The 288,358-nt window shown below is 40.8% G+C and overlaps 2 protein-coding genes, 1 long non-coding RNA gene and 1 pseudogene across 5 annotated transcripts; 2 read left to right on the plus strand and 2 right to left on the minus strand.

Moving 5' to 3' along the window:
- Positions 1-26,104: 26,104 nt before the first annotated feature.
- TENT2 (terminal nucleotidyltransferase 2) lies at positions 26,105-83,697 on the plus strand. 3 transcript variants are annotated; one of them, XM_037032318.1, is made up of 16 exons: positions 26,105-26,428; positions 27,372-27,434; positions 34,324-34,497; positions 34,695-34,784; positions 37,263-37,503; positions 46,902-47,016; positions 47,107-47,198; positions 49,149-49,227; positions 51,224-51,293; positions 58,597-58,673; positions 59,060-59,188; positions 63,177-63,220; positions 71,123-71,259; positions 79,630-79,721; positions 80,743-80,822; positions 82,275-83,697. In XM_037032318.1, the coding sequence occupies exons 3-16, from the start codon at positions 34,361-34,363 to the stop codon at positions 82,347-82,349; spliced, it is 1,458 nt and encodes a 485-aa protein (XP_036888213.1). In that variant the 5' UTR covers positions 26,105-26,428; positions 27,372-27,434; positions 34,324-34,360; the 3' UTR covers positions 82,350-83,697. The 3 variants fall into 3 exon arrangements, with proteins under 3 accessions (XP_036888213.1, XP_036888212.1, XP_036888214.1); XM_037032317.1 differs by lacking the exon at positions 27,372-27,434; XM_037032319.1 differs by lacking the exon at positions 27,372-27,434 and having other exon boundaries at positions 49,161-49,227.
- LOC118977372 (uncharacterized) lies at positions 74,548-88,662 on the minus strand. The gene is made up of 3 exons (XR_005064512.1): positions 88,652-88,662; positions 81,810-81,813; positions 74,548-74,630 (listed from the first exon to the last, which is right to left on the minus strand). It is a non-coding gene; the product is annotated as an uncharacterized LOC118977372 (long non-coding RNA).
- CMYA5 (cardiomyopathy associated 5) lies at positions 85,969-178,005 on the plus strand. Its single transcript, XM_037032316.1, has 13 exons — positions 85,969-86,222; positions 122,121-132,606; positions 135,941-136,036; positions 136,810-137,043; positions 138,623-138,645; positions 142,889-143,007; positions 147,719-147,868; positions 154,228-154,374; positions 155,244-155,391; positions 169,714-169,847; positions 171,017-171,116; positions 173,126-173,299; positions 177,565-178,005. The coding sequence occupies exons 1-13, from the start codon at positions 86,068-86,070 to the stop codon at positions 177,809-177,811; spliced, it is 12,213 nt and encodes a 4,070-aa protein (XP_036888211.1). The 5' UTR covers positions 85,969-86,067; the 3' UTR covers positions 177,812-178,005.
- LOC118977417 (inositol polyphosphate multikinase-like) lies at positions 163,905-165,153 on the minus strand (annotated as a pseudogene).
- Positions 178,006-288,358: the final 110,353 nt, after the last annotated feature.

Genomic DNA, 288,358 nt, shown 5'->3' on the forward strand with positions numbered 1-288,358 from the left:
GCTTTCAGGAACAATGCAATGTGTGCAGCACAAGTACAAGTGTGGCACGAATGCTCCAAAGATGGTTGAGAATCTGTTGAAAGTGATCCACGTTCTGGAAGGCCTGCAACAAGCAGAACACCTGAGAATGTTGAATGTGTACAGGCTGCAACCAATTAAGATTGGCGGCTGACTGTGTGAGAACTAGAAGCTGATCTGGAGATTCCTAAAACTACAGTGTCTGAGATTTTGACACGGGCTCTTGGCGTGAAATGTGTTGTGGCCAAATTCATTCTGCAGCTTCTGCTGGCAGAGCAGAAAGAACATCATGTGCAGTTGCTGATGATTTGATGCAAACCGCTACCAACAAACTAGATTTGGTGCCCTGCAACTTCTAGCTGACTAAACTCAACTAAAATCACCTCTGGAGGAAAGAGATTTCAGGCTGTCAATGAAATTCAGGAAAATACAACAGGGCAGGTGATGGCTATTGGGAGAATTGCGTGATGGTCCATGGTGTCTACTTTGAAGGGGACTGGAACATCATTGTCCTGTGTGCAATGTTTCTTGTAACTTATATCTCCTTCAATAAAAGTATTTTTCATAGCCCATGGATGGATACTTTCTGGACAATCTCTCTCTCTCTCTCTCTCTCTCTCTCTCTCTCTCTATATATATATATATATATATATATATATATATATATATATGGTCTGAGGATGCAAACATATAAGTGTCCCGGGGTTGCATGTGGATTACATTAAAAAGAGCTGGATTTTGGTCATCTTTAAAGGCATTCCACCAAAATGGGTGGTGATGGCCATATAAAGCTTCAAGCTGAGATACAGGAGTTGGAGTGGGAAGTGGTGGAGAAAGCAATAGTCAGCCTGAAATCATTTTCAGTGAACAAAAATGGGAGGTGGGAGGTCCTCAGTAGTGGGACTCAGAAAGTCTCCTGTACCAGCCAGAGAACACTGCTATTGCACTTTACTCCACCTCCTGTAGGGGTCAGACTGGAGAGCAGCCACGAAGAGTATCTAGACACTGTAGAAGGAGGTGGATCCACACCAAACCACCTCGCCTTTCCCATTTGGGGCTTGCAAGCTTGATTCAGGCCTGAGGATGGAGAGAGGGTTTGGGGGCACGACAGAAACTTTGGATTAAATGAAAGCATAACATTTCAATATCAGATGATACTGGGTTTTTAGATGCACAAACATGACCAGAAAAGCTAGGATCTCTGCCTGAGATTTCATCCAATGATGGAGAAGAATAAGTTGACGGAGGAGGTTTGAAAGAGCGGTGGAGAAAAAGAGTGAAGTTGCTTTCTTTGACCCTGACTGACTCAAGCTCATTCAGTGAACCAGTTACAGGCAGTTAGCCAAAAAAAAAGAAAGAAAGAAAAGAAAAGAAAAGAAACGCTGGGCATCCCAATTTGTAAAACTTCTCTATGACTATCATTATGATTTTCTTCCTAATAGTGGAGAGCTGAGAGTTCCCCTGAGATTTAAGCCCTAGGGGAGCTCACTCTTTCCCCCTCTTCCCTCCAGCGACTGGAGAAGGTCAGTGAACTCATTTCCCGAATCCACTGGATGATTCAACATTTCCCATCTCCAAAATATGACCTTAAAATTCTTTATGCAGAGTGTGAATGTTGTAGCATTGTGTGTATCACTGTAATAATATATGCATCAAAATGACACCAAGACTTAATGAGCCAACAAAGGCTGTGATTCATTCAGGGTGGCAGGAGTCTGTTGAGGAGGAGGGGGTGGGTCTCGGCGGGGAATCTAAATGCTTTTTTTCAGGGTGATGTACCTCCTCCTGAGCTGCAGATAATGAAAGTTGTAGGCTCAGGCCTTCAAACACTGCCCCTATTTCCAGGAAATGATTCTTTGTCCTTAAGTATTCATAACAGTCTTTTAACGTTTAGCAACTCACTGCTTTTTGCCAGTCAGCAAAATTCTCTGTTCAAATGTTGTCAGGTCATCAACCCACAATGTATAAACCGCCCACCCATTAACTCTGTTCTTCAACATGAATTTTCTTCTAATGCCTGTTTGTTTGCCTGGGCGATGGGGGAACAGGGAGCTGTTTTGATGATTTATAGCATTTGCTTGATGTCCAAGATTTGCTTTGCTTAAATATGGAGTCTAGTATTCACACAGCACTTGAAAAGTTCTGGAAATAAGTGAATACTTTTTTTTTAATCGAACTTGGTTTCTTCTTGTCTGCCTGAAAAGGGAGAATCAGAAAGCATCAAAACAGAAGGCACCTTCCATGCCACCCTTGATTTAGACCCTCAAACAGATCAGATATCCTGGACTAATAATCCAGTTTTGGTTTTCCAAAGAAGCCTCAGTGTTCTCTGGACCTAGTAAATGGGCAGATTTTAGGACCACCAGTGTGGTCCTGAATCTTCCCTGGGGTGTGCTACTTTCAGATTTTTGCACCTTAAATATCTGTGCTTTAAAGGCTTCTTTCTTCTGCTTCCATTCTTATTTTCCTGGTCTCAGGGAAATTTCCCTCTTATGGCTTCTCACGTGCTGATAAAACGCTAGTGTCTCTGGTTCTAGGTTCTTTCTTTCTTTCTCTTTTTTCCCCCTCTAAAATGGACACATGAGCCCTGGCTGGTGTAGCTCAGTGGATTGAGTGCGGGCCTTCGAACCAAACGATCGAGGTTCGATTCCCAGTCAGGGCACATGCCTGTGTTGCAGGCCAGTTCCCAGTGGGGGACACACGAGAGGCAACCATACATTGATATTTCTCTCCTCTCCTTCCCTTTCTCTCTAAAGATAAATAAATAAAATATTAAAAAAATAAAATGGAAACATGAGAAGCCGAGTCTTATCAGTCAGGATTGAGAACCTCATGAAGAGCTTGATGGGCAACTGTCCTCTGCAGGTCAGAAGCTGAAAGCCTGGCTGGAGAATGCAACTTCATCTCTTTGGGTCCCACATTGCATTGCAACATCACTGTGCCTGCCACGGTTCTAGCCCGGGAATTAAAAGACACCTTTCTTCCTAGAGAGGAAGAGTTTTATAATAGGTAATAATAGCTAACACTTCAGCTTAGACAGTCAATAACCTCGTTTGGCCCAATAGGCAACAATAAACCTGTTGATGGCTTAAGAGGTAGGCAGAGAGAAAAATGAAAAACCGGAAAGTAACAATGAAGTGATAGCAGGGGGGGAAAGGAGCAAACCAAGAGGAAGAGAAGACAGAGAAGGAAGAGGGGAATGGAGATGGGAGAGGAGTTTCTGTGGAAGACTGGCACATCAGGAGGATCGTGCATGCCCGAGATGACCCGTGACCTAATGCTAACTTCAAAGAAAGAGTAAAAATTGTACAAGCCATTTGTACTTTCTTGTAATGTGGCAATCACCAGAACATCTCGTTTTCCTTGGTGTACTTGATATTTTGGGCTTTGGTCATTTTATTTTTGAGAGAGGAGATGATTCATACTCTGGTTTTTTAAAGAGAATTACAGATTCTCTTCAAAATAGGATAAAGTAAATAAAGCATTTAGCCTAATGCCTGGCATAGTGCAAGTGCTCCATGAAATGTCAGATTTCCTTCTCTTGGAAATAAGAGTTTTCTCATGAAAGAAAATGAACATGAGAAACAAAACAAAATGAAAATACCCCAACAGGATGAAGTCTAGCAATAATTACATAACCCCCTCCACAATTTCTTTTCCCAAGGCTGTCAGCTTTTAACAATACAGCTGATATTAGCTGAGCTTTCCCTCTTCTGCTTCCTCTGTTAGAAGATGGGGCATTTAACTTGCTTTGTGGGGAGGGGAAGGTTGTTTTCACAGAACAATTTTGCACTCTGCTAGGGAGGGTGGACTTACTCCACTGGCTGAAGAACCAAGCGCATTGCTAAGCTGGGGAGGGGTGCGGCAGGCTTTTCCTTGCACAAGACCCATCCGGTGTAGGAGTGAAGAGTAGAAGAGTGAGGCCGTACGTTGGAAATCACTCATTTATTCCGCCAATATGCAGAGTGCCTCTTTTCTCGTAGGGGTCGGGGAGGCAAGACCTCTTCAAGATGACCGCACAGTAGGGGAGGCAGACCCACAAATGAGTATATAAATACATATTTTGATAAATGCTAGGAAGGAGAAAGATGGGCCCTCTGCATGAAAGGAAATGGTCCTCTGAGGAAGTGGTGTTTGAAGATAAAGAAGTCAGAGAGGAGCAAGGACTGAAGAAAAGAACTTATTGAGGAGAGAGGGGCTTGAGTGTGCTAAGGGAAGGATGAGGTGGGGGGAGGAGTTATAGAGAGAGGAAAAACCGGGGTTGGTTTATGAGGCAAGAGCCCTTGGGGAATGGGAGGAGATGGACTTCAGTGCTGGAGTAGAAGGATTAGCCTTGGACAGGAGGAAGGTCACCACTGACTCTGGGATACGGTGAAGGGAGAGGAGAGAAGCAGATATTGGTAAGTTTATAGATGAAGGATAGGATCGGGCCAAGCTCATTCTCTGTGCAGTAAGTGGTTTCTGAACATCAGGGAGGACTTGCGGAGTAGAGGGCGGGGGGAAAGGGGTAAATGGGTTGGACATGCTTCCTTGGAAAACCCGAGGGAGTCATGGCTGTGGGTCCAGCTCTGTTCCAGAGGCTCCTGTGGTTTCTCCAAGGATGCCCTACAGTGCTCCTTTCTCTCTTTATTTTCTTTCTCCCTTTAATTATCACATTTTCCAAGGGACTCAGCAAGGACAGACAGCATCCATGAGGACAAGCATAAGAGAATTCTTGCATGACAGCTGTGCCTCCCAAACGAAAGAAAGATAGTTTCATGCAGGTCTGATTTCATCCAACCCTTAGAGGAGGCCGAGTAATGAGACTGGCAAAAAGGAAAAGCGGACAATGCTGAGTGCGGGTGGCAGTGGGGCCAAAAAGAAACTCTCGTGCACTGTGAGGGGAGTGCAAATTGGTACAACTGCTATAAAGACTAAATTTGCAGTATCTTGTAAAGTTTAAACCGGCATAAGCTGAATAAACCCTAACAGTTACATATAGGCCTAGGAGATGGTTTTTCAAGCTGTGGATGGAGCCCCAAGAGTAGGTTCAGAAATCAATTTAGTGGTATTCAGCTAGCGATGTAAAAGACCATAGGTTTAAAACAGCTAACGTCAGGCTGTTCTTCATAGAAAGGATAGTACTGTTTCTCATGAAACTCTGGGTTTTATTTACACATATATAACTGGACACAATGACACATAGTCTGGTCACAGTAAGAAATTTCTCACTGTGGCATGGGGTCGAAATCTGTGAAAACAGCGCTCTAGAGAGACTCCTACATACACGCACGAGGAAACAGGAGAAGACTGTTTCCTACAGTATTGAGTATAATAGTGATTTATAACCTGGGAAATAATCTCCATCAATAGATAAATTGAAAGTGGTCTGTAATATTAGACTAGGTCTAAATTATATCAACATACACAAATCTCAGAAACAACATGGAGTGAAAATAGCGAGTTGAAGAATATATAATTATGATACCATCTGTGAAAATTTCATATTTCACAAAAATGCTAGGCATTGTTTTCACTATATTTAAATATATACAAAAGAATAACAAAACCCCTAAAGATATGCTCTACAATCTGATGGTAGTTGCTTCTGGATAGCAGGAAAAAAGTGTAAACAAAAATTTTATTTCTATTTTTTTTCATTAAAAATGTTCTTGAGAAAAATATAATAAAGTAATCATTGCCAATCTAGGACAATGAGCATACCACTCTTTGCTATATTTTTCTTTGTACTTACTGTGGTTTTAAAGACATGTTCATATATTTTTTTGTATTTTTCCATTTGAGAGATGGAGCTTAACTTCCCTCCTCTTGAGTACGGGCTAGACTTGGTGATTTTTTGGCGTCTTGCTTCTGGCAAACAGAATATGGCAGAGTGATAGAATGTCACCTCTGAGACTGGAAGACTCGCTAAGAAGAAGCCTTCCGCTTCTATCTTGGGATGTCTCTCTCTTTCCCTCTTTCTCTTCGTTCTCTTTCTTTTTCTCTTTCTGCCTCTCTCATTTCTCACCCTGGGGGACCAGCTGCCAAGTTATATAAACAGCATTATGGAGATGCCCACGTATTGAGGAACTGAAATCTTGGGCCAACAGCCATGTGACTGAACTCAGAAGTAGAATCTCGGCCTCTCCTGATGTCCGCAGCCCTAGCCAGCAATCTGACCAAAATTAAAAAGAGTCCCTGGCTTAGAACCACGCAGCTAAGCCACCCCCAGGCCTCTGACTCACAGAAATTTGAGATATAATAAATGTTTTCTGTTTAAAATTAAGTTCTTGGATAATTCGTTACTGGGCAGTAGATAACTAGTATAAATTCCTCTTTGTATTTAAACTTTTTCTCAAAAAAGGAAAAGGCACCTCTACATAAATGTACGCCAATAAACATTTAAAATAAAACAAAGTGAGAACTATTAGAAATTTCCAATGAATAGCAACATAACGCAAAACAGTCAAGAACTGAGGATATCAGGGAGCACAGAATGAAAATTAAGAGCATGAACTCTGGAGCCAGATGCCTGAGGCCCAAAGCCCTCACTAGCTATGTGATCTTGGGCAAGTTTCCTAATCTCTCTGTCCCTCAGTTTCCTCACCTGTAAAATGGGAATGAGAATAGTAGTTTCTGCCTCATGGTTTTGCTATGAAGATGAAATGAATCAATACACGTAAGGCAACTAGAAAAGTGAGCACTTTATACATGTAACTGTTATAGTGTTTATTATTGTTTGAAGGAAAGGGAACTTACAGATAATCTGATTCAATCCCTTCATTTTGCACGTGAGTAAAATAGTGGTTCTTGGTTCCTGGCTCAGAGCTATTTCTTCCCTCAAATGCCCTTTCCACAAGAATCTTCTTTTTCTTCCCTTTACATCAATTACAGCTACTGCCTGTTCCAATTCATAAGGATCTTTGCTGGGCTTCTTCACATAAAGTACTTCATATCACCTTTAAAATATTGTAGAAATTTTTTATCTGCATTTTGCAAAAACAAAACAAAACAAAAACCTCTGAGAGCTTACCACTTGCTCACAGACCAGTAGGTAGTGAAGCCAAAGTTCAAGCTCATTTCATAACAAATTAGTAGCGCTTTCTCCACCAGTTAAAGGTATTTTGTACTTGACTGGCTTTATTATAAAGGTCTGATAGACCTCTCTGCCAACTACCGTACAGAATTACAGAGAAAATGTCTTTGTGTTCTTTTCTGGAGGTCATTATGAGTCACTTTAATGTTTTTCTGGGGATGATCATGTCTGGGACCCTGAATCCATCTTTCCAAAGAACAAGACCTGTTTCCATAGAATGCATTGATTGGTCTATTTGATTTCCATGATATTCTTCTACTTGGTTCCCTATTCTACATTCAAAAGAGGAACATTTTGGCCAACCCCTAAAAATAGGCAGGCCATCTAATGAAATTCAGCAGATTATATAGAGGCCCAGGAAACATCCCTATTCTACCAAACTAAATTGAAACCTAATATTAATCCACCGTGATGCTTTAGTTTTATCACAAGATTTTCACAACAATTCTAGGAAGAATTCGGGAAACGTCTCTTCCCTTTACAGATTAAATAGGATCTCAGGGAGCTGAAATGACGTGCTCTGGGTAACACAGAGTAGGCGCAGCAGAGTTGAGCCTGGAACTCAGGCTTCCTGACTGCGCGTCCTCTGTAAAGCTTTACTATGACTTTCCCCAGTAATTCCACATCTGGAATGTGGGAGCACATCACAGAAATGCTCCCCAAGTATGTCAGAATGTATCCATAGACCCAAGGATATTCATTGTAGCAGTATTTATAATAATGATAAATTGCAGACTATATAAATACTCCGCCATAGAAGGTTATTTTAAAGAATTATACCATATTCATACTACCGAAGGGGAGCTAAGCAATCCTCTGAAACAATGAGGTACACCCACACATGCACAGGAAGAATACACAAAACATTTATTTAAAAAAAGGTTGCCAAACAACATATGATTCCAATTTTAATAAGGGAAAAAACCTTACATTAACACGTCTGTATACTAAAAGCTCTGAGAAGCACAGAACAAACTTAACGAAGACAGTCCTTGGGTAGAGATAGTTGAGAACAGGGGAGAAGAAAGCATGTGTTCTTCAACTTACACTGTTTACATTTTTATAATTGTTACATGTTGCTTTATACTTAAATGTTTTAGGCTGAATTATTAACAATTTTTTTAAAAAAGTTATTCAGTCTCTGAAATGTTTATTGCATTCTTTTGTGTGTGTTCAGCACTCTGCCGGGGGGTTACAGAACTCACAAGGAAGTTCTCTTGAAGAAGTTAGCAGCTGGTTGGAGAGAAAAGAAGAACTTGGAAAATCATACAGGACAGTGATACTTATCTGTGGGGGAAATGACCAAGCAGTGTTCCAGTCGGTTACCTTCAAGGAAGAGTCACACAGATTTCCTTCTCTGTTGGAGGTTTTGTACAAGGGAAGTTGCTTCAGATCCCAAATCTTCCTACTTTGAGACCTAGTGCAACCTTGAGCATTTCTACAAATCCTAAATTGCTCAGTATCACTTGGACTAATTATACTGAAGTAATCTGTCCTTTATTTATCTATCATTTACAGTTCTCAAAGAGAGAATTTGATTGGCTTCAGTATATTCAGACAACGTAATTCCACACAGTGGTGAAAATTAATTATGTATAGCTCACTAATTTGTGAATAATAGATACCATGCTGGAGCTATGGCAGCCATCTTGACATCATAAGGGGAAGTCTTTTTTTATTTATTTACCTATATATTTTTTATTTAATTCTTCTTCAAGTACGGTTTTCTGTCTTATATTCCCAGCCCTGCCCACCCCCCCCCAGTGCTCCCCACCTCACTCCCATTTCTACCCCCACCTTAGTTATTGTCCATGTGTCCTTTATACTTGTTCATGGGGAAGGGGAATCCTATAAGGGGAAGTCTTTAGATCAGGAAATTACTAAATCAATACTAGCAGCTGTCTGTCAAATTTCAGTTACTTTAAGTTATTGATAGTCAGGTTTTCTTGTTATTTTTATAGTAAACACTCCTAATATATAATAGTTAATTTAGAGAAATAGTTAATTTTGTAATCTTAGAAAATTATTAAGGTTGATAAATCAGAGGAGACTTCTCCATTTTTATCATTGAAAATTTTTACACTAAGAATATGTCATGTGTTATGTGGGTAATTTAAATTTTAAAAAGTATAGGTGCAAGAAAGCCAAGAAGTAAAATGATAAACAATGCATCACATGGGCCAGCTTCTCAATCTTTCTCAACCAAAGTTTCATAATATTTACTTAACTTGTCTTACACCAAATTCCCCCAACAATCCACCCTTTCTTTTCTTTTCTTTTTTTTTTTTGGATAAAAGTCAAACTCCTTTATGTGACCCATAATGCTCTGCTTTCTCTGGTTCTCTGCTCTATGTCACAAACCATTCTTTTTCTTGCTAACAAAGCTCCTGTTACCCTAGCCTTATTTTAGTTACACAACTGTTCCAGGTTCCCCGCTTCTGGGTCTTCAACATGCTGTTTCCATTTCCTGAAATGCTCTCTTTTTTCCCCTTTTCCTTTCTGGACATGACTCACATCTCTAGCTACCACTCCACTCTTTCCTCATCTTCCCTGTGCCCTCAGCACTTCTCCTTTCTCCCCCTGTTCTTCCCTTTCTTACACAAGTTTAGCAAACAATGTACCCAGGTTGTACTATGAAAGGAAAGCAATGTTTGCAGAAAATAAAGTCTTGTTTCTAAAATGTGTTTGTTTCATAGGTCCTTCACTCTAAAGATTCTGAAAAGTGTGAGTCAATTAATCAAAGGATTGGGATGTCTCACAGTCACCCTCCTAGGATTGTGCTGGGGATAGGAGTCTCCATGGGCGTGACCACAAAAGGCACTGACTGGATGATGAGGATCCTGGGGATAGGGCAGAGGGAAAGAAATGGAAAGACAGAAGCAAAAGGGAGCAAAAAAGAGATCCTAGCACCCATTGGATGCTGTCTCTGTACGTCGATAATCTCATGGGAAAAGTACAGAGAGGTTTGGCCCCATCCATTGGGTGCTGCTCCTGATGGATTATTTGGAGGACTATTTTCTTCTGGGGATAGGCTGCAGAGAACTGCTCTTCCAGGGATCTGGGAGCAAAGCAGGGTCACAGGGTCAGACTTTCTGATGGCCTGAAGAAATGAGGGGAAGAAGCAATTACCGGAACCCAGAGACTGAAACAGCCCTAAGGCTATCCGAGACCTGCAGTCATGGGCGCAGCAAGCCTGCAATGACACCACGGAGAAGCCTGGGGAATAAATAGCACAACCTGTCTTTTTCTCCCTCCCTCTGATCCTCTCCTGAGGCTCTGTCTTGGCCCAAGTCAAAGGGAAGCCCAAGGGGCAAGAGAGCCAGTAGACAGAGTCCCTATTAGTCAGCCTTTGGGGCAGAAAGCAGGATGGATGGGTAGAATGGATATGGGGGGGTAAAGGGCAAATATCCACCACAGTGCTGCTGGGTCTGTCTACCCTCCATGTAGGGAGGCAGTATGGGAAGTTGAACTATAGTCACAAGTTTGCTCAGGGAGGGTGGAATCACAGCAAGGAAAATGAGTTGGCTAATATTATGAAGTCTGACGTCCTAATATGTACATTTCTGAGCTAGGTTTCTTGCCTATATATTGGGAGTATGAGTGGTATGTCAAGAGAATTACCACTTCTTAGCATAATAACCTCCTCTCCATAATTCCTTCACTCTTCAGTCCTGGGGTGCATATCTTGGCATCTTCAGAAATCTTCATAATGCAAATTTCCCAATATAATTTTTTGGATAACACTTCTAGTTAGTAACCACTTTTTAATTAGACCGTTTCACTTTTTCTACAGTCCCAACACCAGCACTAAAAGTTGGCTTTCTTGTGGAGACCATTTACACAAAAAAATCATAATTAAAAAATAAATTCACACGTATCCTCATGTATATAAAGATAAGAAGAGAACAATAAAGTAAAAATTTTAGGTGTATTCCAAGCAGTCAGAGAGGCTCATTCCATAGCCTGGAATTCTGTAAAACTAGAATTTATGTACGAATAGTTCAAGTTTTTAACACAGAAGAATTGCAAATCACTTCAAGACCAAGGGGCTACTGAACAATTAATTATATTCATAATATTTCAATCCTAGAAGGCCTAATGAGGTCATATTAAATTTTTTGACTGGATTTTGGATGTTTGTAAAACCTTTGTATCTTTCATTAATTATAAATCTCCTATGCGGTATAATACTTAATTTTAAAAAGTGTTATTTTATAATTATGCATAACATATACATGTAGTATAAACAAAAATGGCAATAATAACAATAAGTGAACAACCAGGCAACCATTACACCGTTTAAGAGATGAGACCCCTACCCCTTCAGGCCCTACTGCCTACCTCACCCCTCTGCTTTCTTTCCTAAATAATAAGTTGTCTAGTTTCGTGTGTTTTGGAACTTTATATAAATGGAATCATGTAGTTATTTTCTCCTGCAACTTGCTTTTTAAATTTTTTTCCTTAGCATACAGGAAATATAAAGTCCATACATGTTGATATATGAAGCTTTAACTTACTTTCACTGCTGTATTGTATTACATTTATAAATAAACTATAATTGAATAATTCACTTGCCTGTCCACAGATTTTCGGGTTATCTGTTTTCTTGCTATGTGAAATAATATTGGTATTAACGTGATTGTATGTGTCTCTTGGGGAAGAATTTCCTTAGAACGTATACTTAAGAGTGGAATTGCTGGATTGCAGGATATATATGTATTCAATTTTATTTGAAGTTTAACTATTCTTAATACACACTAAGAACTTAATTTCACAGCAAAGAGGGAGGTGCTATTAAAATATTCCATGCAGGTAAGGAAACCGAGATGCAGAGATGTTAAATAACTTGGCCAATGATCTTATATGTCTGGAGAGATGTAGTTAATATAGAGATAAAATACATAGGCAAATAGACTTTTTGTAATAGAAGGATACCAAGTCTTTGAAGTTATTCTTCTTTTCTTATTTTATTTTAATGACATTTCTATTTTCTGAAAACTAGAAGCCTCACTGCAAAGCCTTATTCTTAGATTTCTGGCAGCTTGGACATTTACCCAGCTGACTGGAATTTCAGTGATTTTTTGTTCAAAGTACTTACTTGTAGGTGGCAGTGTTACTTTCAAACCCTACTTTGCATTTTTCCTGGGGAAGATTAGAAAAAGCCATCTGGTTAACATTCCCCTGAAAACTTCTTTTCTGGGTAGAACTTCCTAAGAAGAAAGTTTTAAAAGAAGAAAGTGTGGTATAAAGCTGGACAGAATACAAATAGAAAAATTTAGAAACTAAAGCATTGGCTTCTGTCACTTAAAAGAATTATCATTCTGTACAATAAGTTTGCTTTTTTCCCAGACCCTTTCTTCACTTTTCCTTTTGGACGGAAGATTCTTTTGAATGAAACCCTCGTTCTTGAAAACAGTTTGCCAGCCCATTTTGAGGTTTCATCTTGTTTACATGCTGCTTGCTTGGTTTTGAACTTTGGGCTCCTTCTCTAACAGCCATCTCCTGGATTCAGGTATTCATTGCTACCACCCTCCACCTCCCAAATAGTGACATTCAAGTTGTAACTATTGCCTAGAAAAGAATCTGGAAAATGATGGGTGCTCAGTAAATATTTGTTGATTGACCAAATGGCTGATTAAATACATGAATTTCATCGTGGGTGAAAACCTTCCCAGAAAGGAAAAAAAATCAAGGAGTGTAAATGTGAAACTAATTCTTACGGATGAACTTTGTAAAGAAGTGTTTGTGATACTGATTTTATTCTTTTACATTTCTGTAGAATTCGTTAACCTCTTCAAAACCTTGAAAAGCCTGCATAGATATACAATTTCAGAACTCAGCTTAGAAAAATCAAATACTATTTCAAAAGTGACTGTTGGGTCAATGAAAAAAATTAGTTTTTTTGTGTGGGGGAGGTTGACTAATTGACTCAATTGCAGTTATTCTTCTAGCTGTTTGGAAAGTACCAATGAGAAATATTTTTTTATTCATAGAACTTATCTTTTACTTTGAGTCTGTTAGAAGTCATAGAACTTATCTTTTACTTTGAATCTTTTAGACTATCATCTTACATTGTACATTTTCTAGTTTTCAAAGCAATAAAGTTAAAGGCCATGATCTTAGTCCAGCCCATATTGAATCATACCTGTTAAACAAACATTCAGGATGACAAAAAATTGAAATATTGGGTGGCACCTATTTTAATTCTTATTTTTGTCTTTATAAAATTAACCTTTTAAAAAGCAATTTTCAGATTCACAGACTTTAGTTATATTGTATCCTATAAATTTATTATTTTATTTCCTAATAGATTTCTGTAGTTTTCAAAATTTCTCCGATGAGCTTTCATTACTTTTATAATCATAGAAAGCAATACATTCTATTAGGCCCCACCTCACCAAATCCGTCATTTATCAGTCTGAGCAAATTCCTACTAAAATTTATATTTTATTATTGTAATTTTTGAAGGCATGAGAAACTTTGGCAGTTATTTCTCTTTTTTTAAAAGATTTTATTTATTTTTATTTATTTTATTTATCTTTAGAGGGGAAGGAAAGGACAGAGGGAGAGAAATATCAATGTGTGGTTGCCTCTTGTGAGTCCCCTGCTGGGAACTGGCCTGCAACCCAGGCATGTGCCCTGACTGGGAATCGAACCGCGATCACGTGGTTCACAGGCCTGCACTCAATCCACTGAGCTACACCAGCCAGGGCTTTGGCAGTTATTTCAACTTGAAATTTCTAAGGGCTCCATCCAGGTGAATAACTAGAGCACTATATTCACAGTGTATTTACACAGAATTTGCAACTGCCATTGTCGATTGTGCTGTCCATTCTCAGACCATACCTAAGTTGAAATTACATGTTCACTTACTTAAAGTGACTTAGTACATATTAACTTATTTCCTTTTGTATCTTTAATACACCATTGTTTCCTTTCATGTAAAATGGAGAGCAGGGATAATTGCCACACTTTGTTTTAGTTACACTTTTGTTTTTAGTTAAACAATCTCGCTGAGATTGTTCTACAATAAGCTCTTTAGAGACAGAGTTATCAAGTAGTGTGTTTGAGTTCCCAGGAACATGGTTTAACTTGGCAGCCAGTACATATTCTCAAACTGCATGCAGAAGAATGAGAGTGTACCCATGACATGGGAAGGATCACACTGCAGAGTGAGAAACTGACAAGTTTAAAGGGTTTTAATACTATAATAATCATTTAACTCTATCTTATACCTCTGGTGTCAGTCACTCCCTCCCAATTAGAAAATGTATATGTATCTCCACCTGGTGTAACTTAAAGAAGAGGAACTTCCTAGAATCTCTTTCAGACTTCTGTTGGTCTAACTATAGAACCCTCCTTGCAGCATAGACTTTGTTAATGACACCTTTTCCAGGCGTCTCACAACTTTAAACATCCCCAGGGTGATTTGGGATGTCTCTGCCCTATTTTGGAAGAGGCAGTGACCTTTGGATGAATTATGGAGTAAAAATAATTACATTAAAGGGGCTTTCTTTTCAAAGCTTGTTTTCAATTTCTCTGGAGGGAGCCAGTATAACTTGGTAGTTAAGCAATAAGAAACAACAGGCTTGGAAACAAGCAAGTCTGAGTGTGTATCCTAGATGTGCTTTTCACCTACTTGCTGACCTTGGACAAGCTCCTTTACAGCTCTGATTCTCGGTTTTGTCATTTGTAAAATAGGGATAATAATGGAACTCCTTTTTGTAAACTTGTTTGTGAGGAATAGATATATGCCATACATAAAGCACTTTTCATTCAGTTTAGTCAAGCAATATTTATTGAGCAATACCCATGTGCCAGGCACTGTGCTAAACTCCTGTCTAACTCAGGACTGTTCTTTTTCTTCTCTCAAATTTTCATCTAATTTTTACTTCTTTAGGTCTCAGCTTAAATGGCACTTTCTCAGGGAAAGCTGCTGTGTTAGTTCACGTCCTCAAATAAGTGAATTTAACACTAAGATAGTGTTAAATAAGCAAGAGATTTATTGGAAGAGAGTCCTGCGGAAGGTAAAGGGTGAGGAAATAAAAGTAACACGGAAAAGCCTCAAGCTCCAGCGGAAGTCTGAAGGAAAGATAGAAGGAAGGAGAATGGGGTAAAAAAAGACTGCAGCACTATGCTAAGAAGGTTTTGTCTAGGCCAATGAGAAGTTCAAAGTCAAATTTGCCCTGTAGAGGAGTCCTGTGCTTCGCAGGAATGGGCTGACACTAGTTTATCCTTGTGCTCAGTCACTGGCCATTTGCAGCTCAGAAGAAGCTTGGCTTCAGCTCCAGATGTGGTAGTAGATCCAGAAAGGAAGCAGCTGGGGTTTCAGTCAACTGTGCTCCCCATACAGGAGACCTGAGCGGCCCAGGTCTACAGCCATCACATCCTCTGTTATATGTCGCATCCCCAGGATATTTGCTCTTATAGAAACACATATTTACCTTTATCAGTTATCACCACTTTTTAAATTTTATTTTAGAGAGAGAGGAAGGGAGAGAGATAGATAGAGAGAGACAGAAAAGCATCGGTTTGTTGTTCCACTTCCTTAGGCATTCATTGGTTGATTCCTGTGTGTGTCCTGACTGGGTTGAGCCTGCAGCCTTGGGGGCAGCAAGATGCCGCTCTAACTGAGCTACCTGGCCAGCGCTCAGCGGTCGCCACGAAAATTAAATTTTTGCTTCTAAATTTGTAAAGGTGATTCTCTCTGAAATGTAAGCTACATGAAGGTGGGGACTTGGACAGGCTTGTTTGCCACTGCATCCCCAAGATACACGGGTGCACCAGATGATGGATACAGCTTATAATGGATACAAAGTTCAATCACTGCATTGTTTTTATATCCTCTCTCTGTTCCATTCCACACATGGCCACCTCCAAACACACCACTGCAGTCCCACACTGCAATATAAATGCCAGATTTCAGCTTGGTGTTTTCTCCAGAGCATCTTTATATCCTTTTATTCGTCTTAGGGAGAGGTTGCATTTATATTTTTAATATATATCAAAGCTTAAACAAGAGTGGTAAAACCTTGAAGATGGTTTTTGAATGTACTGATGTACACTTATGCCCAAAGAAAGGAGTGCTCCCACCGTCTCACCGCCTTGTTGTAAATTCTTTCCAGTTTCTTCAGTAGGTAGATTCTGAAAACCGTCTCTTCTGTGCCAAGAGGGCTGTGTGGACAGGTGATTATCAGCTTTTCTCTGAATGATCTGTCTTCCTGCCCCATTTTTGCTTCCAGAAAGCCAAAATTTCATCAGCGATAGCAGAAAGTGTTAGAGAGGAGTATTGAGATGTTAAGTTAATAAAGGAAGAATGAAGGAACCTAGAATTTGTAGATGATTTCACATCACAGAAGAACCGCAGAACCAATTACATGCCAAATATAAAAGTAATAACCAGTAGAACAACTTTATCAAAAGCCCCCAAGTCCCTTACTGCTGCCTTTCTTCCCTGACTCCACTCCAAAGCTGAGTTTGAGTGCAGGGAGGGCCTACTGCACGCCAGGGGAGGGGCCGGAGTGCTGGACTCAAGCTCTCTAGGTTCAAAGCTTGGTTTTGAAATTGTGGGCCACTGAGCAAGTTGCTTGACTTCACTGAGACACAGTTTTCTCATCTGTGCAGTGAGGATAACAAAAGTAGTAACCATAAAGTTATCCAGATTACAAGAAATCATTTACATAAAGTGCCTGGCACATAATAAGCTGTCAATAAGTCTCTCTACTAGCAATTCTTGGTAGGTATTCTGCCATACCCTGCTCTAGCTGTTTTCCAAGTGTGATCCACAGACATTTTCAGGAGTCATGAGGTCAAAATTATTTCCATAATAATGCTAAGAATTTATTTACCTTTTTCATGGTTTCACCGTCTGCTTTGATGGTTACAAAGCAAATCGCTGCAGACCATGAGATCCTACTTCGCATCCATTAAGATGTCTATAATCGAATAACAAGGGCTGACAAGTATGCAGAGAAATTGGAACACTCATACACCGCCATTGAAAATGTAAATAGTGCAGCCACTTTAGAAAAGAGTTGGCAGTTCCTCAAAAAATTAAGCATAGGTTACTATATGACCTAGATATTTCACTCCTAGGATTACAACCCAGATACTTGAAGACATATGCTAATACAGATACTTACTCATGAATGTCCATAGCAGCATTATTCTTAATAACAAAAAAGAGGAAACAGTCAAAATGTCTATCACCTGATGAATAAACAAAATATGATACACAATGGACCACTGGGCTTGATAATACTTTTTGTGGGGGCTGCCTTGTGCATTGTTAGGATGTTTAGCAGCATTCCTGGCTTCTACTCATTAGATACCAGAAGTGACCATGCTCACTGTCAAGTTATGATAACCCCAAAGTCTCCAGACATTGCTAAATCTACCCTCAAGGCAAAATTACCTTCAGTTGAAGATCACTAGCACGAATCAACAGTTCTGTATCCTTCATTGCCATTCTCTTGCAGTTAAAAAATAAAAGCAATTTTATTTAAGAATGTTTCTAATCAGTGAAATTATTAACTCAATTATATGTTAGCCCTTAAACTCACATCTTTGAAAATATTTTGTATGAAAAAAACAAGAGGTATTCATGAGGCCCTTCTGTTGCATACCAAAGAACTGTTTTGCCTCAAGAAAAAGTGCCTTTGGGATCATTTGAGTTGCAAGCTGAACTCGCTGTTTTTATCAGTTTTATTGAAATATCTACTAACAACAAACTGGTTATTTAGATTTGGGTAGTTGGCAAGTATTTTCCCAAACATAAATGAACTATCATTTCAGAGGAAAACAAATGATAGTATTTGTTGTCACTGATATAATTGAGCTTTCAAAAAATTAAGAATTTTGTAAAAGTTGCATCAACACAAATCTTCGCAGCTTCTAAATACGTACTTTCGATGATATTAAAAGTGATATTAACAAATGTGATTTTTAAGTATATTTTATTGATTACATTATTATAGTTGTCCCAGTTTTTCCTCCCTTTTATCCTCTCCGCCCTGCATGCCCCTCCCTCCAGCATTCTCTTCTTAGTTCACGTCCATGAGTCATACCTATCAGTTCTGTGGCTTCTCCATTTCCCATACTACTCTTAACCTCCCCGTCTGTTTTGTACCTACCGTTTGTGCTTCTTATTCCCTGTACCCTTCCCCCATTCTCTCTCTCTCTCCCTCCTCACTGATACCCCTCCATGTGATCTTCATTTCTGTGATTCTGTTCCCATTTTAGTTGTTTGCTTAGTTGGTTTTTGTTTTTGTTTTTAGGTTCAGTTATTGATGGTTGTGAGTTTGTTGTCATTTTACTGTTTGTAGTTTCGATCTTCTTTTTCCTAGATAAGTCCCTTTAACATTTCATATGATAAGGGCGTGATGATGATGAACTCCTTTAACCTGACCTTAGCTGGGAAGCACTTTATCTGTCCTTCCATTCTAAATGATAGCTTTGCTGGATAGAGCAATCTTGGATGTAGGTCCTTGTCTTTCATGACTTTGAATACTTCTTTCCAGCCCCTTCTTGCCTGCAAGGTTTTTTTTGAGAAACCAATCGATAGTCTTATGAGCACAACTTTGTAGGTAACTGTCTCCTTTCCTCTTGTTGCTTTTAAGATTCTTTCCTTATTTTGGCTGGTGTAGCTCAGTGGATTGAGTATGGGCCTTCAAACCAAAGGATCTTGGTTAGATTCCCAGTCAGGGCACATGCCTGGGTTGCAGGCCAGTTACTAGCAGGGGATGCATGAGAGGCAATCATACACTGATACTTCTCTCCCTCTCTCCTTCCCTTCCCCTCTAAAAATACATTAATAAAATATTTTTAAAATGTTTTAAAAGGAGGGAAAAAACTTGTTTAAAAAAAGATTCTTTCCTTATCTTTCATGTTGAGTAATGTAATTCTGATGTTCCTTGGTGTGTGTTTCCTCGGGTCCAGCTTCTTTGGGACTCCCTGAACCTCCTGGACTTCTGGGAAGTCTATTTCCTTTGCTAGATTGGGAAAGTTCTCCTTCATTATGTTTTCAAGTAAGTTTTCCATTTCTTGCTCTTCCTCTTCTCCTTCTGGCACCCCTATGATTCTCCTGTTGGAATGTTTAAAGTTGTCCTAGAGATTTCTAAGCCTCTCCTCATTTTTTGAATTCTTTTTTCTTCTTTATGTTCCAGTCAAATGTTTATTTCTTCCTTGTGCTCCAAATTGTTGATTTGAGTCCCAGTTTCCTTCTTTTCACTGTTGGTTCCCTGTATGTTTTCCTTTATTTCACTTTTCATAGTCTTCACTTTTCCTCTATCTTGTGACCATACCCAACCATTTCTGCAAGCATCTTGATTACCAGTGTTTTGAACTCTGATAGGTTGACTATCTCTTCATCACTTGGTTGTATTTTTTCTGGAGCTTTGATCTGTTTTTTCATTTGGGCCATATATATATATATATATATATATATATATATATATATATATTTTGTCTCAGCGCTCCTGTTATGTAGTAAGGGGCAGAGCCTTAGGTATTCTGTGTATAAGTCTTTGTGTGGACATATGCTTTAATTTCTTTTGGGTAAATACCTAGTAGTGGAATGCCTAGGTCACATGTAAATCTATGTTTAACTTTTAAAGAAACAGCCAAAGCATTTTCCAAAGAAATAGTATCATTACCTTCTCATTAGAGATGTATGAGAGTTAGTCACTCTATAGTCTCACCAGCACTTGGTATGGCTAGTCTTTCCAATTTTATCATTAATAGGTAGGTAGTGGTATTTCATTGTGGTTTTAATTTATATTTTTCTAATGACTTATCAGTTGAGTATCTTTTCATTGCTTATTTGCCATTCATATGGCTTCTTTGTATCTATTCATACTTTATATCCACTTGCTTATTGAGTTGCTTATTTTCTTATAGTTGAGTGATAAGAGTTTCTAAAAATAACATTCTGGAGACTAGTTCTGTATCAAAGATGTCATTTGCAAATATCTTCTCTAATTTTTGGCTAGTCTTTTTATTTTTTATTTTATTTTTATGTTTTTAAAAATGTATCCTATTGATTATGCTATTACAGTTGTATATAACCTCATTTTTTTCTCTTTACTCCCAGCCCAGTACCTCCATTCCCCCCATCAATCCCCTCCCCCCTTAGATAATGTCCATGGGTCATGCATACGTGTTCTTTGCCTGATCCATTTCCTATACTATTTTTAATATTCCTCCTGTCTATTTCATGCCTACCAATTTATGCTTTTTTAAAAATTTTATTTATTTATCTTTAGAGGGGAAGGGAAGGAGAGAGGAAGGAAACATCAATGTATGGTTGCTTCTTGTGCATCCCCTGCAGAGAACTGGCCCCTGCCGGAAACTGGCCTGCAGCCCAGGCATGTGCCCTGACTGGGAATCGAACCGCGATAGACTGGTTCGCAGGCCCACGGTCCAATTTATGCTTTTTAATCCCTGCACCATTTCATCCATTTTCTCTCTTTCCCCTCCCAGCTGATAACCCTCCAAATGATCTCCATATCTACGATTCTGTTCCTGTTCTGCTTGCTTGTGGTTTGTTTTTTAGATTCAAATGGGTATAGTGGTGAATTTATTGCCATTTTACTGTTCATAGTTTTGATCTTATTTTTCTTAAATAAGTCCCTTTAACATGTCATGTAATGATGGCTTGGTGATGATGAACTTCTTTAGCTTTATTTTGTCTGGAAAGCACTTTATTTGCCCTTCCATTCCAAATGCTAGCTTTGCTGGATAGAGTAACACAGGACCTTGCTTTTAATCACTTTGAATACTTCTTGCTAGTCCCTTCTAGCCTACAAAGTTTCTTTTGAGAAATCAGCTGATAGTCTTATGGGAACTCCCATGTAGGTCACTCTGTACTTTTAGGATTCTTTCTTTATCTTTAATCTTTAGAATTTTAATTATGATGTGTCTCGATGTGTTCCTTTTTGGATCCAACTTGTTTGTGATTCTCTGCTTCCAGGATTTGTATATCTATTTCCTTTGCCAAATTAGGGAGGTTTTCATTTGTTATTTTTTCAAATAAGTTTTCAATTTCTTTCTCTTCCTCTTCTCCTTCTGGCATCCCTATGACTGAGATGTTAGTACATTTAGATATGTCCCAGAGGCTCCTTATACTATTCTTATTTTTTCTTGAATTCCTTTTTCTTCTTGCTGTTTTGATTGAATGCTTTTTTTCCCCTTATGTTCCAATTTGTTGATTTGAATCTCGGCTTCATCCCCTCCACTGTTGGTTCCCTGTAGATTTTTCTTTATTTCACTTAATGTAACCTTCATTTCTGCCCAGGTCGTTTTTTCATGCTGTTGCTGTACTCAATGAGTTCTTTGAGCATCCTGCTAACCAGTGTTTTGGACTCTGCATCTGATAGGTTGGTTATCTTCATTTCATTTAGTTCTTTTTTTAAGATTTTGTTATGTTCTTTCATTTGGGGTATATTTCTTTGTCTCCTCAGTTTGGCAGTCTCCCTGTTTGTTTCTGCGTATTAGCTAGAGTTGCTTTGCCTCTTAGTAGTGTGGCCTATTATAGAAAAGTTACCTATAAATTGTGTGGCAGAGCCTTAGGTAATTGCCTGGGTGGGACAACTCACTTCACCACTTTGTGGCTCTGTGGGATGGGCTCAGAGTGCGGACAATGCCAGTACCTGGCTTCTGGAGGTTTTCCCAGCACTTGCTCTATTTCCAGTCACTTCACTTTCTTCCTATAAGTAACTGGTGCCCTCCCAGCTGTTACCCTAGTAGGGTGGGTCTGCATAAATTCTAAGTCTGTTCAGGTCCTTTAACAGGAGTCTCCAGAAAACCAGGCAGTTCCTACTGCCATCCCAACTCTCACTGTTTTCTACAGCCTGAAGTTATGGGGATTTATCTTCTTCGTGCTGGACCCCTGAGCTGTGTGGTCTGGCCTGGGTCTGGGAATCCCTCACTCTTAAGGTATTCCTCCTGATTCTTATCTACCACCTGTGAATGTGGGACCACCCATTCTCTCCCTCTCTGTGCCACATGGTGTCTCCACTTTTCCTACCTGTCTGTATGCATGTGGCTTCTTTAAATCATTGGTTGTTGGTCTTCCATACAGCTTGATTTTCTGACAGTTTTGGGTGTTGTTTTGAGGTGTAGTTGTAATTTTTTCTGTAGTTGTGCAAGGAGTTGAAGTGTGTTTACCTACATCTCTATCTTGACTGGAAGTCCTAGTCTTTTCATTTTTTAATAACGTCTTTTGAAAAGAAGTACTTAATTTCGACCAAGTTCAATTTATCACTTTTTTTCCTTTTAAGGATAGTTTTTTTAGGTATCACACCTAAGAAATCTTTGCCTAGCCTATGGCCACAAGTATTTTTCTTGTTTTTTTTTTTCAGGAGTTTGAAATTTTGTATTTATATCTAGGATCCATTTTGTATTTTCCCATGCAGTATGAAATTTTGTTTATCTTTGTCTAGGATACCCTAATGTTCCAGTATTATTAGTTGAAAAATCTTTCTTCCACTTAATTGCGTTTGTCCTTTGTTAAAGATCAGTTCATGATATACAGGACTTTTTTGTAACTCTCTATTCAGTTACATCTGTTTGTTTCTTTTCTTTACATCAATTCTACACTACCTGAATTAATGTAACTTTATAATAAATATTAAGATCAGGCAGTATAGTGTAAGTTCTCCAGCCTTGTTTTTCTTTTTAAAAATTGTTTTGGTTATTCTAGGACCTTTGCATTTCCATATAAATTTCATTTTTATTTTTAAAATTTTCATTATTTATTTTTAGAGAGAGGGGAAGGAAGGATAGAGAGGGAGAGAAACATTGATCAGTTGGCTGCTTTTTTGCATGTGCCTAACTGGGGATCTGTCTGCAATCCAGACATATGCCCTGATCAGGAATCCAACTGGTAACTTTTCAGTTTGCAAAATGATGCCCAACCCACTGAGCCATACTAGTCAGGGCCATTTCAATGCAAACTTGTAATCCCTTTGTAAACTACTAAAAAAAAATCTACTTAAATTTTGCTGGAATGGTATTGAATCTATTGATTGGTGTGGAGATTTGACATTTTACAACATTGAGTCTTCTGACCCATGACATGGCCTGTCAGTTTGTGTCTTAAATTTGTCAGCATATTTTAAGTTTTCTGTGTAGAACTTGTATATCTTTTATCAAACTTATTTTTAAGTATTTCATATTTTTGTTGCTATTTTCAAATTAAAATTCAGATTGTTTGTTTAGTATAACAGAAATGAAATCAACCATTGTATTGTACATTGACTTTTATATCCTGTTGTCTTGCTGATCTCATTTATTAGTTCCAGTAGCCTTTCCTAGATTATATAGGACTTTCATCATAGACCATGTCATCTGCAAATTAAGCCAGTTCTACTTCTGGCTTTCAAATTTGGATGACTTTTAGTTCTTTTTCTTGCCTTATTGTATAGGCTAGAACCCCTATTACAATGTTGCAGAAGTGGTTAGTGCAGATATCCTTACCTTGTTCCTGATCCTACAGCCAAACATTCATTTCTTTACCATTATGTATGTTTTTTTATTATAGATGCTTTTTAAATCAAGGAAGTTTTTCTGTATCACTAGAATATTAGACTTGGTCCAATGCTTTTGCCACATCTATGGAAACAATCATACAATTTTACTTTCTTAGTCCTGGTTAATATAGTGAATTATATTGTTTGACTTTCCAATGTTAATTCAAACTAGCATTCCTGAGATAAGCCCCTATTTGGTCATGATGTATTACTTTTTTTATATATTGTGAAATAAATATAGCTAGAATTTTGTTAAGGACTTTTGCATCTATATTTTTAAAAAAATCGGTGTGTAGTTTTCTTTTCTTGAAACATCTTGGGTTTGGATATCAGAGTAATGGTGGCCTTATAGAATGAACTGGAAAGTGTTTCTTCTTTTTCTATTTTCTGGAGGACTTTTATAGAACTGGAATTATCTTTTCTTTTAAAAATATACCATGTTAACACTATAAAAAAGAAAGCTAGAGTGTCTTCAGTACCACCAGATAAAATACACTTTAGAGCAAAGACTATTACTAGAAAAAGGTGGGTCATTTATAAAGTGGATCATTTCATAATGATAAAATACTTTCCATAAATCAATTTTGTCAAGGATAAATTCATCTAAATAACAGAACAATTCTAAAAGTTTGTGCAACTAACTTTTAGAGCTTCAATATAAATGAAGCAAAAACTGATAACGAGAACAAGGATAATCCATAATTACAGTCAGATATTTTAATACTTTTCTGTTAATAATTAATAGAATAAGTAGACAGAAAATTAGTATGCTCTAAATTTCCTAGGATTTCAAAGATTTGAACAATCGTATCTTCCAACTTGATGTGATTGACATCTGTAGAACAATTCACTCAGCAACTCCAGAATATGCATTCATTTTAAATGCACACTGAACATTTACCAAGACAGACCATATTCTGGGTTACATAACAAGTCTCAAGAAATTTAGAATGATTCAAATTATACAAAGTATATTATCTGATCATAATGGAATTAGAAATCAATAACAAAAAGATATCTGGAAAATACCTCAATATTTGGAGACTATATAACACAGAAGCAACCTACAGGGCAAAGAAAAATCTTAGGGAGATTAGAGTATATTTTGAAATGAAGGAAAACAGAAACACAATATATGGGATCTGGCACAAATAATGGCCCCCTTTTAATTATAAACTCATTTGTTACAAAATCATAAGAATGTAATTCTGTAACATAACAATATCACCTTCAAGCACACCATATGCTATTTTAGGTAAAATGTTCAAATTAGAATAAATTATTACACCTATATTATTACTACCAACCACACTCAAGCAGGAGTTACTTCGGCTGTATCCTGTATCAGAATGTATGGGACGCAGCTAAAGCAGTACTTTGAGGAACACATCCCACCAAATACTTATATTACAAAACAAGAAACATCTCTAGTCAATGACCTCAGTTTTCAAGTGAAGAACCTATAAAATTAGTATTATAGAATTGTACCCCTGAAACCTATATAATTTTATTAACCAATGTCACCCCCACAAATTCGATAAAAAGGAAAATACAGAATTTTAAAGCTTTAAACAAATTTAAAGGCAGAAGTAACGAAATAAACATAACACATAAATAAATGACATAGAAAACAAAAACAATACAGAAAATCTGTGAAAACAAAAGCTGGCTTTGAGATTTGAGATCGGTAAAGTTGATAAGCCTCTTCCCATATTGACCAGGAAAAAAGAAAGATGACACAAACTACCAATTTTAGGAATGAACCAAGGGGAGATTTTATAGATATGAAAGGACAATAAAGAATATTGTGAACAGAATTACACCAATAAATTCAGTAAGATCTTCACAACTATTAAACCTCATTCAAGAAGAAATATTAAATATTTGTTGAATTAGGGAATGTCAGCTATTATTACTGGCAAGGTGCTGAGTGTGGGCTTAAGCAATAAATAAGGGATTTCACACTCAAGTAGTTCACAGCTCAATGGTAGGGGCAGGGAATAACAATTAAAGCCTAATACAACCCTGGCTGATGTGTCTCAGTGGATTGAGTGCCGGCATGTGAACCAAAGGGTCGCTGGTTCAACTCCCAGTCAGGGAACATGCCTGGGTTGCAGGTCAGGTCCCTTGCAGGGGACACGGGAGAGGCAACCACACATTAGTGATTCTCTCCCTTTCTCTGTCCCTTCCCCTTTCTCTAAAAATAAAATAATTTAAAGTAAAAAAGCTTAATACAGACTGGTGTAGAAGAGTGACAGAAAAACTGGATTTGGAAAAAGTAGGAGGAGTCACCCGCCTGAGACACCAAGAACCAGTTCATTATTAGACCAAGAACCTCTAACACCATCTTTAAACAACCCCAGACTCCACCAAGCCTGCGCCTGCGCACCTGGAAAAGGCAGGAGGCAGGAGGCAGGAGGCAGGCGGCTGGAGGCAGGAGGCGGGAATGTTGCCGGAAGTGTAACTGCGCTCCCAACTATTCCCATCCGGGGTCACGTCGGTCTTCCGGGTATTTCTGACAGTGCTTTCTATGCCGCTCTTTGAGTTACTTTTTGGTCTTCCGCTTCTTGCCAACGCTTTCAACCTCCTACACCTTGCTGGCTCTGCCTCTTCTCGTGTCTCTCCTCCCCGGCCGCGGAGTCCGGAGTTTAGAAACTAATCCGGTTCCGGAACCGGGCCTAGCCATTACGCGGGCCACTACCTCTGGCTCAGGCGAAAGCTACGATCGAGCGCGCGGGTCTGTCGTCGCTCCGGCCTTGGAGCTCCTGGGAGGGCAGTGCCTGTAGGCCCTGCCCCAAGGACACCTGTGAGTCAGGGGGTTTCGGCGCGGGACGCACCCTGTAGGCCCAGGTGGAGGGCGGGGCGCGGGGAACTTTTTTGAAACTGTAATGTTTTGTTTCGCGTGGGAGGTTCCGGCAATATCGCTTCCCAGATTTATGGGCAGCTCCTAGGCTGCTCTACTCTTTGAAGACTCTTAGGGCCATATATTTTTTTCACTTTCTTTTCCTCCTGCCCCGTACTTGGTCTAGGACCGAAAGAGGAAGATTGTCATGGGTTCCTGCATGATGTTTCGAAGAACGGTTTAAATGGGCATGACTTTGCGTCTTGCCTCAATTCTTCACGGAAAGTGCACAGATTAGGACGGTCAGATTATTGCATACTCTGCCCCCATCCCCCACCCAGTCCAGCCTTTGTAGATGAGCTCTTCATCTTTTCTAGTCCATAATACGAGGGATTTTTGTGTCTCACAACTTCCGTATTATCCAAGTATCCTATTTTGTTTTAGATCTCTTAGCTTTTTGTTTAAAATAGCAGTTTATTTAGTTTGCATATACCAGTTGGGTGAACAAAAAAGAGACAGAGAAACTGTAAAACTCCAGCTAACTTGGCAACTCCTTAATATAGATGTTTAGTAAAAGAGATCCTAACTGAACACTAAGTTTGTATGTTTGTATTACAGGTAACATACTATTTTTTGTAAATGCTGACATATTCTATGGTCTATTATCACAAGGGATTAACGTACTGCTTAACAGCCAAAAAGGCTCATATTCTGTATTGATAGCCAGTAACATCGTTGGTGTGATATCCCCAATTAAGTCTGATGTGGAAATAATGTGTAACAGACTCCATGTGAAACAGGGCAGTTAAGAAACGTCTATTTCAAACCATGCGACTAGATTATTTTTTCAACACTTGGATGGAATCTAATTCTTAATAAAAAGGAGTGTCCTTTTCAAAACCTGCAGGTGGTTTTGACCGGGAGTGAGCAGGATTTACGAATTGGACTATTTGCACTTTGGAAAAAAGAAGTGAGTTTCTTTTGGATCAAAGGCATTTGGATAAAGTGAAGCGATAACTTGATTTAGCTATTACAATTTTGAGTTTTATATTAGGTAGATTCTGCTTTCCAGGTAATCCTGATGAAGGAATTATGTAACCTTGGGTGATCTCTAATTCCTTGGAGGAGAGGTCAAGTTTGGGACAAATTTCAGGTTGTAAACTCCAGTATTAAATACTATAGCACTAGGAATTTGTAAATAGTCTGTTACAGTTTGTCTCATGTATGATTATTTACAAATAAACCTGTATAGTTTTCCATTGGGTAAATCTTAATCAGAACCAATGGTTAAGATTGCTTAAAGCCAGAACCAATGCAGTGTTTTTAAAACAGTTCAAAAATTATCTAGATTAGTCTACTTTATAGTTAACTACAGATTGAGATACATAACTTTCAAGCTATGAAAAATAGGATGCCACCAATATCTGGATTTTATTTGTTTAGTATAAAATTTCTTGTACTTGCTACCACAGTTAATGTGAAGTAGTGTTTTATACGTATATAAAATACTTAGTAAAGCCTTTCATTCGGAATATGAAGAAGACATTTTGAAATGCTGTGGAAGTCCCCTTAATTCTGATGTCATAATAGTTTTCCCAAAACTGGATTCTGTTTTAAAAAAAATGATCCCTTATTATGATACACTGTTATTTTGGTGACATTTTTGTCATAAAAATCAGAGTTGAAATGTATTAGGAAAAAAAGCTAGGAAGAGGAATTGAAATTCATGGGCTTTTGGTTTACTTCCTTATCCCTAGATGGTCATACAGGGTACCCTGTGGTGTGGAGCCTTGAAAGCCATTGGTTGCATTTCCTAGGAATGTTTCTTTTTACCTTGGGGGCTGATCTGGTAAGAGCCAGACCTGAAGGCCAAGATTCATACTAAGGAGAACCTGACCAATATTTTGTTTGGACGTACTCCAAAAATTTTAGTGCTTATCTGGAAATTTGGGATAGGTTGAACTCAATATTTGCCCTAAAGTAAACTTTTGGCTGTGGAATCATTCTAAGTTTCCAAGCCTTGCATAATTGGTTCATTAATTTTGTAGAGTACTACGGGGGCACAAGAAATGTTTTGACTTATTCTTAGTTTGGATCTGACCAAGTACTGTGATAGGAATCGGTGAGGTCTGGGCTGTTAGGTCATTTTCAGTCTTCAGATATGAATGCATGTGTATAGGACTTTATTTGATGTTGAAGAAAAACAGACATAGGGTTTACAGTTGTGAGTATGTGAAACAGTTTATTCTTACATTATTACTTATTATTGTATTATTTGTCCTACTCTGTATTATTTATAGGAATAAGTAGTGTCATAGAATTTTAACTGTGAACTGATTTAAATAAATCTGAAACAGAACATCTTAATTCTCATTTTTCTGAGTACAAATTCCATCCCTTGTTTATGCCTATACTTGTAGTATCTATATTCCAACAAAATGAAATACTAAGCAGAATTTATTACTATAATGACTTGTATTTAATACCATTTTCTGAGTAATTGTGTGAAATAGGAATTACGTTTTATGTGGATTTGAGTCAGGGAAGCAGAGGAAAGAAGGCCAAGAAAGTGTGAACCCAGGCAAAGGGTAGAACAAGGCATCGGCTGTCACTCTCGAATCTGCCCTTCTGTGATTATTGAGTATACTTTTAATACGGATGCTCTGGAATACTGCTTGGTTCCAGATAGTTTTCATTTCCTCTGAGCAGTTAAAGTCAGTGTAGTAGATTTGATAGGATTACATAAAAAAAAAACTGACAAGACATAAAGGCCTGCTGAGGAAAGTTGACAAACTTGTTTTCTGGAGATAGCATTTGTCTGATTCAAATTAGAGTCGAGCACTTGGAATGAGACCTGATGGTGGTCAGAGACCTGTCCAAATCTGTTTCAACCCAGGACTGGTGTATCTCACTGTTGGTGGCCAGCCTACAGAATTTTAATCTTACAGAATTGACCCAAAAAAGGGATGAATTTTGTATGATTGATTGATTGATTGAGTTCAGCTCTTGTCTTTTGTTGTCTGCTGCTCCAATTTTTCCAACCATCTTGTGTCAATCCCCAGAAGCAACTGCCTTTTTTTATTAGCTGCTTAAGTGTTCTTTTTCTCTGTTCTAAAAAAAAAAATTGTCGCTATTCTTTGGGTTGACATCTGAAAATGAAGATTTAGCACCTTTACGTACTCTCTGTCATCATAAATTGTGATGTATATAAATGTGAATGGGGATCCCCAAAATCCCAGAATTTATATAAATAAATAAATAAATAAATATATTTATATATTATATAATATATATATTTAAATATATATATATATACACACATATATTACATGTTTAAACCTCAGGCATCTTCAAAGTGCTCTCCTTTTGATGCAACACACCTATTGAGACATTTTTTCCACTCCTCAGAATAGTTTTTGAACTCATCCATTTTGATGCCTTTTAGTGCTTTGGCTGTTTTTTAATTAATCTTTTACACATTGGTGAAACATTTCCCTTTGAGGACTTTTTTCATCCAGGGAAACAAAAAAAGGTCGCTTGGGACAAGATTGGGTGAATAGGGAGAAAGGGGCACAGAGGTCATGCCGTTTTTGGTCAAAAACTGCTGAACACTCAGCACAATGTGGGCAGGTGTGCTTGTAAGTCACCCATCATTAAATGGGCAAATGCATTGAAAGAGTCTTCAAAAAAAATCGCTGAAGCTGCATGTAGCCTCTCACAGTAATGCCATCTGGAACACTGATACAGATGGCTTCCTAGAACACTCACCTAACAAGGGAAGCCGGTGCTACAAGGGAACTGCCCTCCAGAAGATAATTCCATTCTTTTTGGGTCTCCTCTCATATATAACTTACAGTATAATATACTAATATATGTAATCTTTAAATATGTAGTTGATGGTATGAATATAATTTTTTGAAATATATTTTATTAATTATGCTATTACAGTTGTTCCATTTTTTTCTTTCCTTCATTCTCCTCTGCCCTGCATCCCACCTTCCACCAGCATTCCTCCACCTTAGTTCATGTCCATGGGTCCTACATATAAGTTCTTTGGCTTTTCCATTTCCCGTACTATTCTTAACCGCCCCCTGTCTATTTTGTACCTACCATTTATGCTTTTTATTCTCTGTACCTTCCCCATTTTCTTCCTCCCCACTGATAACCCTCCATGTGATCTTCATTTCTTTGATTCTGTTGCTGTTCTAGTTGTTTGCTGAGTTGGTTTTTGGTTTTGGTTTTTTTTAGGTTCAGTAACTGATAGTTGTGAGTTTGTTGTCATTTTACTCTTCATAGTTTTGATCTTTTTTTGGATAAGTCCCTTTAACATTTCATATAATAAGGGCTTGGTGATGATGAACTCCTTTAACTTGACCTTATTTGGGTCAAGTTAATCTGCCCTTCCATTCTAAATAAAAGTTTTGCTGGATAGAACAGTCTTGGATGTAGGCCCTTTTCATGACTTGGAATACTTTTTTCCAGCCCCTTCTTGCCTGGAAAGTTTCTTTTGAGAAATCAACTGACAATTTAATGGTAACTCCTTTGTAGGTAACTGTCTTTCCTCTTGCTGCTTTTAAGATTCTCTCCTTATCTTTCATTTTGTCTAATGTAATTATGATGTGTCTTGGTGTGTGCTTCCTTGGGTCCAACTTGTTTGGGACTCTGAGCTTCCTGGACTTTCTGGAAGTCTATTTCCTTTGCCAGATTAGGGAAGTTCTTCATTATGTTTTCAAATAAGTTTTCGATTTCTCACTCTTCCTCTTCTCCTTCTGGCACCTCTATGATTCTCATGTTGGAACATTTAAGGTTGTCCCAGAGGTTCCTAAGCCTCTCCTCATTTTTTTAAATTCTTCTTTCTTCATTCTGTTCCAGTTGAATGTTTATTTCTTCCTTCTGCTCCAAATTGTTGGTTTGAGTTTTGGTGTCTTTCCTGTCACTGTTGGTTCCCTGTACATTTTCCTTTATTTCACTTTTCATAGCCCTCACTTTTTCTCTATCTTGTGACCATACTCAGCCATTTCTGTGAGCATCCTGATTACCAGTGTTTTAAACTCTGCGTGTAGGAGATTGGCTGTCTCTTCACTGCTTGATTCTATTTTTGGAGTTTTGATCTGTTCTTTTATTTGGGCCATATTTTTTTGTCTTAGAATGCCTGGTGTGGGGCATTAGATATTCATCAGGCCTGGGCAGCCCACATGGCTGCCTTGTGTCACAGTATGTGTGGGAGGGGTCAGAGAGAGAACAATGCCACTTGCTCTGCTTTTGGCTGACTTTCAGTCACTTCCCCCGCTACCCACAAGCAAATTGGGCCCTTTTGGGTGGGTTTGTGTGTGTTCTAGGACCCTGTGGGTCTCTCCAACGTCTCTCCTGTGAGGCTGTTTCTCCTGCTGCCTCAACCCTCCCAGATTTTTACAGTCAGAGGTTTTGAAGCTTTATTTCCCCACTCTGGAACCCTGGATTGTGTGGTCTGTCTTGCTCCCCATTTGCTCCTCCCAGTTTATCCTCATGCAAATGTGGGACCGCCTGGGCTGTCAGCCGCTGCCTTGCTGTAAGTCCTCTCTGCCCCCACTTCCCGTCTCCACCAGTCTGGATAAATATTTTTTCTTTAACTTCTTGGTTGTCGGACTTCCATGCAGATTGACTTTTCTGGCAGTTCTGGTTATTTGTTTTTCTTTTAATTCATTATTGTCCTTTTGATTGTGCAAAGAGGCAAAGCGTATCTACCTATCCTTTTGATTGTGCAAGGAGGCAAAGATATCTACCTATCTACCTCCATCTTGGCCAGAATTTCAACTTTCTAAATATAATTTCTGTATTCAGTGTTTGTGTTGTTAGAACCAAGTAGATAACTAATTATATTTACTTTTTTATATGACCCTTTGAGTATGATTTTTCTGTTGTTTAGTAATTTACTTTATTTTTAACTTGCGGGTTTTCTGTTCCTGTAATTATTTCTGCTCTACCAGCAGAACTGCTCTTTTTGGTAGAGTTCATCAGGGAATCTACCAATTAACCTTTTCCCCCTCATTGAGTATCTTGAAGCCTTCTGTCCTCCTCTACTCAAGCTGTTAGCTTCCTTTCACCATTATCCTGGGGAATCTCCTTTGCTTCTGCCATGTGTAGGATCTTCCTTTTTCTAGATCCCAGGTTTTCTTTTTCTTTTTTGATAACTTACATGTGTAACAAGGTTTTTTTTTTATCTCCCTTGCATTGATAGTGTAGTTAGGCATTGAATTACAGCTTGAGAGCATTTCTTTCAGGGACTTGAAGGCATTGACTTCATTGTCTTACGGTTTCTACTATTGCTTTAAAGCATTTTAATTACCAATCCTTTGTTTATAACATTTTCCTCTAATATTTTATATGTTTTTAATATTGTGAAATTATAAAATTTCACTCTAATATGCTTTGTTATTCATACATTTTTTTAAAACCATGTTTTGTACTCATTGGGTCTTTTAAATGTGAGGATTGGTGTTCTTCAGTCTTGGAAATTAAAAAAATATTTGGTAATTTTTTTGTGTGTTTTCTCTGGAGCTTTTATTATGTTGGATGTTGGACCACATAGTTTGAGGTTCTGTTTTCTCTCTTATTGTCTTGCTTCCTTTCTGCCCTCATCATTTTTTCCTTTTTGTTCCTTCTAAGGGGTTTTCCTTTTAACTTTCTGCTGGCTATTTCCGCTTTCAGTATTGTAATTTCCAAAAGCCCCTCTGCTTTTTAAACAACATATTCTTTCTCTGTGTATGCAATGTTATTAGTTTTATGAGCTTTGATGCTTATGAGCTTTATTAATGAGCTTATGAGCTTTATTAATGTTATGAGCTTTTTTGTTTTTTGTTCTTGGCATTGTTTTCGTTTATTTTCAGATTTTTTTTTCTTCTGGCATCCACAATGTCTATTTTAAGTGAGAGGTATTAGAAATTTAGTTGGAGAAAGCTCTGTGCACAGATAGGCAGTTAAACAGTAGGCCTTATTGTAGTCGCTAGCAGCCTTGACTTTTCTTTGGTGGAAACCTGTTACCATGTTAGATAAATCCTCAGGTTACTATATTATATGGTTTCTTTCTCAGTTATTCTAAGACTGAGTTTTCTAATTTCCTCCTTTGCAAAGGTATGCTGGGGATTATTTTAATCCTTGTTTTCAGTTTGTTACCTTACCCTACTCTTTCTGAGTTTGTAGCCTTTGGGATCAGTCACTGCAAAGGAATGAATACCTAGATTCCTGCTTGGGTCAGTGAATGGTTCTGATTGCTTTATATACGAGATTTTCCCTGTTCCTGTGAAATAGGCCCTTTTATTGAAAGTCCTTTAAGTAGTTATTTAGACTTTACAGGGAATCTCACAATTTTATAAGTAGTTATTGGCAATACAAATTTTTTCCTTTGCTTGATCTGTAAGATCTCAATCATAGGAACCAGTTTTCATGAGATGGTTCTGCCTTTACATAAATTGTATCAGGAGTAAGTGTAGGAAAATGTAGGGTTTCATCAAATGTTTCCATGTTTTTTAATGGTTTTTTTTTTATGATCAGAGAATGTGGTGTTAACTTGATTTCTAAAAGATTTATTGATATTGGGCTAAATTTATTAGGGACATTCATCAAGAATTTTGAAACTTACAAAGATTGTACTGTCATTTGAATAATGCTGTGGTTAGTCTAGATTTAAAATTCTTCATTCGTAAGTTTTCTGTAATCTGTAGCATGACTTAAGACATCTATTTCATCTTTAAAAAATAAAAAGCTGCAAATAAAAATTCATAACTTTGTAACCCATTCATAACTTTAAATACAGGATACTAGTTACCGAAGAGCTCATTATCTTTAAGCTGTAATTAATTTGTCTCTTAAAACTATTCTAGGCGGAAGAATACATGTTCACTTTTAGTGAACAGGAGTATGTTCCCAAACTCAATTTTGGGTCGCCCACCTTTCACGCCAAACCATCAACAACATAATAACTTCTTTGCTCTGTCACCAACTCTTTATTCACACCAGCAGCTTATCGATGCCCAGTTCAACTTTCAGAATGTAGAGTAAGTATGGAAATATTTTTGCCTGTATCATATGTAAATTTTGTTTTCTGCTTGATGCAAATGCTTTTTATATGAAGCATTTGAAGTTAGAGAAAAATGCCATTTTGACCTTTTTTTTGGATCATTGAAATACTTATTTTTTTCTGAAAAAATGTTAAGAAAAAATGTTTATTACTATTGTTCTTTGTTTTTGGTAGCTTGTCTAGAGCTGTGTCATTACAGCCATTGACATATGGAAATGTCAGTCCGATACAGACTTCAACTTCACCATTATTTCGAGGAAGGAAGTAAGTACTTCTTATGGATTTTAAAATAAAATTTTTGCATATCTTTTACTAAAATTATAGGGACACTGCCCTAATTTTTTTCCTGGGTTCTGTGTGATCAGTCCTGTCACAACTTTTAAAACTTATACATAATATTTAAATAATCTTAGAGATACTTTATTTACACTTGCTATTGTAAGTTTTATATTGGAATGATGCTATATTTCTTCAGAAAACTGCTTTTAATTGAGATTGTTAACTAAATCCGATGGCTTCCTGTATTTATATACTGGTGCTGCCATAACAAATTACAACAGACTAGTTGTTTTAAACAACAGAAATTTGTTTTCTCAAAATACTGGAGGCTAGAATTCCAAGATCAAGGTGTTGGCAGGTTTGGCTTATTCTGAAGCTCTCCTCCTTGGCTGGTAGATGGCTGCCCTCTTTATGTGTTCTCATGTGGTTACCCCTGCGTCTGTGTTTTCTGTGTTCTCTCTCTCTCTTCTGTTAGTGATATTGATTAGGACCCACCCTAATGACCTCATTTAAACTGCTTTGAAGGCTGAACCTCCAAATACTGGGGGTTGAGCTTAAATATATGACCTCTGAACAAGACACAATTCAGCTCCTAACACCTTTTTAGTATAGTTTACTACTATTTGGTTTATCTAAATCTTATACGGGTAACAGTCCATGATAAATACTATAATGAAAATTTCTGCATGACATAAAACTTTCTGTAGACAAGTCAAGAGCCAGTTAATTTTAACTAGTTGGATAAAAGAAATTGTTGTATCATAAAATAATTATAATAGAGCTTTAGAGATAATTATTGAAATATGATTTGGTAGTACTTGATAGATATTGCTATTTAAAGCTGATATAAATATTTTATAATTTTTGTGTCCACTTAATACTACTTGAGATTGATCATAACTATGTAGTAGGCTTTGTTCTAAGGACTTTACAAATAATAATTTGATTAAGTTTCATAGCACTTTATGATGTAGGTACTATTAACCCTCTCCTCTTGAGGAGAAAGCTGAAGCACACAGAGGTTAAGCAGTTAGTTATTCAAGTAAAATAGGTGTAACTGTGGTATGAGCCCAGGAGGTCTGGCTTTAGATACCGTGTTTAGAAGCACTGAGTTGTTCTTCTGTTGTCATTGTGAAATCTGTATAATGGGGCTGAAAGTACTGAATGTTTAGATTTTCAGTTTTTGGAAATTGCTCTGATAGCCCATTGCTGAATCATTAGTGACAATAAATTCCACTAGTTTATAGTTACACATATTTTAAAAAGTAAAATTGGCCTTCTCAGAAGATATGCAAAATATAAAACTCTGGATTACTTTTAATGTTTTAAAAATATTAAGTACACTTATGTTTTTAGCACTGTTCAGTTTAGTCAGCAGATACAGGAGTTCCAGTTATTTGTGGATCTGTCAAGGAGAGAGAAATTGGTAGAATCCCAAAGGAGTATTATAATAAAAATCTTCAGGTTTCTGTAAGCAGTAGAATTTTAGAGCTTAAAAGGAATTAAATTCCTATGGCATTACCTACAAAAGTATTACCTACATGAACAACTTGATATATCAGTAAAGTAAATTTCTTTTTTCAACAAATACTACTTTTTAAATGATTTTTTCCTTGCCTTTTGTTTGGAAAGACTTTAAGCCTCCAGAAAAAATTTAAAGAATAATAAATGAACACCTGTATTTCATTAACCTAGATATCAATTAAACTGTTGCTACATTGTTTTTTTTCTGCCTCTTTCTCTTCCTATCCTCACATTTTGTTTTCTGAACCTATGAAAGCAAGTTGTTTACTTCGTTTGACTTTACCCCAATACATATTAGTGCATTCCTCCTAAAAACAAGGGCATTTTCCTAAATAACCAAAAGTACATTGATGAGGTCCAAGAACTTTAACAGCATTAATATAATCTGAAATGTAGTTCATTTTCATTTTTTAAAACTTGTTTAATATCTTTAATAGCTTTTTTAAAAAGTAAATATCTCCTAATTTGATCTTGCCTACTGATGAGCCAGAACATAGGTGTAGTCAAAGAGCCTTTTTAAAATATATGGCACTCGAATAATTTAATTTTACCGTCTTCTGTTAGTTTGGATCTTTTTTGTTAGTGATTTTATAAACAGAAATTTTCCTGTAAACTTTTCACTGCTGAGATAAAATATTGGGGTAGCTCAAAAGTGGGAGAGTAACCTTAATGTGTGTGTGTGTGTGTGTGTGTGTGTGTATGTGTGTGTGTGTATATATATATATAGTTTGTTTTTTTCATATGCATTATTCTAATTTTTCCTAATGTTTTATTAAGGCATCTCTTGTGCTAAAAATAGATATTTTAAGATTTAGGTAAAGCTAATATGGGGCCATACTGAGAGAGTCATTATTGTCATATTTATATATTGTTAATTGTTTTCTATTTGTTAGCAGAAAGTTATACCTTTAATTACTAAGGTATATTGCTTGTTTTCAGGAGATTAAGCGATGAAAAAAACCTTCCTCTTGACGGTAAACGGCAACGTTTCCATTCACCCCACCAAGAGCCAATTGTAGTTAACCACATAGTGCCTTTATCAGATGAAAGAAGATATTCCATGCCACCATTGTTTCACACAACGAACTACATACCAGATGTAGTCAGATGTGTGCCACCTTTTCGAGAAATATCAATTTTAGAACCTAGAGAAATCACACTGCCTGAGGCCAAAGATAAGGTAATAATAATGAAATTTTAGTTTTACCTTTTGGGAAGTACTGTATTCTGCTGTGTATAATGTGTACTTTTTTGCCCAAATTCTTGAGGGAAAAGTAAGGATGTACATTATACAGGAGTAGTACTGAAATATCTTGTGTCTGTTCTTGTGTTTTGTAAGTATTTATTACATAACAAGCATGTTTATAATATGTACTATAATATGTTAAAAAATAGATGCTAGAATTCCTTTTAATACAAAAAGCAAGACCTAATTATAAATGAATAAAATTTGAATTTAAAAATTAAAATGAAAAATTTTTTTCCTTGGGCCATAAACATGGGTATGCATTATACATGGGAGCTCACTATACACAGCAAAATACAGTAATATAAATATCATATTGAAAGTATCAAAAATACCTTATGTCTTGGATTGAGTAGAACTTAACCTTTTTTGCACTATTTAAAGTACTGTTAACATAGTTTTCTGTGAAAATTTGAGTTTGATTTCAGCTATTTTTTTAATAGAAGTGCTACTTCCATATCAGGCTACGAGATACTCTCTGTTTCTTAAAAATTTCTGATTGGAGCCCAAAATATTTGGTTTTTTGGTTTGGAGAATTTTCTTGTTACTTATTACAGGAAAACAATTTTCACATGGATGTTATAATGAAGTGTTAAAAAGCATTTTCTTTCGGGATATTTTTGTTTGTCATGCAGTTTTTGCATGTCAAAAATAGAGAAGGATCCAGGAGTCAGTGAGGAAATAATACATTCAAAATAAGAAAGGTTTTTCAAAAACATTATTTGTTAAAAAATAACATTTCAGCTCTGGCTGGTGTAGCTTAGTGGATTGAGTGCGGGCCTGTGAACCACAGGATCGCAGTTCGATTCCCAGTCAGGGCACATGCCTGGGTTGCAGGCCAGTTCTCAGCAGGGGACATATGAGAGGCAACCGTACATTGATATTTCTCTCCTTCCCTTCCCCTCTAAAGATAAATAAATTTAAAAATCTAAAAAAAATTCACATTTCAAATAAATGAAATTAAGCTATTTAAATAATTGTTTTTTTGAAAATGCAATTATCAGCATTGGGAAAGAGTTACTTCATACCAATAGTAGAAGTCTATTTCTTCCCTTTCTCCTATATATATATATTTTAGATTTCATTTATTCACTTTTAGAGAGAGTGGGAGGGAGAGGGGATATGAGGTAGACATCGATCGTTTGCCTCCCCTCCTCACACCAAACTGGCATGTACCCTGACTGGGAATAGGACCAGCAACCTTTTGCTTTGCAGAACAGTGCCCAACCGACTGAGCCACACAGGTCAGGGTTCCTTCTCCCATATTTAGTGAAACAACAACAAAAATTTCAAGGTGATTTAGAAGAGTTTATAATGTAAATACCTCATTCTTTTGTAATGTCTCTATGGCTTGTGTTTGCTTTTTTTGATTTTCAAAGTTGGTTCCCTCTTGATAAAGACATTTGTATGCTAAGGAGAATAAGCCTGAAGGGTGTGTAGTGACTTTGTATTATTCATCTTGGGTTCCTAGCAACCAGCATAGGTCTAGAACATAGTAAATGTACAGCAAATGGTCAAAAGAACACTTTTGTTCATTCCTTCATTGTGCTGCTTTTTATTCTTTTTTTAGCTGAGATAAGATTGTAAATAAAATTTACTCTTTTAAAGTGTATGACTCGGTGGTTTTTAGTATACTCATAAAGTTGTGAAACCGTCACCACTATCTAAGTCCAGTACATTTTCATTATCTTATAAAGAAATCGTGTACCCAGTTGCAGTCCCTTCCTCATCCCTTCCCCTCCCTTTAGCTCCTGGCAACCACTAGTGAATTGTTTATTTCTGGATTTGCCTGTTCTGGACATTACATATAAATGGAGTTATACAGTATATGGTCTTCTTGCTTCTTTCACTTGGTGTGTTTCCAAGGCTCATCTTGCTCATAGCAATGTATCAGTGCTTTTTTCTTTTTTTATAGCTGAATAATAGACACGATTCTATGAATCATTGTATAGATATGCCATATTTTGTTTATACATTCATCAGTTGATAGACTTTTGGGCACTTTCCACTTTTTAGCTGTTCTGAATAATGGTGCTATGAAAATCTTTGTACAGGTTTTTGTGGACATATTTTCATTTCTCTCAGGTAGATATCTCGGAGTGAAACTGCTAGGTTATATGGAGCCTCTGTGTACAACTTTTTGAGGAACAGACAGAGTTTTCTAAAGTAGTTATACCATTTTACATTCCTACCAGCAGTATATGAACATTCCAATTTCTCCACTTTCTTGTTAACATTTGCAATTGTTTTTTTGAGTATAGCCATTCAAGTGGGTGTGAGATGGTATTTCATTTCCTAATGACTAGTGATGTCGCTCATATTTTCATTTGCATGTTGGCCATTTGTGTATCTTCTTTAAAGAGCTGCCTATTCAGATCCTTTGTCCATTTTTGGATGGTGGTTATTATTTTTATTTTCGAGTTTTTAGAGTTCTTTATATATCCTGAGTACTAGACCACTATCAGATTACCAATGTATACATATATTTTCTCATTCTGTGGTTTGTCTTTTTACTGACTTGATGGTGACCTTGAAGTACAAAAGCTTTCATTTTGATGAAAGCTTTCATTTTTTTTTTTTTTTACTATGAAGCCCAATTTATCTGTTTTTCTTTGACTGCTTAAGCTTTGGGAGTTGTGTCTAAGAACATTAAGGTGTTATTCAGAGAGTTTTATAGTTTCAGCTGTTAGATTTTTGATACATTTTGAGGTAATTTTTATATGATATAAAGTAGGGGTCCAACTTTAATGTTTTGCTATTGTTCAGTTGTTCCAGTACTATTTATTAAAAATACTGTCATTCTTTTTTTTTGAAATGTAATCTTTAGTGTATTTTTGTCCATTACCATGTAGTCTTCTTATACCTCCCTCCCTGTCATTTTTTTTTTACTATGAAGTGGGGAAAGCAATTAGGCAAAACCTATGGGAGGCAGGGAAAAGCAAGGTATAATGAGAAAAGACTAACTTGGGATGTTTGGTACCATTTTTCCTACTGTCTCTTTCTCTTTGCTTCCTCATTTTTGTTATTTTTTAAAATTGATTTTAGATAAAGAGAGGAAGGGAGAGAGACAGCAAGAGAGAAACATCAATTTGTTGTTTACTTACTTATGCATTTGTTAGTTGCCTCTTCTGTGTGTCCTGCCTGGGGATCAGACATGCCACCTTGGTTTATCAGGATGATGCCCTAACCATTGAGCAACTGGCCAGGGCTGCTTTCTCATTTTAAAGAACCTCTTGTCATGCTGTAATGTGAAAGCCTATGATATAAATGAAATCAGACCAATTTTTTGAATGAATATATAAGAATCTGCCCTGGCGGGTGTAGCTCAGTGGATTGAGTCCGGGCCTGTGAACCACACGATCGCAGTTCGATTCCCAGTCAGGGCACATGCCTGGGTTGCAGGCCAGTTCCCGGCAGGGGACTCACAAGAAGCAACCATACATTGATATTTCTCTCTCTCCTTCCTTTCCCCTGTAAAAATAAATAAATAAAATCTTTAAAGAAAAAGAATCTTACATATGGAATTTTAATATATATATGCAGTTTGACCCATTTAATGGAATTTATAAGTATTGTAGGTCTATGTTTTTGCATGTATTTATATGTTTTAAACTTTTATTAACTATTAAAACTAAATAACTACTAGTTATACGTATGAACTTGGTATATGTTGAGTGTCAGTAAATTTAGTAACATAATTCACATTAGTCAGTTAGTATCCAGTAAAATATGGTTCATATTAATAACTTTTTCTTTACCTAGTAGCATAGAAAAAGATTCTCTTAAATCTTATGATCTTAGAACAAACATTTATATCAGAGGGATGAAGATACATTTTATTGTTAAACCAATTTCTTTGAATACTACTCTCTACCTGCCTATTTGTGAGAGAAACAAGGCAAGCAGTTAGTTCTGTGCTCATTCTTTAAATGAACACTTTTTAACAAAACGAATATAAACCGATTTCTTTTGCAGGCATTCTGCATATGCTATGTCATTGAGTTTTTTCAGTTCCCCCATGGCGTAGATATTATCCTAATCTTACTGAGGCTCAAAGAGCTAAATAACTTGTTCAAGGTCACAGCAAGTTAGGTGACAAAACCAAGATTTGACCCTTGTTACTAATAATTAAAAAAAAAGAAACTTAAGGTGCTTAAAGTCAAGGGTAGGGAGATGACATTCTTAGAACTGACTATAACCAGGATATTTGTAATAGTAATAGCTAATATTTATTGACTCTCTTTCTTTGCCAGCATTGTGTTCAATGGTTTGTGTGGTTATCTCTGGCACAGTGTAAAGTGAGTGGGATGGTCAGTGTGTCATGAAAATGGAGCAATGGTTCGGAGCCTTGAATTTACAATGCAGTGCCATCAAAGGTTTGAGAATAGAGGAGGAATAGCACAATCAGATTTGTAGTTCTGGGAAGACAGTTCCCACTGTCTAGTGGAGTTTGGTTTGGAATAAGGGGGGCCTGGAAGATGGATGACTACCTTGAATGCTATTAAATTTGCTCATATGAGAGGTGTAGAAGCTCTCAGTTGTGTCAGGTGGAAAACATGTGAGAGACCATGCATAAGGAAAATTGATAGGATGAATGTAGGGGACATGGGGGAGAGAGACAGACAGACGTTGAGACATCATTGACTGTAATTGATATGATGTGATTCTGGACTCCTACCAGATAATGAATCTAGATTTGGGATATATAAGCTAATTGAGAAATTATCAAGAGCTATTTGAAATCGGGGAAATCTGCTACAACATCAGTGCTCTTGAGAAACCTATATTCTGCAAATTGTACACTAAGAATATAGGGCTATGGGAAAATAGTGCTGGAACAAACCAAATAATTTTGTAACCAGAACACTAGCGAGAATAATAATTGCTGCCTTGGGAAATAAATTGGACAGACTGGTAGGTAGCTTAGTGTGGCCTGATGCTGCTAGAGGGGACATTAAAAATATACAGAGTAGAGTTGAGATTGGCTTGGGGTTGGCACCGAGCCAAGGCAGTTAAAAGTGGAGCTCTGAGTTGGTGAGGCTGCTGTTAAGGTAGACACAGAAGGAAATACACCAGCAGAGAGCTGGTGAGGCTGGGGGTATGTTGTATTGACTGGGAAACCTGAGTACAGATATTTCTTTTAGCTGTTTTAGATGTGTGAGGACTCCTGCCTGTGCAGCAGCCAAGCTGAGGGCTTTTTTTTCTTTCATAGAAGGTTATAATTCTAGGGTTTCAGTTCTGTAGTACAAATCAACCCAACTGACAGGTTAAATTGATACTATTCTCCTACTTACCAATTGTCTATAAGCTAATTGGTATTGTGGGAAAATGTGTTATAGTTGAACTGGAGGTATGTATTTGAGAAGCAAGGCCAGGAACTGAGATTTGAATCCTGAAGTCACCTACAATAAAAGTGACAATTGAAACTCCTAGAGTAGATTAGATCCTGTATTTATTTAGTATTCAACAAATATTTCTGAGTGCTAGCTACATGCCACAATTTTGTGCTAAATATACATGGTCTCTTTACCATGTACATACAGTATAGTGAGAGGTGGATCCACTAAAAAGCAACCATGCTTCTCTGGCTGGTGTAGCTCAGTGAATTGAGCGCCAGCATGTGAATTGAAAGGTCGCTGGTTCCATTCCCAGTCAGGGCACATGCCTAGGTTGTGGGGCAGGTCCCTAGTCGGGGGCATGCCAGAGGCAATCGATGTTTCTCTTGCATGTTGGTATTTCTTTCTGTTTTTTTCTTCCTCCCTTCCTTCCCCTCTCTCTAAAAATAAATAAATCTTTTAAAAAACAGTCATGCTAATCACAGTTATTTTTTATACATGTATAAGCTGTGAAGGAAAATTAGAGTTGCTGAGGGGTGGCCGAGAGGAGGTAACATTTGAACTGAGATTTGAAGAATAGTAGGAGTTAACTAGTGAAAGAGTGGTGGGATATAGAGAGTGCTTTAGAAAGAAGGAACGGGAACCATGGCTGGTGTAGCTCAGTGGATTGAGTGCTGGTCTGCAAACCACACGATCGCGGTTCAGTTCCCAGTCAGGGCACGTGCCTGGGTTGCAAGCCAGTTCCCAGGAGGGGACTCACGAGAGGCAACCATACATTGATATTTCTCTCCTTCCCTTCCTCTTTAAAGATAAATAAATAAAATATTTTAAAAAAAGAAAGAAAGAAGGAACGGCATGTTTGGAGGTCCTAATGTAGAAAGGAGAATGAGATGTGCAAAGAACTGAAAGGAGCCCAAGGTGGTGGTTACAGTTTGGTTGATTAGGAGGAAAATGGCTGAAGTGTGGTAGAAGCGGGGAGAGGGGCAGATCGTGCAAATACTTGTATGTCCTTTTGGTCTTCAGCATAAGAACAGTGGTGATTTTTTTAGGAAGGAAGTGGGATGAGTTAGAATGACTCTGACTTCATTGTATGAAGTTGAACAAGTGTGGATATAGAGAAGTTATTGTATTGAGTATTATAGATAAAAGTAATGGTGCCTTGAATCGGGAACTGCTGGTAGTTAAGAGGAAGAGAAAATGATGGAGTTAAGCTGTATTTGGGAAGTGGAGTTGATAAAATTTAATACTAGATTAATTAGCTCATCTAAGCTTTTGAACTATTGACATTTTGGACCAATTTTCTTTGGTTTGGACGGGCTATCCTGCGTATCCTAAGGATGTCTAGCTGCATTCCTGGCTTCAACTCACTAGATGCCACTAATGCTCAGTCATGACAACCAAAAATGTCTGCAAATATTGCCAGATATCCCCTGAAGGACAAAATTGCCCTTGGTTGAGAACCACCAGATTAGATAGAAAAGAAGATATTGAGGGTTACTTCCAAGTTTCTAGCTTCTACAGCTGGATCATGGTAGTATCACTCACTGAAATAAAATAGAAACTAAGAGGAGTAAGATTTGTGTGTGTGTATTGTCTCATAGGTATCAAGAGGATGAGCAAGAGTCTCATGAGTTCTGTGGACATGTTGCCTTTAATGTACATTTGAAACATCAATTAGATATTTAAAGATGATAGTTTAATATTTACAGATCTGGAATTCAGGGCAAGGTATTGACTAGAAATGTACATTTATTTGGTAAGTATCAGTATGTAGATGGTAATTGAAGCCGAGAATATGCATATGATTGTACAGGGAGAGAAAAGAGCCCTTAAGCTTGATTGAAATACTGATAAATTGAGGAAAGAAATGTAAACTAAGAAATGTAAACTTAAGAGTATATACAACTGTTTTGGGAAGTTTGGCTGTGAAGGGGAGGAGCAAAAGGTGGGAAGATGAACAGATTTATTTATTTAGTTATGCAGTGGGAGAAACTTTAGTTACATATAAAAGGAATGGGTTACATATAAAATTTTGTCTCTTTCATTGCCAAGTTGCCCAGATTGCCTCTGCCTTCTTAAAATGAATATTCTAAACATGATAAAAGAAAGTGTTTTCAATGATGGGTGAGACATGTGCCTTGTCATGGGCTCCGGGGCAGGCCTAAAGAGAGGTTGGAAGTGAGAGAGAGATTGAAAAGCTGATCCAGGTACAATATTTGTGACCTGGAGGTGGACTTAAGGCTTGAATATAAGTGTATTGGGATTGGCTTTGAAAACAGGGGGAGAGGACAGTTTGTCTGCCAGTGTCTGATAGGAGAGGTAAAGAGATGACATTTTATTCAGATACATTAGTTTGCGGATAGGAAACTGAGGAATATCTGGTATCCTCAATTTTCTTACTAAACTTTAATATGAAGTTAATGGCTAAATTTAAAAGATGCCAGTTTTGTGATTTTTACTTTTTAAAAGATTTTATTTATTTTTAAAATTATTTTAAAAATGTTTTATTTATTTAGTTTTAGAGAGAGGGGGAGGGGGGGCAGAAACATCACTGTGTGGTTGTCTCTCATGTGTCCCCTACTGGGGAGCTGGCCTGCAACCCAGGCATGTGTCCTGACTGGGAATGGAACCGGTGACCTTTCAGTTTGTAGGCCAGTACTCAATCCACTGAACCACACCAGCCAGGGCCAATTTTGTGATTTTTAAACGTTTGTTCAGTTTCATCTCTTACCAACTTAGATGTAAGAGCAGAGAAGGTGATTGTTTGTATTGACCTAAGATTAAGATTTTGTAGGATAATGGTAAGGCATGATAAAAGAGTGCCTCAAGGGGTGCGTTAGGGGTGTGGAATGGGTGGGGACCGAAGTAGTACTCTCCAGGTGCCGATGGTTTGGGGCGGGGGTTGAGGGAACCCAGGTCTGTGTGGTTCTAGGGCAGATATGAGGGGAGTAATTGGACAGGTGATTGAGGCCAAGATAGTATATTGGAATTTAAAATTTCAGAGCCAGAAGTACTTCTATTTTACTGCAAAGACCACATAATGATACACTATGGGAGTGTAACACTGATGAAAAATATTGGAATAAAAGAAGTTCGGAAATGGAAGAAATACATTGTGGAATATAGCTCATTATAGATATGGAAATCACCTATAGTGATGGCAAAGGTTAGATTGAATTGGAAAGTGGTAGATAAACAGGGAGATCTGTCTATGGATGGCAACAAGATGTCAGAGTTCCGGGCATTATTGTAAGGATTGGGAAAGGGTGGTTTGCAATGTACATAGAGGATCAGGGACTTTTCTTGTAAAGTCCGTTTATTTCTGGTATGAATACCAGGGCTTGGGCAGATGTTTTATTTAAAGGAACAGATGGTATATATAAAATACCTATGAGTACTTTTATTTTTTAAAGATTTTATTTATTTATTTATCTTTAGAGGGGAAGGAGAGAGGGAGAGAAACATCAATGTATGGTTGCCTTTCGTGCGTCCCCTGCTGGTAGTTGGCCTGCAAGGAACCAGCCTGCAACCCAGGCATGTGCCCTGACTGGGAATCAAACCGCGATCCTCTGGTTCGCAGGTCTGCACTCAATCCACCGAGCTACACCAGCCAGGGCCAGATGGTATATATTTTAGACTCTGCCGCTTACATATGGTTTCTGTCACATCTATTTATTTGTTTGTTTTTTCTAACCCTTTAAAATTATAAGAACCATTCTTAGCTCATCTAAAACCAGTCAGCAGTTGAAGGTTGGAGTCTGTGCTGAGGCATGGATTATCTGTGACTGGTATGTTATACTTTGTAAAAGTTAGTAGCTATTTCAGTTACTAAGTAACTATTGTTATTTGAGTAACAGTTTTGATTGGGAAGGGTTAAGGAGAAAATACATATTTATTTTTAAAATACTGTTGATAGTATTGTTTTACACTTCTCTCTATGCTAATTACTTTTACACTTCTAAATAAAATTTTAATTTTATTTGTGGTGGATTCAAGTTGAGTCAGCAGATACTGGAGTTATTTGAAGCATGTCAGCAGCAAGTAAGTGATTTAAAGAAGAAAGAACTCTGTCGAACTCAGCTTCAGAGAGAAATTCAGCTGTTATTTCCACGTATGTGTCCCTAATTTTATGCCCATTATGTGTATGAATTTCTGTTTAAAAATATAAATAATACCTTATAATTCTCTTCTGTTTCTCTAGAAAGCAGACTTTTTTTGGTTGGGTCCTCTTTAAATGGCTTTGGTACCCGGACAAGTGATGGTGATTTATGTCTAGTTGTGAAAGAGGAACCAGTAAGTAATGAAACATTTATTCTTGTGTTAAGTCATTTAAGAAATTTTATATAAAAGTCATTGGGGAAAATAGCTTGTTTTGCTTTAATTAGCTCTTTGGATTCTTTGTTTATAGTATACTATTCAAGGAAAGCCAGGAAATACTTCTTTTTCTTTTAAGGTATTTGTATAATAAGCATAACAGGAATTTTAGGATTAATTTATTTTTAAGTTGTTGAAGTTAAAGTGTGATGGCTTCACTGTGCATTTAGAGAGCTCTGCCTCTGTTTTGAACGGTTGTTGGGTTATATATGTTACCAGGATGCAGCAGGGAGGAAGAACATGTGTCAGTATTATCTTCTTGATACACTTCCTTTCCATTTGAATTTTCAGTGATTCTATTTTTAATCTTCATTTTTTAAAAAAATATTTTATTTATTTATCTTTAGAGGGGAAGGGAAGGAGAGAGGGAGAGAAATATCAATGTATGGTTGCCTCTTGTGCGCCCTCTGCCAGAAACTGCATCCCTGCTGAGAACTGGCCTGCAACCCAGGCATGTGCCCTGACTGGGAATTGAATTGCGATTCTCTGGTTCGCAGGCCCGCACTCTATCCACTGAGCTACACCAACCAGGGCTAATCTTTATTTTTTTTATCCTCTAGAAAATACTGTGGGGTTTAGAGTTCTTATTTTGGGAATACAAAAGGAGAGATTTCACTGAAATTTTAAATAAGGCTATTGTGATATGTTTCTTCTGATATTTTGGTTTTGTTCTTTTTATTTTTATTAAATTTTGTTATTTAGTATTGTGTTTATTTGAATGTCCTGTTAACTGGTAGGTACCCTGGTGCATCCTTAATACCACTGTAATTGCTGACCTGAAGCAACCTCTCTAAAATGCTGAGGCCTCTTCTGAATTACCAAAGATTAAATTATTTCAGTATAATTATTTATTTATTTATTTTAAAAAAGATTTTATTTATTTATCTTTAGAGGGAAAGGGAAGGAGAGAGGGAGAGAAAAAGCAATGTATGGTTGCCTCTCGTGCGTCCCCTGCTGGGAACTGGCCTGCAACCCAGGCATGTGCCCTGAATGAATCGCATTTGGGAACCCTGCCCTGGGAATTGAATCATAATCCTATGGTTCTCAGGCCTGCACTCAATCCACTGAGCTACACCAGCCAGGGCCATTTCAGTATAATTTTAAAAGGCGTTATTATAGTTCAGCTATTTAAAAATACAAGAAAAATCTATTAAATGGTAATATATGCTTTTACTATTCCTACTATTTTACTAACAAAATTGGCTTCTAGTTACTATAAATCAGAAAGATTTATAAATCAGAAAAGATTTATAGTAAGTAAGTAAATTTCAGAAAGTAAATTTCAGGAAAGAAACTTTTTCTAGGCTTTGTGATCCTACAAAGGAAAGTTTAAAAAACTCAGATAATAAATACAGTGGAGAATACTGGTGTTTTAATTAAAATTTCTGTCATGTAATTATAGTATACTCAGGCACATTTCACTAACCTTTCAGTCTTATGCACATGCCTGAATCATGTTGTCACAGCTTGTACTGAGACACCATAGATTTGAACCTTATCCTTAAGTAGTTCATAATGTGGATTGGGAAATAAAACATGTTACAGAAAGTTAAAATTTTGTTTATTTACTTTTTTTGGAGAGCATTGCTTTTTATACATTAATACTAAAGGAAAACATGACATAAATGGCTCTTTCGATATTTCAATTAAAATTGTGCTTTAGGTTTAAAATCAGGAATTGATTTAGAAATGCTGATGGGAAAGACAATATAAAGATTGACTTTTCCTATAATGTAATTCAGTGTATATTGAGAGGTAACTCCAAAGAAAAGTATACTTTATATGTTTTGTCTTTGTTGAGCGAATTAAGAAAATGAAACACTAAGGTTAGACAGATAATGAAAAAACACTTTATTTTTAACTTTTCAGTGTTTTTTTCAGGTAAATCAGAAGACTGAAGCACGGCATATACTCACCTTAGTCCATAAACACTTCTGTACTAGACTTTGTAAGTCTGATATGCCTCAAGTTCATATGTCGTCTGACATAATTATTTATTTAAAATGTCTGTCTCACTTATTTTCTGGTAAGAATTGTTTATTTTCTGATCAGGATAGGTGTTTTGTGGATTTTTTTTCCAAATGAATTCCTTTTTAAGTTTCGATTGAAAAGAGTAACTATTCAACAGTTCTTTATTGAGTTTACTTGCAAGATACCATACTGAATGCAGTGGAGAACTCTTATAAGCTTCAGTTCTTTTTCTCAAAAGGTTATACATGGTAATGTCAAGTATCTGTGAAAAGCCAAAAGAGTGATACAGATAAAAAGCCTTATTCAGGTGAGGGAGAGAGAATTTCATCTTGTCTTGAAATGAGATGGAATTTAGGACATCTGATTTTAAAAATAATGATCACTGAAATTGAAGACCAAATGAATTACACCAAAAGAAAGAAAAATTGTTAACTTAGGCAATTTTATTGTAAGATACTGTTATTTGAGTAAACTAACTAAGCAGATTTTAATTCATATGTTGAGCCATCTCAAATAATTTATTTTAAGCATCTGCAAAACATTTTGGGCAGCCGAAGTCACACTGTGATGTTTGAAAGACATTTTTGCATTTATTTAACAGATAGATATTTTTTGTTTGTCAGACTTTGAGATGGAAAATTCAAAGTCAAGGAAAAAGTTAGTACCCTTGAACAGCTTACATCTATTAAAGGAGAGAAATAGATTATTTATTTTAGTGGAGTGAAGTTTTTAATCTGTGAAATAAAGGAGTAATTCATCCCTTAAGGGGATTTTTAACAGTTAGTATTAGAATTATAAAATATTAAATGTGGGAGGGACCTTAGAGGTCATCTAATTCAAATGAAAGATTTTTTTTGGTTATTGTTGTCTTTTCTGGCTTTTAATACTTGAGGAGACTGGTGACCCAGGGGTTCAGTAACTTGCAGGAGAAGTGTGGTTTGTTTTTTTGGTTATTAGAACTTGGACTTGGAACTTGAACTTTTTAATTCCTTATTTTTCACTAAACCTCACTGAATTATTACACACACATTCTATTCGAAGCTTGGTATGCGAGTATTTTATTATTTTGGTGGTAAAGCATTATAACAGAAATTTATAGTTTTTATATCTGGTATTCTATATCTATATAAGATATTCTGTATTCTAAGATATAGATATTCTATATCTTATATAAGATATCTTATATCTTACAATCTAAGATATTCTATATTCTATATCTATTCTATAACTATATAAAATCTATAGTTTTTATATCTGGTATTAGTTAAAACATTAAAAAATGCTCATTTAGGAAAGTTTGTAGTTTTTTATATTTTTGTATTTTCCCAAATTTCTTTTTTTTTAATTTTTAAAATTTAATTCTTGTTCAATTACAGTTTTCTGTCTTATATTCCCAGCCCTGCCCCTCCCCCCAGTGCTTTCCACCTCCCTCCCATTTGTATTATCCCAAATTTCTACACTGAATGATATATTACTTTCAACTCATAAAAAATATTTTAAAACTGATGGAATAAGAAGTATGTAGACATGTGTTCTTTCCCTTAGAGGTCATACTTGTTTTGAGGTCCCACTATCCATGTATCATGGTGTAAGCATTTACACATTTAAAATTCTATATATGTTTTTTATGCTGCCATAATATTTTGCTCTGTACTGAACCAAAATTTAACTATTCCACTGCTGCTAGCCTGGATATTTTTCATGTTTACATTGTTCTGATGAACTTCTTTATAAATATTTATAGATGTTAGACCACATTTCTGAAAATAACTTTATTATAAAGCCCTCTAAATGGTATTGGAAATTCCATTCTTAGAATTCAGTAATGTCCTTTCTTTGCTTTCTTTCTCAAAGACTATATTTTCTTAAATTATTTTAGCTTAGTAAAATGCTATTTTTAAAGACTATACATTGTTACAGTATGAATTTCAGATGTCTTTACAGATATTTACAGTATCTCTTTGACCTTTCAGCTGGATACATTGAGAGACCGCAGCTGATTCGAGCAAAAGTGCCAATTGTTAAATTCAGGGATAAAGTCAGGTAAATAATTCTTGAATTCCCTATTTTTACTTGCTTTAGGTAATTTTTAGATATTCTTTTGATGTAGATTGTTAAGAAGTGTATGCTGTAACATAATAACTTATCTTCATTAGTTTTTAGAATTCACTTTATTTGGTCTTTGAAGTAATTTTTAAAAATAGTCCAAACAATTTTTCATAACTGTATGTAGTTATTATTCTGCTTGAAATTTTCAGTATTTGAGACTACCCAATTTAAAGAATATACACATTTATATTTCAGATTTTTTAAATGATCACTTGCCTTTTAGAAATATAATTAATGCATTAAGAACATATCTTACTTGATGAAATTTCATGTATCAAAGGGGTTGTTATAAATCTAACTATATATTCTAACAGCCTGGCCTCTGAATTTATTATAGGTATTGGAATTAGAATTTTTTAGATCATATCTGAATATGAAATATAAATGTTAGATGTTAACTCTTTGTTTGAAAAATGTTATTTTCTTTAAAAAAACAGGTTTTTGATAAATCAGGCTTTTTATCCCAGTTTTATAAAAGTAATATAAAGTTTATACAGAACTAATCCTCATTGTTCATGGATTCCATATTTGCAAATGCATTACCTGGTGGAATTTATTTTGTAATCCCATTTCCCCCTAAATTAATTCTTTTACCACTCTCATGGTCATTCACAGACAGGTCTGAAGTTGGGAAATTTTGAGTCACCCAATATGTGTGTTTCCGGTTGAGGTTAAACAGTGTGACGCTCTATGCCTTTTTGTTTCAGCTCTCATAATGCTATTTTTACACTCTAGTACTATTTTTATTTACATTTATGCTTTTGTGGTTAATTTGCTGTTTAAAACAGCCACAAGCCTAGTGCTGAGGTACTGTCTAGTGTTTCCATGTACAAAGCTGTGATCTGTTTCATAGGGAAAATGATGTGTGTTAGGTATGCTTTGTTCGGGCATGAGTTACAGTGCTCTTGGCTGTGAGTTCACTGTTGATGATTCAGTAATGTATTAAGTAAGATGTCTTTAAACAAATGTACATAAAACAGTTATATGTTAATCAGTTGGTGAAATATGACTGAAGGCCTGTGGAGAGACATAACTCTATTTCCTGTAGGAGCAATGGTTTAGTAGTCACTAACTCAGCGTTTACATTGACTTTATAGAACATAGCTACTGTTAATAATCAGGATTGACTGAATAAATATATTTTAAGTGAAACTTTAGATATATTCCTGGCTTGAATCTTTCCCATCAAAACATCCATTCACTCTATAAATATTTATTGAATTTTTATAAAGTAAATAAAGCCTAGAGCACAAAGATATAGGGAGATAAAACAAACTAAACACAAACTATTAGCAAACTATAATTGTTTTAAAATAAATGGTTATATAAACAATTGCATTCTTATTCAAGATTATTATATAAACTTTATTTTTAACTATTCCTTATAAACTCCATTTTATATTTTTTATACAAACCATTAAAAATTCCACTTCTGACAACTAAAAATAACTGATGTTATCATTTTGATGTAAATCTTTCTGCCCGTTTTTTATGTGAATGAGCCTAGGAGTTTTTAAAATTAATGTTGAGATCATATTTTTTACTTAATTGTATATCATAAACACTTTTATATCATTGAATATTTTCTGACTTTGTTTTTAATGGCTTTCAGTATTTCATTGAGTGAATATTGTCATTAACTTACCCATTCCCCTGTTAAAATAGGCATTTTGTGCATAAAATTTTTTCTTTATAAAGAATTAGTTTAGAGTTTCCAGAAGTTGAAACTTAGAGGTTGAAGCAAATACTATGGATACTTTTAAAGCTCTGAATTCATATTTTTAAAGTTTTTTAATATTTACTTTAGAGAGGGAAAGGGAGGGAGAAAGATAAGGAAGGAAACATCATTGCTTAAGAGAGAAGCATCAGTTGATTGCCTCCTGCAAGCGCCACTGACCACGGACCAAACCCATTGACCTGGAATGGAAACAGTGGCTTTTTGTTTTGAGGGAGGATGCCCAGCCAGCTAAGCTACACCAGCCAGGGCAAAAGTTGTTTTTGTGTGTTTGTTTTCTGGTTTTTTTAAAAAAAAATTGTTTATTATTAGAGAGAGGGTAAGGAAGGGAAAAGTAGAGGGAGAGAATTATCAATATGTGAGAGAAACATTGATCAGCTACCTCTTTCTTGCATGCCCCCAACTAGGGACCTGGCCCTCAACCCAGGCGCTGTCCTGACTGCAAATCAAACCAGTGACCATTTGGTTCATAGACTGGTGCTCCATCCACTGGTATGAGCCATACCAACCAGGGCAGGACCAAAGTTTTTTTATTGCAGACTAGTTTTCACCTAAGTGTTTTATTCTCTGTTGAGTTACATAGAGGAAATGAAAACTGGTTTCACTGTTAGGTTGGCACAAACACAATTAAATAACATACTGCCGCCGCCCGCGGCAGCAAGGGTGGTCGCGAGGTGAGGCGATGGACTTAACTTAATTAAAAGAATGGAGAGGTCCAAGTGCTCTTGCTGGCAAATGGCAACTTTATTCAAGGAACTGCTGGCTTATATGCAGAACTGCAGTGGCCTGAGAACAATGTTGTTTTACAAAAGTTTGTACATTACCGAAAGCTATCAAGAGGGCAAGATGTTCTCACATCCTGAGAACATTAGCCCACAGATAGCAGTGTCCTCAAGATTATCACTTCCTTGGAACATGACGCACATGCCAAGACCTTGTTCTTTCCTTCAAGGCTGAGAAGGAGAAGGTCCGGAAGATGTCAAGATACCCGCCGGCTCCAGGGACCAGAAACCAAGTCCCGCCACCGTTTTCACAGTGGGGGCTCTGTCCTTGGTCCCCTGCGGCCTGGCGGGCTCCCGCAACATACCTCCATTGTTACCATATGTTTCCCAAAGCCAAATACGTATATATCTGAAGTGTTAATACTACTACTATCCATTTTTATCAACATGCATGGATAATAAAAAAATTATGGGTTTTTTTCCTTTAAAAACAAGAACATCTGAAATAGTAAATTTCAAAATTTTATGATTAAAAGCCATGGAAAGTAAATTCAGTAAGTTTTTATTTTTAAATGAAATTTAGTTAAATTAGTAAGTTTTTATTTTTAGGCAGTGTTTTCAGAGAAAAACTTTTTAGAGGCTTGGAACTTTTTTTTCAATTACAGTTGACATGCATTATTCTATCAGTTTCAGGTGTACACCGCAGTGATTTGAAATTACAGAACATCTAAGTGATCATCCCGATAACTCTTGCACCCATCTGACACCATACATAGTTATTAGAATATTATTGACTGTATTCCCTATGCTGTACTTTACATCCCCTGACTGTTCTGTAACAGCCTGTTTGTACTTCTTAATCCCTTTACCTTTTTCACCCAACCCTCCAACTCTTCATCCCATCTGGCAACTCAAAATGTTCTCTATCTGCAATTCTGTTCTGCTTTCCATTTTATATTTTAGAATCAGTTGTTGATAAATATGTATTTATTACCTTTTATTGCCTTTTTGTTGTCCATATTTTTTATGTTTTTCTTCTTAAAGAAGACCCTTAAACATTTCATAGAATCCTGGTTTGGTGGTGATGAACTCTTATCTTTTTCTTTATTTTTTTTGTCCTTGAATGGTCTTTATTTTATTTTTTAAATTATATTTTTATTGATTATGCTATTACAGTTGTCCCAATTTTTCCTTCTTTGCCTTGCTCCACCCAGCACTGTCCACTCCCTCAGGCAATCCACACGTCTTTGTTCATGTCCATGGTCATGCGTATAAATTCTTTGGCTACTGTATTTCCTATACTGTACTTTTACAACCCCATGGGTATTCTATAACTACCTATTTGTACTTCTTCAGCCCCTCACCTCTTCACCCATTCCCCCACGCCCGCCTTCCATCTGGCAACCATAAAAACACTCTCTGTATCCATGATTCTGTCTCTCTTCTTGTTTGCTTAGTTTATTTAGATTGAGTTGTGATTGATATGTATTTATTGCCATTTTATTGTTCAGAGTTTTGATCTTCTTCTTTTACTTAAATAAGTTCCTTTAACATTTCATGTAATAATGGTTTGGTGGTGATGAACTCCTCGAGCTTTTTCTTGTTTGGGAAGCTCTTTATCTGCTCTTTGATTCTAAAAGATAGCCTTACCATGTATACCAATCTTGGCTATAGGTCCCTGCTTTTCATGACTTTGAATATTTATTGCCAGTCCCTTCTAGCCTGCAGAGTTTCTTTTGAGAAATCAACTGAGTCTTATGGGAACTTCCCTGTAGGTAACTAACTACTGTTTTTCTTGTTGCTTCTAAGATTCTCTCTTTATCTTTAATGTTTGGCATTTTAATTAAGATGTGTCTTGGAGTGGGCCTCTTTGCATTCATCTTGTTTGGGATTCTCTGTACTTCCTGGACTTCCATGTCTATTTTCTTCAAGTTAGGGAAGTTTTATGTCATTTTTTCCCAAATGTTTTTAGTTTCTTGCTTTAGTTTCTCTCTTCTCCTTCCAGCACACCTATGTTGCAAATGTTGGTGTACTAGAAGTTGTCCTGGAGGCTCCTTACACTATCCTCATTTTTGGGATTCTTTTTTTTCTGCTGCTGTTCTGATTTGGTGTTTTCTGCTTCCTTATCTTCCCAATATCTGATTTGATTTTCCAGTTTATCTATCTACTTCACCTTTGATACTCTATAATGTATTCTTCATTTCAGTTAATATAGTCTTCATTTGTGGCTGTTTTTTAATGTTTTGTAGTTCTGCTTTTATGTTTCCTACCTCTTTTTTGAAGTTCATGCTAAGTTCATTTACTTTTCCCCTAAATTCACTGAGCATCCTTATAACCAGTGTTATGACTGCTGCATCTAGTAGATTGCTTGTCTCCATTTTGTTTAGTTTTTTTCTGGAGTTTTTTTCTCTTTTTTCATTTGGGACATATTTCTTTGTCTCCTCATTTTGGCAGCCTCCTTGTTTTTGTTTTTATGTATTAGATATTGCTGCTGTATATCCCAGGCTTTGTAGAGTGGCCTCATGTAGTATGTATTCTTTTAAAAAAAAAAGATTTTATTTATTTAGCTTTAGAGGGAAAGGGAAGGAGAGAGGGAGAGAAATATCAATGTATGGTTGCCTCTCGTGAGTCCCCTGCCGGGAACTGGCCCGCAACCCAGGCATGTGCCCTGACTGGGAATCAAACTGCGATCATCTGGTTCGCAGGCCCACACTCAATCCACTGAGCTACACCAGCCAGGGCTGTGTAGTATGTATTCTGTAGGATTCAGTGGCATAGCCTCTGCGATCACTCAAGCTGGGCACTTGAGATGCATCCCCAGTGTGGGTTGTGTACACCTTCCTCCTGTAGTTGAGCCTTGATTGCTGTTGGCACATCAGTGGGAGAGATTTACCCTCAACCTAATTAGCTGCAAAGAAAGGCAGTAACCGCCGACCTCTTATCATCATGGATGATTAGCTCTGCAGGGGCCAACTCCACAGAGCTGGTCTTACTTCATTAGGTTTCTGGTGCCCACTGAGTCTGCTCCTTGAGTGTATTGATTATGAGGTGGTTAGATGGTGGTTCTTCATTGTAGTTGGAAGCTGTCCACTGGGTACACTGGCTATGGGACCTCCTGGAGGGGTGCAGGCCAAGGTTTTCCCTTGGCTGTGTTCTGCCTAGGTCATGTAGCATGAGGTACAAAGCAATCTGCAGATCGCTGCTTTTTGTGCTGGGCTTGGAGGTGCCCAGGGAAGGCCAGGCTGTGAACCAAGGTTGGTTGGCTGATGACAGTGGCAGGCTTGAGGCCACTTAACGAGAGGTACAGGTCATGCTGAGGCCTGATGCTGCTTGTGTGAGAGATTTTAGGAAAACCTGAAGATGAACCATTTGTATGGCAGGCCATTTGTATGCAAAAGCCACTGGAAATAGCTTGGGTGGATTTGAAAACTGGGTTTGGAGGTATCTTGGAATCAGGTTGATTTGAGCCTGGTTGATGGAGTCTAAGATATAACGTCTGCTTGCCAGCTCTGTGTGGGGAGGGCTCAGAAAAGGAACAGTGTGGCATCAGCCTCTGCCAGCACTTCTGTATGGGAGAGAGCTACCCCTCCAGCTGTTATCCTGATGCCAGACACTTTTCTCTTAGTCTCTGGTACCTTTAAAGCTGCTGCCCCAGCTCTGGAGCTCAGAGGGATTAATTCCAAGTAAGTCTGAGTGAGGCCCCTTTAAGAGGAACTGTCTGAGACTCTAGCAATCCTCTGTCTCCCTCAGTTTCAGTTCCCACTGTTTTTCAGCCAGAAGTTATGGGGACTTGTCTTCCTGGAAGACAAGTCTGGAACCCTGGGCCAGGTGGCTTGGTATGGGGCTGGAACCCCTCTCTCCTCAGTGGTGACCTCAGCAACCAAGATCTGATTTTTATTGGCCACACATGGTTGTGGGACCCGTGGAGCCAACGTCTGCCCGTCCTACAACTGTGGATGTGGCTTTTTCTTTAATTCCACAGTCGTGGGACTTTCTTTATGCCAGATTTTAAGTGTTTCTGAATGATGGTTGTTCTGTAGTTTAGTTGTAATTTTGATGTGGTTGTGGGAGGAGGTGAGCACCGCATTTATCTACTCTGCCATCTTGACCAGAAGCCTCATAGTAAAACTCTTATACACTGAGTAATGTTTCTTTTATTTTGAGTTTAGCCATTCTTCATAGATCTATCATTATTGCCCCTTACCGTAAATTGTTAATTGCATATCTTTTAAAGAAATGTCTCTCTTTTGTGTGTTTGACTGTTATAATTTTGCCCAGACACCAGTAGCTAAATTTGGCATGATGTTATAATTTATAAATTTTTTGAGGGAATATAATGCATAGACAGAGCTTTTATTTTATTTTTTTGTCTGTGCTATTTGGCTTTTTAGTCCTTTTTTTCAAGCAGATGATACTATAATTCCAAATTAGTTGAGAATATATAACTTAATGGAATTTACCTAGAAATGTTTGGTCACATAATTTTGTTTATCTGGAAAGGATTGCAGAACTTTTACATTACTTTTGTTAAGGATAATTGAAGCCTTACCAGTGTATTAGGAATCTTTCAACAGTAATGCTATTTTGCAGTTTTAAAGTGCACTAAATCCTATTAAATTGATACAGTGAGTATGTATTCACTCTTATTTCTTTAGCATTTTAGGTCTTTGGCCTTCTGGGCCATGCAATATTTACATCACTGGATGGATGGATATTAGTTTATTTATGAGGAAGGTAGTTTAATTTTTACTTGCTAAAGTTTTTTTCTATTTTCTAATAGTTGTGTCGACTTCGACTTGAATGTAAACAATATTGTTGGAATAAGAAACACATTCCTTCTCAGAACTTATGCATACCGTAAGTTTAATTTCCAAATAATTATCAGCTTTTCTGTTTATTCATCATTCTTTCTTCTTTTTTAAATATGTTTGTATTCAATGCTGACATCTCTTTGATAGTGTTTCTGTCAAACTGGTGGTATAATATCTTGTTTTTCTCTATGTAAAATGTGTTGCTTCGCTAAAATATATACCACCAGAATTATAGGTCAATAAAATGAATTTTAATAATTAGCAACTTTTTAAAAGGTAACTAAGATACACTTTAGAAATAAGACATTTATGGTGAACACTTGAATACACAGGCGGTGCTCTTTTTATTGGCGTGTAGTTGAGAAATGATGTAAACTTTCAAAGAAACTGCACTGTCTTCTTACCATTTTTAAGTTTTAATTTTACTTTCAGTTGAAAATCGAGTTCGTCCGTTAGTACTGGTGATTAAGAAGTGGGCAAGTCACCATGAGATAAATGATGCCAGTCGTGGTACTTTAAGCAGCTATAGTCTTGTATTGATGGTTTTGCACTATTTACAAAGTAAGTATTATGAGTTTTCCCCAATTTTTAAAATGGAAATGCAGTTAAACTTTATTATGTTGTCTTCCCTATTGACCCTAACTTCAAATAGCATTGTTCTAAAAATTTCATTTTAAGGCCCGTTAGACCTTATTTTCTACTTTGTTGCTTTAACAAATGTTTTAGAAATGTTATTTCCTGGAAAGCATTTAAAAGTTCCACTGTGTTTTTATTTGTTGACATTTTTCTATATTCACTTTTATATTCAAAGAACTTTCACCACTGTATTATGGAACCATTTTCTTGAGACAGATGAATGTACAGAAGACCTATAAAAATAAGCTCACGTACTATTTATCATGTTTTTATTTTTTACTTGGAACAGGATTTAAATGATTTTCTTGTTGGTCAAAGAAGCTTTTATTCCCTTTGAGCCAACATAGAGATAGGGTGAAAATCTTGATGTTAATGTAATAGGAGACCATTTACCAGGATGTCTAGGATCTGAGCTGTTCTGGATTTAATGACATAGCCACATTTTAGAAAGCAATGTTGTAATATATTTATATCCTTTGACTCAGTGGTTCCATTTAGAAGAATTTATCATAAGGTAGTTATCATGAGTGGTTAATTGGATTTATTTATGAGGCTGTTTTACATGATGTTTGTTGAAATAGTAAAAGATTAGAAATAATCCTAAAGTTTTTAGGAATGAGGGATGATTAAAATAATTAGACTATACCACAATGTGAAATTTACACAGCCTCAAAAAATCATGTTTTTCAGATGCTTAATGATATATAAAAATATTCAAGATATTTGAGTTTGTGTATATATTCTTATGTGTAACAAATAATGTACCAGAAATTTATTGGGTTATTTATGGACAGTAGGATTTTTTTTATTTGAATGATAAAAGCAGATGATTATTTTTGAGTTGGTAAGAGACACTTAACATAGGTAAATGGGTCAGAGTTTTATGAATCAGTCTTCAGAAAGTTTAATCTTTTTGTGGTCACAAAATTTCAAGCTAAGTATAATATGTATTTCTTTATTGATAACCAGTCTTAGATAACCAGTATCAGATGTTTGATTTGCTCTTCTAAAAGGATTTGAAACATATGATATTGGCTGTTTTAGATACTACTCTACGTCACTAATCAGTTTTTGTTCAGTTTTGCAGTTCAGTCTGAAACATGGATTAGTTTTGATGCTTTTTTAGTGAACTTGTCCAGTTCATATTTATGAAGAATTGAACAGATTAGAAATATTTCTTATAAAATATAAAGAATAAAATGATAAACTCTATGTACTGCCACCTACTATCCATAATTTTTTAGTTTTAATTGTGATCTAAAAATTAAATTTGATTTAAACATTTAACATGCATGAGCATCCATATATACCCTATTTCTCCATTCTTAATTCATTACACTAGAAATTTTAATATGATTGCCTTTCTTTAGAAAAATGTACTTTGATCTCAGATACCCCAAGGTCTGGTTTTCACAACAAATGGGGGAAGGACCGTCAAGGAACATACACAAAGGACACATGGGCAAAGTCAAAGGGGGTAGGTGTGAGGGTGAGAGGCGGGGATGGGTCGGGTGGGGGTGCATGGTAGGGTGAAAATAGAGACGAATGTACTTGAACAATAAAAAAATTAAAAATTCAAATAATAGTATCTCATTGGTTTAATGAAATTATGTTAGCATTTGGTTTAGATTTTTGTTAAACATTTTATTTTTGATAGAGTAGTCCCATTTACTGAGTCGGCTTGTAATTATTGGCACTGTCATCAACAGTTTCTAGGTTCTAGATCTTTGTTAAAGGATGTCACCAACTGTGCACTTTGGCAAATTTAAGCCACTCCTCCCTAGGAGAAATTAGAGAGATTGAAATAAGTAGTTGCTTTTTTTTTGTCATACAGGAGTCTGCAGGGTGTATTGAACAGTTTCAGGTTTACCATAATGAATTGGTGTTGCTGATTTTGGCCAAGTTACTCTCTCTCTCTGGCCCTAATAGTCTCATTGATAACAGGAATAGTGGGATTAGATGACCTTTAAGTTTTGTTTACTTTCGTAAATATTTTAATATATTTTCTGCCGTGAAAAGAGAAAGGAAACAGGTCCTCTGTATGTGGAAAGGTTAAAAAGATTAAAATATTCTCTAGAATGAATTTCAACAGTCAGTAGTAGATTACATATACATAGGAGTAAACACTTGAAAAACCACTAACTGCTTTGAGGTTTCTGTCAGGATAGTGTTAGTAGGTAACTACCACAGTACACTCATTGCTTCTGTAGTGACTGGTGTTTTTAAATTGTTAATGTTTGTCAGGCAGGGATTTACTGAATGATAGACCTGCCCCCAAAGCTTCCAGATTGCTTAGTTCTATTCTAAAGGCTCTTTGTCTATTAGAAGACTTTAAACCTGTGGTTAGCATTTGTATTACTCTCCTAGAATTCTGATTATAATTCTAGAAACTAGAATGAGGCAGACTTTCAAAAAATTCTCTGTAACCTTCATTCTCTTATAAATTATAATGTTAATTTATTAGGAGCATTCAGTAGAAAAGGAACTCATGTTTTTAATTAAGTAAACTAATAAAAATTTCTAATTTCTATATTATAACAAAAATTATTAGAAAGCCATTAAAATGTTATACAAATATAGAGACTTTTAGAATTAAAGTGATTAGGGCTTGAGTTTATTTGTAGGGTCTTCTAGAATGCCTCTTGGGGAAACAAATGTATCATTATTGTCTAAGAGTTATTCTGGTAAGTAATGAGTGAAATTTCTCCTCTAATATTCTCAGTCATATATTGTGAACGTTCCCTACTATCATGGTATTTTATTTTATTCTAATTTGCAACTTGGGAATGAAGCATGACATAGGCGAGAAATTTAAATAGTATGTGGTAGAAGTTTATATGTTTATAATCATAATTGGAGATCATGTAAGTTTGTCATAATGGTTGATTTATATGTATGTTTATGTATTCCAGAAGTCATTTTAAAATGTTTTTGCTAACTAGCCAGTTAAAAGTAAATTAAAGATTATTATTGAGTTTATTTTATTATATACAATGTTTTTCTAATTCTTAAATTATTATAGTTTATTATATGGTACTGCATTGGTCTTTAATCTTAAAGAAATCTTGGAAATGCATTGTTTATATCTTAACATAATTATGATATTATGTATTAGTTGGTTATTATATTGTGGGTATTGGGTACTTGGCCTTTAATGTCACTTACTGTATAATGGTGTGAAGTTACTGTTAATGCATTTACTGAGGTTCGATTTGGGTAAAGCTGTTGAAAGAGGAAGAATGACAATTAAAAATAGAGCAACATATGAAGATAATTGTTCCTTTGTATGAAATTTTGTTTTATAGAAGATTAGTTCAAATCTGATTTAGATTTCTAAAATTTGCTGAGGCCTTCTTTTTAAAAATAAATAATGAAGTTAAAAATTTTTTTCAGGTTTTTTTCTTCAGTAGGTCAGTTTCCAGAAACTATCTTAATTTTAGTGTTGTCGTTTGTTAGAGAAAAATTAAATAATAAAGACACAATTGTGATAGGACCATTGTGGGTTGTATCTTTGGACCATACTTAAAAAAACTTTTTCGGTAGTTACATTCATCTTAACAGTGTCCATTCAGTATCTGTAGAACAATCTTTGTCTTGTTATTTTGTACATGTGTCTGATGTTGGACCAAATGATGTGTGTCTACTTATTGAGGGCCTGTTATTTTAAAACCATGTAAGGAACATTGGTTTACATAAAATACATAGATTATTAACAAACCTTAAATTGTCAACTTAGATATATTCTGAATTAAAGTTTTTAGTGATCAGAATTAACCTCATAAAATATATGGAAACTGTTGACTTTTAGCAGAAACCCTGGTAGTTTTATAACTGAGGCTCTTAGCTGACAAATTATTGCTTTGTAAAATGAATTACATGAATCACGGAAGCTTTAAACTTTTTTTTTTTATAGCCCTACCTGAACCCATCCTTCCATCCATCCAAAAAATTTACCCAGTAAGTGTTTCTTATAAATTATTATAATACATATTATGACAACTAATAATATGGGACTATTATTATATGGGACTATTTATTATATGTAGTATTAGTGTGAATATGAATGTAGTAATAGTTACATAACTTTCTAAGTGGAGGCATTGGCAAGTAGGGCATTAAAAATGTTTCATATACTTTATCAGAAGACTCTGTTATTTTCTTTGGTTATTGGCAGACAATCTGGCCATTTTGGTTAATGGAATTTTTTTGCATGATACTCATGATTATCACCAAAGGGAATAAAATGAATCCCGTTTGGACTCATTTCAGTTTTCTTCATGCTATTTTTTAAAGATTTTTTATTAATTTATCTATAGAGAGGAAAGGAAGGAGAGAAGGAGAGAAATATCAATGTATGGTTGCCTCTCGAGAGTCCCCTGCTGGGAACTGGCCTGCAACCCAGGCATGTGCCCTGACTGGGAATTGAACCGCGATCATTTGGTTCGCAGGCCCGCACTCAATCCACTGAGCTACATCAGCCAGGGCTCTTTGTGCTATTTTAAAATACAGTTTTATAGCATTCCTTTAGTTAATGCAGAAGTTTTTCAGTGCAGTGTATGTATAATTTGAAAGCAGGAGAAAAAATTAAGACCTTGAAACATTGGATAATCATGGTATCTTTTATTTGATCTTATTGAGTAATACAGTAAAAGAGGTAATATTAGTACTCTCTCCTTATGTGCACAATATTAAGAATCCTGCTGAAGCTGTTTGGAAATACTCAAGAAATGAAGTGTACCTACTAGTAAAAGTTTAGTATGTACTCAGTTTGAGTTTAGAAAAATAAAGGTAATGTACATATTCACAATAAATATGAATACTTTTGTTTCTTCAGTTTTTTGTGTTTTTTTTTTTCAGAATTCTGTTTTCTTGTTTTATAGTCCTATCATTTTTTGTTTTCCTCCGTAGTCATTTTTGTTCCTGGTTTTAATTTGGAAATAATATTTAAGCTACTTATTTTGAATGTTTGACCAACCATCTTAAAACCACATAATTTTTGCCTGTAGTTTCATAAACTTACTAAATGGTTATATTACAAAGAAAAATATAGTATCTAGCTTGAGTGATCAGTATTCAAGAACTTGTTTATTTTGTATGTATCACAAAATAAAATAAATATACTTGACATGGAACCTAAATTAAATATAATTTAACCTTTGATAATTTAGAAGAAGTGATGTTCTTGTTTTTTGAATATCAGTTATTGTAATACATACATGGAAGGTGCTGGATAATTAAGGGTTTACTGTAGTAGAGTTTTGCTGTAGTAAGGACCTCCCAGTTTGTGGTGGGTCATTTAGTATAAGACACAATTTATAATAATAACCTTTTGGGATTCGAATAGCTAATATTTCTCCTTTTAAAACTAATTTCTGCTATTATGAGGAATCATTGTAATGATTTTCCAGTATTACTAGTGAACCAATATTTATGCTTTTAAACATGAAAAATGGAAGCATTAGGAATTACAGAATTAAAAGTAACTTGAATTTTTGGGTTTTATTCTTGAATGGTTTTCTCCCTGGATAAAGTATTGATTCTTTGGCTGTTATTGAAAGGTCAAAGATAATGGCTGGGTGTTTACTATTTTATTCTATTGTCCCAACTTGATTTTTCCTTTAAGTCCTAGGTTTCAGTACAGAAAGAGCTGCATGTAGTTTTCAGCATACAAAGGATCTAATAAACTTATTTTTAATGAATCTATTATTGTATGTTGAATAAAATGCTTCTGTGGAAATCTTACTTAAAGCCATGTGCTATGTGAAACACTTTTTAGTAATACAAAATACAGATGAATTCTCAGTTTAATGCACTATGATCAGGAACAGATACACTGCTTTCTAAAAACACCCAGGCTCTTACTACTACTGTATTCTAGTTTGAAGAGCCTTATTTCTACTTCTATGTTTTTTTCCTAATTATTTAGTTTCTCCCTGTGAGTCCTGACTTCTCTTAGTATACACTGCTTCTTACCCCACATTTTCCAACACTGCGTTGGTAATCTTATTTCTCACTTGAAATAGACTTTAGTACTAGCCCAGCCCCAAGGCCTTAAATACACTAACAGCAAGGCCGTCTGGATTTAAGAGTGTCTTAATTTACTTTCATTTGTGGTTACATTGCCGTAAACACCTAAAGCACAGTATCTTTAATATACGATTGATGCTTACGTGGGTAAAGAATTACTACCCTGTCTTAACAAGATTTCTTGTTTTATCTGATACCTTTTCCCAGTGGTCCATCTGATGGAACAAGGAAATAGGCTTGTTACTACTACTAAGTATTATTTAGTATCTACTTTTTTGTTGGCACATTGTAAATGTTATACACAGTATCTTTAATTCTAAGCAAATAAGCTTGTAAGGTAGGATCCTTGTTTCACAGATGAAACTTAAAAAGGTTACATGATTGATCCAAACTTTAGTCACAAATTACGGATTCAGAAACTAGTATTTTTTCCATTATACTGTACTGTCTGAGGAAAGGCAAAATGATAGTAGTATTCACTAAAATATCTTTTTATCTAAATTTTATTGCTTATTACATTTTATTTGTGTATATCTGATTATTCCTGTGTAGAAAAGCAGATATGACAGAATTTCAACTTGTGTAAATGTTTGGGAATGACTTAAACTTTAACAAGAAAAACTTTGTTACTTTACAAGAGAACAAGGTTCTTTTAAGTTTTGAATGCTAACATAGATAAGATAAATTTTTTAAAAAATACAAATTTTGGAATGGAATAAAATTTGTTAAACATATTATTCCCTTTTTAGTACTTTTACATATTTTCTCAAAATAAGATTTATTTGAAGAATTGGTATAATATTTCAATTTAGTTACAATACTAAATTATGAAAGAAAAGATAAATATATACCTTCATCTGCAAAAGGTATATAGCATTATTGATTGTTACTACTTAATTCTTAAAACAACATAAATGATAGAATAGTATTTGCTGTTGAGTTAAAGCAGTGAAATTGAGATAGTTTAAATATATAAACTCAGATTAAGTTTGGGAAGAGGTCATTTGAATGCACGTGTATTATTATGGGGATTTCCCTAGATTTATTCTGGATAGATTTATCAAGACAACTTGTGTTTGTTTCTTTTACCTAATAGTATCTTCATATTTCACAGAGGTGTTTATGTTAACAGAATAGAGATGTAAGAATATAACCCCTTTTTTGTAGTTGTAAAATAAAGAATTTTGAAAATGTGGAGTTCCTCCATGCAGTTATATATTGAAAATGTGTTAAATTTTACATGTCTACATATATACACATACATATAAGCAACTTTTTTCAGTTTTTAAAAAAATGTTTATTATTATTATTTAATCCTCACCTAAAGATATATATATTGATTTTAGAAAGAGAGGAAGAGAGAGAAAAGAGGGAGAAACACATCGATGTGAGAAATATTGTTTGGTTGCCTCGCGTGTAAGCCCCTACTGGGAACTGAACCCACAGTCTTTTGGTGTATGGGACAACAATCCACTCAACTGAGCCACCTAGCCAGGGCAACTTCTTTCAGTTTTAAAATGAGTGTAATATGGGGGATATAATTAGTTATATAAAACAAGCTTTAACTAAATACCTTTGAAAAGACAAATTAAAAAATTTTGGTGAAGATTTATTTTTTAAAATGGCAATAAAATCATTTTAAAGTTGATACTAAATTTTAAAAGTCATAGGACATTAATTTTGAAATAATACATTATAAATTTTAGCACATAAACATACTGTATTATTGTAGAAATGTACAGTTATAATACCCATCATACACTAAATAATGAATATTTAGGTAATACTGTTGCTGCTATACTTTACATACATTATATCACTTGATCCGATAACAACCCTATGAGTACTACTATTTTCTTTATATTGTAGATGAAAAAGCTGAACATTTGCAAAGCTAGGTAATTTCATATCACTAATAGAAAAGCAGAATTTCAAACCTAGGTCATCTGACTTCAGAGCTTACACTCTTAACCACCTCATTATAGCACTTGCACTTTATGTGAAATACAGATTTCAAAACTAAAAATCTCACTAAAATCTTATGTAATTTAAAGGAAATTTAGTGAGCAGTCTTCAGCACACATCACCAGATTGGTGGCAATCTGTATACAATTAAGAAAGCTTGGTAGAATTTCAGTATATTACTTTGTTCTTTATTCAGATAAAACTGTACTTAAGTATTCCATATCAGTTATCTTTAATATGCGACCTTCCTCAACATTTATTTCTAGTATCTAATGTTTCAAATTGTTAGAAAATTATGCAACTTAAATTCTTTGTTTGCCTGGAAATGAAAACAGTCATTTTTTGTTTAAGCTATACATTGTTTTAAGGAACAGCTACCAAGTAAAAGTTTAGCCAGTCTAATTTATTTCATAAAGTGCTTAATTATCAAGATTTCAAATTTGGGCCCTGGCTGGCGTAGCTCAGTGGATTGCGCGTGGGCCTGCGAACCAGACGATCGTGGTTTGATTCCCAGTCAGGGCACATGCCTGGGTTGCAGGCCGGTTCCTTGCAGGCTAACTACCAGCATGGGAGACACAAAAGGCAACCATACATGGATGTTTCTCTCCCTCTCTCCTTCCCCTCTAAAAATAAATAAATAAATAAAATCTTAAAAAAAAAAAAGATTTCAAATTTGGAAGGTGAAGATATTGTGGCCCAACCTCAGAAAAATGATGGAATATGGCAAAAGATGTTTTTGCCGGTTTTGGTAGGCAATTGTATTGACCAAACATTGAAACTTTTCAGATGTTTTTCAAGGCATTGCCTTTAAAATTTTTTCTTACCTTGCCATTGTTTGAAGAGAAATGGAAAATACCTTAGAAATATCAGCACTTAAATATTAGTTGGAATTGAGTCAATACGCATTTGGTTATTAAAAGCCCAAAATGAGATACAACCTTAAAAAGTAGTGAAAGTGTCTTTCCAATGAAAAAAGAACAAAAAAATAAAAAAATGTCATTACATTTAAAAAAATGAAATGGTGGTAAATATCAGTAATCTGAAAAAAAGGCTTTAAAAAATAGATGTTACATTGTATCAGTTAAATTGTTTTTCCATGATATTAGGTTGTAATTTTAAGGTTCTTTATGTGCTTCCAAATATGTTAGCTTAAGTTCTGCCTATCCCCATCCTTTCCAAAGTAGCTATACTGCTCTTAAATACGGCAGTGCAATGTGGGAGATCCCTTTTGAAAAAAGCCTTTGGTGAAATTTTTCTTAAAGCAGAGAATCTTTCTGTAATGTGAACCAAGGTTAAATGGATTTCTTAAGGTTAAGTGGAATTCCGATTTACTTGTAGCAGCTTTTGGCATTCATTCATTCATTCACCCACTCATTTATCCATGTTCCTCCTTCAGTTCTGCCTCAGTGTGTAAACATGGCCCTCTTTGTATGCGGCTGTGAAAAGGAACAGTGGCGCTAAGAGGACACTGGCCAGATTGGTCCAGGGTCATTCAAACCTTTTAGTAGACTGGGTTTCATCTTCAGTTTTAATGTCACAGTTGCTGATATTTTTCTTTAAATTATTGAACAAAGTAAAATTTTTAAAGGAGGTTCAAGTAGTTTTAAACTTCAGGTAAGAAAATTACTTCCATTTCAATATCAATTCATAAATTGTATGCTTACTATGCTAGGTGTTCGAAATCAGAATTAGTAAGAAGCTTTCAGAGCAAAAGCTGTTTAATAGTGACCCACCTTTCTTTTCCATGTCATTTGAACTTGTTCTTTTTCTTTAATTTGCTGGAAAACAGTATTTAAATTTTAGAATTTTAAATAACCTTGTAAGTCCAGTTTTACACTTAACAAGGAAGAGACAAAAGGTAGTAGAGGCAGTATACCTGCACTACCTTCTGCTTTTACTCTTTTTTATAAATTGAAGCTTCTTTCCTACTCTTCCTAGTCTAAGAAACAATTAAGATATCTGTAACATTAAGTCTGTTAGAAGTGGAAGGAGAAGTCTCAAGTTTAGGAGTGCCAGCTTTAATAATTGTGGTTGGAGTAGAATTTTTCTTCTGAGGGAAGTCACTTCCTGGTAGTTAAAAATTATTGATAGCATTATAGGTAACGGAGCAGAGAAAGTTTTTATTTTTTAATTTTTCTTGCTCCTTTTACTGACAATTTGTGAGGGCTACTATTGAGTAGGTGCTATACCCTATTTCTCTGTATTACAACATAGTCACAATATTCAGACATTACTAATTGAATTGATGTAAGTAAACCCAAGATTGATTTGTTAGAGTTGGGAACCATAAGTATAGTTGTCATTCTGTTGCCTTAACCAATTGCTGCAAAAAACTTTTTTTTACTCTGTTGGCAAAGGGAAGTACGGAAAACTCTTCTTTTTAACTTTAATTTAAAAAAATCTTTATTGTATTTCTTTTTCATTATCATTTAGTCCTCTTATATCCCACCTCCCCCCAGCAATCACCACACTGTTGTCCATGTCCGCGAGTCCTTTTTTCCTTTTGATTAATCCCTCCACCCACTAACCTCCCCTCTCGCTTAGCTGTCATCCTGCTCTCCATCTGTGAGTCTGTCTCCATTTTCCCTGTTAGTGCAATTTGTTCATTAGATTTCACACATGAATAAAATCATGTGGTATTTGACTTTCTCTGACTAGCTTATTTCATTTAGTATAATGTTCTCTAAGTCCATCCATACTGTCTTAAAGGGTAAAATTTATTTTTCTTTTACGGCCTAGTAATATTTGTACCACTGTGTAAATGCAGATGGATGCAGCCACTGTGGAAAGCAGTATGGAGATACCTCAAAAAATTAAAAATGGATCTGCCTTTTGACCCAGCAATCCCACTTCTGGGAATATATCTGAAGGAGCCCAAAACACTAATTCAAAAGAACATAAGCACCCCTGTGTTCATTGCAGCGTTATTTACAGTCGCCAAGATGATGAGCAAACATCAGTGGATGAGTGAATGAAACAGCTATGGGACATTTAGAAAACCCCTCTTGAGGTCACTGTACAAGTTACCTTAAAGAGATTATTTTCAAACAGAGATATATGTATTACTTGAAGCTCTGTAGTTCATTTAGTGGATTTTAGATCCAGAACTTGGTACTATTAGAGGAAAGATTAAATATGAAAATTAATGGCATACCATAGGCAAAAAGAGGAAGTAGCCATTAGTATTCTTTCTTAAAAGTATATTGTTTGGTCCCAGATTTCAAGCAAATAACAACTTCCTTTATGAATGTAATGGTAAAAAGTTGCTGAATATTACTTACTGATATATTTCCTATCCTTCTCTTCCCTGCCCTCTTTGTCTTTTCAAGTTCAATTGGACATCTTTCTTCTCTTCCCTCCTAGATACAAAATACAAAAACAAAATAAAAACAATTTACAATTAGTATGAGTATTACTCATATTAACATTATTTTTATGGCTTTTGAGAGACATTTTAACTGGTAGAGCTCTTACCTTGTGCTTAATACAGCTTTCATAAAATACACTGCTCTTTGTAAAAATAATTTAAGAAAGATATATTTGTAAAGAAACCTATGTGTCATTAGATGGAATTTTGGAATGTACAGTAAGGTTTTATTTATGAGTTAGAAAATATTTTGCTACCATATGGATCCATTGGTTGCTATATCTCAGCCAAGGATTAGAATATCTTACTTTTTCAACTTTCTGGCCTACTCCAAACACTGGTGAAATCTGTAAGTGTAAGAAAGTCTTCAAATTTCCAAATTGCAGACGTGTAAAAAAATGTTTTTTCTCTTCTTCAGAGACCTTTAGATCAGGATTTATAAAGTTGTTAATGGGTGTTTTAAATGGCTTTACATTCCTCCCCCTTTTTTTTTCTGACAGGAATCTTTTAGTCCTACTATACAGCTGCACCTTGTACATCAGGTTCCAAGTGATATTCCTCCTTACCTCTCAAAGAATGAATCAACTCTTGGGGACCTCTTACTGGGCTTTCTTAAATATTATGCTACAGAATTTGAGTAAGTGAAACCATAAATTGATTATTTATTAATATATCAGTGAATGCTACAGATTTGGTCAAGAAGTTTTATTTGTCAATTTCAGTACTGTAAACTTGTCCAGAAGTGTGTAGTTTATAAAATGTAATACCTAATGATTAATAAACTAAGTAGATATCATATTCCTAGCTAATAAAAATTATAGTTTAGGAAGTCCAGTTTTGTTGATTTTAGTAGTGATCCCATTTTATGTTTAGCTGCTCTTCTCATAGTAGGGCCTGAATAAATGTGTCAATGCTATGTAGATACTATATAGTTTGGAACATCTATTTTTTAGATACTTAAACTTTGTAAAAAAAATACAGCCAAAGAAACACTTAGAAAAAGATTTACTTAATACCTGATATCTGAATTAAATAGTTGTATTATATGATGTATAAATCAAAGAATATTTTTCCTTTTTTTGAGGGTGACAGGTGAATATGAAAGATTAAAGTATATCATCAGACTGGACCTAACTGAAAGTTCTTAGTTCGTGGAGTGGGCAGCTCTTCGATTAATTTAGAAAAGCTTGAAGGAGGAAGGAGAAAGGACTTAGGAATTCTCCAAATTTGGAGGAGTAGGGTAACCACAAGGTCCTACTTTGAAGAGGTTTGGAGAGAGGATAACAATAGTAATAGTGATGAATTGCTATTACTAGGTGGGAAAAGTGTTCTAAAAAGATTATAAGTATTTCATTCAGTGTCCAAGATAACCATATAAGACAGTTATGCCCATTTTACCAGTGAGGCATATAGAGAGGCTAAGCAACTTGCCCTAAGATCACAGCTTGTGAGAGGAGTATTTTGGGTAGTTTTGACTGCAAAATTCACACTCTCTAACCATGATACTTTATTGCAGTGCTGATATTGCAGTAAATACCTGCTGTGATGCAGTAGCACTAAAGAAAAATGATTTATTTCAGTGTCTTTGGTCATATTTTGCTTGTTTGTTTGTTTTGTTCAGAACAGGCTGACAGGGACCAGAGGGGAGAGGGGAGAGAATTTCAGGGGAAAGGGGAGGGATTCACAGAAACTAGTATAAAGGATACATGGAGAACAACTAAGGGGGGTGGAAATGGGAGGGAGGTGGGGAGCACAGGGCGGGGAGGATGGGATGGGAGTGGGGGACGGAAAACTGTGCTTGAACAATAATGAAATTTTAAAAAAGTAAAAAAAAGAAAAATGATTTATATAAGATGATTTGAAACATAGGGCATGAAACATGATATGTTACTTAAATTTCTCAAAGCTTGTAAGCAGACCGTGCCTTTTTAGTTTACAGTTGCGTTTCCAGTACCTAGCTAGCCCAGTGCCAAATAATGGGTACTTGGCAAATACTTGTTATATATAACTAATTTTAAAGCAGAAAGTCCAATTATGGACATGTTTCAAAGATTCTTAAGTTGACTAAAATTAGATTAAGAAATTAGATTAATAAAAGGAGTAGGAAAAGAGCTGGAGAAAAATAGTTCTGTAAGAATGAAGTTATAATAGTCCAGGTTAAAAATGACCTAAATATAAGTTCAGGCAACAAGGATAAAAAGGCAGGAGCCTTTAATTATATAAAGATGAGGAAAGATCTAAGACTATATCCAACATGGAACGTAAGAAACTGTAAAGGTTATTCTAAAGTTCAGATACTGCAATAACAAAAGCTAATGTTTAGTGAGTATTTCTTTATCTAGTGTTCTTAGAGTAGGCTGAATTTCCATCTATTATATTATATTATGTCACCCTGTCATGCTTAGGGAATTTGTGTACTTGAAACTTGTGAATGGCAATACAGCAAATACTGAGATAACTGGGATGCCAGTTCAGGTCTGGCTACAAAACTACAATTTAAATTGTCGGGCCATATTAACATCATCTATTGTGACATATGAATTAGGGATTGGGAGAAATTTGTATACAGAGAAAAGGATTCATAGGAGAAAGTTACAGTTTTGCCACGTATAGTTTAAGACTAGAGCACCTACATACAAACGCCGTGAAAACCACTGCTTTGTTGGACTGAAATGAGATGGTAGAGGTGCAGGCTTCTATGTTAGTTGTAGCATTAGCAGAAGCTAGCTTGCTGTGCAAATGATACTGCTTAAGCTGTTGATGCTTGAAAGAGGTTTTGAACTTTTGTATACACTGTTATCTCTCTGATACATGGTTTCGGAGCCATCTCCTCCTCTTTCATCTTACAGTGCATTATTGTCAAGTGCAATAATGTCAAGTGCATTATTGTTTCACACCAGATATTTTCAGAAATTTGACTGTAGGAAGTAGAGCCAAGAATGTAGTCATGGTAATGAAGTAAGTGCCGTGCAGAATTCTGACAGCTATTAGAAATGTTTGTAAGAATTTCCTCTGAACTTTGAAATATTCAATTAAAAAATTCTATATACTTGAAGACATGATTAAGTACCTTTTAAGTGATGCTTGTGTATACAGTATAAATGTTGCAGAAATTTTATATGGTCATTTAAAAATTACTAAGAATTTCTTACCTACTTCATTCACAGCCTTCTAATTCTTGTTGCTGAAAATTCTCACAATGAAGTCAGGCTTCTAACACTGTACCTGGGAACAGGGAACTGAAAAGATGGAGGGGAGAGGGAAGGGGGAGAATCAGGTAACTCAGGGAATCTCAGGGGAAAGAAAATACAGTCAGAACGTAATAATTTTGTATTTTAGCAAAACAATTATATTTAAGTTCTAAATATTACAGACTCATAGATACTAGAGAGTCTGTGAACCTTAAGAGATACCTGTTTTATAATCTTCTGTATTTCCTGGATGCCTAATCACATGTCATTATTACTAGTCTATCTGTTGAATTAAAAATACATACCTACTTAAAAACCTGCAGTCTTTTTAGAGACTTTTTTAAAAACTTTTATTTATTTTTTAGAGGAAGGGAGGGAGAATGGAAGGAAGAGGAACATTAGTGTGAGAAACATCAATCAATTGCCTCTTGTACCTCAGCTGAGGACTGAACCCTCAACCTAGGCATGTGCCCTGAATCAAACTGGCAACCTTTTGCTTTGCAAGATGATGTCCAACCATCTAAGCCACGCTGGTCAGGGCAACACATGCATTTTTTAATAAGGAGCATTACAAAGGCCCAAGTTTTGAATCCCCCTTTTTTTTGTTCTCCTTTTTTCCCTCTCATTTAATCAGTAAGTAATTGATTGCCTATTGTATACCAAGCTATTTTTTATGTACTGGGGATTTATTATAGCAATTAACAAAACAGGCATGAAGACAGATGATGACTCAAAAGAGGCATGAATTTCTTGTCTTTATGGAGCTGATACCGTAGTGTGGAGAGGCATTTGAATTACTGTTAATTTCTAGATGCTACTGTTATTATAAATGAGGAAATGGTCTTATTCTTAAGAGATAAGTGCCAAAGGACAAAGACATGAAGTTTTGTGATATCTACAGCTTAATAGATGGTTCAGTTTAAAACATACATATACGCAAACAAGTAAATGTGGCAAAATGTTAACTGTTGAATCGTTTTCGAATTTTATGCTTTTCAGTTTTTCTCTTTGAAAATTTCATAATACAGAGATGAAGTACAAATGAGATTAGAGGTGAGAAGGAACTAATATATAATCTAAAAAGGAAGAATCATTGAGGTAGGAGGTAAGCCAATAGAATGTAGTGTCTTGAAATCCAAGGGAAGAATATGTTTTGAGGAGAAGGGATTATCTATATCACATTTTTTGATAGATCAAGTATAAAATGATAACTAAAAGATGATCATTGGACATTGGTTCACATGGAGACCACTCACTGGGCCTTTGGCTGGAGCAGTTTCTATGGAATGGGATAAAAAGCATCATTGGTTCGTCTTTAAGACAGAACAGAAGGAGAATTAGCTACAGATAGATTAGTGTTTATAAACTCAAGAGGAATTTACATACTTGTAAAGGGGAGCAGAAAAATGAAATAGAAGTTGAACACTTAAGTGGAGTTGAGTTTTTGGTTTTCTTTTTAGAAATAAGAACCCATCTTGATGTCAAAATTGATGATACCAGGAAAAGACATAGTAAATTGTTAAACAGTATACTTACTTGTTTGAGTCCATTGGAGTTGGAATCACCCTGGTTGGGTTGCTCAGTTAGATCGAGTGTCCTCTAGTACACCAAAAGGCTGCGGATTTGATTCCCAGTCAGGGCACATACCTGGGTTGCAGGGTTGCAGGGTTGATCCCAGTTAGGGTGAATACGGGAGGGAACCAGTCGACATTTTTCTCTCAGGTTTCCTCAATTTCACATTGGTGTCTCTCTTTTATCCCCCTGCCCTCTTTCTCTAAATCAGTAAAATATATCTTTGGGTGAATAATTTAAAAAAAGACTTGAAATCTAGAACACAAGTGGAGTAGGAGCACAGATAATCAGTTAATAATGAGAAAAAGCAGAACATGTATATGGATACAGATGAATCTATGTGGCGGGGACTAGGGAAAATCGTCTTTTGATTGCTTTAGGTTTTTTTAGTGAAATGAAGCATGAACGGCAGCTGGGAATGATTATGAGGGAAGACATTTGAGAAATGAGGAGAAGATAGGAATTATCATGTAGGAGACTAAAGAAGCGAAATAAAGCATTTCCATTTTTTTGAGCTAAGACATTATATTTAAAGTGAATATGAATTTAAAGGTCAGCAGGGTTGCATGATTTCCTTTAGCCATGTTTAGCACCATGGGAAAGGATTGGAGGTAGAAAATATTTAACTATGGTTATGTTTCAGCCAAGTAAGTTCAATGTAGCAAAAGCAAGTAGGAGAGTTAAGGAAATATATAAGGGAGTAATTTTAATAATTGACCATGGACAGAATATATTAGACTTAGCCTTGAAATTGTGGGCACAGGGATTCCTATAGGACATCCAGTTGGCAGTTCCCAGTAGTTAGTGGTAAATACTGCCCTGGGACCTAGTAGAAAGTTCAGAGTTGGAGAAAAGGATTACGTAAAGTTAAATAGTGTATTGAAGCCTAGAATGAGTGTTCTGGCGTTAGAAGACTGAGAGAGGCAAGGCCCTGATGGACACCAGCATTTGAAGGGTCAATACTAAGAAGAGCCAGTCGAAACAAAACTCTGGGCTTAGAGTAACATTTTCTCTCTGCTTAAGAAGTTTCAGATCCCTAACAAAGTATGTTTTGCTTTTGTCCCAGCTTATAATAATAAAACAAAATAGAGGTTTATATTAAATAGATCTGACTGTGTATATTGTAATACACATAGAGATATATACTATATACATGTAATATGTCTCATATCATGTGTATAGATTAGACTAAAGATTAATTTAGATTAAATTAATCCCTATATCTGTTCTTCTATTTTTGTGCAAAACATCCCTCTTCTATAGACTGTCTCTTATTTATGCTTTAATTAATGATTGATAATAACAGATTTTCACATTGCAAGCAAATTATAGTAGAGAAATATATAGTGAAAGGCTTAGTTTAGGTCCTGTTTGTATTAGAGAATGAAATATTTAGAGAAAATATTTCTAAATTACAATTTCAATTCTACATTTAAATTTGCCTCTAAGAGTAAAAATAGTGTGCTATATATCATGTTTTATCATTTGGAATATTTAATGATTTAGAAGTATTTAAAAGTTCTTTGAAAATGCAGTATATTGAATCAGTATAAATAGTAGTGATTCAAAATATTCTTTTTTTTCTCTCTGAGTTCTCAGTATTTCTCATGATATAGTCATGTAAATAACTGCATTATTGGAGTTGATTATAGGTTGAAGCTTAAATGGTATGTGGTTAGGGATGATAAAGTGAATACAGGTGTGTTACGTATGTTCCTGTGACTCGGCTCAGAACCAAGTACTGGCATGTGATACAAAGTCAGGACTGGATTTACTAGAAACATAATGGTCCAGGGAGTTCCTTTGATTTAGGGAAATAAAAGTTGTAATTTAACAGTAGGACCCAGTACTTCAATATTCTAAGCTTGTCTGAAAGAAAAAAATCTACCTCTTTTTAACAGACTGTTTCCAATTTAATTGTACTGCAGATTCAACTGTTCTATAAGTTCACATTTAGAAGCAAGTAGTCTCAGGAAAACAAGTTCATTTCATTAGTGAAATTTGTCTAAAGTGGTATAAAATAGCACAAGGTTTAATTCTACTATAATCTTATTTGGTTCAGGCATATGGTTATATAACTCTCCCCTTTACATTGTTATTTGAGAAAATTTTAGACATGCACTTGAAACAGTAGAGCAGTATACTTATTTTCTGTTTTGAATCCATAGTGCTATACATGAAGGATCTAAAACCTCTTCCAGTAGCCAATACTGTTTTCTTTAACAATCCACTTATTTTTTAAAAGCATAAATTCTGATATATATTTTAAAGGCTTTATTTATTTTTAGAGGAGGGAAAGGAGGGAGAAGGAGAAGGAGAGAAACATTAGTGTATGGTTGCCTCTTGAGTGTTCCCCACTGAGGACCCAGCCGGCAACCCAGGCATGTGCCCCGACTGGGAATCGAACCAGCGACCCTTTGGTTTACAAGCCAGTTCTCAATCCACTGAGCCACACCAGCAAGGGCTGATATATATATTTTTAAATAACTTCATGCTATCTTTGCAAAGTACAGGGTAGGGTAAAAGCAGGTTTATAGTTGTGAGTATGTGAAACAGAGTTTATTCTTACATTATTTATTTATTAATTGTATTATTTTTCATGCAAACAACTGTAAACCTACTTTTGTTACACTTCGTATTTCTAAAGTATGCTCTTTTTTTAAAACCCTCACCCAAGGATATGTTTATTGATTTTAGAGAGAAGCGAGGAAAGGAAAGGAAAGGAGAGGGAAGGAGAATGGAGGGGAGGGGAGGAGAGAAACATTGGTGTGAGGAAGAAGCAGATCAGTTGCCTTCCAGATGCACCCTGACTGGGTGTTGAACTCACAGGCTTTTCATGTATGGGTGACATTTCAACCAACTGAGCTAGCTGGCCAGGACTCTAAACTCTATTCTTGATAAGAAAATGTGGAAAACCATACTTTGGGGATTCTTTTCCATGATCCAACTTCACAAGATGCAATATTTTCTTGAATATTTAACATATAAACTAATCAGTTTTCTAGAAACAAATGCCATACTGTACCCACAATTACATTCTGATGGATTCTCTGTCTAATAAATACAGGAAGAGTAGGGTAGGGTAAGAGTAAGGTAGGGAAGAGTAAGGTAGGGTGAGTGCTGGACTTGGAAAGTCCCACAACCATGGTCTTGCTTTTACTGAAATGGTGGAGAAAGCTAGAGCTGAAAAAAAGATGTCAGCTGTTCTTCAAACTACTTTTTCTCTTGTATACAGGTTGAGCAGTCATACATGTTAGATCTTCAAACTAACTTTTGTATACAGATTAAGTAGTCATACATGTTAGAATGATCATTGGAAAAAAGAAAGTAGTACTTGTACAAAACTATTATAATTGTAAAGAAATCTTAAACATTGTAATGTTAGTACATACTAAAGACAAAACAATTTGCCTTCAGGCATACAGATAAAAATTATTTTACTTGATTAAAACTTCACTATTAGCTGCTACATCTATATGTAATAATACACATTTTCACAGTGTATTAATGTTTTCATAGAATATTAATTTAATTTTCTTTTTTTAAAGATTTTATTTATCTTTTGAGGGGAAGGAAAGGAGAGAGGGAGAGAAATATCAATGTATGGTTGCTTCTCATGTGTCCCGTACTGGGAACTGGCCTGCAACCCAGGCATGTGCCCTGACTGGGAATCAAACCGTGATCCTCCAGTTCACAGGCTCGTGCTCAATCCACTGAGCTATACCATCCAGGGCTAATTTTATTTTTTAAACCAGCATCTATGTGCTTCTATTGGAAAATACCAAAATTTTTCCCCAAATCAAATAAATAGGTAATGTACCTGAACAAAAATTAATAAATTTAGAAAACAACACAAGAAAATTACCTCTCAAATAAAAAATTCTTAATAGGGTATTAACAGTGAATATAGTTATATATTTTTTGCTTCCTTACACGTACTTATTTTTTATTACTTTATTCAATAAATAATAATTGAGCGCCTAGTTGAACTGTGAAAAATACAGAGATAATTTAACATCTCGAAGACACACTATAAACAACAATAACTAAACAAATTGTTCAACTATAAGTGCTACAGGGAAAAAAAGAAAAAGGGGAAATAGGGATTTCCCCTATTGTTGGTTGAGGGTTGAAGCAAGCTTCATCACTCTTTGAGAAAGTCAGACTAGGTCTTACTGATATAATAAAAATAATAAAAGGGGAAGTTAAAATAATTAACATGATTAATGTTTTTCTTCTTGTAGCTGGAACAGTCAAATGATTTCAGTTCGTGAAGCCAAAGCCATTCCTAGGCCTGATGGTATTGAATGGAGAAATAAATACATCTGTGTAGAAGGTAGCTTTTCCACAATTACTCTCTATCATTCTGTTATCATCAAGGTTCTGGGAGAGTTACTTGAATGATCCAGTCCTTTATTATTATAAAGTAATAAATCTATGTTCTGAAGTGGTTTTACAAATCTTTTAGTTACAAGATTTAAATTTTTTATGTTTTAACTTTATTTTTATTGTTTTCACTATTATAGATGGCTCCATTTCCCTACTTCTTTGCCCACCTCCAAAGTAATTTTGAATTATTTATTTGTAGGAAATACCAACATGAATTTAGGTGTCTAGTGTTTCCAGTCAATAAGATTTGAGCAGTGTTTTTGCATCCCTTCTGCTTATAGCTGATGGAAACTTCATTTTATGACTTACAGGTGGAAGAAAATACTATCTTCATGCAGTGATTCTTTTCTTGTGGTTCACAGGCCTGCGCTCAGTCCACTGAGCTACACCAGCCAGGGCTCAGTGATTCTTTTCTTTTTAAAGATTTTACTTATTTTTAGAGAGAGGGAAAGGGAAGGAAAAAGAAAGGGAAAGAAACATGTATGAGAGAAACGTGGATCTGTTGCTTTCCACACACCCCCAACTGAGAACCTGGCCGACAACCCAGGCATGTGTCCTGACCAGGAATTGAATCCGTGACCTTCCAGTTTGCAGGCTGGTGGTAGTACTCCATACAATGAGCCACACCAGCCAGGGTGTGATGATTCTTATATTGAATTGATTTTACTTTAAAAATTAAATGCTCTGAGATATTCTTTTATCTAAAATTAATATATATAGTTGAATATTTACATAGTTTTTAATTTTCCTCATTTGAATTCTTTCTACCTTATTAGACAGTCCATAGCTATATGAAAATATTTTTAATATATATAAATCTAATAACATATTTGGCTGAACCATATGCAATTGCTATTTTCTAGGTCAAAAACTGTCAAATATTGACAATTTCATATAGTTAAACTAAATTAAAAAACTGAAGCTCCCATTTTAATAATTTTTGTTTGTATGTGCATTTAACATTGCAGAACCTTTTGATGGAACAAATACAGCCAGAGCTGTACATGAAAAGCAGAAATTTGACATGATAAAGGATCAATTTTTAAAGGTAAACAGTGCATCAGATTAAGACAGAATAGCTCTGGTTTTTGTGTTGTGAAGCCAGTAATATGACACAGCAGGGAATTTATTACTTGAATTTAGGTGTACTTTCCCTTCAGAGATCTGGCTCTGTTTTCTTTCACATGGCTTTCTCTTTACTGGAAATAAGCATTCCCATAGAGACTTACTAAACTCTTAAAATAAATGACTAGAGCCTGGTGGATGTCCTTGCCTCCTAAAATATTGGGGGACCTGTGGCTTTAAAAGAAAGCTGATGTCAGTCATATATACATACACACATGTACATATATACTGTAGTTTACTTCTTAGCTCTTTACAGTAGTCCACATTATGAATTTGTTCATCAGTAATATTGTTGAATGTGGTTTTTGTCTTCAAGAAACTACACATTGCAGTATAGAAACACTGATAGGAATATATACTATGGGACACACAGGAGAAATGCTTTATAGAAGAAAAAGATCAGTGAACTGTGAAAATCATTTTAGTGTAGGGTGTCAAACTCATTTTCGCCGGAGGGCCACATCAGCCTTGTGGTTGCCTTTAGAGGGCTAAATGTAATTTTAGGGCCATATAGATGTAACTACTCCTTAACAGCTAAGCAAGAGCTCGGGCGCTGCCACCAGGGAGAAACAAGGTGGAGGGCCGGACTTGGCCCGCAGGCCTCGTGTTTGCCTCCCGTGTTTTAGAGGCATATTTTTTCTTTATCAAGACATACAAGTGGATTTTATTTGATGATCATTAAAAATGCAGGTATATCATATTACAAGATGTTCTTCAAATTAGGCTCCCTCAAATAGGAAATTTTAAATGAATAGAATTCTTCAGGACAAAACAAATATTCACGAGGGAATATTTTTGTTTATCAGATTAAACTGAGAACTCAAGAATAGCTTTTCTTACATTGCTATTCTTATTTATGGGTGAGCTTCTTTCAGGTCCTTCCTTCCTGTTCTCAACCAGTTATACTTACTTGTCTTTTCTAGAGGCATACAAAAAGTTTTATTACAGATTTACTGTCTCCTTTATAAATACTATTTTTAATTGAAAAAGCTTATTGGATGCCAAATAGTAAGATAATTAAAGTAACATTCCCTTGTTGTCTCAAACCCAGAGGTTTTGTTTTAATTAGCTTGTACCTTGCTGTTTTAGATGAAATTACTTAAATTTGCGAATAAAATGTTAATATTGTCAGTTGCGCTTTTTTGTACCACCTATACATCCATTTCTTTATTAAGGAATTGAAGTCATCCATACAGGTGTAGAGTTTTTAAATAATATTTTCTAATGGCAGAAACAATAGTATAAACACAAAAAAGAGGAAAATCACCTAAGTTTTACAACCAAGAGAGAACTATTAACATTTTAGTAACTTTCCTTACAATCTTTGTTCTGCATATATTTTAGGTTTTAAGAATAATTTTCCTTTCTCTCACAGTCATGGCACAGATTGAAAAACAAAAAAGATTTGAACAGTATACTACCTTTAAGAGCTGCTGTCCTGAAAAGATGACTGGCCTCTATTTCTTAATAAATTCTTTTGAGAAATCAAGAACAGTAGTAACACCATAAAGCATTTTGTTTACCTCCACCATAGTTTCTTTTCATTGTTCTTGTCTTCGTGTTTCATTTTTAAGAGGACATACTTATATAAAGACTGCATATTTTATTATGATATTTCCTAATAAAACCCTTTGATTTAAAGATGTATTTTTGAAAATGTTTACATTGATGATTAGTAATATTATGGCATGGATTTTCAGGCAATCAGATAAAATATATTTTGGGGAATTATGTGAACAAATAAAAGGTTTTGATATAACTTCAATTCATTGTACCACATGCTAATACTGAAGAGATTTGTGCGATTTTGGGAAGTGTAATCTACAGTAGATGGTCTGTTGCCAGTCTGTTCTAGTAAAGTGAAGATTCAAGTCAGTTACTCAGTTACTTGAAGCAAAACGAAATCTTGTATTTCAATGAAATCGCTGCAGAAGCATGAAATACTGGACAATTGCCTTAAGTCTTCACTTGACTCACCAGAATAGCGGCTTTGGGTGTGTCTGTATTAGCATTTCATTAGTACCTCACATGCTTTTGATGTACTTTTGAGATTGCTTTAAATTTTTTGTAACAAAAGTACCTTTTGCACTGTAGTAATATAATTGCTAACTCTGTATTGTACAGCAGTTAGCTAATTGTTTTAAAAAACTAGTTCAGTGTAGACATTTTGAAAAGATTAAGTCTCCTGTGCTTTATGGTAGCTTAGTGCAATAAGTGCTTTAGCTTTACTTCCCATTTTTGTGCTTTTATTTCCCCTGTGACATGGAGCAACAGAAAGTTAAAGATCAAAGTGGAGATTATATCCTGTTGAGTGTATCAGATTTTTTCTGTGTACAGTTTATAGGATTGTAATCTAAACTGGAAGTTTGAGGCAGTAAGCCTCTATAAAATGGTTTAGAGTAAGACATAAAATTATTATAAATAAAAGCTTAATGTTTGTAAAGATATCTTTTTTAGTGTTTCTTTTCCACATGAAGAATGGTGGCTGCTGAAAAAGCTACAGTGTTTATTAAGGTTGTTTTGGGGTTATATAAATATTTGTAAATTGGTCAGGGATTGTACATTTAAATAAGAAAAGTAATCTTGGAAACAGTTTTAACTTTTCAAAAGGACTCTATACAACTTCTTTTAGACCTACTGTAGCACAGTCTAAAGTCCTTGGGGGTGGTTTGCAGACCAATTCAAATGCTAAGATTTGCTTTTCTTTGACTTGTAAAAGGTGCATATTTTTATTTTCTTCCTTAAGTTTAAAGTTTTTGTATTATGTCAAATGGAATAAAGTTTATATATGGAAATTGTTTATGTGGGTTTTTTTTTTGTGTGTGTGTGTGTGTGTCAAAATCTTTTCTTTTGAAGTTATTTTGCTTGGTTATTTAGATTATACAGAGGAAAGGTCTTGGACCCAGGTCCATTCATTGTTAAGCCAGCGAACCACATCAACACCCTGTTTCTCCGGCACTATTGGGAATGAAGCTTTCTAGATAGGTGAATATTTTTAGATTACTGGTGGTTAAGACTTTTGAAACAATTAAGCTTTATATATTCCTTTTCTTGGAAATTTTCCTAAAGTGTATTATACACTGTGCAACTCTTCTTCGTCAGAATGATCTGAGTATAGTTAATACACTAGTAATGACTCTGGGTAATCACTAGAAATGCTAAACACTAGTCACAGTGTTATGTAGTGACTCTGTGCAGCTCTCAGGAATGGGTGAGTGTGTAGGACTCCACCCCTACAGCATCAGGACGGTTCCAAATGGAGACCCCGCCCCCGGCCCCGCCCCCACCGAGTTTGCTTCGGTGTGGACCCTTCGTTGCCAGCCCTCTCTCATCTTTCAAAGGACCCACACTCCCACCTCCACACAGCTCATGTTACTGCCGCTGCTTTTTAACTGTTTTGCTGAAAAATAGACCAAAGTTAATAAACTTACGCACAATTCAAAATCAGTAAACTTAAGCCTTGTATTACATGCCTTGTGACAGCCAAATATGTCAGATAAATGGGCTGTTAATATGAGAGTTCTTTGGCCTTTTAAATTATTTTCAGTATGAATTATTCCATCATGTGAATGATACATACATTTTCTGTTTATATTGATCTGCCCATATCTATAAATTTTCATGTTACTCGAGTAATATTAGCAAGTTAAAGACATGCAGTCTGTACTGCATTACTAAATTTTGTATTGCTTTGAACTAGGATCTTTGCAAAGAAATTTTGGTGACTTTAGTGTTCCCAAGAAATTTTGAGTTAAATGAAAGGAATGTACAATGGATACCTGTAGTTTAGACTAGCATTTTAACAGAGTCCCTTAGCTGCTATTTAACTCTTTTTGTTCTAGGTGAACAGTCATTTGGGATTACTAATGGAAAAGCCTTGCTTATGTTAAGAGAATGAAGGTTGCTGCTGTTCAGCCTTGTTCAGTGAACTCTGGGCTCTACTCTCTTATGCATACAAGCCAGTGTAACTGGTGAATACTACCTAACTTACGTTAATTTTATTTAACAGTTCTGTGACTAGAGTTTGTTGTAATTAAAAATAAAAGCTGTTCTAGCCACACAATCATCCTCATGAAAATAGTAATATCTTTATGTGTTGTAAAGCTAACTTTACATACTCAATAGGTTTGGTCCTGTTCTCAGTTCACAGAACATTTATTAAGTGCCTACTATGTGCTATGTACTTCGTTAGCTTCCAGGCTTGTAAGAGATGGGGATGATGGGACAAAGGTAAGTAACAAATTTACAAAGTCTACTAAGGGAAAGAGAAACATTTGAACATAGGATTGTAAGGTTTTAAGCATGGACTTGACATGGTCCCTTCAAGGCCTAGGGATCTTTTGGCTGAGTTTCAGACAAAACAGCCTTTGGCCAATGTGGCAAAATTGCTTCTCAGTGTTTGAAATTGGTGGAGATAAAAGTGTGCTGGCTGAACAGTCCAGGAGCCACCGAGGAAGCATATACACAGTTTACTGGTTTGCAAACATAAAGACGGCCAATGCTGCACAATAGGTCAAAGCTGGGCCTTTAAACTGGACAACTTCGCTTTGTTTCCTATTGGGTCATTTTACCAGCCCCGAGACCATGAGCAAGTTAGCTAGCTACCCAAGCCCTTCTGAGCTTCCGTTGTTTTCTAGAACAGCATTGCAATTATACCTCTACCAGAGCGGAATTGTGAGGGGATCCGGAAAGTGAGACCGTAGGTGAGTGCCTGAACTAGCGAGTCCTGTGGTCAGTAAGAATGGTTGGGATAAAGGGTGCACCCAGCAGCTTGGCTGGAAGCAAAGCCTACCAAACCCACTCTAGAGAAAGACGTGGGGCTGGGCGCCTATCCTTTCCATTTCCTGCAGCTGGGGCCAGAGCAGGCGCCCCTTGCGAGGAGCCGTGAGTGTTAAGTCATCCCAAGAGATCCGCCTGAGCTGGGGCGGGGAGGGCTGGGGCGGGGGGAGGGGGGGTGTTGGCAATCGCTCGGAAGAGGAGAAGCTGAGTCCCGGCCCCAGAAGCTCCCTGGCGAAACTTTTTGACACCTTCTATTTAAAGTCGCGGGGCTCGCCCGCCCCCGGGCTGGGAACCCGAGCCACCGCGCCTGGGCCAGAGGCGCAGTCAGAGGGAGAACACCAGGCACAGCGCGGGCGGCTCCGGCTCCGGTCCGGCCCGGGAAAGGCGCGATGGCGAGTAGCTACAGCAACCACGCCGAGAGCTCTCTCGGCTCCGACGGGGACGAGGAGGCGACTCGAGCGCTGGAGACCGAGGAGGAGTCTGAGGGCGAGGAGGGCGAGGAGGATGAATCGGCTGCGGAGTCGGAGTCGGAGCCGGACGCCAGGTAGCGAGGGCGCCTCTCAGGCTCGGGGCCCAGGGCCTGGCAGGGCGGCCCAGGCCAGGGAAGGTGCTTCGAGGGGCAACTCCGCAGTCTTGGTTTTTCTATTCTCGAATTCATTCCCTCTAGCTAAGTACTTTCTCTCTGGGGGCGCGGCCTTAAGAACTTAAAGGTGAAGGTGCTTGCTGTCAACTGGAGTGACAGGTCCGCCTGCAGCAGCAGCAAAGTTCATCCCTCCCGCCCCCGCTTCTCTTTCCTTACCCGCTCCCATCGAGGCCCAGCTCCTGGTCTTGCTGCTCTTGTTTATTCCTGGGAGCTTGCTTGGGGTCCTGTTTAACTGCAGAATGTGCAGAAACTCTGACTTTTGGCCCAAGGTATAGGAACACTCTTGAAAGCCTGACCTAGAGACCGGGTCTGGGTGGGGGGTGAAGGTTGTGAGGCTGCTCTGGAATCTTTTAAATGACTGGAGGTCTCTTGGTTGGTTGGCTAGTTCTTGGCTAGGTTGCTAATTAGGGGACTTTATTTTGGTACAAAGGCCCATAAACTCTTTGGAGAAAAGAAGCATGAGTTTCAGTAGCCCTTATTCTAAAAATCCTGCCTTTTTTCCCCCATGGTCCCAAATATCAACATTTCAATGAATGTAAATGCAGTTAGGTAATACTTATAAAAATATGGTTTTTCCTCTATTTGAATCTTCCTCTTGCCTCCCTTCATGGAGGCCCTAAAGTGAGATTAGGAGGAATGGTCCCCTCTCTATTTAGATTGGTTTCTACTTTTCCTCTTCTCATTGGGTATGGGTTTTGTTGTTGTCGTTTTTTGAGTATGGGTATTTTTGTTTTGTTTTGTCTGTGAGTGATGTCCCTTCCCATTTCTAATATCAACAGAAAGGCCTACTTTGTAGGTGGCAGATGTGTATGCAGCATTTCAGAATGCACATCTTACCCAAGTTAAAAGTGCTGCCCGAACAAAGCCAGCAGAGCTGAAGTTCAAGTAGCCGTAGAGTGGCGTTGATTAGGGTGAACGGTCAGTAAGGTAAGCCTGGAATATTGGTCACATATTTCCCAATCAACTACCAAGTGGGAAGCAGGCACAGTCCCTGTCCTTAAGGACTTTATGGAAGACGTTTGAGAGCAATATGGGGAGTATGACACTTCGTACTAAGTAAGTGAGAAGGTGGGGGAGGACAGGGGGGTCTGTGGAAGGTCACAAGAGAGTGTGCACATCTGTGACTGCCTAGAGAAGGGGCATGACCTGGGCACCTTGCGGAATGGGCAGCAGGTGCAGAACGGAAAAGCAGAGGAGAAAGCACCTGTGGGAAATGGAGCAAGGAAGAGGTATATTGATTGAGAAGGGGAAATCGGTCAATCCCAGACTTTATAACCTTCTCTTAACGGTGTCCGGGATCCTCCCATCCTTGCCCAACCTTAATTTACCACCATTCCCCTCTCACACTTCCCTTCCTCAAGAATCTGAAAACTCTTAACTCTAAAATGTGAGCAGCTGACAGTGATCTAAAGCCCCACTTTGGAGTTGCATTGCCCTTCGACAAAGGTCAAAATCTTTAGGTAAAAAGGTGTGATTCATCTGCAGGTAAACAACTTGCTCTGACTACAGGTGGTAAGGTGAACGCTAGGGCAGGGGCCAGAATGAGTAGAGTGGAGGGAATCTTGAGGACATAGGCAGGTGGTGGTGGAGGCCTTGAAAACCACCACATTTTTTAAACTGTATTTGATGACATTGGTAACAAAAAATCCGTGAACTGAACAAGATTTTGAAGCTCAGACTGGTGTCGTTGCAAAAGGAGACTGAGGGGCATGTTGGAAAGCTGGGTTTGGGAGGGCTCAGGTGAGAGAGCCAGCGAGAGCGAGAAAGGAGATGCCGGGGGAATCAAGCCGCTGTGGGGCGCAGGGGTGGGAGCTGTGGCTAGAGGCGAGGAGCTGTCAGTGGGGGGCGGAGACTTGTAGGAGAACCAGGAGACCCGAATTTCTCCTACCTTGAAGTGTTGTCAGAAATCCAACTTTTTTTTTGTGGGTGAGTTTACACACACACATACACACACACACTCTCTCTCTCTCTCTCTCTTTCCTTCTGAGACTGGAGAAGAGAACTTGCCATATTCTCTCATCTGTAGGAGATAAGAATGATGTCCTCTTGGCTGTCCCACCAGTTTTACAAATGGGCCTTTTAAGGCCATTTATGCTGTAGTGGTCTCAGTGCTGTGCTCACAAATGTTTTCTCATTTTAAGCACTTTCAGCACACTATGAGCTGACTGTCCAGTTACAGATGAGGAAAATGAGGTTTTATGTAATTTACTGAGGGAATAAGGCAAGTAAATGTAAGAACCAAGGTGTGAGCCTAAGTCTGTTTACTCCAAGCCACTTCGAGACTTTCACTGCCTCCTTCCTTACTGTAGGGAGACTAGAATGGCTCCAACTAATTTCTACACTGAAAGATCATCAGAGAACCAGGAAAGACCTCACCTCTCTGAATACCAGTGGGAGTCGTTTCCCCTTCTTGAGAGGAAAAGTTGTCTCTGCGTTTCCTCAGAGGTCAGAACCATCCTCAGAACTTGAATTACAAATTTATTTGTTTTTAATTGAGAGACTCATAAAATTAAATAAATGAAAATAGCCTACTAATAATAACAGAGTTGATTATTGCATCTGTTTAATTTGATATTGTTAAGCCATTATTGAAATTCTATTTGTGAAGATTTCTAACAATATAGGAAATACATATATTGCATTTGAAAAAAATATTGTATAAATTAGAGTGACCTCACTATAAAATAAAATATGTATTGTAAAAGGGCATTAAAGGCTAATAAAGGTTAACATAATAAAGGTTATGGTAAACTTTATTAACCTTAAAGTCTGAAAGGTTAATAGTGATTGTCTCTGAGTCATATGATAATAGTTGACTAAAGTTTTTTCTCTATATCTCACTCTATTTTTTAGTTTTTCTATAATGAATAGATAACACATTTTATTATCAGAAAGCTGAATTTTATATTTAAAAATTTAAAAGGCACAGAGTGTAATCTGCTTGTCTCTTTTACCTTCTCAGGAAAAATAGATACTAATTTATCTATAGCCAACCTTCTGAATCAAGGGGAAAACACCCCTTTAATTGTAAAAATGCTTTCCAGTGTAGGAGAGCTCACCATCAAAAAACTTACTTACTTAATTCCTTAAGTAAGGAATTACTTACTTACTTAATTCCTCTAAACTTACTTACATGGCGATGCTTACATTAAACCAGAGAAATAGCTTTCTGATGTATCATTCAATGATATGAGTATGTTACATGTAGCTCAGAATGTGAATTCTCTTAGCCATTCATTCTCTCATGGGCAAAATCCCTATCCGCTGTGAGCCTCAATTTTCCCATCTGTAAAATGGTAGTAATATGAATTCCTAAGACTGTCATAGGATTAAAGAAACTCTGAATGTGTATGCCCAAGCGTGCTTGGCCTTTAGTAGATTCCCAATAAATTTTAGTTTATTATATCCCTTCAGATGAATCACTGGGAGCAAAGTTTTTCTTTTCTGCCCACGATTCATCAGTGAATGGGGAGGGATGGTCTCAGTTTTCAGTATGCATAATGATCCTAACTCCACTTTGGCTTCCTTTATTCATTCATTCATTAAACATTCATAGAATGCCTACTAATTGCAATGGACCATGGAAGGTGCCGGGGATACAAAAATTACTAAGAATCAATTACTGTCCTCAAAGTGCTCACATTCTAGGGGAAGGAGCAGAAAATATGATTATTAACTTTTACAAGATTTGAGGAAGAAAAGGTCTTACAGGAAGCACCTCCAAGTCGAGAGGAAGTGCGGGGAGCCATCCTGCCTGGAAGGGTTGCGGGGGCTTCGTCAGGGGCCTTTGGAGCAGCGTCTTCCATCATAACGAACTGTCCAGAGGGCTCACAGTCGTTGGGTATCAGCAAATATTGTTGAGTTGTTAAAACTTCATATGAAAGTCGTATATAAAAAGCAGCTCTGTTACAACTCAGTGATTTTAGAGCTGGGTGAGACTTTAAAAATATTTTTTCTAAAATATTCCAACTAATTCTTTCATAGACTCAGAAACTGAGTATCAGGGGACATTTGTTCTGAGTCACACAACAAAGCAGTGGTAGAATTAGGACCAGATCCAGGTGTCTGGATTCCATTTGAATGCTTGTTAGTTTATTCATTCAACAACTAGTTATTGAACTCCTGTGGTGCACCAGGCACTTTCTAGGCACAAAGGAAACTGCAGTGAACAAAATGAACAAAGTCTCTGTCTTCCTCGGAGTGATTTCCCCTGTTTGGGGAGACAGACAAACAAATATGTCACATGGCAGGTGGCAATAAGTGTGAGGAGGCAAATACACGAGGATAAGGGTTGCGTTGTTTGGATAAGGTGGTGAGGAAGGCCTCCCAGGCGAGGTGATAACTGAGTAGAGACAAGGAATGAATGTTCTAGGCAAAGGAAGAGCTGGGACCGGGCCCCTGAGGCAGGAATGTATGTGGCTCGTTTGAAGAAACAAAAAGAAGTTGGGCTGCTGGAACAGAGTAAATAAAGGGGAGAGTAGTGGGAGAGGAGTCTAGCAAGTAGTTGGGTTGCAGATCAGGTAGGACTTTGTAGGCCACGGTGAGGACTTCATATTTTATTCTGAGCAAAATAGGACACGGTGTTCTGTCTACCACACCACTCAGGGTTTAAAACACAAAACAAAACCTGGTGACTGCAGTATTCCCTCAAGTAGTGAGTACTGTGCAGCCATATATTCAACTAACATTTATTGAATAGCTACTGTGTGCCAAACACTGTGCTAAATGTTTCAAACTCATGATCTTCTTTAAGGAAGAATATGTAAATAGCCAACCACTGGTGGGGGGGAGGGGTTGTTTTTTTTTTTCTGGCTGTGGACCTATGAAGCCTGACTCTGAGTATTTCCCATAGAGAGCTTAGACATTTTTCTGTATTTTTGTTTTGGGTCATTTTCTGTTGATCAAGTTTAATTTCTCTATTTAAATACAGAGGATTTTTCCTAGAGCAGTCCTCAAAAACTTAAAAATTACTTTCAGTTGCAGCTTTGTCAGTGCTTGTAAAAAAAATAAGTCTGCCTAAGCTGATAGAATTAAAATTATTAGGAGCCTTTACATTTATCAAATCGTTGTAGGAAACCTTTTGGAAGGGGAAGAGAGTTGTAAATGGTTTTCATTATCGGTACAGAGCACTCTGTTTCCATGTATCTATTTATATGTTTCCCCCCCTGTGCTTACCTAGGTGTTTTGACAAGTGTGTTATTTGAGCCAGCCCTCTTTTAAGGTCAGTAGAAAGAGCTGAGATGGGAGGGGCGACTGCTCAGGATGCCAGAGAGACACTGAGGGAGGAGAGGATAAAGCAGAGGCACTTGTAGCCAGAGATTGGAGAGCTATTTCAGTGTTGGCTGCATGGGTATTACATGCCCTTGGTAAGACATTGACTCAATACAGGGGATACAGTAAGAGCTGGAATTATTTTTTTCTTTAAAACAGCAGACCTGCTAAAGTGTAGAAGATGTTGACTGATAACATTTTGCAAAAAAAAAAAAAGCTTTATATTCCTTGGATATTCTGAGTGTAGGCTTAATGAATGCCTTGACTCAATTCAGACAGGATAACCAAATTCCTCTTTCTTCCAAAACTTAAGAGAATTGGGTACAAGAGAATGGATGTAGGTTGTACCTGATACAGTAAATCTTTGGTTCAGTCCAGCATTATTTAATAGAAATAGGATGTCACCACATAAAGAAAAAAGAAGGATAAAAGCCACATTTTCATATCAATAGATGCAGAAAAATCATTCGATGAAATCCAGCCCCCATTTATTTAAAAAACACAGCAAAGAGGAAATACAAGAAACTTACCTACACGTAATAAAAGCCATATATGACAAATCCATTGCCGGCATCATACTCAATGAGTAAAAAGTACAAGACCACTTAAGACAGGGAACAAGACCTCTCTTATTCAACATAATACTAGAAGTCCTAGCCACAGCAATCAGACAAGAAGAAGTAGAAGCATCCAAATTGGAAAGGAAGAAGTAAAACTGTCATTATTTACAGATAACATAATACTGTACATAGAGAACCCTAAAGATTCTACCACGAAACTACTAGAACTGATAAATGAATTCTGTAAAGTAGCAGGATACAAAATTAATATCCAAAAATTAGTTGCATTTTTATATGCTAATAATGAGCTATCTGAAATAAATAACTATGAAAGTAATTCCATTTATAATTGCTTCAAAAGGAATAAAATACCTAGGAATAAATTTAACTAAGAATGTACTCAGAAAATTATGTGACAAAAAAAAAATTTAAAAAGATACAAGTAAGTTGACATATACTGTGTTCATGGATAGGAAGAATTAACACCAGTAAAATGTCCATACTACCCAAAGCAACCTAGAGATTCAACACAATTCCTATCAAGATACCAATGACATATTTCACAGACCTGGAACAAATTATTCCAAAAATGTATATGGAACCACAAAAGACTGAAGAGCAACAGCGATCTTGAGAAACAAGAACAAAGTTGGAGGAATCATGCTACCTAATATCAAACTATATCGAACTATAGGGCCGTAGTAATCAAAACAGCATAGTACTGGCATCAAAACAGACACATAGATCAATGGGCCAGAACAGAAACCCCACAAGTAAACCCATGCCTTTATAGTCAACTTCCCATTTGACAGAGGAGGAAAGCACATACAGTGGGCTAAAGATAGTTTATTCAATAAATGGTGTTGGGGAAATTAGACAGATGTATGTGGAAAAACGACACTAGACCACCTTTGCATGCCCACACACAAGAATAAGTTCAAATTGGATTAAAGACTTAAATGTTAGACTTGAAACCATAAAAATCCTAAAAGAGAACATAGGCAGTAAAATCTCAGACATTATTTGTAGCAGTATTTTTTTCTGATGTACCTCTTCACAAAAGGAAACAACAACCACAAAAAATAACTGGGACTATAGCAAACAAAAATCTTTTTTCACAGCAAAGGAAACCATCAACAAACTAAAAAGAGAACCCACAGAATGGGAGAACATATTCTCTAATACATGTAATAGGGGTTAATATCCAAAATTTATGAAGAACTTTTAAAACTCATCACCAAAAAATCCAGTTAAAAAGTGGGCAAAGGACCTGAATAGACACTTCTCCTAAGAGGACATGTAAGTGGCCAAACAGACATATGAAAAGGTGCTCAGTGTCACCAATCATCAGAGAAATGCAAATTAAAGCCACCTCACACCTGTTAGAAGGGCCATCATCAAATCAACAAGTAACGAGTGCTGGCGAGGACATGGAGTATGGGGAATGCTTTTGCCCTGTTGGTGGGAATGCAGACTGGTGGGAATGCAGACTGGTGCAGCCGCTGTGGAAAGCAGTATGGAGTTACGTCAAAAAAGTAAAAATGCGACTGCCTTATGACCCAGTGATTCCACTTCTGGGAATTTACCTGAAGAAATCTAGAACACTAATTTGAAAGAATATATTCACTTCTGTGTGTATTGCAGCATCATTTACAACAGCCAAGATTTGGAAGCAGCCAAGTGTCCGTAGGTGGAGAAGTGGATACAACAACTGTGGGACATTTACCCAGCAGACTACTATTCGGCCATTAAAAAAAGAGAAGTTTCCTGTTTGCAACAGCATGGATGAACATGGAGAATGTTACACTAAGTGAAATAAGGCAGGCAGAGAAAGACAAATACCATATGATTTCACTCATATGTGAAGTGTACTAGTAAACTAAATGTACAAAATGAACTAATAAGCAAAATAGGGACAGACTGATAGATAAAGAGCAGGCTGACACCTCTAGGGTGAGGGTTGGAGGGGTGGAGGGATTGAGCAGAAAAAGGGAGAGGACTCGTGGACACGGACGTCAGTGTGGCGGTTGCGGGAGGAGGGGTGTGGGTGGAGGTGGGAAGGGGTATAAGAGGGATAATTGTCATAAAAAATACAATTAAAAAGTCTTAAAAAATAATATGTGAGCCATATTTTAATTCCGGGTATTCTAATAACCACAAAAAGTAAAAAAAGAGGTAAAGTTGATCTTCATATTTTATTTAACCCAGTATCCAAAGTATTATCATTTCAACATATAATCAATATAAAAACTATTCATGGGTTATTTTATATGTTTTGTACTCAGTCTTTGAGGTTAGACGTGTGTTTTACATTTATAGCACATCTCAATTTCCCCCATCTAGCTCCATTTCAAGTACTCAGTAGCCATGAAGCTAATGAATTTCTAGTAATTATCAGGGCTGCACCGTATTAGACAATGTAGCCCTGATAATTACCAGAAATTCATTAGCTTCATGTGAACCCAGATAACCACTCCACTGGTGATGAGTTCTATGTGCTAGGCACCAGGGACAGAAAGGTGATTGGATGGCACAATTGCTTCTCTCGACGAGGGCACAGTCAGGAGAGAAGTAAACTCCAATATAATGTCATAAGCACTATGCTAATGATATTAACAAAGGAATAAGGAAAGGACATGTATTCTTAAAATGAGATTTAGGTTTTGAAGAGGCGGTACTATAGCTGGGTGCAGTATATGCTTAGATTTTTTTTATTCCTGGTTCCAGCTCTTGTACTACTTATTGTTGCACTAAGCTTTCTTTCTTTTTCAAGATTTTATACAGAGGGGAAGGGTGGAAGAAAGGGAGAGAAACATCAGTGTATAGTTGCCTCTTGCCCACCCTCTACTGGGGACCCAGCCCACAACCCGGCCATGTGCCCTGACTGGGAATCAAACCAGTGACCCTTTGGTTTGTAGGCAAGCGCTCAGTCCACTGAGCCACACCAGCCAGGGCCTGCATTAAGCTTTCTTTTTCTCATCTGGAATTATTTAATATTTCCAGGACTGAGAGTATTTGTAGGATGAATTAATGAATGGATGAATAAATGAGCAGATGAATGAGCAAGTGTATGTTAAGTCATCTCTACTCTTGCAAGAAGCAAATTTAGTTGGGATGTTGAACCTGTTAGATTAGGTAGAATTTTGTTGGTTGTTGACCACTTGCTTACCAGAGATTAACAGTGTCTCAGGGACTCTGGAAACCCAGTGATAAGAACTGAGGGTTGTGAAGAGACACATTAGGGTGTCCACAGTCATCGTACGCGCCTTCTGTGAGCTGTCAGAAAGGCTCCCCTGACCGTTGCTTGAGCCAGATCACAGACAGAAGGTTAAGAACAGGCTTTGCTTTTTTGCCCAGAGAAAAGTCCTCTATTAGGCAGCTGGGGTGCATTTAGCTCCAAAATTTCACATCCTAATCTGATAAAGTCCAAGATACGTGGGAAGATTAGTTGGTGCTGCTGTTCAGTGGAACAAACTCTGAATGCTCAAAGCCTTCTCTTAGAGCCATTATGTTTCCTTAGTTTCCGTACGCTTCTCTTTAAAAGAGCATTTATGTGCTAACCAGGAATCTACATTCCCTACACATTTCCTTTTACCAGGCACTTGAAATTGGTGATTTGTAAATAAAATTAATTTTCTCCCAATAGGACTTTGTTAATTTAACATTTGTTAAATGGAGCATAGGGTACCTGATGGTGACCCTCTGTTTGAAAAGTGACCACAAGAGAAATCCAAATGGAGTTTATTACCCAAAAGTCCCGGAGTAAGTATAGAGCATAGCTTGGGGAGGCACGCCGCCGGGAGGCCAAGCAGAGCGCAGGCAGACAGACTGGCAGAACCTGGGACCCGGGCCTTTATTAGGGGCCGTGCATGGAGTGCTTTGGGGTTTCCAGGCCAGGTCTGGATAGGTCAGTCCGACCAAAATGAGCGGGGTCTTGGTAAGCAGGGGGCTAAGTACCTAAGGGACACACAAGGAGAAGGTACTGGAAGGTGGTGTGGGGCGACTGCTGATCACAAGGACTGTGAGAGAAGTCTTGTCGGGAACTTACATTCGCCCAATTTACTTATATTTACAGTGGCTCTGCCTGTTATCTCGGGCGTGCACTTGCATGAAGAGTCCAGTGTCAGCTTACGACCCCTGCAGGCCACTTGGCCAAACAAAATGGAGGCAGAGCCAGCTTGGATCAACTTGTGACACCTCCAACCTCAAAAACAAATCCACAGGAAGAAAAGATGTGCATTCATTCAACAAATATTTATCGAGGGCTTATTGTATGTGAAGCAATGTAAATGGGGATTGAGTAAACAAAACAGAATTTAATCTTTAGAGAGTTTGGGGTGACATTCAACAAATATCACAGTAATTAGTAGGTGAAACAAAGGCACTGGTAAAATAATTGGGCCTGGGAAGCAGAGGTAGGGGTCTACCGAGACCCTGGCTTTTCACGCCTGTCCCTGAAGTCTCCTTGTTCACCCCCACCCTGGGCGTTTCCTGTCAGTCTCCAGGTCTGTCCTGTTAGCACTTCTCTGTTTGCCTACAGCAGGAGGTTTCACTGTCTTGTGACCCAAGTCTGGCAGGAAAGCCTGGGTGCTGACGACACTTATCCTAGAAGGAATGTTATCATCATATCCCGAGTGTGTTTCTGACGAGCAAACAGAGACGCAGAGGAAGGAAGGGAAACCCACACTTACTCGGGGAACAGCTACTTCCTTCCAAGCACTGTCACTTGTAGTTTGAGTGACTTTCACAATGGCTGTACATTGTAGGCGTGGTTTCCATCTCTGTTCTTTGGGAGACAGAGTGGAGGCTTAGCAATGCTGAGACATCACCTAAAGTGGCACAGACAGTGAGGACGCGGGGCTAATGGCAGGTGTGTGCGTGTGCTGTGTGCACACACATCTGGTCTTCATTTGCCAGTTTCTTTGTTTTTATTTGAGTGTAAGTTTGCTTTAAAAAATAATTTCTTCTATTCTAATTTTAAAAGCAAAGCATAGAAGACCCAGAAAATCTACGTAGCAGCTAATCCCGACCAGCACTTAGCTATATTAAGTTTCTGAATGTGTAACAGGGAGAGCAGATCTTATATTTAAAAATAGATATTAGGCAATCCAGTGTGATTAATTTTCATAAGATCAAACATAGCAACACCAAAACAACTTCTTCAAATGCTCCTTGGGATGATATGGTAACTGTCCAATAGGTATTTACCATGATATTTTTAAAATTCAGATTCAGTGTTTGATAGATACAAATTGTATTGGATTAAGCATGGTGTACTTTGAAATTTTCCTATCTAGTTTTTTTTTTCCCAAGAGAGAATGTGGCGCAGAGAGTGAGACAATAAATGGTCTTTGTCTCTTCTTAAGAGTTTTGAGATCACCAAGAAGGACTTCAGTCAGTCACCTCTTCATCCAGCACCACTTTGGGCATAAACTAGGCTCAGTGCCAAACACCTGATAAGACTGAGAAGACCTAGATGACATGCAGGCCCTGCCACTTACTGTGTCTGGGGGCAAAACACTTAACCTCTCTGTGTCTCTCCCACAGCTTTCGAGGCTCTGCCTGACTTACTTATCTCCCAGCTCGGCTCATACCGTGTTGTGTTCACTACGTTCCAGCCATTCTTGGTTCTTTCTGAGTCTCCGACATGCTAAGCCCCTTCCTGTATTCAGGTCTTTGCACTTACCCTTTTCTCTCCCTGGAGCTCTTCTTCCCCAAATCCACTCTTCAGGTTTCAGAGTAAATGCTGTAGCCAGTCCACCCTGTGCACCTGACACTTCAAAAGACCAAAACTCAAAACCGTCAGTTTTTGGAGCAAGGAAATGTTTATGGATTGGGAAGGTGCCAAAGATGAGAGACTTAGTAGTTCCTCAAATCCATCTTAAGGAAGTACAGAGTTCAGGCTTCTTCTTAGTCAAAGGAAAGGAAATGGGAAGGATTGTTTTTGTAAAGCCGCAAGCCCCAAGCAGAACTCTTCTCAAAATGAACCTGTCTAAAGGAGCTATCAGCCCGGAGGCCTTGGGAACCAGGCAGGCTTGAGCAGGATGGAGTCAGAGGCGCTGAGCATTTCATTCCGTTACAATGCCACTTTCTTAAAGAGGCTTTCCTCAACCACCCTGCCTAAGGGGCTCTCTCCACATCTATCACTATCATATTATTTATTTCCTATTTCACATTGCTCTTCCAAGTACCTATCACCCTCTGAAATAGTATCTTTTAAAAATTTATTCCTGCCACTGCTAGAGAGGAAGCTCCATGAGAGCAGGGGCCTTCTCTTCTCTGCTGCATATCCGGCAGCTAGTACCCAGTGTCTGGCACACAGTAGGTGCTTAAGAAATGGTAGTTGGGTGAATTAGTGGTTGAGTCTCACCACAGAACGTCTCATCTAAGGGTCTCAGGCTTTCTTCTCTCAGATCTGCCCCGCCCATACCCTCACACTCTTACGGAGTCACCTTGTTCGAAGGTGCCAAAACAAGGGCAAGGAGAATGAGAACTGAAAAGTGGTGTTTGAATTTGGCAAAATGCAACTCAACATAGAAAGAGGAGTGACATAGAAATGCAAACTTCTTTTAGAGGGTTAGTAGTTTTGTTAGCCCTCTAAAGTCACCAGGTGAAAAGGCACCAGGTGTTACCAGTGACTGGATCCTGGTTTAGCAAGCTCAGTACTTGAGTTCTGGCTAAGAAAGAATTCAGAGGCAACACTCAAATACAAGCAAAAGTTTACTTAAAGTTACAGAGATAGAAATGAGCCATGGTAAATGAGCCAGCTGGGCTGCATGGGCTCAGGAAACAAGTTACAGAGGCAAAAGCTTAGGAAAAAGGAAGCAAAGAGACACACACACCTAAAGGAGGAAGGCACAGGCAGAGAGAGAGAGAGAGAGAGGGCAGAAGAAGCACTGGGTCCTTTGTCCAGATGGTTTTTATCCCCTCTTTAAAGGCAAGGGTCTTAGGAGAGGTCCCAGGGCAGGACCTGAATAGAATATTAATCGGCTTTCCAGGCATATCCTTTTGAGGTCGAGGTCTCTACTGATTGGCTGGCACCCCGGGATGGGGTCATTAGTCATCACAGCTGGTCCTTTGTCAGCCATGACATGGACACACCTGGATCTGCTGCTTTCCTGAGCCTGGAGCTGAAACAGAGGTGAGGCCTAGATATCTCTAGTGGTCTTCTGTCCACCAAAACTCTGTCTCTGTGGTCAACAGACCCGAGGCTATGTTCCTCAGAGTATTTGATGCAGGTCACAACCTTGGATGGAAGTCACAGGAAGCTATCCTCTGGCCTTCTTGTTGCTCCTCTAAGGGGAACTAGCAATATGCCAGGGAAGGAAAGGTCGGGGCAGGGTCCGAACTTCAAGGAGATCTGCAAGGAGAGGAAGGGTCACCTGGGGGTGAGGGGTGAGGTCCCACCATACAATTCTTTGTTCCTAGATCCCTGGGTCTTTCAGCCCTGGAGACATTCCAATCCTGACCTATTATTCCTATTCTGCTCCTGCCTGTCTGCCTACTATAGTTGAAACCTATCAGCCCCTGTTTTAGATTGGATTCCCTTTCAAACAAATCTCTTTAAGTACTTGATCTAAAATACTCTCCTGGAAGAAGAGGGTAACAGAAAGAGGAAAGTAGGGGGCTTAGAAGAGGAGGGAGGGGACACCAAAGGCAGTCATACTTACTGCTCAGTCTGTGCTCAGAGGGGTGAGCCAAGGGTCTGACCCCGGAAACTGCAGAAAGCTCCGTTCTCCACACCTTTGGCCTCAGATGGCTAATTACTCTGGGAGGGAGTGATAGTCTTATTTTCCTGACTCAAAGTTAGAACTGTTGATGTATGAACTAAACTTGCATGATAATCAAATGTGTAGTTAAATCAGCTGACAGAATTAGGGTTCCTAATTCATTTACATGCTTGTCCCTTTGGAAGGAAACCCTAGTGGAGGCCCTAGACACCAGCCTCGGTTGACAGGGAGATGCAGCGTTATGCAACCTCTGTGGCTGCAGGACCAAGGCAGAGAGAGGGCTGTCGGCATCGGAGACTCCGGGCCTTATCATCTGAATGACTCGCAGGAATCAGTGGCCTAGTTTATCTTAAAGGAAAATAACGACAAATGGCAACCATTTCCCAGTTTTCTTTCTATTTCTCTCTGCTCCAGTTCCTACCTGCCGAAGTTTCTACTTGTGAATCCCGTAAGTTCTCTTGGGTTGAATTTACATAGTTTAAGAGTTCGGAATGAATGAACTCAGAAGCCCAGCGCTGCCACTGAGCAGGTTTCCACTTGTCAGGAAAGCCTCATGTGAGTGGTTTTCGCTATGTGAGGGGTGCTGCCTTGCATTCCAGACTCCATGTCACTCAGGGTTTGAATTGCAATAGAAGCTAACTGTGACCGATTTAACCAGAAAATGACTTTATTCAAAGAATATTGGTAGCTCACAAAGTCATGCCAAGTGTGAAAAAGTAAGCTTTTGTAGCCTGCAACAACCCTTAAAACCATGCCTCAAAAGTGGTCTAATGAACTATGCAACTCAATTATAAAAAGGCAAATAACCCAATTTACACATGGGCAAATAGTCTGAATAGATAGTTCTCCAAAGAAGATATACAAATGTCCACTGAGCATGGGAAAAGTTATTTAACATCAATAGCCATCAGGAGAATGTAAATCAAAACCACAACAAGATACCACTTCACACCTAATAAGGTGACTGGAATCAAAAAGGCAGTTACTGTGTGCTGGTTGGGATGTAGAAAACTCAGAATACACTGCTGGTGAGAATGTAAAATTGTACAGCTGCTTTGGAAAACAGTCTGACAGGACCTGGAACAGTTAAACTTAGAGTCACCGTGTGGCACAGCAGTTTCACTCCTGAGTACGAGCACATACCCGTGAAAATGACCACACGTATTTACATACAGACTTGTACACAAGTGTTCATATGAGCATTATTCATAACCAAAAAGTGTAAGCAATTAAAATGTCCACTAACTAATGAATAGGTAAAGAAAATGTGGTATATTCACACAACAGAATATTATTTGTCATAAAAAAGAATGAGTGTGATTTATGTGACAATGTAGGTGAACCTTGAAAACAGTATGCCAAGGGAAAGGAGACAGACACGAAGGGGAACATACTGTGCATTTCCATTGGTATGAAATGTCCAGAGCAGGCAAATATATAGAGACAGAAGGTAGATGAGTAGTTGCCTAGAGCTGAGACGGTGATGGGGGATAGACTGGGGGATGATGCTTAAGGGGTGTGGGTTTATTTGGAGGATGATGAAAATGCCCTGTGGTGATGGTTGCACACCTCTGTGAATAGACTAAAAGCCAATAAATTGTACACATTATATGGGTGAATTATATGGCATGCAAATTATATCTCAATCAAGCTGGTTTGTTTGGTTTTTTGCACTAGTTTTCTGGTGAGGAGAGGGTTGCCATTACTATTGAGCACTAAGAGTCACAATTAGTACCGTTGTCACTTCCACATGCAGCTCACTATTGCAACAACTGCAACCTCTACCACGGGCCAGAGAGAATGAGGAGCTCTGCATCTATTTCTCCTATCAGTAGGTCTCAGGTCAGTCGGGAATGGGTGTGAAGGTCATCGCTGGGAGAGTATCTGACATCGTCAGCTCTGCCTCCTGAAGGACCCACCAGATGGGGAATTCTCCGAGAGGGAAGAGAAGTCAGATGCTGGACTGTCAACTAGAATACACACATGGGACACCAATCTAGCTTGTCTCAGGTTTCATTACCTGATCCTCAGAACATTTATCACATGATGTAGAGTTCGCTTTCCTGTGGATATACAACCCTTTAATTAAACAGTGGAACTAATCAACTAGTCAGTATTTCCATAAAGAATTTCCTTGCAAATATATCGCAGAGCAGTGACCAAATACAACCATATGAAATCGAAGTACCTTTTCCCATTGAATGTCAGCTAAATCTGATCATCCCTGTTTATTCTAGCTTTGACTTTTCATTTTATAGTAAAAATGAAGAGGTCTTTAATTTAGGCCTCAACTTGACCTGTCTTATATACGTTAGCGTTTCTGCTATGGGGTTTCAGAGCCCTGTTAAAATCCCTTAACCGTCTGTTTCCTATTATCAGAAAGTCAATTGCCTTCTACCCTTCTTAGCCTCTACACCTCGGTCAGTGCTGCACCTCACAAGTGGGGCAACCGTGACACTGGTCAAGGGAGAAATAAGGCTCCAGGAGTGTCAGATTCTCTTTTCTGTTACCTTGGAAGTGGAGAAATGGATTCTATTCAGCTGATTTTAGAAAAGGGTTTGGGCACAGATCTAAACATTGTGGAGATCTCTTCAGCTTTATTTTGATCTTTGCAATATCTTATGATAGAATGTTGGTTTTTATATTTTTTGAAAAATATTAAATAGTTAATTTTTCTACTAGTCAAAATTTTTAAAATTTACATCTGTAGACTGTCCAAGAAGAACATTAGCGAAAATTGCTGGGCATGATCCGGACTCTGAGATGGTATTCAGAAAAAAGAAATGGTAATAAATGCAGGGAGCCCAGAATATAGGGGATGGGTGGGGAGAAGACCCAAGGACTCTGAATACAGAATCACCCCAGTGAGTTTCTAAAATCTTAAAACGGTTCACCCAAGAGCACCTGCCAGGAGCACCTTTGGCTCAGAACTCTGTGAGCGCATCTTGTTTTCCACCCACATTTAAGAGAGTGAAAACCGTTTGAATCCATCTGACCACCCAGGAAGGCCCCATCCTTCCTCAATGCAGGCCATGCCAACAGCCAGAGCTTGTATTTGCTTTCCCACTCCTTTCTCCTTGTCTCTGGAAACATGGAGATTGGGAGAGGGATATGCAATAGAACTACACCTTTTCAGAAAGTCAGAAGGCTCTGCTTTTGGTTTTGGCTCGCTTATCTTTTAAACTCCGTGGGGAATAATAGTCTGTTTCAAAGAAAAAGGAAGACCTCCAAGTCAGTTCTGTAGACTTTGGGACTGAAGGTGTCCCTCGGCAGCAGCTGAGAGACCCGATGGTTTTCCTGTTTCCTCATCCCTGAGAGGCCTGGATACACCTCTTGCCTTTGGATTCCGTGATGAGAGATCTGTTTCCTTAATTTCAATCCCCTCTGTTGAAACCGGCTTGAGAGGGGTTGTTCCTTAGCACCAAGAGTGCCTTAACCTCTCAACATTTATAATAGAGTTCCCCTTCTAAAGACCTTGGCTACTTCTGTGTGTTTTCACAAAAGAACCCTCTATAGGTGGGGCCAAGCCCCACATTTGCAGAAATACTTCTCTCACTCACAATCAGGAATCTTTTGGACATTAATAGCCACAATATTGAAATCCCAAGCTGCCATCAGTCTTTCATCACCACAAGGATACTACCAGCACATTTTTAGAAACCTGCTTCACAGCTGAAGGAACTAAACCTGTAAAATATTGCAAGTATTTCAAACCCTATTGAGCATAGAGTTATGGACCTGAAGAGAGTTCTGTAATGACTTAACAACAACCTTAGTGTATACCATCCAGTGCTAGTAGCAAAAAGTTCTTGACCAGTCTCAGTTTGATCTCAAGAATCAGGGTCCCAGAGTTTCTTTGACTCTCTCCCTCCTGGAGCTGTCAAAGCCTTAGCACTCAGTCTCACAGAGTATACTGGTGAGAACCACTCGGCCTCTTTGGGCCTCAGCCTCCGAACGGTGCAGGGGTGCGTGTGTGTGTGTGTGTGTGTGTGTGTGTGTATGTGTGTGTTGGGGGGGTGAGGAATGAGAATTGAACGGACAGGATATCGAGAGTGTTCCTGGACCAGAGTAGAGCCTAAGTGTCAGTTCCCTTCCCTTCCCTTCAGTATAATCTACCAGGACTGCTGACTCGAGCGGTTTCACGGGTCTGTCCTGCCATCTCTAGCAGCCGCATTCCCTAGTGACCACCACTCACTCCCGCAGTTAGTCGGGGGCGTACTCCCAGGTGCACAAATAACTCTCATTGATTCGTGCTTTGTTTTAATTCAGAGTAAAAACCGTGAGTGAACTTCAACCTGGACCACATCTACCTCGCCTAGTGTCTTCTCTAATTTCTGTGGCCAGATTGTCAGCAAATGAAAGCTTGCTTGTTAGGAAGACATTTCAGGGTCACAGGTACTAATCTTTAGGCTTACTGCAGTAACTGTCAGCTTTGAATCAGAATAGGGCCAGGGACGATGTGCCAGCCACCACATACCGTTGTGAATGGCTTTTCTCTGAATTTGGGTTTCACCACGATCACAGAAGTGGCATTCTGGCACTAAAAAGGGTTTCATTTTCCGTTTCTAGCTTATTTAGGGGCGTGTGCAATTTATCTTTGGGACACATGAGACTCAGTCATAGATACTGACTGACTGAGAGCATGAGTAATGACTGAACGACAAGGGAAAGGGTAATTAGAAAACTCACTAATTTTGCTTAGTTATACTTTCCAAAGACAATCATTGTTAAAGACGTGCCTTCTATCTTGGTATAGGGTAGCTTATTATTAAATCATGGTGAATTTAAGATTCTCCAACTTTGGACTTCACTAGGTTAATTCAACATTGGGAAGGAAAAGGAACAGGACAAACATTTGGAAGATTTATTCTTTGCCAGATATTGGACGAGGTATTTTACTGCATATCCTTTCAGAATGGCTGCATAATGAAGTAGTGTAGGAAGTAGTCTACTGTTAACTGATGATGACTGGGCGCAGCGAGAGAAGGGGAAGAAATTCGCACAAGCTCACACAGCTGGTAAGCAGGGATGACATGGTTTAAACCCAGGTCTGTCGGAGGTGGAAAATGCTGTTTCTGTCATTACACCATGCTGACTCTACCCCATGGGCTCAGCACTGTAAGACAAGGATAATGAGATGTGCTTTCTGTCTCAAGAAACTATTGCTGGGGATGTAAAATACAGCATAGGGGATATAGTCAATGACATTGTAATAACTGTACATGGTGAGGGGTTGTACTAAACTTACGGGTGAGGGGGATCACTTTGTAAATTATATAAATGTGTAAGCACTTGAAACTAATGTGTACACGATGCTGTACACTTGAAACTAATTTAGTATTAAATCTCAACTCTAATTGAAAAATAAAATAATTTATCAACAACAACAACAAAATCTTACTGTCAAGTAAAAGACACCCAGTAAATACCGGTTGTAGTAATGGTAACTAGCAGTAAATAAACACCAGGGTAGAATTATCAGAGAAGTGCTCTGCAAGCGTAGGATTCCAGCAAATCTCAAGTATTGTCTGTCTTAGGAGAGAGCGGGCTCTCTCTCAGGCAGCTCAGTCACACTTTGATTTTCCGAAAGCAGCTCTTGAAACAGGCTCATGTGGTGCCCAGGGTTGATAAGACTGTGGGTACAAACAGAATGCTCTTGTACACACTACTGATAGGAATATGAATTAATACACCTTTCTGGAGGGCAAATTGGCAATATGTATACAAATCCTGAAAAAATAACTTTGTTTTTGACCCCAAATTCTACTTCCTAAGGTGTTATTCTAAGAAAGCAAGTGTACAGAAAGAGATATCTATAAAGATGTTTGTCATAGCATTTTTTTCTAAACCAAAAACTTGGAAACAATCTAAATGTTTGACAACAGGGTAGTGAGCGAAATGCTGTGTCCTATGGTAGAATGCTGTTGACCATCAACTATGAAGTTGTAGAACCAGTGGTTCTCAAGGTGTGGGCCCCATTCAGGGTGTCCTTGGGGTCAGAACTATTTTTATTGAAATACTAAAACATTTGCATTTTCCACTTTTAGTCTGTCATGAGAGCATAGAGTGGTTTTTTTATTTTTTGATTCATTGATTTTTTTGTTGTTGTTTATAGATTGCACATTACAAATAATCTTTAGGACACTGCCACTCATCACGTTTTGGTGGGGCGCAGTCACACGAATCTGAAAATCACTCCTTCCTTTCCCGACTACAGATCTGTGTGGGGCTAAGCTATTCTTTATACACTTCTACTCACAGAACACATCAACATTTTGAATGCAGAAGCGGAGGTGAGAATTCATCTGGTTTTTTTAAGCCAAACATTAAAAGTATTTGCAAATATAAAAAAGAATGTCACTTTTCTCACTAAATGTTTTTACTACTTTTATTTTGGAAAGTAGAATTAGTTTTTGTAAAACGAAACTGTTGATATGTAATGAATTACTTTGTTTTTAAATGGATTCTTTAAAAACTTTTCAGTTTCTGTTTTAATTGATCCTATTATAAATATTGATAAATATAACCCAAATAAACAAAGCTTTTTTGAGGTCTTCAATAATTTTTAATAGCACAAAGTGGTTCCGAGACCAAAAGATTTGAGAATAGTTGTTGGAAAAAAATATTTACTATCATGGCAAAATGTTCAGAATATATTTTTAAATTAAAAAGCACATTGCAAAACATACCAGTTTTATTTTTTAAAAAAGCACATCTCAGGATAGAATGACAATGAAGGTAATACACCAATGTAGTACAAGTAGTCGTCTTCGAGGGTTGGGATTGCTGATTATTTTCATTTTCTTTTCTGTGCCATTCTGTTTTCCTGTACATTCTACAGTAGAATTTGTATTTGGGCAATTAAGAAAACCTTTATTTTTAAAGACCATTCTTAAAAATGAATTTTTACCTAAATTGTACTGAGGAATGGGGAGAAATGTATTAGCCTGTATTAATTATGCTTTTAAAAACATTTTACTAGATCACATATGTATTTTTTGCTGGAATTTTTTGTAGGTAGAGAATAAGAGAATATTATGAGATATTTATCTGAATTTTTAGAACTGCTATAAGAGATCTAAATGCTTTAAGATTTGTAAAAAATGATTTGAGGAATACAGAGTTTTACATGAATCCTATTTATTCCAGCCTAGCCTCCCATAGGAATGAATTAAACAAGTGAATCTTTTGCTGGCTTCCAATTTTGAACTTTTTCAGCCGGAAACGAAAAGGCTGGAGCAAGCTACTGATCAGTAGCTTCAATTACTTCCTAGTGTATCAACAGGAATTTTATTTAATCTCGTTTGTTATTCTCTCTGGAATTTGATAGATTTCAAATAGATTTCCTTCTATGATGTTGGCTTAGCATTAAGTTGTAGGTAAATGTTTCATGCTTTTTTCTAGTGGTGTTGTGGGACACCCAGCGAGGTCCTCTGGGTGTTTCTCACTGGTAACTCTGGGTCCAGCCGGGCTGCCACTGATGTGCTTTTCAGCTTTGTAGAAATCAGGCCCTGCTGCCCCCAACCTAACATGACAGAATTTGGTTCAGGTGTAATAACCACTCACAGTGGGAGAACAAGGATAAGAATGTAAAATACTAGACTGTTGCTTGGAAAGTTGAAGAGAGGAGATGCAAAGTTTAGTTATCAATATTGATTGTATTCCCAGACTTTGTGAATTGTGTTCTTGAGAGGAGCCTTTCAGGTTGCAGTCCCTGTCCAGTTTTAAGGCCACATTGGAAGAGGAAATATTCTTTGATGGATTTTTGGCTGCCTTCGTTTGGGGACTAGGTGAAAAAGTCAGTGGAATACTCAAGTGCTTGGAAATTAAAGAGAAGATGTGTGCTTGTTGTTCAATCAGAATTTTTTGGTCTAACTTCTCTTCCCTCTCCTATCTTGTACTCCTCTATACACAGCAAAGAAGATTCTCAAAGACGGACTCTGCGGAGTCGGAGGGCGCCCTCATTGTGCCTCCAGTGTTATCTCTGTGAGGCTGATCCATATATACCCAGGAGGGCCAGCCCGCTGTCCCCGGAGTCCCTGCTGGCACCGGCAGGGAGGCCCGCCCTCCAGACACCCCAGGGTCGGCAGGGTTTTTTTTAACCCATCCCAGCTCATCCTCTGCAGCATCTGCTGAAGTGAGGTCTTGGTGTGTTTTGTTATGATTGTTTCTTTTAAAAAATGATAGAGAAAAGAAAAATGCCATATACTATACTAGGCATATAGACAAACCTTCATTCCTCCTAATAGAGGAGGTGGGTTTATTTTAAAAATTTATTATTGTTATTGTTAAATTCTGCTACAGTTGAAGGGCTAGTTCTCTCTCTCTCTCTCTTTTTTTAAGATTGTATTTATTTATCTTTAGAGGAGAAGGGAAGGAGAGAGGGAGAGAAACATCAATGTATGGGTGCTTCTTGTGCGTCCCCTGCTGGGAACTGGCTTGCAACCCAGGCATGTGCCCTGACTGGGAATCGAACCACAATCAATCTACTGAGCTACACCAGCCAGGGCGAAGGGCTAGTTCTCTTGTTGCAAAAGTTGCTGAAGGGTCGGTCACTAAGGAAATGAAGAAACCCAGTCAGGTTTCTTCTATTTTTCGGTCCAATTAGCCCTCCGTGTTTTTACCTCCGTGTTTTTATGGAATTCTCATAGTAAGGGGGGGAAGGCAGGCCAGCAGGGGATCAGTCTCTCCTGACTCACTGATACATTTTTAAAAGATCTCAGCTTGACACATTCTATTCGGATGAAGTACTCTGTCCCTTAGTAACCACCACTCAGCCTTCACAGGAATTTGACAGCAGCAGCGTCCGATGGGGTGCGGTTTCTGTTCTGTGCTGATACTCTGAGAGCTGGTGAAGAATTCCAGGGTAGCTCTGTAGAGCCAAGCCTGTGTTTAACACCTCAGCTGGGAATCCCAGAACAAGGATGTTCTTATCCTTCGTGGTTTTTCACTTCCACCCTCAGTCGGGGTTAACACTGCCTGTGGTTGATTACTTTTTTCCCCACCTTTGGGTCTACCTATACCAGTGGCTCTCAGTTAGTATAATTCTAAAGACTTTTTTGGTTGTTATAAGTGGGGGTGGGGTACTTGTTAGAAGTCAGGGATATTACGAAATATCCTCAGCCCACAGGACACCCCTCCACACACAACAAAAATTGATGTACCACAAACGTCATTAAGTATTTGACACTTTTATGTAGCCCAAAGTGCCACCGTTGAAGAATTTGCCCAGGTTTTGGTCTAAAGTAGTTACTAAGCTATGAACCAGCCCTGTTACACTATAGTTGACTTATTTTGGCTCCCTCAACCTGACAGATTTTTGCTATTGGTCTTCTGTGATAGTGGAGAACTCAGTAAGCTTAGAGTTCTGGTGGGTACTGTACCATGTTTACCCAAACTGGGTAGACATTTCCTAGTTGAAGTAAATGGAAAAGTTGATGCAGGTGGCCCACATGTAATATTTTCTTTAGGGAGGGGAGGGAATAGGAAAGAAGGGAGCTACTCACTATTTTGCAACCTTGTGCTTTCAAATGGATCACTTCTTTCTTTGTCTAGTCCTGGTTGTAAGGTCAAGCACCTGTCTTAGGCACTCAAAACTCAGGTTGCCTTAGCTGTTAGTAACAAGTGTGTGTGTAAACCATCATTAGCTCATTACCAGGACTGTCTAAAGCCCTGGGAAATACAGGATGATGGGTATTTTCCAGTCCGCTTGGAGATTAGAGTAGCATTTTGGAACCATCTGTAAATTACTAACATGTGCCACTGGGTCTGATGATTTTAAAGATTACAGACTTCTTCGACGGTGCCCCAAAGCACACTGAGATGCAGCGCATGGTTTCACACCTCCCTCATTTTGCACGTATTGTTTCTTTCGACTGAATTGCCCCAAACACCTGGTCTTCCTGGAAAGTCATTTCTATCTTGTGAAAGTTTACATCAGCCTTGAGACTGTGATTATATTCCAGATCCCTCTTTTCACCTAAGCATGTTCATGCAGTCTGCCCCAGTTCACTCCAAAGTTTAAACATTTCCTTCTCTGTAAATCCGTATACGATGCCTCTTGCACATTTTTGTTGTTGTTGTTGCATGTGTCCTTCTTAGAGTTTAAAAGCAGAATTTCTACTATTTTTTTGCCAGACTCAGTTTTTATTGTTTCTTAATTTGCAAATGTTCTCCATTAACCATGTGTATTATCTTTGGTTTTACTTGTGGGACTGGAATAGGGATTGCAGTAGTCAAAGGAGACTTTGCGTATCCATGTTAGATTCATTTTTAACAACAAGAATGTTTTCTTTGACTTGTATAATCAAAATTAAAATTATATTTATATATAAAAAACAAAGACATTACTGTGCTGATGAGTACAGTTGTTTAACGTTGGAGAGGGATGCTTAATGATGACTGAGAGGTGTAGTTAGGGTTTGTATCGGATAACACCTGATGCTGTAACAAACCAAATCTCAGTGACTTAGCATAATCGAAGTTTCTTTTGAGCTTGTTTAAAAGTTCAGTGCAGAGAGGGGAGTATAAGGAGAGTAAATGGTAATGGGAAAAATGCAATATAGATTAAATTTAAAAATTTAAAAATAAAAAGTCCAGTGCAGGTATTTCTGGTTGGTGGCTCTCCTCCAAGTAGTGACTCAGGGACTGAAGCACCTTACCTGTGTAACCTGCCTTCTTCAGTATGTGACATGAGAGGTTGCCACAATTCAAGCGTTGCTTGGGGAAAAAAACACATAGAACCACGTGAGGGAGATTGTAATCATCCATGCCCAGAAATGGCATACATTACCAATGTTCACTGTCCCTTTGCTAGAACTCTGTCACTTGATGGTCACTTCTGACTCAAGGGAGTCTGAAATATAGACCTTATTTAAGCCCAGAAAGAAGAGCAATAAGCTTGGTGATAGCTAGCCATCTCTAACAGGGAGCAACGAAACAACTCTCTCTCTATAGAAAATGGAATCTATTAGAAGAATTTTAAAGAGCTCACAGAATGAATGGTAGGCTGGCAAACTGAACAGGACCCAGGGGAGTGCTGGTGGGGCCCAGGGAAACAGAAAGACTGAGTATCTGGCCTGGATGCCATGGATTTTCACCCTTCCAGTCATTTCTGCTGAAGATTCAAATTCCTGGCTGAGGTAGGGCAGTATGGGTAGATGCGTCCCAATCAGCTTGGTCTCTGACCTTCTAAAAGATGGCAGGGCTGACAGTCCAATGGCTCTTCATCTCATTCAGAGTAAAATCCAAACCCTTCCCATACCCCGTAAACCCAGGTGGACTGGCCCCCCGCTGTCCTGCTGACCTCGTCTCCTACGTCTCTCATCCTCCATCTGCTCCAGCGCTCTCACCTTGGCTGTTTGTGTCTGCCAAGCAGTCTCATCTCAGTGATTTTAATATCGTTTGCTCTACTCTTATCCTAATGTTTGTGTGCTTACTCCCTCACTCCTTTCAACTCTCTGCTCAAATGTCTCCTTAACTGAAAGATCTTCCTTGACCACCCTCTATGATGTAGCATCCCGACTCATAACCATCGACCTCTGTCCCATTTATCCTTTTTTATTTTCGTCTTAGTACTCAACACCGCCTAGCATTTGTTCGCTTGCTTCATTTTTTTTCTCTCGTCCCCTCTACTAGAATTGAAGACAAGAGAGACTGTGTTTTATTTCCATGCTGAAAACCAGACACTGGGTGAGGACAGAATAAGCATGGGAGTCCAGGTCTCCTTCCTCTTGTTAGCTGACAACAGCTGAAGCAACCTTAGGCTGGCCTTGCCCTAGGCTAGAGGAAGCTGAGGCGTTTATGAATATCAACCTATACCTTTTTTGCATAATCGGACTCAAATTGTCAACACTTATTCTTTCACTTTGTAGGCATTTTTTGCCATGGATATAATATTATCGCTGACCACGGGCAATGCACTTTTAAAATTGGTTCATGTTGCTTATTAAGCATCATGTCCATCGCCGTGGTCCTGGAGTTCTGAAAGTTTGTGCCGATAAAGAGGCGCACATGCCTGTGTGCTTGTGAAGGAGACTCGTATATGATCAGGGCATTGCTGGGTTCTGACAAGTGAATTTCTCTTGGTCTGACTGGTCCACATATCACTTTGTGGTGGATACTTGGAAGCATGTAGGTAAGCTATCATAACTCTTCTTGTTGTCAAGTGATGTCCTTTAGGCTTTACCAGCTGCTGTGTTGGTGGTCATTTGTTTACATTGGGCTTTGGCAAGCAGGATTGCTGCACAGCACCCTCCTCTCCCTGCCTAAGTTCTGAAGCAATTGATAGATAAATCAAAGGAATATCAAATAGAGGTCAGAAAGTCAGCATTATTACTGATAAAGCTGATTATATCAGAGAATGTAGCTTAGGTATAGGACAACAAAGTGCCTTCTGATACCAAAGCTCAGAAATAGCCAAGTTTATATCCCGAGTCACGATTCAGAAGGCCTCTCCACGTGGCGCCCTGCCTTGTATGCTCACCAGCATAAGGAACAGGGTGAGACGAGGAAGAGGGACGGAGGGAAGCTAGGCCAGGAAGGGGTGCTATGCTTCCACACGGAAACGAACACCTGGAGGGGGAAGTTAGTGTCCCAGGTAATAATTTTAAACAAATTGCTATCATGTATTTTGAGATTTTATAAGTAAAAAGAACTCCTTTAAAAAAGGTAAAAAACCACATGATTGTGGTTCGATTCCCAGTCAGGGCACATACCTGGGTTGCAGGCCAGTTCCCAGCAGGGGACTCATAAGAGGCAACCATACATTGATGTTTCTCTCCTTCTCTCCTTCCCTTCCGCTCTAAAGATAAAATCGATAAAATCTTTTTAAAAAGTTAAAAAGATGTGCATCTTTCTATCACATAGTTTATTCTCACGCTTGCATGAATGAAGCAGGAAAGTATTCCCACACAGCTGAGTGTGCTCAGGCTGGGTTGGGAGTTGGTGGACTGTGTGTAGCAAAGCTCTTGTACAGGTAAGGGCTTAGGTGAGGATCTCATTTGCTTTACTGTGGAGTTGCCTCTAGTGGCAACATGCAAACACATCCTAGTTTTCAAAGAATAAAATAAGAAAAAATTAATTTGTAGTTCTACCACAAATCTATAGCTCAGATTTGACTAGTGAGTCAGATTTGACTCAGAAATTGGTTACTCTGAAGTTAACCAATTTACTCTTGGTTAATTGGCAAGATCTTATAGAAAATTTGGCACATGTGGTTATCTTTACTATAAAAAAAAATCCTGCCTAACACAGTGCCTAGTACACAGAGTTCAGTCAATGAATCTTAACTTTAGGCTTTAATTTGAAATCAATTGAAAGTCAATGATGGTTGAAAAAAAGTCTGGCAGTTTTGAACTTCTCCTGAAACAAAAATTCCATGGGTATAAGTGCTAATGAATGGAAACTAAAAATGCACACAGAAAATGATATACGTTTTTTAAACTACTTTCCACTAAACCTAATTGACGGAATAGTCAAAACTCCCTATTTTCTCTGTGAAACAGACTGATGCCCAAGGCAAGATAGTCACTCCCTATGCAGGCTGCTGCCTAATAATACCTGTTATTTTGAGTTGCATTGTTACTAAGGGTCAGTTGTGATTATTCCCAAACCTTTTACAGTAGTTACACTAGTTATTGTTATTACACGATTTAATTAAATGTTACCAAGCTGGTGAAATATGTGTGCCAAAGTGAAGAGTCATTCCCCTGAAAATCAAGGTGAATGTTGTGGGAAGACTTCGTAAGAGGAGAGTCCTTAAAAGAACCGCTAGACGGCGTGACCCCTGCTCACAGGTGGTTTACAGCCTTGTGGTGTAGCGATGATATATGTAAAAATAACTCCCCCATAGGGTGGTAAAAGCCTTAGGAAAGAATACATTAACATTCCAGACATTCAGGGGAAGAAAATTACTTTTGGTTTACAGCACCAGTGATGGCTACATGGAAGTTGATGTATGAGCTGGTCTCTGAGTAGTATAAAGTTAGGATACACAGGGATGATTTATTCTGAGTGAAGTGAAGGATGGAAGCAAAAACATGAGAGGTAAGGCTGATGTTTGGCTGGAGCACAGGGTTTGTAAAGGGGAAGAGTGGAAGGTAAAGCTAGGCAGGTAACTGGGTTTCTAGTAGAGAGCCCTAACTTCCAGGTTTATGAAGTGTCTGGTCAGTGTGAAAATAAGATAATTATTCTTCCCATTCACAATGAATGCCTGTGGTCTTTAGTATATCTACAAAACAAGTACTTTATATTAAGCTTTTTAAAAATTATATATTTTTAAAGATTCTATCTATTGATTTTTAGAGAGAAGGGAGGGAGAGAGGGAGAGAAACATCAATGTGTGGTTGCCACTTGAGTACCCTGGTTCTGGAGACCTGGTGCGCAACCCAGGCACGTTCCCTGACTGGGACCAAACCAGCAACCCTCTGGTTCACAGACCGGGGCTCACTCCACTGAGCCACACCAGCCAGGGCACAAGTACTTTATATTAGTGTATCATAATACAACATCATAATTTTTCATTTACAGTTACATGAATATTTTTCTTAATTCTCTAATGGTTTATGAGCAAGCACCTTTTAACCTAAGCTACTTTATAGTACTTTTGTTCAGTAGTACATATGATTAATTTTCTGCTGAAGATATAAGGATTCAATTAATTCATGTTGAAATATTGTAGAATTAATGATTATGCTTTTAAGAACTCTTGGTTTTATTTAAAGGCCTATATAAAACAGTAACAATTTGTATTATAAGATCACAAGTTTGCTTGGCGTTTTATGCATTAAAAACATGTTCAAAGTTTACAGTATAAGCAGAATCATATGTTACTTTGTTGCTACTTTATAGTAATTGATATTTAATGAACTTTAATAGATTTAGTCGGGAAAAACACTACCTATGTTCTTGTTTTTTTGGTACACTCTGGTTGGTATACTGTGACTGTTGGAGAGTAGAATAAAGCAATATGCAAATCAAAACTACTGTTCATAATTATAATCCCACAAGGCACTTTAATGTCATGTTATCTATACATATTCACTTTATCTGTTTTTTTCTTTCACTTATAAAGTGACAAATATAGAATCAAGGCTCTTTCTATCCATGATTAATGATTTAATTTTCAATGAGTTACTGGTCTCTGTTTCAGCTAAGTGAAATAAAGAGAGAGGGTGTATCTAGGGAGGGTGATCCTTACTTAAACAAGAAATAGGGATTTTTTTTTTTTAAATCTGGTCATCATATTCTAGGACCTGATACTTCATTTTGAAGCTTCAGAAGTTAGATTTTTCCAGCACATGTAATGAAATTCATCTCTTGAGAACTGATTTATACTAATACAGCTCACAAAAATAGGAATTTAGAATATATAATGTCGATTTAACAGTAGGATATAGGAATTACTACCAGCAAGTATACTAAACACCATTCAGACATTATCACATTCCCTACCCACTAGTCATAGCAGTGGGGACATACGCATTACTGTGTCGCACAATGCAAACATGAGTTAGAGTTTACTGGGAAAATTTAGAAATGGAGAAGTAGCGGAGCACATGGGCCCTTGCAGCTCTCATCTGAAGTCATACTTACTGAGGTAGAGCTGGACGGCTATGGAAAGGGAAGGGTTCTCAGAGGGGGTGGAGCTATGTAACGCATAACTTAGAGGGGGAGGGGATTTGGGAATGAAAAACATGCTTGGGAACTCTCTCAGAGAACTGGAAACAATTCAAACAATGGACATTCTAACCCTGGCTGGTGTGGCTCAGTTGATTCAAGCCTCATTGAACTGGTGAACTTCACCAGTTCAATTCCCAGGGCGCGTGCCTGGGTTGCAGGCTAGGTCCCAGGTTGGGCATGTGCAACAAGCAACTGATTTGTGTATCTCTAGTACATTGATGTCTCTCTGCCTCTCTTTCTCCCTTCCTTCCCCTGTCTCTAAAAATAAATAAAATCTTTTTTAAAAAGAATAGAAATTCTAGAACTGAAAAGTACAATGACAAAAAAAGCACATTTGATGATTTTGGTAGAGTTAACATATAATCAAAGACAGAATTTTTACTAGATATAGGTTGGAAGAAATACCTAAATAAAGCACTGATGGGACAAAGTGACAAATTATAATCTATAAAAAATTTGTCTCTCAAAAGAGGAGAAAAGATAGACAAGTAAGTGACAGAAGCAATATTTGAACAGAGTATGCCTAAGTGATAATTTCTTAAAGATGATGAAAAAACACCCATGTACAGACTTAAGAAGCCATACTAACTTTAAGCAGGAAGATTTCTAAGCACATGATACTAAAACTTCTAAAACCTGAAGACAACAGGGCCCTAAAAATCGCTGGGTGGTAGGGGGAATGATCCGGACCAGCTTTAGAAAGGCAGCACTACACTGATAGCTGATTTATTAGCCAAACGACAGGAGAAAGAATACAGTGATATCTTTAAAATGTCAAGAGAAATACCTGCTGACCTAGACCTTTGTATCCTAAGAAAGTATTCTTCAAGAATAGAGGTTTAAAATATTTTTAAGAAAAAAATAGAATTTGTCACTAGCAGATTCACACTAAAGGAAATAGTAAAGGCAATGCTTCAGGGAGGAGGAAAGTGATTCCAGATTAAATCTGGAAGGAATGAAACACAATAAAAAGATGAATCTTCTTTTCGGTAAACATAGGTAAATGTAAATGAATATTGGCAGTTTAAAACAATAAAATTATGTTCATGAGATTTAGAACATTTATAGAATTAAAATACACAATTACAATAGCATGGAAGTTGACATTAAAGTGATTGAATGTTCTTGTGTTGTCCTGGAAGAGGTAGATATACTAATTTATATTAGACATTAATGAATCAAGAATACTTGTAATCTCTAGGGTGGTCACTAAAAAAATAGTCAAATGTAACTGCCAAGCCAGTAGAGGGGGGAGACGGAATAAAAACATTCAATCCAAAATTGTTGTGGACTGCTCCGCCTGGTTTCAGGAATTGTAGCTCTACCCTCTGTGGCTAAGGATGAGCAAGTGACCTCCGGACTTTGAGCCACAGGAGACAAGGCTTGTCTCTAGTAGCAAATGCTACCTCAGTTTCCTCTGTGCCCCCAAAGCATGGTCAGAAGTCTCTGATGGGTAAGTCTCCTCACAGCAGGGAGCAACCTAAGCCAGACTCAACCAGTTGGGAGGCCTTCGTGGAAGGACTGGACGGGGGATGGGGTGCTGCAACAAAGAGCAAGCAATAGACCATTGCCCCCTGGCCATGTGACATAGTCTGAGTCCCCATGTGCTCTGAGAGAAGCACTTCCTGGCTCTAATCCCCTTAAGCCTGAATACCTGATGGGGAGGGGTGCAGCTCCTTGCCTTGCTAGAGCGTGTCCAGGGGAAAAATCTGGCATCACAAAGAATTCCTGAAAAACCTGTGAAATCTGCTCTGCTAAGAGTGCTTTCATTCATATGATAAGGGTCCAAGCAGGAAATGAGTGTGTCTCCCAAAGTTTCTGCAAAACCCCCTTTCCTGACAGACACTGACTCCGACTAAGTCCTCAGATATCTTTGAAATGTTATCTACTGTTTGATCCTTGCCGGCCTGTATTCCTGTGTATTACAATCCAATAAAAGTCCCTGGAGGAGGGGGCTCAAGGCCTTTTTCCCCTGAAAAACTGGTCACAGCTCATGGCCCTTCCCTCTTAAAGGATCAGCCACCTCTCTTCCCCAAGCAGATCATGTCTTGTCATGTTTACTTTCACCCGTGGCAGACTGGGGGACTTGTAAGGAAAGTCGCCCCCGCACAACATAAGGCAAATAAGGAGGGGGAAAGGAATTAGAGTAGGTAGTACAAATAGAAAGCAAGTAAAAAGAGGATTTAAGTCCAAATATATGGTAATTGCAGTAAGTTTAAAGGAACTAAGTGCTCCGTTTAAATCGCAGAGTTGAATTTAAACATCTTTATGCTGCTTATAAGCGTCACGTCTGAAATATAAGGATACAGAAAGGCCACGAGTAAAAACGTGAAAAGATATACCAGGCAAACTGTCAAAACCAAGCTGATGTAGCTCTATTAATAGCAAAGCAAAGCTTTATTAGTATCAAAGTATAGTTAGGCAAAAAATTTCATTTACAGATAAAAGGGCATTTCATAATGTTGTGCTTATTAACCATTCTATATTTTCTTTAGATAAATGTTTGTGGCCTTTACCTATTTTTTAACTGGATTATTTCTCTTCACATTGTTGAGTTATATGAATTATTTATGTATTCTGGATACTACACTCTGATCAAGTATATGATTTACAAATATTTTCTCTGTTTTGTTGGTTACCTTTTCACTTTCTTGGTAGTGTGACCACCTGCTTTTTAAACTATATTTATATATGATTTTGATGATCTTTATTAAAAAATAAAAATTAATAAAGTGATTAAAAAGTTTAAAATTTCAGAAAAACAGTACTATTCCAAATTTACTTATAGTTAATAATATAGTTTCAAAATATGTAAATCAAGTATTAACAAAACTATAAAGAGAGACAAATTCATAATTATAATATAAATGCTGCAAGTTTCTTTTAGTAACTGATAGAACAAGCAGACCAAAAAATCACTAAAGATAAAAAAGATTTGAATAACACAACTAAGAAATCTGAGTTACTTGACAAATATAGAACATTGCTTAACAACTACAGAGTACGTAATTCTCAAGAATACATAAGTACTTTTTAAAAACACACAACTTGGACATATAGTTACAAAGCAAACCTCAACAAATTTCAAAGTATGACTTAATATAAAATTAATTCTCTGGCTGCAGTACAATTAAATTAGAACGCACTAACAAACAGATAACTAGGAAGATTTCCAAGTATTTTAAAATTGAGAAATATATTTTAAAGTAATCTCTGGGTCAGATAAAAAGTCAAAATGGAAATTCAAAATATTTTGACATGAATAATAATAAAAATACTATGTACCAACTTTTTATCTGAAACATTTAAATCTTCACTTGAAGAGAAGTACATGGCCTTAAATTCATAAGTTAGAAAAAGAGAAAGGTGCAAATTCATGATGTAAGACTCTATCTCAAGAAGGTAGAAAAGTAACTGTAAATTTAATCCAAAGAAAGTTTAAGAAAAGAAATAACAAATATTTATGATGTAGGAAAAATCAATAAAGCCAAATTTTATTTGAAAAAAAAATCCAATGATAAACCCTGGCCATACTTTTTTCTCTTTTTTAAGAGAAGACTCGACAAATATTGGAAATGAAATTTTTTTCATATGGATAAAATTTTAGATCTTACAAAAATGTTAAAAATCCTAAAAGGAGATTATGAAAATATTTACTCTAATGTCTTTTTAAAATTTTTAGATTAAATAGGTCACTTGTTTAAAAAATACAGCATACCAAAAAAGGCACAAAAATAAATAAAAATTCTAAGTTGTTGCATAACTATTAAATTAAATTGCTAATTAAAAACCCTACCACAAAGAAGACTACAGGTCCAGATGACTTCAACAATAAAGACAGTCTTTCATCCTCACTCCACATAGATAAATCTACATGGGAAGCCAATTAATAATCAAAAGGTGGCTCTCTGTAAATAAGGGGAAAACGAAAGCGATCATATTCACAGCCAATATCCATTAGTTATGAAAAGTTGATGCATTTTTGCGTAGATGAGAATGCTTGTGTTCCTGAATAAGAAACACATGTCTGAATTTGGGAACCGTTTCTCTCCTATTAAGGGAAATCGTTTCTTTAGACTGAGTGTAATGTGAATACATGGGTAATAGTTTTACACATGCTAATATAGTCATTCTCTGATTCTTGTTGGCTCTGTCATTCTTGCATTCCATTCCTTCTCCAATAATCCAGACATCCCAAAATACTTTGGTTTTCTTAGTGAGCCAGACTGATATATTCTTATGCACATTTTGCATATTCTGTGACATTTTTCTGGAATGACCTCCCCATCCTTACACCACCTCCACTCCTCATCCATTTGCAAACTCCTGTTTCTTTTTCAAAGTCCAAGTCAAGAATCTTTCCTTTGTGAAGTGTTCCCTTTTTTATATTCTCACTGTATCTTGCCTATCTTCTGTAACAGTACTTAACACACCAGGTTAATTGTTTAGTTCTGTCTCCCTGTTTGGATTTTGAATTTCTTTAGAGAAGACTCTGTATCTTTGTATTTGTGTTTCTAGTATTCAAACTCACTAAAAGTACACTCAATGAAGAGAGAAATGAGTGAATGAATAAGCAAATGATTGATGAACCCACCTGAGTAGCTCTGTCTTCTTATGGGTATTCTGTCTGCTAAGCATTCATGAGCTCACTCCAGCTACTAATGAAAACTACTCTGGTTGAGTACATTCAATCAATAATTAGCACTAAATTGAATGTATAACTGCTTTTGTAATACTATTACGATCGTAGACATTCAAAATGCTGATTTTCCAGATAACCTTAATTTTTAATTTCATTGTGCTTGTGTTACGTTAAATAGATGAGAGAAGGAGTAGGAATTGAAAATTGTGAGGAATAACTTCAATTACAGGTATGTAAAAGAGCCTGAAACCCAAAACCAAAAGCCATTTTAAAATGAGATTCAGTCCAGAACCAAGAAAAGGTATTCATTCCTAATTAAGTTCAGTAGTTTAATACCAAGGCAAATAAGTAAGAGCAGAGTTGCCAGGGAAATGAAGGAATCAGTTCTTCCCACTGCTTTTCAGGCCTTTTCTTTCATGGCCTGTAAAGAAAATGATATTATTTATAGCACATTGGGGCAAATGGATGAGGCTGCTTGCTGGGGACAACTGGTGGCCCAGGGACTCTAGCTGCCCCAGGCTCTCCTTGGTCGTGGTGAGAGCTAAGGAAACCAGGGAGTCAGTAGTCCCCAGCCCTTCACAGCAGACTGCAAAGTCTGAAATTTAAGAAAGGGGAGTAGACTGTTAATCGAAACAATTAGGAAGGGTTCACAGTAAGCAAGAAAGTCAGTGTACTCTTTAAGTTTTATAGCTAGGATTGTTTAGACCTTGAAGAGTAGATAGACTCTACATAGACAGAAAAGGTGGAGTAAGGTGGGGGATAAGCATTGGAAATGGAGGAACAGCATGAGCACAGAGGGGGAGGAGGTGTAAGGAAATCCAGAGAAGAGTGTGGCAGAGCCTGAGACGGCAGGTGACAGGGCAGCAGGAGACAGCCATCTCTTGATAGGATATGGGGACAGTCAAGTGAGACACCTTTTCAAATACCTCTAGCGGTTGAAAATGTACATTTTGTCTCTAGGCCAGGGATTGTATGGAAAGTCTGATTACAGATAATGTTTATTGTGCACTAACTTCGTGCCAGGCACATTTCCTAAGCATTTCATGAACTAATTTAATTCTCACATTGACCTCACCAAGTAGGTTCTGTTACTACCGCTGATTTAGAGACGAGGAAAGTGCAGCACAGTGGGCTGACATTGTTTGTGATTGCCCTATAGTCTGTGATGGGTTTTCATTTTATGGCCCCGACTCAGAGTTCCCACAATACATTTGCTGGATGGCAAATTTTAGAGTTAAAACAAAAAGGTGTCATGTAGGGGTAGGATGGAGGTGAGCATTTGGAAATAAAGTCAGCTGGGAATCAAAGAACTAAAGATTTTGAACCTCTTTCCCCTATAGGTATAAAGAATTTGTTGAAGTTTTTGCAGGTGGTATGATGAAAATTTTTAGTAAAGCTGGTCTGGAAGAAGGGCAGGATGAGTTGAGTGTGGGAGAAGGTAAGAGGAAAACGTGATACTAGCCCACCTGTTAGGAAGCTAATGTGATCGTCTAGAGGCGATGTACTTTTAAAAAGCTGGATCCGGGTGGCGTAGGAACAGAGAGGGCACAGATTCAAGAGCCAGGACGAAGGTCCAGGGCACTAGAGTGAGCCTGAGTGATTGGATGAGCCGTGGGAGGTCAGGGTCAGGAGGTAATTTTGATAAAGGAGGTGATGAATTTAATTAGCTTTTTTTGAGTTGGGGAATACCAATTCATTCCAGCCCAGGATGTGTTATTGTATTGGACAATTTTAAAACTTTATTTTGTATACTTCTCTTTTTTTGATATGGATGGTGATATTTATCTCTATTTTAATTTCATATTAATACTTTATGTCAAAAAGGCATGATATTTACTTATTACTATAACAAGTGATTAAATAGTGTTACTTTTATTATAGTATATGTAATCATTAATGTTATTATTTACTGTAGGTTATCAGACCAGGATGAAGAGGGCAACACCAAGCAGAAGTGCATCATATCAGACCCCTCCTTTTCCATGGTGACAGTACAACGGGAAGACAGTGGAATAACCTGGGAGACCAATTCAAGCAGGTCTTCTACTCCCTGGGCTTCGGGAGAAAGTCAGACTTCCGGTGTGTGTAGTCTGGAGGGGTCGACTATGAATTCTTCTGCAGGGAATGTTTCCTTTATTGTGGACGAAGTTAAAAAGGTTCGGAGAAGAACTCAGAAGTCAAAGCGTGGCTCACCATCCTTGCGTCGGAAAAGCAACAAAAAAAGAAATTCTTTTGAATCCCAAGATGCCACAGCAAACAAAAAAGATAATCCTTTAACATCAGAAAGCCAGGTACTTAACACCCAGAAAGAGACATTCTCTAGTGGCAGTTACGATAAAATGAGAAAAAAGAAGACCGTCTCCAACACACCTCCTATTACTGGAGCAATATACAAAGAACACAAGCCACTCGTGTTAAGGCCAGTCTATATAGGAACAGTACAATATAAAATTAAGATGTTTAATTCAGTTAAAGAAGAGTTAATTCCTTTACAGTTTTATGGAACATTGCCAAAGGGTTATGTGATTAAAGAAATACATTATAGGAAGGGGAAAGATGCATCTATTAGTCTAGAGCCAGATTTGGGCAACCGTGATTCTAATACAGTTTCCAAAACAGGCAAATTAGTAGCCCAAAGCATAGAAGACAATAAAGTTAAACAGCTTGCTTCACCCCCGGGAGGCACACTCTCTAAAGGATCAAAGTCCCTTACCTCCTTGTTCGGTCTTGAAGATCAAAAGAAAATTTACACTGATTCTCCTCTAAAGGCCGCTTCTGCCACCAAGCAGACAGTTTTCTCTCACACAGGTGATGACACAGCAGGACAAGAAGCACAGCTCCGTCCGCCCACGTCAGCGCTGCAAAAGCCAGGCATTGAAGCCAAGCCCCATGAAATGGAGCCTCCCTCCCTGACCCCCAAGACAGCTGAAGCTGTGCTCCTGGAGACAGCAGAGGGAGAATTTGTGTCTGATTCACAAGAAAATGTAACTGCAGAGCCTGACTCTTCGGTCTTACCACCTTTAGTGAATGAGGTAAAGACGGGAGATGTGTATTCTGCTGACCATTCCATTTCACTGGAGGCAGAGAAGGATTCTCTGGAAACAGGGACACCAGGCCTAGCAGCATCCACCCAGGGAGATTTGGGCCTAGAGAGAGAAGAGCTGGACCTGACTTCACTAGAAAGGCCAGAACCAGCCTCCAAACAGCCGACCCCACCTAGACTGGATGTCAAAGGAGAGAAGGAAGAAAATGCATTTGAGCCATCTGGTTTTGTTTCTGAAGAAATAGAAACTTCTCTACCAATAGCTGCTACCCCTGAACCCGAAGATTCTGATTTAGTGGAAGAAGAGCTCATAGAACTTGATTACCCAGAAAGTCCATCTGTTTCTGAGGAGGTCTTCCTACCACGTTTGGCCCCTGAAGTGGAGCAGAAAGAAGAGGAGACCCTTCTACCATTACCGACAACATCAACACCTGAACATGTTGCTTTGTCTGAGGAAGAAAGAGAGGAAGATGAGTCTGTTTCTACTGATTCTGCTTTCGTATCAGAGTATTCAATCCCACAGGATATGAACCATGAACTAGAGAAGCAAGGAATTGAGCCAGTTTCTCCATCCAATGTAAAAGCAGCAGCTGAACGAGCAGTTTTGTCAGAGGAAGAGAATGAGGCATTTGAGGCTCATTCCCCACCTTCAGCCTCTACATCTGAACACTCTCTCTCACCATCTGTACCAGAGAAGACTTCTGATTGCCAGTCCCCACTGTTTTCGACAGCTATGTTGGAACACACGGTCCTGTCCAGAGAAGAGGCCTCAGAAAGTGAGCCTTACACACCAGATTCCACATCTGCTTTTGAATATTCAGTTCCATCACAGGCAACAAGAGAGTCACTGGAGAACTCTGACCATAAGTCCCCATTAAAATCCAAAGGTGTTTCTGAGCACATGATTCTGTCAGAAGAAGAGAAAGAAGACACTGGGCCATATTCCCCAGATATGGCATCTGTGGCTGAACACTCCCTACCCCCAGGCACAACTGAGGTGACTTCTGAATACCAAGTCCCACCACTTTCTCCCACTCCATCTAAACATGCTGTCCTATCAGAAGAGGACCTAGGAAGTCAGCATCATTTCACACCAGATTCAACATTGACTTCCCAATACACAGTTCCACCAAATGTAGTGCAGGAACCCTCAAAGAAAATAATTGATGGTGTGTCCCCCTTAAAATCAAAAGGTGTTTCTGAGCACATGAATCTGTCAGAAGAGGAGAAAGAAGACATTGAACCATATTCCCCGGATGTGGCATCTGTGGCTGAACACTCGCTAACCCCAGGCACAAGTGAGGTGACTTCTGAATACCAAGTCCCACCACTTTCTCCCACTCCATCTAAACATGTTGTCCTATCAGAAGAGGACCTAGGAAGTCAGCATCATTTCACACCAGATTCAACATTGACTTCCCAATACACAGTTCCACCAAATGTAGTGCAGGAACCCTCAAAGAAAATAATTGATGGTGTGTCCCCCTTAAAATCAAAAGGTGTTTCTGAGCACATGAATCTGTCAGAAGAGGAGAAAGAAGACATTGGACCATATTCCCCGGATGTGGCATCTGTGGCTGAACACTCTCTACCCCCAGGCACAACTGAGGTGACTTCTGAGTGCCAGTCACCAATGCTTTCAGCCACCGCATCTGAACATGTGGTCCTATCAGAAGAGGAAACAGTAGAAATGGAGCGGTACACACCATCTTCCACCTCTGCTTCTGAATTTTCAGTACCGCCTTATGTAACACCAGAATCACAGGAGGAAGAACTTGTACACAGCTCACCTTTAAATCTAAAAGATGCCTCCTCACCCATGCATTTTTCAGAAGAAGAGCCAGAAGATGTTGGACCTTTTTCTCCAGACTCTGCATTTGTGTCAGAGTTCTCATTCCCACCTTATGAAAGTCAGGAAACAGAGAAAAGGGAACTTGAGTATGATTCTCCAATATGTTTAACATCACCATCGGAACGCACTATTTTTTCAGATGAAGACACTGAAGAAGCTGAATTTTTTTCTCCAGACTCAGCATCACAAGTTTCAGTCCCACCATACAGAATCCCAGAAACAAAGAAAAATGAAATTGAGCCTGATTCACTGTTAACTGTGGTATCTGCTTCAGGATACTCCTGCTTTTCAGAAGTAGGTGGGGAAGAAATTGAACTGACAGCTGCTACACCAGTACCTGAGCATCTCAGTTCATCACTGAAGCAACAAGCAGAACCTTCCCCTCTGATGCCTGCAACTGAAGACTCCAGTCTGCAACCTATAACAAATAAAGCAGATGCCCAAACAGTGTCAACATCTGTAGCTGAATATCTCATTTCTGTACAGAAGCAGGTGACTCAAGCATTTTTAGAATCTAAGTCTGAAAATCTGATTCCACCAAATTCAACCAGTGAACTGGAGAAGGAAGAAATTAAGACTAGCTTATCAGTAGCTACAACACCTGTTTCTTCACCTGTTTCTGCACAATCATCCATGGCAAAGGAAGAAACCAAACCTGTTTCACCTTCACCTCAATATTCAGATTCACCTGATTCAGTCCATGCACTTAAGAAAGAACAGGAACCCAAAGCATCACTCACTCCGAAAGCTGCAAAGGAACAGATGCCTTTGTTAAAAGTTAAAAGTAAGGAAGAAATTGTGCCCGATACTCAAGAAACTACAGCATGTGTATCACGGGATCAAGAAATGGAGCCTCAGCTTCCAAATGTTCCAGAGTCCGGAATGACATATTCAGTTGTGTCTGACTTGGTAGATGAGCCAAAGAAGGATGTCAAACTCAGTGTAGCTCCAACTGTGACATCTACACTAGAACAGGGACTATTGTCAGAGAATGAGCCTGAAGTAATAAAACCATATTCATCTCTAAAGGAAACATCTTTATCTGGACCTGAGATTTTATCCGTAGTGGAAACAGAAGCGAAACATGACTCCAAAGTAACTGGTCCACCCAGAGTATTATATTCAGCTTCACCAGGAGTAGAACAGAAAGTTGAACGTGAACCATCTGCACCAGAATTTTCAGCTTTGTCAGATGAAATGAAGAAAGAAATTGAACCCAGTTCTTCAGTAACCACAACCTCTGTAGCTAAGCATGATTCAAACTTAACCAAATTAGCAAAAGAAGAAATCCCAGCAGAGTTATCTGTTACCACCTCTATAGAACATCCAGTCTCAAAAGTAGGAAAAAGTGGATTAGGAAGTGGTTTGCCACCACTGGTAACATCTATGGGTGAACATTTACTTCTTAAAGAAGAAGAAAAGGTACCAATCAAAGCTAGCCCTCCTGCCACTGAAACTGCTGAATCTAAACATCCAGCTTGGTCAGAAGCTGAGAAGGAAATTAAATTGGATTCACCTCCAAGCATACTGGAGCATTCTATTTTGTCAAAGGTAGAAACTGAAGAAGTTAAACCTGGGTTGCCAGTAACCAAAATACTGTCTTCTCAGCATGCAGATGTATCTAAGGAAGCACGGGTGGAAAGCGAACAAGATCTTTCACTTTCTACAGTCCTTGACTCTGAACATTCAGCTTTACCACAGAAAAAGAATTCTGTGTCTGCCTCAGAGGTGTCAGGGCCCGAACATGGGCTTTCGGTCAACCTACATGGTGAGATACAGAAGAGAGAAACTGAACTTCCTTTCTCACAAAACGTGTCACCTGCACCCAAGCGTGCAGTTCCAAAAGGTGAAACTGAGAAAATGGCATGTTTTTCTCCTGAGTTGGAAAATTTAATGTCAGAAGGTTTAGCTCTAACATTATCAACCCTCACTGATGATAAGAGCAAACAGCCAATGGAGACATCTTTTACACCTCAGGGCAATTTCCTGTCAGAAAAACAAGATCTTGCTCTGGGGGAGCTCTCTTTGCAACCTGAGAAGAAAGACAAGCCACACCGAGTATCAGAGTTACCAAATGTTGGGTTGGAAATCACCGGTGATTTAGGTAGGCAAAGTGGATCGATAGACACAAAACAAATAAAGTCTCTCATAACTGAAACAGGAGATTCTGTTTTAGAGAGGGGCCTTGTTGAGCTTAGGAGCGGTGGAGAAAGAGAAAAAGGAAACAGGGAACTTCACCTGTCGACCACAGTGTCTGAAATTTCAGAGGTTTCATCATGCCTTAAGGAGGAACCTCAGAACCAAGAAATCATATCTGTCTCTCCTAAGGCAGTCAGTTTAGCTTCAAAAGAGGCATTTACCTCTCAAGTTGAAAGAGACAACCTTGAAGAACATCAGCCATATACTTTTCCTTTAAAAGGATCAAAAGAGTTGAACCATTCCGCTGACTTTAAAAAGGAAGAAAAACAAGAAATAAGCTCATTACTGCCAACAGGAAATTTGAAGGCACAAGTGACAGGAGATACTGCAACTAAAGTAAAAGAAGAAATAGACCAAACAAGTTCATTTCCTGTACCCCAGATTGTAACTGAACCATCAAAGGTTGCTTCTTCAGACCTCCTCATGGAGCAAGAGAAACTTGAAAACACGCTTCATTTAGATCATGCTGCTAAATTACCTGATGTAAGTACGTCCTTTGTGGGTAAACAAGATCTAGGTACTAAACAGCGTTCCATTGTAAAAGAAAATTTGCCTTTGGAAGAATCAAAATCATTTTTGACAACTGAGTCTGCAGATGTTAAAGAAGCACAAATGGAAGAAGTCCTTATTTCTCCAGAGGATGAAAACTGGATGCTGGAAATGTCAGAAAGAGGTTTGGCAAGTCATCATGAAGAAGGAGTCCTGGGATCGGTGCCACTGGGCTCCTCTGGCAGCAGTGATCTGATGACAGGGCTGCCCAAGGCTGCTCTATCAGAGAAAGACCATCCACGTGAAATCGGAAAGCAGGCTCTGCCACATTCTGCTGAAGAACCCCATTTATCAGTGCAAGAACCAGTATCTACTCATGATATCCCCACTGGTGATGTAGAGACCTTATCCACTAAAACATCTGAAGAACTAAAGCTGGCCCCCAAACCAAAATCGTTAGTTCCAGCTGGAAATGTGGAGAGAAATGAAGCAGAGAGGAAGCCGGTCTTTGCTTTCGTGAGGAATGAGAGTTCGATACTGGAGAAAGCAAATGGAGAATTTTCCCAGCCTTGCAAAGAAGACAGCCAGGAAGAAGTCAAACTACCTCCTGAAAGAATCCTTCCCAAACCAGCGCCTGGCCCATCAACAGAACATGTGAAATCAGACACTGTGGTCTCTCATGCCAACGCAACTCCTTTCCTAGCAGAAGGTGCAGAACCTGCAGTGGGCAACAAGCAAGCAGCACACGGGATTATATCTGCTCTACCCGGAGAGAAGCCATTAGAAGATTCAAAAATGCTTCAGTCAGAGGTTGTAGATAGTGCTAACGAGAGAGGGGAACCAGTATCTGAAATGAAAATACCCACACAAATGAAGCCCCTCTCCTTAAGCCAAGAAAATAAAGAACCCCGACCTCCAGAATCACCTGAGGTGACACAAAAACTGCCTGAGCAACCAAAGGCAGCTAAACCAGGCCTTTCTGAGGAAAAGAGAAAGAAAGGAATTTCATCCTTCACATCATGGGTGTCCAATTGGTTTTTTAGATCAGGCACTGCGGATAACCAAGTTGCTGAAAAAGATGATTTAGAAACTCAGCCAAGTCCTTCTCTAGAAGAAGCAGTGACTGTAACAGAGCCTAAAGGCACAGCTCCAGCTGACTTTCAGGCAACTGAGAAACCAGCTGATCGTCAGCTACCAGAGGCAAAACTCGTAAGTGCTGAGGAGTCCAGAGGCACTTTAGTTAAATCTGGTGAAGGTCCAGACTTTAAAGTAAAACCTACACTTTTATCAAATGTAGAAGTTTTACAACAGCCAAAACCCAACTTTGAAGTGTCTAGTGAAGATCATGGAAAGAAAGAAAGCCTAGAGTATTCAGAGAAGATGGACCTAAACTCAGTACTTACTTCTGCTGATGGGGAGAAACATTTGGAAATTCAGTCTTCTCCTGTGGGTGAGAAATCCAGTATGGAAGAAGACAAAAAGGCTATTCCTCTTCATGTCACTGATAGTAAAAAAGCCCAGAAGCCAGAAATCTCTTCTCCATCTAAAGGGAATATTTCTATTCTTAGTGAAAAGCCAAGAGGTGATCAAAAAGAAAACTCACTCTCTTCATTTGAGGCAGTGGGTGAGGTGCCACAACAGCCAGAATCAGCTTCCTCTAGCTTCACGAGTAAAAGGGTCATGAGGGAATCAGACAAGCCAGAGTCAATAATTTTGCCAGTAGAACAGTCTAAAGGCAGTTTAATCGATCTCGGTGAGGACAGACTAAAGAAAGAAAGGCCAAAACCTACTTCTTTGGAAGTTTCTGAAGAGGAAGTAAAACTCAGATCTGTTACCCCAATGGAGGAGAAAGAGAACTTGGAAATCAGATCCTATTTCTTGGCAGAAAAGAAGGTGCTGGCAGAAAAACAAGAAACGGTAGCCCCATTAGAGTTAAGAGATGGTGAGGTAGGAAAGGCACCAGCTACACGTGGATCTCTCCCAATTGAATTGGAAGAATCAAAAGCTGCTGCTGTGCTCCCACAAGTCTATCAAAATGAAGACCACAAAGAAAGACTCAAAATTATAGAGGAGGAGAAAGGAAAAGGAAAGCCGCTACAAGTATTTTCAGAAGGAAAGAAGCAGCAGGAGATTCAGCCTTATTCTGTGAGTGTAGCCAGGACTGTGCCTGAAAAATCAGATATCTCTTTAACTCATTCTTTGGGTAAAACCCAACCATTTTTATCAGTTGAAACTACATCAGCTACTGAACAAGCAGAAATCACGATCTCAGAGGCTCACCCAGAAATCAGGGAAACAAAGGCAGTAGAAATCCGGCCATCTCTATTAGAAGAAGGTAAAGTGTTGGTGGAGAAAACCAAGACTTTCCTTCCAGTGGATCTTCCTTATCGTGATGAAATAGATGGCCACTCTTTTCCTAAGGAAGAAAATCTGGCATTGGAAAAATCAAGCAGGGGTATGGCGAGTCATAATGAAGAAAAGGGACAAGTCACAGTGTTGGAGCTGTCAAAAGGCAGTTCAGTAGATGTCACTAAAGATAGTGTAAAACAAGGATCTCCATCTAAAGAATCTGAAAGGATTGTAGACCGCCCTTTGGATGAATCAAAGAGCTTAGAAACACCGCCATATTTGTTGTCATCTGTGAAACCACAAACACTCATTTCAGGAGCTTCTCCAGAAATTAGTAGAGTGAAGAAACAAGAATTGACTCCAGATGGGCATACAGTCTATACAATTCAAACATCTAAAGAGCAAACATCTGAAATGTCTAAACAATCTGTACTTGTTTCAAAGCAACACGTGGAGGCTGTAGGAGCTGCCCATATAAATGAACCACCCCCTTCATCAAGCAGCAACTATGCTCAATTTATAACAAGTGCATCAATAACCAATGCTGATAGAATGGTTTCTACTAGAGAAATATCTGAGGAGCCTGAAGAATTCACAACTAGTAAGCCAGCTGGACTTTCAGAAGATCAAAAGACTGCCTTCAGTATCATTTCTGAAGGCTGTGAGATATTGAATATTCATGCGCCTGCATTTATTTCTTCAGTTGATCAGGAAGAAAGTGAACAAATGCAAGACAAGTTAGAATATTTGGAAGAGAAGACATCATTTAAAACTCTACCCTTCCCTGACAGTCATGCGGCAGTTGTTCTCCCCGAAACATTAAAGAGTAAGTTAGAAGATTCTGATACAAAAGTTACATCAGTGAAAGAAAATAAACAAAAGGAAACGTACAAAACAGAAGAGAAGATATCCACAGGTTCAGAAACTGTTGATTTATCTTTTAATCAGCCCACAATTCCTGGTGAAGAGGATTATTTTGAAAAATATACATTGATAGATTATAACATTTCCCCAGACCCAGAAAAACAGAAAGCTCTAGGAAAATTAAATGTTGAGGTAAAACTCTCAAAGGAAGTTACAGAAGAAACTGTCTCTTTCCCAGAAAGTTTGGAAGAAGGTGCCCTAGAACATGAGTATGACTTGGTGAAATTAGATGAAAGTTTTTATGGATTGGAAAAGGACTATAGCAAATTATCTCACCCAGAGACCCAAAAGTCTTTGGTTATCCACCAATCAGCTGACGGAGATGCTTCAAAGATCACAGATAGAGATGTGGACTCAAAGTCACCTGGGATGCCTTTATTTGATGCAGAGGAAAGAGTTTTGTCACGAAGCCAGATATTTCCTACCACTCCCAAAGCCGTTAATCCTGAACTTCTTGAGGAACCACCCGCACTTGCATTTTTATATAAGGATCTGTATGGAGAAGCAGTTGGAGAGAAAAAGAAGGAAGGGGAGACATCTTCTGAAGGTGACAGTGTGAATTCTGAGGCATCATTTTCAGGCAGAAATTCTGACATTGATGATGGAACAGGAATATATTTTGAGAAGTACACACTCAAAGATGACATTCTCCATGACACATCTGTAACTGAAGAAGACCAAGGCCAAGGCCTGGAAGAAAAAACAGTTGGTAAGGATGATTCATACCAACCAATAGCAGCAGAAAGGGAAATTTGGGGGAGATTTGGAACTATTTGGGGGGAAAAGAGTCTGGAAGAGGAACAGAAAGCCGCTTACAGGGAAGGAGAATCAGTAGAACATGTGGAGACCCTTGACAATGTAGATACACAGAGGAAAGCTCCCATCACTGAGGAAGTCAGAGTGACTACCCAGAAAGTAAGCTATGCAGTTCCATTTGAAGACACTCCTCATGTTCTGCAGAGAGCAGATGAAACAAGCAGTCAGAGTAATGAAGCAGCAAGTGCAAATCCAGAGGTCAGTCTGAATGTCCCGGTACAAGTGTCCTTCCCAGAGGAAGATTTTGCATCTGGGGCAACTTGTGTTCAAGAAACGCTGCAAGTAGAACCTACAATAATGGTCCCACCCGAGCCAAGAGAAGATAGGCTACGCAGTAGTCCTGTTCAGGATGAATATGAATTTGCCGAATCCCTGAATTATGAAGTAGTTGCTCAAGACACTTTGTCCGAAGAACTGTGTTCAGAATCCACCACTGAAGATGTGTTATCTCAGGGAAGGGAATCCTTTGAACACATCAGTGGGAATGAATTTGTGAGTGAGATGGAACCAAGCATGTCTGATGAACAGAAAGAGTTGGGCAAAGAGAGGACAGAAGACCAATTATCATCAGAGTTAGTAACCGAGAAGGAGCAAAAGGAACCGAAAAAGTCCCAGATTGACACATATTGCTATACCTGCAAAAGCCCAATTTCTGCTGTTGACAAGATATTTGGCACCCACAAAGACCATGAGGTGGCAACACTTGATACAGCTATAAGTGCTATTAAGGTAAATAGATTTTTTTCAATTCTTTTATTCAAAGCTATAACTGGATAAGTAGATTTGCTTACATCCATTCTTGTGAAATACTGTTTAAAAAAATACAACCAACTTCTTTGCAGTGGGTGGTAAATAGATTTTACAGCATATAAATACATAATAATACATACAGCAGTGGGCAAAAATAAGTTTACAGTTGTGAATAGGTGAAACAGTTTGTTCTTGTATTATTATGTATTAGTTATTTGTATTACAACTATAAACCTACTTTTGCCCATCCCTGTATACATTTAATTTATTTTCTCAATTTAAAAAAGGATCAATAGAATTAAATTTTTAAAAAAGGATCAATATTTAGTACATTCATCTTTAGGCATAACAGTTCATCTGAAAGAAAACTAAGAACATTTCCCCAGGCATTTAGTTAAGATCAGTTGACAAAAATTTATTGCGTATATACTATGCACCAAGTTTTTCTAGATTCTGGCGGTACCAAGAGAAATAAACTAGGTTGCCGCTTTTAAGGGGTCTTATGGCAGTAGCCCTTAACATTATTCCCAAACACCAAATAATTGTAAATTAAAATGTACTTTTGAGCATAAAACTGTTTATTTTCTATTATCTACCATTTCATCCTTTAAAATACACATTTACATTACACCGAGAAATTTTACTGCAAATTTTATAAAATAGAAAGTAAGACATTTTAAATTTTGGCCTCCATATTTTCTCTTTATCAAATTGATGTTAGAAATGGAATACCTTTGCATTCTTTCTGGCTATGTCTATAGATTCCCAATGTTACAAAGTTAGTCACACACATATCCTTGTGTATGTGACTATAAATATTACATTTCCTCAGAGATACTGCTGGAAATCAACTGTTTATTCTTTGAGATTCCCAGCCACCTTTGGAGTCACCAGTCTTGTCTCTTCCATCCACTTCCATACAATAGCCAGAATGATCTAAAAGTGCAAATAATGAAAAGAATTGAGCATTTATTCTCTGCTAGGCACAGTGTTCTTTATATATAAGATATTTTTTAATCCACACAACACTGTCATTATCATCAGTTTTCGGATCATGAGTTAGGCTTAGTTTTTGAGTTGCCCAAGGTCATGGAAGACAGAACTAGAATTGGTACCGAGGTCTGCCTGGTGCCAGAGTTCATGCTCTTGGCTGTGTATCCCTTTTGCAGGTCTCAGTAACTTCCTAATGGTAGCAATTTTCAGTATTCAGCTAGGTCATGGTTAAATAATTGCTAGGCTCATTTTGATGCAATAGGATAACACATTAGAACCTTGGCATTTTTTTTCACTAGAAAATTAATCCTTATGAACTTGTCTGATATTGGTTCTATTTTTCTAGGGTGAAGTTTTGTTGAAACTTTACCTGGAAAAGTTTGAGGAAATGAAGCATTTTCGTTTATGAAATCTCAGGCATGGGCGCATTGGCAGCATTGATATTGCTCCATATTTTGATGACACTTGGTTTTGTTAAGTAACCACTACTGGATACGGTCAACAGAAAGAAAATTAGATTTTTCCCATGTTCTTAATTATATTTTGTTTACCTCTATGAGTTTTAGAAATTAAAAAAGTAATTCTCTAAATCTCAATTTAAAACCAGTTTCAAAGGCGGGGAGATGTGACACCTCCTGCTTTAACGCCATTCCAAAGTGTTCTTTTCCTCCGATCTTTTCCCAACAGTGTGAGAAAGTAGAAAACCAGCTGACTAAAGCGAAAGTGGCTTCCTGGTTTCATTACATCATCTGTGAAGATGAGGAGTTGGTTGACCCCTTTTTAAAATTAAAAATCCATTTAAAAAGTTGTACCTTGAGAGTCCCCTGGCACCTGTGAGTAGGCAATTTGTGAATATTCAGAAACTGATAACTGCATTTACAAATTATCTAGGTCCTTGCTTCTGCCCCCTACTCCATCCCCGTTGTGGTGGCTTATCATTTGTCTGTCATTTATTTTCTTTTTTCACTCTCTCCCTTCCATGGGAGATCCCCCATTCCATGTCAGGAACTGACTGTTCATTGGGAATAAAAACAAAAATACAGGAAGATAGATATGTACCTCCCCCAAGTCAGTAAAGCATTGTAGGAGCAATAATGTTCTGAGGAATGAATTTGGGGGAGTGAAACAATGAAGTAAGACTAAGAGGGTTAGGAGAGGTGTCTTGAAAAGGAGAAGCTTGGGTAAGCCTTAAGTAAGAGAGGTCCTTCAGCAAATAAGAACAGAGAGGTCATTCCAGAGAGAGGCAATGCCATATGAAAAGGCACATAGGTGGGAAAGAGTCCAAAGAAAGATGGGGCTTGTGTGATTGGAGCCTGGGGGCTAAAGAGGGAAGCAGAGGCCAGATCCAAAGGACTTTCATCAGTGTAATTTCTCCATCATCCTGTGGATGGTGAATCAGGCAGCTGATGCTCTGTTACGATGCTGTTACTGGTTAAGATTAAGCAGGATAGATTACAGCTAACGTTACAGCTATAGCTAAAGTAGGTACCATCTTCCCCCATCCCTCACATGTTTTCTAGTTAGCTGTCATGCCTTGAGTATTTTAACCCTTTGAGGATCATTAGAACCTTTACGTCTCTTTAGTAGATAGTCTCCATTATTCGGTATGCTAAACTTCTGGCCTGGTGACACCTCTGAGCCTCAGGTGTTCTAGGCTCATTCGAGGCCATTGGCACAAATGTGAGGAGACTACTCAGGTATATTGGGCCAATCTAGCAGAAAGCTTGCTATTAAATGAAAGACAATATATAAAAACTGAGGCCTTAGGTAGGAGAAATAATCCAATCCATAGTCCACTAAAACAAGTATTCTTTGAACTCACCAACTTACTGAGAGGTCCTTTCTTTTGTATGAGAAATTAAATTGTCTTTGTATTGCTCTCACAAACCTCCTAATTGCTTATTGTACAGAATTATCTGTAGTCAATTTAAATATTTTATTTATTTATTTTTAGAGGGGAAACAGGGAGAAAGAGGAGAAGAGAAATGTTGACTTGTAAGAGAAACATCAACTGGTTGCCTCTTGCACACCCCTGACTGGAGACCTGGCCTGCATTTCAGGCATGTGCCCTGACTGGGAATCGAACCAGTGACTTTTCAGTTCATAGCCTGACTCTCAGTCTACTGAGCTACACCACCCAGGTCTCTATAATCAATTTAGGTGAAGCAGCAAAGAAAATGTAAAGATTGACTTGTTGGTCAACATGGTATATAGTAAATCTCTACCAAACATACTGAATTTATAAGGGACCTGGAGCTCACTGCTTGAAGTTCTTTTCTCAAATGTCGTATACTAAGGATATCTTAATTCTTTTCTTTAGGTTCAATTAGCAGAATTTCTAGAAAATTTACAAGAAAAGTCCTTGAGGATTGAAGCCTTTGTTAGTGAGATAGAATCTTTTTTTAATACCATCGAGGTAAGTTCCCACGTCCCTTTCACGTTTGTCTGGTTTGTTGTGCCCCCACAAGTAAATGATTCTGATCTAACGGAGTCTGAATTGGGGTTTGCGTGTGCATGTGTGGTTTGCCATTGTTGATGTTTTTCCATGAAAGTTAAGGTCCTTAAAGTTTTCTGTATGTGTTAATCAGTGAAGACTACCTTCTGTCTAAAGATGAATGACTCGCCCTTAAAAACACATGCACATTTTTCGGGCACTTGCTGCAATAAGGCAAATGCTTTACAGGCTTATCTAATTGAATCCTCGTAATAACCATATGAATAGGTGTTATTATTGTCCCCATTTAACAGTTAAAAAACTGAGACTTCCCCCCTCCCAGGAGAGCATTTGTGAATGTAGCACCTGTCCAGTGTCCTGGCTGCCCCTTCCTCACACTGTGATCTTAGTGAAGTAGTGAAGATGGCACAAGCCCCTCCCTGCTACCTGAGGCCATTTTCAAGTCCGATCATGTGCAGATGCAGGTGGGAAGGATTTCCACACAAACATTTTTGTGTGTGTTTTCAGTAACTAATCCTTGATGATGCTCTTACAGTGAATTCTATTGTAATGCTAACTATATCAAAGGAGGGTCATGGGTTGGAAATTTAGACTGAGCATGGAATCTGTGGTTCTCTTGTCAGGATGCCAGAGATCAGTTCTTTAAAAGGCTGGTGTTTCTCTTAAAAAAACCAACAACATGCATTTCTCATTTCATTTAGAAGTTTTGTTGTTGTTGTTTTGTTTTGTTTTAGGAAAATTGTAGTAAGAATGAGAAAAAGCTGGAAGAACAGAATGAGGAGATGATGAAGAAGGTTTTAGCACAGTATGATGAGAAAGCCCAGAGCTTTGAGGAAGTGAAGAAGAAGAAGATGGAGTTCCTGCATGACCAGATGGTCCACTTTCTGCAGAGCATGGATGCTGCCAAGGACACCCTGGAGACCATCATGAGAGAAGCCGAGGAGCTTGATGAGACCGTTTTCCTGACTGTGAGCACCGATTCAAACGGGCCCCTGCACCTTACACCCACTCTAGCCTGCGTCTCCTTAAAACGTTTATTTTTCAATATTCCCTAAGATCGTTTATATACTGATATGAGGGTTTTTAAAAAATAATTTCAACACTTAAAAATTATTGGGGCACACCTGATATTTATGGAAAAGGTCCAGCAAGTCCTTCGCAGCCAGATCCAGCTGAAGGGTACGGGAAGTCAGGGCACAGCACCATCTGTTCTGTCACAGTGGATCGCTCACCTTCTAAGAGGGAGGAAGGAGAAGCATCCTGAAAACCTTATCAAGCCATGCCCCCACTGGGGACAGCCTGACCTTCCAGCGCCTGGCACAGCATGCTGGCCCCAGGGCCAGTCCTCTCTACTCCTGCTCCCTAATCTGAGGTGACCTCTCATAGGGACCACTCCCTCTGAGCCTCACCAAGTGGCCAGGAGTAACATTTGATACACTTTCACCATGCAAAAGGATGAGATAATGTGATACTTCTCTCAGGTAACATGTCGTCATTTTTATAAGGGTCTTCCTAGGGACCATATTTATTCATTCAAAAAAGTACCTTGTGGTGCTCCTCAAATTGCACCACAGAGGCAGCCCCTTGCCCTGCTAATTCCCTAGAACATCCCGTAAGATACTGGATCTCCATGGAGACAGGAATAACCAGGAGTAATGGAGGTATTTTTGTTGAGGGTGGTCCCAAAGCTAACTATCAAACCCGGGGAAAGCACCATCTTATGATGAGTGGGGACCTCCCTTTCACAGCTCCCCAGGCCACCCAGGCCTCTAGTACAATTTGGAGGTAGAGCAAGGCAAAATGGGTCCATGTTAGGCTTTTCATTTGCCCTTAGGGACACCTCCAACCAGGGCAAATGTAGGTGAATAGCATGGCATCCTCAAACAAAATGGAACTCATTCTGTTGCTTTATGTTTAGTTAAGGCAAAGCTTTAATATTTCAAAATTAGGCACCTCTTGTGAAGTATAATATTAATAAAGGCTTTGTGTTCCCTAAGAACCTTACTTTTGTTTGATAAGAATATTTTCTTCTCTCCAAAAGAACAAATTGTAAATAAGAAAGCATTTTGTCCCTGCTTATAAAAGCAGCCTGTAGCCATTTGAGGAAATTTGGAAAAGACAGAAAAGCACAGAGAAGGTATCACCCAGACAAAAGTACTGATTACATTTTTGGTATATATCCTACATTGAACAAATATAAGTCATTTTTACCACCTTGGAGAATTCTATTCTGGAAGCTGTTGGTTAATGAGTAGCAAAGCATAAGCAAGTCAGCACTGGAAACCAAAGCCCCTTTCATCCCTGCCCTGACCTCCCCCCTCCCCATCCTGTCTGGGCGCTAATTTCCTTGCTGCCCCAGCTGAAGCTTCCCAAGAGAAACAGCTTTGGGGGAGGGTGAGAAGTACTGATTTTTGAACGTGCATGACCTTAGTGCTCTAGGTTGGTGTTTGTTGTTAACTTTTTTTCTCTCTCTCCCCCCCCACCTCCCTTTTTCTCTCTCCTCCCCACCCCCATTCTCTCTCCCCTTCTTCCCTAATCCCTCATAAGTCGTTTGAGGAAATCAACGAAAGGTATATAAAACATGGCACACCATAGTGGCACCCGAGAATGGCATGACCATGCTTTATTTTTAATATTTTGATGCTTTATAGAGAATAAGCTGCCAATTAAAAAATACATACGTTTAGTGCGCTGCTGGAGTTTTACTTTTAGATGCAGTGCTTTTAAAAGCTAAATGACAGCTTTGAAAGAAAATTGCATGCGCTTTAGTTAAATAACAATTATCATAATGTAGATTTTTAACTGCTTTCTTCAGATGTAGTCTCTATTTTCACATTAATCCAGACCATCTTTCCTGTCAGTGCATACAGAACATTTTGAAGATATTTAGACATATTAGTTCAATACAAGTATTTGAAAGAATCATTCATATTTGCCTTGAGTAATTTTACAACTTAATATAAACTTAATGAAATGCTCTGTCATGTTCTCCTCAAAAGATAGGCATGTATTTATCTTCTCGTTCTGCTTGGCTAACTTAAATGAATCTTCCTCGTAGATCTGTTTTGTTTTTGCTGTTGTTTTTAAGCACTCAGTATAAGAGAAATTCTTCATTCTTTTAAAAGTCAAAGTATGAACATGAAATTAGGAAATGTACTCTACAAAAACATCCGACCTATGTTTATTTTTTGGAATTTCTGATATTGAAATGCTTATACTGATCTGACACATTTTCCCTTTGGTCTCATAGCAAGACCTGAGGTCTTTCCTACTGGTCGAATCTAGTATTTTTATCTTTTTAACACTTTAATGTAAGTTTCTAACCTTGTGAATATTATCTTCAGTTTACTTCAGTGCCAAATTGTGAACTATCATAAAGTAAAATCAGAAATTTGTATTTGTGATATGTTAAAATATGAAGAGACTGGGTTTGGATTTTTTAGATAATAAAAACAGTACAAATGGACTTGTTTACCTTTAAAAATGTATTCAACAGAATATTGCCTGTAAGTTTTAAGAAAATAATTTGTATGTTAATATTGGCATTAATCAATAAGGGTTTCTTTACAGTAGCTCTGTTACAAGTAAAATTACCTATGGACCTTTTAAAAATGCTGATGCCTGCCTGGATCATTTCTCCTGAGATTCTAGTTTAATTGGTCTGAGGTGTTGCCTGGGCATATTTAAAGCTTCCTGGATGATGTTAATGCACAGCCAGGATTGAGAACCTCTGGTTTCTAACTGTCTGCCCTCTGGTTCAATGGTTTCCCAAACTGGCTGTGCCTGAATTCGCCGTGCAGTTTGCTCAATAGGAGACCCTGCAGCCCCACGCAAATCCTCTGCCCATGAACCCAGGGTGGGCCACGGCACCTGCGTACTTCGCAGTTCTCACACAGAAGTGTGAGGCTCACCGGGTGTGTCTAGAAACTGATACCCATGCCTTGTTCCCAGTGTCCTTTGTTTTTAAAAGATTACACATTTCTTCTACATACTGTTGATACTTAGTTTTATCCAAAAAGTATATGGATTTACAGTGCCATTTCTTATACACCGAACACGTATATAAGGAAATATGTCGCTATGTATTTGCTTATTTATGTTTCATGCAGCCATGGAAGACACCGATTGGCAAGAAAATTTGGCAAATGAAAATTTGCAAATGCTTTTACCTTAAAACGCTATAGTACATTTTTGTGTTTTTAAACATTATCATATTAACTCGCTAACATGAATTGACATCCATTTAATTCTAAATACTGTTTCTTTGGTTTTGTGCTTGAACTTGTTCATCCGTGTGTCATTTTAATTAACTTTGATTTCATTGACCAATGGAAAATGAATTAATCTTGCTAAAGCTGCATGTCACCTCAAGAGGGTTACACTTGGGATTAGCATTATTTGCTGTAAAGAAAAAAGACAGCAATGTTTGGGATTGGTGAAGAAATATGATGAAAGCAAACCCTGTTGAACATGCAGATGTATGTGCACACACATGCGAGGAAGCTCGATTGTTTCGCTACGAAAAAGCCCTTTGTTTTTTGACAACTTCCGTGTCAAGGTCTCAGTGTCACCAACACTCCTTTCTATGAGAAGTGCTAACTATCTAGTCTTTTTGTTAACCCTCCTGCTTTTTCTCTCTTTATAGTATATCTCTAAAGGCATCACTGAAAGTGCTTAAATGAAGGAATGCTGTCAACCATATTTAGACTAAAAATTTGCATATTTTGAAAACCGTATTTACTTAGAAAATGCTGTTCAGTTGAAAGGATGCATTTTTTCCCTGTTGTGCTCTTTTGTGTTACAATAATGAAAAAGTGAGTCATAACCATTGTGGGACCTGCCGATAAAAATTGTTCACTTGCCCTTTTATATATTTGATAATAAAGTTGAACAGGTCAGTGCGTAAGGAAAAACTCAACCAAAATTTTTGTGCTACTAAAAGTCCCCCATTTAGTCAGTGACATGCGTTAATTCGGAGTCTATCATTTCTCCCTCCACATCCCCGAAGCCTTAAGTTAGGCTCCGTGGCTTCCCTCGCCTGGAGTCCTGCAGCATCCTCTCTGCTGACCCCACCGCCCCCCCTGTCTGCTTGCTGTAATCAATCCTTCCTCAGACTCCTGCCAGGGCTTTCTACTCAAGTCCCCTTGTGTGAACACGTCTGTGGCTCTCCCTGCCTTCAGAGAGAGAATGGAAACTCTGGGTGGATATGAAAGGCTTGTCGCAGTCAAACCACAAGCCACCCATCTATTTCATCTCTGTCTCCATTTCCTAATTCTCCAGGTAGCCCAGAGTCACCTCTGGCTCTTGAACGTGCCATCATCCTCTGTTACAACACCATGCCTTTATCCAAGCTGTTCTCTCTGCAACCTCCTTACTCCCGCTTCTGCCTAGGAAACTCCTCATTCTTTAAGATTCAGCCCAGATGTCACCTCCTCTTTGAAGTGCCTATCAGAACCGTCCCCCCTAAATCAAATGATAGTGATTTTTATTATCCGTCACACCAGTAGGCATAGTAGGCACTCCTTAAATATTTCAGTTATATTTTATAATCTTTTCCCCTCAATTGATAAAAAATTTACCAGACTTGAGGTCTGGGTGTTATTTTATTTGGTTGATATTCTCACCCAAATAAAACTTTACTCTCTTATACAGTCAAAGTATATTTATTAAACACCTACTGTGTGCCAGGTAACACATTACAATATACTAGGGAACAAAACAGAGTCCTTCCCTGCACGTAGGTTATACTCTGGTGAAGTAAACAAATGAAAACAAACAGATTCCAACCGGTTCGAGCAAGTGAAATGCAGCAGAGTAAGGGACAGAGGCAGAGGCACCCCGGTTGGTACACTCACGGCTCCCCTTTTTGAGGCGCTGAAATTCTAACAGTGACCTAAATTCAGAGAGAAATGAGCCATACAGGCATCTAGAAGAAGATATTTCCCATGGCCAGTGCAGAGGCTGGGGCCCTGTGCTACCAAAACCCCAAATTCCGTGATGCTGAAACCAGTGGGGTTCCTTGAAGCTGGTCAGTGGCTGGAAGACAATTCCCGGCTTCTGGAGGGAGGTGCCACAGAGGAGAGCACCTAACCAAGGCTGAGGCCCCTCGAGCTGAAGATAAATGTTTTGCCATCTCTCTTTCCCTCTGCAGAATCAAGGTTGTTGTTTTTTTTTCTTCTCAAAAAGCCCAGATTTGACCTAGGTACAAATGCTAAAAGTGTGTATTTGTCGACATCTCTCCTTAGAAGGTTGATAAAGGCTATTGGTAAAAGCTATTAATTTATAAACTATGGCTTGTTTAGTCTTCTAAGAATGGATAGACTTGACCGTCCATCAGTGTTGTACACCCACTACCCAGGACGGTGCCTGGCACATAGTAGGTGGATATGTTTTTTGAAAGTCCAGATGACTGAAAGCCTAATAGTAAGGGTTGAGAACAACAAGGCCGTCATACAATCTGTGACTTTCCAGATGGGCTCTGAACCTTTTATCTTTAGGAATGAAATAAAAAGAATCGTTAAAATGTAGTAATTTGCAGGACTAATTTTATAGATGCAAAACAAAAAATCATATAATTTGATGCAATCTATTCAGACTTGAGGATATAGGAATGGAATTTCTAAGATTAGCAGTTACACCAAAAAAATTGGTTTTAAACATATATTTCTAGACTTTGAAACAGTTGAGATCCTTTCCCAGTGGTTCACAAAAACTACAACAACAACAACAACTTCACCTTTGGACAATTGTTTTAGCTTTCATTCTGTGTGCTAATAATTTCTTGACTTACATGGAAATATTTTCCCCAAATAGGCTGCTTTCTGCCATGGAGAGTACTGCTTCTTTGGAGAAGATGCCTGCTGCGTTCTCACTTTTTGAACATTATGATGACAACTCAGCGAGAAGTGACCAGATACTAAAACAAGTGGCTGGTAGGAATTTTAATATATTAAATACCTGGGTGAAATTTGATGGTTTTTCTTTGTTGTGTTTTGTAAAGTTTTTGAATGTAAGGAAATATAACTGGAAAAAGGGAAATCTTCTTAGCAAACACATAAGCTAGATTCTGCGATAAAATATGAGACCAGCACACCATTTCGGTTATGAACTGTGTTTCCATTTGAAGCCCATAACTGCACTGGGATGTCAGCGAGGCGGGAGGAGGTAGTAGCAAAGGAACCAAATGGTCTCCGTTTATCTTCCTGTGTCAGATAGGGTTCCGCTCCCCCTCTTCTAAAGATTATTTGCCACATGCCAGCAGGAAATATAAATCAAATATTTTCCCATGTATTGACTAGAATTTTCCTTGTGAGTGGTTTTCCCCTCTCCAATCGAGTTCTTTTTTCTTTCTTAAAAACTAAACACACTAGTTCAGAGAATGAACAGCTCGGCACCGTGTTCTGTAGCCAGGGGCCTCCCACTCAACTGTCAGCAGCATTTTGCTGGTTCTTCAAAGTACTTTTTTAATGTGCTATTTTAACAAACAAGACAATGAAACTTATTTACATTTCTCAAAGCTGCCGTGTTTCCGTCAAGTTACCAAGTTTCACTTACTGTAAAGTGTACTCAGATGTTCTCCTTAAAAGATGCTATGTTCTTTCAAAACCACCTTAAAGACGGCTGCTGCTTTTCGACTGACAAGTAACTTTTATTCCTGTAGGAAGAATGTTAATTTAGTCCCCGGTAAAAGGCTACTGTGTCTTTAAAAAGATAACAAACCCTACCAGCCCTATATGAGATGAAAAATGCAGTCATTTATGCTAATGAATTTTCTATAGAAATCTCTCAAAACAAAGGGTGTTTTCTTCTAATGCCTTTAAGAGATATGCATAGAGCTACGATTGCAAACTAAGGAATTCTGATTAACAGAGTAGATCTGCTTTGAAGGGGTTCACTATATGCTGTTGTTCATTTAAATGGATTTTTTGAATGTCTGATGGGCAACAAAAGGACATTTTATAGATGTGGTAGTTACACTGTCATTCTGGAATAGCGCTGAGGCAGTCCCCGTAGTTTAAGTCCTTTTGGAGAAACACCTCTGAGAGATAAATGCTGCGGTGCGTGCGTCTGCTTCACAGAAGTGGAGCCCAGGATGTTGACCTGTTGCTAAATGGCTTTTGTTCATTTTGTGATCAATGACACCTCTCAGATACAAAGTCCTCACCTACAACTGAAAAGTTAATTAGATCACTCCCTAAACTAAACAGGTACAAATGAGGAAGGGATGTGATCTTTCCACAAACATTTATTCCACGCTTAATATAATGCCTGGCACTGTGGCTGTTAAGCCCAACCTATGCATCTCAAAACAACCCTAGGAGTGGGTTTTATTATTATTCCCATTTGGCAGGTGAGGAAATAGAAGGTACAGAAAAACCACCCTTACGTTGCCCCAGATGCACAGCTATTTGGGCTGAGGCGTGTAGCGTCCGAGCCTGCCCTTGAACCACTGGAGAGCACTGCTGTGAGAGGGGAGGTAGCCACAGGTTAGTGACAGCCAACACTGCCTTGACTCTGGCTCCTGGAGCCTTTTTTAAAAAATCGTGATGAAGTAAGCATAATGTAAAATTTACCATTTTAGCCATTTTGAAGTGTACAGTTCAGTGGTGTCAGGTGTACTGCTGTACAACCATCACCACTATCCGTCTCCAGAATTCTTTTCATCTTCCAGAACTGAAACTCGGTATCCATTAAATAATAACTCCCCATCCCCCACCCAGTGCCTGGCAGCCACCATTCTGCTTTTAGTCTCCATGAATGTAACTACTCGAGGAAACTCACATAAGTAGAAGAGTATTTGTCTTTTGTGACCAGCTTATTTCACTTCACATAACGTCCTCAAAGCTAATCCACATGGTAACACCTGTTAGAATTTTTTCCTTTTTAAGGCTGAATAATATTCCATTGTATGTCTACACTGCATTTTGCTTATTCATCCACCCATCAATGTACCTTAAGTTCCTTCCACTCTTTGGCTACTGTAATAATGCTGCTCTCCTGGGGACTTCTTTGAAAGCTGGGTTGAGTGGGAATCTGTCTGGCCGCAGGTCCTGACGTCCAAGTTGACCTAATGCTCAGCTCCCTTAGTGTGACAGCCCCTTATGGGACACTTCCTCAGGCAGAGGGAATCCATGCTGGTGGTTCCTCTGCCCAATTTCTTAGTCTCTGGTAAAGGTGCCTTAAAATCCCATTTTCTCATTGTGGGCATTACTCCTATTCAAGTTCATTACTTGTGAACAGAGCTGTTAACATATAAAATCTAGGTCTCTGGTGTTCATCTATCCCAGGAATTGTAAATACAGTATTGTTATTAGATTATATCTATGAAATATTCTTATTCCCATTTCAATTTTAGAATACTTTGAAAAGTAAGAGTATTTTCTGTTTTTGAAAAAAGTTGTCCTAACTGTAATGTTTTTTTTTGGGGGGGGGGGAGAAGGAACACATTAAGTACAAAATAATTTCTAGCCTAAATGTTTTGCTTAATTCCCTACAATTGCTTCTTCCTTAAAATTTCATGATGGGAGGAGGTCCATTATTGGTGTTTCAGTTAGTTAAGCTACCTGAGAGAGAATTTTGAAAAGATGTTGCCATTTTTAAAAAGCAGATACCACTCTATGTACAATTCATTTTTTAAAAAAAGCAGGAGAATGTTCACTGTTCCTGCCTCAAGGAGCCCTGGTGAGTGGTCTGAGAGACAGCTGACCTCAGCCGAAGCCTTCTGCTGGGCTCTTCAGTGAACCTGGGCAGTGTGAAAGCCTACTGCACTGCACTCCTCTGGGCGGACTCCTTTAGAATGTGATGCTGATTTCCTGCTGGGAAGACAAACAGTGAAGTCAGAGACAGCATACGAATGTCTGGACCATTATCAGTCCTTGGGAAGGTGCTCTGGCAGGCGGGCTTCCTGCCTCATCTGGCAGCCTGCTCAGCATGCCCTGCCTCTGAAGTCCCTCTGTGATTTACCAGATGGGGATTCCTAGGACAGCCCCATTTAAGGGCCTTCTTGCCCCTTTCCCTCCATTTTCTTTGCCACTGCCAGGGCCATTTGCTTTCTGAATGTTAGTATTGGTTATGTGTCAGGCACTTTGCTAAGCACTTAACATACATACATTATGCTGCTTCTTAGAACAACCCTGGGAGGAAATAGTATTGTATTCCCAATTTAAATATGGGAAAACTGAAGCTAAAATAACACAACCAATCAGCGGGACATTTGACATTTTACCTTAGACCAGCCTCTGTGCTCCAAAGCCTATGAACTTGACCACTCTCTTACCCTGCTTCTTATTTTTTATACCTGTGTATTTGTTTGGCTCTTTATCTCTATTGAATATTTTCAACATCTTTTTGTTCCATTCTGTAGAGCCCTTTATTTTCCCTCATTTTAAATCCCTCATTGAGCTAACCTTGTTTTCTTTTCATCCTGTGTTGACTCTTAATAAAGTAATCTCACAAAATTTGGCTCACACTCTTTTAGTACGCTTATCTCTTAGGAAATTTTTGACTGGAAAAAATAAGCACAAAAATAAATTTTAAAGCATGACATCCTTTCAACTATGAGAATAACCTTTTCCTATAATTTGTATAGTATGTTCAATGTTTTTATATCTCAAAACTTTTGGAAAAGAATTACATAGGAGCCTAACTTATGGTGCTGTATATACTGTTAATGTTCAATATACAAAATTTAAACTAAAATCTCTAGTAAAACACTCGAAAATATTGCTGTTTTTAATTCAGAACAATAGCCCTGGCTGGAGTGGCTCAGTGGATTGAGTACCAGCCTGTGAACCAAAGGGTTGCCAGTTTGATTCCCAGTCTAGGGCACATGCCTGGGTTTTGGGCCAGGTCCCCAGTAGGGGGCACTTGAGAGGCAACCACACATTGATGTTTCTCTCCTTCTTTCTCCCTCCCTTCCCCTCTCTAAAAAAATAAGTAATGAAAATCTTTTAAAAAATTTTTCAGAACATTAGAATTATTCCAGATATCTAAACCTTATGTTTGAATCGGTTATTGGGATACATTTCCCCCTATGCAATTTTTACATTTGTTTTACATTTTTTTAAATCTGTAGGTATGGTCATGCTGGCAAGAGACAATGGGATAGTGCTTTCAGAAAGTGTCCTTTGTTATTTTATTCATGGAAGTCTTTTTCAACCTTGATGATCTAGCACCTGTAGCCAAAAGGGGGTTCAGTGGTCTCTGCTGTGAATATAGGCTCCGTATTGGTGTAGAAGGGTAGAGCATCGCTCACCTAGCAGAGCATACTCAAGCTTTGCTTCAGAGAAAAGCCAAGTCATTTGCTGTCCTCTAACCTGTATAAGTTGGTTTCTCTAAATATAGGGCTGTAGAAGAATATTCTCAAGTGATCCCACTTGGGGTTTCATTTTTATTTATTTTTGTGTGTGTTATATGTACACATATACATTTGCATAGAAAGACTATTTGTGGGGAATACACACTCAGCTGTAACAGTAGAAACTCCTTGGGGTTGGGCGTAGGGGTGTGTGGGAAACAAAGAGACCTCCCGGTTTTACTCCATGTAGTTCTGTATTGTTTGAATTTTTTGTAAGTGACTTTTGAAAAAAGAAAAAACTCAATCAATAAAAGCATTAGTTATAATAAATCTTGCTTATATTCCAGTTCCACAGCCTCCTAGGTTAGAACCTCAGGAACCAAATTCTGCCACCAGCACAACAATCGCGGTTTACTGGAGCATAAACAAGGAAGACGTCATCGACTCATTCCAGGTTTACTGCGTGGAGGAGCCACAGGATGACCAAGAAGTCAATGGTAGGCTTGCTAGTCCAATACAGGTGCATGTCTGCATTTCTGCATCTTAATGTGACTATTTAAACATCTACATGTGATGACTCCTGCCATAAAGCACTCATGGCCGCATATAAAAACAACAGTAACAAACCAACAACTGTATAATAAACTAACATTTAAGCAAAATTTGGAAATCAGGGTAAGGGGAAACAAAAATGCATAAATGTCATCATAATGGTCAATGCGCATTGTTGGAATTGAGACTCAGATTTAACATTGAGCTGTCAGGATAACAGAAACAATGAAATGACTCTCATTTTCAGAAAGTAAGTAACATACCAGAGTTTCAGGTAGAACAAAGTCTCAATCAGTACTGAGGTCAAAGCACAAGTGTCTTGTGCGCCACTTTGTGGAGGACAAATGAGCTGCATGGGGCACCGACTTCCATAATAATTTTAATGCAGATGCACCATTGGATGTCATGGTTGGCATTTTCTCCGGTCCATCTGGGATAGAAGCTATAAACAAACCATAAAGGTTAATTCAGATTTCACACTTCTAAGGTGTGGGCCTAGATGCGGTGTAGCCTTTCAGTGTCCCCTGTGAATGTGCAGAGAGAGGTGAAAGAGCTGAGCAGGGTGAGTGGATGGCATGTCTTATAGTTGAGCCTCCGTAAATGTCTTCTGTCCAGTAGGACTTCTAACGAGACTAGAAACCAAGCAGTCTGAGGTTGTACTCACTGATGACTCGGAGATGGGAGCTCTGGCGTTCTCTGTTGCTTGTTGAAGACAGATCCATGTAACATGGTGGGGCAAAAGTAGACTTACAGTTGTGAGTATGTGAAACAGCATTTATTCTTGTATTACTATTTATAATTATTGTATTATTTTCTATACAAACAACTTTAAATCTACTTTTGCCCCACCCCACATTTCAGAAACCAGACAGTTATGTGGCAGGATTGACATGCCACAGCAGTCCAATTTATGGTAAGAATTCATTATAATATATTTCACTGTTGCCAATATTTAATTCTTCTGAGATATCATTTGAGTCTTACTTAAATTAGAAACAAGGTAAGAAAGGCAGCCATTGATATAGTGTAAAGTTGGCTTTGTCCATAAGAATTTTAATTTTATTGGGAGCCTATTAGTGTATGGCTGTGATGATACAGCAAGATAAATGCTATTGTCCCCATTGGCAAATGAGAAAACTGACGTGATGTGAAATAATTCACCCAGGGCCACACAACTTATACTTAACAGGGGCAGGACTCAAATACAGATCTTTCACACTGTGAAGCTTATATTCTTGTTTGCTTGACTCTGTGTTTATTTTGCTATATAGTAGCCCCCTCTTGTTTGAGGTGTCACTTTCTGAGTTTTGAGTTCCCCATAGTCAACCTCAGTCTGAAAATATTGAATGGAAAATTCCTGAAATAAACAATTCATAAGTTTTAAGTTGCATGCCATTCTGAGCAGTGTGATGAAACCTCGTGCTGTTCTGCTCCATCCTGCCCAGGACGTGAATCATCCCTCTGTCCAGGGTATCCACGCTGCGTATGCTGCCTGCCCCTTAGTCACACAGTAGCCGTCATCCTGGTTATCAGATCGCCTGTCCTAGCATCTCAGTGCTTATGTTCAAGTAACTCTTATTTTACTTAACAAAAGCATAAGAGTAGTGATGGCAATTTGGATGTTACAGAGATTTCTTTAGGTGAAAAGCTGAGTATAGTGCAATAATTTGAGAGAGAGACTACATTTACATTCAGATAAATTTTTTAAAAATTATATTTTATCGATTTTGCTATTTCCATTGTCCCAATTTTCCCGATTTGCCCCCCTCTACCCAGCAGCCTCCATAACCTCAGGCAATCCCCACACCATTGTTCGTGTCCATGAGTCATGTGTGTAAGTTCTTTGGCTACTCCATTCCTTATACAATACTGTATGTCACCACGGCTATTCTGTAAGTACTTATTTATACTTCTTAACACCTCCATCTCTTCATCCATTCTCCTCCACCCACCTCCCATTTGGTAACCATTGAAGTGCTCTCCATGTCCATGATTCTGTCTCTGTTCTTGCTTGCTTAGTTTTTCAGATTCAATTGTGTTTTTTTTCTTTGTTTTTTAAAAGTAGGAGAGAAACATCAGTGTGTGGTTGCCTCTCAGTGTGGTGTCCTCTACTGGGGACCTGGCCTGCACCTAGGCATGTGCCCTGACTGGGAATCTAACTGGTGACCCTTCGCTTCACAGGCCCATGCTCAATCCACTGAGCTACACCAGCCAGGGCTCAATTGTTGATAGATATTATTTATTGCCATTTTATTTTTCATAATTTTGATCTTCTTTTCTTAAATACATCTCTTTAACATTTCACATAATAATGGTTTGGCAATGATGAATTATCTTAGCTTTTTCTTGTCTGGGAAGCTCTTTATCTGCCCTTCAATTCTAAGAGATAGCTTTGCTGGGTAGAGCAGACTTGGCTGTAGATCCCTGCTTTTCATGACTTTGACTGTCTTGCTGATCCTTTGTAGCCTACAAAGTTTCTTTTGAGAAATCAGCTGAGAGCTTTTTGGTAACTTCCTTGTAGGTAACTCACTGCTTTTCTCTTGTTGCTGTTAAGGTTCTCTCTTTACCTTTAACCTTTAGCTTTTTAATTTTGATGTGTCTTGGAATGGGCCTCTTTGCATCCATCTGGTTTGGGACTCTCTGTGCTTTTTGTTTCTTTTTTCTTTTCTTTTTTTCTTCTCTGTGCTTTTTGGACTTGCATATCTATTTCCTTCAGCAAATTAGGGAAGTTTCTTTTATTGTTTTCTAAAATAGATTTCCAGTTTCTTGCTCTTTCTCTTCTTCTGGCACTCCTATAATGTGAATGTTGGACCTCTTGAAGTTGTCCCAGGGACTGCTTACACTATCATCTTTTTTTGGATTCATTTTTCTTCTTGTTGTTCTGATTGGTTGTTTTTCACTTTCTTATGTTACAAATCATTGATTTGATTCTCAGTTTCATCCACTCTACTATTAATTCCCTGTAAATTGTTCTTTAATTCAATTAATGTATCCTGTGTTTCTGACTGGATCTTTTTTAAGCTGTTGATGTCTTCACTATGCCCCTTGAGCACCCTTATAACCAGTGTTTTGAACTCTGCATCTGATAGATTGCTTATCTCCATTTCATTTAGTTCTTTATCTGGAGTTTTGATGTTCTTCATTTGGGCCTTTTTTCTTTGTCTCTTCATTTTGGCAGCCTCCCTGTGTTTGTTTCAAGGTATAGGTAGAGTTGCTGTGTCTCCCTGTCTTGATAGTGTGGCCTAATGTAGTAGATGTCCTCTAGTGTCCAATGGCACAAGCTTTCCTATCACTCAAGCTGGGTATGTGAGGTATACCCTTTGTATGGGCTGAGCACACCCTCCTCTTGTAGTTGAGCCTTGGTTGCTATTGGCAGATCAAAGGGAGGGATTAACCCAGGCCAGTCAGCTGTAGGATTAGGTGTGACCACTGACCACCGACTTCCACCTGCAATGCAGGGGCAGGGTGGTGGTGCTCCAGTGTGGTCTGTTGCTGTCCACTGGGTGTACAGGCCCTTGGGTTTCCCAAGTAGTGCAGGCCAAGGTCAGCCCCCACCTGTATTTTGCCCTGAGCCACCCTGCCTGAGCTATAGAGCAGTGTAAGATGGCTGCTACTTGTGCTGGGCTTGGAGATTCCCAGGTGAAGACAAGCTATGAATCTATGCTGGCTGCTGCTAGTTCCATGCCTGGGGCCATGTAGCAAGAGTCACAGAGGGCTGGAGGCTCACTGGGGCCAGTTGTTGCCTGTTTGAAATGATTTAGGAAGTTGTGAAGCATGAGCCAAGACCAGCCATTCATATGAAAAAGCTACTGGTAGCAGTATAAATTGGATGCGACGGAACCTAAGGGTATCTCTGGGGTGGGACAAGCAGTGTTAGCCAGGTTGATGGAAACTCAGATATGGCACCCACCTACTGGTTCCGTGGCTCTACCCACCTTTCTGTCTGAAAGGAAGCTTTACCCCGGCACTTTCCTTGATGCTGGCCACTTCAGTTCTTCCCCGTATGCCACTGGTGCCTTTCAAGCTGTCACCCCAGTGCTGGAGCTCAGAGAGAGTGAGTCTGAGTAGTTTTGTGTGTCGGTTATTTAAGAGGAACTGGTTGGGACTCCAGAAGTTTCTTCCACCAACTCAATCCCAGCTGGTTTTTGCAGCCAGAAGTTACAGGGACTTATTTTCCTGGCATTGGAACCCTGGGTTGTGGGGCCTGGTATGGGGCTGGGACACCTTGCTCCTGAGATATCCCTCCCAAATTTTTATCCACCACATGTGGGTGTGGAACCAGCCCATTCCTCATCTCCATTGCTCTTACCAGTCTGGATGGATGGGTTTCTTTAATTCCATAGTTGTCAGATTTCCATTCAACTCGATTTCTGCTGGTTCTGAGTAATGGTTGTTCTATAATTTAGTTGTAAGTTTGATGGTTGTGTGAGGAGGCAAGCTGTGTTTATCTATGCTGCCATCTTGACCAGAAGTCCTCACATAACTCGTATTACAGTATATGGTTACAATTGTTATATTACTATTAGTATTATTATTATCAGTCTTTTTTATTATCAGTCTTTTACTGTGCCACGTTGATAAACTAAACTTTACCACAGGTATGTATGAATTAGAAAATCCTTAGTTTATTAGGGTTTGGTACTATCTGCAGTTTGAGGCATCCTTTGGGGGTCTTGGGATACATTTCTTTTAGATAAGTGGTGGGCTGCTCTACTGTACTTCATCTCCCTGTATATTCAGTTATATCATGGGACTTCACGGCTCTCCAAGATTCCTCTTTTTTTTTAAATTTTATTTATTTATTTATCTTTAGAGGGGAGGGAGAGAGACATCCATCAATGTATGGTTGCCTTTCGCACATCCCTTGCTGGGAGTTGGCCTGCAGGGAACTGGCCTGCAACCCAGGCATGTGCCCTGACTGGGAATTGAACCGTGATCCTCTGGTTCGCAGGCCTGTGCTCAATCCACTGAGCTACGCCAGCCAGGGCCTCCAAGATTCCTCTTAATAGCTCTTTGTTGTCTGGAGGACTTTTTTTTAAGTGCTTCACCTGCCCCCACCATTCCCTAAACACTTACTTGTCCTCTGTCTTGTTCATTCAATGCCTTGAATTTTGCTAATGCCATTTAATTAATCTGATGATCTACACTGTGTTACCATGCTGTGCGAAATAGGCATCCAGTAACATATGTTATGTATGCTGTTAAAAGTACTGGGGTAACAGAACTTAGTCTGAAAGGATGATTCCATTGAAAATCACAGTCATACTGTATAGACTATGGGGGAAATGTTTTCAGTGTATAAGTCATTTTAACATTCAAACCCAACCTAATGTCTAGAATGTGTAACCCACTGGGAAAGAGAGATGCAATTAGAGAAACCTGCTGAGTTGAAGTGCTCCTAAATTTCCTTTAAAAGGAAGCAATCCGGGTTCTTAAATGGAGGGGTTTTGAGGATGTGACATTCACAAGTAAAAAGAGAATAACTGGAATGACCATAACTAATTTTTTGAGTTGTTCTTTTTAAGGAGGGAAAATTTCAGTAAAAATAATCAGATTGGCCCAAAGAGACCAGTGTTAAGAATGGTATTGAGTAATATTTACTACTAAAATATTGAAAGTAAAATAACATAAATTTTAGGAAATATCTTGATTGAACAAAGTTGCTTCTTAGAATAGTTTGTGACCTATGAAAAATTTAAGCGTTTCTCTAAATTGTGGAAATCTCTAGTTGAAAGAATTCTGGAATTCATAAGAAGGAATGAGAATCTGAACCTTTTAAAATTATACTGAATACTAAAATGGTTTAATAAACTGTAAAAATGCTTTATACCATCATAAGTTAGGAAAACATGAGGTTGTCCTATTTTATTACATACTCTCCAAAAATATTGGCATTGCTTCTCAGGGATTATCTTGAGAATGTATTATGGAGATTTAAGCTAACATAAACTCTGCAATTTTAGTATTTGCTATTGAAATGTTCAATTATAGTATTTATATGAAGCTCAGAATCTTATAAAAAGTATAATTAAAAATAATAAAAACAAAAAGATAAAAAAGAACCTTACAAAATACTGTTATTTTTTGATAAGTGTTCACAAGTAATACTATGTCATTCTAAATATCTGTTTTCAGAATGCTATTGCATTCTTATGTGTTCTAAAATGATCGCTACCATGTATCTGTAAGATTATCAGTTTGGGTTTTTCACTGAGAAAAGTCATAGAACACTTTTTTCCAATAACAATAACTTTCAATTAACTTTGGAAGACACCCTAGAATTTATGGTTTTATTTTATACTAGACTTGGTAGAAGAATACAGAGTTACAGTAAAAGAAAGCTACTGCATTTTTGAAGATTTGGAACCTGACCGATACTATCAAGTGTGGGTGATGGCTGTGAACTTCACCGGATGTAGCCTGCCCAGCGAAAGGGCAATTTTTAGAACAGGTAAGGAGATGTTAAAAGGTTAGGAGGCAATGCTCAATTCTTCACAGACTGTTAATATCAGCCAACAAGCATTTACTGACACCTATTGCATGTTAAGTGTTATGTATTTCTGGGTATACAACAGTGAATAAGGCTGGGTTCCTGTGCTCAAGAAGCTCGTAATCCAGTGGGGAAGATACAAAATAGATTCTAAAAATTTGGTGGTGAGGGCCCTGACCCAGTTATACACAGGTCATTGTGAGAACACTCCAGAGGGGTCCTGGAGACAGGCTGGGGCTGGGGCAGAATCAAGTGGCTCAGAAGCTCAGGCTTTATCATATGGGTGCTAGGAACCCCAGAAAGGTTTTTCAGTGATAGTATTAGCTGAGAATGCATTCCCGTGATGGAGTCTTTCCACCAGAGGCTGAAGCAAGCATAGCATAAGCCAGGTTCAAATTGCCATTAAGGCAAGTGCACCTCTCAGGGAAATAAATGACTTACTTCTACTGTTTTGTCTTTTCTTCTTGCCTTTAAAACATTTATCAAGCACTCACTGAAAGCAAGATTATGGCTACCTTTCTTGTACAGGGAAGGGGGTATTTGTCTTTATTTTTATTTGCTTCTATAAGTCTAGAGAAACTCGGGTAACATGTATAGGAAGCTAATATTGGAATTGTTTGGGGGATGGGTGAAAACCAGGCACTGTGGAAGGCAGGGTGGGAGGGAGACTTTCTACTATATACGTTTTTCTACCTTTGGGGTTTTTAACCCAAAATGTATTTTTCATCAAAAATTAAAATACAGTCATACCAAAGGTTTCTTCCCAGCTTCCGGGGAAGCAGAACTGGGAAGCAGATTGCTCCGCAGCTGACTTGGTTCTCTCTCTACAGCACCCTCCACCCCTGCGATCCATGTCGAGGACTGTACCGTGTGTTGGAACACAGCCACCATCCGATGGCGGTCTGCCAACCCGGAGGCCACTGAGACCTATACTCTAGAGTATTGCAAACAGCACTCTCCCGAGGGCGAGGGCCTCAGGTAAGGATGCTTCTCCATGGGGAGACCCCACCCTTCCGCAGAGGGGATCCCAGCTCAGGGCCCAAAGCTAACCTCTGAGCTTATGTTCGCAGAGGGAGAAAAGCTTCCTGACGTCCTGCTGAGCTAATTAAATTGACTTGTTTACAGCTCTGTCAATGAACTCCGCGTTTGTAATAATATACATGGTACAATGCAAAATAATAACTCCCTTGTAAGAAAAATGTATGTGAATTTTAATAAGAAAACATTCGAGTTATATTTTGCTCGAGTTATGAGGCAGGATTTATGTGTATTTCGTGCCCATTTTAATATAATTATTTTAGCTATATTCAGGATCGGTACCACCTACCTCAGGAAACTAACGGTGAGCTTATAAACAATGTGAATGTGTGTTGGTAATGTGTAAATGCAAAATGTAAATTTGAATGTCTCTGTAATCTATTGCTAATATTAAAGGAGCTAGTTCCATATATAATCACAGACACATACTTGCCTCTCCAAGGGCATGAAGGATCTAGAGATTTTTGCGGGAAAAAAGAAATGTAAAGATTTCTCACAAGAATTATGGAGCCAAAATTTGGTAAATCTTCATCCATTTACTGAAGCTGTGTTTTCTTAACCTCTATTCCATAGGAATAGGACAACTTCAAGTTCAGATCATTATTTTTTTTTTAAGATTTTATTTATTTATGTATCTTTAGAGGGGAAGGAGAGAGGGAGAGAAACATCAATGTATGGTTGCCTTTCGTGCGTCCCCTGCTGGGAGTTAGCCTGCAAGGAACCAGCCTGCAACCCAGGCATGTGCCCTGGCTGGGAATTGAACCGCGATCGTCTGGTTCGCAGGCCCCCGCTCAATCCACTGAGCTACGCCAGCCAGGGCCAGATCATTATTTTTAATATTCATACTTTGATAGAGACATATTTAGCTTTCTTAAAAACCAATTTACTGAGATAAACTATTGTGGTATGTTGTGGAACTTAGAAATAATGGTATGAAATTAGACAGCTTTTCAATGAAGTACATTGTTAAGCTTTTATTTTCATGATCAATCAACAACTGTTTATTTAGTGACAATATGAGGTTTCATACAACTGAGCAATAATTATAGTTTCTTTCAAGTGTGAAGACAAGCTTCACTAGATAATGATCAAAGGATGGATTAATGTTGAGTGGGGTGTGAATGGGTAGGATGTAGGCATTTCAGCAGAAGTGAGAAAGGAGTAAATGCACATCTCTGTTAATGTGCCAGATGCGGTGAGGCAGGCTCCAATCCTCAGCAAAGAGCTGAGGGGAGGCAGAGAAGGAGAGGGTGGAAAGAAAAGGAGGAGGAGAGGGGGGGAGACAGAGACACACACACAGAGATTATAACTGACTTTCATTGAGCATTTACTCTGTGCCAAGTCAATGTCCTAGATGCCTTAATGTATGTTGCCTTATTTAATCCTCAGAAGAACTCTGACAGAAAATAGATGCTTCTTGAGGCTACTGAGCTAGTGAGTGGGCAATGGGGATTCAAAGGCTCCTTCGTTAGATTTCAAAGTCCAAGCTGCTATCCCCTATTTAATGTGGTTTAGGGGAGTCCTAGACCTTTCCTACAAAAAACTTCTGATGCTATGAGAGCATTATGTTGGAACCTCTGAATCCCAGGACAGTCTCTCCCACCATTCTCCACCATAAATGAGGGAACTCCAGTTCGCTCTGAGGAGTGTTCTGAGGTGACTAATCCTCATTATGGCATCAGTCCCCTGCTGACATTTGCATAAATAATATCAGACAGTTGGATTCTTAGATCAGCAGAAATCTGGAAACTCTGAGAACTAGCAGCTGTGTCACTGAGAGAACTGTGATGTAATCTCATAAATGTGGCTACAGGGAGGAGGGGAAGGAGGTGGGAGGGGAAGTGGCATCCACTGAGGGCCTTCAGCATGCCACGAACTGTGCTACATCTTGTTTAACCCTCTCAGTAATCCTGGGAGGAAAGAAATGATCTCCATTAAATGAGATTCAGGAAGGTTAAATAATTTGACCTCGGTATTAAACGATGGAGTGAGAGTTGGGAGTCAGGATTCAAACTTAGACCTGTCTTATTCTTTTTACTAGTTTTAAAAGGTGTGTCCTTACGCAGACTGAGTGAGCGCACCTCAACAGCCGGATGACTGGGAGCTATCACATATCCTTAGCTTCCTCTGTCACACGAAAAATGTAGATGTAAACCCCTTTGATTAATGTTTTCCTTTCTCTGATCATTCTGGGGTCCCCAAATCAAGAACGAAAGTCTATTTCATATCAACAGTGAACAATGCATTCCAAACAAACCCTTCTGTCAAAGCCAAAGAAACAAGTGACAGTTCCATTTGTAGGGGGAGAATGGCCACCCACCAGTTTCATTAGGACAGAAATGGAGCTTATTAAAACATAAGGCTTGTCATTAGTCTATTGTATTTGAGATTTTGCCAGTGGGTTTTTCTTTTTCTCATTAAAGAAGAGCATCTGAGAGGCTGAATAAGCAGAAGTTTTATAGGAGTTATGGAACAATACAAGCATCCTTTATTATTGAATGGATATTGTCCAGCAAGGTTAGAAATTAAGGGAAATTCCACATGCAGAGCCTTGTTGACAGTTTGGAGCTGTGTTGGAGATGGAGCTGTTTTCCAATTAGGTGCAAAAAGGCCTGTCAGTGCCAGGAGGTGGAATGGTATGTCCAACCCACAGCCCGGGGATGACTCTCCAGCCTCTGGATCTTTCCTGGCCTGACAATAGATATGTTTCTGAAGCAAGCAAAATTTCGTTGGCCACAAATCACTCCCTTGCTCATTTGCTAAGTCTTGTTGCTCTTGGACCAGATCAGAGTCATCCCTCACCAATAAAGAAGGCTCAAGGCCTTATACCCCAGGTGGGCATCAACAGACTGTGGAATGATTCATCCTTAATCTCCGAGGCCCAGGGCTGCAAAACTCTTTGCTATTTCTTTTGGTTCTCAAATTTAAGAGTTCAGGAGGGAAGGAAAATTCTGCTGTTTTGGAGCAGCCATGTGTCTTAGGTCTTTTGACCATCTGGCTGGTTCTAACAACTACTTTAAAACATTCCTTACAGTGTCTGGTGCTTCAGAACTCTAGAAAACATTAGCTATAATGGATATTGCTTAGCCTCAAAGATGCCAGCTGTAGACAGTCAGTCAGACCGTAGAACTGATAAATAAAGAACCTCGAAACTTGATCACCGCTAGTCAACAGAAGCAAACAATCCATCCGTACTTTTCCCTTCTATTAGAACCACATTCTTTACTTTGGTTTTCTTCCCAGCAGTGCATAATTAAAGTTTTTTTGTGTGTGTGTTTGGGAAGAACAGCAAGTCAAGAGTTGTCTGATCCCACTCACTTGACTGCGTGAAAGAATCATTATGTAAAGTTGCAACCTCCATGCCTGGGACTGTCTGGCATAGTGTAGCTACTCAATAAATATATGTTACCTAAATGGGTAAATATCAATTAGCATTGCATCTGTAATACTGGCACCAACAAAGAAAGTTAGGCCAGCTTTGAAAATAGTTTCTTATTCAAAATGAGGGGCTGGGAGTCTGGGGGGACTGTGCCAATAAAGTGAAGAAGAATGGTGAATGAGCTCATTTTAGTGCTTGGCTACTTAACTAGGAGACAGAACTAGTCTAATCTATAGGCCAGAAACCTTTTCAAGGGTCACTGATAGTGCAGGACACTTATACTCCTGTTTATCCATTGCTTGCATCACCCTTACACAGGTTCTAAGTTCTAGGCAAAAACCCTATTTTGAACCAGATCCAAAAATTAATCTGGAGTCTATTGCAGGGAAGTAAGAGGATCAAAGATGACTTCTTTTGAATGTGACTGACTCCGTTTGAGTAGGTGAGGGCTGGGGCCTTATCTGTGTAGATATTCAATAAATGTCTGTTTAATGAATGAACAGATGAATGATGAGCTTAGCTAATTTTTTGAGCTTGCCAACTCCAAGTCATTTAACTGGCTGGAATCTCTAGCAAAGAAGAGAGAGAGAGAACTAAATAGAACTAGGAACTAAATGACTTCGCATCTCTTTCTCATCACACTCAGTCCCTGAAAAGACAGAAAGCCTTGAGAGCTCTGGTCTGGAGTAGGAAGAGAAGTTGAAAGGAAGTGAAAAGGCTGAGTAATACGACAACATGCACATGCGCACACACACAGAGAAACACAGACCTGCGTTTGTTCTGTCAGTGTGATAGCCTCTAGGATATTCCAATTTAAGGCCAAAAGTGCTGGTTCAACTCTTATGGTGGGTGTTCGAGTGAAATGAGCCTGTTGTGACCCCAGTTCCTTGACACAGGGTCTGAAATATCCAAGCAATTCCCTCCATGCCATAATCCCCACAGAAAACACATTTGCATACTTTGTTGTGTGGGCACCAGTAGCTCATCGCAGCGGTCGGCCCCTGCAGGGATTGAGGGTAGGCGGGAGTGACAATCCCCGGCTTGTGTGCGGGGGCTGAGGGAGCTCCTACTCACCCTTTCCTGTTTTTCTTTGAATGCTCTCCTCAGGTTGGGTGGGCCCAAAACACTTTCAAAAATTTTCCACCGCTCGGCTGTTTCCTCAGCTGTTCTGTCTCTCCTGTGTGGAGAGAAGTCAGCAGAACTGTGGGTGGAGGAGGGAAAACTGAGAGAAATATAGTACAGGGATGCGCTGTGTGGGCTGCACAGAGAGAAGCTGTGCACTGAATGACAAATCTGTGAGACTCAGTATGCCATGGAGTTAGTTGGTAGCAGACCACCTGCTCCCCACCCCGGACCAGGGCCAGGGGCAGGGAGACCCTTGGGCTAAGGCGAGCTGAACTCTGGGTGCTGGGCCTGTGAGCTCACACTCCTTCTGCTTCCAGCTTTGAGGGCCACATGTAGTGGGACAGGAAGAGAGTTGTCTGTCACAGTTGGGTGTTCCAGCCAGGGACACCTACCGCTCCGTCTCTGTAGTAAGGACAAATAAGGATGAGTTTCCTAATGAACTTAGTGCCTGAATGAGGTGAAAAATCCCAGCATTTCTTTCTTTAAAAAAAAACAACTTTTTACTAAGCTGATTAGGTGGTGACCAATGGTCAACCCCAAATGACTTAAACTTTTCTGCAACCCATGGGTAAAGGAGGCAGTATTCCTGCCCCATTCTTGCTTCACAGGGTGACAGGAGGGTCACTGACATGATTGAGCCAAATTTCATTAAGTCACTGTGAACTAGGAGCTCGCCTTTATGTAGTGTTGGTTTCCTGACCCAGGTTGTAACATCCCTCTGCAAGGAGCCCTTGGGAGAGTGACTAATAGGAAAATGAGTCCTCTCCGCCCCCAGCATTCTTGGCATTCAGCTTTTCCTAAATCTTCCCAAATGCATCTGATTTAACTTTGATTATTTAAAATCCTATATAGCTACTGGTTGTATAGTAAAACCCCAGTCAATGGAAACCAACCTGTTCCTTCACTTCTAACTTGTGTTCTGTCAATTTCCAGAGGTATTCCAGTAAAAGGCCCAGATGTACTAGAACCATTAAAAACAATCCTATAAGAACAAGAGCCAGATAATGCAGGGGTGAGGAGACTGTATCAGAAAGCATGGGTTAAGAACAGTACCTCCGTGGGACATAAAATTTAAATCTGTACTTCCTGGCAGCTAAGATGAAAACAGGAGAGAGGGGGAGAGAGCAAGAGTGAGAAAGAAAGAGATTACATAACTTGTCTCTTTAAAAAGAAAGCACAACATTTCACTAAGAGAGACAATTATATTTCTTGACATTCAGCTCTAAGATGAATTTTTCATGCAGACATTTATATAAGGGCTATTGAACAAGATAATAGTAATTGTCTTTAAGAGCAGTTTCACAAAATCTTTCCCTATATAATCATTTTTATAAGTGGGACCTGAAAGCATAATGTTAAATCACTCTTCTGTACAGGCAAGTTCTGTGGGACCTCAAGTAATTGTCCACATGGGTGGCCTTGAAGTGGCGAAGGAGAGGTTAGAGGTTCCATGAGAATGAATGTTACTAGGCTTCTGGGGTTCTCTGTCTGAAATATAAATGATCCGTTGAGGCCTTGGAGGGTGGTGCAGAGAAAACAAAAATCCAGGACCCTTCTGCTAGAGGCCTCGGCTCACTCTGGTTTTGCGAGAACTGTAATTACAGGAAAGCCCGAATCCTGTGGTCAGCCACGTCTAGCCCTCGTCTCAGGTTTCTGCACTATTATGAACCAATAGTGATGTTTAGTTAACAGTGAGTCTCATAACATCCTCATTTATCAGAAGATAAATAGTCCTGTTCAAATATTTTTATTGGCCAAGTTTTTAAAAAAAATGAGAACCAATATATAAAGAATGTTCTTCCTACTCCTAATTTAACCAAAAATTTTCTTTGTAAACAAAAAGTTGCATATGTACAATTAAAGTTTTATAAATGGCTTCCAACCACTACAACTATTTAGTTAGTTGTTTTTGTATTTAGTGTGGCTTTATGTTCTCACATATTTTTCTTTTTTTTCCTGCTTCACCCTCCCATCCCTTCTCACCCCACACTTCTTATGATTGTGTTTCCCAAACCTAACTGATCGACCTAATGAGGATGCTTGTTAACATTTAGATTCACAGCCCTCACTTAAGAGATTTTGATTCAGAAGGTTTAATGTGCCCAGGCAGGCTTGGGAAACACCCCGTAGCTAGCTGGTCCCCATAGGCCCCAGAAGTGTGCTCTGTTCACAATTCATATTGAATGGGTTGTCAACAGGAGTGCCGGGAAGAGCCCACTGTGTTTTTGAAAACACGTGTTACGTAGCCCTCTGTCGCACTGACAGCTCCCTCCTAGGCTGCTCCCAGGAGTCGCAGCACTGGGTTCCTCCATATCATTTGTACGCACGCTGCCCTCCCCACTCCGGGAGACAACACGCGTAGATCCAGGTGCAGAGAACAGCCATTCCCCATGGCTATTAGCCCTTTGGGTTACCTTGAGCACATATGCATGCCTTCCTTCCATTCCACGTGAATTGTTTGGGTTTTTATTGTTATTCTATTACAGTCGTCCCAATTTCCCCCTCTTTGCCCTCCTTCAGCCCAGCCCAGCCCACCCCAACTCCCACAGTCAGTCCCACACCGTTGTCCATGTCCATGGGTCATTCATACATGTTCTTTGACTAGTCCCTCCCCCTTCTTTCCACCATCCCCCCAGCTCGTTACAGCTGTCAGTCTGTTCCATGTTTCCATGTCTCTGGTTCTATTTTGCTTGTTAGTTTATTTTGTTCATTTGATTCCTCTTATAAGTGAGATTGTATGATATGTGTCTTCCACCAACTGGCTTATTTCACTTAGCATAATATTTTCCACTTTCATCCATGCTGTCGAAAAATGTGGTAGCTCCTTCTCTCTTTCTGCTGTGCGGTGTTCCATTGTGTTAACGTACCACAGTTTTTGACCCACTCATCTACTGATGGGCACTTAGGCTGTTTCTAGCACTTGGCTGTTGTAAATAGCACTGCTGTGAACATAGGGGTGCATCAGTTGTTTAGAATTGGTGTTTGGGGATTCATAGGGCATATTCCCAGCAGTGTAATCTGTAGGTCAATAGACAGTTTCATTTTTAGTTTTTTGAGGAAACTCCATACTGCTTTCCACAGTGTCTGTACCAGTCTGCATTCCCACCAGCAGTGCACTAAGGTTCCCTTTTCTCCGCATCCTTGCCAGCACTTGTTGTTTGTTGATTTGTTAATGATGGTCGTTCTGGCCAGTGTGAGGTGATACCTCATTGGAGTTTTAATTTCCATCTCTCTGATGATTAGTGACATTGAGCATTTTTCATATGTCTATGGGCCATCTGTATGTCCTCCTTGGAGAAGTGTCTATTCAGGTCCTTTGCCCATTTTTTAATTGGATTGTTTGTCTTCCTGGTGTTGAGTGGTATGATTTATTTATATATTTGGGAGATTAAACCTTTGTCCAAGGTATCATTGGCCAATGTGTTCTCCCATACAGTTGCTTCTCTTTTAATTTTGATGGTGGTTAATTGTTAAATTATCAAACTTTTACAGAAGCTACTTTACAAAGTTCAAATTAATGTGCATTCTGCAAACATAATCAATTCCTAAATGCATGAGCTTTATAATATAGCTCTAAAAATAAATTACTTAATTAATTTTGGATAGATAGTTTATATATATGGTACAAATTTAAAAGATACAAAAAGGGAATACAGTGAAAATTAAGCCCCCATTCTACCTATACTTTACCTACTCAATGCTCCTCTTCAGGGGCAGTTACTATGCCACCCATTTTCTTTGCCACCCATTGCCTTGCTCTATACTTTTACTTTTCTTTTTTAAAGATTTTATTTATTTATTTTTAGAGAGAGGGTAAGAGAGGGAGAAAGAAAGGAAGAGAAACATCAATGTGAGGTTGCCTCTCTCATGCCTGCAACTGGGGACCTGGCCTGCAACCCAGGCATGTGCCCTGACTGGGAATCGAACCAGCAACCCTTAGGTTCATAGGTTAGCATTCAATCCACTGAGACATACCAACCAGGGCTATATTTTCAACTTTCAGTGAAGTCTGATTGTGATGCTTTTTTGAGTACATTTTTTGTGATAAGCATGCATCTTGGAAAAGCTTTTGCCTACTGAAGCCTCTATTTTTCCATTTGCTGTGGAACTTAACACTTGAAAGTTATTATTATACTCTAGTACATATGTGTCTGAGAGTTGTTCTTTGGACAAAAACTTTTCTGCCAAAGTTCTGTCATTTGATTTTGTAGTAGTTGGCTGAGATGAACCTTCATAAACAAATAGTAATGCACTTGCATAAAAGTTAAACTGCTTCTGGCTTTCAAACCACTGCAGGATACTCTCAGCCTTCCGAATACTGGCAACAACAGCATCTTTTCTTAAGCAGAATCCACTATGAAAAAACCGGAAACTCCACCCTTTAGAGTTTCTTTTGTTAAGCTTCTTCAATAGTGTTGGTTTTGTGTCTCATACCGATCAGAATGAACATGATACACTCTCATGCCAAGCACCAAGAACCAGATCTCTTCCATTAGTGGGCACTTGTTGACCCGTTGCTGAATCTTCTCAGATGAGGCAAAAGGATCATAGCTTTTTCACCCTTTCTTTACATCCATTATATGGGGCTCATTAAATTTATGGGTCATGTCATCTAGTTTTATGTATAAATCATTTGGTGTACTGGGAGGTGACCAGATGCCGCAATATTTGGGCAAATATTTTTGCAGTTATAAAAGAACACCATCAGTGCGATCAGCAGCATGAACCATATTATAGAATTCTGACTCTCTTGGGCCCTTTAGAGGTGGCTGTACTTGTTTAGAAACTGTGCCGTCTGGATGTTGCCAGATACCCGCTTTGTCCTTCCCTTCATGTACCAGGCACCTGAGATGAGAGGGGCATACAGCCTGCCACCTACCAGTTTTGGGATGCTCTTAGAGGTCGTCCTCCTCATAGGTGGGGTCTGCATTTCTGGGGTCAGGGCTGGATGCCTCAGGCGCGAGGCAGGATGGCGGCTCCATTGCTGAAGTAGCCGTGGCAACTAGGGCAGCAAAACAGCGGGGAGGGAGAGGGCACGGAAGAACCTGGGGACCGCTCAGGCTCAGCTGTGAGAGGACATGGGGGTTCTGCATCTGAGTGCTGAGGTCCAGGGAGGGAGCCCATCACACCACATAGGCTCTGTACTTCCCTGTCGAACTTCCAGTAGACAGTGCTTTCTGCTCCTGCTGCTCTTGCATGGCACCAGCCTGGCACAGCCCTCAAGATGGAGCCATGAGGAGAGACCTGCAGCTACCCTGTGCTCCCTGCCATACTGTTTTGATGACTATAGCTTCATAGTATGGTTTGAAAGCAGGGTGTGTGATACCTTCAAGTTTGTTCTACTTTCTTAAGATTGCTTTGGCTATTAGGGGGTCTCTGTGATGCCACCATTTAAATAAGGTCTTTCTTTTGTTATATCTTTATTTAGTTGTTTGTAGATTAAGGCTTTATTTATTTATTTATTTATTTTATATTTTATTTATTTATCTTTAGAGGGTAAGGGAAGGAGAGAGGAAGAGAAACATCAATGTATGGTTGCTTCTTGTGCATCCCCTGCTGGGAACTGGCCCCTGCCGGGAATTGGCCTGCAACCCAGGCATGTGCCCTGACTGGGAATCAAACCGCGATTGTCTGGTTCACAGGCCTGCACTCAATCCACTGAGCTACACCAGCCAGGGCTTGAAGGCTTTTTAAAAAAGATTTTGTTTATTTACTTTTAGAGACAGGGGAAGAGAGGGAGAGAGGGAGAGAAACATTAATGTGAAAGAGATACATTGATCATTTTCTTTAGCACGCATCCCGACTGTGGACTAAACCCACAACCCAGGCACATGCCCTGACAGGGAATTGAACCAATGACCTTTTGCTTTGCAGGAGGATACCCAACCAACTGAGCCACACTGGTCAGGGCTATATGAAAGTCTTTCATTTCTTATGGATATTAGTTTCACACCTAGCCATCTCACTGAGTTTTTTTATTATATAAGAGTTTTTCAGTTCTTTCTCTTGTTTTATTTTTATTTGGTTATTTGTATAGGAAGGCTTTTGATTTCTTATATTAGTTTCACATGTAGCCATCTTACTGAGTTTTCTCATTGTGTAAGAGCTTTTTAGCTAATCTTCTTATGTTTTCTAAATACAGTCATATCATCTGCAAATAGTAACAATTTTACCTCCTATCTCCCAGCTTTTTAACCTCATGTCTGTCCCTTTGACTGAATTAATGGGAATGCTTTTAGTATTTTCTCATTAAGCATCAGGGCACTAATTTTTTTTTTTTTTTTTTTTTACTTTGTAGCATCTGGCAAACTTTTCGATCATTCCTTGTGAAAACTAAAGAAGGAAAGGGCTCAGGCTAGTAGGGTGTTCATGATATTGAGCAGACATCAGCCTCCTGGTAGCTTCCACTTATTTGCCTTCTGAAAAACAAAAACAACAAAAAACAAACAAACAAAAACCCAGGAGTGACCGGTGTCTTTCACATGGTTGCTGTTCAGACTCCTGAGGAGACAGTGGGTCTCCTTTAAGTTGTTTCTGTCCTCTTTACAGCATTGGAGTTTAACAAAGGTCCTTTGTCCTGCCAGAGGAGGGATGGGCAGGTGGAGCGTCCCCTGGAGACCTGCCGGACTCAGAGCTTTGTGACTGCTCCACAGTGTGCTTACTTCCACCAGCCATAGTGATCGGCTAATTTGCTGCTGAGTCAGGGCCTCCAGACACTTCCTTGCCCTCGCATTCCTGGAAACTACACACACAAAGCTCTCCTTCTCCACTGCATTGTGGCTCTTCTAGGCGAATCCCACACTTACAACACCGAGTGAGATCATTTGAGTCACATTTCTTGTTGTCTTTTGAATGTTACTTCAAAAGCCTAAAGCCTAGAAGGCTCTAGGCTTCTAACAGATCACGATAAAGCTAAAATCCCTTCTTATTAAGCACTGACAGTTTGCTGTGGTTTCATTAGCTGTCTAATCACTTACCTCAGTTTGAATATTCTGTGGATTTGAATTTGGCAAACTGCAGGCCCATTATAAGTCATGTGGATTCCATTGCAATTTTGACAAATTTTTGTTTTTGAAATTTAAAAAAACATATACATATATATATATATATATATAGTTTCAAAAATTTTTTAAGTTTTCATTTGGATAAAAAGGAGGGACAGCTGACACGAAGGGTTTTATGACATTTAAGTGAGATCACACAAAAAAATAAATAGGCATGGAAATGAGCCATTTATATCTAAGCATTTTTGCTTTCTTCTTGGTTCTTGATCATACAATGCCAGCTTCTAAACAATGAAACGCTACCACACTTTGTATTACTTTCATTTAAAGGCCTGGTGATTATGTTTCACAGACTCAGTGAGGTCATTGTGCAAGTTCGTGAAGTCTACATGACCCGTTCAGGCACCGAAAGAAGGATCTGATCCTATATTTGGCTTATATACTTTAGTGAACACAGCATGCAGTTGACTATATATGTGGAATTTCCTCCTTGACAAACTTCATAAAACATAAGTGGAAACACCCCCCAGAACAGTATCCTTGGCGTTTAACAATTGCATTGTTTCAAAATGAAGTCAGTAAGTTCTATCTAGTTTCTAGAGATGAAATTTCCTTATTTATCTAACTTCCCCTCAGGCAGAGACAGGGCTGTGCACATGATAAGTGATCAATAAATATTTATTTAATGAATGATGAAGTCTGAAATTCAGTTGAGACCTCAATGTGCTTATTGAGATAATAATTTTACTGCCTACTATAAATAATATACATTTAAAACATCTCTTCAGACATCAATTCAAATTAAATAAGCCATACATTTACCCCAGAATGATATTCTAGATATTAGTTGGGAATTAAATTTTCAGTTGTAGGACATATTTTCTTTAATTAACTGAAGCATAATTAGTTGTCAGTGGACATGTGGCTCAGTTGCAGGGACCCATTCTCAGCACATCTAAAGATAGTACGCTCCCCCAGGTTCTGGTCAGATGGTATGTTCTAAAATAACAACCAATAACATTTCAGGGTTTACACTCACTGGCCTTTGCCAGACACAGGGACTGAAGAGCAGATACATAAATAGACCCAGGCTCTCCTCCTCTCCCCTCCCCCCTTCTTTCTGAGGAACACTTTGGAGTTTTTGTGCTTTTAGAAACGGAGGGGTAAGGGTAGGAAGCTTGTTATTCTGTAAAGATTTTATGGTTTAAAAAACTTATCAATTAATTTGTGTTCTGAGTCAATTACTTTTTTCCCCTTTCCGAGTTCTTCATGCTATTGTCTAAGGTAGGTAGTGATAAGCGAAATAAATCAACAGAAGTGGGACTAACCTTAAAAAAATCTATGAATGAATAGTGGCAACCCTTTGATTCTGAAGCTGTTGTGGTATGTTCATAAACAGCAAAACAAACAGAAAGAAATGCAAGAACAACAAAGCAAACAGATGTTTACAAAACCCCCTCCTGAGAATGAACATGAAAGCCACGTGTTGCTGTTTTCATTGGCTGCCATCTACTGCACAGCTCCCCAAAACAGGAACGGTCCTTAGTACTTGGGTCAGAAATCCTTTTTTTTTTTTTTAAAGATTTTATTTATTTACTTTAGAAGGGAAGGGAGGGAGAAAGAGAGAGAGAGAGGGAGAGAAACATCAATGTGCAGTTGCCTCTCAAACGCCCCCTACTGGGGACCTGGCCCACAGCCCAGGCACGTGCCCTGAGGGGAATGGAACCAGTAACCCTTTGATTTGCAGCCCCTGCTCAATCCACCGAGCCACGCCAGCCAGGGCAAGAATTCTTTCATTAGTGAAAAACTAACTTGTAACTTTCTCCAAAGCCTCTCCAAATGGAGGCCAAAGGGAAGAGCACTTGTGTGCTTTATTTGTATAAATGCTCTAGGCCATGATATCAAGCAGAACCAAGAGAACTGAAAAAAGGCACAAAACTGCTCCTTGACAGCTTCCGAGAGCTCCCTCTTCGACACCAGCAAGGCCGTTGGTATTTAAATGGCGGGCTGCTACAATGTGCTCTCCGAGCCTGCTGCCAGCTAGCTGCCACCACTGTCATCTTCTTTCACTGTAAATGGGAATTTTAGGAATAGCAGTTTGGGGGGCATTGTTTATTTGGCAATTAGAATTCTCTTTTCTTGCCAGAATTAAGCTTACCTTAAAAAGCATTGTGTTCTTTAGAGAACATTCTGTTTCTATAACTTCAGCATGATGACCATGTACAGAATCATCACTCACATTAAGTTTTCCATGATTCTAGATTTGTTACTGAGGAGATTAGGGTCTTTTGTATTATAGATTGTTTTAACATCGTCTTAATCCAAGAGTGCCCCCTGAACCAAAATTGATAAATAAAATTCATTAACTGATACTGAATTTAAAAACATTTGTCTGGTTTTATTCCACAGAGCAGTTTGAAAGCCATCTGTTGGACAAAAGTTGACAAAGGCAGAAATAATTTCATAAAGTACTCCTAGCGAACAGTGACTACCTTGTACAATCTTGCTTGCTAACACTGGTGGTCATTAAAAGAGAATAAAAATAAGTTCTATGTTGTTCATAAAAGATGTTTGTTCACTATAGGGTTGAAATATGATGAGACATATTTTGTCAAAATACAGATTCTGATTCAGTAGGTCTGGGGTGGGGCCTGGGGTTCTGCATTTCCGACCCACTTCTAGGTGACGTGTGCTTCTGGTGTGAGGAGCCACCTTGCATTACATTTAAGATTACTGTTCTCCCTCTGTATTTAGATCTTTCTCTGGAATTAAAGGACTCCAGCTGAAGGTTAGCCTCCAGCCCAGTGATAATTACTTCTTCTACGTGAGAGCCATCAATACATTTGGAACAAGCGAACAGAGTGAAGCTGCACTCATTTCTACCAGAGGTACTTTCTCCTTTGTGCGCAGCGAAGACATCCTCCAAGGCATCCTCCGAAAGGCCCCAAACCGCTGGCTGGGCTAGGCTTTTGGCATGACGACCCAAGACTGGTCAAGGGTCAAGAAGTTTCTTTTATTTTTCTGATTTAGAGGGCCTCAACCTTGGCTACCCACTAGCAGTCTGTCAGGGTGCTTAAAAAATACCAGTGCCCGAGCCCCACTCCTGGAGATCCTGATCTGATTGACTTGAGGATGGGCCCTGACGTGCGTGTTTGGTTTCCCCAGATGACTCTGGTTTGCCCCACGATGTGTTGTGATTTGTATGTTTTCAGTGTGTGGGGGATGGGGATACTCTTATTTTATTGCATTGTAAGCTTCCGTCTTAGTCCTCTGTTTGTGTGTGCACACCACATTGTTTGTGCCAATTAATGTTTCTTTGAATGGGTGAACAATAACCCGAGGAGGTGATAAAACTTTTCAATGACATTTTGGAGAAAATAATCCAGATTATGCCAACACAAATGTTTGGCTGTTCTCAATTATTGTGAAAAGAATGGGGAATGGAAAGGCAATCATTTCATTATTTTATCCTAAACCCAAGGATGGCACAAGATTGAGTGAGCACATTAAGTGATGTGCTTAACCAGCAAAAACTCGTGCATGTGTCTCATTTGTGATGTAGTTAGGGACTGCCCGACACTAACAAAGAGGAGACAGGAGGGCTGCCTGCCCAGAACTGTTTCCCCTACGTCCCTCCATAGTGCTCGTACCTTCCACTGTTGGAACCATGCCTTCACCAAACACCAGTGCATTTTTAAACTTTAATAAGCACATGAATCTCCTGAGGTTCTTATAAAATACAGGTTCTGATTCAGTAGGTCTGGGGTGGTGCCTGGGATTCTGCATTTCTAACTCAAGTCCAGGTGATGTGTGCTCTGGTGTAAGGAGCACACATTGCATAGCGCAGCACGTTCTAGTTCAGGAGGCACACACCAGTAGAGGTAACCAGCTGCTGGCGCTCACTAATGCCTTATGAAATTTTCACTGTGGATCTAAAAACATTGGGCTGCTTTGATGTCAGGAGAAGGGCAGATTAAGGTCTGAAATATGGGACTTGGCCTAGGGATAGCGCTTGACATTGGGGCGATGCTATAACCATATTTTCTAAATGCATTAGGAACCAGATTTCGCTTGTTGAGAGAAACAGCTCATCCTGCTCTGCAAATTTCCTCAGATGGCACAGTGATCAGTTTCTCCGAGAGAAGACGGCTGACAGAGTGAGTAGAAGGGGATCTGCAATAGAATATTCTGACTGTGGCCTCACTGTGCACAGTTTTGGGTTAATGAACATGCCTGATGTGTGGTACTGAATACAAATGTGTGCTCACATGTACAGTTTTGTTATGGCTCGTTACTGGGAAGGGGAAAAGTGACAGAGATAGCGTCAATAGTTTTACTGGAAATAGAAGCACAGATGGTTTGTTTAAAACATAGGCTGTTTTAAGTTATTATCTCTGGTTTAATGAAAAAAGAATCTGGGTTAATTCTTCATTGTTTTTCAGTAGCAAACCAGATTTTGCATCCATCCACTTGGAAAGAAATAGAGGAGAATGGCATTTGTGGAGTTTCTAGCTTGGCCACGTGGAGGACTTGCATGCAGGCTTTCCAGCCCATCCCCAACGCCTCTAGTGCTCAAACCTGAGTGCACAGTGGGGAGTGTGCTCTACAATCTGCCCGTAATCACTCATGGTTATTTTTAAGGTTGAAGTGGAAGAAAATACGTGAAAGGCTTTTGAAAACCCTAACCCGTATAAACACAGGCCACTGCTGGCACTGGTGTAGGCTGCCAGCAAGCACTCACAGTGAAGCACTGAGCTGGCCAGCGGGACTTGCACGGCTTTCCTCTCAGGTTGCTATTCACTGGCCTCTGCCCCAGCTCAGGTGTTACCTGCGCCTGGAAACGGCCAAGCCTTCTCTGGGCCCTGGAACCCTTTGACTTGATCTGTGAAAGGGTCTGAGCATGTGTAGAGTCATTTGTCCACCGCTCGATTTTGAATAATCCTCAGGCAACAGCCCTACTGTCTGCATCTTTGAGTCCCCAGAATCTAACATGGGGCCCAGAACACTGTAGATGCAAAAGATACACTAATGAGTAAATTCAGAAAAAAATATTTAAAAAATAGGTTGACTAGATTGGGCTTCTCCGTCTTTTTTAAAACTTCCAAAAATCAAAAAGGAAAGAAATAGATTGGTTGGTAAGAGCTCATCTATAATACTAGAATTTTATTTATTGGTTAACCTAAAAATTATCTCCCAGATGTCAGGGGGCAGGCTTTGCTCCAGAGAGCAGGGGCCTGTCTGTGGCCACCTCTCTGAACTGTGGTTGGGGGAAGACATGGAAAGTGAAACATACTCCATTGCCTTAATCATTTTCTCATCTATTAAAGGGGAGAAGGGTGCTGACTGAATATTAACATTGCTTAAATTAAAAATGCTTTCTGGCTGTCTCAGCCATTTTAAAGCAACACTGAGTAGTTCGTGCAAACAAGGTTACCCATCAGCAGGTGAAAGTGCTTCGTTTCCTTTCCCAGTGCCTCTTATAAAAATAGCTAAGGTGAAACAAAAAGAGACCTTTCAACAACCTTTCAGGTGCACCTACTACAAATCCCAAGAGGCCAGAGTCCCAAAGAATGTTGACCACAAGCCTGTAAAAAGCACACTCATCACCTCATCACACCCGGTTGCTTTCTCATCACACTCATCACACTCATCAGACTGCACTCTGTGCCAGCCTCATCAGCCATCTTGCTGTCCAAGAGCAGCACCTCATTGGTTTCTGTGCCCTGTTAAGTCAGCAGGTGCTGGAATTCACTGTTAAAAAAAGGTTTTGGAGGGTCTTTTTTGAAAGTTTTGTAAGAAGACTTTGCAAGCCATGTATTCTTAGAATGTCCCACCTGTCTCCCTTGTATTCTCGCCACCTCTTTAAAAGCAGAGATTGTGCCATTTCTTTTTTGTCCTTCATTATTCTGGTTATTTTCTGGTCCCAGCTTCTTCAAGAGAGGCAATGTGCAGTATATGCATGTTGTATATGGCAGTGAAAATATGTCAAATGCTTTTTGAAAGTTTAGGGAATTCTGTGGCAGTCAAGTCCAGATTGGGGGCACAATGAACAACAGATGTCTTTAGTTAAATTCCAGCAGTGCCCAAGGATAGAGTCCTGCTTAAACTGTGAACACTGACGTCTATGAGATAAACGCTAGCCAGTTCTGATCTACTTTGCCTGCAGAATCCCATCAGTGCTGGGTGAGGAGCTGCCTGCCTATGGCCAGCATTACTGGGAAACCACAGTCACAGATTGCCCGGCGTATCGACTCGGCATCTGCTCCAGCTCAGCGGTGCAGGCCGGTGCACTGGGACAAGGGGAGACCTCGTGGTACATGCACTGCTCTGAGCCGCAGAGGTAAGCTGGAGCCCTACTCCTCCCCTCTTCATCAAAGTGTCACGGGTGGATGTCTAAGCAGAGAACTCCAAGGGCCTAATAAATGGCATCCTACTTCCCTACCCAAGTTCTGAGCCAACTAAGGAAGAAAACCAGATGGACAGGTATATGGAGATTAAGCTCTTATTCTTATTACTGAGGAAGCCAATTTTAGAGAATGTGGCTTGTACCTGAGAGCAAGGGGTTTCTTGTTTGGGGGGTTGTTGTTTTTTTTAAAAATATTGAACACTATTGATAGATAGAGGCAGAGTTGGTCCCTGCAGAAGCAGAGAAGGATGTGTGTCTCCTTTGGATGCTCCTAATGAAGAAATAGGGAATAGGAAGGAGCTGTCAGGCCATGCATGGCCAGTTATTCCTTCTAAACTCATCCCAGAGTGGGGACGTTCCACAGGGCAATGCTAAATGGGCTCCCTCCCTGTGGGGGAGTCAATAGGAGTGAGGAAGAAGTGGATCCCCATTACCCTCCGACACTGGTTCATATCAGGGGTTAGCAAACTGCAGCTCACAGGCCAAATATGACCCACTGCCTGTTTATGTACACAAACTCTCATTGGAACACAGGCATGCTCACTTGTTTACATATTATCTATGGCTGCTCTGTGCTACATGGCAGAGTTGACTAGTTGCAACAGAGACTGAATGGCCTAGGATATTTTCTATCTGACCCATTAGAGAAAAAGTTTGCAAACCTTGTGTCTGTGTTGTTAGTATTGTCTAGTTGGTTGAAGTGAAAAAGCCATTAACCTGTGTCCGTCTCAGAGAATTAAGGGCAGCCATGTTATGGTCTAAATATGCTCACAGCGTGGTCAAATGAAGGAGAAATGGTCTGAAAGCCAGAAGCTTGCTTTTAGTCCTGGTTCTGTGCTCCTGTTAGCTACTTACCAGAAGCTGGTTAACCTGTGGAGCACAGGCCTCATCATTCTTGTCAGGGGACAGTGATGCCTGGTCTGCTACCTTTTGGGCTTGTGAGGATCATGTGAAATCAGGTAAAGGGAAGAGCTTTGAAACTGTAAAGTATCATTCAATGTGGGATGTTATTCAAATGTAATGCTTTAAAAAGAAAGCCATCAGTGCTAAGAAGTTCCCAGGCAAAAGCCCACAGGTTGGCATTTTGCAGTCTCTGGCTGCATATTTCTTCCTGCATCCTGCTTGGCAGTTGGATTCTCTGACATGGTTCATAAGGACACCATCTCCAAGAGCTATTTAAAGTCACATTTCAAGTCAAAGCAATTATGATTAGTTGATACTTAGCATTATGCAATACTTAAGGACTGAGCCCCTGCCCAACATTAAAAATCACACAAACCTAGGATTTATAATCAGATTTAGATGTGAAACTAACATTGATTTTATTTTTAAAAGTCTTCAGACACTTGAACCCTTTAGAATGCAAACCAAAGACTAGCCTCTGAAAACAAATTTCTAAACTCTAGAAAACAGAATTTTATGTCTTGTTCAACCATTTCAACGATTTTGGAATAGAGCTCTTTCAGGTCCAGGGCAGGTTCAGTAAATTCTGGAAGGACGAGTATGCCCACTGCGTGATCACAGCTCAAGTGAGATCAGGTCTCAAGTGAAATCAGGTCTCAAGTGTCTTCATGTTTCAGATAGAACATCCCCAGCTTTTAGGATGCTGAGGAAATGGCTGTAGCAGACGCTCCTGTGTTTTTCACTTTGTCTGGCTTCCTGATTTTAAACTGAACACTGTTACTCTTGATTCTACTTGCATAGAATCCAAGTGTTCAGATGTCACACCAGGAAGGAGAAATGAAGAGTCTGAGGAGAAGGAGAACCGGCCCGTTCCTAACCTTACTGCCCTAGTTCAAGGTGTCACACCTCCTTTACTGGGCTCACCCACAGCCACCATGCCTGGACCCTTCTTCTAGTCCCCGCCCACCCCAAGCTCTCCTATGTCACAACTGGCAACTATTTCTAAAACCTCATTTTCATCGTGTCCCATCCTTTTCTGCTCAAAAATCTACAAACTTCGGCAGTGGTGTCAGAATCAGGTGGGATCACAGTGAAGAGGCGACGTCAGAAGGAATGTGACCAGGGAGCGATGATGAGCAGGGGGCCCTGAAAGGGGCCTGGGCTCAGTCTGGGCCAGCAGTGAGATCCCTGAAATGTGTCCAGCTCATGGTGGGGGTCCTGGCACAGGCAGCTCTGGGGCCACACAAGTGTCTAGAGTCAGGCCTCTGGATGATCCTTGTTTGACTAGGAACCAGCAGTCCCAAGGAGGAATAGGCAGAAGCTGGACAACGAGTCAGACCTTGGTCAGACAGGCTTCATTTTAGGCCAGAGTTCAGGTTGGAGAAGAAACTGCTGAAGTTAGGAGGAAATGGAGGCAGAAGCAGGGCAGGGCCTATCCCAGGCCCTGTGGAGCTAGTGAAGCCAAATCTTCAAGGAAGGTCTTTGCCTCCTTGGCCTCCATGGTGGGGAGGGGCTGCCTGGGGCTGGGCCTGTGGGCACCAGGGGCCTTCTATGTCAGGGTAGGAATGTGGCTCACTTGGGCATTCGGAACTCTAGACCAGTACTGTGCAATAGAACATTCTGCAAAAATAGAAAAATGCTGTCACATGTGGCTACTGAACACTTGGAATGTGATTAGTAGGACTGAACAACAGCACTTTGAATTGTATTTAATTTTAATTAATTTTAAGTGGCCACATATGGCTAGTTCCTGGCTCCTGACTTACCTATCCATGATATATCCTTAATATCATTCACTACCAACCTGTCGGGCAGATGGTGGTGTTCTTCACGATACACAGGCTTGTTCTGCCACCTCATCTTTGCTTCTGTTGCCCCCGCTGCCTGGATCTCCTTTTCCCTCTTTTCCACCTGTGCAGCCTGACCATTCTTATGGCTGAGTATGAGCCCCTCTGCTCCCCAAGCTTCCTGTTAGAGCCCCAGCTCACACTGCTGGGCGCATCATTGCCACCTGCGACCTTTGTCTGCTCTCCAGGCTCCTTTATCATCATTTGAGTCTTGCTTATCTTTCCATTCCCATAAAACCTTTGCCCTTTTACATGAGCTTCATTCTGCAATGAAGTTGCCAACTGGCCATTTTCTCAATATACTGACACTTAAGCTTCTGGGCCTTCAAGAGACATCACAAGGTCTTCAAAGTTCTTCACCTTTTTTTCCACACCAGAGTCACTAATGCAGATTCTAGGGACCCATTCCTCAGACCTACCACATCCATAGAACTTCCCCTCATCTCTCCTTTTCCTCTTCCTATCTCATTTCTTCCTTGCCCCTGCTTTCAGGGCCCCACCTTCCATTTCTAGGATTGTCAGGCAAAACCTCCAAATTTGTGTCACTTGTTTGCACAGAGCAATTTAGCTGCTTCTGTTGAGTAATTTCTCCTTCCCAACTGGGCCTGGGACCTGTCCTCTCACAGCCCAAACAGGCCCGTTAGATGTGTTTAGCGAACACTTTACCAGTCTGGGCCCTGAGCTGGAGTCTCAGCTGTAGCCAGCGTCAAGTCATCATCAACTTCTCCTTCCTGTTCAGCAGAGCGCGGGGTCCTGGGGGTCAAAAACAGTAGGCTTTGGTCCCTCGTGCTCCCAGAGGACCTAGAAGAGTGCTGGACACACAGATATGTCCATATGAATACTTGTCAAATTAAATTTATTTGAAGAGCCAAATCAAAGGCAACCCCATTAGCAGCAAGGCTGCAAAAACATGGAGAAGATGAAAAAGAAAGTTGGTTTGGAAGAAGGGGAGCCTGTACAAAGACTGAAGCAGGGCAAAAATAATAAAATATGTCTTGAACTTCATAAAAGCCCTATGTATTATAAATCTTTAAACTGTAAAATCAACACATTTTATGAAAGACAAACCAGCAGTACTTTAAAAAATACGTGGCAGCCTCAAAGGACTTTTATTCAAAAGAATGACACATCATGAATGTGGCAGTTAAAACACGTGGGCAGCTGGGAGAGAATTAGAATGTTGAGAAAAATCACAAGGGAGACATATGTTGGTTATTCTGGGACTACTTGCTAATGTAGAAGGAGCAAAATCGTTAAAAATGCTCGTCTGTTGGGGGGCGCTATGCGTTAGAGCATCGGGGAGGGATCTGGCTAATTAGGACGACGTCACTGCAGCTCGCTGTGGAAGGAAACTAGCAACTGAAAAAATTCCTCGTCTCCAAGTGACTTTCTTTATCGTGGTCTCTAAGACTTCCGAAGTTTCTAATTTTCCATTCCATTTCATTCCAGATACACGTTTTTCTACAGTGGCATTGTGAGCGACGTTCACGTGACTGAGCATCCCGCCCGAGTGGGCATTCTGCTGGACCACACCAACCAGAGGCTTCTGTTTATCAATGCGGGGAGTGGGCAGTTGCTCTTCATCATTAGGCACAGGTTTAACGAGGGTGTTCACCCTGCCTTTGCCCTGGAGAAACCTGGAAAATGCACTTTGCACCTGGGGATAGAGCCCCCAGATTCTGCAAAGCACAAGTGATCATGAGCTTTCAGAATTCGAAGGAGCAATGATTTGAATTTGAGGGTCTGATCTTTCCCGTGGATGCTATCCATCATTCAAAGCGTGTCCCACACACTTTACGCTAATAATAGCTACATGCACAGTGATCCACACGTGAGCACAACCACCAAGAAACCGTGTCTTCCTTGGGCAGCCTGTGAGTGAAGAGGATGGAAAAAACAAGCTCCACCCTGAAGTTTACACATGTTTGAGTTTTTCCCTAAATTAAAAGGGTTTGGACCTGACTTGGGAACCAAAATAGAGAAATGGACTTCCAACTGCTTTGTTACCAAACGAAATCCACAGAAGGACAGGTCTGAGTGAAGAGGAAAGACTGCGCCTGTGATACCTCTTCTCTGACGAGAAACGCAGACTTTTTCCACAAGAAAAATGTCACCTCACTTCACTAAAGGATGATGAATCCTAATCACTAGAGAAAGTGTTTTCACCCTTCTAGGTTGATAATGAACTCTTTTGTAATAATGTATGCTGTAGAACACAAGTCTCTTTTCCCTGAAATTTTAAATGTAGAAAAGTGCTGGATGTTAGAAATTTCCATTTTGTTAAATAAATGGTTAGAGTCTATTAAACAAAACATGTTGTCTGAACTTATTATCGGTCTCTTACCAGCTGGCCCCTCTGGACCGGGACCAGCTGCAGGGTAAGTAACCAACACACTTCAGTGGGTTGGCTACTGCTAGTTTCTACATGAGAATTTTACACATTATGTTTTGAAATAGAAACACTTTCAGCTCAGAGTTACAGTCAACTACCAGAAGCTGGGAACATCCTTTTTTACTAAGGGAAAGTGCTAGGTCATTTTTAGATTATATTGATATCTCTCAAAATCTTCCTGAAATACGTGTGCAAAGTTGATAAATCTAGCATACATGTTAAGATGATTGCTCTTACTTTCTATAATACGTGGGTCATATTTACAGGTTTTTTAAACATGAATTCTGTTGTTTTCTTGAGTCAAGAAATAATATCTTACTTTGAGAATATGTTTTAAAACCTGTTCAATAGCTAGAAAATCCAAACTGGACCTGTAACTTCATTAACAGAACCCTTCAAAGCCTGTCTTCAAATCAGAGCAGCCGCTGGCAAGATGGATTCTTGGCAGGACAGGGGGAATCGCTTGCTGCTTCGTCAAAAACAGTCCCTTCACTTTTCTCAAGCCTTAGAAGTGTTATCAGCAACCTGCGGGCATTATTACTTTTGGGGGTAGGAATGTGGTGTCATGAAAAACAACCACGTGAATTTGTGGTTGCTGCTGTGGGTATTAGAATTTAGAATTCGTCTCAGTTTGGGTTCCTCCAAAAGTAGAACTAAAGATAAGGGTTTGGTGCTGGTTCTTTACAGAGGAGGTGAGTGCGGGAAGCCCACAGGAGGAAGTAGGGACAGTGACAGGGGAAGGGGGAGAGCCAGTGAAGGGCATGTGTTATGAGTGGCTATTATCTCTCTGAGCACCCAGGGCTGACTTGTGTTGGGTCACCTTTGGAAACCAGAGGCTGGCGTTGAAGTGCCCCTGTTCATCACCTGTTCGTTGGGCACTGCCCCGGGGGGGGGGGCATTAAATTCCCATTGCCCCCCTTTCCAGGTTTCATTCCTTGAAATCTCCTGTGCCCCTGGGAAAGCCATCCAAGGAAACGAGAAATGCAAGAGCTGGAGTCTTGATACAGCCCTTGCTCAGTCAGGACTTTGGGCAACTCAGATCCTGGACACCTTCTTTTCAGGATAGCTATAAACACCAGATAATCCGCTGACAGTCTGATGGGAAGTCCTTTGTAGATGACTGTCCCCTTATCTCTTGCTGCTTCTAGGATTCTCTCCTTCATTTTAATCTTGGGCAATGTAATTATGATGTGCCTTGGTGTGTTCCTTCTTGGGTCCAACTTCTTTGGGACTCTCTGAGCTTTCTGGACTTCCTGGAAGTCTATTTCCTTTGCCGGATTGGGGGAGGGGTGTGCAGGGTGGAGGAGAATGAAGGGGGGGGGGGATAAAACAACAACTGTAATGGTATAATCAATAAAATATATTAAAAAAATAAAAATGTTGAAGATAAAAAAACACCAGATTAAATTAGCGTGTGAAATGGCACAGCAGTGTGCAATTCATGAGACTTCCTGATTAGCGACTCCAGAGACCCTGGGAGACCAGCCCTCCACCATGTTCTCAGTGAGTGGCCCTCCTGTCTCTGACTCCATGGCGAGTGGATGGTGGGAGGCAGGACCCTGGGGCGAGGAGAGCCATGTTTGACTGAGAGGACATCTCCTGGTTGGTTCCTAGGGAATTATTCTAGTGTTGATAAGTAGAATGAAGGTAATGCTATTTCCCCACATCCTCAAGCACTTCTTTCCCTCTTGATCCTTCCCTGAGTCCATGTTCTTTCTTCTCCTTTATCTTCACATAACCCGTCCGCTCAGAGACAGGAAAGGATGTCAGCACATTTTGGTCAACATTGCTCTTCTGGAAATCTTTCAGCAGTGTTTATTAGTTTAATAACATGTGTAGCACATGTATTATTTCTTTCAATCTCCATCAGAACCCTGCACACTAAAGAATGTTGCCATTTCATAGATGAGGAAACCCACCTCAGAGCAGTTAAATAACTTGTGCACGGTGATAGCCGGCAGGTGGCAGGGCGTGGATTTAGATACAGCCGAGTCCTGAGCTAAGAGAACAAAGCAATTCTACTTTATTTCATTTTGTATCACAGATCATGTTTCCCACATAGATGTAGTGTGTGAAAATTGCATCTGTGTGGTGTACTCGTACACATACACACTCTCTCTCCTGCACACACACGTGCACGCACTCATACACACACACCCCCTTCCCTCCAGACCTGATTTCCTTCACAAGTCTCTGCGTTGTTGTTGATGGTTATGGGGTCACCTTTGGTTCTTTCTTCAGTTCCAGTGACCCTAATTCAGATTCGAAAGAATCTATAACATTCTATTTGTGGAGAGAAGATTTTCATACAGCGATTCTTCTTCTAAGAGGTACAAGGGCAAAATAAAGGAGTTTGTGGGGAATAAAGAAAAAGAAATGAGGATGAACACTGTGGTCCTTCTCTCTCTCTCATGTACACACAGGGCCACCCTGGATGGATATGTTGTTCGTAGTCAAGGGTAGAAATACTCTTCCATTGGAGCAAACCAGAACATGTTCCTGTTGTTTTCCTGGGGGTGCTTCCATAAGATCCAACGGAACTGAAGGATCATACTTCACCGCACCCACTTATAACATGATGTGCTTTGAGCACCGAGTTCTAACACTCTCCCATCGGAAGCATCCTTCAGGCTTCAGAGTGGCCTGTAGCTAAAGTCCCATCTCATCCTTACTATGTTTACAATCCATTAATCAGTTCAAGTATTCCATTGCTGCAAGAACTCAAAAGACTGAATCAGTTTATACTCACAGAAGAGCTCGTCACAGGCAAAGGGTACGGTATGTATCCTGAGCCTCACAGAGGAAGGATAGGCTTTAGAAGGGACCCTGGTGTTGCACGTGCAGGCTCCTTAGCCCTCCCACTGTTGGGCTGCACAGCATGCACGTGGTCTCCAGGCCTCAGACCACCAGTGTGCATGCGAAGCTCCTCGGCACCAGGAAGCCTGCATTTTGTTTCTGGTAGTGGGTGCTGTGGGGCTCTCATAGTGAGCTGCTCACATAGGCGTTTTCCAGCTATGCAAACAGCGCTCACCTTTGAAACTAGCCTCCCTGGCTGGGCAAGGAGCAGTAGTTCTGTGGATACACGTGTGGCCAGTTAAGATTTGCTGAAGTGAACCCATGCTAGGCGCTCAGTGACCTGCATCCCTGAGCTCAGCTGCCGCGAGGTGAGTCCAGAGTAATAGTAGGGGGAGCTGAGCGTCCGTGCTGCTGGTAGCCACCTTCGCACGTCTCTGATTTGCTGGCTGCTGGGGTGGGAAGTTAGGTTTGATTTCCAGCCCCTCACAGTGCTTGGGAGGGAACACATTTTCCGGGCTGGTTTTCAGAATGGGAGATCAACACCTGTCATCGTCTACCCCGTCGACCCTCGAATTGTGTGTGGCTGTGCCCCTCTTTCATGGAAACGTATTTTGGTCTTAACTGAATGTGGTGAGTTTGTTGAGTTTGTTTTGATATCAGCAGTTTCAGATTCCTGAACAGCATGTGAACTGTAAGAGTAGCGTGAGAACAGTTGGAGGATTAGGAATGTTTAATGTAAAATAAAGACGTCTTGGGGAAGGATGAAAGAGGTCTTCAAAGGTTTGAAGAGCTGCTTTGTGGAAGGAATTGGGCTAGTTTTGATTTTACGCTGGGACCAGTGGGTAGAAGTCCCAGGGTTGAGGAACTGGGTTCAAGAGAAGGAAGAACACCCCAACAGTGGCTGTTGGCTCAGGGACGGGCTGCTGAGCAGGTAATGAGCACTGGAAGTCAGACTCAATCATCGACTGCCTGCATTATTAAAGCGCAGCTTCTTAATTTGAGTTCTAGACCCATGGTTTTGAAATGGTGCTGCTGGGGTACTCGGGTCCCACAGATGCCTGCGGGCCAATGTGGGATCCAACGGAGAGCCAGGTGGGTACAAATTCAGACCCACATCCCATTTCGATCTGTTTCACACATCGGGTTCCTTATAATAAGTCACTTGATGAAAAGATTTCTGTGGTTAAATAAAGTTAGAAAACTAGATAACCACTGAGTTTCAGATCTGAATTCTGTGATTTAGGGTGACCCATTCCCTAAATCTGCCATTATTTCAGAGTCCCTTTTCCTTTACTTTCCAAATGCTGATAAATATATTGATTGCCAGAAATGTTTTTTTTGTCCCCAGTTTCCAAGATTTTCCATAGAGGGCTGCATTCTCCTGGCTGATATCTCTGACTCCCTGCTTCTGACTCCTCCTCCATCACCTCTGGCCACCTCACCGCTACCTACTTCTTCATGCTTCCCTAGGCCCTTTGGTCTCCAGCATCCCAGAGCACAGACAGTGCTCACACGAGGCTGACCCCAGTAGTAGTTAACACAGCTTTTGTTGACAACCTGGGGTTAATGAGGAAAATTTCTTCGTAGAGCCTGAAACAAAACGAAGCTGAATGTGAAGCACCCAGCATGGCCAGGAGCCCCTTCTAATCTCCTCTTCAGCCCAGTCTTCCCGCCACATTGAGCAGACGAACCTCTCCATCCTCCTTTACTTCGCAAGTTTCTAGCATTTGCTCGACTTTGTCTTTTTAGCACCAGACAGGGCAACTAGGAAATGTCGACATATACAAATCTCTGCAGCCTAGACTTCTTTTCAAACAGAGTGAGAACATGTCATCTCAGCCTCTTCTAGCCTGCCCAGGCTTAGGCTTCTCTTTGTAGAACCGGAAGGCCTACTAAATCAATTCCCCGAGACAACGAGCACTCCTGTCCCTTCACAGTGGCTTTAGAATCCTACTAAGTGCCTTCCTTATAGTGGGTTTCTGTAGAACCAGGTGGTTGAAAATCCTTTCTCAACCTAATTCAAGTTCCCAGACTTAGTGTTGGACTTGACTGTGTGCCAGGCACTTCAGGGAGAACGACATCCTACTAGAATCAACCAGTTATTTGGGAATTTTATGAGTTCTGAAACAGGGGGTCAAATAATTAGGAAAAAGAAAAGTGAGGAAGAAGAAGCATAATTCATTTATTTGATACATATTTATCCAGTACCGACCATAGCCTGGGCACTGTTTTAGGCCTTGGGGAAATGGCAGTCATCAAATCAGACAAAACCTCTGCTTTCGAAGGACTTGTATTCGCATGGAGGAAGGCAGACAATAAACACATATATAGTATGTGAGTGGGAAGTAAGAACCAGAAAGAAAATAAAGCCAGGTAAGAGAGTAAAGAATGACAGGAGGCAGGGGCTGCTATGTACTTGAGGCATGATGGTAAAGCAGTTCTGGTAAGGAGACGTTTGAATAAAGACCCAAATGAAGTGACGAGGCCAGCCGCGTGGAGATCCTTGGGGAGAGTGTTCCATGTAGAAGGGACAGCCGTGCAGAGGTCCTGAGGCAGCAGCCTGGGGGTGCGCCAGAGGACCTGGGGGTGAGCAGGGCTGGAGTCAAATCAGCAGGAGGGACAGTGTGTGATTATAGTCAGAGAGTAGCTGGGACCAGTTCACAATGGCCTCAAAGGCCAAGTAAGGACTTGAGGTTACATTCTGAGTTAATAAGAAGTACGAGGTATGAAGAGGAGATTCAATGGCAGTCTCCCATTAAAAGAGTAGGCTTTTCATGTGTTGGGTTATTATGTTCCATAAAGGCCCCCTGGGCTGACCTCTGGCAGCTCTCAGGTCCTGCAAGAAATAGCCTGGTGTAGGTGGAAGAGAAGAAAAGTTATTCTTTGTCTCCTCCTCAGCTCCGTACAGGAACCCTGTGACCCTGCTCAATTCCTGCTCGAAGGGGAGCAGCCCCTGCTGACTGGCCATTAGGGCCGACCGAGCGCAGAACTGTGGGGGAAACTGCTATTGTGCCTGGACCACATTGTGCTGAACTGAGTCTCCTTGTGCTGAACTGACAAAAAGCTGGCAACCAGCAAAGATGGAGAAATGCAAGCACATTGGAAGGAAACACGTGACATCTTTTCAATGGTGTGACTTTGCAGTTACAGGGAGATGAGATAATGGTGTCATCCAGGGAGACTGCCTGGCCAAACAGGGCCTCACAGATATGTATATGTGTGTGTGTGTATGTTTCTATGTGCATCTGTATATGGTTCCCATTTCATATGTGTAACTGTATACGTGTGTGTGTGTGTGTGTGTGTGTGTGTGTGTGTGTGTGTATCTCCAGCTGGGGAAGTAGAACCGTGAAAATGCAGAGCAGGTTTTCCCACTGAAGACCTAGCAACTGGATCATCAGAGCTCCCAAAGGTTGTCCCTGTCAGCTCCCCAGGGACTCAGCCACATTCATCAAGTCCACAAAAGACTCATGAATAATTTAGAAGGACAACGGTTTAATTTATAGTGAGAAACCAACTTGCCAAAGGGGCTGGAGGATGCATATCCACTGCTCAGAGGATTCTCTCTCCAGGTCCCTGTGCCCGAAGACTGGCAGGGACCCACCATGGTTGGCCTTGGGCTGCCCACCTGACCTGTGCCTGTTAACCTCTCAAACGCCACATGCTCAGGTGAATTGACATATTGTCACACGGGACGTCCCCTGACCGTCAAAAGGTAGTTTAGTGATCGAGGCAAGTTATGTGGGTGCTCTTATTGACCAGCATTATTAAACTGCCCTGGCTGGCCATGGCCCAAATATTCGGGTTTACTGCTCCAAGTACTTTCTCTCTGCATCCGCACTGGGCTTCCCTGGGAAACCCTTGTCTGTTGCAGGTTCTTATCTGTTCAGTCCAGCTTCTTGTATTCACAGTAAAAAAAATAATAATAATGAACACCTGAAGACTATTTCTCCAGCTATAGTTTTCTTCTTCACGGAGTGAATACGTGACTACATTTCTAGGTCCCATTCCTCCTGCTTTTGAACTGAAAAATGTCATGCTTGCCATGATGACAATTGCAGATGACAGAACACCACCTCTTATATGACGATCTTGCTAATATAATAGAAGCAAACAGTACCTTATGCAACATCTCACTCCCTCTTCCATGGATTGACTATGTGTGAAAGGAAGACACTCATCCAAGGATTCTCTGTGATGGGTGAGAGGGAGTGACTCAGAACACAGATCCCTATAGGTGTTCGTTTCAAATTTTCATTTCTATAAAAATGCTTTGGTTTTAAAGGCATCAATTTTACTACTTGGTCTAGAAATTGTCTTAGATTTGTCATGGAAAAGTGTGTATTGTTTCCATATTTACTATGAACTTGAATCAGTTTTTATAAACCCAGATGGGAAGATTGAATACAAACTCCTTCATGGGCTGAGCTTGGTGCCCAGTTTTATCTAGGGTCAATTCAACATCATTATATTTAACTGTATTTAATTTAAATATATTTTTATTTAATGTTTACCATGTCCCAAAACCATACCAGTTCTTGCTGGGAAACAAGGTGAGTAAGACCTACTCCCCACTCTCAAGGAGGCCAAGACAGGCGCACAGGGAACAGCGACACAGCACACAGGCTGGGGGAACCATGGGGTTTCCAAGTAGGGCGAGTGCACATCTGTTTGGGGTGACCAAAATAATAATGCATGCTAGTTTCATGTCATTAGCATGTTGAATAAGTTAGACTCCTGAGATATAGTCATAAAAGTCAGTTTATTTTTGTCTCCTTGTACCCTTTTAAGTTAAGTTAATAGAAGAAAGTTCTAAGTGAAAATGTAAGCAGAGGAACTTGGGTGACTTGGGTGGTTTTCCTAGAAGAGATGTCTGAGCTAAGACCTAATGGTCCCTTAGAAGTTGGCCACATTGAGGGGGTTGGAGGTGGGGAGCAGAAGGAGAGAGGAGGAGAGTGTTCCTGATAGAGAAGGTGAGGAGGTGAGAAAGAGCCTGCTGCCTGCCTCTCTTAGGACTCAAGGATCACCGTAGCTGAGGGCGGTGGGGGACAGTGGCTGGGGGGCGACTTGGGATGTGTCTGTGGAGGGTCATGCGGTGGGAGAGATTGTCCCTGGATACCCCAGATTTTAGCTTGGGGCCTCATGCCAAGTGGGCAGTCTTCAAAGTCCTGTAAGCTTTTGGTTCTCCTTTAACACAATTTACCTCCTCACAAGTCAGAACAACCATGTGTCAACTTTGCACTTGCTTCACTGGAAAATTTGAGGGTTATCTCCAAACAGCTCCTGGAAGGTAAGTCAGAGGGAGAAAATTGTTCAGGGGCTTCAAGCAGAAGCTCTCACCAACTTTGTTTCTAGTAACCAAGTTTTCTCTGGTAGTAAGGACTGAAGGAAAGCGAGGAATTGAAACCTCTGGTCAAAATTATCATTCAGACAGAGGAAATACATTTGACTTACTCAAAACACAAGCTATTTCAGAGGTCATTTTCTTAAGAAAAAGGTTGATCAATCGTGTCTTTCAGGAAATCAACTCTGCCGAAATATAACTTATACTGCTTTTTACTTTTGCCTTCCTTCAATGAATTAAACCATACCCAAGCTTATTTCTGGATTTGCATCTCTCCTTAATTATTCTAAGTTCTACCCTGCAGAGCTCCAGAAAGTGGATAAAATATGCACTTGAGTGTTGAACAGCAGAGGCAGACTCCTACACACCAAACCCCGGCTGTGTGGGCCGCTGGCATTTTCCCTGAGTCATTCCAGGTCAGAAACACCTCTGCTCCCAGAGAATAGCATTTGGGGCCCCCACACAAGGTCTTTGTATGCACCATATAATATGAGAGTTGGGGAGCAGTACATTGTTCTGCGCCCTCCCAAGAACAAGTTTAGAGCTATTTTTCTGCCTCTCTAGGCCTAGAAGGGATTCTGCAATTATTCAGCTCAACAGAAAACCCTGTGAATTGCCCCCATAGGGCTTGAAGTTGAAAATCAGCACAAGATTTTGCTTATTTCCATCCAATTAGCAGAGTTTCTTTCTAAAAATCACATGAGTACATATTCTTGTGAAACTTTTAGAAATGGTAGAAAAGTATGATGACTAATGAGAAAGCATCCACAATTCTGCAGACTTAGACTCAGTTGGTGTGTCCTTTGGCTTTGAGCCTTTTGCTTCCTGCCTTCCCCTCAAGCCAATGCAAAACTGCCACAGGCATCTTGCAACCTTGAGGATGAAAGTCACAGGCTGAGCATGCAGGACCTTGAAGATAGGAGCCTGGATTCTCAAGGACACTGTTGACACACCATTCTGGTTCTCTACTGCCTACCTCTGAACTTTTTGGTTGCTTTAGTTAAATAGACCTTTATTCTTTTAAGCCATTAAAATAGATTTATTTTAAAGTATAACATATATTCAGAAAAAAATGCATATACGTTTACAGCATGATGAATTTTTTAAAGCTGATGTGTGTGTAGTCATGTGTGATATTAATATATGTGTAGACATGTAATCTTTGTATATCAAGAAAAAGAATGTCACAATAAAATAAGTAGCTCCCAGTCACTCTTACTTTCTTAAGTAACTAAGCAGTATCTGAAAGTATAGATCAGTTTTGCCTGTTTTTGAACTTTATATGAGTGGAATCACTCAGTTTTTGTTTGTTTTGCTTTGTTTTGTTTTGGACTTCTTCTGCTTAACATATTTGTGATGTTTATCCATTCTATTGTGTGTAGCATTATTCATTCATTCTCTTTGCTGAATAGTTGTATAATTTATGAAGATACTGCAATTTGTTCATTCATGCTGCTGTTGGTGGGCATTTGAGTTTGGCGGCTATTACAAACGGTCCTGCTATGACCATTCTTGTGCGTATCTTTCAGCAAATGTGGTGGATCGAGGCATACACATGTTGAGCTTCAGTAGATACTGCCCGAGTAAGTTTCAGTTTCCGCTCCAACCGGCACTGTACGAATTTCGGTTGCTTCATATCCTTGCTACCGCTTGGTACTGCCTATTTCACGTTAACCATTCTGATGGCTATATAGTGGTACCACATTTTGGTTTAAATGTGCATTTCTGCAATGCTAGAGAAGTTGGATACCTTTGTATATATTTATAGGCCATTTGGATATATATTCTCTAAATTTCTGTTTAAATATTTTGCATATTTTTCTATTGTGTTTGTTCCCTCTTTTTCTCTCTCCTTTCCTTCCTCTGTCCCTCCCTCCCCCCTCTCTTCCTCCCTCTTTCAGTAGGATTTCCATTTGTGTTCTGAATGTTAGTCCTTTTTGGGGTATGTATTTTGCAAACATCACCCACTAATCTATACCTTAACTTTTCACTCTCTTAATGATATTTTTGGGAGGAAAACTTTACTAAATAGTTTTTTATTTAGTAAAGTTGAATTTATCTTTTTATGGTTAGTTTTGTGTTCAAAGTTTTGCCTACCCTACAGTCATAGAGCTATTATTGTATGATTCTTTTTTAGAGTTTTATTGGTTTTATTTTAACTTGTACATGTATTTACACACATATATAATTGATACATGAAATAAATATAATTTATTTTTTTAATGTGTGCTATGAGGTATAGTTCAAAATGCAGTTTTTCTCTCATGGAGAAGAAGCTGATGGAGCCCCATTTATGGGAGGTCACTTATTTCCCAAGTCACTGCAATGTCACTTTTGTCACAAGGGCTTGAGTTATGTCAAATTGTTTTTGTTGTTACTAACAGCCAGAGAATCACATCTGGAGTAGGTGTCTGTGTGTGGGTGTGTGCACATATACATTTTTCTCCATATCCTTAAGTATTCATTAAGAATATAGTTTTTAATATGTGCTAAGTATTCCATTACGATGATGCACCACCATCTCTGTAACTAATACTCTAATCCTGGACATGTGTTTGCAACTTTTGGTTATTATAAATGATTATAAGATGGTATCCTTATCCATAAGTATTTGCATGTACATCTCATTATTTTCCTTTAACTAAGTTTCTAGAAATGGAATTATAAATTAAAATTTATACATTTTAAAGGTTTTTGATAGATACTGCCAAACCAGCATAGTGTTAACCACAACCTGGGGGGAAAAAACACATTTAAAGTACCATAACTCTACAGCTGAGAGACCAACAATACCACTTTTAAAATACAAATGCATTTAACTTTTTTAAGAATAAACTTTACTGATTTTTCCCTACTATTAACCTTCCTAATGGCAATCGAACTCAGAAAATTGGAAATTATTTGACTTAACTGTGAGTCGGCTACCTGGGGTTTCAATGAAAGCTTTAACATGAAGCCTGCCTATTTGTTTCCTGTACTTGAAGCTAGGAACACAAGCAATGGAGGTGGGCAGTGCCCATGTGGAACGCACTCTTCCTTCTGTCCCTTTTAGGTCAGAGATTCCTTTTGTTCCTTTATTTCACTATTGCCATTTTCCTTTTCTGTAGGTAATAGAGGATTTAGGGGTAAAATGGAGATAATATGGTGTTTTGCAGAAATGTGGGGCTGGATTGGTGGGGCAAAGGGGGAGATAGTGGTAGGGAACCACTCCCACAGGCTCTACCCCACAATTCTTCACGTTTTGTTTTCGTAGCCAATGAAGGGAAGGAGAGAGAGAGCAAAAGGAGACGCAGACTAGGTAGGGGAAGTGGAACTCCCACTCTAAAAAAAGAGGTTGTGAAGACTTAACTCTGAGAGACTGTGGGTTTTAATCACCCCCCCTAAGCCAGCCGGAGGAGACTGAGCCAAAGGTGCTGTCAGGGCTAGTCTGCAGTTTCAAAAGACAGACCCTTCTAAGTTAGAGAAGGGGTCCTCTCAGTCGCTCTGGTGGTACAGGGTTCAGTGGAGGGCTCTTGCTAACCTTCACAAAGGCAGGGATTTATTCTTCAAAGTCAAAATTACTGTCTCTTAAGGTTCAGGAAAAGAGTCTCGGTGGGTAGATTTGAAATGCTGACCAGGGCAGGCAGGAACCCTGGCCGTGACAGTACTGCAGCCCTCTAACCCAGGCAGGCCTGCCACCCCATCCTGGGCCGGCCCAGAGGACTTTGTCTGGACCTAAAGGAAGGGCCCATGTACGGCATGATGGTTTGTGCCAGATCTCAAACAATAATTTGAAGTATTTGGGAGGAAACTGTTCTCTTACCTCTCTGACTGAGGAAGGTGACGGGCAACCCGAGAGCTCCTAGAGAAACCTGGGGGTGTGTACCTCCAGGAGCAGCGTCTCCACCACTACTGATCATGTAGGAAGGCACCGAGGCCTGTCGGGCAGGAGTCTGGTCACAGAGGAGAAAGAAATGGATTCAGGGAGGAGTTCCCCAGGGGGTTTTCATGAGCTCTGACAGTGAAGTCCAACTGTGGCTAGACTTCAGGAGTCTTTGAATAAACATCTCCATTTTTATGCTTTTACACTTTCTGTCATGTTGTTATTCTTACTGTTTCTGTTGTTTGTTTAGTTTTACTTTCTTCATAATGTTCCTTTTGAAAATAAAATCGCTGGCTTTTGTCTTGGCTGAAGGAATTTGAAAAAGAAAAAGTTCCAGACTGCTGTGGGTTAGCTATATTAAAGTCCTAACACTTGTATCTGGGAACACAACCTTATTTAGGAATAGGGTCTTTGCAGATATTTTCACCTGGAACAGGGTCAGCCCTAAATCCAGTGAGTGGCGTTCTTATAAGGAGAGAGCGATTTGAAAGCGCAGACACACTCACAGGGAGAAGCCATGTAAAGATGCAGGCAGTGGTTGGAGGGGCACGTGTACAAGTTAAGGAATGCCAAGGGCTGCTGGCAACCAGCACCCACCAGAAGCTTGGAAGAAGTGAGGAGCGATTCACCACTGGACCCTCAGGAGGGATCATGGCCTGCTGGCACCTTGATTTTGGACTTACGGTCTCCTAAATGGTGAGAGCATGCATTTCTGCTGGTTTGAGTGCCCCCGAATTTGTGGCAGCAGCCCCAGGACACTCATGCCCAGACCATGGGGCTGAGAGCACCCCTGGTGAGGTAAGGGTTCCAGCTGGAGACCTGAGCCAAACACACAGCTAGAGCGAAGGTAGAGCTGCTCCTAGCCATCGGATACTACCAGCCTAGAGTGTTCCCTTTCAGGGTGGCCAGCCCACACCCAGCAAGGCGGTTAGAGGCACTGAGCTTTACAAGGCACATTATATAGATCTAGCTGGCCTGGATATTTTTTAATGGTGGTAAGAAACACATAACTTCAATTTACCATCTTAACCCTTTTTAAGTGAATGGTTCAGTACTGTTAAGTGTATTCATGTTGTGGGGGGGACCTATGTTGATTGTAGGAGTGGAAGATGCTATACTTTTAAAAAATGATTGTCACATGATCACCCTTATTCTTCACTCCCTAAATACTTGGTACAGGACTGAGTCCTAGTGATGATTCTCTCTTTTAAGAGTACATACTGAAGGATTATATTCAGTCAAACAGGTTAATAAGAGGTTTTGGATTTTGAAATTATAATGAGGTCATCTCTTAGCAACTAAGCTTAAAGCTAATGTCATGCTTCATTTAAAATTTTATGTTGAATTGGCTTTGGTCAATCAATGCTGGGTTTAAAAAATAAGAAAGAATGTGTGGGATGTTCTTGCTCAGTTAAAATAAATGTTGTGATTGTTCACGGACATCGCTGTGGCCCATGGGATGGACAATGCCATCTGGCGTGGTGCCTGTCCCTTTCCCGAGTGAGGAGGACGTTGACCGTCTGATGAAGAAAGGCTTTGTGGAGGAAGTGTCCTCAGAGTCCATCTTCAGGAGCAAGCTCCTTCTGCTGTATAACTATAGTACAATCACCAAATCAGGAAATTAATAATGATACATTTTCTGACTTTCAGGCCCCCATTCAAGTTTCATTAATTGTCCCAATAATGTGCTGAGAGCAAAAGCATATAGTTCTAAATAACACATTGCGTTTGGTTATGTCTCTTTAGTCTTCATCAGTCTGGAAAAATTCCTTAGTCTTTTCTTGACTTTCATAATTTTGACCGTTTTGAAAATTACAGGCAGGTTATTTTGTAGCATATCCCTCAAAATTTGGGTTTCCTTGTTGTTTCCTTATGATTAGATTCAGGTCATTTCTTTTTTAAGTTTTTGGTAGGAATATTGAGGAAGCGATGCCATAGTCTTCCTGTTGCATAGATGTTAGGCAAAGAAGAAAAAGTCATATACGAATACATACTGAAGGATTATTCCATTTACATAATATTTAAAAACCAAAAAACCTAAACAGCATATTTTAGAGATACATACGTATAGTAATGCCATGAAGAACAGCAAGGGAATGATAATACAAATTTAATATAACAATAAACACAAATTCAGGATAACAATACAACCTAGAGAAGAGGGAGGGGAATGTGATTGGGAAGGAATTTATAAGGACTTCAACTATTACTTTATTCTTTATACCTTATACATAAGTTGTAAGTCTTCTTTGTTTGCATAAAACATTTCATAATATTTTTAAAAATAAAATTTATTTCAGATCCTCAATTTTCTGACTTCGCAGTGAGCCAATGGAAGTTTCTTCTGATCTTTGAGCTAGCATTTGGAAACCAATACCCTAGCTCCCAGTGAGGGTACAGAATGATAGACTGTGTGTCCCTGTTCCCCCAACCTAATTATTAGTAGTGCTTTCAAAAGTGGTACAGTTTGGGGTATAAATTACAACAAGTTCTACCTATGTGTACGTAGCACCACCATCCTCTAGAGTTCAGAGCACTGAAAGGGCTACTTCCTCCTCTCAGACCTCATCCATTTTACAGATGATGGGGAAGCATCAGTGGTTGAACTTGGCTCTGCAGTTGGCCGGTCCCAAAGCTGGAGCTGGCACTTGGGTCTCCTCATTTCTTCCCGGTGCTCTGTTCACGTGGTGCCTCTGCCTGAACTGAGTTTCAGAGAAGACCTGGAAATGCCGACCCAACAAACAGAAGTGATTGCATTAACAATGGAGAAAAATAGAAGCAAAAAACCTATTCTAGTTTTTGCCCCAGCAATTGAACCAAGTTGATTTCTTTAATAAACCTAGGTTTATTTAAAATGTTTATGATTCCTGGTCTCCATAAACAATGACTGCTAGGTTTCATATTGATTTCCATGTCTAGAATAAGAGTAGGAAAATGGCCTTTTGAGAATAAATAGTGGATAGCTTAGAGATTGACAGCAATTTAATATGACAAGTGAAGTGTGTTTTTTTATTTTTAATCTTCCTTGGTTACAATATATAAAATGATAAGTCTTTGGCCTGTGAACCTTATGCAAGAGATATTATCTGCCATAATAAGCTAAAAATCCCCCAAATTACAATAATACCTCTTCTGTGCAGACCATTGTCTATTTTACTCAGTATTCTGTCTTCAGCAACAGCCACTGTCTTAAAGGGTATCTTTTCTTTCATGTCATCAGTGGGGATGAAGGGTCGGAATGGGAGGAGTTACAGTACTAAGCTCCGCTTAATATCAAAGAATGCACTAATTCGTCCTTTGAAGCACTTACAGCTTTAACCTGATGTAAAGAATGCTCTTAGTTTATTTAGTTTATTAACTATGGAAAGTATAGTAATTCACTTATTTATTCGAAAGACTACCTAGCAGAATTTTCTAAAGGTTCCCATTTTTTTGCAGTGTTACAGAGATACAACTGACATACAATAAACTGTACATACTTAAACTGCACAGAATAATGAGTTTTCCCTTACATTCACATCCATGAAACCATAACCACAGTTAAGATAGTAAATAAATTCATTACCCTAAAAGTTTTCCTGTGCCCCTTTGTAATCTATCCCCACTCGGGACATGACCCTGTCCCCAAGCAACTGCCAATCTGCCTTCTATCACTTCAGATTAGTTTGCATTTTCTAGAATTTTAGTTAAATGGAATTTTAATTAAATGGCATTTTATTAACGAGTATGATACATACTCTTTGTTTTGGTCTGGCTTCTTTCACTCAGGCTAAGTACTTTGAGATTCATCTGTGTTGCACCTATCAGTAGGTCGTTCTCGTTTCTTACTGAGCATATTCCACTGTGTGGATACACTGCATTTGTCTATTGGCCTGTGGGTGGGCACTTAGGATGTTTCTAGCTGGGGACTATTACAAATAAAGCTTCTGTGAACACTTGCATGCTCTATGTATAGACAGGCCCTTTTGTTTTTCTTTGATAAATGCCCAGGAGTGGAATGTTTGTATCATGTGACACTTAAAGCCTTAAAGGACCTGCCAAAATTTCCAAAGTGGTTGAACTGTTTCCATTGCCACTGGCAGTGTGTGAGAGTAATCTTTCCGCATTCCAACCAACATTTAGCTTGGTCAATCTTTTCCATTTTAGCCATCCTAGTGGATATATATATATAGCCACCTAATTGTGGCTTTTCATTTCCATGATAATTAATGATGTTGACAATTTTTTCATGTGCTATTGCTATATATATATATATTTGGTGAAGTATCCATTTTAAAATCAGACTGTTTGACTTTATATTATTAAGTTTTTGTAAGAGTTTTTATATATAAGATGGGCAAAAGTAGTTTTACAGTTGCGAGTATGCAAAGTATAGTTTATTCTTGTGTTATTACTTATTAATGATTGCATTATTTTCTATATGAGCAATGGTAAACCTACTTTTGTCCAACCCTGTTTTCTGGATACAAGTCCTTCATCCAATACAAGTCCTTTGTCCAATACAAGTCCTTTGTCCAATACATGTTTTTCAAATATTGTTTCCCAATCTGTGGCTTGCCCTTTTCATTTTTATAACAGTATCTTTTGGAGAACAAACAATTTTGTTTTGATGAAGTCCAGTTTATTGATTTTTCTTTAATAGTTGCTATTTTTGTCCTATTTTGAATCCAAAATTACTCAGATTTTCTGCTATGTTTTCTTTTAAAATTTTATAGTTCGAGTTCTTATATTTAAGTCTATAATCTGTTCTGAGTTAATTTTTGTATATTGTGTCAGGTAAGGGCCAAGATCCATTTCTTTCATGCAGAACTTATCAGGTGTTTAAGCACCATTTGTTGAAAATATTATCCATACCTCATTGAAATGTCCTGAAACCTTTGTTGAAAATCAATGGACCATCTATGTGTGAATTCTCTGTTCTGTTCCATTGATCTATATGTCTGTCTTTATGTCAATACCGCATTATTGTAATTGCTTTTTAACCTTATATGTATTTTTATTTTACTCAATTACTTTATAACGTTTTAAAATAAGCTCCTCTAAGTTTGATATGAAGCCCAGCAAATTTTCTAAGAGTTTTACAAACATTAATCAAAACTCCCAATAACCTTTGTCTTCCTAAACTGAGGAGTTTTGATTTCTTTTCCCCTATCCGGAAACTTGATAATAATTGTTTTAGTGGGGTTTTCCCCCATGGCTTTAATTTCTAACGTGCTTTCTTTGAGTGTGGAGTACATTTGCTTGGCACAGGAGAAGGTACAATAAAGAGCTACTTTTCTTCCCCTATTGTTATTGTCATTGTCACTGTGAGTGTCACTCTCATTATTGAACACACACTGGTTTCAAGAATCCCTTCTAAATTTAGAAAACCAGCCCTGGCTGGTGTAGCTCAGTGGATTGAACACAGGCCTGGGAACCAAAGGATCACAGTTCGATTCCCAGTCAGGGCACATGCCTGGGTTGCAGGCCAGTTCCCACCAGGGGACTCACGAGAGGCAAACATACATTGATATTTCTCTCCTTCTCTCCTTCCCTTCCTCTCTAAAGATAAATAAATAAAATCTTTAAAAATAGAGAGAAAACCATGCTCTAGTTTGGGCTCCAGCAATTGAACCGGGCTTATTAAAGAAATATGTGACTCCTAGCGTCCATAAACAATGACCCCTAAGTTTCATACTGGCCATTCCAGTGGATGTACAGAGGTATCTCACTGTGGTTTTAATCTGCGTTTCCCTATGATTAATGATGTCAATCATAATGATGTTCCTGGGACATAATAGAAAACTTAGATGTTATTATTTTATAAGTATAATTTAAATTCTTCCTCCCTAAATATATAACTACTTTTTCACCCGGATCCTCTCATAAAGATCATGCCTTTTCACCTGTCTTTGAAAGACCATGCTGGGTTTGCCCGGATTGGTTCGATGTGGCTTAGGGACCTGAAAAGGCTGCTGAAACCTGGAGGTTTTGTATTTCTTACTTTACATTTAACTTTTAAAATTTAAATAAGAGTTGTCTTGCACTGGTCCCTAGAGATCCCACTGCAGTCTCTTTTCCACTGAGAGATGAATTACCTTGTCTCTATCTTTTGTTTTCTGTCTTTAACCAGTGTTGTATTCGTGACAGAATTTTCCAATCCCCAAACCAGTCCTTAAAAATGCTGTTTGTGTGTGCATGATATGATTTCAAAGGTTTGGGAAAGTGAAGATTGTAAACTCACTTAGCAACAGCTTATATCCATACCTCTCTTGCCTGATGAATCCAGTCAAATTTTTGTTCAAGCTTCAGCAAAATTCTACTCTCAGTGATGTTATGACTTTAAGTGGGGGGAACTCTTGGGTCTCTTACAGCATTTTGGAGGAAAAAGAAGGCAGGCTGACAGGCAAAGTTGTTAAATGTTAAATCAAACGCTGGAAAGTCATTGAATGCAAAATAATTCAAACTCCAAATGAAAGAAAATCGGGAAGGGCTTCTCAGAATGAAGGGGGAAAATGTCAAGCCAGCAGCAATTAGGGAAAAGTCAAGTGGAAGATTGAAGTCTCCCTTCTTAGAAGGACTAGCCACTCTGTCTTTACGGCCTCCCCCACACTTCCTTTCTTAAGCGAGAATTGGGGAAAGTGACAGATCCTAGAGAAGACAGATGGAGGGAGAGCAGAAGAAACTGCTGGTTGAGCAAGAACTGAGTGTGAAAGGCCCCACCTTTTGCTTAAAGCTGCCAACAGCAGGAGGAATGTGAATCAAGGAGAGTAACCTTTCAGAAATAGAAGGATGACCTCTCTCTAAAGTCCAAAGGGAAAAGATGCGGATGCTAACTAGTTAGAGGAAAACAACCACGGCACCTCGGAGTGCTGGAAAGATCTTAGATGTCACGGAAACCAACCCCCACATTTTACAGACAGGCCAACAGCTGAGAAGAATGAGCCATCAGAGTCCAAACTGGTTAGCCACGGTATAATGTGTTTGCATTTCAGCTAGAAAAAAAGAATGACCCCCATCTTCAAAGAAATGGTATACTCCTAGAAGACATACTCTTTTTATATAGTGGATTTTTGTAACACTTAGTACCATGGTATCCTTGTTTGACAAGCACCAGATTAATCAACTTGCTAAAGAGCCACAGATTATTTCATAAGATTTTTAAAATTTTGTTTTTAAGTATTTAGAAGAAATATCATCATCATCATATTTTGTGCTTATACAATAGTTCCATGCATTTTTATTATTTTAATAAATAGGTATGATATTTGAGCAGTGTTATTATCAAGTTCAGCACTAATACCACAAGTTCACCTGGGGGCCAAGTAGATCTGGGGCAAGGAAGACAAAGGTCTTCATTCCTGCCACATTTGTATGGAGCCTGAGCTGCTAGAACAGCCTCCATTCAGTCTTTCTGCTTCCTGTCTGGTCCCAAGCCAACCCATCTTTTGCACCAGCCCTCAAAGTGGCCTTTGAAAAATGCAAAACTGATCATGTCGTTCCCTTGCTAAATACTCTTGGTACCAACTCACTGACCACAAGCTGGATTGGAAACTCCTTACCCTTCAAGTCCTTCCTTCCCTCATCCCCTCATTTGTGCTCCCCCTTCCAACACCGTGCACTCAAGCTTTAGTGATCTTTCCTTTCCACTAGCTCATCAGACCAGCTACAGAGGGCTGTATCTCTGCTGGCAGTTCTCTCCTGCCTGTGATGTCCTCCCTGCCTTCCTCCTCTCCCTGGAGAACGTCTAGTCATTGATCAACGCTCAAAGCAGCACTTTCCTTGCATTCCCAGTTAAAACCGACCACCCCTCTAACAGTGTCTCACTCCTTGGACCTACACATATCGCAACACCTGTAATATCTTATTGCACTTATTTGCATACATATCTACATTAGAAAAAATTGTGGGTTTTGAAATTTAAAGTGCGTAGTGTGCATAAGGATCACCCCAAGAAGAAATTCCTTCTGGGTGGACTCCCCCCCAGAGACTCTGATTCTGGTTCAGTAGATCTAGCTCCAGAGCAGTTCCGAGCCTAAGGACAGCCCACTCTCTGTCTTCACTTGCCTGATGCACCCTTTCCTCAAGGGGAGAGGATGCTGCTGGTTTGTTCCACCTGCTTCTCCCCAATCATCGGCTCACAAGAGTGTCATCTTGAAAGACCCCAACAGCCCCCTCCCCCTCCCCCTCTCTTTGGAGTAAAATATGCAAAACTCATTTTGTTGTTCACACTAATACAGATGTCCCCATTTCTCCCCTCGTTTTGCCCACCTCCGCCCAGCCCCCGCCCCGCCTTCCCTCTGGCCATCACCACATTGTTGCCTGTGTCTATGTGTTATGCATATATTATATGGTTTTTGCTTAATCCCTTCACCTTCTCTCATACTATCCCCCCACACCCCCTTCCTCTGACAGCTGTCAGTCTGTTCCATGTGTCCATGCCTCTGCTTCTATTCTGCTCTTCAGTTTATTTTGTTCATTAGATTCCACTTATAAGTGAGATCATATGGTATTCATATTTCTCTGATTGGCTTATTTCATGTAGCATAATAATCTCCAGGTCCATCCATGTTGTTGCAAAAGGTAAGATTTCCTTCTCTTTTTTTTATAGCCATGTAGTATTCCATTGTGTAAATGTACCACAGTTTTTTTTTCTTCACAGTGTTTTAATCTACTCATCTACTGATGGGCACTTGGGCTGTTTCTATGCTTGAAAGTAGGTGAGAATAACATTCTGGGCTATCACCATTCAATAATGGAAGCTTTGTGCAAAGTAGTGACAGGTGAGAGGAATGATTTCAATTTTCATTTTGACAATTGGGTGAGGCAGACTCTTGGCAGTTCTGCAAAGGTTTTATGCCCACATAGTTACCCAAGGACTCTGCTTAGCAACCAAGAGATGCTGCAAGGAGAGGGAAATCAGGTTTTTCTCTCAGTGGCATCTTGTAACTGAGACGCTGAAGCACAAAGAGGAGAGAGAGGAGAGCTCTGACCTAGGGTTCCTGCTTATTCTCTGGTCTCCAGGGAGGTCCTCCCGCACGTCCTGGTACCCCTCCCCTCCCCACAGTGCCATTCCCTGGGGGTATGCTTGACCAGGTCTCTTTGTACAACTCTTTTTTCTGACTGTAAAATTCAACCTATGTGTTGGAGTTTTTGAGAAGATCCAATACAGCACTCCTTTTCTATGCCTGGGTTTTGGACTGAGAAAAAAAGTAGGCACTTGGCAAACCAAATATGGCCAGTTCATGATAAACGTGATATTGGAGAATGGGGTTTATATCTGAAGGCAAGTGGTCTTCCTAATATTGAATCTCATAACTGAAGCAAACCCTGTAAATGGCAGCCCCTCCAACCTTCCCATGAGCTCAGGCAATCCAGAGATGTGCCCCGAACTGGTAGGTGGGCCCCTTGGAAGAAGGGGCTGGGCAAGCCCAGTGTCTCCTCTAAGTCCCCCAGTCCGGTGGCTCCTTCAGACTTCCCAGGAGGAGGAGGTCAAGGGCAGGGGAAAGCGCAGTGCTGCTCGCCCTGACACGGACGGAGACATTAGGCACCGGTCCAGGCCTTCCACCAGCCCGATTGCATTCACCACTAAAGGTTTGGAAAACTTTTTTAAAAGTATAAGAAATAAAACAGAAACCAGTAGGAACCCCAGAGGTATACTGTATGCTATTCCACGGCACTTACTTCTCTTCTCCTAATGTGTCTTAATTGGGGATGTTATTTTACGATTGATATATGCTTAATGTGTTATTATTATTTCTTCCTAAAAGACTTCTTTTAGGCTTCTGTGCCCCTTTCAGTTGTTAGCATCTTAGAAGTGAGGACATGTAGCAAATTTCAATTGTTTTTCAAAGATAGGGATTATAATAGAGCATCTTCCCATGTCAGCAGTCCTGAAAAACTGATGCATAATGACTATAAAATATTTCATCATCTTAATGCACTAGAATGTATTTAACTAATTTTACCCCTTAATGTGTAAGTTGTAGACTTTTTAGTTTTTAGTATTATAGATCATTTTAGTATTATAGACTTCCTTGCGCCTAAGTCTTTGCTCCAAATATGTTTTTCTCCTTAAAAATTGATCCTCAAGTTCAGTACATTAACTTTTTAAAAGGTTGGTGACCATATGTGATCACATTGTCCCTCAGAAAAGTTACCCACCTAACCCCCCATTAGTGCTGCCTGAGAGTGCTATAGCACAGCACCGTCTGTGGCATTGAATATTGGGGTCATCATTATAGACCTATAAGGTGGATAGCCTTTCTCTGAACTTGGAGACTGTCAGTCCTTCATACCTGCCCTGCCTCTCCTTGTCAACCCTCTCTCCCTCCCTCCTGGTTTAGTCCAGAGTCTCCTGGAAGAACAAGAACAAGTAGAGAGGACAAGGCCAAGTACATTCAGGTTTCTCCTTGCTGCAAACCCTTGCTGCCAATCCCCCCCTAGTGCCCTGAGGGTTAGGCTCACTGATGGAGGAGAGAGGCAGCTCTGATGGCCTGGAGCCAAAGCAGGCGAAGAAGGGCCCCCAGCTCCCTTCCCCTCTGCCCCACTCCTGGGTCCTCAGGGGCAAGGTGGCACTGGGGCGAAGCACTTCCTAGGAAGCTGGCAGGCAGAGCTTTTGTCTGGACACCTGGAGCGCGCTGGCTGAGGCTCCTCCCTGCACCTCCTGCTCCCCTCTCTGGACCCCAGGGCTCAGCTCTGGAGGACCCTCAAGCTTCCTGTGGAGGCCAAGCTACATCTTGGTCTGCATTTCACGGTCTCAGAGGCAACAAGGGAAGACTCGGCCTGGGTTCATGCCATACGAGATATTTTCATGAGCATCTGCCGTGGGTAGGCCAGTCTTAAGTACTGTAGGAAAGACAAGCTTTTCTTTCTGGTGAGAACTTTTGACGGCACCAGCTCCATGGATCTCCACCTCGTGCCGACCCTTCTGCTCGCTCCTTGGGCAGAGGCAGGAGGCGCCTCTGGGGAGGAGCAGCACGTGTTTGCTGCTCAGAGCCGCAGGCAGAAGCAGATGGGACTGTGACACATGCGAACGTGCCATATTTACCGGAAAAAAAGTCTTTTTCAGTTCTTGGTTCCCCAGCGAATAATGTACCTAAACAAAGTGGATCCTATAGACATTCCTCAGTGGAGTGATTTCTACTCGAGGTACATAACCCAGGGACTAAATATGCCCAAATCATACTGCATCCTTTACCTGCTTCTCCACCAGGGTACAGATTCTCTTATCTGACACTCAGAGAGTGATAACGGGTTTTAGGTTAAAGTTTTTAAAGTGGGTTTGGTTGGCCTCTCCCCATCCGATGGCTCACCGGATCTGGCGGGCCAAGATCCTCCAAGCTACGACAGTTTATATTTAAACAGTTTCTAGAACTGAGGCGGCCCATAGGATTTCTGGACCAGGTAATCTGTCCCAGGAAGAGCTCACTGGTAGCAGACTCAAAGTAACCTTCTTGAGGGACACTGCCAGGGATGTTGGACAAGAGAGAAGAGTAGTTTGAATGGCTAGTCTCTTAGTCACGAATGGTAGAAGAGAGATACCCTTTGCCAAAACAGGCGGGCGTGCAGAGTGCTGAATTACACAATGGCGGGCAGACCCCATCTTGAGGAAGACAACTAGTCTTGGGGGTTCCTCCAAAGGGACTCAATGGAGATTTGCAGGCAAATTGGGTCACGTTGCCAACCCATCAGTCTAGAAGGGCTTTGAGAGTTGATCCAGACATCCTGGCACTCTCATCTCCTCAAGGGTGCCTCCTGTGCATCTCCCCCGCCCCCTCCCACCCTTCCCAGGCAAAGCGGAGAAGAAAGGGAAAGTCTAGAGTCTAGCCAGGCCCCAAAGAGGGGCAGGAGCGGAGGCCCACGTCATTATAATGAGATGTACTGCCTGGGGGTGGGTGGATTAATTCCAGCCAGTTGAGAGAGGGTCTCTCTCACACAACCCTTGACTGGGTTGATATTTCTGTTAAGAGAATATGGAGAAGCCTGAGGCAGAAGCAGGAGAGAAGTTTTTTCAAAAGAGGCTATAGTGAGATTAAATTTTAAATAAGATAAATGGCTGAACTCCAATCAGGGATTAAAAATGAAGCTGTGCACAATCAAAATAAAACCGAAAAGCCATGAGGTGAGAAGTTAAAAATATATAAAAGAAGCTAATGATAACATGGGGTTTGTAAACATTATAGAATAAAAGGAAAAACTGATAACGATTAAGTGAAAAGGAAATGTTTATCAATCAGCTGCCTCCTGTAAGTGCCCCAACTAGGGATCGAACCTGCAACCCAGGTATGGGCCCTGACCAGGAATTGAACCTGCAACCTTCTGCTGTAGGGGATGACACTCCAATCAACTGAACCACTTGGCCAGGGCAAAAAGGAAAAGTTTTTAAATTTAGACTTGGGTGAAAAACAAGGAGTTGAGAAGGAAACAGTACAGACACACATATTTCAGAACCTGCTTCAAGGGGTGCCATTTATTTGGGGGGCGGGGATGAAGAGCCAGGTGGCAGAGGCAAGAGCTCCTTGTCCCCTTGCTGTCCTACACGTCACCCCCAGAGGCCCTTGGCTTGGTCTGACCCTAACAGTATTTCTCCTTGCTCCTTAATTCACCATACATATGTGAGATGTCCTGAAGGAAAGAAATTTTCCAGAGACATGGCAACCACTGGTCAGGGGAAAGAGCCGTAGACCCTGCTTTGCTGGCCCTCAGACGCCCCTATTCTCTTAGGAAATGGAGAAGGCATGAAAATGGGCAAAGGAACATCAAACACGATTGAGGGTAAAATGCCTAGTGCTGTGAACCACTCACTAACACCTCCCTTTGCTGTCTTCTGCATCAGAACATAAATACCAGTGGCAGGAAGTTCTTCTGTACCGTTGCTAAAACCACCCCATGTGTAATTATATATTCTAACTGTATTGGCTCAAAATTGTGCAGAATAAAGTACAACCCAAAGAGAAACCAAAAATAGTTACTTGGTTTCCTTTGCCAAACTTCCTTGAAAAATATAAATGCAGGAGAGTTTAAAATTAGGGAATCAGCCAGCAAGTATTTTTTGAGTATCTTGGGTTGGGAGGCCTTCAGCCTCCCTGGCAGCAGTAAGGACAGACTTGCTGGCCTCGCTGTGTACTGGACGGGCACGAGGCCCAGTCTGGGCAAGTTTTCATTATTGTGACCCACCTTCCATCAGTCTGATAGCCAGAGATTGTAGTTTGGACGGGCCTGCTCCTCCAGGGTATCTTCTCAGCCCACGGCTAAGATACTTCGGTGTTTTCTCTTTTTTCTTCTCTTAGAGAAGATGCTATTTCTGCACGTGGGCACCTCACAAAAGTGCTGCACCTGCTTCCGCTTCCTGAACGTGCTCTCTTCCATCTCCGCCTGGGCTGCAGGTTCAACAACACAGCCTAAGAGCTTGGACCACATTTAAAATTAATTTCAGACTTCCGTGTTTCTGCTTATTACTGTGTGACCTGGGCTCTCTAAGCCTCACTAGCTTGTTGGTAACAGAGAAGTCCTATGAACCATAATGACCCAATAGTAACCCAGTATACAAACCTCCAAGCCCTCCGTATGTGGGAGAGAACCTGTGGGACCCTCCACCATCCCACCTGTCCTTGGGTTCTCCTGCAACCTTTTCTTTGCTGTATCTTGCCTGTGAATACACTTGCAGCCTGTGTGTGACCAACTGGCTCCTGTGTCAGTGGTGAGTAGGAATCACAGAGCAGTCCACGTCCCTCTCCCTAGGCCCCCAACAGACTTTTGGAGAGGGTGGACGGAGGGGTGACACCTTTTTGCTGCTCCTGCCCCAGTGGTAGACCCCAACCATGCTTCTCACCCTAAGCACATGGCTGGCGGTGCCAAGCAGCAAAGTGTGGAGCTACAGAGCTTTCCTTTGTCCCCGGGAGGCCTCACCTGCTAGCATGCAGAGCTACCTCCTTCTGCACTCTGGACCACGCTTCATTATCTGCTCTCAGAAACAGCCTGCTGAGCCCTTTCCCTAGTTTTTCCCAGAGCCTCTTGCTCCATAAGACTTGGATTCAGACACAGGGGATTGGCTCCAGGGCTGAAATGTGACATAGACTCCACGTGGTCCACCCAGAGGATGTGTGACCTCTCCTCAGTCTTCTCAACCGGAATGATCCTCGTGTAGGTCATCTCTCAGAAGGCCTTTCCATTACTGGATCAGACGTGCTCTTGAATGCTGGGTTCCACCTTAACCTCTCTATGAGATCCCTGCTCCAAACAGAAAATTAACCTTGTGACGGTTAGCAAGGCATCTGGCCACCCTGGCCACTGTTTCTTCATCTGTAAAATGTGCCTGCCCTTTCCGCGTCAGCTAAAGCATCCGGTGAAAGTACCGGTGACTGAGCATTTCAAAAAAGCCCTACACAGTGCCGAGCGGAGGAAAAACGGGAGTCAATTGCTTTTTTTGTCTTTCAGCCCCGAATGGCAGACTTGTGGGAAGAGTTGGTTTCCTTCCCTTAATTCAATCTGTCTGGCCTAGTTTAGTCTTTTGAAACAACAGATTAACTTCATATGAATTGCTTATATATTTGAATAGTATCTTGCCAAGAGACTTTACACTTATATGTGGCTAAACAAAATTGGCCTCGGGATATGTGGTACATAAGGAAGACACTGGGCAAGTGACCAATTCTAATTTTCGCTTGATGCCACACTGCTGGGGAGGCTAAATTTACACAAGTGTACCATGTTCTGCCAAACCGGCATCCGAAGATCCTGATTCACATAGAACGCATTTCCAACCCCATTACATAGGAGCCATGTACTCCTGTGAGATATAGCTTATTTTTCAATTAATATATAAACACATTTTCAGAAATATATTCATATCCTGTTACCAAGTCACCAATGAACCAACATTAAATTTATGGATGTATTTCTTTAAAAACAAACAAATAAATAAAATGTCGGGGGCAGTGGAGTTGGGGATACAGTGGTGGATTGAGTGGGGAGATCAGCAGTAGGGGGAAACGGGAGAGAAAGAACACAAGAGCCTGGCTGCTGCAAACTGCACAGTGTAGGGCTGACAGCGCCCGTCTAGGACACATGGAGAAGCTCGAGTTAGTTAGGGCGCTGGCGACGGAAGCAAACGGCAGCGAGGAGGGACCGTGGGGCTGGCAAATAGGAAGCCGCCGCCAGCATTTCCACGGTGACCAACCACACAAACACAGCATTTCCACGGTGCCGCCACAACATCCTTTTCTTTTCTTTTTGATTTGAACTGACTGCATTGGGATGACATTGGTTAATAAAACTATGCAGGTTTCAGATGTACAATTCTATAATACATCATCTGTAGATCGTACTGTGTGTTCATCACCCCAAGTCAAGTCTCCTTCCATCACCATTTATTCCTCCTTCTCCCTCTTCTACCTACTTCAACTCCCCTTTCTCCCTGGTAAACACCATACTGATGTCTGTCCATAAGGGTCTTTTTTTTTTTTTTTTTTTGCTTAGTCCTTCACCCTTTTTACCTAGCCCCTTCTGACAGCTGTCAGTCTGTTCTCTGTATGCATGAGACTGTCTCCACTTTGTTAGTTTAATTTGTTCATTAGGTCCACATACAAGTGAGATCATATGGTATTTGCCTTTCTCTGTCTGACTTATTTCACTTAGCATAATACCCTCTAGGTCCATCCATGCTGTTCCAAAAGGTAACATTTCTGTCTGTTTTCAGCCAAGTAGTATTTCATTGTGCAAATGTACCACAGCTTTGCCCTGGCCAGGAGGTTCAGTTGGTTGCAGCATCATTCTGTACACCCCAAATCGCGGGTTCCATTCCCAGTCAGGGCATGTATCTAGGTTGCAGATTCAGTCCCTGGTCAGGATGTGTGAGGGAGGCAACCAATCATTTTTCTCTCTGACATTGATGTTTTCTCTTTTTCTCTCCCTCCATTTCTTTCTAAAATCAATAACACATCCTCAGGTGAGGATTAAAAAAATGAAAGTAAAAAAGATAAATGTACCACAGCTTTTTAATCCATTCATTTACTGATGGGCACTTGGGCTGCTTCCAAATCTTGGCCATTGGCAATAACACCACAGGAGACGTTTCTAATGGATTGTGGCAGTCTTTGTACCTGGCCTGAAACCTGATCTCACATTCCTCCTTGAGAAAATGCTTCCTGGTTTGGACTGGAGGCTGCATCCTGGATGAAACTAATATTTGACACTAGGAATCTTGAAGAATATAGTTAGACTAAGAGAGCTGACATAACAGCAACAGTAGCTGGAAGCTACAATTAAAAAAATATCTGTGTGCCATATGTTGGAGGGAACTGCTTGATGAGATGTTCAGGGATTTGATGGTGGCACGTGGGAGGACGGTGGACAAGAGACGGCCAAGAGAGGAAGGAGGGGATCAGAGCCTGCTGTTGTGGAACCCTGTGCCGCTGACCCCCTGAGGCCTCCCCCAAACATGCACACCAGACGCACACTGCTAATCCCTCACACTGTCACGTACTTAAATATTCAAATTTAGATTGAAATGAAATGCATTTAAAAATTCGGTTCCTCACGTGCATTAGCCACAATTTAAGAGCTCTTTGGCCATGTGTGTCTGGTGGCTACTCTACTGGGCAGCGCAGCTAGAGAACATTTCCATCGTCCCAGAAAGCCTGTGAGCAAACCTAAAGCAAACGCCGCTGCGCATCTCGTTCATGGCACTACTTACTAGCCTGGCATCACAGGGCTCATCCTTCCCTGGTGGGAGTTAGTCACACACGGTATTAATAGAAACTCACTTCTGACTTCCTTCCTCACCTTCACTGATGCAGAAAGAGGGAATCGGGCTAGGGGAAAGAAAGAGAGAAATACATCATTTCAAGGGTTGACATTATTTTTCTCCAACATAAGAGTTGGAGAAAGAACAGATGGCACTTTTTTAAAAAATGAAAATCTGGGATCAGAGAGAAGGGAAGAGCCCAGCCTGAGTCCCACAGCTGTTGTTTTTTCCTGGCCACCTAGCCAACTCCACATGACAGTTGTTGTTTCTGCGAAATACACAAACGTTCTGAGTTTCAAGATTTGGGCTGCACAGAGAACTGTCACTTTTACATTCAATTGAAAAGAAGGTGCTTGCTTTTTACCCAGACTTCTTATGATTCTGTGACTTCCCATCCTGCTGGCTGTTTGGGTATGAGGCAGAAGAGATAAGCTTTAACCTTGGAGCTGTTCCCTGGGATTTTCTGCAGATGGTTCTCAATAATAAGGTGTTTGCTCATTTGTTTCTGGGTTCTTTTATTTCAAAATAAAAGTGCAGCCAAATTGACCCATGGGGAGCAAACAGATTAGGTAGCAAATAGCATCTCTTTAGATTTCTTACTCTAATGCACTCCAATTCCACCCATGAAATTGTCCCACCAGGTTGCTGTCAATAACAGAGCAGGGTAGGCCACAGGGGATGTCCAGCAGGGAGGAACCTTGGTTCTGGGCAGGCACATGTGAGGGCTGGGAAAGTCAGCTGAGGCTGAAAGGGCAGGCAAGAGCCATGGGTTGGAATGAGAGACCAGCATCCAGAGTCCAGCAGGTCACTGAGAGGGCGAGCCCCAGCTTCCAGCAGAGCTGGACAGAGGCCGTTTCCCCACCAGCCCAGTCTAGGCAGCTTCAGACCCACAGAGGTTATCTGGGTGCGGGTCCTGGCCCCGACTGAGGCAGAGATAGAGACGGAATCCTGAACACCAGAGCTGAAGGGACTTTCAGGACCCTCTTCTGGTGTTCCCCAGGGAGCCTAAAGACAGAAGCACCTGTGTGCTCATTAAGCACAGACAGAGCCCTGGGACTTGAACCACAGCTCCAAAAGTTTGGTCACCAAAGCATCTGACAAGCACCTCAGGTGGCCCTGATCTCAGCTAGTCTGGGAAACACTGCTCTACCCAGCGGTTTTCAGGCTGCGCCACACAGAGCCCTGAGGTCTCAGAGCTTCTTCGGAGCTGCAGAAGGATGAGGAAAGAATGAGGGGGAAGGATCAGATGTATCAAACTTGAGCATCCCCGCCCCACTACAATCTGATATTGGGGAATAATAGTAGCTAGTGCTTATCAACCCCTTCTATACTCAGTGTTTGCTATACACGCATTATCTCTATAAAGTAGGCATTGTTATCATCCTATTTTATGAATGAGAAGACTAAGGCTTAGAAGATAAGGAATTTGTCCAAGGTCACACAACTAGAAAGTGGCAGGGCTGGTGTTCAAATGATAAAACTCATTACCGTCATGTTGTGCCAACCTTGAAGAAGCTCCATTGTATTTGTTTTATGTGTTCGTGGGTGTCTTGTAGCATTCAGTCTATTAAATGGGTTCTACTGCCAATAAAGATGTGAAAACTGTATCTGGTCTGATCCCTAGCTTTTCTGTAAGGAGTATCAAAGGCCCTGAAAGGTGACCCTCTAGTCATAAAATCACCAAATGGAGACACAAAGTTTGGGGATCCGGCCTGAACAAGGCCAATTGTTTTCCCAAGAGGCCCATTCTGAACGAGGCCGTTCCCTGAGCCAGCAGTTTGCCCTGGGCCTGCAGGGTCTGTGACCTTTCCGCCTGCAGCCTGGATGGCCGCCAAGGCTGGTGGACACCGTTGCTGAGAGAGTCACGGCCCCTGCTGGGGCTGGATCAGGCAGAAGAGACATTTAGCCAAAGAAGGAAACAAAGGTCAGGTGTAGTGTGAGTAAATTTCTCATCTTGTTACTTCGGACTGTGACTCCTTCGTTAGTCTGCCTGGGGTCCTTAGGCCTGCAACTGAACTCCATCCTCTTCCATTCCTGTTCTGATGAACGTCCCAGTGGCATGGGGCTTTCTGAAAGGATGAAATATTTCCTCTAGAGGTGGCTGTATTTCAGGTGTTGGTGATATTTCTTCTCTGGGACTGGTTCATCAATCACTTGGAGATGTTTTGCAATGGAAGGGCAAATGCGTTTCTCAGAACAGTGGCCTCCACCCTAGGCCCCAAAGCCAAAGCCGGGCCATCAGAAAAGGACTTGGGAAGCGTCCAGCCCCTGTTGTCCAAAACCCAGCCTCTGGGAAGTGAATGTGCGCCTCCTGCTCCCACTGGGGAATGAACACACTGCAAGAGGCCTGTGAGTGCTGCTTCTGAAACATCTGGGTGTCTGTCCACCTACGTCCCTCTGAGGGGGAGGAGAAAGCTTTTAGAAGCCGCACACTCTTGTTCGGGGAATCCAGCTGAGCCTCCAAGTTGATTTATTTGATTGATGGTCCAAGACCCAGTGTGTTTTCCAGGGCTGCTGTTAAAAACAGCTCTTCATGTTGAAAAATCCATTTTCTTCACTTGGCAGAAATGGCTTTGCAAAATGTACATTTAAGAGGCCTTCATTTTGGTCCTGGCCAAGTGGCTGAGTTGGTTAGAGCATCGTCCCATAGACCAAAAGTTGTGGGTTCAATTCCAGGTCAGGGCATGCATGGGAAGCAACTGATTGATGCTTCTCTCTCTCTCTCTGTCTCTCTGTCTCTCTCTCTCAACCCCCCTGCCCCACCACTGTACCTCTCTTCCTCTCTCTTTAAAATCAATAAACATATCCTTGGGTGACGATTTAGAAAAACAGAGAGGCCTTTATTCTGTGGGATACTTCTTGAATGATGTGCCTCTTGGCACACGCTGTCTCGAAGGGGGTTAGATTAAACATGGTCTTGACTCTGTTAATGGCCCCTGTGTCCTTTCAGGTTTCTAAAGAAGGTGAATTCCACCACACAGCTTATAAGCAGCTCTGCTCATGACCTAGCAGGCGGATTGCAGCCAACTTACGCTTACATTTTTCAAAGTGCTAATACCCCTGATACATCTTAGCAGAAAGTCCCATGCTAAGCAAGTCTGACCAAGAAAATCTGACCTTTGCAGCAACAGGCAACACTGCGATGCCAGCAATACCACATGTCCAAAGGAAAGCCTGGGAAGACAGGTGAGGAGACAAAATGAGGGCGGGAGAATAGAGTGAATTTGGAGGGTGCAGGTGTAGGGGGAGGTGCACTTTTACCTTTACCCACTTAGGGTTTTATTCTGGCTGGGCTTGAGAATTAAACTGAGATAAGACTGATCAATAGTAGAAAAACATGCAATTTATTTAGCACGAGTATTATGTGACACAGGACTCTTCATAAGGAAATAAAGACCCAAAGAAATGGGGAGACCTACTTGTTTTTATAGTAAGAAAAAGAGACGCAGTTATGGAAAAGTGAGTAAACTATGTGGAGAGGCGAAAGGAAGACAATAATTGTTTTAACAAGGTCTGTTTGTGTGGAATTCTCTCGATCTCAACTTATCCTTGATGATAAGAATGTTGCTTTCCTGGTATAGGGAAATCATCACTCATATGAGAACTTCATCTCCTGTCTTTATAAAAAAGAAGGAAGCTTAGAGTGCCTTTTTGTTAATATTTGCTGGTTTTTAAGTGCCGTTACCTCAGCATTGTCCCTATGCAGACTAGCATCTTCTGGGGGCAGCATCCTCTGAACTCCTCCTTCGCAGTGCAGTATAAAGAGAGGAAGCCTAAGGTGGAAGTTGACAGTATCAGGCTCCTGACTAAATGGGTTTGAATCCTGACTCTGCCACTTACCACCTGGGTCTCTGTGAGCAAGTTCTTCACTCCCTTCTTGGTGGCTTCCTCTGGAAACAGAACTTACTTCATGGAGTTGTTAGAATCAAATGAGTGAATGGATATAAAACCTTCAGCACTGTGCCTGGCACATAGCATGTGCTCAATAAATGCTAGCGGTTCTTATTCACCTCTTTTTGGGAAGTGACAGTGGATCCCCTATTTAGCATGGAAACCGACCTGGCCCGCGAGGCTGTGGTTCACCCTCGATTGTGATTTCTCCACCACGTGGGCAGCCATGGTTTCCAGGGAAGTTGGCAAGTGAGTGGACTACCCTGACCTGCCGTAAGACTTGGGTTCAACTTCCTGAAAGAAAAGAAGGCTGGAGAGCAGGTGAGACTCAGAGGTGAGGCGCTCCTCAGTTCTGCCACCTCAGGAGGGGGTTTTCAGTTAATCAAAGTAAGAAGAGACCATTACATTCAGCTCTGCCTTATAGAGGGAAGACTTGCTGGTCTTGGCAAGCCCTGCCTCATACCCTGCTCTCTCCACCCCCTGCCCTCTCCCCGCAACCAAGGTAGAACACGTGTCTCTTTTTCTGTCTCCTCAAAATGAGAATGAATGACTCTCAGATAAATACACAAATGGCAAGAATCATTAAATCTGGTGGTGTTTGTAGTAAAGCCTGTTTTTATCTTTCTACCCCCACGAGTCTCCCGTTCCTGGACTGTAAAGAATCCTTAAGCAGAAAAAAACCCAAGAACTCCTGGTGCTGGGTGTCAAGGTTCAGTCAACCATGTTTATGAACAGCAGGGAAAGTTTCCCCGCTACAGCCTCCAGGGCTGTCCTGTGGATTGGTGCCACCATCTAATAAAAGACCATTTTTGTAATCTGTGTTCAGTGAAAACGTACCATTTTCATTTATAGAAACAGTGAGGCCACCTGCTATATAAAGGCCCCCTCCTCCTCTTCTTCCTCATCCCAGGGCTGAATCCTCTAGCTCACCCCCTCAGCCAGCTGTGTCTTGTCAAAGTTCCAATCTCCTCCCGCAGAGACATAAATCTTTCTGTCCACCCCATGTGCATTGCTTTTTATACTCTGTCTGGAGTCTGGGATTATGGCCTCAGCCACAAAAATAGCTTCATCATTGAACGTGGTCAGCTGAGGAAGAACTAGGTGTCCCCTATCAAGTGAAGAGAAAATAGACGTCGAGTCTCCTTCAGAGCTCCAGCTCACTGATTCACTCCCTACCCGTTCCCACACAGCTCCGGCTGAGTCAAGCGCTGACGACTGAGAGGGCGGGAAGCGAGAGGCTGAGAAGAAAGTGCTGCTGCAGAGACAGGAGCACAGGAACCCAGAGTGCAAGGAGGGGCCTCAGAGCAAGCAGAGGCAGCATGCAAAACAGAAGGATGCCATAAAACCCCCATTAGCCAGTGGCTTGGGGGATGGGACATTTTCATTACTGGGAATTTCTACTTCACTGTGAACAGAGCCAAAACCTTTTTGTTTTAACCCTTAATTTAGAAAAGCTTGCCACATAATGTTAGGTCCCTTTGTTGTTGCCATTACCGATGGGGAACAGGGGGTCTTCCAGGACCTCGAAGGACAGCGGTGTAGACAGAACACCCAGTGCACAGTGGAGTCTGGAAGGAAGGGTCAGGTCTGGGTAATATACACCAGGAAACCTCTGTTTGCCCTGAGACATAAGTTTGCTTTTTTTTTTTGTATTTTTGGCTTATCTTCTTTATGGATTACTGAGAAAGTTTGTTAAATCTTAACTGTAGTACACCCTATTCATTCTCGAGATCTCAACTTGCATATCACGTCCTCTGTAAGGCCTTTCTGGTTACTTCCTCCCAAGTCCTTTCCCTCTTTGCTTAGCATACTGCGTTTGAGTAATTTGTTAACATAGGTTACAGTGACCAGGTGACTGACCTCGTTTGCTGAGAAGTGAAACTCCCAGTCTTTGCTTTGGGGTAGTATTAAGTCCAACTACTTGTGAACTCCCAGAAGGCAGAAAACAAGTCCTGTTTTATTGTTCAACCCTAGCTCTTGACCACAAACAAGGGAGAAAAGGAGGGAGAAGAAAAAGGAGGGGAAATTCTATAAATAGATAGATAAGAGAGAAGAGAAAAACCATTTATAGACTAGGTGGTTTAATCTTAATTCCGAGACATATCCTGCATCTTGTTTCCCTCTCATTTGTAAAACGAAGTGCCTCCTATCGTGTTTCTGAGTTCTGTTAACAGCTCAGAGAGATGACGCTTGTCTCTCCATAAATTAATCCATTCTCTCAACGTGCCGTAGGAGGTATGGGTGGAGTGGGGTGGGAGTCTAGGAAAGAAATCAGTCAGCAGATATCCAGAGCCAAATAGACATAGTGTCGTCACCCTAAGAAATGTCCAAACCTGTAGAGAATTTTTTAAGGGTGTATTTGAGTCAAACTGATGAATGACGTGTGCTGGAGAGCAAGATTCCAAATACTCCAGAGAACAGTTTTGCAGCTTCTTTCATGCATTTGAAATGAAGGAGGGGAAGTAAGGACGGGTCCGTGAGGGTGGGGGCAAGCAAAGTGGGGATTGGATTACAGGATGGTTAAGGCTCATTTCAAGGGTGTGTTAGCCTAAAAGTACAGAAACAATAGACAGGGCTTACTTAAGGTAAAGACAAACCTTTTACTAAGAAGTTACGTGCCTGGGGCGTGACTCCTCTCCATGACCTGCCCAGTTAGGAATTTATGATCAGATCAACCTGTGAGGTTACTTTCCATAGAACCCCTTTTTCACCCACAGTGTCAGTCTGGGAAGTTGAGCCTGAAGATAGATTGGAGACCAAGAGGTGGGTGGTCAACTCCATTAGACTTTGGCTAAGTCTCTGTGGGCCATAATAAAAAATCACCCAGACAGTCCTCACTGGGCCATGACCTGCTGCTGAGAATGGAAAACCAGGAACACAGTAAAGGAGGGGAGGACTCTGGCCTTGTGTCCCATCACACAGCCCTGGTTGTGCCACGATTCTGGGCTAGGAGGCAGCTGTCTGGCCTCTTGCCCCTGGACCATTCACATAGGAGGGCCACGGAAGGGGCAGGCAGGGCTGGTATCTAGGGGATTAGCACCATCTGCCCAGAGATCAGCAGAAACTTCTCATTTTTCCCTTTCCTGAGCCTTCTCCCAGTGCCTGGCCCCCAGCAGGCCCTGTAGCCTCATGCCTGACTGGCCATGACAACCAGTCTACTTCAAGCCAAGAGCCTCGTGGTCCTTTTAATAGCCCTCTGAGAAGACATCCATGTTGCTTAAAAAGCAATCGACCAACAGCCCTCTTACATTACGTGTTTTATAGACAAGAGAATACATGGGAAGACTTATTGTAGAGGTTGTCACACTGTCCTTCCAGATTCCGTACATGCCAACCTGAGTGACAGCCTGCCCAGTGTGTGTGCGTGCACCAGCTGTGCATACAGAGCTTTATCCACGTGATGCCATGGGAAGCACAGGACATTTCCTCAGCTTGTCCTGCTGTCTGTGGACTCCTGGGGGGCAGGCCCGGTCCTTCTTTCTCTATTCTCAGTATCTAGCTCAGAGCCTGCCAAAGGGTAGGTACTCAACAGATGCTCCCTGAATGAATATAGTAATTCTATTTTCAGGATTCAATTATGACTGGATCAACTCTGGCCCAATGTCTTTTTGCCTCTTCATAGGGATGAGCTCATTGAATGTCCCTGCAGTCCCAGCTCAGCTGCTACTCACCTCGTGCCAGCAAGTCAAAGCACACAGAGTACTGTCCCAGGCCCATTTGGACCTAGTTTAACTCCTTCCTTCATCCCTCTTTCTTGTCTTCCTTCTTCTTTCCCTCCTTCCCTGTCTTCTGGCATGGTGACCAGTTTACACATGTCTGAGGAGTTCCTCAGGACACAGGGCTTTCAATGCTAAAACCAGCAAAGTCCAGCAAACCTGGACAAGTTGGGCACTCTACTCCCCTTTTCCCTTCTAGAAACAGTTAATGAACTGCGATGCGTGCCCAGCCCTGAACTAGACCCTGGGGACGTGTCAGGAACAAGGTAAAGCTTCTACCCTCAGCAAGCTCACAGTCTAATGGGATGGAGACGCAATAGGCAAGATGTTAAAGAGTACCGAGGAGATGCCCCTCAAGGAGGGTGCGAGGGAGGGTGAGGTGAGAGTAGGGAAGGCTTCCTTCAGGGTGAGACATCAAAGAGCATCAGAATCAGAAAGTCTGACTAGTCAAATATCCCCAGTCCTGGTCAGGGAGACTGAGACAAGTATCTCTTTAAATGGTGGGAGGTCACTCAATATCCGTACCCACTTATCCAGGTGCTTGCTCTGAAGCAGAGATTGACAGAGGCTGACGCTGTCATGCACAGTGTACCACCAGTACACAGGGAAAGCACAGATGAGGGCACGCGTTGACTGGTTTTACCTGGGGTACCAGGGCTAAGTGACTCTTTGGCCACTGCATCGGACGTGCCCCTTCTTCGGTAGGATGGTGCTCTCCCTGCAGGATCCTCCCTTTAACTTTTCTCCTTAGCCGAGTTCTTTTGCAATTTATGGTAGAACTTCTTCCTGCCAACCACCGTTTTCTCCCGGAGTCCACCTCAGTGTCAGTAGTCTGTTTCCGTGGATTCAGTAATTCATTAATTATTGATGATTATGGGCTCACTAACTAATTACTGACCATTCCTTCACGGTAGGATGATTTGCGGTACCACCCCACTACGACAAGGGAGGGAAAGCCCTGTACCCAAAGGGGCAGCACGCATAGCTTCTCTCTGATTCTTAAATGTCTTCAGTTATGTTTGAAGGTGGAGGAACAATAAAGGGAGAGAGCATGTTGAAATCATTTGTAAACAGGTTGAGCCACCAGGATAAAGCATAAAAGGATAGAGGGAAGCCCCCTGAAACTCTCGTGGAGTACTACATCAAGATTAAAGGGCCTTTGATGAAAATAACTCAAATTAGTGTTATGATCTTGATGAAAACAGCTCAAACTAGCTTTTAGGAACTTGTGTTCAAGGATGGTATTGATGATGAAGATAAAAAGGAGGAGGGTGCTAATTGTAATGCTGAGATCTGAGTGTGTGACCAAATGCCATACATGAATTGCTTTAGTTACTGAAAGCTTTATCCTGGAATGTCCAGCAATTTCATAGCAGTGGGCACCCTGGATTGATTGGTGGCAGGTGTTTAAACTGAGTCAAGATGGGTTCTGGGGTGGCATCCAGGGTCATCTGCAGATGATGCAATGACCCATTAGTGATGTCACATGTAGCCAAGAAGGCGTGGGGAGTGAGCATTTCAAACACCCACCATCCACACGGCTGCCACTATGGTTTGTTTGCGTCTCTCCTCATTCCACAGAAGTTGAGTCACCTTAGCTACTTTCTCTCATATTGCATTATTTATGAGAGTGCCATAACTGGTTGGTCGCCGTTTATTGCTCTCCTGAGCACCAGGCACACTGCTAGGTTTGTAGACGGCCTTTGCCAGTCAGTACTCCGGGGGAGCTAGGAGCGTGGTCTTTCTTAGAGTAATCTTGTGCCCCAGCACCCCACCCCCTTGTCCCTGCTTCCTGTGGGGGCACAGTCAGTTTTGCAGTAACAGGGCTGATGTCATGATGATTTCAAGTGATCTGGCTGAGAGACAACACCTACCCCCTGAGCAATATCCATGAAAACCTAACACGGTAACTCGGATGAGTCCCATTTCCCCCATGGATGTGATTTGGAGATGTCGGGATGAAACCTCTCCAGGACTGCCTTCCGAAATGGAACTTCCAGAGAGCAGCAGACGACTGCAGAAAAAGGAAAGCCGCCTCTAGACCAGCAAGAGCGCTGGTTACCCGAGTACAAGCAAGGTTTCCAAAGAAATTGGAATAATAGCTTAGGAAAGGAGCACAGAGAATTTGTTTTACCAAAGGATTTAAGCTCACAGTACACTTGATAAAAATGAATCATTTTTCCCTCTGTATTCACAAATACTGGCACATTCAATTCTCACAATAACCCATGGATGCGGGCTATGGATGTGGCCTCTGAGAATGTTACCCTTTGACTTCTAGTTGGGAGGGAGTGTCAGCAGCTTGCATCTCAGGTCACAGGACGGTGTAATTGCGGCAGGACTCAGGCCTTCTGGCCACTCCTAGGACAGCTCTCCCTCCACCTCATCCTGCCCTTACATACCAGAGGTAGGTCACCTAAATTAAGTAGCAATCCATTTTTTTAAAGGGAGAAACGTGTTTTTCAAAAAAATAAGAATGAGACCATGGCCAGTGTGGCTCAGTTGTCCCGTGACTGCAAAGTTATGTGTTCGATTCCCAGTCAGGGCACACACTGGGTTGTGGGTCAGGTCCCAGTCAGGGTATGGGAGGCAACCAGTCAATCAATGTTGCTCTGTCTCTCACCAATGTTTCTTCCCCTTCTTCTCTCCCTCCCTCTCTCTCTAAAAAGAAATGAAAGAATGTCCTTGGGTGAGGATAAAAAAAAAAGGATCAAACTTTGTGTCAAACATGGAAAAATTATTTTAGTGTTATTTTGTCATACATTCAAAGATTTTTTAAGGTGGAAAAACTAAGGGAGAGGACAGTAGAGACACAAAAAATGGAAAAAGACATACCCAGAGTGCACATGTGCCTACAACTTATTGGAGTAGTGGTCCCACAGTGTGGCTTTTTGGGTGTAAAGTGTGGTTATGTTTTCACAAACAGAAGCAGAAATATAAGCAGTACTTCTCCTGGGAACTGAGGCCAGGAACCAGAGATCTCTTAGCTCTGGCCAAATACTAGGGATATAATTACTTTGATGCTGATTGCCCTGGCTATTACCCTGGTTTCAGCTCTTTCTTTATAATAGTGAATAAAAATGAAGGAAGACGACACAGATTACAAAGAGTAGGCGAAACCACATCAAAGAGACCCGAAGTCATGTCCTTTTTAGCAGCACGTGGAATCCCCTGGGAAGCTCTAAACCCATGAAGCCCAGGCTTCACCCCAAACCAGTTGCGTCAGAACCACCGGGGGTGGGACCCAGGCATCAGCACAGAGAGCCCTAGGAGTTTCTAATGTTTCTCCCCCCAGTTAAAAAAGCTGGGTTACAGGAGTGGTCCAAAAATGCTGGCTTAAGAAAGGAAGAAGCACTGAAAGGACTGAAGTGAGGTTGGAGGATGGCCACATACAATCTTGTCCTAGAAAGGAGACTGAGAACAAAAGACGGAGGTGGCTCAAGAGGACAGAATGCAGGTCATGTGCTGGATGAAGGAGTTGACATTTTGAACATCACAGGGCGAAGACATGGGGTAGAACCAAGGGACCTGGCTGTAAAGTTTGGTGTAAGAACATCCCCCACCCTTCTTTCACCTTTTGTTAAATAATTTTATTTCTTAAGTATATTTCACTAATTATGCCATTACAGTTGTCCCATTTTTTCTCCCCTTTATTCCCCTCTACTCTGCATCCTTCCTCCCACCAGCATTCCCTCCCCTTATATGCATGTCCATGGGTCATACATATAAGCTCTTTGGCTTTTCCATTTCCTATACTGTTCTTAACCTCCCCTTATCTATTTTGTACCTACCATTTATGCATCTTATTCCTCGTACCTTTTCCTCCATTCTCCCCCTTCCCTCCTCCCCATTAGAAACCCTCCATGTGATCTCCATTTCTGTGATTCTGTCCCTGTTCTAGTTGTGTGCTTAGTTTGTTTGGGTTTGTTTTTTATGTTCAGTTTTTGATAGTTGTGAGTTTGTTGCCATTTTACTGTTCATAGTTTTGATCTTCTTCTTTTCCTTAGATAAGTCTCTTTAACATTTCATATAATAAGGACTTGGTAATGATGAACTCCTTGAACTTGACCTTATCTAGGAAGCACTTTATCTGCCCTACCATTCTAAATGATAGTTTTGCTGGGTAGAGTAATCTTAGATGTAGGTGTTTGCCTTTAGGACGTTGCCTTTATGACTTTGAACACTTCTTTCCTTTTTTTTTTCCAAAAAAAGCCTACAAGTTTTTTTTTAGAAATCAGCTGATAGTCTTATGGGAACTCCTATGTAGTTAACTCTCTTCTTTTCCCTTGCTGTTTTTAAGATACTCTCTTTATCTTTAATCTTAAGCAATGTAATTATGATGTGCCTTGGTGTGTTCCTCCTTAGGTCCAGTTTCTGGGGGACTCTCTGGGCTTCCTGGACTTCCTGGAAGTCTATTTCTTTTTGCCAGATTGGAGACATTTTCCTTCATTATTTTTTCAAGTAAGTTTTCAATTTCTTGTCATTTCTCTTCATCTTCTAGCACCCCTATGAGTCAGATATTGGAATGTTTAAAGTTGTCCCAGAGGTTCCTAAGCCTCTCCTCATTTTTTTTTCAATTCTCATTTGTTCATTCTGTTCTGGTTGAATGTTTATTTCTTCTTCCTTTTTCAAATCATTTATTTGAGTCCTGGTTTCATTCCCTTCATTGTTGGTTCCCTCTATATTTTCCTTTATTTCACTTTGCATAGCCTTCACTTTTTCCTCTATTTTGTATCTGTACTCAGTCATTTCTGTGAGCATCCTGATTACCAATGTTTTGAACTCTGCGTCTGGTGGGTTGGCTATCTCCTTGTCACTTAGTTCTTTTTCTGGAGTTCTGATCTGTTCTTTCATTTGGGCCACATTTCATTGTCTCAGTGCACCTGTTCAGTTGCAAGGGGTGGAGCCTTAGGTGTTCGCCAGGGCAGGGCAACCCAGCTCGCCGCATTGTGGCACTGTATCTGGGGGAGGGGTCAGAGAGGGAACAATGCCTCTTGTTCAGCTCTAGGCTGACTTCCAGTCATTTCCCCCACTATCCACAAGCAAATTGGGCCCTCCTGCTGGTGATTCCTGGGTAGGTGGGCTCATGTACATTCTAGGACCCCATGGGTCCCTCCAATGGACTCTCCTGTGAGGCTGGGAGTTTCTCCCACCACTGCAGCCCCTACAGATGTCCTCAGTCAGGGGTTTTGAGGCTTTAGTTCCCCACACTGGAACCCTGCGTTGTGTGATCTGTCTCACTCCCCAGCTGTTCCTCCTGGCTTAGCCACACATGAATGTGGAACTGCCTGGCCCACTAGCCACTGCCTCGCCACATGTCCTCTCCGTCCTGGCTGCCTGTCTCTACCCCTCCTACCAGTCTGGATGAATGTTTCTCTTTAACTTATTAGTTGTCCAACTTCCATACAGTTTGATATTCTGGCAGTTCTGGTTGTTTTGTTTTGTTTTTATTTTGAATTTGTTTTTGTCTTTCTTTTGGTTGTACAAGGAAGCTAACACAACCAAATCTAATGCTTCCGTCTTGGCTGGAAGTATCCTTTTGCCTTAATTAATTTTTATTCCTAACAATTTTCAGGGAAAATTATTTGTGGGAAAGGGGTACTAAGGACCCAATTCATCTGATTTGGGCCTTACTCCGCTTCACACAGCAGCAGTGTGGGCGGAATTCTCACCTGAGGGAACACACAACCCTCCAGCTGCCCACCTCTAAAGAAGTGAAAACACAGGGACCATGGATAGGACAGCCATACAGAAAGCCACACCAGTCACCCGTGGAGGCACAGGACAGGTCAGGAAAGCAGGCAGTTGGCAATGGCGTCAGTGAGGGGTCTTGAGGCAACATGTGATGAGAATGGGAACAAAAATCACCCTCCCGAAGTCCTTCTCAGACTGAGTCAGGGTGAAGAATTTCTCCATTTGTCCATGATCTGAAGGAAGCAGTGAGAAGTCATTTCAGAGCCATGTCGAGAGCATCGTCACATCACCTGATACTGCTCCCCCACTCCTCGGCGTCCTTGCCCTGCCTGGACTCTGTCAGCGTAGCAGCTCCCAGAGGCACTGCTGGCTACTCAGCTTTGCATCCTGTACAATGTACAGTTCAGCATCCAAACAGCATGTAGTAGAAACTAAGTGAATGTTGGTGGAATGAGCAACTAAAATGCGGCTGGTGTTGTCAGGGACTCTATGGGCTAAATTCCCTGCCTCCCCCCGAAAAGCCGGTGGGAAAGCCTTCTGTGAATACAGGTCTCCGGGAGGCGCGTCCACTTTCCTTCCAAGCTCTTTCAAAATGGGGGCAGGGGTGAGGAGATGTGACTAGAGAGCACCAGGAGGTGACATTAACATGATGACACTTGGAGACAGTGGGGCAGGAAGGCCAGGGGAGAAGGTGGTCAAATGGTCTTGTCTCTTCCCTCAGGGCAGGGCCAGCACTTTGGGGTCAGGTGAGGGACCACAGCACCCTGATGTCACTGTTTCTCAGAAATGAAGCTTGTGATCAAGTGAGATTCCATGATGTTGCAATCCTTTCTAGAAAGCCTGAACCATCCTGAAATTGGATGTTCCACTGGGCCTGAGGACTGGATATTTCTCTTGGTGAGAAAGCTCTTATTTCCTCCAAAGCAGTAGGTCCTGAGTCAGCATTTGGAGCCCCTGTGGAATTTGCCACTTTCTGAATAAAACATCCTACAATTAGGAAACAATTACCTGGAAGTGTACATCTCCATTGCTCAGTCTAGCTTTTTTTTTGCCCATAACATACAAAAAGTTTCCAGTCTGTGTCTCCCATGTCTGATGTTCTATATTAACCACATTCTGAGGTGGAGCTGGGTGCCTGGCTTGGTCTGAACTGTCAGAGAGAAGATGCAGATACATTGGTCAAGGCAATTATAGAGATAGGTCAGGGCGTTGGAGGCTTTGGCTGCTAGTGCTGGCAATTAGGTTAGAATCAGCTGGACAAAAGGTTTAGGGTTGGCTGAATGGGCTCATTTGCTCAAAGGGAAATAAAAGACTATTTTAATCACAACTAAGCCACGTCATCCCACCAGGCAGCCCTCGTCAGTGCCTAAGAATGTCTGTCTGGGACCCTAAGGCCCAGCTCTGTTAGACAGGGCTCTGCACCTGCACTGGAGAGGAAGATGGCCGGGACATCTAGGAGAAAATCTAGGTCAGCCTCTGTTGCTTCCCAAAGATTGCAGTTGTGTGACATGAGATGTATTTCTCCTTTGACCCAGATAACTACTGGAGCCCAGTTTATGAACATGGGCACTTTCAAGCGAGTCCAAGAGTTGGACTATGTTTGGATTGACTGTGACTTCATAATTCTCTATTCTCTCCTAGGCCTGCTAATTGGCCCTTACCTTTCATTAAGACCAAGCAAAGAAACCTTCCAGATAAGAGCAGGGGCTGCAGAGTATGGACTCCTGCCATATTCTGCTAGCTTCAGTGCCTTCTGGAAAAGGGGGCTTGGTCTAAGATTTCCTGGGTGTTTCTGACAGAAGCACTCAGACCTTGAGAGTTGATCAATACTATTTATTCCTTCTCGCTGGGGAAATCTGGGAGGGCAAACTGATCTCTGTGTTTAAGAGGAGTTAGGATTTAGATCCAAGTTCCTCAAATCTGATTGCACCTTAGACTTGAACTGGGGTGGAGGTGAAGGCTGGATTTAACAATATTAATGCCTGGGTTCTACCCAGATTTCTGATTTAATCATCTGGGGGGAAGTTCAGGCATGAATATCTAAAGCTCTTCAAGTGATGGTGCTGTGTGGCCAGGGTTGAGAACCCCTGATTCCAGGTCCTCAGCTGAAGGAGAATGTGCAGGTGTGTGTATGTTCCCTATTTCTCTGACTAGGTCATAGACTCCGAGAGAGCAAGCCCAGTGGCCCATGTTTTGGCATCTTTTCCCTCAGACTTTAACAGAGTGCACGCAATGTACAGTGGGTTCTCAGTAAGTATTTAAATATGAATTCTTGGATGCATGGACAAGCAGTATGATTCCTTTGGAAATCTCATTTCCTTGCAGCAGCAACTACTATTTTAAACATGCTGCAATGCAGAGGTTATTTTAGGGATGTCCAAGCCAGCTGGACTTCCCACAATTACACTCAGCACCATTCTAACTGCTTAAGAAATGTCTAGATAGAAAAAACTTTCCAGACAATTAAAGGTAGAATTAAAGGTGTTTTTTTCTTTGCTTTGCTTTGCTTTTCTCAAGTCTCTGATAAGAAAAACAAAGCAGCCTTATTCTTCGACATTATTTGTCTGTAATCTGTTGGGGAGGACTAGCTCATTATTTAATTTTCCATAGAGAAGTTAGAGAAGACAATTGTGTCACTGGTCTGGAAGCATCCTCTACAATTATCCTCTGATACATCATTATGTTTCGAGTACCTGAAGGTCTGAACACTTCATTTCAAGAAGGAAACTAAGGAAAGTATGGAAAAATAGAGAGATAAGCGAGACAACTACGGCAAGAGGGGTAGGTTGGAACCAGGGTTTGGACTGAACCTCTCACTACAAGCCACCTTTGCTCCACAGCATTGTTTTTCTGTGGATGGAATGGTACAAATAACCCTAAAGAAAAGCATAGAGGAGCACTTTGGCTTTTAGAAAGTAGAAAACACAACAAAGAAGGATTGTGAATCAATAATTTAATTAAGAGATTGGATGGAGCTTCACAATTAAGTGCTTAAAATTACCATGAAAATCAATGAATTTCTTGCCTTTTTCCTGTGATCCTTTCTCTCTCTCTCCTTCCCTCCCTCCCTTCTTTCTCATAAACACTAAATGGGCTAAAAAGAAAAGCTCACCGTCTTCACATTCCCTTCAAAATGTCATGATTTAACAGGGAAGACAGAAAATGGTGGCAGCAGCTCTGACAAAGAGTGGATGTGAGGCGCCCAAAGGCAAGAAAATTGGGAAGAAGGGCCACACTCCCAGAGGGGAGGAGAAGGTTCGTAAGTGAACCCAGGACTCGTTCTCAGAGTCTGAAAGGCCATCTAAGTCCATGTCATCCAGAGCCCCTCACGGGATCCTTCACCAGTCAGTGATTGGTGACCTTTCTTAACAATCTGCTGTCACTCCACTGCCAGACAACTCTGGCACCCTTAAGACAAAAGACAGACAAAGTCTGTCTCAGTCAGTATCAGTCAGACTCCCTTGGTTATAAGAGACTAGAAAATTGACAACTGAGACAAAATAAAAAAAGTAATTTAATAGCTGATACAACTGAAATGTCCGGGTATAGGTCTAGCTGTGGCAAGGCTGGGTGGCAGGGCTCAGATGGCACCATAGGGAACCTTCCGCTCTCTTTCCTCTGCTTCCCTCAGGCTTGGCTTCCTCCTCAGACGTCCACCTGCACCTCAAAGATCCTATCTGCTCAGCAGCCCAAGGATGAGAGAGAACCTGTGAGTCTTGGACAACTCTCACTAGCCCAACTTGAGTCAGGGCTGACCCCCAAACTAAGAGAAAGAGAATAATTAATGATAACTCCAAGATTTCAGACTAGGATATACAAGAAAATGTTAATATCTTAACCAAATTAAGATAATCAGAAAGAGGACTGGATTTGGAAAAAAGATAAATTGGAAAGGCAGAATTTGGTGTTAGGTAAGTCAGAGACATTGGTGTGACGCTAGTGAAGGACAATGATGGGTGGTTAGAGAAGTGGGGGGGGTGACAATGTTGGAACTGGAGGCGAGAATTTGGGTGGTTAGAGAAGTGAGGGGGGTGAGAATTTGGGTCATTCCATAGAAATGGGCATTGGAGCAACAGAATTGGTTGTGTTCAATGAAGAAGAGTGTGTAAAGTCTGGGGAGGGCAGTGGGGGGTGGGTTGTGGGCTCCAAAGAATTCTGCAAGTGGAAATTCTGATTATTACCATCAGGATTACATGTATGAGATTGGAGGGAGACAAGAAACCAGTGAAGGAGAATGAGCATGTGGGAGAGAAACTGAGATACTGCAGGCCACAATAATTATAATTGGTCAGTTTTTTTCAAGTGATAGGAAACTCCATTTCTATTTGGTTTATTTATTTTAAGTTTTTAAAAAGGAATATTTTGACTCATGTAACAGGTAAGTTCAAAGAGGTTCATGTTCAGACGCATGCAGAGTCTCAAAAACATTGGGATTTGTTCTTACTCTTTTTGTCTTATTATGCTCCCCTGGGTTGGCTCAGGAACCTTCTTCGTGTGGTGACAAAACAGCTGCCAGGAGCTCCATCTCATCTTCTCCACCAGGGAGTGCAAGTCCCCCCAGCAGCTTCAGTGAAGGGCTCTGAATTCGTCCGACTGAGTCTGGTGTAGCTGCCACTGTATGCCCATTGCCAGGCTAACCTCTGGGGCCACCAGGTGGGTATGCTCTCAGGTTTATGAAAGTCAACAGCCATCTCTGGTGTTAGGCCTGGAGGCATCCAAACCACTTGGACTGATGACAAGAGAAAGGTGGTTTCCTGGAGGAAAAGTGGGGTGCTATTCACAGAAGAATGTGAAATGGATACAGCAAAAAATAGTAACTATCCACTACAGAAACCCAGGTAGGAATGTCAGGTAGGGCCAGCGTCAACACTGTCACGTGACCCAGAGGTTGCTAAAAATTGGCTGTGCATGAATGGGCCCCGTAAACTTTAGACCTAAGGACGAGTCACTTGTTTCTTTGAAAGATCGGAAACATGGGAGGAAAATAGTTTTTCGTGGATGAAGGGGTGAGTATGAATAGAGACACCAAAAGGTGGGGATTTGATACTTAAAAGAAGTCTATCAGTAAAGGAAGCAGAGAGATGAACTCCAACCCAACTCCTACACCCACCGTGTGAGGCACCATGCCAGGCACTGAGGGCACAGAGATGAATAATTCACAGACTGTCCTCAAGAAACTCAAAGCTTGGAAAGGAAGAGAAAGTCGTCAGTGAATCAAGTATGCAGCGGAGGGACACTTAATGGTTCCAAGGCTGCAGGGCGGGAAGGCACAGCGGTGACAGCCCGACGCTAGACCAGAGCATCCTACAAGAGAGAAGGATGAACTCTGAATGTTCCAGGGTATCAGGGAAGGCTTTACACGGAAGGTGGCGCCTGAGCTGGGTTTTGTGACGTGAATGAAGTTGGCTCTATGACGCAAAATGGGGAAAAGAGAGGCAGGCAAAGGCAAACATTCCGTAGGAGGCTCACGAGTGCACATGCTGGTGTGAGACTCGCATGAGCTGGGGAGGGCAAGAGGGGCTGGGCTTCGTCCAGCGGTGTTGGGCAGTAGGCAGGGAAAGGTTTTCAGTCAGGGCAAGACACGTCAGATCAACCTGTTGGAAGACTCTCTCTGGAATCAGTCTGGAGAGAGAGCCCCATGGAGACACATGGACCAGCTGGAAGGATGTGTTGGTCGTCATGGGGAAAAGTGACAGAATTCAGCCCAAACACAGGGGCAGAGAAGAGGGGACAGAGTGGAAAGATCATCCGGAGTAGGGAGAACTCATAAAACTGGTGATCTTTGGATCGGGAAAAAGAGGGAAGCTCTGAGGACAGGAGCCCAGGCCCTGGAAGGAGGGAATGAGCCCCGGACAGGGCCATGCCACCGATTGCGCAGGTGGGGAACGGATAACGGGAGGAATGGTCCCCAGACAGCCAGGAGGGTAGGCTGCACACACTGCTGAGGCGCACACAGGCTGAGCACTGCTGGAGAGGAAAGATGGAGAATACAGACAAAAGCCCAGAGCGTCAGTGAGGAGGGCAGGAGAACAGTTGGAGAGCTNTGTGTTGGTCGTCATGGGGAAAAGTGACAGAATTCAGCCCAAACACAGGGACAGAGAAGAGGGGACAGAGTGGAAAGATCATCCGGAGTAGGGAGAACTCATAAAACTGGTGATCTTTGGATGGGGAAAAAGAGGGAAGCTCTGAGGACAGGAGCCCAGGCCCTGGAAGGAGGGAATGAGCCCCGGACAGGGCCATGCCACCGATTGCGCAGGTGGGGAACGGATAACGGGAGGAATGGTCCCCAGACAGCCAGGAGGGTAGGCTGCACACACTGCTGAGGCGCACACAGGCTGAGCACTGCTGGAGAGGAAAGATGGAGAATACAGACAAAAGCCCAGAGCGTCAGTGAGGAGGGCAGGAGAACAGTTGGAGAGCTTTAATTTTCTCACTGAAGATTGCAGTGAGATCACCTGTTGGGAGTGAGTGGGCTTCAGATTTCCCTGTGGGGAAAAGGAGGTAGTAACAGAACCAATCACTCTCTGAGTCACGCCAGCTCCACCCCCACCCGGCCCTGCTCTCCATCTCCTGCCATTTGCCTCGTCTAGGTCTTCATTAACTCAGCAACGCTGCGCGGGGAGGGTGTGGGAGTGCTTGTCAGACCTCCATCAGCCCAGGAGCTTCTTCAAACTTTCACCCACCCAGCATCTGATTCAGGAGGCCTAGGCGTGAGAGGCGACACGTGTGCTTGCGGAACCCCTCGTGTAGGAAATTCTGAAGTGCTTCCTTACCCCCTCTGCGCCCCACCCCCTCACAGCTGAGAATCTCTGAGGTACATAGGACTGAGTCCCGGGCTTTGCCGTGGTGTGGGAGGAGATGGGCTGGAATCGTTTGCAGACACCAGGTGGGTGTCAAGTGACTCAGGAAAGGAGGACACAGAGCAGGCGGCTGTGCCAGCACATCGGGGAAAGCGCAGGGGCTGCTATTATTATTATATCAAGGTGGTATGCCTCTTCCAATCCCGCAAGAGAGCCCGTGACCACACAAGAGACTCAAATCTATAGAAGCTGGGCATAACTGAAGATAAACACACTTTCCTGAAATATTATGGTCATTCTTCTAAAGGCAAGGAATGAAAATAGAGTAGGAAAAAAAAAACCTGGATAATGGAAAGGTACTGAGAGGTATCTCCAAAAGCTACAGCAGTTGTGTGAAGCACTGCCCTCTGCTGGTTACAGTAGGATCTGCAGCTGTATGGCCACAGCGTCCTTGACTTGATTGCACCCTGGAGAAAGGACAGGTGAGTGAATGGGGTTTCTGAATAACTGCAGGTCAAGTCACTGACACTTGCTAGATATACATGTATGACTCTTCAGGCAAAAGCTGGCCCTGAAAGTTTAGACCTAGATATTTGCCAGTTAAGTATGTTCCAATTAAGACACAAACTGTCCAGGAAAACCACTAAGGCCCTGAAAAAGTTTCCTTGGAAAATATTTTGATGAGCATTTGATGGCCACATTCACCTGTAGATAAGGTGCAGAGGTAGAGATTTTTCCTGGGGTAAAGGAATAAACTTTCAAAAAAGATTTGGTCATTCTACGCTATTAATAATAATGACCAATATTTTATTGGATATTTATCATTACTGGCACCTTGTATGCATGACGTCAATGAACTCTTAAAGCAACCCAATGAAGCAAGAACTAATATTGTCATTTTACCGGTGAGGTAACAAGTATAGGTACCCTGGCCAAGGTCATAAAACCTTGGCGGGGCGAGGAGTTAAACTTAGCATCATTACGCAGCCTCCTTGCCCACTGCCTTATTGCCCAGACCCAAACTCTATCCCATACTCATGCAGTGAGCCCACGGTTCTTGTGACTTGGTGCCACGCTTTCTCCCTGTGCCAATTCAGGGACCCAGATTCCTCCAGCCTGTGGCTCTTTATTAACTGGCGCTGGTCATTTTCACGCACAGCCAGAAGAAAAGAACAAGGAGAAAGCACTCCTGCTTCTTAAAAGCTATTGCTCACATGCCAATGGCTAGATCTGGATCCTTGGCCACACTTAGATGGCAAGCAAGGAGGGAAATATTGTCTCTGGCCAGCCACTTTCCAATGCCATCAATACACCACAGGAGGGGAAGCAAGGATTCTGGTGGTCCGCTGGTCTTCTCTGCCCTCCCTCTAGTAAATATGATGGGATGGTTCACTAACTCAGGTCATACTTCTTCAAGGAGGATAAAGGTAACTGATTGTTACCCCAGGTGAGCACCACCTCAAGATCCTGAGGCTGGGGTTTTGAGCAAGAAGTCATTGGGGTGGTGCTTTTCTCACTGGCAAAGCACATTCACATCTATTACCTCATTTAATCCACACAACTCCTGTGAGGTGGGCTAATTACCTTTATTTCCCAGATAAGAAAATCAAAGCTAAGCATCAGGCGACTTGCCCAAATTTCTACAGCTGGGACTCCATGTATTCTCACTGCCAGATCCTAGTAGTAGTGGTGACAGCTAAGTTTAGGAGGAGCTTGGTCAAAATATTTTATGGTGAGGGGAGAGGAGTGGGCAGGGCTGTGAGCAGAAACAGGTGATGCAATCCATGGCCTGAATCAACATCACTCATTAAACAGGGACACTGGCGATTCTTTGTCCGGTTACTGCCAGGAATTCCAAAACTGGAAAAGGTTGGTGGTCGGGGGGCGGGGAACCTAGCAAGTAGAGGCTGTAGGAGAGACAGCAAGGCTCTCAAAATTTCTCTTTATTTTCTATCTCTAAAACATGTCACAGAACAAACAAAACCATGGCTTACATCACACAATTTAATGATGTACATTGAGGGTTTTATCTACCCTTGACACTTTTATCATTTCTTGATTGTTATAGATTTTTCCTTCTGGGAGTTTGAATCTTCACTTCCCTCCCATCCATCCCAGACCCTCCTTTGAGTTTTGTCAGAGTCTCTGATAACAACCTTGTAATATGGAGGAGTTATCTTCACTTAGATTCTTCTTCTTTTTTAAGATTTTATTTATTTATCTTTAGAGGGAAAGGGAAGGAGAGAGGGAGAGAAATATCAATGTGCGGTTGCCTCGTGTGCATCCCCTGCTGGGAACTGGCCTGCAACCCAGGCATGTGCCCTGACTGGGAATCAAACCATGATCCTTTGGTTTGCAGGCCCACACTCAGTCCACTGAGCTACACCATCCACGGCTCTTAGATTCTTACCAAGCTTTCATTCTGAGCTAGTTTTAACATTTAAAGATTTTTTAAATATTTTACTGTGAAAATTTTAAATACACAAAACAGAAAAGCAATATGCAAACATGCAGATACTCAAATACATTTAAACATTATTTCCAAATGTCTTTCTGTTATTGATTTCTAGATTGGTTTTGTTATGTTTAGAGAACAGGGTTTGATTCCAATTACTTTACATTTGGTAAGGTTTGTTAAAGGCACAGATCATGGTTTATCTTGGTGAATATTCCATGTACACTGGCAAAGAATGAGTATTCTGCTCTTGCCAGGTAAAGTGTTCTATATAAACATAGTTCAGGTCAAGTTTGCTTGGGTCTTCTATACACTTACTGATTTCTGTCCATTTGTTCTGTTACTGCTGGTTACTGAGAGGAGAGTGATGAAATCTCCAGCTACAGCTCTGGATTTGTCTATTTTCCCTTTAGTTCTTTCAGTTATTGCTACATATTTTGACATTCTGTTGTTAGGGGCATACACATTTAAGACTGTTATATCTTCATGGTGAATTAAGCCCTTTGTTATGAAGCATCTCTCTTTATCTCTGAAGTATTTCTTGCTCTGAGATCTTTATCTAATAATAATATAGCCACTCAAGCATTGTATATTTTTCTCCATCCTTTTACTTATTACCTGCCACTTGCTTACATTAAAGTGGATTTCTTTCTTTGTCGTGGAATTGACTGGAGTGACATTGATTAATGAAAACTGTATTGTTTTCAGGTGCACAATTCTATAACCCATCCTCTGTACATTGTATTGTGTGTTCATTACCCTGAGTTGAGTCTCCTTCTGTCGCCATTTATCCCCTACGCTCTCTTCTACCTCCCTGGAGACCCCTTTGCCTCTGGTAATCACTATACTGGTTTCTGTGTCTATGAGTTTTGATTTTTTTTCTTAATCCCGTCACCTTTTTCTCCCAGCCCATCAATCCCCTCCCCTCTGATAGACATCAGTCTGTTCTCTACCTATGAATCTGTTTCTATTTTGTCTGTTAGTTTATTTTGTTCATTAGATTCCATGTATAAGTGAAATCATATGGCACTTATCTTTCTCTGACTGGTTTATCTCACTTAGCATAATGTTCTCCAGGTCCATCCATGCTGTTCTGAAGGGTAACATTTCCTTCTTTTTTTTACAGCTGAATAGTATTCCATGGTGTAACTGTTTTCCACAGTGGCTGCACCAGTCTGCATTCCCACCAACAGTGCGCTAGGGTTCCCCTTTCTCCACAGCCTCTCCTACACCTGTTGTTTGTTGATTCGATAGTAGCCATTCTGACAGGTGTGAGGTGATAGCTCATTGTGGTTTTAATTTGCATTTCTCTAATAAATAGTGACATTGAGCATTTTTTCATGTCTATTGGCCATCTGCATCACCTCTTTGGAGAAATTTCTATTCAGGGCCTTTGCTCATTCTTTTAAATTGGATTGTTTGTTTTCTTGGTGTTGAGCTTTATAAATTCTTTACAAATTTTTGATATTAACTACTTATCAGATATATTATTGGCAAATATGTCCTCCCATTCAGTGGGTTGTATTTTCATTTTGTTGATGGTTTCCTTTACTGTGCAAAAACTTTTGAGTTTGATGTCCTATTTGTTTAATTTTTTCTTTTTCTTTTGTTTCCCTGGTCCAAGAAGACATATGCATCCCACAAATTTTGATATATTGTATCTTCATAATCTTTCAGTTCAAAATACAGCATGGGGCAAAAGTAGGTTTACAGCTGTGGGTACATAAAAAACACTGAGTTTATTCTTGTATTGTTATGTATCAGTTACTGTATTATTTTGAATATGAACAACTATAAACCTACTTTTGCCCTGATGACTTTCTAATTTTCTCAGTGATTTCTCATCTGACCCATGGGCTAATTAGAAATGTATCATTTAGTCCTGGCTGATGTAGCTCAATGGATTGAGCGTGAGCTGTGAGCCAAAAGGTCGCCAGTTCCAGTCCCAGTCAGGACACACACCTGGGTTGCTGGCCAGGTCCCCAGCAGAGGGCGTGCAGAAGGCAACCACACATTGATATTTCTCTCCCTTTCTTTCTCCTTCCCTTCCATTCTCTCTAAAAAATAAATAAATAAAATCTTTTTTAAAAGCCCTTTGACTTAGAAAAAAGAAATGCATTATTTAATTTCTGAATATTTGACTATCTCCATATATGTTTTTTGCTATTGGCTTCTAACTGAATTCCGATGTGGTTACAGAACATATTAAGTATAATTTCAATGCTGTTAAGTGCATCAAGACTTGTTTGATGGCCCAGTGCCATTATCTATAGATTGATTGTATATGTGCACTTGAGAAAAAGATACTTCCTGCTGTTTTGGGGTATGATGTTCTATAACCACTAAACAGAGGAACTGTGGTTCAGATCTTCTATATCACTACGATTTTCTATTTACTTATTCTATCAGTTACTGAAAAAAAAAGCATTAAAATATTGTATTTCTTCTTCCAGCTCTGTTAGTTTTTGCTCTATGTCTTTTTCACAACTGTTTTTTGAATGTATAAATATGTAGGGTTGTGTCTTCTTAGTGAATTGACCACTCTATTATTACACACTGTCTTTTTTATCTTTGACAATAATCTTTGTCCTTAAATCCATTTAATTTGATATAAGTGTAGCCATTGCAGTTTTCTTATGATTATTGTTGGTCTAGTGTATCCTTCCCATTCCAGCCTTTGCTGTCTGAGTTTTCGTATTCAAAATGGGCTTTCTTACAGACAACACTTGTTGAGAGCAGCAAGTTTGGCAACCCCAGCTTTTTATTTTTAATATTTGGCAATTCATATTTGATGTAATTATGGATGCAGTTGGGTTTAAATATAATAATTTGCTATTTGTTTTCTATTTGACCTAATTGACCTCTGTTGCTTCTTTGTATCTTTTTCTGCCCACTTTTTCTATCTGCTTTTGGATTTGAGTATTTTTATATTCTATCATTTCTCCTCTATTGTCTTGTTGACTATAGCCCTTTTTTTATTAACTTATTTTCATAGTGGTTGTTCTAGGGTTCACAATAAACCTCTTTAACTCATCACAATCTTTATTCAAATATTATAACACTTTACACTTACATATTTCCACTTCTCCCTCCCATCCTTTGTATTATTAACATTGTCGTATATTTTACTTCTGCATATGTCATAAATTCCACAATACACTGGCATTATTTTTGCTTTAAAAAAACAATTGTCTTTTTTAAATTTTATTTATTTATCTTTAGAGGGGAAGGGAAGGAGAGAAGGAGAGAAATATCAATGTATGGTTGCCTCTTGCGAGTCCCCTGCTGGGAACTGGCCTGCAACCCAGGCATGTGCCCTGACTGGGAATCGAACCGCAATTGTGTGGTTCGTGGGCCCGCGCTCAATCCACTGAGCGACACCAGCCAGGGCTGAACAATCAATTGTCTTTTGAAAGAAATTAAACAATTAGAAATAAGTATTTTATATTTAATCGCTTTATACTAAATATTTACCGTTTTTAGTTTTATTCCTTTGTACAGATCCAAATTTTCATCTGGGATTATTTCTTTCAGCTTTAAAAATAGCTTCTTTCACTTCTTTTGCTGCAAGCCTGAAAATGTTTTTATTTTTGTCTTTACTTTTGGAGAACATTTTTCTTAGTTATAGATTCTCGATTAACAGGTTTTTTTCTTTCAGCACTTTAAAGATGTCACTTCATTTTCTTTTGGCTTCCTGTTTCTTTTCTTTTCCAGAGTTTCAAATATTTATTAATCAGTGTAAACCTGAACACAGTGCATCCCCATGATCTTGTGCCTTTGGAGGAGAGCTATTTCCCAGTTCATTGGAAAACTGTGTGGATGGCTCCTGGAAGACCTTCATTCTAAGCAGCTTCAGAGTTTCAGTTAGAAGTCTAGACCTTCCTTCCTCAGTTTGCTGCCATCTGCATACGCTGAGTAGGACTTCTATTGATTATGGGGGCCCAGTTTGTTCCAGGGGTCTGGGTTATTTTAGGTGTCCCAACAGATATCTGAATTGAGTGATGACAGGTACAAGGCATGCAGTGTGACCCCAGTACCTCTGGCCCCAATAAATATAAAGAAGGGCAGAAAGCTCGGATGCACCTTGGTCAGACTGAGGATTTGGCGCACACAGTTGACGCCAAGGGCCAGGAATCAGAGAAAGACAAACTGCACCGCCCAGGAGCAGGTAGTCATGTGGTTTGTCTTTGCTTTGCTTAGGCTTTGCTGAACTTCCTGAATCCGTGCATAAATTTTCATTAAATTTTGGGAAACTTTTGGCCATTATTTTTCAATGTCTCTTTCTTTTAAAAAATTTTATTTATTTATTATTTTTTAGATTTTATTTATCTTTAGAAGGGAAGGGAAAGAGAGAGGGAGAGAAATATCAATGTATGGTTGCTTCTCGTGTGTTCCCTGCTGGGAGCTGGCTTGCAACCCAGGCATGTGCCCTGACTGGGAATCAAACTGCAATCCTTTGGTTCGCAGGTCCGTGCTCAATCCACTGAGCTACACCAGCCAGGGCCCCTCAATGTCTCTTTCTGAAAAACAAACAAGAATAGATGAACTTAGGATTAAACATTTTTTAATGTCATATCTTCCTATAGGTATAAATAAAATTTGTCTTTACATTTTTGTCTTCTTTTCATCTCTAAGTAGCTTTTAAAGTTTTCTTCATGTAGATGGTAAATATTTCTCATATTTATTTCTGGGTGTTTTATATTTTTGTTATTGTGGCCATTTTGAATTAGGTCTCTGTAATAACCACATATGCTAAGTGGTTATTGCTCTTACCTACATGGGAAGACCATTGGTTTCTCTGTATTAAGCTTGCCCCACCCTCTTTACTGTGTCCCACTATCATTTCCCATTCATGTGCTTATATTTTTCAGCTGTACCTATATAATATCAGAAAACACTGCTTTCTTGAATTTGCATGTTCCTTTTTCATTATGTCCTGATAGTGCTTTGTGTCTTTTTATTTTTCCTCTTTTTGAATATTTTAAGCTTACTTATCTAAAAACCTTTTCATATTGTTCCATTCTATAGAGTTTATGCGGTATTAACTTTCCCAACTATTTCATCTGCTCACTGTATTTCAAGCTAGTTCCTTTCTTCATGAAATTAGACGTGTTTTCCACGAGCTCCTCTTCAGCAGGTAGTTTCCTGTGGAGCCCACCGGGCCAGCAGTGGGCGGGTGTCTCTAACCCTGGGTTCACATTTGCCTTTGTGGGGTCCATTCTTGGGTATTTTTTATGGATTTTTTTACTATAACTTTCTTTAGTTATGGTTTGGAGAAATTCTGACCGACACCCACACATGGTACAACCTTGGAAATTTGGTTTCTGGAGTTCTGTTCTTTCACCACCCACGGTGCTGGGCAGATGGTCAGCTTCCTGCCGCTCCTTGGACCATGGGCAAGGTTTTCTACTCCTCATTTGATGACAAGAAAAGCCCTTTCTGGCTTTCAGCTCTGTTCAAAGAGGCCAGTTTCTGTTTCTTATTACCTGGAGCAGCTTGTAGTCAAGTTCTTTCTTCTATGGGCCTTAAAAATCCATCCTCTCGGCTGGCACCTGTGTCAAATATCCCTCTCAGACACTTGCGTTAGTGCCTGCTTGACTTTTGGGGTTTGAGTTTCTACTTCTTTCCTGGGACCTGGGAATTTTCCTCAGTTGGTTTAAGTTTCTCTATGAAATGATGATAGTATATCTAGAATTCTTTCTAACATATAATGGTTGCCCAAGAGAGGACTGCCTACTCTTGTGACAGTTACAGTTGTTATTGCTGTTTTCGGTAATAATACCATTACGTAACCTCACCACTTTTAGTTATTATTTTAGTTATTACGTTTTTTTTTAGTTATTATGTTTCCTGAGAGAAACATGTCAGTAAACTCAATGACAAGCACTCGTTTTTCTATCAGCTGGTGCTGTAATCTGGCCTCCAATAAGTAGGTGATGGTACTTGATGTAACGGCTGTGTCAGCCTGATGACCTGCACCTGTGTATTGTATCGCAAATGAGTGAGACTGAGTTTCACGGTTCTCGGGGTCTGCCTTTCTCAGGGGTATGTGCGTGGGGGTAGGTACGAGAGTGTGAGGAGTAACGGTTAGTGAACCCAGTTGGAGGACAGCAGGAAGATGCTCAGAGGCCGAGGTTCCAAATGTTTCTCATTAATTATCTTCAAAACAACTTCTCATCCTTAAAAAAAAAAATTCAATTAGTAAGCGACACATGGCTTTGGAAGCCATGCCGGTAAACTTCCTGATGTACTTGTTTTCATTTGGGGAATCAGTGCAGTGCAGTGGGAACACTGTGGACTTTGGAGCCAGCCAGCCAGCCTGGGTTCAAAGTCTCCCGCTGCCACTTACCAGCTTGATGACATTGGATGAGTCACTTCGCCATTTGTGCCTCAGTTTCCTCATCTGGAATGAGGAGATGATGATGATAATGGCACATACCTAACAAAGCTAGTGTGCAAATTAATGAATACATACACAGCACTTAGAACAGTGCATGGAACATGAACATATTCAAGAAGCCTTAGCTTTAATTATTTGTTCCAACACAAAGATCGAGTCCATAGGGACAAATGGCAAAGAAAATTGAGGCAAAGAGTAGGCTTATGGGGAAGACATTTGGGACACAGGTTGACTTTTACTGAGACCCTTATATGGCAATGTCTGGTCCTTCCACATGGAAAGCCACCCTGCTTGGGTCACAGACCCACTGCAGCTGGCCAGATGGACAAGGACTGGCCTGGGGAGCCTACAAACAGTCTCTGAGGCCTGACCACAGGATGCTGGGTAGACAGCTCCAGGCTCTTTCCCTCTGTCGGCTCCAACACCACTTTCTTTTCCGTTTGTTTATTCCTTATGACTTGTAGTCCTTGTCTCTACTATTTTATTCCTCCTTTCTCCCTTTCATCTTTCTTAACCTGGCCTTCAGCTCATCAGCCTCACCTATAGGCATGTTTCCATCCAGAGATCACCTTCAGGGCTTTGGATAAGCAAGAGGCATGAGTTCCTGACCTGTTTCCTGGCTGCTTACCCCATCCATACCCACCCAGAGTAGGGCCTTTATGCCCAATTTATCTTCTTCCTCCAAGGAGAAGGGAGGACCCGCCTGAGAATAGGCCTCCTGAATCCCACACAGGAACGAGTCATCCTGCCTAAGAACGGACAGTGGCCGGTTGTGTTTACTAATCCCCTGGCAGAGTTTTTTTCTCACCCAAAAATTTTGCTCAGGGCCATTTTTGGTGAATAGACATGCAAGCCAGCCTCCTTTGTCATTAACTGGGACTGAGTAGTCAAGTCCATTTTGGGTTTTAATTGAGAGAGCGCAAGATTAGGGTGGACTGCAGGGAAGAAAGAGACAGGAGCAAAGGAAAGAGATTAAATCCATTCTTTGTTCTCTCTGCAACATTTGATGTTTTGCAAACGCTGAGCTGTCAACAAGGCCTCAGTATCTCTGAGGAGGAAGAGAACAAAACCAACCCACTGAGGGAAAACTGACTAGTCTATTTCCTTGCATGAATTCTTTTTAGCAACTGGTCTCCATGAAGTTGAAAACCAGTGTCAGAGAGTATGTAGGGCAGTGCACTCTCATTGTGTATTTTAATACATTTTGTGGACTTCTGAAAATGCAAGCTCCTCCACTCGCCCACACCTCTTCTTCAATGTGCATATGGCTGCACCTACACCTGTGTGACCAGCAGCAAATGCCAGAGAAACCTGAAGCTGATGAGAAACTAGTGAGGCCACTGTATTAGTGTCCTAGTTTATTAGCTGCAGTAATAAAATACCACTAACTAGGTGGCTTAGAACAACAGAAACTTATTGCCTCACAGTTTTCGAGGTTAGAAGTCTAAAATCCACGTGTCAGCAGGGCCACACATCCTCTGAAGGTGCCCAGGGAGGGTCTGTTCCAGCCCAGTCCCCCAGCTTCTGGAAATTCCCTGGCTTGTGGCAGCATCACACCAGTCCTCACGTGGCATGCTCTCTGTGTGCGTGCTTATGTCCAATTTCCCCTTATTATAAGAATACCAGTCACATTGGATTCAGGGTCCACCCTACTCCAGTATGAGCTCATCTTAACTAATTACATCTGCAGCAATTCTATTCCAAACAAAGTTGCATTCTGGGCTACTAGAGGTTAGGACTTCAACCTACGAATTTGGGGGTACACAGTTCAACCCCTAATAGCCACAGCTATGTCCTGCAAAGTTGATTCCACAAAACCATGGGGACCTGCTTCACACAGCCCATCCCACAGCTCTGTACCTCAGTGCTCCATGACCACACATGAGATAGAACTGCTCTGGTGCTGGTTCTCTGTGTATTGCAAATGAGGCCAGAAACGTAGGCAGGGCTGACCATGCAGACCTTAGAGGCCATGTAAGGGTTTTGTGCTTTATCCTGGGAGCATTGGGGTACCATGGTACGTTTATAAACAGAAGGATGATCAGACTCTAGAAAGATCTCTCCAACTGTGGTATTGGGAAATTCAATGGGGCAGAGCAAGGCTGTCTCAGTTTTTTAGGCAAGAGACAGTGCTGGCCTGAACCTCACAGGTGGCAATGGGAAGGGAGGAAAAATGGCTTGGAGGGGTATCTGTGGCTTGTGTATTGGGGGGTTAGAGAACAAGTACTCCCAGTAGGTATTATTTCAGTAGGAGCAATGCCATTTGGGGGTTGTTGTAAAAGGGAACTGCCATTGGGGTTTCTGGAGATGGGCACTTTAATTTTGCAACAGATTCTCTTGTTTTCACGGAAGCCACCAGGATAAACTCTCTGTTTACACCAAAGTAAAGCAAGTTGTTCTTGGAACAAATGGTGAAAGCATCAAAAATCTGAATGTGGCAGCTGCAGAGTTCTCTCTGAGAGCTCTGGGTGGTGAAGATTCAGAGAAGAATTTTTCTGAAGTAAGGATTTAGAATGAATTATTGGTATACGCCATGGATCGGTTTCCTATTTGCTGCCATACCAAACCACCACAAGCTTGTTGGCTTAAAACAACGTAAATATTTAATCATGTAGTATTCTAGGTCAGAAGCTGACAAGGCTCTCACAAGGCTAAAATCAAGGCATTGGCAGGTCTGTGTTCCTTTCTGGAGGTGGTAAATTCCGTTCTCCACTTCCAAGGTCACCCACATTGCTTGGCTCATGGCCCCTTCCTCCGTCTTCAGAGCTGGCACGGTGGCTACTCCAGGGTTATCTTCCGATCTTGAGGCCAGCCTATTCGCAAGCTTAATTCTGTCAGTCATTTTACATTTTTAAAAATAGTCAGTAAGGCCTTAGTTTCAGGTACCTAGTCTACAATGGTCAATAGTTACATGTTCCTGAATCAGAGCATTTGCCCAAAGCACATTTCCTGGAAAAGACGCGTCTGTTCTTGTTGCTACAGAGGAGAGACAGCTCATGGTCCAGTGGCACGCAGCTCCTCACTCCCATCATCCCAGCTGGTTCAGGGAATAGCAGCAGCTCATGCCAGGAACTTGATACAGGTGCCAACGGGTACTTTGTTTTAGCCAAGACCTTTTCGTGCAGAATTGTCTAGTTTTGTCCTTGTCTATCACTCATTCACTCATTGACTCATTTATTCAGCTGTGTGCTGTGGGGATCACGAGAAACCAAGCTATGGCCAGTCTCTGCCCTTAAGGAACTGACTAGAGACGAGTGCTATTCTCAGGAGCGTAGTTACACTATCCGGCGGTTAGTGAGCAGGTCCAGCCTTAGCAAGCCTGGAATGTGTCAGGGTTCAGGCAGGGTGAAAGGGACTACTGAAGCTTGAGTATTTGGGTGAAGAAGACTTTTGAAATCAGTCCCTGAAGGGTTGGCTCTGCGGAGAGAAGGAGCTGGAGCATTTTAGATGGAGTAGGGAGACCGTGTAGCAGATACGGTGTGTACTTGTAGATTGTGTATCAGTGGGATAGGGTGTATATAAGGCTTTGCACATTGTATAGGCACCTAATAGTTATACATGTAAATGGTGCAAAATTCAAAAGGTTAAAAAGATCTTCAAATTCCTGCATCACCTTGTTCTTCTGTTATTCAGTTCCCTCCTTAGTGGCAAAGTTTATATTAAAAAATATTTAACACCCCCCCCCACACACACCCCACATCCATGGATAGATGCCTGAGCCGTCTTCTAGAATGGAAATTTTAAAGATGCACAGGTTTATTTTTTGCTATGTAAGTGCGAGGTGGTTATTCTTTATAACCACCAAGTCCTGAGAAAGGACACCGCACACACCATCTGGGGGCCATGTTCCTGCTACAAGGTGCAGAAAACTTGACAGACCACGTGTAATTATATGTTAGCCACCTCGGCCCCCACACGAATCCACAGGAATCCCAAGAGGACTGTGGACTCCCACGGGGCATGGGCTCTGGGTTTGAACCAAGGGTCTCTAGCTCTAAGAGACTGGGAGGCCCTAGCTGACCTGTGGATCACACTTAAGGGGAAAAGTTAGGATCATTTGGATGCCAGTGCAGAGGCAGGACTACCCCTCTTTCCAAGCCAGTGTGTAAAGGGCATGCAGAGGGGACTCACAGAAGCAGCCCTCAGCGGGCACTGAAGGGAGCAGGCTCATGCTGCCAGAGCTCCCCCGAGGTGGGGAGGAAGCTGAGCACACGCAGGCCAGCGCCAGCTCTCCCCATGGGCTTCCAGACCAGAGGGGCACTGCTGCCTCCAAAGGTTATGTAGGAAGGATTCTGACTTTCCTTCCCCTGCTGTGGAATCAATTAAAAATAGGATGGATACGAAATTGTTCTATAACCTCCTCCAGCTCCTGGCTTCCTTCCTGCTTGGGGATGGGCCAGCCCAGACTGGGGAGAGACAGCAGTCTCATGGTCTGAAAATTCTGTGGCAGTTTAAATACTGGTGACCTATTGCTCTAGCTCTCCTCAGGGGACCCGAGGCTGGAGGAGAAAATGTCTCCTGGAAAATGAACAGATGAAGGAGCCCCCTCATAGCAAAGGGGGGGGCAGGGAGGGACTGACCCCTCCAGGCCCTGGGCCAGTCCCTAGCTTCTGCTGCCCATGGGTTCAGAGCTGGTCTAACCTAGAGAAATAAGACAGCCTGTTTTAAAAGGATTATTTCCCACAGAACAATTCAAGCCAGCTTATTGTGATAACACATGCTTGCTCTGTACAAACCAACATCAAGAATTTTCATTCCCACTTTGACCTACAGGTACCTCCCCACAGAAATCTTTTACTGAGTACTGCTATGTGCCAGGCACTGAATTCGCCACCTTTCTTAAACTCTCTCTAATTCTTACAACACCACCGAAGGGTAAGTAGTATGTTTTATAATGTACAAATAGGGCAAATAATGAGGCTCACAGAGGCTCAGCAACCTGCCCAAGATCAGACGGCTCGTCAGTGGTAGAACCAGGGCCCAAACCCAGGTCTGTTTCCACTGCCCCCTGAGCTGAACAATAACAATCGCACTCATTTATTGGACATTCACTACGTGCCATATACTGGACATACATTTCCTGAAATCCTCATACCAAACCTGCGAGGAAGGCTGCTATTGCTCCATTTTACAGATGAAAAAGCCATTTAAGGAAACAGCCAGGGTCACAGTGCTGACTTGGTGAAGTCAAGGCTTGAAGCCAAATCTCTCTAGGTTCTCCAATGCTGGCACTCATTCCAACCATGCTGCACAACTTCAGGCACCCAGGAAGGTGCTCTTGTCCCTGGGTGCTTCTAGTGGGTGCTCCAGGAGCAGAGAGGGGACCCTGTGGGCTGTCCCCGGTGGGCCGAGGGGGAACTGGTCCGGGCACAGAGCAGGAGAGCTGTCTCTGCCAGCACACATGGTTCTCAGCAGCATGTAATGTTTCCTAGGGCCGTGGCCAACTGGCTAAGGCATGTTGGACATCTTGAGGGACACGGTTCTGAGCATCTTAAATGGATTGACAGACTTCTCTGACAGGAAGTGCTGCTTCAAACCGCAGAACTGCCCACACTTTCCCCCAATGAAGAGTATAAGCTGGAACTAAATGATTGTTTCAGAGTCTAGCAATATCAGTGTCCTATATTCACACCCGATGCAAAGTCATGGGAATGGGTGTCCGTGGTTTACACCTCTCTCCTCCTCATCGGTCAGTCCTCCTCCCCCTTTCAGGCAACTCCATCTTCTCTGAACCCAGCACTATTTTCCAAGGCCCCACCTCCCACGAAAACATCTTGGGGAGTCACGATGTCCCTATCCACAGCGTCCCTCACTCACTTCATTTGCCCCTGTGTTCCCTTCACCCTGGAACTTGCAGTCCATAAACAATAGCAACGGCGGTGCAGTCCAGGCTCCGGCTGGCGCCAGAATGAGCCAACACATTCCCACAGCTCGTCTTTTAGGGCACTTAACCCAAGGAGGAAATGCAATAGGAACACGGGTTTTCAGAAAAGAAACTTAAGATCCTGTTAGTGATCAAAGCAGAACGAGGACCTGAGTTAGCGCTGGACCCCGTCCTCTCCATCTCTCCTGCTCCAGACTCTATTCCAAGGCGGAGTTAGGAAAGCAGCCACTATAACTCAGGGACATGGCTTTAACTTGAAATATTTTCCTCAAGGAGTTTCTTAAATTGTTCTGAAAACTCAGCCTGCACATCGAAAACATTCCATGAAAGTGAAGCTTATATCTAGAACAATTTCAGAAGAAGCATATTCCCTGATATCAAGATTGTCATACAATTTGAATATCTCACCTGACCAGCCACTGACCCTTCGTTGTGTCTGAAGGCATGTATTAAGTGTCTTCCGCGAGTCGAGTACCGTGGATTCAGTGAGGAGTAATACAGACACCATTCTGGCCCTCCTGGAGTTGAGTGCATCTGGAGTCTTGGGTAACTGAACCAGAGCTTAGAATTAATTATGTGTTATGGGAGCAGAGAGCAAGGAAACCCAGTCAACTCTAAGGTTTGGGTGGCTTTCCCTAGGAAGTGATGTTTAAACTAAGACTTGAAGGGCGAGGATACGCTGGCCAGGTAGGGCTGAAGTGAGAAGGCTCCAGATGTGGCGGCAGCGGCATGCATGGGCCTCATAGACCTCCAAGTTCAGGGAACTGCACTGCATGAGGCTCGGCTGCTGCACTCCGAAATCCATCCCATGTGCAGAGGCCACACTCTCCTGGGGCGCTGCTGCCCAGCCACTGAGCACGGCAGCCTGTTCCTCAAAGGCCAGACTCTCTGGATGGCAGCTTGGCTCTGGGACACCCCTGCAGCCTCGTCGGACTCCCTTAGATTGTTGGTTGGTCTAGATGCTTCCACCCACCCTTCCTCCAGTGCCCCTTTCACTTGAGGTCAGACTTGCATCTGTGCTCTTTCCCCAGCCCCTCATTCTACTGTCTGCTGTGGGAGTGGGTGACAGTGCCTAGGGGGAGCGGGAAGCCGAGGGGAGGTGAGCCAACAAGCACAGGGACACCAAGGGGAAAGGGCCCAGGACAGAGCCACACAAGTTTTGTTCCCTCAGCAGCAGGAGGAGACCTCAAATATGAGGAGCTCACGATGGACTCCAGGGATTGTTCAAGACTAGGATTCTACTCTGCCTTTAAAAATTGCAGAACGGCTCTGGCCAATAGCATCATGTTTCAAGACATGGTCACAAAGGGTTCCAGGGCCTACGGGAAATTGTTCACAAAGCCATCTTTTATTCCACCTGTTAGGACTGTGTCCGCCCTGTAACATTTTTGTCCGTAGGGTATCAGAAGCAGGTGACTTTCCAGAATCTCACTGTTGCAGGGCCCCTCCCATGCCTGACTGGGGAGAAGCCCATGTAAGCCTCAGACTTGGCTAGTCTAGTCCAGGTGTCACATGTGTCCTTAGTGTGGAGATGGACACCCCAGGCTATTGGCACCTGGTGCCCTTTAGCATCTAGATCCTTCTACACAATGGTCCAACTCACATTCTTCCCAGCTGCACAGGTACAATGTCCTGCTTTGGCTGCCCAGAGTCCCTTAGAAGATCTAGTTCTCATATTAATAAATTGATTTTCTGGTTTTATTTTAAAAACAAATAAAAGAATAACATTAACATCAAAGGAGTTCATCAAAGAGGGAAGGAGTTACAGAAAAGCAACATGCAGCTTGCAAGTATGAGGTAGAAGGTTCAGTGAGGGGGGTGGAATTTGGCTTCTAGGTGGGCATAGTTACCGCAGCCGGGGATTCAGTGGGGCCTTTCAAATCCTTCCTTTATCTGTGTGAAGCCTGGGTATTAGGCAGCAGCACCAGAATGTTGTAATTGTATAAAGAGGAAATGACTCTGCTGGTGATCATTTAAGCAAGTATTTTAGGACAGGTAAAAGGGAACACAACTTAACACTGCCTGTAGCTTATAAATGGAACTCATTACCCCTCTGAGGTGTGCAAGATGAAAATTAAAAAGGAGTCTATAAAGAGGCCAGATAAATGCATGAATGTTAGACATGATGGTCGTGAAGGTCATCCTATGAAGTCACCAGGCTTTCACAGATGGGTTCCTGGTGCCCTTGTAGCGGCAGCTTTGTTCTAAGCACATCACATTGCTAAATGTTTCTGGGATGCGGAGTTCGTTTTCTCCATGCTATGCCTTCGTGGCACTGTCGCCTCAAGGTCCTCTCACCAGTCTCTCTTTCTTTTTTTGAGATTTTCTTTATTTGTTTATAGATTTTATTTATGTATTTTTAGAGAGAGGAGAAAGAGAAGGAGAGAAAAATTGATGTGCAAGAGGAACATCGACTGTTTGCCTCTTCTTGCCCATCCCCAGCTGGGGACCTGGTCTGCAACCCAGGCCCTGACCAGGAATAGGAACCCATGACCTTTCAGCTCACAGGCAGATGTTTAATCCATTGAGCCACACCAGCCAAGGCTCCACTCTCTTCTAAGACTAGTGAACGACCACTTATTCTTCAAGGCGCAGTTGAAACAGAGCCTAATCTGGGAAGAAACACTCTCACTCCTGCAGGGCAAGGGTGGTCATTCCTTCCACCAGTGAATCACCTCCACCGGTGCACTTTAATTGTTTGTCTTCCCAACTGGGTATAAGTTGTGTCTGATTCACGTGAGCATAGCAGAGTGTCTGGCCCATAGCCTCAATGCAGGAAATGTGTGTTGAATGAACAAATGAATGATAGGCTGTATCGATCAATGGTCTGAGTGCTCACAGCATGTGTGATATTCTTAATGACATTCTCAGAAGCTTTGCTCCTAATAGCAATTGGTCAGTGCTCTTCTCCCAGGACATATGACTGCCTATGTCAGCTAATATATATGTTAGTCTCCAAGGCAGTCATCTGTGTAGTTGAAGTAGAGGAGCCAAGAGGTTTGTTGAGATTTTAGTGACTTTAATTTAACTGTGTCTCATAGACAAGTGGGCCAGTTCCCCAGAAATCTGGTCTGGAAATTTTGCCAATGCACATTCCAGTGACTTTGAAATGTTAGAAAAACAGACATATCACCTTTCAGGCTGAAATTACTGGGAAGTGCATTTTGAAATTGGGTTTCCTTCCAGATCCTTAGGTTGTGAATGACACACAGTCTGTGGAAAATTTATGAGGTCACCAAGAAGCTGAGGTCTGAACTTTCAAGAAGTGTTTCACCATAGATCAACCAAATACAGCATTTGTATGTTAAAAAAAAAAAAAAACAAGCAAAGTGAAAAAGGCTACTCTCATCAAACCAATACAAGGGGCCTCCTGAGGCACAGTAGGAAGATTCCGGAGATGGTGAGCTGTGGGTAGAGGGCGGGGAGCAGGGACCCTGGACAAAAAGAAAGATGGAACTTGAATGAGAAGTTCTGCATGATTAAACAATGGCCCATAGAGAAAGGCTTCTGGCAGTCAAGAACCTTAGGTTCCCAACCCAATTTTAACACCCTTAGAAAATCATTTGAATTTAACTTCCTGCGAAATTTCAATATTCAATTTAAAAATAAACATCTCTATTCTCTATTGACTTAAAGGTAAATGCAAAATGTGTTCAGGGACCACATGCAGATATTCATCTATCCAACATACAGCTGTTGAGTAGCTACTGCGCTCAGGGCCATCTGCTAGACCCTGGAGGTGCAGCAGGAGGCAGGACGGAGCGCGCCCAGCCCTCACAGCACTCAGTGGTGAGCAGGCCAGGATGAGAGATCGCAGCAATGCCTGATGAAGGTTTGCTGGGGGGAGTCTAGAGGGTTCTTCTAATGTCTAGTCAGGGACTTTCTTTCAGATGGCAGGGGAGGCCTCCCAGAAAAAGCGATTCCTAAGCTGTTGCTCAGAACTGAGGTTGTTGGAGGGTGGGAGCGGGGGATGTTCCAAGAAGCGGGGAGGACTCTGAGGAGCTGAAGCTTCTGGAATTGCTGGAGCACTGAGTGACAGGACGGATTGTGAAGGACAGCTTGGGAGGGGAAGAGCGGAACCTTGCAGGGGTGAAATAACAGCATTTAATAACTCAGACACGAACACACATTAGAAAATAATTGTGTAAACCCCCCAATTTAAAATGTATTCCACTTATTCTCTAAATGTGCTAGCTTTATAGACATTATTCAGTTTCTTGCTTACTTTGCTCACTAAGAGATTTAAGTAATAGTACCAGTTGTTCACTTACAGTATTTCTTTATTTGAGGTACCTACTGTTGGAGAAATGATGCCTGAGTTGTGATGAAACTTTTCCAAAGAGTTCCACATTAAATGCGGGACATAAAGTAACATACAGACGCAGTAAGAGGAGAATTCACTTAACTCCAGTGGTATTTTTCCAGATGCTGAATTTTCTGCTAGCATCTACTGAACTAACGGCAATTATGTTAATGAAATTGCTTAGCCTGTCTAGTACTGTCTTAGATTTTTCTCTATTCAATATCTCTGTATTGACTGAATCACGAAAATTATATTCCAGAGCAGCATACTCCCGTCTGACTCCTCCTTTGGGCTGGATGAGGGGCTCCGTTGGCAGTTGAGTCCTGAGCTGCAAGTGTAGAACCCTGGCTCAGCCGTTTAGGCTGCCGGTAACCTCTCTGTGCCTCAGTTTATCCATCTATGAAATGAAAACTAAGACATCTATAGTCCTCCACTGAATTAATATGTATCTGGAGTAGATCAGAGCTGGCACTCTATACCCACTACCTCTCATGTTTAGCAATAAAAGTAGTATTTTATATGCCTAAGGCAGGTGGGTATGGGGCAGTATTTAATTATGCCCTTCCAATAAACAAAGGAGGAATTGCACGGGGATGAATTCCACACTGGTCTCCAAACTGTGTCCCTACAGGTGCCCATCTGAGAAGTACCCAACATTCCTGAGGAAGGCTGGCACCTGGCCAGGCCCTATAGGGGCCTTTCACCATCTCCCGATCTGTTCTCCCTCTTTTAACCCTGTAACCTGGGAACCCAAGTCCAACATAGGCTGAAGTCCCCACAAGTGGCCAGGTGAGGGTGACTCTGAGGGAGCACTGGCCCATAGTAGTTGGCCTTACAGGGACCTGGGCTGCCAGCATGTACTCCAGGGCCAATGTCACCCCCTACCACAGAGCCTGGGAAGACTCTGCTGGGGGATTTCACCAGGGCAAGGCCTGGGGCTTGGGATGCAAATCCAGGTGGTGTGCTAAGGAATACAAGGATGATCTCCAAGCAACACTACCCTGGGGTTTCAAGGAAGGGTGCACCAAGTCACAGGCATGAGCCAACCCTCTGACTATGGAAGCCAGTGAAGTACCCAGTCATGTATTTTCAGGAAAACTGACTGACATAAGCATCAACCAGTCAGAACAGATTCAGCATTAACTATTTGATGGATGGTGAGAAAGTGAGGTAGTTCCAAAGTATGGGAGAATTTCAATATCTAAACACTGACATAACTAGCTGTACAGGTAAACACAAGCTAAATATTAGTCTTGGGACATTGGAAGCCATATTAGTGGCTCCAGGTATACAGGGTCACAAGGGCATTCAGAGATCTGATGTGTGTTTTTGACAAAGCTTGCTGAATACCGCATGGAGGACAGATAGAAGAAGATAAGACTGGAGACCAGGAAATCCACTGGAGTTCAGGCTGGAGATGATAGTGGAAATGGGTGGGTATATGAGACATTTAGTTTAATATATACAATTCTCACAACTTGTGGATTAATTAGACATGGGAAGTAAGCAGAAGGTAGAGTCCAGGACGGCTCCTAGGTTTCTTGCTTAGGAAATGAGACAGATTATGTCACTATTTACTGAGATCAGGAAATCAGGAGACAGAGCTGGTTTGAGGAGAAGTGATCAGTTTGGTTTGGATGTGTTCAGCTTGGGGCGCCTATTCAGGCAGAAATCCAGAAGGCAGTGGGAAATATTGGTACCGTGTGTGAAAGAGACGTGGCTGGAGAGAGAGTTTGGAATCCTTATATAATGAGTGTCTGAAACTGCCCAGAGAGAGAAGAGAGAGTGAGAAAAGGATTGAGTCCTGAGTGACAGCAACATGCAAGGAACAGGTAGAAGATGAGGCCTCATAGAGTTAAAGGGGGAAGCGGAATATTGCGCAATAACAGACGGCAAGAGATACGCAGGTTGGGTGTGATTACTGGGCACCCAGCATCTTTTCCTACCTTCTGTGCTGTTCCGTTGGAGGTTGGACATCTAAAGAACACTTTTCTAGATTCTCTTTGCAACCAGGTCTGGATGCAAAACAGGTTATACCAGTTACATGTGCCACTCAAAATTCAGAAGGTGGAGCTGAGGCAGAGGCTACAGTCCCGACACTCTTGGTTGTTTTCTGTTGACGCTGTGGAGCTTTTCTGTGGCGGCAGCAACCATTCTGTCCAATGGCTAATGTCGTGGGTCCTCTGTTACTGTGGTGAGGGTAGCAGCTTCCAAATACCTAGATGGTGGCCATAGCGGTGTGCTCTGATTCCCTAATTTTGGCAAAGGTACCATCTCCCAGTTGCGATGGCATTCTTGGAGATCTGGCTATATTTTAAGCCATTCCAACGCTTTAATAAACACCTAATTTCTTTGTTAAATTTCCTTCTGCTTAAAATATCTGGAGTAGTTTCCTTTTTGAATCCTGATATAAAAGGAATATTTCAGGGGCGGATCCAGTTTGTGTGTGTGTGTGTGTGTGTGTGTGTGTTTCACCAAACAATTAATTCAATTCTGACACTATTTACCCAGAGGCAGCATCAGATCCCACAGGCTGAGAGTTCAGTCCCACAACACTGGCCCCTCCTTCACTTCAGATTCCAAAGGCAACAGCAGGTTTAGGTCACCTGGGCTTCTGATAGGCTGCTAATAGATCAAAGTTTCCCATCATATCCCCTTAGGTTCAATTACTTTGCTAGACTAGCTCACAGAACTCAAGAAAACAGTTTCCTTACATCTACCAGCTTATTATAAAAAAGATGTATATAACTCAGGAACAGCCAGAAGGAAGAAATGCACAAGGCAAGGTTTGTGGAGTTGCCAGGAGGAGAGGAGTTGACATGCCCTCTCCAACAGCGCCACTCTCCCGGCACCTACATGCATTCGCCAACCCAGAATCTCTCCAAACCCTGTCCTTTTGATATTTTACGGTGACTTCGTTACATGGGCATGATTGATGAAATCACAGGCCACTGGCAATTAATTTCACCTCCAGCCCCACTCCCATCCCTGGAGGTGGAGGGTGGGGGCAGGGGGGTGGAGACTGGGGCGGGACTGAAAGCTCCAAACTTCTATTCCTGGTCGGGCCCCCTGGCAACCAGCCCCAGTCTGTCCACGCTTTCCACAAGTCACCTCATTAGCATAGATTCAGATGTGGTTGAAAGAGGTGTGTATGAATATTAAGACATCCTATCACTCCTATCAATTAGGAAATTCCAAGGGTTTCAAGGGACAAAGACCAAATATACATTTTTTATTACAAATCACAGTATCACAGATCTTTACCTCTTTTCTATACAGGGACAGTCATATCACTCCAAAGAGTTCCTATTTAATCTGTGAGCAAAAGAAAGACCATAAACAGTTTTAAACAGAATTGCAAGAGCAATTAGGAAACGTCATTGAGTCTGGGGAGTGGTTAAGAAGGTAGCAAGGCTGGAAAAGGGGGCTCCCATTAGGGATTGTCAGTCAGTCCTCAGGGCAAATTATGACGGGGCCTAAATTCTGGCAGTGACAGTGGAGATGGTGAGGAAGAGGATAGATAAGAGAGAATTTTAGGAATATGGAATGAAAAATTGCGTCTCAAATATTGGCCAACCTCAGTAAAATTGAAGACTAAAGTCATAATACTTTATGACAAGCCCTGTAAATGGAAGTGCTATATACTTAGTGTTTGTGCTCCCCACCTAATTCATATGTCAAAACCTAATCCCCAAGTGATATGATTTGGAGGTGGGGCCTTTGGGAGGTGATTAGGTCGTGAGGATAGAGCCCTCTTTTATCCTAATGAGTAAGATTAGTGTCCTTTTAAGAGACTCCCTTATCCCATCCACCATATAAGGAAGCAGTGAGAAGGTGGCCATCTGCAAACCAAGAAATGGACCCTCCCAGACACTGAATCTGCCTGTGACTTGCTCTTGAACATCCCAGAACTGTGTGAAATAAATGGTTATTGTCGAAGCCACCAAGTATGGTATTCTGTTGTTGCAGCTCAGAGAGGCTAAGACAAGACAAGATCATATTATTCACATACATGTTTTAAGAAATTAAGTTTATTGCCCTTCTCAGCAAAGTAAAGCAGAAAAGGTTATAGAATATTCCATTTCACATTCTAGCAACAACAGAAGTATAATGACAAAGTAATCCACACAAGGCATAGATCTCAAATAAGATTAAAATGTAAATGTTCTACATTTTGAATCATGGTGTCAGTTCATCACCATGGTTAAGATTTTCAGTGAGAAAGAGAACGAGATTTGCCAAAATATGCACCTATTCACAAAACTTTTATTTATTCTCTCAGAAGTGTAACATTTAAAGGCTTATAAAAACCTAAAAGGATAGAAAATGCATTCTTTTTTGAAATTGTTTACTTAAATCATAAATGTGTTTGTTATGGGAAAGTGAATTTACTTGCTTGAGTTGGCAGTGAACTCCATAATTGTTTTTAAATAATCCACCACTATTTATTATATTAGACAGAATGCACTTGACTGCTTAGTCTAGTTTTCTCCCTGCAAAGTGCTTGAAAGTAAAGCATGCCTTTGGCCAATTCTTTGTTCTTCTGTAAGTGGCAGAATAGTCAGAATTTGGTGGCTGGTTTGAAAGATTTGTTCAAGAAAGAGTCAAGAATGATGCCCAGGCTGCTGGCTTGGATAATGAGGGAGGTGGAGTAGACATTCACTGACACAGGGGACACAGGAGGAGGAGGAACAAGTTTCCCAGGAGGACACCTGTGGAATTTGGGGGCCTGGTGGGCATCCAAACAGATCTGGGTAAGAGGCAGACAGAGGTGTGTGTGTGGCACTCAAGGGAGAGATCTAAAAATTGAAATTTGGAGCAAACTACACATGACTCAAGTAGAGCTATTTTCAGCTAAATTTGGGGCCCTTTAATATAGTTTGAGACAGAAAGGATCAAACGTTTCTTAGTACCTTAATGATTTCCTCATTGAAAATAGAACATGTTGACTTTGAAAGAAAATCAATATACACTACGGTAAATCTTGCCCTTGAGTAACTTAGGAGGAAAGCAGCCATAGCATTGACGTTGAAGAACCAAAAGGGCACAAAGTATCCTCTGTCCTGCTCCCACCAGGATAGGTACTCAACAATTGCTGAAGGGAAAAATGGTTAAATGATTCTTCCCTGCAGCCTTCTCCAAAATATGTCCTCATCAACTAATGAAACTGAAAATACAAAGGGTAGTAGTCCTTTCTTCAAATGGTCATCCCCAGGTACTTCTGGGAAGGATAATACAGCACCCACCATCAGTCACACAGTTCCCCCAGCGAGGTAATTTTGGGTAAAAGGGAAGAGGAGCGAGCAGGGGATTGGGGGTGGGGAGGTAGAAGAGAGACAGGTAGCCACAGAGGTCAGGCTGTTTCCTGCACGTCTTTTCCTGAGGCTGGAGGCCTGAGGTTCTCCACCCAAGGCACTCAAAGGTACTCAAAAATGTCCTCCCCATCTTTTACATTACTGGCTTTCAAAGGTGCTGCTGGGGAGCATCCACCAACCCCCACCCCTGGAATATCAACAGTCTGAAGGCCCACCTACCACCTCCGTTGTAAAAACAGTTTCTTCACAGCATTGATTTTTGTGAATGAGCAGCAGCCTGGAAAGTCAAGAAATGGTGTGTCTTCCCCCAACAGTAATTCTGAAACCTCTCAGGGGCCTAATGAGATCCCCAGGGTCCCCAAGGGTTTACAGGAGGTGCCCTGCTTCTGCAGGGTGGGCAGTGTGGAGGTGAGAGAGTGGTGGGGAAAGAAAAGCCTTTGTCGCAGCTGCAGAGATACCAACAAAGGCCCTCAGCCTGGGTGCGAGAGGAGGCACAAACCTGGGCTGGAGGACTGCCCCGGCCCTGCACTCTGCCCTTGGCCATTGCTTATTTGTATTCAGCTGCTTCTCCCCTTGAGTCATTATTGGCTCCTGTCTTGATGAGCAGCAGCTCAGAAAGCACAAACCTGTCCCTAGAACGTCAGCCTTTCGAGACTAAAATGGAATATTTCTAGAATAACCTTTCTCCTTGTGTCTGCACGCAGCTCCAGGAACAGCAATTCTGCAAGATGTGGTGGAGAGTGAGGCCACTACCCCTATTGCAGTGACCTCTAAATGCACTTCCTTGATACAAGTCGATAATTTAAAAAAACTCAGGGAGGAAGGGGAAGTTCTAAACAAACAGGTTAGTAGCCTTAAGTAGAAGGCTCTTTCACCAGCTGTCCTCCTCAGGTAGCAGAAGTTCAATAAATGTTTGCACTGTGTTCTCGGGGTTGAGTTAGGTTAACATGGTCAATGTGAAACACCAGCCAACCCATCGCCTGACTCTGCTTTGTTTCAGAAGCTCTGGGCTCCTGCCTTTAACAATAGCTGGAAGGGCTCTACCAGATTTTCTCTCCCCATTCTCCAAAATTCTAGCGAATTCATCGATTGAGTTCAAATTACTCTCTCACAAATTAAACTCCAGAGAGTTGGGCCGTCTAACTCCAGCTGTTCTCTGTAGCCAAAGCAATTGGACTTCATTTTAAAAACAGTGAGTGTTCATGGTGAAAACGGATCTCTCTAAGACTAATCAAAGGAGCGTGCTCTAAAATCCCCTGAAGAATTGTCCTTCCTCAGAAGATGTAGAGGTGGGGAGCAGGGCGGGCGGGGGCGGGGGGGGGGCGGGTGTTAGGTGCTCCCTGTCTGAGCAGCACCTGTTGTTTTGGGGAGCTGAAACTTTATTTGTTGAGGTATGTCTGTGGAGTCTAATTGGGTTTTCCTATTTCCATTCTGGGCTCTGGGGCTTGATTTTGCCTTGTGAGGCTCTCCAGGCTCAGGTGCATCCCATCTGCTGACATCTGGTTGGCTGTGAGGTGACACATTCCCATTAAAACGACTCCTATTTAAATATCGTGACTTCCACTGTTTCAGTCTCTGCTTCTCTCTCCTTTCAGCTTTCTTCCTCTCCACTGGTCCCATGGGCCCAATGGACCACTTGACATTCCCCTGCTTCCACTCCACCTGTATTCCATCAGTACAGAATAGGGTAATTACTTGATTCCTCTGTCAATTCACTTGATTATAAACAGGAGCCATGGAAAGCCAACAACTCCATTTTCCATCGGAAAATGCCCAGGGACTGGTGAATAAGAAAAGTGTTCCCAGGGAAAAAAAACAGTTTGGTGAGATTTCAGAGTCTGTGCTAGGGAGCATCAACCAATGGGAGGGCCGTTACCTGAAGCCGAGGCCATGAATCTGTCCTGTACCCGTGCAGGATTTGAACTGCAGATCCATACCTGCACCCCAGATTTCACCATCAGACTTTCTTCCGAAGCAGTCTCTTAGAAGACAAGCGTTTAACTGAGTCAGGGCACTTTGCTTCTGAAGTGGGAGGAGAGAAGTACACTAGACATCATGCCCTTGTTATCATCGCCATTGTTGTAAAATAAAAAAGGCGGCTGACGTTTTCCCAAGTTCCCACAAGATAACTGCTAAGTCCTCAGAATGCCCTGAGGGTTGTGGGTGTCTTTATTTTTCACATTACACCCCTCAGTCACAACTGAACTTACACTACCCAGATGGCTCAGGATGGAGGCTGGCTATGCTGTAAAGATGAGAGGGTAAGGCTTAGTGCGCAGGTAGAGAATAGAATTTTTTCAACTAGTTATAGAAGTTGTTCACCCGAAAGTCCAAGTCCACAAATTCCTTCTCGTGACTGAGCACCTCAGGATACAAGTAAACTTGTAGACATAGAGCACAATGCTATACATAGAAAAAAATTTAGGGTAACAAACAATAGCTATTTTACAGAGCTTGAATTGGATGTCCCAGAACTGTGCAAATCTAGTGGGAAACGAAAAATTAAAGTTATAGATCAACATCATGAAAACTATATTTAAGTGAGATCCTTGTGCATTACTCAGGATAAAGAATCAACGTCCTAATACCAAAGGGTCCTGACTAAATCAGTAAGAAGACTAACAGCCCTACGGAGAAAAGGGCAGAGCACCCAGACAAGCAGATGTAAAATAGGTAACACAGGTGGCCAATATACACATGAAAATATATCTAGCATTTCTGGAAATAAAAAGTGCCAATTAAAAATAACGAGGGTTGGTTTTTGTTTGTTTGTTTGTTTTGCCTAAAAGATTGACAAAGCTTAAAAAGATTGATAATATTTAGTGTTGGAGAAGTGAACGCTCTTACTGACAGTGTTGGCTGTGGCCCTGACTGTGTGGCTCAGGTGGTTGGGCATCGCCCTGCAAAGTGAAAGGTCGCCAGTTCAATTCCCTGGTCAGGGCGCGTGTCTAGGTTGTGGGTTTGGTCCCCAGGTGGAGCACGTACAATAGGCAATGGACTGATGTTTCTTTCTCACATCAGTGTTTATCCCTCTGTTTCTCCCTCCCTTGCCCTCTCTCTAAAATATAAACAACTATTTAAAAACAACAGTGTTGCGTGTGTAAATTGTTATAACCTTTCTGGTGGGAAATTTGGCACTGAGTATCAAAATGGTACATGGACATTTCCTTTAACCCATTAATTCCATTTCTAGAAATTTATAATATGGTGATAATGGGCCTCTATAAATATATGCATACATACATGCACACACACATACATGTAATACATCTATTAGTAGATAGTTAAAACAGATTATGGTGCACTCCCAACATACAGAATAATATCTGAATATTAAAAATTAATATATAGATCCATAGTAATTGTTGAATAAAAAGCAAGTTGCAAAAAAGCACACATAGCATATTCCCATTTTAATTGCTTGTGTGTATGCACACACACACAGAGAATCTTGGAAGAGAGTTGGCAAGTGTTAACAATTGTTCTATTTGTAGAATTGCAGGTGATTTTCACCTTTGTGATCCTTGAAGCTTTAAGACTTTTTATAAAATAGCAATTTCAGGTTCACGGCAAAATGAAGAGGGAGGTGTAAGATTCCCCACACATCCCCTGCCCCCACACATACACAGTATCCTCCATAACCCTCGTCCCTCACCAAAGCAGAACATTGGCTACAATTGATAAACCTGCATCGACAAATCATAAATTTGCCTTAGGGTTCATTCTTGGTGTTGTACATCCTATGAATTTGGACAAATGTGTAATGATGTGTGTCTACCATTATAGTGTCATACAGAGTAGTTTTACTGCCCTAAAAACCCTCTGTGGTCCTCACAGAGGAAAATGAAATTCTCTATTCATCCATCCCCACCATCTACGCCCTACCCCCATCCCACCCGACTTTTGGCAACCACTGCTCCTTTCCTCTCTCCATAGTTTTTGCCTTTTCTGGGATGTGATGGGGTTGGAATCATAGAGTATATAGTCTTTTCCAGATTGTTTTTTTTTTCACTTAGTAATGTGGGTACAAGTTTCTTCCATGTCTTTTCATGTTTCAAGGTCTCATTTATTTCTAGTGCTGAATAATACTCTATTGTCTGGATGTATCACAGTTTAGTTATCCATTCACCTAATGAAGGACATAACTGGTTGCTTCTACATTTTGGCAATTATTCATAAAGCTGCTATAAACATATTTGCAGGCTTGTATGGACGCTCCTTGGTATTTATGCAAAGTTTTAACTCCTTTACATAAATACCAAGGAGTATGACTATTGGATCATATCATTAGTAATGATATCAAAACTAAACATAAAGATTATGTTTAGTCTTGTAAGAAACCACCAAACTGCCTTCTACAGTGACTGTACCATTTTACGTTCCCACCAACAATGAATGGAGGATCCTGATACTCCATACTTTTGCTGGCATTTGGTTTTCAATATTTTGCTGGCATTTGGTTTCCATATTTTGGCTATTCTAAGGTGTGTAGTGATTTCTCATTGTTGTCTTGATTTTCATTTCCCAGATGACACGTGATGGGGAGCGGCTTTTTATACACTATTGGCCGTCCATGTATCTTCACTGGTGAGGCATCTATTCATGTCTTTGACCCATATTTGAATTGGGCTGTTCATTTTCTAATTGCTGAGTTTTAATATTTTGAATATCAGTCTTTATCAGATGTGTCCTATGCAAATATTTTCTCCTGGTCTGTGGCTTGTCTTCTCATTGTCTTAATATTGTTTTTCTCAGAGCAGAAAGTTTTATTTTTATTGAAGTCAAGCTTATCCATTATTTCTTTTATAAATTACACTTTTGTTGTTGTATGTAAAAAGTCATTTCCATATTCAAGGTCATCATATAGGTTTTCTCCTGTGTTATCTTTCAGGAGTTTTTAGTTTTATGTTTTACATTTAGATCTGTAATAATTTTTTTAATTGAAATTCAGTTTAAACTTTATTTTTTTTTTAATTTTTATTTAATTCTTGTTCACGTACAGGTTTCTGTCTTATATTCCCAACCCTGCCTGCCCCCCCCATGCTCCCCGCCCCCCTCCCCTTTCCACCCCCCACCCTTAGTTATTGTCCATGTGTCCTTTATACTTGTTCATGTGAGTCCATTCCCTTTTCCCCTATGATTCTCTCCCCTCTCCCCTCTGGACCCTGTCAGCCTGTTCCACATTTGAGTGTCATTGATCGTATTTTGCTTGCTTGTTTGGTTTGTTTAGAATCCTGTTAACGGTGAGATCATATGATATTTGTCTTTCACCGCCTGGCTTATTTCACTCAGCATAATGCTTTCCAGTTCCATCCATGATGTTGCAAAGGGTAGTAGTTCCTTCTTCCTTTCTGCGGCATAGAATTCCATTGTGTAAATGTACCATAGTTTTGTGATCCAGTCATTAACCGACGGGCATCTAGGTTGCTTCCAACTCTTGGCTATCGTGAATTGTGCTGCTATGAACATTGGGGTGCATAGGTTCTTTTGGATTGGTGTTTCAGGATTCTTAGGATATACTCCTAAGAGTGGAATGCTGGGTCAAAAGGCACGTCCATTTTTAGTTTTCTTAGAAAATTCCATACTGTTTTCCATAGTGGTTGTACCAGTCTGCAATCCCACCAACAGTGAACTAGGGTCCCCATTTCCCCACAACCTCTCCAGCACTTGTTGTTTGTTTCTTTGTTTATGATAGCCAAGATCTGTAATAATTTTGAATTGATGGTGTACAGTCATTTTGTGAAGAGTATAAGGTCTATGTCTAGATTGTCTAGATTCTTTTTTTTTCTTTTGCATGTGGATGTCCAGTGGTTCCAGCACTATTTGTTGGAAAGACGATCATTGCCTATTGTGCTGCTCCCTTGTCAAAGATAAGTTGATCATATTTACATGGGTCTATTTTTGGTTCTCTATTCTGTTCCATTCATCTATTCGTCTATTCTTTTACCAAAATTACGCTGTCTTAACTACTATAGCTTTGTGTTAAGTCTTGAAGTCAAGTGGTGCCAGTCTTCCAACTTTGTTCTTCCCCTTTAATATTATGTAGGCCACTCTGGGTCTTTTGTCTTTCCATATAAGCCTGAGAATCAGTTTGTTGACATCCACAAAATAAGTTGCTGTGATTTTCATTTAAATTGCATTGAATTTATAGATAAAGTTGGAAAGAGCTAACATCTTGACAATATAGATTCTTTCTATCCATGGGTGTGGAATATCTCTCCATTTATTTAGTTCTTCTTTGATGTCATTCATTAGAGTTTTGTAGTTTGTCTCGTACAGACCTTGGATATAGGTGTTAGATTGATACCTAAGCATTTTACTTTCGATGTGCTAATGTAAGTGCTATTTTGTTTTTAATTTCAAATTCCCTCATTCACTGATGGTGAACTTGATGGACTTTTGTATATTTCCCTGTATCTTGCAGCCTTGCTCTAATCACTCATTAGTTTTAGTTTGGCAGTACTTTCAAATCTTGCAGTCATGTTATGTCCAGATGAAGACAGTTTTATGTCTTCCTTCCCAATGTGTATGCTATCATTTCACTGCTGGAACTTCCAGTACGATGTTGAAAAGGAGAGACATCCTTGTCTTATGTCTGACTTTGGTGAGAAACTTTGAGTTTCTCACAATTAACTGATGTTAGTGGTAGCGTTTGGTTTGTTCATTTGTTTTTGTAGTCAGTCAGACTGAGGAAGTTTCTCTCTACTCCTAATTTACTAAAGGTTTTTTTTAGAAATCATGAGTGGGTGTTAGATTTTGTCAAATACTTTCTCTGCCTCTATTGTTATGATCATATAATTTTCTTTTTTTAGTCTGCTGATGTAATAGTCTACATTAATTGATTTTGAATGTTGAACCAGCCTTACAGACCTGGAATAAATCCCACTTGGTTGAGGTGTATAATTCCTTTTATACATTGTTGCATTTTATTTGCTAATATTTTGTTGAGGATGCTTGCTTCTATGCTCATGAGAGATATTGATGTGGAGTTTTCTTTTCTTGTAACATGTTTGTCTGGTTTTGTTTTTAGGGTAATGCTGGCTTCATACACTGAGTTAGGAAGTATTCCCTCTGCTCCAGTCTCTGAAGGAGATTGTGGAGAATTATTATTTCTTCCTTAGATGTTTGGTGGAATTCAACAGCAAACCTCCTGGGCCTGGTGCTTTCTGGTTTGGAAGTTCGTTAATTATTATTTAATTTCTTTAATAGATATAGGCCTATTTAGCTGACTTCCGCCAAGGCGGAGGTGTAGGTGGAAACACTGTGCCTTCTCCCACAACCAAGTTTGAATATAACAAAGGTTTAGTAAACAAAGATGCAGCCAAAGAACAGAAAATTGAACTACATGAAGTCCGACAACAACAACCGGACCAGTAAGAGGGGCAGAGCCAGCAGTGGAGCAGGGTCAAGCAGGAAGGATCCCCCAACCCCATGCACCCAGGCAGCTCTGCGTCGGGCGGGCCCAGTGAGGGCGTAGGGCAGCAGGCTGACCATCGTCACCCATTCGCATGCAGATAAACCAGCAAAGGAGTGAGCAGTGAGACAGACCTCACAGGCCCCAGTGGCAGACCCAGAGAGGGCACAGGGCAGCGGGCTAACCATGGTCACACGTTCGTGTGCAGTGGGACTGACCGCGCAGGTCCCAGTGGCGGGAAGCAACAGAGGGGACCATCATTGCTCCACTTTGACCCCGCCCCCACATACAGTGTCACAACCCAGCAACTGAGTTGCCCTGCCCTGGTGAACACCTAGGGCTCTGCTCCTCATATGTAACAGGCCCGAACAGTCCAAAATATGGCTCAAGAAGAACTCAAAGCCCCAGAGCCTATAACTCTAAGTTACAAAGAAATAGCGAACCTCTCAGATGCTCAGTTGAAAACACTGGTGATCAGGATGCTCACAGAACTGGTTGATTATAGTCACAAATTAGAGGAACATATGAAGGCCAAACTAATTGAAATGAAGGGAAATGCACAGGAAACCAAGAGTGATGGAAAGGAAACTGGGACTCAGATCAATGGAGTGGACCAGAAGGAAGAACGAAACATCCAACCAGAAAAGAATGAAGAAACAAGAATTCAAAAAAATGAGGAGAGGCTTAGGAGCCTCCAGGACATCTTTAAACGTTCCAACATCGAATTATAGGGGTACCAGAAGGGGAAGAGAAACGGCCAGGAGTGGAAAACTTATTTGAACAAATAATAAAGGAGAACTTCCCCAGTCTGGCAAAGGAAATGGACTTCCAGGAAATCCAGGAAGCTCAGAGAGTCCCAAAGAAGTTGGACCCAAGAAGGAACACACCAAGGCACATCATAATTACATTAGCCAAGATAAAAATGAAGGAGAGAATCCTAGAAGCAGCAAGAGATAAGGGGACAGTCACCTAGAAAGGAGTTCTCATCAGACTGTCAGCGGATTTCTCCAAAGAGACCTTATAGGCAAGAAGGAGCTGGAAAGAAGTATTCCAAGTCATGAAATCCAAAGACCTACATTCAAGATTGCGCTATCCAGCAAAGCTTTCATTTAGAATGGAAGGACAGATAAAGTGCTTCTCAGATAAGATCAAGTTCAAGGAGTTCATCATCACCAAGCCCTTATTATAAGAAATGTTAAAGGGACTTATCTAAGAAAAAGAAGATGAAAAATATGAACAGTGAAAGGACAGCAAACTCACAGTTATTAACAACCACACCTAAAACAAAAGCAAACCAAGAGGACAGCTAGATCAGGAGTGGAACCATAGAAATGAAGATCACATGGAGGGTTAGCAACAGGGGAGTGGGAGGAGGAGAAGGGGGGAGAAGGTACAGGGAATAAGTAGCATAGACAGTAGGTAGAAAATAGATAGGGGGAGGGCAAGAATAGTAGGGGAAATATAGAATCTAAAGAACTTGAGATACATGGTCATAAACTAAAGAGGGGGAATGGTGGGGGAGGGGTGTGCAGGGTGGAGGGGAATGAAGGGGGGAATAGAACAACGTAATGGTATAATCAATAAAATATATTTTTAAAAAGATATAGGCCTATTTAGATGGTCTATTCTATCTTATATGAATTTTAGCAAATTGTATCTTTCAAGGAATTGATTTGTTTCATCCAGGCTATCAAATTTAGGGGCATAGAGTTGTCCATAATATTCCCTTTTTTTTCCTTCTAATGTCTTTGGGATTTGCAGTAATGTTCCTTCTTTCACTTCTGATAGTAGTAATGTGTGCCTTCTCTCTCCCCCCCTTTTTTTTTACTTAGCCTGACTAGAGCTCATCAACTTCGCTGATCTTTTCAGCAAACTAGCTTTGGGTCTTATTGATTGTCTCTGATTTCCTGTTCTCGATGTCATTGATTTCTGGTATAATCCATTTTAAAAAAATTTCTAAAGTCTTTCATTTCTAAATGATATTCAAAGTCCAAGCCTCTGGAGAACTTTTCCACTGAAGCCATGTGCATGCTGAATTTTAAACTCTCCCTTGGTCAGAGATGACCATGTAAGTGGATAGCCTCACACACAGGGCACAGCAGCCTCAAACTCTCCTGGAAATCTAGAACCTGGGTTTCAAGGATAAAAAAAATACCACAGCTCCATATTATTGGGGAAATAATGCTAAATCATCATGGACAAAGTGCTCTAATTGCAAAATTTCCATAAAATTAACAGCCAGTTTACATTGAGCTTAGGCATATGTTGTTGAAAATAAGTTAGATAGTGCTTAACTAATTATAAAAGGAAAATATGCTATAAGTGGAAAGTTTAGAAAATAGAGAAAGTTTGATACAAGAGAAAAAATAAGGTCTACAATTTTTTTACTCATGTATGTTTATAAAAATCAGGTTCATACTGTACATATAGTATTTTAAGCCTGGTTTTTATTTATTTAACATTATTAGACTGTGAGATTTCCAATGGTCTTAGTTATTTTAGAACTTATTTATAATATAATTTTTAAAAAATAATTTGGGGGCTGAACATTCACATGGTTCATAATCCAAAAATATAAAATAGCAAAATTCTCATTTCTGGCTGCCAAACTTTCCTGTCCACAGCTGCTGCAGTTATCACCTTGTGTATAATTAGAACTACATATACATGTAAAAACAATGGCAAATATTGCTTTCTATTTTTTCATTTAGCAACACAGGCCAGAGAGATTTTGGTCTCCTCATTCTGTTTCACCACTGCATAATATTCCACTGTGAATTTTTCATGATTTTCTTAAGCGATCCCTACTGTTTGACATCTGGCTGTTTCCAATGCTTTTTTCTTCTTTGCGGTTATAAATGATGTTGAAAAGAGACATCTTGCATATTCACACTTTCCTATTTGTAATTTTTCCAGTCTTATAAATTCTTAGAATAGAACTGCTGCGCCAGAGCATGTCATTGTCATTGTTCATGTTCATTTTTATATCTATCATTAAATTTCCCAGCCCAAGTCCCTGCTCCAAAACATATGCACAAACGGATGGCAGACATGTGAAATAATTGTCAATGGCATTACTCATCATTTCATACCTAATTCGTGACTTGTATGTTCCATCCCCTTCCACCTGGACTGCTGGCCAGGCGTCAAGAACCACGTCATCCACGGCCCTGTCAACCCTCGTCGCCTCTGTCTCACAGATGGTTTTCTTAGCCTAGCTTTCATCTACTGGCAACAAATTCCCTCAGTTTTTGTTTGTCTGAATACGTCTTCATTTATCCTTCATTTTGGAGTGTTTCTCATGCTTTTATTTTTCCTCTCTCTCCCTAAAAGAGACAAAGGCTGGTAGGCTGGAGCTGAGTATTTCCCTTAGCCCAGGTCAGTGAGGCTCTGATAATATCTTAGCAGGCTAGGCTCTGGTTCATTCATTTCTTCTGAGGTCAGACCTTGTTAAAAAGAACAGGGTGCTCTCTACATATTTCAAAGTAGTTTATTTTCCTCTCCAGCCAGAAGCACAAGGGGATTTTTCTCCCATATTTACTGAATGCCTGGTCAAGCACCTGTAGGTAAATCTCACAAAGTTGAGGAGTCCCTCCATGAGTGGGTCCCCCTGCAGTTCTCCACACTGAGCTTCCAGCAATTTGTCAATTCCCACCCAGGTCTTCTTACTTTGGCACCAAGTCTCATGGTGGTTTCTGCTCATGAGACTGCTCCAATAAGCTATGACTCACTGTATTTGTCTGTCTCTCCCAGTCTTGGGGGCAGCAGTTTGCCCTTTGTTCTCCCTGTCCTACAGATCCTAAAAGAGCTGTTGATTTGTCAGTCTGTTCAGCTTTTTACTTGTTGTTTGGTCAGAGTGGTGATTTACAACTTCCATACATGCAGATGTGCAAAATAAAAAGTCCTTAAATTTTTTACAGTGAATAGACTTATTTCATAATCATAGAAATAGCTAATTTAATTTGATATTTAAAAAATAAAAACTTAAAATTTACACAGTCAAGAGATAGTTTTCTGTAATTGTCATTAAAGATCCTGATATTTAAAAATCTACCATTGTAATTCCACTTAATGTGGCTCAAAAGAGAAGAAAAGAAAGACAACAAAAAGGATCTGTGAGCCTTGGCTGGTGTGGCTCAGTGGACTGAGTGCCGGCCTGTGACCAAGGGGCCACTGGTTGGACCGCCAGTCAGGGCACATGCCTGGGTTGTGGGCCAGGTCCCCAGTTGGGGGTGCACAAGATACAACCACACATTGATGTTTCTCTCCCTCTCTTTCTCCTTCCCTTCCCCTCTCTCTAAAATTAGATAAATAAAATCTTTTTAAAAAGAGCTTGAAAAAAAGATCTGTGAGTGATACAGAATGGCAAAAACCTAAATGAGAATAGCTCACATTTCCTTAACTGTGTGACTAAGGCTTTTACCACAACTTCATAAAAAGAGGTAATTGAGGTTAACCTCAAAATCATACTGTACTCTTAAAACTCAATCATAAAAACAAAATAATTCAATTTTAAATGAGCAAATGATTTGAGTAGACATTTCTCTAAGTATATATATACATATATATTAATGGCCAGTAAAACTCATGAAAAGATGCTCAACATCATTAGTTTTTAGTGAAGTGCAAATCAAAACCTGAAGAAATACTACTTCCCATCCACTAGAATGGCTATAATAAAAAAGATAGACAATACCACGTGTTACCAAGAACACAGAGAAGGTGAAACTCTCAGACATGGCTGGTAAGAATGAAATAGTGTGCAGCTGCTTTGGAAAGCAGCTTGGCAATCCCTTAAGAAGTTCAACACAGAGTTAGCCTATGGCCCAGAAAGTCTATAGCTAGGTATTTACCCCAGAGAATTAAAAAACATATGTCCATACAAAAACCTGTATATAAATGTTTATTGTAGCATTATCCATAATACCCAAAAGATGGAAACAACCCATATCCATCAGCTGATGAATAAACAAAACATGGTATATCTACATAATGGAATATTATTCATTAAAAATGAAGTGTACTAAATATGGATGAAATCTTGAAGATAGCATGCTAAATGAAAGAAGTTGGCCACAGAAAGCTGTATGTTGTATGAATTCATTGATATGAAATACCCAGGATAGGCAGACCTATAGAGACGGAAAGTAGATTAGTGGTTTCTAAGCACTGCTGAGAGGAATGAGGAGCGGCTATTAGTGAGTAAGGGTTACTTTCTGGAGAGAAATGTTCTGGAATTAGTGGTTATAGTTATACAACTTTATGAATATACTAAAGACTGCTGAAGTCTACACTTAACAATAAATAAAAAGGTTTGGAGATTTCAAAAACACTGCCAATGAGTTTTTAATTGCATAAATACCTTATATTTTTAAAATCTCCCCAACTACACATAAGCAAAGAAGTTAGTGATCGAGTACCCTACCACTCAGAGATATGCACTATTAATGTTTTGTTTTACATCCTTCCAATGTTTTTTAAAAATTCTTTTTATTTTATGTCCATTTCTCCGATTCTGTTCCTGTTCTAGTTGTTTTTTAATGTATTTTATTGATGATACTATTACAGTTGTCGCATTTTCTCCCCTTCATTACCCTCCACCCTGCACACCCTCTCCCACCCACATTCCACCCCATTAGTTCATGTCCATGTGTCACAAGTTCTTTAGCTTCTACATTTCCTATACTATTCTTGCCTTCCCCCTGTCTATTTTCTACCTACCATCTATGCTACTTATTTTCTGTACCTTTTCCCCCCTCTCTCCTCCTCCCACTCCCCTGTTGCTAACCCTCCATGTGATCTTCATTTCTGTGGTTCTGTTCCTGTTCTAGTTGTTTGCTTAATTTGTTTTTGTTTTTGTTTTAGGTGTGGTTGTTAATAATTGTGAGTTTGCTATCATTTTACTATACATGTTTTTTTTATTTTAACTGTTTTTATTTATTTTTATTTTTTAGTGTATTTTATTGATTATGCCACTACAGTTGTCCCATTTCCCTCCCCTCATTCTCCTTCCCCCTGTACACCCCCTCCCCCACCATTCCCCCCCTTTAGTTTATGTCCATGTGTCACAAGTTCTTTAGATTCTATATTTCCCCTACTATTCTTGCTCTCCCCCTATCTGTTTTCTACCTACTGTCTATGCTACTTATTTTCTGTACCTTCTCCCTACTTCTCCTCCTCCCACTCCCCTGTTGCTAAGCCTCCATGTGTTCTTCATTTCTGTGGCTTTGCTCCTGATCTAGCTGTCCTCTTGGTTTGCTTTTGTTTTAGGTGTGGTTGTTAATAACTGTGTGTTTGCTGTCCTTTCACTGTTCATATTTTTCATCTTCTTTTTCTTAGATAAGTTCCTTTAACATTTCCTATAATAGGGCTTGGTGATGATGAACTCCTTGAACTTGATCTTATCTGAGAAGCACTTTATCTGCTCTTCCATTCAGTGGAGAGGAGGAGGGGAGGAATGGGGGGGAAAGGTATAGGGAGGAAGAAGCATAACTGGTAGGCATTAAATAGATGGGGAGAGATAAAAATGATATAGGAAACAGAGAACTCAAAGAACTTGTATATACAACCCGTGTACATGAACTAAGGGGTGGGGGGGAATACTGGAGAGTTGGGGTGTGCAGGGTGGAGGGGGGAAAACTCAGAAAACTGTAATAGCACAATTAATATAATATACTTTAAAATACTACTACTTGCTTTGGGAGCTAGGAGTAAATATTTTTATGTGATTTAACTCAAGTTTTAAAAAGTTTATAATTTTACACTTAGGAGGTTACTCCATGATTATGAGGGGGACATCCTACAATGTTTCACTTGCAAGATTATACCCAGAAAAAGGTTGTAAGTGTGTCCTCACTGAAAAAATAAATAAATCAAAATAAACTTTAAAAAAATTTTAAACACCCTAAAAAATTATTTTTATTTCATGTAAATATAAAGTAAGTACACACATAAGGTTTTAAATGTCAAATATTTCTTTGTAGGCCACTGCTCAGGTGTCCTCCTCAGCTCCCCTCAGCTGCTACCCTGGGAATTCCCTCTGTCATTCTCACGATTATAGTTCCTGCTTCCTGCAGCTTGTGTCTTCTTCCTTCTCCCTCTAATCCCTTGTTTGGAGCATGTGACAGAAAGACACAGGTGACGGTCTGAGCACCTCACCTCACTGCTGCATTTGCCCCGGCGACCCTCTGCCCCAGGTGCACAGTTACCACCCTCAGACCCCCCACCCTCCTGGAGGCCCCTTGTTTCTTTCTCTCTTGTGTCAGATCTCCAGCTTCCTTTATTATACCAAGTCTCCTCTTTCTGAGTTTAATCCCTTCTCTTGGTCTACAACATCCTCTGATAGATTGCTGAAGGGGGAAAAATGATATATGGAAGGTAACTCTTTTGAGACTTTGAATAGTTTTAAAATGCCTTTATTCTGTGCTCACACTTGAACGATAGTGTGGATACATTGAAAATCTTAGGTTCAGAATTTTCAAACGGTTGCTTATCACTTCTGCTTTGAGGGTTAACACATGGCGCACCCCTCCCCTCTAGAAAAGTATGTACTGCAGTCTGGGAAATTTCTTGAGTCGTTTCATTGGCAGTCTCCTCCCTCCATTCTATGTTTTCTCTTTCTGAAATTTCTGTTATTTAGCTTTTGGACCTCCATGACTTATCCTCTGCATTTTCTCCTGCTTTCTTTGTATTCTTGCTTTACTTTCAAAAGGCAAGAGTTGAACTTTACCTTCCATCTCTTCTTTGTTTTTAATTCCAGGAGCACTTGTGTTTCTGAATATTCCTTTGTGGGTGGGTGCACATATAATGTCCTATTCTTATTTTATAAATACAGTATCTTCTCTTAGTTCCCCAATATATTGCTCATAATTGACTTCTTATCCAGAAAGTCTTCTGCTTACTTCCTCCCAGTTGCTTTTTTGTTTGTTTGCATCTCCATCTTCCAAATCAGAGACTTTCCGCGGGGGTCTGGTGCTCTTTGACTGACTGCTCATGTTTAAGAGTTGGCAACTAAAAGGCTGTTGAAAACTCTGAATATGTGGGCCAGGCTTGATATTCCTAAGCTTTACTGAAGGCCGGTCTCAGTGAGCCATTTGTTTGGGGAAGACCCACCTTAGATCTTTGCCCTGGATGGGCCAAATACGCCAGAGGGCGTTCTCCCTCTCTTCTTCCAAGAGGCTAGAAGACTATGTGCCATCATTCTGAGATAGAGGGGAGGGATAGAAGTTCCTACATTCTGCATTCGGAAAATATAACTGATGGCCTTGTTTTAGGTATTCATTATGCCTGATTAGCAGTCCAGTTTCAGAAGAAGCTGGTACTGCTTGTTCCTGAGACTTTGGCTTTAGTTCCTAGCTACCCCAGTTTAAGATATTCTTTTCTAGGTTTAGGCAGGAAAATTTTAGCAGGGAAGCAGAGAACAAGGATCAGATCTTAGCTCTGACATTTCTAAAGTCTAAACACTAAAGGACCCAAGATGTAGAATCTGTCCTTATGCAAAAAAACTATCTAAAACTTGGGGAAAACGAAGGCTGAATGACACTTCTAAAAGGTCTGTGAAGGATCATCTGAGTCACTCAGGGAACATCCCTTTGGTTGTAGCCCAGACATTTTATAACCCTGGTAAATTAGAGATTGACTTGTAGAAAAACGATAGGTAGTAATGATATTTTGGGGAGGACTGGAGAGAAGAAAACCCCAACACACGCCTATAGAACGTTAGCTTGTTCCGTATCTATTTAGCAATCTTATTTTAGTCTTCTTTCCCCCACTAACTATATACTCCCTGTTTCTCAAACTTTCTTCACACCAGCTCTTGTCTTGCTGCTGGTTCCTTCATTAATAAGTTAACAAAACTTTAGCATGAGTTTTCCATTTATATGTATGGGAATTATGTTTTGAGTTACATTTGAGAAATGTACTTTTACACCATAAGTGAAAGATCTGAAAGAATAGTTCTCAGCAATGATACCTAGTTTGTCCTGACCTTCCTCTCCAGATTAGATGAAGCTTTGCTGGGCTGGGAGAGAACATAAAAATCAGAGGGAAGCCAAAGAGCTTAAAAACTGGAAGAGGTCTGAGCTACAGAATGTAAGTAATTTACTTTTTATAAAAGTGGATCATATTGTACTTCTAGTGCATATTGTACTAACAGTATAGCATGAACATCTTTATAGGTCAATAAGTAACTCTTCTAAAGTAGGGTTCTTTATTGCTACATAGCATTCTACTATATGAGCAAGTTTAATGAGTTAGAAAAATTCTGCACATTTCTCCTTCTATCCAGGAGGCACATTAAGTCTCCATTATTTTAGTTGTTAAGTTCTGAAGCAATAGAACATCTTCAAGTTAAAAAAAAAATGAACAGTTGTAGTCAAGGGCCTAGTGATCAGAGTTGGAAAAACCAAATCATCTTCTTTGGAAAGCCCTTGATGAAGCTGCTCCTGTTTAACTCTGGCCAGCCATGCCAGGGCAGCTCCTAGCATGGTTCAACAACTTACAGGCAGAGCTCTAGGAGTGGAAGACGGCAGGTTCAGGGAGCCTCCTTAATACATGTCTTTGGTAATAGCAAAATGCAACTGCTTGCCTACCCCTTGCTCTGGTTCATGCAGCCCAAGAAGAAGAGGCAGGGATGTGCCTGCTGGTTGCAGGCTGGTATTGGGCTTCCCTCAGCCTATAAAAAGAAAGCAGTAAATGGGCCTGCTTGAAAAGGTGTTGGAGAAACTGCTGTGGGCTTCTGTAGTTGAAGGAAGGACTCCTAACATGGACAGAGATACCAGTGTCTAAAGCACCCCAACCTCACTGTGGTACCTGTAATGCCCTCAGCAGGCCCCAAAGTCACACTTGTGAATGGAGGTCTCAGAGTTGAACAATTACCTTTTCCTGGGATGCCAATGTTAATCATTCCCTATTTCTTTGGGGAACCTTATATTTACTATAAATCGAAGTTTCTCCAACTGAGATCTATGTTGGGATTTTCTTGCATGTGTGTACGAGAGAGAGAGAGATGGAAAGCACAGTACAGATTAAACAGCAGCACTTGGATCAATGTAATTTGCTCAAAACAAACTTCTATTTGTTCTTGCTACTTTGTACATTTTATTCTAAAAATCAAAGACACATAATCTATTCAACAAGGACACAAAAAACTTTTCAAAAGATTGTTCCAGTGATAGAAACAAAAAAACAAATTTTTAGTTTCTTTTTATAGGAGCATAAAATGCCATCCCCTGCCTAAGTGTTGAGATAATATTTACAATATAAATTCTGGTACTCAATTACAACCAAAAAATGTGACCATTACCATTATTTTATTGTTTAGTAATGTTGCATTACATTCAGATCATATTATCTTCATTAGTTATAAGAAAAAAATTAGAATCATACTCAGACTTTCTTGGTTAATTCATTTACTGAATTAGTCATGTTTTCTACTGTGTGTATGTGTGTGACTTCTGAAGGACTATTTTAAAAGTTTCCCCTTTGAAAATAGCCCCAGGAGCAATGGAAACTTCTATTGTAATGCTTTGTGCGTTGGTGAGAGAAATGTGATTCACAAAACCTAACTACCATTCTGAACAGTGACAGGATAAAGTGGAGCTGAGCGAGAGAATGGTGAGGGGCAGGGTCCTGGGTTTGGGAAATAGAGTTAACTGCTCATCTGCTTCATTATGAAAGAGTGGCCATGCATTTTCCATGTGTTCAAGACCAGAATGTGTGATTGAAGTACTTTTGTCTTAACTGGGTCAGAAAAATAACATCAACTTCAGATACTAATGTGCAATCACATGTAACTTACATGTATCAGAAAACAAAAATGACCCCACCATTAAGGGTTCTCCAAAGTAAGATAGCTCTTTTCCCTGCTCCTAAAGGAAGATGAGGACCAGCCAAAGGAACAGATTCAACCCTCTGATCCTTCCTGTCTAGCCACCTAACCTTCCCCACACAGACCCAGTAGGCTAGCACAGTTGGCACTGGTCAGAGAGGCAGTTGGAATGAATAAAATATCTTTAACCTGGGTTCCTCGAAACCTGTGCAAGGCATTCCCAGGAGGGAGGACCCAGTCCTCTTCCTGTCCTTTGCTCCAGGAGGAGGAAGGAGGAATCCGGGGACTGCTGGGAACGTGGTGTCTCCTTTCACAAAGGAGAAGCCCCGGGAGAGGTGCACTTCCATGGTCATGTTACTAAATGTAGCACACCTTGAGAGGGACAATGGTCTGGAGTCGAAGTACAGACGTTGTTGATTCCAAGGGCACTATGGTCTTCACTAAGGATAGAACTAAGAGATATATCCACCCTCATTCTTAATCCTCCTCACTTAAAAAAGAACTGGAATACAATTAAAGGACACATGTCAGAAAACCAAATTTGGAGAATATGTAATGAAATGTTTTCCTTTATGAAAATAAAATGTTCTGGGTTTTTTCCCATTATAAATGCTTTGGTCCCTGCCAAACCTCATCTTATCCCAAATGTCTTAGAATATCAGGGTATAACACAGTGGGGCTGGAGCAGCACCAACACTGGGTTATAGTTTAATTCAACATACACTCGTTGGGGACAATTATACTATGAATACAACCCTGCCACCAATAAAATAGCTTTTGATGCTAGGGATCTTACTTTTAAATTCCCCCATTAAATAAAACAATAATGTTTCCAAGAGGGAGTTTGCCACGGGCCTGCTGGGCTACAAGTGGAAAGTGTGGTCAGTCTTTCTCATGATGGAGCAGATTCTTGTGGCCCATCCCAGTTTGGGCATCTGGCTGGTGTTCGGACCACACAGAGGGCCAGCCTGGCTGCACTGTTCCCAAGGCCAGGTGGTCATTAAAGGCCTAGCGGGTGGGGGCTACCAGGGCCTGCCAGGAAGTGGGTAGTCAATAAATGTTAAATGTTGAGATAAACACCTTGGGGTCTGAAATCTCAAGATCCAAATAATCAATATTCACTTCAGTGGCTAAAAAATAGACCCATCCCTTCACATACAGGTTCAGAGCAGGGCGAGACCTTGAGTCTTCATGTAGTAGAAGAGGTCGCTCTTTTTCAAACATGCCCATTTCAAACATACTGTTCGTTCTATTTAATGACTTCTATTTCTCCTTGCATTTTCTTAATAACATGAGTGGAAGGGCTCCTCTTAGAGCTTCTGTAGAAGGCTCTGTCTAGCAGCCCTGCTCTGCACACTCCCCAGGCCATGCCTCCCACCTCTGAATCTATGTTGGGGCCCCAATCTCCCATGGGCGACCTCCACACTGCCTCACCAGTGTGGCACTGGTTTTCCTTCCTCTACCTCTGGCACCCAAGGAGGGAATTATACTTATTTCCTTGAAATTCATTTTTCTGAATGTTTATATGTGAGTGTTTCTATGCATGCGTTGAGGGCAGGCGCATGTCTAGACCAGCTCAGGTTCTCCTTACTGCGGGAAGTTCCTTCTCTCTCCTTCACACTGTGGCAAAACACTCTGTTAAGTTCTGAGATCTTGTAAGAGTGACATCTGATCATTAAGGAATGGATTGCAAAAAAATTAACATTGCTTAAACAGACTGAGTTTATATTGATCATATAACATGTTTCTTCATTCTAGAATTCAAAAGCTATTGTTCTCATCACCCAATGGGTAATATTATTTACAGGAATAATTATATTCTTAGAATCATTGAATTGCTGTCACTAGGAGGGAAACTCAGCTGCCTCCAAGGCCAGGCGGTAACAGGGAGGAGCGACTCTGGCCGGGGTAAGACCAGAGGGGGTAGTGCAGGCTGTAGTGATATGAAGACCTCAAGCCTCAACTAGATTTCGTTTTGAAGAACTGCTGAGGTCCAACACAGACCACACACAGGCTGAATCTAACCCAAAGCACACCTGCTTACCAGCGCGGCTTCGTGTAGTATTTCTCACTGTGTAGCAGGAAATGAAATTCGGGCTGAATGAGCAATTTTGCTCAGGGTCACATAACTACCTAGTCAGCACCAGCCTGGGCTTGGGCTTCTAATTCCAAGACTGGAGTCCTTGCCCTCTACCCCATGCTGGCTCTGGTGCTTAAAACACCCCATTAAAGTATAAAAAGACCCACTTACATGTTGCTTTGATTCAATTAAACATGTCCAAACTCCTTGGCCCCAATTTCCTTTAGCAACAAATTCTGAACAGCATCGGAATATGGATGAATTGGTCTAAAGCAGGAGCAGACAGGCAGGCCCAGGCCTGTTTTAAGGAGAAGACTAGAGGAGGGTTGCGTAAGTGTGCAGCTCCGGTTTCCTCCCCTTAGCAGTGAACCCGAGCAACCGCAGGAAGCCTTGTAAATCACCGAGTGAGTCAGAACCCCGCACCTGTCTCACTGAGGGTTCCAGAAGCCCTGGCACCACCACCTCCTAGTCACAGGGTGGCTGGGGGCCAGACTTTTGCTTACAGAGTGCCCTGAGAAATTCTTTTGACCCACCTACCGAAGCCTGGCTGGAATTGCTTCTGACACATAGGCCTCCGTGGCTACAGTGGGTGATCCCAGGCAGGGCCAAGGTTTGTTTTTGACCTCTCAGTGGCATTATGTCTGTCTTGAAGGGATTCAGTTATGCAGGGACAGCACAGTGTGGTGTGGTAGCAAGAGCATGCTTTTGGAACTAAACAGACACATTCGAATGCCCTCTTTACTGTTTCACTCATTCAGTCAACAAACAATCCCTGAGTGCCAACCATGTGCCAGGCACTGCTCTAAGCCCCAAGGATACTGTGGTGAACAGAAAAGTCCCTGACTTCATGAAGTTTGCATTTTAGTAGGAGGAGATTGGCAATAAGTAAATACAACTGATCCTTGAACAGCCCAGGTTTGAACTGCATGGGTCCACTTATGCGCAGATTTTTTTCAATAAATCCTCTCATATCCCCATGGTTTTTCATTCATGGATTCAACAAACTGTGAATTGAAAACAGTATTTTCAACCTGTGGTGGGGAATCCACAGATGCAGAGGGCTGACTGTATATATGGTTCCACACCATTTCATACAAGGCACTTTACACTGGGAGATTTTGTAATCAGCGGGGGTCCTGGGACAAATCCCCCCTGGACACCAAGGGACAACTGTAGTTAAGTTTTGAGAGAGTCAAAAATTATATCTGGTTTTTGATTGTGTGGGAGTTGGCAATCCTAGCCCCTGTATTGTTCAAGGGACAACTTGAATTATAAAGTATAATTCAGTAGTATTTAAATTATGTAGTTTGTTAGAAGGTGATGGGTGCCAGAGATAAAGTTCAGGAGGCACAGAAAGTGGAGAGCAATTTAAGTGGTATGTTCAGGGAAGCATCACTAAGCATGTGACATCTGAGCAAGGACCTGAAGTGGGTAAAGAGGTGAATTATAAAGATGTTTGGGGTTGAGGTTCCGTGCAAAGGCCCTGAGGTTGGAACATGCATGGAAAGTTCAAAGAACAATGAAGCCTGTCTGGATGGAAGGGGATGGGATGAAAGTGATAGAAGGTAAGTTGATAGAGGCAATGAGGTGTGATCAGGTCATTGAAAGCATTTACTTTGACTGAAATGGGGTGCTGCTACAGGAGATATTTTGAAGCATTTCCTGGTGTGTGGCATGAGGACTCAGAGAAGAAGAATAGCCAAGAGTGATCCCAAGTGGCTTGAGTGACTGAATGGATGGAGGTGCCCTTAACTGAGACGGAAAGGCTGGGGAAGGAACTGGTTGCAGGGAGGGGCAGACTGCGGTCACTTTTGAATATGTTAAGTGAAGATGATGAATAAAGAGTTGCATACGAGTCAAGTACACGAGAACAGCCTAAACTGAGCACATAAATGTGGGGTCACATGCATGGCATTTAGAACTGCGACAATCGACGATGCCACCAAAGAGTGATGGTAGACAGGGAGCAGAAGAGGAGTGAGCCTGGGGACGTGTCAGCGCTCAAAGTGCCGGGGAGGAGCTGGGTGGCTTCAGGGCCAACTGGCTCAGGACTCGCTCACTTATTGTCCCAGTTGCCCACAGTTAACTACGTCCCCCAACTCCTAGAGTCGCCCTCAGATAAAAGGGACTACTGCGGCCTAGGTGGTCTCAGGGACAGCCTGGGTTTAGTGACTGGCCAACCTGGGGGTTCAAAGCCCACATCAGAATGACCTTCCCAGCACCAGAGCACTCATGGCATCGACTGAGGCCACTGGGACACTTGCTTCACTGCTCGGCTGCGCCCTGCACCTAGCCCCGCTGCCTGTACCCCCTCGCGGCTGGTGTTTCTAGGAGCAAGCCTGCATGTGAATCTCTGCCTCGGTCAGTTTCCTGGGGAATCTGTCCTAAAACAGGGCCTTTGGGCACAGCACTTGCTTTTAGAGGTCCCATATCTGTAATACAGCGATCATTGCCCCTACCTGGCAGGGTCATTGTTGGGAGAAGAGACTTTGTATGTTAAATACCTAGAAAGATGCCTGGTTAATAGTAGGCACTCAGAACATGGCAGTTACTCTTCCTGGCATCAGATTTTCACTATTCTACCTTCTCAAACCCTCAAAAAGTTCCGAAAAGGTACTCTGCTGGTGCTTAACAGGGCTGATCGTCCCCTCCCTAAACACCCAGACTACATTCAGATGTTTCTTTTCTGTGCTCCAACAGCACCCTCCACTTCTCAGATCATAATTACAGGCTTCACTGTTGTGCATTATATTAGTGTATTTAATTTTCTCCCACCCCTCTTAACTATGCGTTCTCTGTCTCGTTCACAACTATATCTCTAGGGACTAACATTTTAGGCACTCCAGAAATATTTATTGAATTGAATAAAATTGAACTGAATTGAAATGATACCCGCCTGAGCTCAGGGACCAAGGTCTGGCTTAGTTTGGCTTTCTCTGGTGATGACACCCTCGAGCGACCTTTATAAGGAATCTGGTCTTATCCTGTGAAGCCCCAAGAAGACTCTGCATCTCCCAATCCGTTCATCTATCTGTTACCTCGCAAAGTCTTTATAGAGCCCCACTCTGGGTCAGGCATTAGAGTACTGAACAAGATCTCATGGTCAAGGCAATGAGACAATAAATAATAAATAAACATAATAATGAAACAACTATGAAACCTCATGTTAAAAGAAAAGACAGGGAGAGAGAGGACAGAGGGACTTCATTGAGACAGAGTGGTCGGAGACTTCTCTGAGGAGAGGGCGCTTAAGATGATCCCTAAACAGATGAGTGGAAGCCAACTGTGGGGAAGGTAGGAACATTTCAGACCAAGAAGGCTCTGAAAAGGTGGAAAGAGGGTGATGTATTGAGGAGGGGGAAGAAACCCAGTGCAAAAGGAGCCGAGGGAGGGAGGGCGAGGGAGGCAGGCAGTGCATACAGAGCCTTAGGCATTTCGTGCAGAGCAGCACACAGCCTGAGCATCATCCTCTATCCTGTCTAGGAGAATGAATTGTAGGGGAGGGAGGGTGTTGCAAGAAATGGTGGCAGCGGAGAGGGAGAAAATTAGGTCTCTTCCAGATATACTTTGAGGGGAGCCGTGCTAGGACTTACTGGAGTGGGGGTGGGGAGTGAAGGAAAAGAGAATTGAGTGGCTCTCAGGGTGGGGCTTGGTCTACAGAGTGAGCAGCGCTGCCAGTGACAGGAGTGAGGAAGACTGAGGGAAGAGGGCAAGATTTTAGGAGAGAACCCAGAGTTCCCTTTAGAAACGCTAAGTTTGGGAAACTCAAGAGCCTGCCACGGGACAGCCAGCAGTGGTCCTTGCCCATACTCTGTTGGGATCACCTGCAGTTCTGGGGACCCCAGGAGAGCCTGGGGTGGAAAGGACCTGCAGTGCTGAGGATGAGTAACCAGGGAGACAGAGAACAGAGCATCAAACAGCACTTTGTCTCCAACAAAGATCAACACTCAGTGTTCTTGGAAACCAAAGCACATGAGCTTGAATGTCTGCAGTGCCTAACCAGAAGGAGAGGTGTTCCCCAATTAGGAAAACAGCTCTTGGTGAGCTTTCAGCGTGCTGCCCTTGATCCCATGAAGAAGAGCCCCTTTGTCCCAATGCCACTGGAATGGAAACCAGATCTGAAAGCAAGCACAGGGCTGCCAGCTGGGTGCCGTTCAGACATCTGCAGGCAATCAGGGGCCTCCTCATGCCTTTGGTCCTGCTCACAACTGGCTTCATGCTAAGAAAAGCAAATTTCTTTTGTGACCACTGGTGTGTCAAATCCACAAAGTGTGCTTTGGGACTCCCTAGGCTTCTGGGGGTCTGGGACGGATGAGGAAAGTGGCCAGGAGCCTTCTTTGATCCTTAGTCCCAGCCCAGGGGGAAACGAGAGCAATGAGTCCACAGGCTACTTTTTGTCAGATGGGCCAGGAGCAACTCAAGTCCTGATGCCCTAATGTGAGGGCCCCAGAAATCCTGTCCCTGGACAGCCTGGGTCACACAGCTCCTGTCCCTCAGCCCGGGGCCTCTCTTAGCTGCTGTGCTTTGGCAGCTTCTCAGTTCAACCCGATAGTGAGTGCACTCTACCCATCAGGGACATATGACATCTTCTATTTACTCTCACTGTTTGGTGCCAGTGAGATTGTTCAAAACACTACTCAATACCACCATCTCCCTCTGGGATAGTGCTGTTCTCATCAGCCATGGAGAGACTCAATGTACAAATAGACAAAAATGGAACTCTGACCCACACCCTGCAGCCACCTGTTTGGGAAGCCAGCCTGCCATAGGTTAGGCTTGTAGGAAGCCAGATTGCTGTCTCTGGCGACAATCCAGGGATCTAAGGAACAACTTCCCTTACAATCAGCCCAGAATGGCCAGGACTTGATTCATAACTTCCAGCTTCCTCAATTTTTGACCCTGCTTTCTACTGAGGACCCACCAGAGAAAGCCAAATATGCACCCCAAGCCATCACATAGGAGCCCCGCTGCTTGTCGGCCCCAATCAGGGCGCTCCTGGAGCCTCGCTCCTCTCCACCGTGAAACGTTCCCATCCCTCTGCTGAAACACAGGCAGCAGCGGCTGACACCCTTGCATTAGCTCCCTCTGAACAAATGGCCTTTGCTTTTGTCATTTGGTTGGTCTTTGTTACTTCTACAGCCATTTATTAACTTTTCCATTATGGACTTCCAAAAATAACTTAATAGTGCCATTGGGTAACCACATTGAGTCCCAGTGTAATTAATTATTGGGGTACAAATTAAATTGCTATAACAAAGAGACAGGCAATATAACAGAAGTTTATTTCTCTCCCACACACCTGCCTACAGCAGGGAGAGGTCATGGGTAAATAGACAAGTCTGCTCCCTGAGGCCAGAGACCCCGATTCCCTTTTCCTGGCTGCTGTACTTCCCTGGGGTGGGCAGGAACAAGCTGGCTCAGCCCCACCCTGCCTGTGTTGGGTTACAGGAAGGCAGAAACCTTCCCTTTCAAGGATGTAGACCAGCAGTGCTGTGCATCACTGTCTCTTACAACTGGCCAGAACTTAGGTGCCAGGCCATACCTAGCTGTCAAGGAGGCTGGGAAATGTAGTCTGTACAGGTGATTTACACCTGTAGGATGGGAGAAAGTGGATGGTGGAGGACAACTGATGTAACTTTCCCATGTTAGGTTGGGTACGAAGGGATACAAAATATCAACATGCACAGCTTTTGTCCTCAAAGGCGAACCAGTAATGATTCACCTGTAGGGTGAAGATTTGATCTTCCACAGCCATGCATTCTAGACCTAACACAACTCTGGTTCTTGTATCTTTCTCGAAAAGATCCCTTTTCCTGAGCCATGCCACTTGACCATAGGCATGACTTCCAAAGTCAAATTACTTCCTTTAAACATTTATTCCTTCAAACGGCTTAGAGTTTTGAAATCATGCCCCTCATCCCCCCTGAGGGCTGGTGGGGATGAGGCCAAGAGGGAGGGGCAGGGAGAGGGGGCACAGCCCCCACTGGTGGCAGGGCATTTCCCCACAGTTGCACTTACCACACTGCGTTGTCCTTAACTCTCTGTCTGTCTGCTCTGTTACCCAGTTGTGAATGCTGTCAGGGACCAAGTCTGTCTTCTCCATCATTATATTCACAGCTCCTAGCTAGGCCCAGGCATATAGAACTTGTGTTGGACAAGCAGCCTGGGTCATAGCCCTTCTGTCTGGAGTCTCCTTCATCTGAGGAAAGCGCCCCCCGCCCCCCCACCCCCCAGCACTGTGGAACTTAGACTGCTCTTGCCTGGCCCTACCATTCCCCTGGGGGCCCCTCCTGTAAGTCCAGACAAGCACGTTGGAGNCCCCCCCCCCCGCACTGTGGAACTTAGACTGCTCTTGCCTGGCCCTACCGTTCCCCTGGGGGCCCCTCCTGTAAGTCCAGACAAGCACGTTGGAGGAATAACAGACCTTTAAGCTCATACTGTTATTGTGATGCTTAATAGTATGTGCCCATTGGACTGGGCTAAGGGAGGCCAGATCGTTGGTAAAGTTTCCTGGGTGTGTCTGCAAGGGTGTTTCTGGGGGAGGTTAGCATCTGAATGGGTAGACTGAGTAGAGAAGATCTCCCTAAACTATGTGAGTGGGCACCACCCAATGCAGTGATTTTCAACCTTTTTCATCTCATGGAACACATAAACTAATTACTGAAATTCTGTGGCACACCAAAAATATATATTTTTGCCAATCTGGCAAAAAAAGGAACACAACTAGGTATAATTTTGATTCATTCACACCGGAGAGCTATGGTTGTATTGACTGCTGTCAGTTTTTTTTAAATTTACAATCTAAGGGAAAAGAGGTCAGTGCTGTAGCTCACTGGTTGAAATTTGCTGATCCAATGCATTGAGGGCCTGAGTAGAACACAAAGATGGAGGAAAGGTGAACTTGCTCTCTACTTGAGCTGGGACATCGATCTCTTCCTGCCCTTGGTCATCAGTGCTCCCAGTTCTCAGGCTTTTGGACTCAGACTGAATTATACCACAGGCTTTCCTCGTTCCTCAGCTTGCTGACTGCAGATCATGGGACCTCTGAGCCTCCATAATTGTATGAACCAATTCCTATAATATGTCTCTATCTATGTCTCTATATCTCTTTCTTTATATCTAGATCTAAATATATCTCCTATTAGTTCTATTTCTCTGGAGAACTCTGATGATTACAATCATAATCTGCTTGAGCTAACACAGATAGCACAGCCTCGGAGAAGCTGCTGAGTGCCCATACATAAGTTAAAGAATTGGGAAGACTTTCTCCTTGTAGAAATGGGGCAGTTCTAGGGCCCATGGGATCTGGCCAGTGGCATGTGACTGATCTGCTAGTCGGTCCTCTGGAATAGCTCATTTATTTTGACTTTACGCCGTAAAATCCTTCTCCACACACCCTGGCCATGGACTTGCAGCCATTCTGGGGGTAGAACAGGTTCTGCTTTCTCCCCACCACCACAGAGTCCCAGGCCAGGCCATCTCAGGCCTGTGGGTGCCCTGTGCAGTTTGAAATCTCCTCAAACCACGGAGAGATGTATTCAGCATCTGTTTTAAAAAGAGGCTGAATTAGAGCTCCATGTGGTAAAAAAGTTAATATGCAGGCTTCCTGGTAGAAGCATTCTGCCTCTTTTCTATTGGTCTTAGCAATTCAGCTCTGACCCTAACTTGCATCCTCTGCTCAGGCAGGAAAAAAAACCAAAAAAAAAAAAACCCTGTATGACTTTTACTCAAACAAGCCCCATAGCAGTCTCAACACTTCCTTAAGCATCTCATGAAATGACTTCTTCCAATTCTCTTCCTAGAAAGAGTTCTGGTGAATACGGTTTTTTCCATCTTGTTCCATTTAGCCTTCCTTAAAATTGCTGCCCTGCCCCCATCCCAGATTCATCTTCAACAGCTCAGTTCCCACGGCTGCTGCTGGCCTGCCCGGCAGCACACATCCCTCCCACCAGCACCAGCCCTGCTCAGGCTTCGGGGCCTCACCATCCCCAGCCCCTAAGGCCCGCAGGTGCCTCCACCTCATCTCAGGCCTTATGCTACCTTGGGATACTGATAGGAAAACCACATCAACAAGTGCCCTGCACTTCATGCCTCCTGGCCTCCAAAAAAGCACATTGAGGTTTTAAAACAAGACAAACTAGGCTTGAGTAGAAGTGTCTGCCAATTATGATCTGTTAATTCAATGTTGCTAGTAAAAGTCCTGAACTATTTTCATTTTTAAACAAAGGGAACATTTGCTGTGAATTCTGACCTAAAAAACAGGAGGTGGCAGGGAAGGGAGGGAGGAAGGAAAGGCGGAAGGAAGGAAGGAAAAGAAAGAAAGCGAAAGAGAAACCAGATGCTTTTGCCTGTAATTTCAAGCCCAAGAGTTGTGTTAAACTGAGCCCTCGGAAGGGGAGCGGTGAGAGGACATTTTCTGATTCAAATTGGACTCCAAATTCGCCAGGGTCCAGCCTCAGCAGGGTTCAGGTCCCTGAAGGATGGACGGCGCAGGCGACGAATGAAGAGTCAGACACCCAATTGGATGCTGGAGAACAGCCAGCCTCTGTGGGTCTGACGGAACTCTCAGAGTTTGATTTAGGCTTTATTTTTATAGAGATTGTTATAAAACATTAAAGGAACTGGTGTGTGGAGTGATCAGTTAAGCAGAAAAAAGCAATACAGAGGTAATCAGGAAAAGTACAAGAATTTCCATAGTTTCAGTTATGTTAAACAAAAATTGTTTTGACCAGGAGAACCATTAGTCAGACGATTTGAAATAGCTCTGTGTACAGAGTTTGAATGTCTTATTGTTTATCGAAGTTCTTAGAATTTGACATGGGGCAAAAGGGTGCGCTAGACCGAGCAGAAGTTAGGAAATTCATTATAAGGCCTTTGTGATGTCTAACTTAGTTATCTATCTTTCTGTCTAAAATGTTTCTTTATGTACTATGGACTCTGACTCCTTGGTAATTGTTTCTACGTGCTTAGTTTGTAGTAGCTAACCAGCATCTCCTGTTTCTTTGCCTATCTACTTCTAATTAATACATATTCCCATCCAAGGTAAAGGAGGGGCTGTTACTCCATCAACTTTTAGATATTCAGGGGCTACTTCATTAGGGGGAACTTTGTTCTCTGGCTAAGAAATTATTTTGTGTAACTTTATTGGAATTATGCGGATCATTGGACCTGAAATGCAGGTGTCTAAAAATTCGACCACCTATTAATCTCAATAACAAACATGCAAGGAGAGACAGACAGGAAATCCAGCCACAGTTGCCTCTGCTGTGCAGATGTATCTCATCCGTCCCGACTGTATCAAGGGATGGCTGTTGGTCGGCTCCCGACACAAATTACTTACTCTCGGGTTTCCAGACCCCAGTGCACTCTTTGCTTTCTGCATGCACACCAAATTCATAGATTTCCTCCACCTAGACCTTTGAGCAGCTTTCCCCACTTAGTTTTAGTAATTTGGGTGGAAATTATTTAGCAGTTTCTTTACATTTAAATAATTACAGTGTGCGCATTTAAACACACGAGAGTCCCAATCTATTCCAATTATCTCACCATTAGCATTTTCAGCTTCCCCCATCTGCTAATGAGAATGGAGCTGTGGGTTGCGGTAATCCCTTCAGAAGCTAAATTATTTTGTGCGTGTATGCAGTAACCATCCGGGATTAGGGCTACACTCCACTGACTTAGTAGAAGCATAAAGATGATGAATAGACATTGCATGCTTTGCAACTGCAGAAAATAATTTTGGCTTATCCTCTCCAAACAAATTTTACATTCTTTTTAATATTTCAATTTTAAATGCAAAGACCAAGGTTGTGGAGGATTTTTCTAAAATAACATATTTAGTATAAGTAACCGCTCTGTGAATCATTGTGCTGGTAGGAGCAGGAAGAAGCAGGAGACGGATAAGACAAAATTAGGGAGTAGGTGGGAGAGAAAGGGGAATGTGTGGGCTATTTTTAGAGTTTCGGGGAAGCACCAGTGGGATGCATCTCAAACCACCCTGCTTATTCATCACAGTGAGTGGAGTTTGCAGCATTGTCCTTAACCTGTCCCCCTCACCTCACCCACCACCAGAGTTCAGATTTCCTTTGGGTTGGAGGGTACTCTGTCTTCTGGCTCTTACAGGAACCCATGAAATAATATACCTTTCAACACCAGGCCTGCAGGGATGTGATCCTAGGAGAGAGAAAAGGCAGGAGTAGTGACTCATCATGATGACATTTTCACAAGTGTAAAGTGAAGTGAGAAAAATAAGGACGATTTTATATATATATATTTTTTTGTATATATATGTACATAATTATATATAAAATTACAATTATATGCTGTAAAATTACTAACTTATTTGGGAGGAAATATTCATTATACTGAGGTTATGCTTTATCACTAATTTGGGGGTCAAAAGTCTTATGAAAATTTATGACAGAAGATGACAGGTTTTGGGTTTGGTTTTTGGTTAATCTGTCATTTGGCAAATTTAAAAGTTGAGTACCCTATGTAGGTCTTCCCCCTGCCCCTTACTTCTTTTTAAAAGTTTACTAATTTGGGCAATGAGAGTTCTGAGAAACCACTGACCTGAAGGTCCATATCTCAGGGGGGTGCCAGCACCTACAGTCCCTCTCAGCTTGCTTGAAGGTCATGCCCCCCACTGCCTTCCAGCTCAGTCCATGGAGTTCAAGGCCATGTGTGTGGAATGGAGTCTTGACCTCTTTGCTTCTCTTGTTCCATGTGAACCTCCTCTTGTGGGTCCGCTCTGACTCTTCCAGGGTCTCCTCCCAAGCCGAGACAGCATTACAAAGTCAGGGAGGCCCCCTTGGCAAATGCACGTTCTAGGCTCCAGGCATCCTGCTTCAGGACTGATGTGATATGTAGCCTGGGTTAGGGATCCCTGACTCTGGGGCCTGGCAAAGTGAACTTATTGAGAGAGCTACTCTCTGCCCCTTCCTCTGTGGCCCCTCCCTCCCCATTGCTCCTGATAGCTGCACTCCCCAGTCTGTGTCCACTCTGTACACAGCCAGACCTGGTGGGTTGGCCTGGCCTCCAGCGGGTCACTGTGGGACAGCTGGGAGAGTAGCCATGGCTGCTCTGAGGCTGAACAGGACTTTCTCAATCAATAATCATGCCCTTAAGAGACCCTTTATCAATCCAAAATGTATATTAAGTTTTTACCACATAACTCATTTGTCAGAAGGCCATGTAATCTTTATCTTCCTTTTGTGAGCAGACAGTCATTAGGCGTCCTTTGAAACTGGAGTTCACAAAAAGACAAACTGAGCTCTTGGGAGGCAGGCAGACATCAACCAGAGAGCCGCAGCCGACCACTTCTGCTGCACGCAGCATCAGAGAAAAGTGGGGGTTTGGGGGTTTTCTTTCTTGAGTAGTGATGGTGAGGTGAGGTGTGTAAGAGGATTGCTTTTATATCTGATCTCCTTGGCAGGCCACCCAAACTGTTTTCAAAGTTAACCAGATAATTAATTGCCCAAGGAGTATATCACAGTCACCTACGCAGGTATAAATTTTGTCCTATGAATCAGTTATCTACTGCCACAACAAATTGCATAAAAACAACCACAAAACCTCAGCGGGCATACAACAATAAGCTTCTATGTAGCCCAGAGTCCACAGGTAGGTGATTTAGGCCGTGCTGAGACGAGCAGTTCTGGTCCCAGCTGGCCTTACTCACATGGTCCTTCCACAGCTCAGCCGGCTGTTGGCTAATCCAGGAGGGTTTTGACTGACGCCCCTCACCTCTGCGACCCTAGGTCATCCTAGACTAGTTTAGGGCTGTTCTCGTAGTGACTGCAGCCAAGCAAAGGGGTGAGTGGAAAGGCCGAAACACTTTTTCAAGCCTCAGTTGACCTGACATTAGCCAACATTCCACTAGCTGAAGTGAGCCTTATAACCTGGCCCAGAATTGAAGGGAGGGGTGCTGCAAAGTTACCTGGCAAAGGATGTGGGTACAGGGAGGGGTGAAGGGTTGGGACTGTTAAAGCAGTCAGTCCACCGCACTATGCTTTTTAGGTTTCAGATGAGGTAGAACCTGTTGGCGAAAGAAGAGAAGGGAAGGAGGATGCCTTAAAAACAACACCTTTTCTTCCTTTTACTTCCCTTCCACACACCTGTGATTCCCCAACAGGCAGACTGCATGAGAGGATAGGTGTGTTTGAACATAATTAGTAATAAATATCAACAAACACCTCTCAGGAATCCCTCAAGATAGGGAGAGGTGATGCAGCCTAATGTTGCTGTTTACATGAAAGGAAGGTGTACTTCTCATACCCACACACTAAAATCTGTGAAGGGTTCACAGCCAAGTACATCCGATTCAAGCAGCACATCTGCTGTCAGTCTCCCACAGCTGTGCTGTTGCAGCAGCACGTCCATGCCGTGCTTAGCAGCCGTCTGCCTTGAGTGCCTGGAGGCTTAGTGACAGCATTTGGGAATGAAGATGTCAGTTATTCCAGTGGTAGAGGGAGCAGTGCAGGGACACAGGGCCTATTGGAGAGTGGGTGACTTATGCAATGGGTGACTTGGGTTCGGTCTCTGGTTCTGTTGCTTCCTGGTTCGGGGTCTTGGGGCTCCTTGATTTCAGGGGAGTGGAGCCAAGCTCTAGCAAGGTAAAGACATGGGGGGTCTCGTGGGATTCCAGAGTAGGGCTGCAGCTGTGCCTCAGGAGGGAAGCTTGTCAAGAGCAAACAGGAAAGAGCAGGCTTGCTTTTGCTTTCCCTCGTTGCCTGTCTCTGGACCCGATTCTCCAGGGCTGGCAAGAGACGACTGCCTCAGAGCTCACTCGCAGATCCGACCAAGTGAGGGAGGAAGAAACTCTCCCCTTAGGTTCTTTCAACTGGGCTAATCATTAAATTGACAGGAAACAGATTAACAAGAGAAAATAATCAAGTTTAACACATGTACACAGGGAGCCCCCCCTACAGGAGAGAGTCAGAGACTCCTCGTGCATGAGAGATTCGAGGACAGAAAGGGTGGGTCAGGTGCCGATGGCACTCAGAAACCTGGGGGCTTCAGGGGGAGGAGGGTCGCTGCAGGATGATGAGAAGAACAGATGTTCGGTAATTAGAAGTTTGCTCTGCCTCACAGATAGGTCATAAAGCTTCTTTATGCTGACAATGCTTATTACAGGCAAGATTCCAAATTTAAATTCTTCAAGGGAGAGGTAAACGTTTCTCATAAACCTGCAGGGCACTGATTGCCTTCAGCTCAAAAGAACTCACATGCCAAAGTGGCGTGTTTCTTTTCATCTTCACCCGAGGACATGTTTATTGATTTTAGAGAGAAGGTGGAAGGGAGAGGTAGAGAGGGAAGGAGGGAGGCAGGGAGAGGGAAGAGAGAGAAACATCGATGTGAGAGAGAAACACCCATCGTTGCCTCCCATACAGGCCCTGACCAAGGATCAAATGCACAACCTTTTGGTGCAATAAAACCACATTCCCCCAGCTGAGCCACCCGGCCAGGGCCAAAGTGGCATAATTTGAGGAGAACTATTCTGAACCCCTGCAGGGTATTGTGACTATCAATCAGTCCCAAATTCAGTTTCTTGGGAAAGAACATCTGATTGGCTTAGCCTGGGCTGGGTTTCCACTCCTGCTCTGGAAGGCAGCGACAGGGGGTGGAGAGGCCCGGGCCCAAACGAGTTTCTGTGGAAGGCGGATGGACCGTTAGCAGGGCAGAAGCCCCAGGGCTGCAGGACACCGGGCAAGTCTGCCTCTCAGAGCCTGTTTCCTCATCAGAACCGCAAAATGGAGGAGTTAGACTCCATCTCTCTGGACTATTGTGGAAACTGAATAATTTAAAACTGTTCCTGGAAAAGAAACACCTTTTCGTGGACTATAGAATACTCCAAAATATTAACTTAGTGTCCCTTGTAATAATATAATAATGTCCTTGTATTCATATCCTGTGAAACTAGGGGAAGTATCAGAACACACAGGCCTGAGACTGGGCAGGAGCACCCAAAGTGCCAGTTGTTATGTCGAGAGTCTAGGCATTGCCCCCAAAAGTAACCATCCCAAAGCTGCAGAAAATATTTTTAAGTTATGTTTTGTAGTTTTAGAATAGTATATTCTAAGTATAAAGGATTCAGAAAATATAGAACTCGTTCAACCACAGGTAAAATATCACCATGGTCCACTCCTCCGCCACCCCGAGAAGCCCACAGCATGGTCACTGCAGTGTTGTTACAGACCCAGCAGGGGCCAAGGTCGTTATCTCCGCCGCCCTCTGGGAAAGACATCTCTCAATGCCAGAGATTTGTGAAAAGGAAAGGAAAGGTTTATTTAATGGCATACAGACTTAAAGTAGTGACCTAACATATTTGTTAAAATATCAAAGTCTTTTAGGATAACCACAGGCACCCACAGCGCTCCGTTCTCCCCCTGCCCTAATTCAGGGTATGGTAACTCAGGAAAAGAAGCACACGTCCATGTTTCCAGGCCACCAGCACCATCAGTTGTGTCACTCTCCAGGCAGCATCTCCAATTAACCCAAAGCCATGTGGCACCTTCTCACGGTCTACTGGCAAGAGGTCTTTGTACCCATTTTCCAGACAAAGTCTCTCCTGCTTCCCAGGCCACGTGGCCAAAGGGAGCACCCCAAAGCCGAGTGGTCCTCTTCTACCCAAGCTACAGGGGTCTGCACTCTGGTCAAACCACGTGGATCTCTTTTCCTGGTAAAGCCAAGAAGGGGGTCTGCACTCTGCCAAGAGCGTGTGGCTCTCCCTTCTACAGCTTGTGTCTGGGTTTAAATCCCTGCGCCAATCTTCCTCTGTGCCCCCATTTCCAACTCCTCCTACATTTAGTTACACCTGCTGTATTCCTGTACTATTCCAAGTTTACTGGGCTGCCATCATGAGTCTGGGCAGGTGTGACCCCACGTCACGGAGCCAGTCTTCTCCCAGCTCTCACACAGGCGCTGTAACTCAGGGGATCTGCCCCACTCCAGTTACATCTTGGGGAGAAGTGACTTCCATCCCCACCCCCTCTGGCTCCAAGCATGGCCACAGCTATTTAACACATCTAAGCGAACAGCCAAAGGCTATAGATATGTTAAATGACCATGCCATGGATTAGCTGCAAGGCTGTGGCTGTACAAAACAGCCCTGGGTGTTCCTGCTCCATGTGTCCCTTCCCCCAACTCACGCCTGTGGGGGAAGAGGTGAGGACATCTTCTATGTCCAATATTTCCTAGACACCTTGAGTTCTGGACCCCATTCCAAATCCCTTTTTGGGCCACCCCCTCTTCACTGCATCCTGTATCAATGTGGCATGTAGGGTGGGGGGTGTGGTCAGCTTTCACACACTGACTCAGGGTTGTTGTTCTGTCCTACAAAACAGAGTCATGTAATTCGTATTCTTTGGGATGTGCTTTCCTTTGAACTCTTCCTGGTGAGAACACAGGGATCGAGTATCGACAAGCACAGCTCAGTACTGCTTGGCATGGCTGCCCTCAAGTACCTGTCATTAGGAGCAGCATCTCCCTAGACAGTACCGGAGAACCCTGATGTCGAAAAACAAAGTTTTTTCTGTTTCTAAACCTTCTTATCTCTTTTCTCAGAACATTACAAGAGCCTTTAGGAAAGAGGGAAGTGGTAGAAAATCGTAGTAGAGGCAAAGGCAAAAATAAACATAGTCCTTCCCCTGGTAGGTGTCTGAGCTACAAAAGATGTCTGGGCCACTGCAGTGCTGGTGACTCCATTAAAGCCCAAGGCTCAGTGAGTTCGTACTGAAGATATAAGTGGCTTCAACTTTGTCTTCAGATGTAAGAGCCCAGAATAGTTAGTATATGAGGTCTATACAGATAGTATCTAGCCATGTAATAAGGAAAAACAGAGGCATTTATTGAGGAAGATACAAGGTGCAAGAAACATTGTACATAGGACAATGACGCCTTGTTCCTCTTCAAAGTAGACACCTTGGAACTTCACACAGTTCTCCCATAGTCTCTTCCACTATCCAAAGCTCTCTGCAAAATCCTTTGATGGAATCGCCATCAGCTGCCCCATCTTTTCCTGTATCTCATTGATGGTCTGAAATCTCTGCCCCTTTAAAGGTGATTCTAGTCTTGGGAAAAGCCTGAAGTTACAGGGCACCAAATCTGGGCTGATGGGGTGCTTAGTCACCTGGGTGATTTGATGCTTTGCCAAAAAACTCTGTATGAGACCTGATGCATGAGCAGGCACATTGCCATAATGAAGCTGCCAATCACCAGTTGCCCATAGCTGTGGCCATTTTCATCATGTTGCATGTCTCAACCAACAAAGAACATTGAGGTACCATTCCTTATTAATTTTTTGGCCCAGAGGAGTGTACACATGATGGACAACGCCTTCTCAAT

This window comes from Sturnira hondurensis, unplaced genomic scaffold (genome assembly GCF_014824575.4).
Source record: "Sturnira hondurensis isolate 20B ecotype Veracruz unplaced genomic scaffold, ASM1482457v3 Scaffold0021354, whole genome shotgun sequence".
Classification (NCBI taxonomy): Eukaryota; Metazoa; Chordata; class Mammalia; order Chiroptera; family Phyllostomidae; genus Sturnira; species Sturnira hondurensis.

Bases quoted from the DNA above. Each gene is read 5' to 3' on its own strand.
- TENT2 (XM_037032318.1), top strand. From the start codon at position 34,361: ATGTTCCCAAACTCAATTTTGGGTCGCCCACCTTTCACGCCAAACCAT. The intron at 47,199-49,148 runs GTAAGTAATGAA...TTAACTTTTCAG, and splicing joins TAGTTGTGAAAGAGGAACCA to TGTTTTTTTCAGGTAAATCA. The intron at 58,674-59,059 runs GTAAGTTTAATT...TTTTACTTTCAG, and splicing joins TCTCAGAACTTATGCATACC to TTGAAAATCGAGTTCGTCCG.
- CMYA5 (XM_037032316.1), top strand. From the start codon at position 86,068: ATGGCGAGTAGCTACAGCAACCACGCCGAGAGCTCTCTCGGCTCCGAC. The intron at 132,607-135,940 runs GTAAATAGATTT...TCTTTTCTTTAG, and splicing joins CAGCTATAAGTGCTATTAAG to GTTCAATTAGCAGAATTTCT. The intron at 171,117-173,125 runs GTGAGTAGAAGG...CTTTGCCTGCAG, and splicing joins GAGAGAAGACGGCTGACAGA to AATCCCATCAGTGCTGGGTG.